General features: G+C 41.0%; 2 protein-coding genes and 1 long non-coding RNA gene across 9 annotated transcripts in view; 1 reads left to right on the top strand and 2 right to left on the bottom strand.

Moving 5' to 3' along the window:
• LOC132833830 (kazrin-like) overlaps positions 1-15,937 on the bottom strand; it is a 704,169-nt gene extending 688,232 nt beyond the window's left edge. For 2 of the 4 annotated variants that reach the window (XM_060852461.1, XM_060852462.1), the window contains exon 1: positions 15,408-15,937. In XM_060852461.1, coding sequence (XP_060708444.1) covers positions 15,408-15,516 — 109 coding nt within the window. In that variant the 5' untranslated portion in view covers positions 15,517-15,937. The remainder of the gene's footprint in view (positions 1-15,407) is intronic. The other 2 variants (XM_060852468.1, XM_060852465.1) reach the window with 1 other exon arrangement.
• Positions 15,938-63,058: 47,121 nt separating this feature from the next.
• prdm2b (PR domain containing 2, with ZNF domain b) lies at positions 63,059-250,271 on the bottom strand. 4 transcript variants are annotated; one of them, XM_060852381.1, is made up of 9 exons: positions 250,204-250,271; positions 157,474-157,536; positions 154,405-154,522; positions 153,624-153,727; positions 116,473-116,625; positions 104,612-104,738; positions 78,383-78,493; positions 67,883-71,820; positions 63,059-64,286 (listed from the first exon to the last, which is right to left on the bottom strand). In XM_060852381.1, exons 2-9 carry the CDS (start codon positions 157,480-157,482, stop codon positions 64,260-64,262), a joined length of 4,587 nt encoding a protein of 1,528 aa, XP_060708364.1. In that variant the 5' UTR covers positions 157,483-157,536; positions 250,204-250,271; the 3' UTR covers positions 63,059-64,259. The 4 variants fall into 4 exon arrangements, with proteins under 4 accessions (XP_060708364.1, XP_060708363.1, XP_060708365.1 ...); XM_060852380.1 differs by lacking the exon at positions 250,204-250,271 and adding an exon at positions 249,635-250,120; XM_060852382.1 differs by lacking the exon at positions 250,204-250,271 and adding an exon at positions 190,231-190,274.
• Positions 249,627-258,719, top strand: LOC132833799 (uncharacterized). Its single transcript, XR_009647112.1, has 3 exons — positions 249,627-250,001; positions 251,598-251,754; positions 257,198-258,719. It is a non-coding gene; the product is annotated as an uncharacterized LOC132833799 (long non-coding RNA).
• Positions 258,720-288,358: the final 29,639 nt, after the last annotated feature.

Raw genomic sequence — 288,358 nt, 5'->3', positions numbered from 1 at the left:
AGCATCTGCAGTCCTCACTTTCTACTCACCCATAGTCTTACCAGGTCATTGAGGTTGCTCTCCCATTACTCAGTGATGACTGGTGATGGTTTAACCGGAGGGTCACTGTGCCTCAGGTAAGGGGAAAGCTTCAGCAGGAGAGCCCTTCATGGTAACCCCCAGCTGGTGCAAGTGCTGAACTCAAATTGTTAGCAACACTTTGCACACAAACCAAAAGTCCAGCCAAATCCATCATATAGTATTCCCTGAACAACTCAAGCATCCTTTCAGTTATTAATATTAAACCTATGGTGCTAAACTTACCTGGATCCATCTTGTCTCTTCCTTTGAGCATTAGGACTATATTGACTTCCCTCCATACAAAGAAAAAATGTGGTACAAAGGTAAACTGGCCAAAAATATGAAGGAGGATAGTAAAAGCTTTTTTAGGTATGTGAAAGGCAAAAAAAAAGGTTAAGACTAAAATTGAGCCCTTGAAGACAGAAATAGGGGAATATATTACGGGGAACAAAGAAATGGCAGAAGAATTAAATGGGTACTTCAGATCTGTGTTCACTGGGGAAGACACAAGCAATCTCCCTGAGGTAACAGTGACTGAAGGACCTGAACTTAAGGGAATCTGTATTTGCCAGGATTTGGTGTTGGAGAGACTGTTAGGTCTGAAGGTTGATAAGTCCCCGGGGCCTGATGGTCTACATCCCAGGGTACTGAAGGAGGTGGCTCGAGAAATCGTGGAAGCATTGGTGATTATTTTCCAGAGTTCGAAAGATTTGGGATCAGTTCTTGCGGATTGGAGGGTGGCTAATGTTGTACCACTTTTTAAGAAAGGTGGGAGAGAGAAAGCAGGAAATTATAGACCAGTTAGTCTGACCTCAGTGGTGGGAAAGATGCTGGAGTCTATTATAAAAGGATGAAATTACGACACATCTGGATAGTAGTAACAGGATAGGACAGAGTCAGCATGGATTATGAAGGGGAAATCATGCTTGACTAATTTTATGGAATTTTTTGAGGACGTAACTCTGAAGATGGACGAGGGAGATCCAGTAGATGTAGTGTACCTGAACTTTCAGAAAGCCTTTGATAAAGTCCCACATAGGAGGTTAGTGAGCAAAGTTAGGGCACATGGTATTGGGGGCAAAGTACTAACTTGGATTGAAAGTTGGTTGGCTGACAGGAAAGAAAGAGTAGTGATAAACGGCTCCATTTCTGAATGGCAGGCAGTGACCAGTGGGGTACCGCAGGGATCAGTGCTGGGACTGCAGCTTTTTACAATATATATTAATGATATAGAAGATGGTATTTGTAATAACATTAGCAAATTTGCTAATGATACTAAGCTGGGTGGCAGGGTGAAATGTGAGGAGGATGTTAGGAGATTACAGGGTGACCTGGACAGGTTAGGTGAGTGGTCAGATGCAGTTTAATGTGGATAAAAGTATGGTTATCCACTTTGGTGGCAAGAACAGGAAGGCAGATTACTACCTAAATGGAATCAATTTAGGTAAAGGGGCAGTACAGAGAGATCTGGGTGTTCTTGTACACCAGTCAATGAAGGTAAGCATGCAGGTACAGCAGGTAGTGAAGAAGGCTAATAGCATGCTGGCCTTCATAACAAGAGGGATTGAGTATAGAAGCAAAGAGGTTCTTCTGCAGCTGTAGAGGGCCCTGGTGAGACCACACCTGGAGTATTGTGTGCAGTTCTGGTCTCCAAATTTGAGGAAAGACATTCTGGCTATTGAGGGAGTGCAGCGTAAGTTCATGAAGTCAATTCCTGGAATGGCGGGACGACTTTACGCTGAAAGACTGGAGCGATCGGGCTTGTATACCCTTGAGTTTAGAAGACTGAGAGGGGATCTGATTGAGACATATAAGATTATTAAAGGATTGGACACTCTGGCAGCAGGAAACATGTTTTCGCTGATGGGTGAGTGCCGAACCAGAGGACACAGCTTAAAAATACGGGGTAGACCATTTAGGACAGAGATGAGGAGAAACTTCTTCACCCAGAGAGTGGTGGCTGTGTGGAATGCTCTGTCCCAGAAGGCAGTGGAGGCCCAGTCTCTGGATTCATTTAAGAAAGAGTTGGATAGAGCTCTCAAGGATAGTGGAATCAAGGGTTATGGAGATAAGGCAGGAACAGGATACTGATTAAGGATGATCAGCCATGATCATATTGAATGGTGGTGCAGGCTCGAAGGGCAGAATGGCCTACTCCTGCACCTATTGTCTATTGATTGAGTTACAAGTCTGCTGCTTAGAGTCATAGGGTCATACTGTATAGAAACAGGCCCTTTAGTGCAACATGTCTGCACCAAATGGACATCCCAATCTGATTGTGATCCATTTGCCATTGGCCCATGTCTCTCTATAACCTTTCTGTGCATATTGCTGGAGGATGAAATATTCCGATACAGTTTGTTGCCACACCAGAATCCTGGTGCATCTCTGACTTCTTGAATGGCCTTTGCAGAGGACACTGGAGCCAATGTCGCTTTTAAATGTTTATCCTTTTGAAGATTTTAAGTTTCTCAAATTGTGTCAGAGGGGATGAATTCTTTCAGTAACATCACTATCTCCCTGTTATGTGGTAAGGAAGTACACTCACCTGTGATCCTATCATTCACACATCGATTTCTCTTGATAATATCATCATTTTAACAGAGTCAGAGTACAGCTGACTGTTGTGATTTGGGATTGTTTTTCATAAATAGCGAATTGACTGTATTCTGCAGCTAACTCCCGGTGGTTGTGGTATCAGGGATAGCTAGTGATCAGATTTTGTAGATTTGCCTGCAGTTGGAAGAAAACTGAATAATGCCTCCAAACTTGTAAAATCAGGGTTATCTTTTGTTCTCTCAGTCACAAAAGTTTCCAGCAGCAATTATGAAGGAAAATTAACCCCAGGTGAGGCATATCTTATTTTAGGTCTTAGAAAAGTGCTTGCTAGGGCCCGGGTGTCCTTGGAGAAGGAGCACGCGGTGTCCACCAACACCCTGGAGTTGTTCAGGGAGAGGTGGGCGCCACAGGGAGTGGAGTGCATCATTTCCCCCTCCAACGCTATTTTGATTTAGTCCTTGCCCTCCCCTTCACTGTTTTGATCACACAGCATTGCCCTTTGATGTGAAGGGCACTGCTTGTCACTGGCCACTCGGGTGTTTTCCTATTTTTCCTGGTGGTGGAAATTAAATAAAGATTTGTGCACCTTGTGTCTCTCACTGTGTCTCACACCTGCACACACACACACAACATGGGTTAAAAAAAATTAACCTGGAGTTGTAAGGGCACTGCTTAAAAAAAAGAAAAGTGCTTGCTGACTCTATTAAGTCTTCCTCTTGTTGACTCAAGTTCTGCTGATCTTGGCGTTTGAGCTGGTTGATGTTCTTCAACATAAAGTTTAAGAGCAAAGCACGCTTTTCTGCTCAGAAATGAGAAGCAGTCATTTCTGATCATGTACATCAGTCCCACATCATACTGGTTTTCAATATTTTAAGAGTCTTTTGAGCTTGAGCCATGATCTGCCTGCACCATGCAGTTCTCCATCAGGTAGTTTTGCTCCACTGTCACCAACCAAGGGACTTTTTCAGCTAACATGGTAACACATACCCTGGTGTCAAGTTTGAAGTTTGTCGGCTGACTTTTAAACTCAACCTAAGAGTAAGTGCACATTCTGTTCACTCCATTGGCCTGAAACAACAACTGGCTAGCTCCTCCCAGGATTAGTACTTTACATCCTAATTGGTGCAGAAAATGTGTTGCTGGAAAAGCGCAGGTCAGGCAGCATCCAAGGAACAGGAGATTCGACGTTTCGGGCATAAGCCCTTCTTCAGGAATGCATTCCTGAAGAAGGGCTTATGCCCGAAACGTCGAATCTCCTGTTCCTTGGATGCTGCCTGACCTGCTGCGCTTTTCCAGCAACACATTTTCAGCACTGATCTCCAGCATCTGCAGTCCTCACTTTCTCCATCCTGATTGATTTAGTCCATCTTGTGATGCCAGATGACCCTTTCAGGTCCTAGCTACCTTATACGATGCATTAATTCCAAATTATTTATAAATCAGCAACATTTTAGTTGAATCAGGGATATTTTGTTAATGTTTTGGACTGTGGTTGATCATAGTACTTTAAACAAATAGGCATCCTTACCTCCTTGAATTCTCATTTTCTTTGATTTCTAACTCATGGTCTCGATCACACTATAAAATAAACATCCAAATATTTCATTTGGGTTTTGGTGATATCTAGTCTTCGTTGGAGAGACTTTCCCATTCATCCACAGATGTGGACATGGCAAGTTAGATCAGCATTTACTCCCCATCCCTAACTGCCCTTGACAAGGTAGAGTTGAGTCACCTTTGTGAACCACTACACTCCATTGGGATAGGGAGACAAACAGCCCAGTTAGGAAGGGGTTTCCAGTAGCTATCACGAAGAGGGGACAATAAATATCACACAAACACGAATGTAATTTAGCCTCACACAATATACCAAACCCAAGTTGACAACACAGAGGACCCCAGACTCAGGTTGCTAAATGTTCAGCTTTATTCTGGACAGTGTGAATTACACTGCCCCTGTTCTGATGCTGGGTACCCTTCGTTCTTGTATTTAAAGCTCACAATGTTCACAACACTGTGGTCTAGCCAGAGGGAAGGTCTGTTCATTCTTGTCCACTTGCCAACCAAACTGGCGATTGGTCCAAAGTGAATTTGATCAAAATCAAGCAACTAAGAGTCTGTGCCAGCCTCATTGGTTCAAATATTGCTCCTGAACATTTCCAAGTCGGCTAGGGAGAGTTAGTAACCACCATCCTGTTCTGTAGCACTGTGACACCTTCCCCAATGTTATACGGGCAGATAGTGGCAATGGCACCAGCTTTCTCATCTCAAGAGCCAGACTTTAATGTTTCAGGGGAATAGTTTCAAATGCCACCTTGGGAGTTGGTGGAATTTAAATCCAATTGGTGACATTTGGAATTTAAAACTAAAGTAATGAGGAAGCTAGAGAGGGAAATCTATTCCACACCTGATATTCCCTGCATGTGACTCCAGCCCCAACCTCTGAAATGGCTGAGGAATCCATTGAGTTCAAGGCCACTTCTGATTGAGCAACAAATGCCAACCTAGCCAGAGGTGCCCATATGTCAAAGAATAAAAAAAAATTAGTGGTTATTACTTGAACTATTTAAATGATTACAGGCAGTCCCAGATTGTGAATAGAATTCATTTGCAAGTCAATTTGTATCCAAATCGCAGCACAATGCAGGACAATGTAAAAGAGCTTTTGTGAATACAGGAAATGTGTGTTGGCTCTTTAAAACTACACCTCTATATGAAAACACATCCATCATGAGTGGCACGGTGGCTCAATGGTTAGTATTACTATCTCACAGTACCAGGGACCTGGGTTCGATTCCAGCCTCGGGTGACTGTCTGTGTGGGGTTTGCACATTCTCCCCGTGTCTGCGTGGGTTTGCTCCAGTTTCCTCCCACAATGCACAGGTGAGGTGAATTGGCCATGCTAAGTTGCCCATTGTGTTCAGGGACGTGTTGCTTAGGGGCAAATGCAGAGTTGGGGAATGGGTCTGGGTGGATTACCCTTCAGAGGGTTGGTGTGGACTTGTTGTGCCAAATGGCCTGTTTCTTCTCTGTATGGATTCTATGATTCACAAATCAGGTACAATGCTGCAATTCCAATGCTTGCTTTAATATGAGTAAGTCATCAACTTGTAGCTATTTTGTGCACAGGATATGGAATGCCAAACAGTGGAAAAGTCTGTGTCTCATATTTCTGATCTCCACCAGTGACACACTTGGATGGCTATCATTCAGTCCAGTTGGGCTATACTCAGGTTATACTAGAATTTCAGCGCTGGGCATCTGGTTCTTGTCATCAAGCTCAAAGAGTTCAAATCTAGCCACAGGGCTGAACTGTATTGATAGATGTGCATCTTATCAAGTGTGAAAGGTCATTTTCAAGAGGAGTGATGGGAAACTCTGCCTTACGGTGAGTCGCCATGGCAATGCAGGAGGAAGAAGGAAAAGTGGCATGACTGGGGCGATGGTCACAAGGTTCCCCTGACAGTTTGATTCTGGAATGGCTCTGAACATCTCAGCTAAGCCCGAGGCAGTAGCCAGGATGGAGATGGAGTGGAAACCACAGAATTGTAGGTGTGAAAGTACAAGAATAGAGTCCAATACATTGCAAACGGCCAGTCTTTGCCAGCTCAGTAACAGATTTACACTCAGTGTTGTGGTCCAAATTATACAACAATGTGCAGTTTAACAGGAGTTCTATTAACAGGTTCAAAGTACCCATCAGTCACCAGAAAATCCTTTATGCAGTATAGAAATGTTAGCAATTATTATTGTAGGGCCTAAAATGTTCTGGTCCAGACCACCTTCAGTGCCATCCTGTAACTCTTGACCTTACTGAAGCTTCACTTTATTACGGGCAAAGACAATGTCTTGCGATAAGTGCAGGGTGCTGCTGATACATTTGTACAAGATCATTTGAAGGCTATTATGTTGTCATTCTGCACTGGCCCTCAATCGTATTTCGATCTCAGGGAATGAGGTATCCGTGCTGAAACCCAATTACACTTCACTTAATGCGATCAACTAGTGAACCTAAATCAAAGTTAGCAGAGACAACAGGGACATTGATCAGGATTGACTGATTCACAATAAAGCAAGGCACTGAATCAGATTGGAATTTATCATGTTGATGGAATCAGCATTTAATAAATGATATTTGGAATTCAGTATGATAATTTATGATCCAGCAATTATCTCCATTAATCTGTAAACTTAATGAGGGTCTTCCCTCAATCCCAAACCATTGGTGTACTTCAATTGACTATCTTGAACCAAAGTGTAATTCCAAACAACCGCAAACCACCACTTCCTTTCCATTGATCCCATGCCAATAGTTACATGTAACATTCGATGTCTCTCGTATTGGATTACCCTTCAGAGGGTTGGTATGGACTTGCTGTGCCAAATGGCACCCCCAATTGATGTGGTTAGAATATTGAAGGAGCTTTACAGGACAAGAACAGAAATTCCACTTTGGAGGACATCAAAATCAGGAGCCAATAATTCACCAATAAAAGATTCAAGAGGAGATTCACATGCAGTAGAGGTGAATTAATAAAGAGTTAAATCTTACATATTTTGGCTAAATGCCAGCTTTGTCAAGTTTCACTGAGGGGTTCTCTCTGTAAGCTTACCAAGCTCCCAGCAAGGTTGCCACTCTGCCCCTCTCCCTGTTGCCTGCAGCATCTTCCCACACTCTCACCCACTCAGCATGCCACCCCCTCCCCACATTGATTCAGTGCTGCCTACTCACTCAATCGGGACACCTTGCCCCACTGCACCAGCACTAACAGGTGTGTCACTCCTTTACATCTCAATGCCTCCCTTTCTCTCGTTCTGAGAGAAAAGCAAACCATCCCCACAATAGGGCAGAATGAGCCAAGACAGCGGTGACGGGCTGCTCGACACATCATCGCCTCACCCCTCAAAGGTAGACGCTGACCCTGATGCCCTGAGTAACTGACCAACTGTGTCCAAGCACCTGCTCTGGTATCAGAGGCTGCCCTTGGCTGTATGTGCCAGGACCCTGACTGAAGGGTGCCTCCCTTGATGTGAATGAGGAGTGCTGACAAATAGGACAAGCTTCCTGACTGGGTCTCTGTGCTGGGCAACAAGGCAAGACACACATACTGTAAGGCCAGTAGCTCCAGGAATGAAAAGGCAGGTTAGGGCAGGGTAGAGCGTGGGTACTCTGTGTGCACCCAAGGCCACTCAATGAGAGTGAACACTAAGACAGTGAGTAATTGTCCCGCAGATGCAGCCTGGTCCAGTCTGGGAGCTGGGTGTGTCCCCCGGAGCACACAGTGTCTTACTGCAGCACTACAATATGCTGAGGTCCTGCACGGCAGTGTAGGAGCATACTGTCAGTGGATCGGAGATGTACCACAATGATGCAGAGAGGCTGGTACATGTTGAATACCATGTCTGTGGATGCAGGGCATAGCAATTGTTGTCCTGAGACATTAGTGAAAGTCGTCCAAGTTGGTGGACATTCGAGGTGGTAAGCAGGATTCAACAGATGCCCATTCTGACCTTCACAGCAGGAACAGTCAATGCCATGTTTCCCCATGGCAGGTGGCAGGTAGGAAGCTACATATTGATAAGGCAAGTGGCAATACACAGTTTAATTCTGCCCCCTCCAACACCCCCCTGTGCCCAGACCTCCAAGGCACACGTGTAGGATTGTACTCCGGAACGAGATGTCAGTGTGTTGGCATGGTGATTGGCATGTGCGTGACCTCAGAAAGGCTGCACAGCTTACAGGGGAGTCTTGGCAGAGATTTGTTTTTTTAATTCATCGGATGTGGACATCACAGACTGAGCCACCATTTATTGTCTTTCCCTGGTTGCCCCAGAAGGCAGTTAAGAGTCAACCACATCAGGCCAGGCAGCATGCAAGGAGCAGGAGAATCGACATTTCGGGCATGAGCCCTTCCTTAGGAATGAGGAATGAGCCCTTCCTCATTCCTGAAGAAGGGCTCATGCCCGAAACGTCGATTCTCCTGCTCCTTGGATGCTGCCTGACCTGCTGCGCTTTTCTAGCAACACATTTTCAGCTCTGATCTCCAGCATCTGCAGTCCTCACTTTCTCCTAAGAGTCAACCACATGTAAACCAGACCGGGTAAGGATAGCAGATTCCATTCCTAAAGGACATTAGTGAACTAGATGGATTTTTCCAACAACTGATTATAGTTTCATCATTAGACGCAGTCTCTAGTTTTTTTATTGAATTCAATTTGCACAATCTGCTACGGCAGGATTCAAACTCAGGTCCCCAGACCATTACAGGGTCTCTGGATTAATAGTCTAGAAGTAACATCATTAGGCCATTGCCTCACCTGGCATCCTCACCACAGCCTGTCTTGTACAGGGCCCGAAAAGATTCAGTCCATAGATGCATTTAGGAGGACGTTGAAGTGGTGGATGCAGGAGAAAGGAATAGATGGATCCACCAATAGGATTGCATGAAGCAGTGCAGAGAAGACTTGGGTGGAACACAAGTCTTGGCACAGACTAGTTGGGTTAGAACCGACATCACCAAAACAGGAGGTTTGTGTACTTAAATTCCATATAATTAGCTGTCCCAGAGACTGGCCACAAGATCTGCTGATACTTCGGGAGACTGATCTCACCGATTCTGTCGTCACGGTCTGGGCTGCATCCAGAGACAGACACATGTTACAAAGTACGATGTGGAGGCAAAACAGAAAGTGACAAACAGAATGAATAAAAAGTGGATCTAGAAATGCTGGACATGTTTACCATCAGAGCACAGGACCAAGGGATTTTATTTGAATTGTACCTTCGCAGATCTGAAGGGACTAGACCTAAACTTGAATCTCTCTCTCTCTTTTAGACCCTCCTTATTGTTGCAACATTTTCGGTGTATAATTCAGCCAAACATTGCTGGACCAGCTGTCCCAGAGCAAGCGAGATAAATTTGACTTTTCTCTTCAACCTTCAGATTGTATCATTTTTGCATGTGACAAGGTCCAGGACTTCATCGTGACTTGGTTTTGTAGTGTGTCATCTCATCGCCACCAGGTCCTGTAGCTTCCCAGTGGGTTAATAATGGTGGTTGCTGAGGGATCCCAGCCCACCTTTAGAGTTGGGATACATCATCCCAACAGCCTTCCTTTGAAATCATTGGCGCTGCGTTCCATACAAATGTCCAATCAGCCCTAAGGAAACTTGAGGAAGAAATTTGTCTTTGCTGGATCTTACCTTCCACCTACCATGCTCCCCATCCAATACTAAGTTCCTGTGACCTCACCAGAACACAATATTGCATGTGCTTAACATTTGCCACACATTTAACTCCACTATAGAAATTTGGTTTCTCTGTCCCATCTATTCACTCCTCAACACTCCTTAAACTAGTTACTTTATGACAATCCCACCTACTTTGAGTATCCACTTCATGGTTAAAACTGGGTTTGGACAGAAACAGGGATGATGAATCTTTCAGAGGATGTTAGATCTGGAGGCGAACAATGGAAAATGGCTGGCGTCCTACTCAACATTTCAGTGGCTGTTGGCAGGGCTAGTTTCTCACTACTGTTGTAATCTCAGAAATTCAATTGACAAATTAAATGTCTTGTAATCTCAGAAATTCAATTGACAAATTAAATGTCTTGCAGTTAGTTTCTTTAATCAGATGACCTCAGAAACTGCCAGCCTCCCTCCATCTTACTTTCTTCAGTTCAAGTATCACCACTTGTGCTTAAACTTATTTCACCTCTCTCTCTCTCTCTCTCTCTGTTCTGCTCTGCTGCTGCCCTGCCCTTTGGGCTTTGGCTCATCACCATCATTTACTTATTAATTCAAAGGTAAATTTACAAGGAACTCCGGGATGGTGAAACAGAACAATTGCTAAAGAACAATGTTTAATTCTTCCCTCATCACGTTGCAGTTTTGAAAGGGTTAAGCCAAAGTGGCCTTCAACCAAACTCTCTTTCTCCGCGGTCTCAGTCCACTTTCGATGTAAATCAGGTTTGATCATCAGGAGGAGTTTGGCTCCTCCAGACAGAGTGTGGTTATCGAGTAACCTGTGTTCTTGCACGGTGTACCAACCAGCCCTTCGTGGAGAGTAAATGAACATTGTTGTTTGTAAAGAGAGGTCAGGCTCTCAGTGAAATGCTCCAAGCTGAATCCTACTTACTGCACCCTCCTCAGCACAGTGAGTCATAGAGATGTACAGCACGGAAACAGACCCTTCAGTCCAACTCATCCATGCTGAGCAGATCTCCCAACCTAATCTAGTCCCATTTGCTAGCACGAGGCCCATATCCCTCGAAACCCTCCTATTCATATACCCATCCAGATGCCTATTAAATGCTACAATTGTACCAGCCTCCACCACTTCCTCTGGCAGCTCATTCCATACATGCACCATCCTCTGTGTGAAAAAAGTTACCATTTAGGTCCCTTTTATATCTTTCCCCTCTCACCCTAAACCTATGCCCTCCAGTTCTGGACTCCCCCACCCCAGGGAAAAGACCTTGTCTATTTACCCTATCCATGCCCCTCATGATTTTATAAACCTCTATAAGGTCACCCCTCAGCCTCTGACTCTCCAGGGAAAACAGCTCCAGCCTATTCAGCCTTTCCCTATAGCTCAAATCCTCTAACCCTGGCAACATCCTTGTCAATCTTTTCTGTATTTGAAAGAAGGGAACGTAAGGAATACTTTGCAGTGATTTCCTTAAGGTGTTGAGTTCAAGTCTGGACAAAATACTAATATTGGTGACCCTTTACAGCAAGCTCGCAGGAAGGTGTACCTTATGCTGGTGTTGTGCAGTGAAATGTAATCCATTCACATTGTTCCACCTCATCCTAGCGAGACAGTAATGTCAGGCTCAGGGAATTGGTTGTTTCTAAGTTTTTTCAGAAGGTGGAGGAGGAGGTGGAGTAAATTCACAACCATTAAACATTGGTTTTACAAACAGTTCAGTTCTGAGGAAGGGTCACTCAACCAGAAACATTGACTCTGATTTCTCTCTACAGATGCTGCCAGACCTGTTGAGCTTTATCAGCTATTTCCGTTTTTGTTTCTGATTTACAGCATCGCAGTTCTTTTGGTTTTTAAGCAAAACATAGACGGAGTTAATTGTAAACGTTTATCGGTCATTGTCAGTTCTGAATGTAGCTCACTGGTTAGAGAAACCCATGAGGAAGACCATCGTGTGCAGTGCTTTCCTGTTTCTGTTAAGACTTGCAACAGTAAATCTATTACCAACCCGTTGCCCACCAGTTCCCAATGTTAAATCCTGCTTGTCCACTATCACCAGTGCTTCCCACATGGCCTGCCTCTGTTCTCCTGCTGTTCTCACAGTCTCTATCCTTTCCCAAAGGCCTTTTGTTTCACCCTTGCAGAAGGCCCAGTCAGCTTCCCATCCTGTTCTGGAAGCTGATGGAGCAATAAATGGTGTCCTTACTCACCTACCTTGTTTTTACTTCCTCTACTCCATCAGATCTACCTTTCATTCCCAGAAATATATCAAATGTTAGGCCTCAGGACAGCACCCCTTCATTCCCCTGCCTCCTAGACACAACTTTACTGGGAACACACTTTTATAAATATGTGAAACATTCTAAAAAGGCAACTCTCAGAAGCGTTTATCAGGCAATAACACTGAGCCACTTGAGAGAGATCATGGCAGGTGACCCAAAGCTTAGTCAACCAGGTAGGTTTTGAGGAGCATCTTAAGAAGGAACGAAGCACACAGAAAGAGGAAAAGAGGGGATTCTAGAGCTTGGAGCCCACATACCCGACAGCAGAGTCACCAGTGGTGGAGCGATTGTAATTTGCAACGCACACATAGCTCGGTCGTTTGTGGCAGGAGGTTACAGGGTTAGTGAGGGGTTAAAGCCATTGAGAGACTTTGCATAACCACAAGCTTCCATCCCAAGAACACAGCAGGAGAGATCTGCACTCCCTGGCACTGATGGGAGGGAATCCAATCAGATTAAAGAGCACTGATAATATCACAGGCTGCTGCTACATTTGGAAAGTGAGGATTATTGAGAGACAGAAGGATACATCATGTGAACCATCAGAATAGATACAGGTTAACTTCAAAATGCAGCTGGTGAGTTAAGTATCTGTCCATCTGTTTCCAGCAGAAAAAGAAATGATCATTCCCATCATTATCTGTTCCCAATGGGCAACTTCTCCTCCCCACACAATCAAATATTCCCACCCTAGCACATTTTAAGATTTTCCCTAAAGTTGGCTATATTTCATTGCATTTACAGACAGTCCTTTAAGAATTCAGCAGCTGGCAACATTGCAGTTATCAGGGCTAGAACTTACACACCACAAGAGGTGGAATTGTATCTGCTACACATGAAGTTATTTCAGATCTTAAATCACATATTGTCCCAGAAGACAGCCATCAGTCCATTGTATTTACTCCCACTCTCCAAATGAGCATCTCAGTGCCACTGCCCCATCTGTTCCCTGTGACCCTGCACGTTGTTCCTTTCCAAATAACAATTTCACTCCTTTTCAATTGAACCATCTCCACCGCCCCCTCCAGCAGTACATGTCAGAGCTGAACCACTTGCTGCGTGGAAACGCTTTTCTCTCGTGTCACTTTTCATTCTTTTTGCCAATTACTTTAAATCGGTGTCGTCCCATTCTCAATCCTTTCACAAGTGGGAGCTATTATGTCCTGGACCCTCATCTATCGCTTTCTTCAATTCACCAAAACTGATATTGGAATGTATCTGATGTACATTTACCCAGTTCTTGAGCAAAAGCCCATAAGCCTTTTAGTAAGAGCCAAAATACGGAGAAGTGTTAGGACTGAGAATGACTGCAATTGGCACATACACATCTTTTTAACTGCAATGTACATTGCACACATGCTGGCAGGCTATTCACGTTTGGCAACATTCATGAGCTCTGTATTTGGTAATACAGGTGCAAGGTCCCTCTGCGCTCCTGTGCTTTAACTGATTGTAGAAGGGAGTATGCACAGTGGGCCACGTTTACACTGTCCCATGGGAGGTGACAGCTCTGAGACTGTCAAGTGGCCACTATCAAGGGCAAACTTCCTAGAAACTGAAAAGGCACAGCTGGTCAGGCAGCATCCAAGGAGTAGGAGAGTCAACGTTTCGAGCGTAAGGCCTTCATCAACATCTTCCTGATGAAGGGCTTATGCTTGAAACATCGATTCTCCTGCTCCTCGGATGCTGCCTGACCAGTTGTGCTTTTCCAGCACCACACATTTGACTCTGATCTCCAGCATCTGCAGTCCTCACTTTCTGCCAGTTAATATAGATGTGACTGCCTGCACTGTCATAGCTGCAAGACGCATGTGAAAATGGATTCCTTGGGTGTGGGGGGAGTTGGTTTACCAGGATGGCTGCTGTGCAAAATTCAGTGCGTATAGCACAGGGTTCGATTGCCATTTCAGCCCCCTCCCCGGGGAAGGTCTTGGTGCCAGTCAGGCAGGCCTGGCTTCAGGCAGAGAAGGTGTCCCGGGTAACAGATCGGGGAGGGCATCCTGGCCTAGAGTTTCCTCCGTGCCCTTCAGGAGGCCTCAGTTATCACATTTCAGCTGCGATTAACAAAACAGCACAGGGCAGGGATTGCTTGTACATTAACGAATGGCCATAGGGCAGTGAGTGGTGCGGGTGGAGAGTTGGGGAGTGGGAATAAGGCAACACCCGTTCCCTCACATGAGTCCTGCACGCACCCCCAGGTGTCAAGTCAGGATTGCAATGATTTCCAGTTGAAAACATTGGCAGTTTCTAGGAGGTTTGCCCTTGATAATGGCCACTTGACAGTCTCAGAGCTGTCACCTCCCATGAGACGGTGTGAACATACTCCCTTCCACAATCAGTTAAAGCACAGGAACTCAGAGGGAGCCAGGCGCCAAGCAACCATCGCCATGGAGATATCTGCACATGCTCCCCACCCTTTATGCTTTGCTTCCCTTGTCAGAGCATTTGAGTACAGGAGTTGGGAGGTCATATTGTGGCTGCACAGGTCATTGGTTAGGCCATTTTTGGAATACTGTGTGCAATCCCTGCTGTAAGAAAGATGTTGTGAAACTTGAAAAAGGTTCAGAAAAGATTTATAAGGATGTTGCCAGGGTTGGAGTGTTTGAGCTATAGGGAGAGGCCACATATGCTGGGGCTGTTTTCCCTGGAGCGCCGGAGGCTGAGGGGTGACATACAGCTTTATAAAATCATGAGGGGCATGGATAGGATAAATAGACAAGGTGGGTGGGGAAACGGAATCCACATCTAGAGGGACATAGATTTAGGGTGAGAGGGGAAAGATATAAAAGGGACCTAAGGGGCAACGTTATCACACAGAGGGTAGTACATGTATGGAATGAGCTGCCAGAGGAAGTGGAGGAGGCTTGTGCAGTATTTAAAAGGCATCTGGATGGGTATATGAAAATGAAGGGTTTAGAGGGATATGGGTCAAGTGCTGGCAAATGGGACGAGATTAGGTTAGGATATGGGACAGTTGGACCGAAGGGTCTGTTTCCGCATTGTACATCTCTGTGACTGTATGAGTGATTGGTGCTCTAACAGCCTTCCTTACAGACTGAGATCCACAGATCTTTACAAATGTCAAGGGGGTAGAGATCAAAGGCGGGTTTGAATTTGAGGTAGATGTCACCAAATGGGCGACATTCTAAATCTTTATGGAAACAGAGATCGGGGGAGCAGCACCCCAGAACAAACAAGTTAAAAACACACACACACACCTCTGGAAAATCAGCATAATTTAGTGTTGCTAAATTTCAATTATTTTGAAATTAATGCAGAAGGCACATTGACTGACCTGCCTGCATGACCTCACACTGGTGCCCAAAGACCTGTGTGAAGGTGGTGTTGTTGTCTGCTGGACTCACTGGTGTCGACATGTCCATCGTTGCTCGGTCTTTAGTCATGTACTGGGGGGGTGGGGGCCCGCGTGGAGTTGTTCCCAAAGCTCCTCTCCGTCACCTCACACCAGAAGCTCCGAGAAGTTTTCTGCCTGTAGTTGCAGGCCAGGAAGGGCAATGAAAAGCACTTGGTTAGTGCAGCAGGTCAGACACTGACTAATCCCCTCAACACCACAACACCAGCTGTCTCTATACAGCTCTCTGTGCTCGCAGGAATCTCCCAGTACAATACAGTCTGCTCGCCAAATCACTCAGTCCTCCAAACCCAGTAATAATCTTCCAATGTTTAGGCAGTCAACCCTCAGAAACACATTCCTCTCCCTGGCTGCTCTGCTGTCAACATCCAGTAGGATCTAGCTCTCTGAGCCTTCACTGCAGCCCAGAGAGTTGACCTTCAGACAGGCTGCTTCCCCAGTCGGTGTGTTCACTGCCCTTGGCAGCAGTTAAAGATTAGCTCGGAGCTGAAAGGAGAGAGAGATGATGAAGCAGCAGCGAAGGCGAGCAAGCGACTTAAACCCCTGCGTCTCACCCACAACAGCAACGGCTGTCGATTATAGCATCAGAGAGAGAGAGAGAGAGAGGTGCAAAGTCAGTCTGAACTCAAACCACAACGCAGAATCATTAATAAATAAATGAGGAAGGTTGAGGGCAGCTGAGGGGATTAAAAGCTGCTGCAATGTCCAACCTCCCTTCCACTGGAGTGCAACCTGTTAATTTTTGATCGAAATCAAAAGCGAAAAAGTCAGAGGTAACCCTTTCCCTGCCGGCTGGCTCCCCACACTAACCAAGTGGAGACCCAGCTCATGCGCATTGGGTTAATCTGGGGTGATATTTTTGGTGGCACTGTCATGTTCCCACCCGCCAGATTTGTACAGAGCAAGAGGATGACTCCCTCCCCCTCCTCCTGCAGATCCCTCTAGCACTACCCGCTGTTCCTGCAAAGTTGTGGTGAAATTTCAGCAATTCTGCACATTCACTCTGCAAGTGTAAATGTCAAGTTTTGTTTGTATGGTTCTGCAGCCAATGACACACGTGGGCTGCTGAGAAACACTTTAACTGTTTCCTTATCAATGGCTCTGTGCTGTAATCAAATGCCTACAAAATCTTTCAAAAGGGTTTTTAAAAATATTGGCTTCAAACTGCTTTGGAAAATCCTGAAGCTTTAATATGTAGCGGTGGTATTGGTAATATCAGTAGAACATAGAACATTACAGCTCAGTACAGGCCCTTCGGCCCTCGATGTTGTGCCGACCTGTGAAACAATCTAAAGCCCATCTAACCTACACTATTCCATTCTCGTACATGTCTATCCAATGACTATTTAAGTGCCCTGAAATTTGGCGGGTTCACTACTGTTGCAGGCAGTGTGTTCTGCACCCTAACTACTCTCTGAGTAAAGAAACAACCTCTGGCATCTGTCCTATATGTATCAACCCTCAATTTAAAGCTATGTCCCCTCATGGTTGCGATCATCATCCAAGAAAAAAGGCTCTCATTGTCCACCCTATCTAATCCTCTGATCATTTTATATGTCTCAATTAAGTCACCTCTCAATCTTCTATCTAAGGAAAACAGCCGCAAGTCCCTCAGCTTTTCCTCATATGCCTTCCCTCCATACCAGGCAATATCTGAGTAAATCTCCTCTGAACCCTTTCCAAAGCATCGATTAATAATCCAGAACCTCAGGCATGGACATGGGTTCAAATCCCACCATGGCAGATGGTGACATATTAATTCAATAAACACATGCAATTAAAAAAAACTCACCTAATTCTAACTATTAAATGTTGTAAAAACCCATCTGGTTCGCAATAGCCACTGTTTTGACCCAATGATGCTGCAAGTCCACAGCTTCTTTTCCTGTTTTCCTCTCTCTAGTGCCTACCGAGTGAGGAGACAAACTAGGGTCTAATGTCCTTTAGGGAAGTAAATCTGTTCTCTTTGCCTGGTCTGGCCTACACGTAACTCCAGATCCACAGCAAAGTGGTGGATTCTTAACAATTAATATCCATCTAGCCACCTTCAGCCACATTCCATGAACAAATTAAAAATTTACTTGTAATGCCAAAGGGTTACTACTTTTCTGCTGAAATAATTATCTGAGGAAACTGCAATACTTTAATTAAATTCCAGTGTTCCTCTGATCTCACAAGCTGCATATGTAGCAATCAAATCTTTCATACTGAACAATGTTTCACAGCTTTTTTAAGTTGATCTTTTGTAGGAAATAGACATCACTGCAGCTCTTATCATCCATTCCCAATTGCCTTTGAACAAAATGCTTGTTAACCTTCAGAATGGTTTCATTGCTGTGGGTATGGAGTCACGTACAAAGACAACACATATTTTCTTCCCTGAAGGACATGAGTGAACCAGATAGATCTTTATAGCACTAGATGATAGTTCTGCCATCACCATTACTGAGACCAGCTTACAATTCCAGATGTTTTTCCAAATTTAATATACCATCTATAAGGGTTTGAACTCATCTGCAGGGCGTTAGCCTGGTTGTCTGGATTACTATCGCTATGCCATAACCTCCCCTCCTCTTGAGTATTATATTCATATACAAATGAGAGCCATCAGACCTTCTTTTCATTCAGTCACAGGACGTGGGCATTGCTGGCTAGGCCCGCATTTATTGCCCATTCCCTACTTGCCCAGGGGTAGTTAAGAGTCAACACAATGCTGTGGGTCTGGAGACACATGTAGGCCAGACCAAGTGAGGATGGCAGATTTCCTTCCCTGAAGGACATGAGTGAAACAGATGGGCTTTTTGATAATCCACAATTGTTTCATGGTCAATATTAGATCCTTGATTCCAGATTCTTTATTGAATTCAAATTCCACCATTTACCATGGTGGGATTTGAACCCAGGTTCCCAGGACACTAGCTGAGGTTCTGGATCAATAATACCATTGCCTCCCCGATGTGAATATGCCTCGCTGATGGGAGTATGTCCCCCAGTTGTGTTGCTTCTAACTGGGCAGAGGGTGATTTCACTTGTTCAGGCACACTAGAGGAGAGAAGACCATCTTAGAACTAAGGGTTTCTGGGTGAGCTAACTGAATCGAGAAAACCACAGCTCTGTTTCCAAGAAGCTGGAAAGCATGATACGAAGACCCTAATTTGTTTTCTCACTCAGCAGGCACTAGAGAGAGGAAAATGGGAAAGCTAGCTGTGGACTTGCAGCATCACTGGGTCAAAACCCACTGGGCGGCACGGTGGCACAGTGATTAGCACTGCTGCCTCACAGCGTCTGAGACCTGGGTTCAGTTCCCGACTCAGGTGACTGACTGTGTGGAGTTTGCACGTTCTCCCCATGTCTGCGTGGGTTTCCTCCGGGTGCTCCGGTTTCCTCCCACAGTCCAAAGATGTGCGGGTCAGGTGAATTGGCCATGCTAAATTGCCTGTAGTGTTAGGTAAGGGGTAAATGTAGGGGTATGGGTGGGTTGCGCTTCGGCGGGTCGGTGTGGACTTGTTGGGCCGAAGGGCCTGTTTCCACACTGTAAGTAATCTAAAAATAAATACATCTGTCAGTCTTGGCTTAAGGCAGAAGTAATGCTCAGATTCAAATATGAGCAGGTTATCTGGGTTGCCACTGCAGAATAATAGTGTTCAGAAAAAACCTTGTAGAGGTTTATAAAATAATGAGGAGTGTAGATAAGGTAAACAGAAGGTGTCTTTACCTTTGGCTGGGGGATTTCAGGACTGGGGGGATATTTCTAAGGTAAGAGGAGAAAGATTTTAAAAAGACACAGGGGCAATTGTTTTTTACACAAACAGTAGTTCATGAGTGGAATCAACGTCCAGGGAAAGTGATGGATGTGGGAACAGTTACAACATAAGTAAGAAATGTTTGGAGGGATATGGACCAAGCGCAGGCAGGTGGGATTAGTTTGGGATGTTGGTCAGCATGGACTGGTTGGACCGAAGGGTCTGTTTCCATGCTGTGTGACTCTATGATTTTACACAGTATAATGCTCCAGTTTCAACAGCAAGTTCGCTATTTTGAAGTGGTGGCTTGCAATGGATGTGCCAGCCAAAGGGTCTTTCAGTTAGAAACCAAAAAAGAAAATGCTGGAAAATCTCAGCAGGTCTGGCAGCATCTGTAAGGAGAGACAACAGCTGATGTTTCAAATCTAACTGACCCCTTTGTCAAAGGTCAGTTGCGCAGTAATTTGCTTTTCTTTCAGTTAGACGTCTGTGATAGGAGCAGCTCCTTTTCTTGTCCAAGACTCAATGATATGGAACAGAGAAGGAGAAGATCCTGGGCTTGTGCCCAGAGTTTCTGGTATTCACTTTGTGAACGTTAACAGTTAACTGGGAGTCCCATATCTCAGGGCCACAGAGACATGGAGAAGGTAAGAGCTATGGGGTTGGATGTCTGTTCAAATCTAACCCTGGTGTCAGGTCTACTTTGGATTCGGACCTTAGATTAGGTGTTGGCCAGTTAAGGGTCATTGTGCGGAGCATCAAATTAAGTTTCAACACACACAGTAGAGCTGCAATGGTTTGTGCACTTTAACATTGTTTGCTGACTGGGCGTTTTGCTACCTACCTGCCTTATTTGGTGATGGTTCCTCACTCTGCTGGCTTCAAGATGCCCAGAGCTTTATGTTAACATTTGTGTATTTTCCAGAAAAGGTCCTTACTGGAGATCTGGGGATGTCACATAGGAAACGGGAGAAGTTAAAAGGCTTGGTCAAAGCGATAGGTTTTTCAAGAGGTTTGACAAGTTGAGGATAGAATATAACAGGAAGCAAATTTCAAAATGCACTGGCAAGGCAATTATTATTGACTGACAGACTTGGCCAGATAATGAAAGGGTACATCTCGAGCTAAGGCCAGAGATGTTTGCACAGGATCAAAAGCAGATTGAAAAATTGTTTTGAAATATCAGGTCAACAAGTGGTCTATATGTAGTCAGTCAGCGTGCAAACCAGTCTCTCTATTGATTACAGACCACAAATATTTCCTACTGCTATTCTGAAGCAGGGTAGAGTCTGGTGAAAGGCAGTTAACCATTTGCAGAACAAGTCCCTTCTGTTTGTTTTGGATCTCTGTTTTGATAATTACCAAAGCAAAGAGCACCAAAGTAATGGGATCATGCTGCGCAGTGAGTTTTGCTCATTGCGATTCATTGAAATAAATGTACAGGGCGAACGGTAGTCATTGAAGCTAGGCAGAAGAGTGAGATTTCAAAACCTACCTGTAATTAGCATGTGGCATTACAGGGAATGGCTAGAAGGTCCGTGGCATTAAAAATTAGTTACAGGAAAACCACATGAGACTGGAAGTATCAGAGTGCTTATGGGGAATAAGTATGATCACACCTTGCTGCTATCTACTTTCAACACGGGACCTGAGTACATCTACAATTCACTCAGGAAGAATATGCGTTGCCACAAGACTAATGTCATTATCCTCTACCTCAACGGAATGGTTTCATTGCTAACCCGTTGTCATAGCAACTTCCTTGTGACATTGCACTGACTGGTTAACTAGTGAATGTTAAGAGCTGCAAGAGAGAGTTCTAATGCTGCCTCACACTCATTCTACCAACGACAGACGTGAGGTTTGCTAGGTTTTATGTCATTAATGACCACAGGATCTGTGCCATTTATCTAACATTAGCCATTTGGTATCTTTACTCCTCCCCCGCCCCTACCCCAACCAAAGGGGGTTGAAACATTTCTTTTGGCAGCAGATTGCTATCAGCTATGTCTTCAGTTTAGACATCAGCTTTCCTGATTTCCCTGAAATTAATTGGTCAAATTGTTGTTTTCAAAAAGAGATGTCTTATTTTTATAAAGGGTTTGCTGAGGATTGTACAGGGCTTGAAAGAGAAAGGTTATTTATAGAAATGATGCATGCTGGGCTTACTGAGGAAGTGAAGAAAGATCTACATCCTTGTGAAACAGATTGCCTTGCATTTTGAATCAAAATTATCACAGATTAATAAACAGCAGCTAGAGGTTCATTCTACATCGAAATCCCTGCAGTTACCGCAATGGTAAAGCAACTCAAATTTTGATTAAAACTAACTTGGATCACTGCTATTCACCCTGTCCATTCTTTTATTTCTTTAATTTCAAAGTATTCCCAATGAGCAAAACCCACTGCACAGAATGATCCCATCCCAAAAAACAATCTGTGTAAAGTCCCAGATGTGTTGCTGCATGTTAGGGATTCCTAGAGAACTCAGTAGCAGATGTGCAGATGAGATCCATTGTTAGGGGCCTTCTGTCCTTCCCATAGACAGCTGGGATAATCATGACCTTATTATTGCTGCTGGACTCCCCCAGTTCAGCAATGTCCAATACAACAGAGCCGAGGTCCCCTCTCTGTCTCAGAGCTCTTGACCAAAACGTACTTTGAAAAATTTGAGTTTAGTGTACATTGACTGTATCAAAACATTCTGTGGCTGCTGATTGGTCAAAAAAAACCCATCAGATCACGTTATCTTCTTTCCCAACAGCCAATGTTAGCTTACCCAAAATCCAACAGAGCTGGGATCCAAATAATATTGCAATGGGGGAGCATTATCTGGCTGGGTCAATCTCAATTTAAATTACTAGGTGTGTAGGAAACCTGTCCAGAGTTAATGATGTAATGTAATGATATAACACCTTATTTGGTAATATCTTGTTAGTGATCAACACACAAGGTCAATGTGTCCAGCTATAACTTGACCTGATGATGGTTGAATTGCCAAAGTTTCTGCCTGACAGGCAGGTGGACAAGTGCTGAGATTGGGTAATTTGATACTAGTTAATTAATGGAAAGCCTGGACCTTGGCTGTGGCTCAGTCCAGCTTTTGGGAGCTGGACTTTACTGGAGAGGGGGAGTATTTGACATTGGGTGTCCATGTGTGGATAGGATCTGGACTGGCTTGGTCACTCACTCCTGTCTTGATATCATGATGGTTTGCCATATTGGCAGTTAGTTTAAACTGCCTTGCTGCTATAGATAGAAATCATACTTTAAATTAAAGCACACGTTTGTTCCAGCAGGCTTTAATTATGCTTTGCTCTGCAGCTGCTGCTATGGTAATGGTTTGCCATATTGGCTGGTGAACAGTCAAGCCTTGAAGCCAATATGGAAAACCACCAACTTTAAGTGTCCTGGAAATCACAAGTTTGTTTTTGCTCGGCAGCCTCTATAAACAATGACCATATATGGAAATTAATCAACCCCCAAATCCAGCCCTGGGCCCAACCATACCCCGTGGGAGCATGGCATCTTTTGATAGCCAACTCAAAACTCCCAAATCCGAGCACATCCAGTTCTCAGGTGGATCTATATGGAGGTTTCTTGGCAAAGAGCCTTCTTGGGAAAGCCTTATAGAGAATTATGGCATCAAATGTCTTCCATGAAAACCATGGATTTCTAACGGGATTACAAATTGAATGTAGATTAAGCAATCACCATTATTATCCATATATGTCATGATTGTACATATAGATTATTGTACATAGTTCCATTATTCTCCATATATGGAACTATTGTACATATAGATTGTTGTACACAATGACATTTCCAGAACATTCTATTACTACCAAGTATGGATATGTAACTACCAAGAAACATCCATATGTCATCAAATATATGTAGTATATCTTTAGGATCTGAGCCTTAAAAGATATCTAAATATAGATTCTAGTGTGCGTATAGAGAAGGCTATGGGGAAGATTTTTCCATGTATGGAATCTATATGAACATATAGCTTTCCCCAATGTATGGCATCAAATCTCCTACTGAACCTTAATGTGCCACTATTATCCATATATGGCTATTGAAGACATGGATGTTTCTTGGTAATGGCATATCCATACTTGGTAATAGAATGTTCTGGAAATGTCATAGAATCTATATGTACAATAATGTTCCATTATTATCCATATATGGTGATTGATTAATCTACATTCATTCTAATTTCCCTATATGAGCCTTATAGGGAAACCCTTACAGATGAGAATTGGATTCCCAGGATTTGGAACTTGGCAATCAAAAATCCCAGTGAGAGGATGGAATGCCCAGGCCCATGGGGGGGGGGGGGGGGGGGGGGGAGTATTGTTTTCCATATATGATCATTTATTCATACCCATTTATGGAAGTTAAAGCAGGATGCAGGGCAGCCAGTATAGAAAACCACTAAGATGGAAATTACAGTTTGTTAGTGGTCTTCCATATTGGCTTCATGGCGTTCTGCTCACCAGCCAGAGTGTTCTGGAAATGCCCATATTAGGTAATAATATCTGTCATTACCAAATATAGGTGTTTCCAGAATGTTCCATTCATACCAAGAAGATACCAACCAGAACAGGACATTACGTACTAGAAGCATCCATATTAGGTAATGACAGAACCTTCTGCAAACCTCTGTATTAGGAAATGACAGAACATTCTGTTCTGGTTGAGATCCATTCTTGGTAATAACAGAACGTTCTGGAAACATCCATATTTGGTTATGACAGAACATTCTGAGCCTCAGAATAGGACGCTCTGTTCCATAAAAGGTTATATATATGAGTCTCGATGGACTTCCAGGGAAATAAACCTTGTCCGTCATGGACCTGACCATATTTGGGTACGAGATTGGTGAAGTGATTGCAGAGGGTACATTTTCCATTGTGAGAAAGGCCTTCTCCCAAAAGCTTCAACGATCTGTTGCCATTAAAGTCATCGATAAATCAAAGCAGTCGGATGACTACTTAACTAAATGTTTGCCAAGGGAGGTTTCCATTTTTGCGGAATGCTCCCACCCTAATATAATCAAAGTATACCAAATCATTGAATCGAGTGAACATACCTTGTTTATAATGGAAGAAGCGAAAGCAGACCTCTACGACTTCATTGACTCTCAAGGTCATTTATCTGAAGAAGTCGCCAGACCATATTTTAAGCAGATTTCCCAGGCTTTGGAATATTGTCATATTCATCACATCGCACACCGTGATATTAAGTGTGAAAATATCTTAATTACTGCTGATAATATCCCAAAACTCACTGACTTTGGATTGGCAACTTGCATTAAAAGCTCAGAGAGATGCCCGTCTTCAACATTTTGTGGATCAACAGCGTATGCTGCTCCTGAGATTCTCAATGGTGAGAAATATGATCCATTTAAAGCAGATATCTGGAGCCTGGGGGTTCTCCTTTATGTTATAGTGACAGGCTGCCTGCCTTTTGATGATAGTGACCTTTCAAAGCTCAAGGAGCTACAGATACAATCTTTACAGTTTCCCCCATCACCTTCCCTGAGTGACTGCTGTCGAAATCTGATTGATGTAATGTTAGAAAGAAACCCAGAGATAAGAGCCAGTATTAATCATGTAGTAGACCATCAATGGCTTAGAGAATCAAATTAAATATTCATATATTTAAATTTTAAAAATATATTTAATATTGAAAAGGGCTCATCCTCCAGGAACAACTCCTGGAGGACGAGCCCTTTTTTTTTGGTCCTTTGATCCAGCCTATCCATATTTGGTATTAGATTCATACCTTATATGGAAGTTCCAGTAGAGCCTTTAACACTGGGATCCATCCATACTGTGGAATTGTATGGAATTAAAGTGTTCAGATGGGTCCCAAAATGAATGGGCTCTATTGGAACTGCCATATATTTTACATCAGCTTTCCATATATGGAATTATTGGGTTCCCATCCATTCTTCATGGCCATAAGGGCCATGAAATTGAGGTTCCATTATGATTCTCTCTGGTAACCCTCTTCGTTAATTGAAATTTCCATATAAAGTATGGATTAATGGCTTGTATGAAATAGCCTTCCATTAGAATATGGATGATAGAGGTTAAAATTGGTTATTTTAGTGAGCTGAAACTACATCTTTTTAAGAGGTTCCCACAAAGATGTAGTTTCAGCTCACTAAAATAACCAATTCAACCTCTGTTAATTGAATCTTCCATATAAGGTATGGATTAATGGCGAAAAAACCTCATTCTTTGAAGAAATTAGCATAGTTTGGCCTTCCCTATTGGAACTTCCATGCAAGGTATATTAACACTGGGTTAAATCTTGGCTTTAGTGTTTAACCTTCCATTAAATCTATACCTTGCATGGAAGTTCCAATAGGGAAGGCCAAACTACTATATGAATATATGAATATTTAAAAATATATAAATATTCATATATTCATATAGAATATTGAAAAGGGCTCATTCTCAGGAACAACTCCTGGAGGACGAGCCCTTTTTTTTGGTCCTTTGATCCAGCCTATCCATATTTGGTATTAGATCCATACCTTTTATGGAAGTTCCAATAGAGCCCCTAGCACTGGGACCCATCCATACTGCCCCATACTGGGACCCATCCATACTGCCCCAGTGAAACGATGATCTGTGGAGTTGTATGGAATTAACCTCAGTACAGATGGGTCCCAATATGAATCATAAGGTATGGATTAATGGCTTGGATGAAATGGCCTTCCATTAGAATATGGATGATAAATACTGGCGGGGGTCATTAGGGAACCTGTCCCCCTTAGTCCAAGAACTCACCACCTACGTTTGGGACACCACCCACACCTTATCTTCACGATGGACATCCAGTCCCTGTACACCTCCATCCCCCATCACGAAGGACTCAAAGCCCTCCGCTTCTTCCTTTCCCGCCGTACCAACCAGTACACTTCCACTGACACCCTCCCGCTGTACCAACCAGTACCCTTCCACTGACACTGAACAGTTCATCCACTTTACCAACACCTTCCACCCCGACCTCAAATTCACCTAGACCTTTCCATTTCTATCAGGCAACCGAATCAACACCGACATCTACTATAAACCGACTGACTCCTCCTCCCACCCTGCCCCCTGTAAAAACGCCATCCCATATTCCCAATTCCTTCGTCTCCGCCGCATCTGCTCCCAGGAGGACCAGTTCCAATACCGTACAGCCCAGATGGCCTCCTTCTTCAAGGACCGCAGATTCCCCGCAGACGTGATCGACGATGCCCTCCACCGCATCTCCTCCACTTCCCGCTCCTCCGCCCTTGAGCCCCGCCCCTCCAACCACCACCAAGACAGAACCCCACTGGTTCTCACCTACCACCCCACCAACCTCCATATACAGCGTATCATCCGCCGTCATTTCCGCCACCTCCAAACGGACCCCACCACCAGGGATATATTTCCCTCCCCTCCCCTATCAGCGTTCCAAAAAGACCACTCCCTCCGTGACTCCCTCGTCAGGTCCACACCCCCCCACCAACCCAACCTCTACTCCCGGCACCTTCCCCTGCAACCGCAAGAAATGCAAAACTTGCGCCCATACCTCCTCCCTTACTTCTCTCCAAGGCCCCAAGGGATTCTTCCATATCCATCACAAATTCACCTGCACCTCCACACACATCATCTATTGCATCCGCTGCACCCGATGTGGCCTCCTCTATATTGGGGAGACAGGCTGCCTACTTGCGGAACATTTCAGAGAACACCTCTGGGACACCCGGACCAACCAACCCAACCACCCCGTGGCTCAACACTTTAACTCTCCGTCCCACTCCACCGAGGACATGCAGGTCCTTGGACTCCTCCATCGCCAGACCAGAACAACACGACGGTTGGAGGAAGAGCGTCTCTGCAGGTTAGGAAGGCGGTGCTGAGTTCGAGGGATTTGACTGAGACAAGGTGGGGGGAGGGGAAATGAGGAAACTGGAGAAATCTGAGTTCATCCCTTGTGGTTGGAGGGTTCCCAGGCGGAAGATGAGGCGCTCTTCCTCCAACTGTCGTGTTGTTCTGGTCTGGCGATGGAGGAGTCCAAGGACCTGCATGTCCTCGGTGGACATCTTCCTGACCTCTCCGCCCCCACCCCACTCCGGCCTATCACCCTCACCTTGACCTCCTTCCACCTATCACATCTCCATCGCCCCTCCCCCAAGTCCTTCCTCCCTACGTCGAATTTCCTGTTCCTTGGATGCTGCCTGACCTGCTGCGCTTTTCCAGCAACACACTTTCAGATCTGGGGCATATAAAAAAAGAACTTTGATAAAAAAAACCCAGCAACTGCTTGCACTCTGTACTTTGCATTGCTTGCCAGGGCTGGAACACAGTAACATGAACATTGTGGTCATGCATGTTGCAACAGAAATAAATGATGTGATAATAGTCGGGCAGACAGGTGTTCCTACAGCTGCGATCGAGATCCCAGAATGGTGTGTTGCCTCCCTGGTGCAAGGGTCAAGCATGTCTCAAGCAGGTCCAGCAATTTCTCAAAGGGGCTGGAGGTGATTGTATACATTGGTATGAACGGCATTGGGAGAGAAAGGCCTGCAGGACCCTATCCCTTTTTCTCCCTATGTTGTTGGTACCAGAGGTCCTGCAGAGATTACTACAAAAGGAATTAGGGATCCCAAACAATGGTGAGATAAGAGAGAAGGTGAAGGTTAGCACAGGTTAAATATCACACAACACCAGGTTATAATCCAACTTCTGTCAAGTCACAGTCCTGAGACAACTTCAGGTTTTATCAGTATAATTTTATAAATTCCTGCTTTGGAAATAGAACCAGTCTGACTCAAGGTTGGGATACCGACAGCCTCTAACCTCATACTAATGTCAATGAAAACCTCCAAACCCATTCTAAGTGATTAAAGACTTGGATTTGTTCAATACATCGCATCAATTGTATGACACTGGTGCTGTGTGTTTTTTAACTTTGTCCACCTCAGTTCAACACTGGCTCCTCCACATCACGGCTACATCAACACCACTAACTCCCGGCTCAAAGTGGAGAGGATCTGAGGCACATATTGACACAGACATCAGGTTTCTGCAGAGATGCAAGGAAGCAGGAAAGATCCCAAAAGGACTACAGACCATGAAACCCTCTCACATCGACCTACGGCACAGACTACGCTGAGAGACTTTGCTGTCACACCTCTTTGTAAACCTCTCAAGCATCTTATACACCAACTCTACAGCAGGTGCTGGGAAATCAAGGTGGAGATCATATTCTCAGCTTGTGTTCAGGATACAGCAGTATGGTTACAAGACACGGCCAAGCAGATAGGGCAATGCAACTACACCACCTACTAATAACAAGAAACTGGAGAAACTTGGCATCGCCACCAGCAGTAGCCAAGTCTCCTCTGGCACCACAGTTGAAAATGGGACCACAACATGGAAACTGACCAACAATTTATTGGACCACACCCTTCAACTGGAAGAGACTGAAGTTCTCAGCCAAAGGCTCAATTTCTGCCCCACCACCAAAATAGACCTCCTTGTTCTTGCAGCAAACATAGAGGATTTCATCAAATGAATGAGACTCCAGGAGTTCTTCCAAGATGTCAGCAGCGGGCCCAATGACACAACTGGAACAGTCGTCAGAGAGATCTGTAGTGGAATGACCAGAGAAGGAGTCGATTTGGACCCGTCCGGAAAGTTGCTGCCCTGGGATTGACATGTACGCTCAAACACCAGGAAATGTGTAAATGCCAGATTCATCTGCCACACCCACAAGGTAGAGTGAATCACCACCCGATCACAACGCAATGCCAGCTGTGCTCTCAAGATCAATCGCAACATTGTCATCAAACCAATCGATAAAGGAGGAACCATCGTCATTCAGCATAGAACGGACTACTGTAAGAAAGTTACCAGCAACTGAACAACCAGGAACATTACAGACAACTATCGGCCAATCCAACCAAAGAATACACCCGTGATCCAGTCCTTCAGAGTAGCCCATGCATTCTCATCCGCGTACCTCTTGCGCAGGGGCCTACTACTGTCTTCTGAAGATACATAAAGCCTACATGCCTGGACTTTCCATCATGTCAGGCAAAGGGACCCTGTGTGAGAACTTTTCTTGCTATGTTGAGGGCATCTTGAAACCTATCGTACAGGGGAGCCCCAAATCCTGTTGCGACACTACAGATTTCCGACAGAAAATCAGCAATCCCACACCAGTTGAACCGGGAACATTCCTCGTCACAATGGAAATTTCAGCCCTCTACACCAGAACCCCCACGATGACAGCATTGTGGTGGCACGGTGGCTCAGTGGTTAGCACTGTTGCCTCACAGCACCAGGGTCCCAGGTTTGATCCCAACCTCGGGTTATTGTCTGTGTGGAGTTTGCACATTCTTCCCGTGTCTGTGTGGGTTTCCTCCAGGTGCTCCGGTTCCTCCCACAGTCCAAAGATGTGTACTTTAGGTGAATTGGCCATGCTAAATTGTCAATGAGGTGCATTAGTCAGAGGGAAAAGGGTTTGGGTGGGTTACTCTTCTGAGGGTCGGTGTGGACCTGTTGGGCCGAAGGGCCTGTTTCCACACTGTAGGGAATCTAATCTAAAAACAAAAGCCTCAGTACTCAATACCAAAAACTACCAATCTCCAGGCACTATCCTACAACTCATCTGCTTCAACCTTGACCATAACGTTTTCATCTTTGACAACCAGTTCTTCATCTAGACACACGGAACAGCCATGGGGACAAAATTTGCACCTCAATATGCCAAATTTTCATGTACAAGTTCGAACAAGACTTCTTTGCTGCACAGGACCTCTGATCAGCACTAGACACCAGATGCATTGATGTCATTTTCTTCATCTGGGCCTATGGCAAGGAGTCCCTAAACCAATTGCACAGTGGGGGAGCACTTCCGCAGTCAGGGCATTCAACCTCAGATCTTTGGGTGACTATCCTCCAAGGTGGACTTCAGAATATGCAACAACGCAGATGGTCGAGCAGAGACTGATAGCTAAGTTCAGTAATCATGAGGACAGCCTTAACCAGGATCTTGGGTTCATGTCACACTACAGGCAGCCCCACTACACTGTACGTTCTCTCACACACATACACACACACTCTTACACACAATGACACTCACACAGACCCTCTCTCATATACACATGTTCTCTTTTACACACACACACACACACACACACACACACACACACACGTATACTCCGTCGCACTCATCCACACATTATTAATGCTCTGTGTGAGCTGAGATGCAAATTTTTCTTTATATACTGATAAAACCTTGAGTTGTCTTGGGACTGTGACTGTTGCATCAGTTGTATGGCACATTGATCTTTTACTATAAATTCTGTGTCCTATGATCCTGCTCCACAGCTACCTGATGAAGGAGCGGCGCTCCGAAAGCTAGTACTTCCAATTAAACCCGTTGGACTATAACCTGGTGTTGTGTGATTTTTAACTTTGTCCACCCAGTCCACCTCCACAACAGGAGGCAAAAGCATGGCAGAGAATGAGAGAAGACTGATGAATTAAACTGCATTTATTTCAATGCAAGAGGCCTGATGGGTAAGTCAATGAACTCAGGACATGGATAGGGTTGGTGCTGGGTTCACTGCTTTTTGTCATTTATATAAATGATTTGGACAGGAATATAGGAGGCATGGTTTGTAAGTTTGTTAATAAAATTAATGACATGCTGGACAGTGAGTAAGGTTATCTAAGAGTACAAAAGGATCTTGATCAACTGGCCAATGGGCTGAGGAATGACAGATGGAGTTTAATTCAGATAAGTGTGAGGTGATGCATTTTGGTGAGGCAACCCAGGGCCAGACTTAATGGTAGATCACTAAGGGGAGCGTCATTGATCAGAGACACCTAGGGGTGCAGGTACATAGTTCCTTAAAAGTGGAGTCACTGGTAGACAGAGTGGTGAAGAAGGATTTTGGAATGCTTACCTTCATTAATCAGAAGATTAAGTATAGGAGATGTCATGTTGTTGTTGTACCGGCCATTGGTGAGGCCAGGTTTGGAGTACTGTGTACAGTTCTGGTCGCCCGGCTATAGGAAGGAAGTCATTAAACTGGAAATGGTGCAAAAAATACTTACAACGGTGTTACCGAGACTGGATGGTTTGAGCTATGAGAGGCTGGAACCTTTTTCCCTGAATCACAGGAGACTGAGGGGTGACCTTATAGAGGTTTATAAAATCATTGATAGGGTGAACAGCCAAGGTCCACAAAACTAGAGGTCATAGGTTTAAGGTGAGAGGGGAAAGATTTAAAAAGGATCTAAGGGGGAGCTTTTTCACACAGAGGGTGGTATATGTATGGAGTGAGCTGCCAGGGAAGTGATCGTGGCAAGTACATTTACAACATTAATATAATTTTTAAAAAAATGTTGTAAATGTACTCTAATCTTTAAAAAAAATCCCTACAATTGGAAACAGGCACTTCGGCCCAACAAGTTCACACTGATCCTCTGAAAAGTAACTTACCCAGACACATTTCCCACTGACTAATGCACTATGGGAAATTGAGAATGGCCTAGTCACCTGACCTGCTCATCTTTGGACTATGGGAGAAAACCCATGCAGATACAGGGAGAATGTGCAAACTCCACACAGACAGTCACCCGAGGCTGGAATCAAACCTGGGTCCCTGGTGCTGTCAGGCAGCAGTGCTAACCACTGAGCCACTGTGCCTCCCCAATCATTTAAAAATCATGGATATGAAAGGTTTAGAGGGATATGGGCCAAATGCAGGCAAGTGGGACTAGTTCAGATTAGGAAACCTGGTTGGTGATATAGAACGAGTTGGGCTGCAGGTGCTGTTTCCGTGCTGTGTGCCTGTGTGGTCAGAGTCTATAGTTGGGCTGTCTCATTACCATTGCAACTAAAACCTCTGGTCCTTGTGTTCTGCTGAATGGCTCCGTTGGGAGATGAAGGCTACTGGGAATAAGTATTTCCTAATCATTTTTCTTTCAAGGATTCTGACATTTGTTCCAAACAGGAGTTCCTTTAAGAAAATCTAACCAGTTAATATTAGAACTCTATCAATCTGACATCTCCATACAGAGCAATAATTTTTAAGGCAAGTACTGAGTTAGGAATTGTTATTTATCCTGGTTTCTCACCATGCAGCATACACATTTAATAGATTATCCTTCTTATTAATTGTGTCCATAACTTTTAAGAAAATTCCCAAATCTTCCTCTGCATCCAAATGTTGAGACTCTAAGTCGGCGAATGCTTTATACTTGATCTTGCTTCCAATGGAAAGCAGCAATAGCAAGAGCATGTCTTGTTTTTTTTTTCCCTTTGGCAATGACCTAACTCATCTGTGCATTTGTGTTCGTCAAACATTGGTGGGTTATCCTATCCCAACAGTTGGTTTCAGCCATTTTTCTCAAAAATAACTCAAATGATTGCCCCCTATCTGAAGGCAAAACTTTCACAACTTTCACATCTAGGCAACTATCCCAATGTCACCTTGGATCTAATTCTGTTGGTGATATAGAATGCAAGAAACTTGTTGACTTCCCAGCCACACAGCTTATTCCACACTCAGGAACACCCTCAGTAATTTAATTAATCAATAACTCTGTCAGAAGCTTAACTCTTGACGTACTGCCCAGATTGATGTTAAATAGAGCACCTGGCAGCCCTTTGGTGTTAAAATATCTAATGGGACTCGGTGTCCTGAGAATTTATTTTCCCTTACTCATCTGCCAAGCTTGGCAACTTTGGCAGTCTCATCCTGAGGAATTAATCTGTGGAATTAATTGTTCCATTTCTAATATTGACTGTGATTTGAAAATAAATTGACCTGTGTGCTGCAGAACAATCATGGTAATTTGATGTCCATCATATCAGGGTCACCCATCAGATCAGAGTCACCCATCAGATCAGAGTCACCCATCAGATCAGGGTCACCCATCAGATCAGAGTCACCCATCAGACCAGGGTCACCCATCAGACCAGGGTCACCCATCAGATCAGGATCAGCCATCAGACCAGGGTCATCTATCAGACCAGGATCACCCATCAGATCAGGGTCTACCATCCCATCAGTCACAAACTCAAATTGCCACCTTCCTTCATCCCATCACAATGCTTAGGACCAGAAGATCTTTTTGAAAAATCAACAGCCACAAGGCTAATTATCCCATTGATCTTTCTCTTTCCCCATAGCACAGAAAATGGTAGTGGCACCCTCAGTCCAATGAATTGGCCACCAGTATTGCCAGGCAATTACGGGCAGCACATGGACATTTTCTGGAAATCGGGCTGGTTCAACCTTTGAAAATATTGCCTTAACACTTTGTATCATTAAAGTGAAATACAATTACCTCAACGTAATGTCCCACTCATGATATCATACTTGATTTGGTAATATCTTATCACACTAATGTACGCAGTACACACAAGGACAATAGATTAAAATGTGTCCAACTAGAATTTGTCTGAACACAGACCTGATGGTGGTGAGTTTCCAATGTTCCTGCCTGACAGGCACGTTGACACATCGTGGGGTTGCGGTGATTCGTTAGTACTGCACTGGTGACACCAGAACGGAGCGGGAAACCCCTGACAGCTGGGTTTGGACTGTCTCGATCAAGGTTACATGGACCCCCACTAGGGAATCTGAACCAAACATGCAGGGGAATAACTGCCTGTGATATAATGCCAAATGGAACTAAGGAGCTGAGTTTTATCCACCCAGACTAGCTTCAGTGCAGACAGACCTGCTCTGCTCGATTGTTGTACCATTTGATTTAAATACCATTTGTTACCAGGCTCCAATTCTGTGAGTGTTTCATTTTCCATCTTGGAGCAACGGGAAGGCTATTATGTATTGAAGCCAATCTTACTGGAAAAAGCCAACCATAATTTCATCTACGTCCTTAAGCCAGATTTTGCGAGTCCCTGCAACTCGTTGAGATAGGACTTCCCAAGTCCAGGTGATGAGTGTTGGCTTGGGCTGTAACTGTGCTCCAATCCTGGGTCCTCACCACTGGTTAAATGCCACGGTTGACATGCCCAGCACTACCAAACTGCATTGTAGACTTGATTCCACGTGCCAGCCTCCGCTCTGGGATTTGCCTCCGGCCTCCATTCCGGGACTTGATTCCCCGTGTTGACCTCTGCTCTGGGACTTGGCAGCTCCTTCATTCCCCTCTGGGTAAGGCTGTGTCAAAAATTGATTAAAAAATATAAAAAGGAGGAAAAACAAAGGAAAATAAGTAAACGGCCAGACGGAGCAGAGGTGTCCGGCTGGAGTGCCTTACCCTGCCTCATGTAGATTATTTGCCAAATGGAGTGCCAGCGATTAATATGGTGTGGCATTTCACAAGCCTAAAAAATACTAGTTTTAATTACATTTGAGATACTGACATGGAAACCATTGAAGGTAACAAAGTTAAAAATCACACAACACCAGGTTATAGTCCAACCTGTTGGACTATAACCTGGTGTTGTGTGATTTTTAACTTTGAACATCCCAGTCCAACACCGGCATCTCCAAATCATTTAAGGTCACAATTGGCTCAATTGCATTTTTCCTGATTTGCTGAAGTAAAGTCATTTTTCGCAGTTCGCAAGTTTCAAACGCCATTTGGTGCTCAAAGGTGAGTCTCATCACTGGAGTAGAAGTGCAGCAGGGGACAGGAAGGAGGTGGAAAGGGTGTGGTTATGGTGTGGATCAGTCTGCACCTCACAGAACAGCACAGCAGAAGTGAGCTGGGTATTGTGACGCCTGGCAACAGGTCAGCAGTGATTCACCACTTGCTCCATGGTAGCATGTCATCACCATGGAAAGGTGCACTGAGCTTGTTTTGTTGCTGTTTTATCAACCCTTCACCACAGGCTTTCCTTTTTGAACAAGATCCTAATTTCCTGGGTCATATTTTGTCAGAAAGTTTAAACCTCTTGATTTAATGCAAAGCTTGCCTGAAATTGTGCAATCTCCTTACCCTTCAGTGACTAAGCTGGAGTGCAGCAGGAGTTCCCAACCAAAGGCAACTGGAATTGAACCTTCATCAACATCTTGACTGAAAATCAAGAATTAGCTTCTGAGTAAGTTAATATTCGAAAGCAGCTTTCTCCAAACAGACCAACAAAATATATACCAGATAAATCACCTGAATGTTAATCACAAAGCAATCATACAGTATAAATCAGAACAATTTGAATACCAAAGGTATAAATTGTAGCAATGATAGGATGCGCCTGGCCCTGATTATTGGCTGGTGGTTTAATATTTGGAATCATCAAAACTGAGTCAGTTTGAATCTCTGCTCAAACACAGGGAAACGATAGTCATAGAGATGTACAACAAGGAAATAGACCCTTTAGTCCAACTCGTCCATGCTGCCCAGATATCCTAAATTAATTCACCAGCATTTGGCCCATGTCCCTTCAAACCCTTCCTATTCATATACCCATCTAGATGCATTTTAAATGCTGTAATTGTACCAGCCTCCAACATTTGTGGGCGGCACAGTGGCACAGTGGTTAGCACTGCTGCCTCACAGCGCCTGAGACCCGGGTTCAATTCCCGACTCAGGCGACTGACTGTGTGGAGTTTGCACGTTCTCCCCGTGTCTGTGTGGGTTTCCTCCGGGTGCTCCGGTTTCCTCCCAGGTCAGGTGAATTGGCCATGCTAAATTGCCCGTAGTGTTAGGTTAGGGGTATGGGTAGGTGGTGGGTCGGTGTGGACTTGTTGGGCCGAAGGGCCTGTTTCCACACTGTAAGTAATCTAATCTAATCTAATTTCCTCTGGTAAGTCATTCCATACATGTATCCCCCTCTGCATGAAAATGTTGTCCCTTAGGTGCCTTTTAAATCCTTCCCCTGTCACCTTAAACCTATATCCTCTAGCTTTGGACCCCCTTGCCCTGGGGAAATACCAGACATCCCGGATAATAGCTACCTTCAATAAACAGAATGATTATAATCTGATAAATGGTTAGTTTTATTGTGGATTGTCAGAGATTGCTTGGATTGCAGAGTTTTCCACATTTCAGCAGTGGTTCATCTTCAAAATGCCTTCATTTCCTGCAGAGAATCATATGGATACAGGGACATTTATCTTCTTTCTCAGTCGGAGGAGCTGGTGTTGGACTGGGGTGGACAAAGTTAAAAACCACGCAATATCAGGTTATAGTCCAACAGGTTCATTTGGAAGCACTAGCTTTCGGAGCACTGCTCCTTCAACAGGTGGTTGTGGACTATACGCTATACTTATTCTCCACAGCCATCTGATGAAGGAGCAGTGCTCTGACAGCTAGTGTCCAATTAAACCTGTTGGACTATAACCCGGTGTTGTGTGATCTTTAACTTCTTTCTCAGTGTCATCATGGTTATTGGGGCCAGGTTTAATCTGGGAGTTGCTGTGTTGTCACTGAGTATTAGTAAGAGGGGATTGGAGGGAGAAAATCATCAATCTGTTCCATGTCAACACCCGCAGTCCCCCGAGTGAAGACACAGCGGTAATGCTTTCATCGGTTATTCATTGAAGAAATTCATCCTTTCCTAACATGGCCTGGACATTCTCTGCGCTCAGTGGCAGTGGGGAACCCACTCTGTCGTGATGTTGCAACTAATGGACTGTATTGTGGGGGCTGGCGAGGGGAGGAATCTGTGAGACATGGACTGTCCATTGCTCGAGCAGATAGTGACACAGGCCCGAGACTGTGTGTCAGTGCAGACAAACCTGAGATCTCAACATATCTCACTGGGCCCATGGAGCTGGAGACTGATGTTGCTTCAAATTATTGCAGCAAGCATCTCGGAAGGAAAATAACAGACTACTAGAGCTGAAAGTGAAAGGATAACGTGTAGGTTGCTAAATAAATGGAATGGTATCATGACTCAGTGACAACAGAGAGAGACCCTCCCAGTTAACCATGATGGCACTGAGGAAGAAGATAAACGTCCTGTCTCTGTATGATTCTCTGCAGTCAATGAAGGTGTTTTGGCGATGAACCGCTGCTGAAATGTGGGAAACACTGCAGTCCATTTCTGCACAGCAAGATGCACAATCAACAATAAAGCTAATCATTTATCAGATTGTTATCATAATGTTGATTCAAGGTAACCATTAGCTTGGGCTTCAGGTAGTTTACTCTGTTCTTGAGTGGGAGAAAGTGAGGTCTGCAGATGCTGGAGATCAGAGCTGAAAATGTGTTGCTGGAAAAGCGCAGCAGGTCAGACAGCATCCAAGGAGCAGGAGAGTCGACGTTTCGGGCATGAGCCCTTCTTCAGGAATCATCGGTTCCGTAGACAGGTGCTAAGGAAGAAGATGTAGCTGTGGTAGCAAGTCTGTTTGAGATTCCTGAAGAAGGGCTCATGCCCAAAACATCGACTCTCCTGCGCTTTTCCAGCAACACATTTTCATCTCTGTTCTTGAGTACCTATGTTTGTACAGATTCTATAACAGGCTCTGTTTTGATTAGTTCAAATACAATCTTTGTTAGATTAGATTACTTTCCCTGCAGTGTGGGAACAGGCCCTTCAGCCCAACAAGTCCACACCGACTCTCCGAACAGTAACCAATCCAGACCCATTCCCCTACATTTACGCCTGACTAATGCACCTAATCTCCATATCCCTGAACACTTTGGGCAATTTAGAATGGCCAATTCACCCAACCTGTACACCTTTGGATTGTGGGAGGAAACCGGAGCACCCAGAGGTTACCATGCAGACACGGGAAGAATGTGCAAACTCCACACAGGTTGGAATCGAACCCAGGTCCCTGGCGCTGTGAGGCCGCAGTGTTAACTACTGAGCCAGTATGCTGCTCAAAATAAGCATTCTTAATGGTACAATTACATTCTTTTCCTCCCACTTGTAGCTTCTGATTGAATAGGCTTCTGCTCCAGCTAATTGACAACAGACTTGATTTTCCCAGGCTGAATGGTCCATGCAATGAGCCAGGCAGGATCGCTGCTGTGGTCATTAGTGGTCATTAGTGGTCAGTGATCCCGAGACCTCTGTTTGGTTTTGTTGAAACTGTTGTACTGATAATGACAACCTCCCAAGTCGAAACTGAAATCGTTGAGAAACTCAGGATGAAAACAGCCGTCCTGCTATGCTTAGGTCAGGATGTCCCCGGAAAATTGTTGGAATTCAGGAGCTGCCTCTAATTATGGGCAAGCCTGGGAATTTCTGTATGCTAAGACTTCACCATCAATGGACTCCATGTGCTGTTATAGTTTCACGTTTTGAGCCATACAATCAAACTGTCTGTGTTTCAGGAGATGTTGTTCACCGGGAGTCAGTTAGTTCACAGATAATGAACATTATATTAAACTCTACCTGACAGCTGCGAATGGCTTGGACGTTTCACCATGTCACGTTCTGACTATGGAATAACACCAGATCATATCATGTTAGAAGATGATCAAATATTGATCCCATTCCCATTGAAATGCTTTCAGCTTCAATACCAGATCTGGTGAGCTAGAGCTGTACAACATAGAAGTAGACCCTTCTGTCCAACTCGTCCATGCCGAACAGATATCCTAAACTGATTTAGTCCCATTTGCCAGCATGTGGCCCATACCTCTCTAAACCTTTTCTATTCATATACCCATCCAGTTGCCTTTTAGGTGTTGTCATTGTACCCATCTCTAACACTACCTCTGGCAGCTTGTTTCATACATGTGCCACCCTCTGTATGAAAAAGTTGCCCTTAGACTCCTTTTGAATCTTTCCACTCGCACCTTAAATGCACGTTCTCTAGTTTTGGACTCCTCTACCCTGGGAAAAAGACCTTGGTTATTCAGACTATGTACGCCACTCATGATTTTATAAATCTCTATCAGTCTCCAATGTTCAAGGGAAAACAGCCGCAGCATCTTCCAACCCTGACAACATCCTTATAAATCTTTTCTGAACCCAACATCCTTCCGATAGCAGGAAGACCAGAACTGCACACAATGTTCCAAAAGAGGCCTAACCAATGTCTTGTACAGCCACAACCTGACCTCCCAACTCCGAGACTCAATGCTCTGTCCAATGAAGGCAAACGTTCTTCCCCACCAGGGTCAAATAGTTCCCATTTGAAGAATGTTTTCTTCATACTATACCTTCATCTTTTTTTCCCAATGAGTGTCCATTATCTCCATTCCTTGTTCCTCATCACCCATCAATGGAAACAATCTCACTCACTATTGTGAACAAACATTGCTCGGTTTTGTTGCTGGCAGATGAGGTGCTCCCTCAGTGTTGGAACCACTCACTGTCTGTCTACTCCTGTGCTCCAGCTTCTGAGAATTGCTGGGTCCAACCCCTCCCAATCCTCAGGACAGACCCCATTCCCCTACTCCTCATTGTGTCCCATCAGTACCTTTCTCCCCGCAAGGCCCCAGCCCCCAGCTCCCATCACAGATGCCATTTCCCATACATCTGTGCTCCCCTCACACCTTCTCTGTGCATGCCCTGGCTCTCCAGTCTTAAAACCTGCCCCCCTGCTTCAAAACCCCTGAGCCCAAACTCAACCCTCAAACACAACCCCCTTTCCTACTGTCTGATTGGTTCATGGTGTGATGGGAAAAGCTCAGAAAAGACTTTATAAAACTGACCTTATTTAATTGTGCTCTGACTCTCAATACCAGTCAGTCATTATTTCCAACACATTATATACTGGTATCTGTCTGTGAAAGTGTCCTGCAGCACGATACCTGACGCATGGTTGCTTCAGGAAGAATATCAGTTCTGAGAAAGTCCAAGGCATTCTCGGGGACTTGGGAACTGTTAGGCATGTGATCTATCAGCAGGAACCATGAGTTATTCTACTGAAAGGGTGTAAAGAGCTATCATTGATATATTAGAAACTGGAGAGGATTTCTGTTATAATAAACATTATTGGCTTTGTCGATGTCACAGTGAGGGGTGTGGGGGGATTTTAGTGTTACAGTGAGGGGGGTGGGGGTGTGTCGGTGTCACAGTGAGGGGTGTGGGGGGTGTGTCGGTGTCACAGTGAGGGGTGTGGGGGGGTGTCGGTGTTACAGTGAGGGGTGTGAGGGTGTGTCGGTGTCACAGTGAGTGTTGTGGGGGTGTGGGGTGTGTCGGTGTCACAGTGAGGGGTGTGGGGTGTGTCGGTGTCACAGTGAGGGGTGTGGTGGGTGTCGGTGTTACAGTGAGGGTGTGGGGGGTGTCAGTGTCAGTGTCACAGTGAGGGGTGTGGGGGTGTGTCAGTGTCACAGTGAGGGGTGTGGGTGTGTCGGTGTCACAGTGAGGGGTGTGGTGGTGTGTCGGTGTCACAGTGAGGGGTGTGGGGGGTGTCAGTGTTACAGTGAGGGATGTGGGGGTGTATCAGTGTCACAGTGAGGGTGTGGGGGTGTATCAGTGTCACAGTGAGGGGTGTGGGGGTGTGTCAGTGTTATATCTAACGCTAATACAGTGTTAGAAATTCAAGCACATCATAGCTTTAGGGATGAGGTGTGTGCTTCTAGTGAGAAATGACAGCGTTTTATTTTCCTGTCGTACCAAACCTCCTGATAGAGTCGATTCCCCAGATCTGGGTCCAAATCCTAAGAATTTTTCTGTGTTGGCAATAATTTAATGATTAGCTTTTGTGAAGTGTTCCGTCCCTGAGCTTTGATAACTATACTTGTTGAGTATGTTTTCTAAATTATTGCTTGTTCTGTTAATTAGAATGCTTGGACGGCCCAGATTATGGATTTGATGACTGTAATTATGTTAATTTTTCATTGAGAGGTTAATTTCTAAATCTGTCTCTGCTGCTGTGTTTTGTTTTAAATATAAAATGAGGGATGCTTTAGATTTCCCAGCTAAGAGGTGTTTTTTTTCACAATTAAGACAATTGTACTCCAAATATACCTACTCCCTTCAAGATACTTTTATGAATGGACCTTCAGTTCTGTCCATTCCAGACAGCACCATTACCAGTTGATGATTTCCGTGTATAATTTTACAACAGTGAGATGCAGCCAGGGTTCCCAGTACCTAAAATTGCAAATGTGTCTCGCAAGCACTCTCTTCTTTCTCAATGCTTTCATTCAATCAAGATCAAGAAACAGGGCACTGAGGTGGGTGGTGGGGGAAGGGGAGTGAATCTGCCACTCTGGGATTTGCACAGAGATGCTTCCTGAACCAGCTTGGAGATGGGTTCCCTACCCAAGCAGGGTTCTCAGATGTAGTGCAGTTCAGGAAACTAGTGCCTCCCTGGCACCTCATTGGGAAACCAGCTCCTAACCTCTGCCGGCATTTTCAGGCCTCAACTGTTTCTGTTGTGCGCTTGGCAGGCTATGAAATTTCAATGCATTCTCCACCAATGTGCTTTTAGTCAGATGAGTGATAAGTGGTGCATACTCCCCTACGATCTCGGAGTTGCAAAATCACCAAGGTACTAATTCTCGTGCTCTTGACCTCTCCTGTCTGACGGATGTCAAAATGAAGCTTGTAGCGATCTCTTCACTCCCTGAACTGCCAGCCACAAAGGGATCCATTCAGCCAAAGCCCATCGTTCCCCATAAAACAAACCACCAAAGACCCTCCGGTCAGGACCTGCCTGCCTTCTGGTTGGCTCTATGACAAACCGAGTGTAACACTGATGACAATGGGACAAACTTTCAGATGAATAGCACTCCGGCTAATCCCTTTCCTTAAATGCTTCCATCAGACAAGTAGATTCTCATAGTTGGTGTCTGTGATCTGTGGGCTGATCTGTAAGAGTTTCAAGGGAGTACACAATAACTGTAAAAGATCATGGTAAGGTCCTAGGGAGTGTTGCTGAACAAAGAGACCTTGGAGTGCAGGTTCATAGCTCCTTGAAAGTGGAGTCACAAGTAGATAAGATAGTGAAGAAGGCATTTGGTATGCTTTCCTTTATTGGTCAGAGTATTGAGTACAGGGGTTGGAGATCATGTTGTGGCTGTATAGGACATTGGTTGGGCCACTGTTGGAATATTGCATGCAACTCTGGTCTCCTTCCTATTGGAAAGATGTTGTGAAACTTGAAAGGGTTCAGAAAAGATTTACAAGGATGTTGCCAGGGTTGGAGGATCTGAGCTACAGGGAGAGGCTGAACAGGCTGGGGTTGTTTTCCCTGGAGTGTCAGAGGCTGAGGGGTGACCTTATAGAGGTTTACAAAATTATGAGGGGCATGGATAGGGTAAATAGGCAAAGTCTTTTCCATGGGATCAGAGAGTCCAGAACTAGAGGGCATAGGTTTAGGGTGAGAGGGGAAAGATATAAAAGAGACCTAAGGGGCAACTTTTTCACGCAGAGGATGGTACGTGTATGGAATGAGCTGCCAGAGGATGTGGTGGAGGCTGGTACAATTGCAACATTTAAGAGACATTTGGATGGGTATATGATTAGGAAGGGTTTAGAGGGATATGGGCCGGGTGCTTGCAGGTGGGACTAGATTGAGTTGGGATATCTGGTTGGCATGGACAGGTTGGACCAAAGGGTCTATTTCCGTGCCTTACATCTCTATGACGCTGTGACTGTGGGAGGAAATGGGTGCACACCCACACAGACATGGGGAGAACATGCAAAACTCCACACAGACACTCATCCAAACTGCAATCGAGCCCAGGTCTCTGGCACAGTGAGGCAGCAGTGCTAACCGCCCAGCCACTGTGCCAAGTTCTCCTTCAACTTTGAGACTTGGCTAAACTTTGAAGCATGGACAGGTGGGACTAGATTGGGTTGGGATATCTGGTCGGCATGGACGGGTTGGAAGGGTCTGTTTCCGTGCTGTACATCTCTATGACTCTATCACTGATCAAGAGTAACTCCTGTTCCCTCCCTACGATCCTGCCCCCACCACCCCCATTCTCCTGCCCCGTCCCAATTCTTTTCCCCCTTAGGTTTCTGCCAAGGACAGACAGAGAAAATGGCACCTCCTATACGAAATGTGAAACTTCCACCAAACTGGTCTGATGACTAATTCTGTGCCTCAAACCAAACCTCCATCTTTGTAGACATCTGTTGGATTACCACTGATAACTTTGTTGTCAGGTTTGGTATGGCCTTGAGTATTAACTCCCTAATTCCAGTAAGGCAATATTAGATTTTGCTTTGTCACTTCCTCTGGTGGTGAGTGTGGCTCCTGGTCACATATTGCTCTCCGGTAGCCTGTGGTTGTGGCATTATTGCTGATTGTTGGTAACAGAAAAATAGAGAGTAGAGTAATGTGCCTCAGTGAAGATGCCCTTCACTATGTCTGACGTAACAATGACTTCCTAGAGAAATATTAGATGGAGAGGAATTTCCCTGCTAATTTCCTGAAATCAGCCGTGATGTTTCCTTTCCCGGGGACTGGTGTTTGAGGAAGACGCTGTGTTGGTTATTGACCGTGTTGAGCAGTGAGAATCCCGATGGCCATTTGGAAAGCAGACGCCCCTCACAATGGTGTCCTGTATCTGTTGTATTTGATAATGGTGATTGACCCTTTAACAGGGACACAGCCGCTGACTTCACAGAGCTAGCTCTATCCTGGCAAGAACTTCAAGCTGTTGGACGCCACACTGATAACCAAAGGAAATTAGTGATTTTAAAAATAGGAATTTCCAGGCTGAGGGTCAGATCTTTTAAAATATTTACTGAAAGTCAGTGAACTGCAAAGATAATCTCTTTGCTTCTGGCAATGTTTAATGTTTGTGAGGGCAGGTCGGAGCAAAAATAACCCAGGGTTAAAATTTTCCATTCTCTCGTATTCAGTTTATTTTCCTCTGAATTTCTCATCCCTCCCCCTCTCCTGAAGGTATTCAGTTCCTCACTGAGTTAAGGACTTACTCTTTGCTATGTTGCTTCAGTAATAAATCTCTTCTATGAATATTGCCAGAGTGCTAATAGCATTGCAAGCGAATTGAAATCAATTATTGAGGAAGTAATGGCAGGACATTTGGAAAATTGTAATCTAATCAAGCAGACCGCATGGCTTCATGAAAGGGAATTCATGTCTGACTAATTTATGAGAATTTTGCAAGGAAGTCTCAGTTAGAGTAGATAGAGGACTTCCAGAAGGCATTCGACAAGGGTAGCTCACAAAACCTTAAATCATAAGAGACCAGGGTGTTGGTAGTTGTATATTGGCATGGATAGAGAATTGGCTAATGGGCAGTAAACAGTGAGGGATTTCATGGGTTCTTTTTCAGGTTGGTAACCAGTGACTAGTGGGGTTCCACAGGAATCAGTGCTGGGATTACAACTGTTTACAATATGTATTAATGACTGGGAGGAAGCAAGTGAATACATTGTAGTCAAATATGCAAACAACACAAGAATAGGTGGAAAAGCAAATTGCAAGAAGGATACAAAGTTTACAGAGAGATGTTGATAGATCAAGTAAGCAAAAAATTAGTAAATGGAGGAGGAGTGAGAAAATTCAAAGTTGTTTATCCTGGAAGGGTGAATGAATGAACAGAATATTATATAAACGGAGACAAGCTGCAGAAATCTGTAACACAAAGGGACTTGGGGATACCTATACATGAAACACAGAAAGCTAGCACACAGGTGCAGCAGCTCGCCCGGAAGGTTAATAGAGTGTTGGCCCTTAGTTACTGGGGAGGAGGGAGGAACGGGTGCAACTCACCTGGGGCTATTCCTGTCTTGGAGGTGGGGAACTACAAACACCTCAGCTCACAACATCACTTTCAGTAAGAGGTGCTGGTAACTCTGTTTACAAGGGCTGCCCCTTGCAGTGTCTGGCTGTCTCCCAGAAACTGTGACAGGAGAACCTCAAGCCATTCAACAAAGTAGCACTTTCTTCCTGCAAAAATATACTTTATTCATGAATATTATAAGAGGACACTGTATTACAGTCCAAATAAAATGCAATCACAGCAATGTCTTTCAAGGTGCCTCACTACATTTGTTATTACCAGTTGTATTTACAATGTACGTTTACACTTTCTGTCATACTCCCCTGCTCCATTCACTTGGGGAGTAGGGTGGTGGCTGGGTGGTCATTGCTTCCAATCCTTCCATACATTATGGTAGAGGGGAGGGGGACTATACTCAGTCGCCTTTCCTCATTGAGGCGGCTGTCCTAAGTTTTAATACGTCCCTCAGCATTTAAGTCCTGGACCTTTGACTGTGTCAAATCTGCACCAGTTGGCTTGTGACAGCTCCACGCACTAGAGGGCAATCAATATTTGGGCAGAGCCGAGAGGGTCTCTCCCCAGTTGATGGTCCTCCACCTGCAGTTACGTTTATCTCAGGATGAACAGTGGCAATAAACCACCACATTGCTTTTCAAAGCTGCTTTGTGAACACACATTCCATAAGGGGTTCCATGACGGTCTCTTTTCCACTGCAGCCTCCTTGAGATGGTGATGGTGAGAATCCAGTGGGCAGGATGGACCCTTCTTACTATCAGCTAAACTCTATCACATTGCTTGTTCAAAACCAAGGAAGCATTCTGCCAAATGGCTCTCAGGGAACTGCCTGAGAGGATCCATTGTCCCCTTTCCCCACAGGGCATCAGGGATGATGGGATTGCTGTCAAAGGTATTTTTTGCATTGACTTTTCCACAAGGGAAAGGTGAAATTTCATTGTCCAACTGTCTAGAATGTTCTGCTGGAAAACCTGGCAAGACCCATCCTTTCCAACACTAGGACCTCAGCAAGTATTTGGTGCACAGTAACACAGGGATGAGAACAACTCTAATTGGCGCATTTGCTTCCTGGAGAACTTGGACCATGTTCCATTGTCTTGTTGTCAGTCCCCTTGTTGTTTCTGGCGACGCTGGCCAGCTGCTCCCATGTCATTGGCTGCCTTGTTCCACATGGCTGTTTCTCACTTGCCAACTTGCTCAGTGAGGGGCACGCTGGGTCAGGGAGATTGCTGCATGGACTATTCAGAGGTTCGCTCGGACTCAAAACAATAACTCCGTTTCTCTCTCCACAGATGCTGCCAGACCTGCTGAGTTTCTCCAGCATTTTCTGTGCTTATTTTAGATTTCCAGCATCTGCAATATTTCGCTTCTATTTGGAGTGTTGCTCAGCCAGCATTGAGTTTAATTGAGACACAGAGGCAGGTGCTGGACAGAAATGTTAGCGTGGGAGCAAGGTGTTTTATATCCGTAATGTCTGTAAAATATGCATAACTTGCCAGCACACCAACCCCCACCTCACCTCCATCCAGAGCTACAAACAGCCCTTCCAGGTGAGACAAAGGTTCACCTGCCTCTCCTCCAACCCAGTTTACTGTGTCTGGTGCAGTCGTTGTGGTCTTCTCCATATCGGTGAGACCAAACGTAAGCTAAGGGGATGTTTTGGCATCTCAGCTGGGCTGATGGGGGCCGACCTGATGTATCAGTCGCCGCCCATTTCAATTCCCCTTCCCATTCTCTCTCCAACATGCCCATCCTTGGCCTCCTCCATTGCCACAGTGAATCAGACCGTGAGTTGGAGGAACAACACCTCATCTTCTGCCTGGGCAGCCTACAGCCTGGAGGACTCAACATTGAGTTCTCTAATTTCAAATAACCCCTCCCCCCCCCCATCCCTCTCCCTTCCATTCCTCCGACAGACCCTTCTTTCCAGATACCAAGCAGATCCATTCCTCCCATTGATCAACCAGCCTGTACCCTTTATATCTGCTCACTTATCCCTACCCCACCACTCTGTCCGCCCCATTTTATTTGCAGCTCCACTTAGCCCAACCCCAGTCCCGAAGAAAGGTTACACCCGAAACGTTGACCTCTCCATCTCCTGATGCTGCTTGGCTTGTTATGTTCCTCCAACCTCCTGATTGTCTAGTTTGGATTCCAGCATCTGAAGTCTTTTTTGTCTCTAACCAGGTTTATTGAAATGGCAACCAACCAGTTGGACAGGGTCATTCCTACAGACAGAATGGAGGAGTTCGCAAAGTGGCCACCCAGACTACACTTGGTCTCCCCAATGTAAATGGTCAAGGATGGTGAAAATGACATGAAGCCATCTGAACTGCAGAAACTTTTATCACAATGCTGAAACTAAGTGAATACACAAGGTGGTCTATATCATGCAGCTCTTTCAGTGCGGTCAGTTTCCTCCTTCACTGCCATGTCTGCTGTTTAGGCGTGAATTATTAACCAATAGTGTTGGTTAATATGATTGCAACATACTGAAATGTTAGAGCAACTAGGAAATGCTGGACAAACCAAATGCAAATAAAGATAAAGATACACATTGGTTTTATAGAGTTACATAAGGAGACCACTTAGGGTTGCTAACTCTATTTATTAACCTTGACTTCCCAGGAATTTAAGGTTAATCTCCTGGACTCTGGGAGATAATCTCTATCACTTATGCACCAGAGGAGAAACAACATAAAGGCTTATGTTTATTATATATTTTATATATTTTAAAATAAGCCACGTTTGTTTGAGGTTTTGGAGTTGAGGACAAAGGCTTTTTTGACAGGATGGGCAGTTGTAGGTGGAGATCATGTGATTAAAATCCCCTACTACATGTCCAACCAGAATTGGGTAACCTCAGCATCATGTTCTAAATTAATAGCACATATCAGGAAATGTATGACTCCCTGTGTTCCCCTGGGGGGAACACCACTACAAACCTTCCTCCAGCCCAAAAATATCCATTAACCATTCCTCTGGTTTCCTATCATTCAGCCAAATTTGTATTGACGTTGCTACTACCCCTTTTTATCCCATGAGTTTACATATCTGTTGTACAGCACTGTATCAAACACCTTTCTGGAAGTCCATATACACTCTATTAAGAGCATTACTCTAATCAATAGTCTCTGTTACCTCTTCAAAAAACACCAAGTTAGATAAACATGATCTTTAATTAACCAAGATTTATCTGCTATTAATTCCATCACAATTACTGTCCTGAAGCGATTTTCCCACCACTAAAGTTAAACTGATTGGGCTGTAATTACTAGGTTTATCCATGCACTTGTTTTTGAACAAGGGGCTATTCTCTAGGCCTCTGCCAACATTCCAAGTCTCAGGAAAACTGAAATATTATGGTAAGTGCCTCCTCAGTGTCCATTCTCACTTCTATCAATATTCTTGGATGCATCTGATCTGGTTCTGGTGCATTGTCAACTTTCAGTACAGAAAGTCTATCTAATTTCTCATGAATTTTGAGCATTTCTAGTTACTGACATTCCTTCTCTGTCACCATGGCCTAGATAGCATCTGCTTCCTGAATAAAGACAGTTGCAAAATATTCAAAACTTCAGCCATACCTCGTGGCTTGATGTTGAAATCTTCTTTCAATCTGTAATCAGCTCTATTCCTTTTATCATCTTTGCACTATTTGTATGTCTATAGAAGTATTTTCCCTTTTACGATAGTTGCCTGTCTTTTTCATGATCCCCCTTTACTTTATTTCTTCATTTTTATAGTTTACATTAAGGAGGACTTTAATGGGGACTGCCATAGTATTAAGGGTTTAGATGGAGAGGAATTTGTTAAGTGTGTATAATAAAATTTTCTGATTCAGTATGTCGATGTACCTACTAGAGAAGGTGCAAAATATGACCTACTCATGGGAAACAAGGCAGGGCAGGTGACTGAGGTGTCAATGGGAGAGTACTTTGGGGCCAGAGACCATAATTCTATTAGTTTTAAAATAGTAATGGAAAAGGATAGACTGGATCTAAAAGTTGAAGTTTTAAATTGGAAGGCGGCTAGTTTTGACTGTATTAGGCAAGAACTTTTAAAAGCTGATTGGGGCAGATGTTTGCAGGTAAACAGATGGCTGGAAAATGGGAAGCTTTCAGAAATGAAATAATGAGCGTCCAGGGACAGCATGTTCCTGTTAGGGTGAAAGGAAAGACTAGTAGGTGTAGAGAATGCTGGATGATGAGAGAAATTGAGGGTTTGGTTAAGAATAAAAAAGAAACAGATGTCAAGTATATACAGGATAGATTGAGTCAATCCTTAGAAGAGTATAAAGGCAGTAGGAGTGTACTTAAGTGGGCAATCAGGAGGGCAAAAAGAGGACATGAAATAGCTTTGGCAAATATGGTTAAGGAGAATCCAAAGGGTTTTCACAAATACATTAAGGACAAAAGGGTAACTAGGGAGAGAATAGGGCACCTCAAAGATCAGCAAGGCAGCCTTTGTGTGGAGCTGCAGGAGTATTCTGCATCAGTGTTTATTGTGGAGTAGGACATGGAAGATATAGAATGTGAGGAAATAGATGGTGACATCTTGAAAAATGTCCATATTACAGAGGAGGAAGTGCTGGATGTCTTGAAATGCATAAAGGTGGATAAATCCCCAGGACCTGATCAGGGGTACGCTAGAACTCTGTGGGAAGCGAGGGAAGTGATTGCTGGGCCCCTTGCTGAGATATTTGTACTATCGATAGTCAAAGCTCGAGGTTGGCTAATGTGATATGTGATTCCACTTTTTAAGAAAAGGGGCAAAGCCAGGGAATTATACACCAGTGAGCCTGACGTCAGTGGTGGAGGGAATCCTGCGGGACAGGATGTACATGTATTTGGAAAGGCAAAGACTGATTAGAGATAGTCAACATGGCTTTGTGTGTGAGAAATCATGTCTCACAAACTTGATTTGAGTTTTTTGAAGAAGTAACAGAGGGTTGATGAGGGCAGAGTGGTATACATTTTCTTCAGTAAGGCTCCTCATGGGAGATTGGTTAGCAAAGTTAGATGTCATGGAATACAGGGAGAATTAGCCATTTGGATACAGAACTGGCTCAAAGGTGGAAGAAAGAGGGTGGTGGTGGAGGGCTGCTTTTCAGATGGAGGCCTGTGGCCAGTAGAGTGCGACAAGGGTCGGTACTGGGTCCACTACTTTGTGTCATTTATATAAATGATTTGGATATGAACATAGGAGGTATAGTTAGTAAGTTTGCAGATGACACCAAAATTGGAAGTGTAATGGATAGTAAAGAAGGTTACCTCAGAGTACGACGAGATCTTGATCAGATGGGCCAATGGACTGAAAAGTGGCAGATGGAGCTTAATTTAGATAAATGCGAGGTGCAGCATTTTGGAAAAGTAAATCAGAGCAGGATTTACACACTTAATAGTAAGGTCCTGGGGAGTGTTGCTGAACAAAGAGACTTTGGAGTGCAGGTTCATAGCTCCTTGTAAGTAATCACAGGTAGATACAATATTAAAGAAGTTGTTTGGTATGTTTCCCTTTATTGGTCAGAATATGAGAATAGGAGTTGGGAGGTCATGTTGTGGCTGTACAGGATGTTGGTTAGGCAACTTCTGGAATATTGCATGCAATTCTGGTCTCCTTCCTATAGGATGGATGTTATGAAACTTGAAATGGCTCAGAAAAGATTTACAAGGATGTTGCCAGAGTTGGAGGGTTTGAGCTATAGGGAGAGGCTGAATAGGCTGGGGCTGTTTTCCCTGGAGCGTTGGAGGCTGAGGGGTGACCTTATAGAGGTTTATAAAATCATGAGGGGAATGGATAGGATAAATAGACAATATTTTTTCCCTGGGTTGGGTGAGTCTAGAACTAGAGGGCGTAGGTTTAGAGTGAGAGGGGAAAGATAGAAAAGAGACCTAAGGGGCAACATTTTCACTCAGAGGGTGGTGGTGTGTATGGAATGAGGTTCCAGAGGAAATGGAGGAGGCTGATATAATTACAATATTTAAAAGGCATCTGGATGGGCATTTGAATAGGAAGGGTTTGGAGGGATATGGGCCAAGTGCTGGCAAATGGAACTAGATTAGGTTAAGATATCTGGTAGACATGGAGGGATTGGACCAAAGGGTTAATTTCTGTGCCATACATCTTTATGACTATTACCTTTTTTATCTCACCAAAGAGATTAAGAAGCAGTTACAAGGTAAAATTGTTTTTATGTTCAATAAAGCTTAATTCATCTAAAACTATGGAAATAGACTACTCAACTGTGGAAAAAAGAACACTCCTTCCCAGCAGGATTCTTTTGTCTGATGCATCCTGAAACTTGTAAGGTCCTTTGCAGAAACAATTATAAAATCTAACCATGTAAATAATATAATACAGGCCCATCAAATATGTTTTGTGAATTTGGCGCAGGAATTGTAATGATTACTTTCTACCTTTTTCAGACTTTGCACAGATTCTTCCAGGATGGCTTGTCTCAGGTTTCTTAAAATGGAATGTTTCCTTACTGGATATTTGTGTGTCCTTTGATTGTAACTGATGTTGCTGTAAGGTTAAAGGACATTTATGGACCAGTCGTTGCAGGGGTTTACATCAACAGTTGTCCACAATCAGGATATCTTAAAATTAAAATTGAACATAATCCTACTACAGTAACAATTGAAGAAGAATTCTGAATAATATCTTGTGGATAAAAAAAGTCATTATTACAAACAAAGTACAACAAACCTTTTTATCAACCAGCACTATGGGACAAGGTGTGTACCAATTGATCAAATTGACCTATCTAGTTAGAGATTCCTTCTCAATCGAACAAGAGGTTCAAATAATCACTGTAAACACACACACTAAGTTCTAGGTAAGTAATGCAGGGGGGTATACATATCACTTATACTTTATTTACAGCATAAATCACTTAAATGAACATGCAACTTTGCTTTTGGATAAAATGTAGAGGCAGAGACCCTTCTCATGTGCATCCTCAACTGTCTACTCAAACATTGTGGAAATTGTGATAGTACAGTAAACTTCCAATATTTCAGGTACATATTTTTTGTTGGTTTATCAAGAATTCTGGTTCATAAGGTGCCAGTTAAAATAAAGTTTGCTGCATTGTGTAAAAGAATAAAAATGAAAACTCATCATCACTTGACTGAGATGGAAAGAAAAAGAGAAGTTAGAAGTAATAAAGTAAACAGAGCTATACGATTACTTATCACCAATATGCTTTCATAAAAGCTATTTAACAAAGGACAGATTTACAGAAACTGATATCCTTTACATTATTTTAGACAAAGTCAGTGTATTTTTTTCCCTAGTTAGAATTTGTACAATTCAATGTTGTATTTAGTTAACAGACTGAATACTGTAAATTGCTTAAGCAATATAACAAAAGGAAAACTTGCATTTGCCAGCCCTCTTTTGTGCTGTTGGGATGTCCCAAAGCACTTCACATGATGAAGTATTATTGATGCATAGCTGCTGTTGTAATATAGGGAACTTTAATAGCATTAAATCTGTGATTGGATAGGCTGTATAGTTGTTAGGAGGAATAAAAACGTTTTTTGGTGCTGAGGACAATTGTTGGAAATCGCACCCACATCAGTAGATAGCTGTTAAGACTGTTGACAAGTAGCAAAGAAAAATCTAAAAGCTTTCATGTAAATGTGAAGGGAAATGTCTGAGGAGTCCACTCCAAAGCATGTCTGGTGGCAAAGAATTACCCTTCAAATAATGCCTTATGATTGGTAACATCAGTTTCAGCAGGTTTGCAGAGATTTTCATTTTTGCTTATTTCAGTGTGATTTAAAGAAAATTTAAGAAACATTCCCCATGCACTGCATTAGGTATTTTCTTTATTACAGATATAGTAGGTGTTTGATCACGACAGTCTAATTCAAACCACTTTAGGGATGAATAAAGGAGAAGAAAGCACAAGGGAGAAACAAACAATTGAAAGGTTTTAGCAACTTGGTGATTAATCTAAACATTTCAAAATAGCAATTACCAAAACCCATGTGCAGCTAATATCAGAAAAAATACTTACATTGGAAAAAGCAGCACTGAACAGTGCAGCTCTTCAAGTTCTAAAGCCAATGTTTCCACCAAACTGCGCTCCATTAGTAACAATCAGGAATGTTCTGTATAGGGAGCAAACAGGTTGCACATGATCAGTGTTTCCTTTTAAGACCCATACAGCTGTGCACTGCATACAGGGGGCAATAAGCCAGCCTTCAGTAGAAACATAAGCAAACTTATGACTTAGTTCACTTCACTAAGTCATAAGTGAACATTGACTGAGACCTAAGAGAAATGTTGATATTGTGGACGTGAATATATAGATGATGTTGGTGAGATCACAGGGCTGTATGAATAGAGAATTTGGAAAATTAAAGATTTTCAGTATTGAAATGAGGTTAATTTTATAGATGTGTGTACACCTCAAATCCTGTATTGTAATGGTTCATTGAAGGTTGGCAAAATGCACTAACTACTGCATTGGAGTTTGAAGTGAAAGAACATGATCGATCAAGTTCTAGAACAGGTAATGGGATAAGATAATTTTCGTAACGGTGACCAAGAAGCTTACTAAAAATTTCCTTCCACGATGGGACAACCTGAATTTACGCTATCCCTTTCACAGACAATGAACAGTAAAAGTAAAAATTGCTGCAAAATTTTATTTTTCTCATTTTTGGTTCAAACCACTTGAGCATTAAGTAACATCAGTTATATTCCATGTAGTATTAAGTGGGTGATGCAATTTGCCAGAGATGGTATACTTTGAAAAAGGCACTAAAATGAGTGGTCCTCCTGTTTGGTAAATGGAAGAGATCCCATGAAAGTTCATGATCTCACTTGAAGAAAAGGACGAACATTGCTCTGGTGCTCTAGCAAGATTTATCCAACACTACTAAAGCCATTAATTTGTCAACACGATTTGTAGCATCCTACATAATTGTTTTTCAGAAGCAATCAGTTGTAAGGATTGGAGGCCTGTGACCACTGGTGTGCCACAAGGGACGGTGCTGGGTCCTCTGCTTTACATCATTAATATAAATTGATTTGGATGTGAGCATAAGAGGTATAGTTAGTAAGTCTGCAGATGACACCAAAATTGGAGGTGTAGTGGACAGTGAAGGTTACCTCAGATTACAACAGGATCTTGATCAGATGGGCCGATGGACTGAGAAGGGGGAGTTTAATTTAGATAAATGTGAGGTGCTGCATTTTGGGAAAGCAAATCAGAGCAGGACTTATACACTTAATGGTGAGCTCCTAGAGAGCATTGCTGAACAAAGAGACCTTGGAGTGCAGGTTCATAGCTCCTTGAAAGTGGAGTCGTAGGAAGATAGGATAGTGAAGATGGCATTTGGTTTGTTTTCCTTTATTCGTCAGAGTATTGAGTACAGGAGTTGGGAGGTCATGTTGCGGCTGTACAGGACATTGGTTAGGCCACTGTTGGAATATTGCGTGCAATGCTGGTCTCCTTCCTATTGGAAAGAAATTGTGAAACTTGAAAGGGTTCAGAAAAGATTTACAAGGATGTTGCCAGGATTGGAGGGGGTTGAGCTATAGGGGGGAGGTTGAATAGACTCAGGGTGTTTTCCCTGGAGCATCAGAGACTGAGGGGTGACTTCATAGAGGTTCATAAAATCAGGAGGGAGATGGACAGGATAAATAGACAAAGTATTTTCCCTGGGCTGGGACAGTCCAAAGCTAGAGGACAAAGAGACCTTAGGGGCAACTTTTTCACAGAGAGGGTGGTACATGTATGGAATAAGCAACAAGAGAGAAGTGGTGGAGGTGGTACAATTGCAACATTTGCTGAAAATGAGTTGAAAGCGCAGCAGGTCAGGCAGCATCCAAGGAGCAGGAGAGTCTATGTTTCGGGCATGAGCCCTTCTTCAGGAATGGGCTGAAGAAGGACTAGATTGGGTTGGGATTTCTGGTCGGCCTGGACGAATTGGACTGAAGGGTGTGTTGCTGTGAGGTACACCTCTATGACTATTTGTTTTTCTTTTTATCCTGAGAATGTCTGTAATGCTTCACCTTTTAAACTTTGTTTCTCTTTTCTACTATATTGGACCAAGCTTTTTGTACTTAGGTACCTTGTACACAAGTTGGCACCATGTGTGGCTACATTGTACACTTTTCTCTGCACTCCTGTATGTAAGCACACGTGACAATAAAATCTAAATCTCCTCCTCTTATTTGCTTTTCACTTCCCTTCTATATTCAATCTTGTTCTCATTGAATGTTCAACATGACATGTCATAAACACACCTTTTCTTCATTTTGATCTGCTTTTTCCTTACCTTTCCCTTTTTGAGGAAGCATACATAAACTGGACCTGGTCCACAGTCAGATGAAGAAAGTCCTCCATTGTAACTGTTCGAGATTGCTTGTACCTCTCTGTAACTTAGTTTGATTTATTCCTCAACATCCTTTGCATTACAGTTGGCAGTCTATAGGCTACAACGAGCAATGTAACTGTACCTTTTTTCTTCTTTATCTCTAACCAAATTGATTCTATACTTCACATTCTGGAGGTAGTTTGAAAATCCACTGCCATGGGGCTCGGAGCTGGCAACTCAACAGGTTTGAAACCATTTGAGAGCAGAACTGTCAATCAAACATCAAGATGCAGGATCTTTTCCCACAATATTTAAAAACAAAATCAAAACTTCAGGTCTCACATTTGGCATCAGGCGGTTTTGATGTGGACGATGTCACAAAGCCACCTTACTTTATTCTCATCTGATGCTCCTACGTACTCTACCTTCCAGTTGGGATTACGATAGAGAACAGGAAGAAGCTTTGTCGACTTCAGTTCGGCAGCATTGAGACCAATTACTACCAGTCTGCCAGAACCAGCCAATTCAGCATAAACCAGGGATTGATCCTTGATCTTTCCTATCCAGTGGAGCTCAGTTGCATGTTGGAGGAATTGGGTGAAATACAGCCTTAGTCACAATCCACTGTGTCTCATGCTATTAAGTGTAACAGAATGAGTTCATGCTGAACAGAGTGTAGCTGTCTCTCCATAAGCAGTGAAGAATCATCATTAAAGACTTTGATGAGGTTAAGCTGGGAAACAGTTTAAGAGGAAAGGAAAAATTGAATTACCAAAGGAAAGATCAGACACATTGTTCTGTAAAATCCCAGTCTAATGCAAGGTTAAAATGATTAATGACATTGCATGGTTTATTAAATGGTATCCCTCCTCCACCAGGCTGTAAGAAACTGTGGCACAATAGTGACACCTGCTGTTGACATGTTTAAGTACACATGTACAGACAGTTAAAAGATGTATCATATAGTCAGAGTTACACAGCATGGAAACAGATCCTTCAGTCCAATTCGTCCATGCCAATCAGACATCCTAAACAGATCTACACCCGTTTTCCAGTATTTGGCCCATATCTGGATACCTTTTAAATGTTATCATCATAACAGTCTCCATCATCAGCCCTGGCAGATCGTTCCATACACACATCATCCTCAACGTGAGAAAGTTGCCCTTTAAGTCCCTTGTAAATCATTCCCCCTCACCTTAAACCGATGCCTTCTAGTTTTGGATTCCCCTACCTTGGGGAAAAGACCTTGGCTATTCACCCTGTTCATGCCTCTCACGATTTTATAAACCTCTGCATGGACACCCCTCAGCCTCTGACACTGCAGGGGAAAATAGCCCCAGCCTATTCAGCCCCTCCCTATATGTTAGATTAGATTCCCTACAGTGTAGAAACAGGCCCTTCGGCCCAACCAGTCCACACTGACCCTTCAAAGAGCAACCCATCCATACCCTTTTCCACTCTGACTAATGCACCTAACACTATGGGCAATTTAGCATGGCCAATTGACCTACCCTGCACATCTATGGACTCATTTACAATATATTTACAAGGATGGGTAAACTTGACAGCTGCTTACTCTCACCATCTTGCATTTACGCATCGCCCCAGTACCTGCTGACCTACATTGGGTCCCAATCAAGCAACATCTCAATTACAAGTTTCTCCTCCATTTAAAGTCGTCCTCCCTGAAGTTGTAATCTCCTTCGACTCTACAATTCTCTTAGATAGGTGAATTTATATAATTCTGGCTTCTTCACCATTCTCAATATTCGCTGCACCATTGATTAGATTAAATTCCCTACAGTATGAAAACAGGCCCTTCAGTCCAACGAGTCCACACCAACCCTCTGAAGAGTAACCCACCCAGATCCAGTCCCCCACCCTATATTTACTCCTGACTAATGCACTATAGGCAATTTAGCATGGCCAATTCTCCTGACCTGCATATCTTTTGATTATAGGAGGAAACCTGCGCAGACACAAGGATAATGTACAAACTCCATTAGTTGCCTGAGGTGGGATTCGAACCTGGGTCTCTGATGCTGTGAGGCAGCAGTGCCAGCCACTGAGCCGCCCCATTAGTGGTTGTGCATTCAGTTGCCACGAGTTCAGGAATTCGCTTTCCAACCTCTTCACCTCTCTTTCTCAGCAGGTGTTGTTTCAGGCCATCTGCACTAATATTTTCTCATGCTATTTAGTCAAACTACACACACACTCCTGTAAAATGCCTGGAGATGTTTTATTACAGTAAATGCTTAGAATATATAATTTGTTGGTGTCAAATAAAATATCGCAGCATTACTTATTAGAAAATCTTTGTCCACTTTACTCTTCTCCAGATGCTGTTGACTCCTCGGTCTGGTACCAGTCCAGAAATGCCAACATTTACCCAGTTAATGCAAAGCCATTCAACAATGTAGTACAATTAGTATAACTTAGACTAACATAACAGAGACAAAGTGAGTTATGTCTAGAAACACACATACTTCAACCCCCACTCCCCCTCCACCCCAGCTGAACAAGGATTATGGATCTTTTTCTCTCCTAGGGTAAATGAGTGGCACAACGCTGGGCAGAGAATTTTAACTGGGAATGTGAGGTCTAGATGACTCAATTCCAACTCACGCACAACTAAATACTTCTTGGGTTGTTGATTTTTTTAAAACTTTGTTAAATATATCTTATAACTGTTTCCACACTGGTGTGATAAGATAATGAGTTTATAGTGCAAGTTAGAAATTGAGTGAGAATCAGCAACATTTGCCCAAGTGTTCAAACTAACAATAGTCACCTACAGCATCATATAGGGTACATTTTCATTAAAAGAAACCTCTTTTCGAAGGCAATTTTTTTTCTCCCCAGTTTCTCATTGGCTTTCCAAGATTATACCTCTCAGGATAATCAAGCAAGTTGTTTTTTACTCAAAACCCAACTCCAGTCATCACAAAGGTGTCACCCACATTGAAATGCACCCTGGTCCCAATGGAAATACTTCCCCTTCCTCTCAGCAGCCTTGCACTGCACTCCCTAAACATATGTTCTTGACCTGTCTCATTGCCCCTCAATGGGCTTTTGCAATCTCTGTGCATGTAAAGGCAGTCAACACACCTCAGTGTTTGCCCTTATTACTCCAGAGCACATAATGAGGTCAGACACTAAACAGTATTGAAAGTTCATTGCTGCCCAAAAATGGTATCGTACTGAACTCAGGGGTGACTGTAACCTACGAGTGGGGAGGGAGAGGTGACGGAAGTAGGACATCGGGGATATTTAATCCAAGGCCAATTCTCTCACACTGCCATAAATCATTTGGTAAAAGTGGCAACACTAGTATCTGAAGCAATTTCAAATTCTAACAGATATAATAAAGTGCTCAATGAAAACAGGTCAGTTTTAATAGTAACCATTTCTCCCTCTTAGTTGAGAGATATTAACAACTCCTCTTACTAATTTCAAACAGATGGGAGTTAAAAGTCTCAGCAAACACCAAACCTATTGCAACCTTTGCTATGCTGTAGTATCTGTCATGGGCATTTTATGATGCCACTTGTCAACACAGGATTTATAACCTATTCTTGAACTGCTGCCAGTTCAATGCTTTGATTATATCAACTTGCACTTTTTAGGCTGAATGCTGATGCTAGAAATTTAAATCTGCGGTGCTCCAATTATTAAATATTGCTTTTCTTGGTCTTTTTCCAATTAGGTTTTTTGCCGTCCCCTTTTCCCCACTCGGAACACAAACACAAAGTCCTATGAGCCAACTTTGCTGTTCAGAAAGATCGTATCTGATTTACTAGCCCTAGAATATTTAACAATCAATCAATCTCTACTTTGAATGTATAAAATGACTGAGCAACCACAGCTCTCTGGTGTAAAGAATTCCAAAAGAGTCACAAGGCAGCACAGTGGCCAGCACTGCTACCTCACAGCACTAGGGACCGGGATTTGATTCCGGCCTCGGGCGACGGCTTGTGTGGAATTTGCACATTCTCCTGGGTCCTCCAGTTTCCTTTCACATTCCAAAAGATGTGGCGGTCATGCTAAATTGCCCATAGTGTTAGGTTCATTAATCAGAGGGAAATGAGTCTTCGGAGGGTCAGCGTGGACTCATGGGGCCGAAGGGCTGGTTTCCACATTGTAGGGAATCTAATATAATCTAAGGAATCTATCTTCAGTTCTAAATGGCTAGTGCCTTATTCTAAGACAATGATATTGAGTTTGAACTTTCACAAAGGGAACATCTGCCCTGCTAAGAATGATACAAGTCTTAATAAGATCATATTTAATTTTTCCTCACTCTAGGAATAAATCTCAGCTTATTTCCTACTGTTTTACCTCCTTAAAATATTCCACTTATGCTAACAGACTTCCAGCAAATCCAGGAATCCCAATTTTACATAGTAACCTCTAGTGGTACCTTATCAAATGCTTTTTGAAAAATAACATCCGCAATTTACTCCTTACTTAACTTGCACCTGAAGTCCCCTTACTACCTCCTACTTTGCAGGACTTTACTACTACTCCTGCACAATCTACCAACAGTGACAACAAACTATGAGTTTACCCTCAGAGTAGGGACTAAAGCTATCTTTTACTTAGCATTACACTTTGGCAGCATAGCTTTGAATAATGCACCAGTTAAGCGTGATTTGTTGACAAAACATTAACTCGGGTCAAACAGTCACAACAACATGAGTGTATTTGAATCATACTCCTGAAATTTGTCTCAACTACAGCAAAACATTGCCTATGAGTTAAGTTGCTGGACATTAGGAACAAATAATGCATACAATAATACTATATTTGTAATTGCCGAGAGGAGGATGCAAGAGAAAGAATGTTTACACTTTTATAATGCTGAGGTGAACTACCAATATGTGACTTTCCAGATCTGGTATCCTTCAACGTAAAGCAAGTAAAGTTGCTAATATCCCATTCTCTCTTTAGAGAGAGATAACTAGTGGTGATTTAACCCGAGGGTCATCATGCCTCAGGCAAGGGGCAAAGTCAAAAAGGTGCGAACACAGCTGATACAGAATAAGCACTTACACTGTTGATGTCATCCTGCATTACAAATCAGCCATCTAGCCAATTGGGCTAATCAATCCCTGAAGGTCTCTTAAGTATAATACAACCATTGATTACTTAATAAACACCCATTCACAATCTTTCTCAGCTCAGTTCCTACATGGGCTGAAACTTTGACAACACAATTTTGCTACCATTCCAGAATCCTTTCACTACTGGCTGCAGACGAGTCTTAAGTTCTTTAAAATGCAAAAGCAAGCCTAAAATCTACGAATTGGACCAATTGCAGTAAACCCAAAGGATGACTACAAGGGGAAAGCTGTTAAGTGTCTCTGCTACGTGCGCCGTTAGGCAGCACTGGAGATACAGACACAGGCAAGTGACTCGACAATAGGGAGAATGGAACAACTGCAACCTTTTCAGCCTCACAATAACTGAGGAGCTTATTTATTTTCTTTGGCTGACATTTTTTTTGGTCAATCAAAGAAATTGCTGAAAAATCATTTATCAAACCTTTTCATCTTACAGAGCAATTCACAATACCACCAATAAAATGGGGAACAACCAACATTTGTAGTGACAGGCGAGTAATATATAAATATTGTTCTTCCCCTTTATTGGTATTAGTAACTGGCCTAATGAGTGTGATGAAATGCTCTCTCAGCAAAAGTCATGTTCTTTCCTACAAAACAATTATTTACAGAAAACTGCTTATATTTCAGGACCAAGTCAATGGCATTGAAGACATGTTCCTGGAAGGGAGTACTAGTGAAAGTCCTAAATAAAATACTGTTACATAAACAAGAGGTCCCTTGGCATGTGAAAGGAAGGATGGGTTAATATCTTGGATGAAATTAAGTTCCAGTGACATGGTTCTCTCTTCCTGGGAGGTTAGGTACATCATTTGAGAAGGCCTGATGCAAATTAAGTGCACTTAGGCTCTAAACTGGCTGGTGTTAGGCCATTTGTGATTGAGGATATCGGAGGGTTGAAAGCTTGACCCTGGAGAGCAGCTGGTCAGTCAGAGACTAGCAGCTCTCCATTACTTGCAGCAACACCTGGTAATACTCCAAGGCCTATACAGAGGCTGGATGCTAGATCCACAGAGACAAGTGATGGGACTTGGGAAAATGCAAAGTTGGAGCCATGGGAAGGCAAGTGTGTGTTCAGCAGCTACCCTCTACCACTGGTGGGTTTCTGGATCAGATACTGTTTGATAATGAGATTTTACTGGGTGGCCTTCAACAGCCATAGGGGTTCAAACAAGTCCAGGCTTTTCTATCCTCCACAATTCTGGATGGTTTCCCTAGCACTAGAGATCAGGCACAGGCCGGATTCTCTCGAGCCCCCTACTACCAAACTTGTTCCAGCCAGCTCCGCTAATCTTAGTTCATTAATATTTTGCCTATGTCAGACTTACTGACATATTTATTCACCCAAAGCAATTCAGAAAATTGTGTACATTGAATACAAGCCTTGAGTTGGGGAGGTGGTATTCTAAAAATTTCCTTCTCGTTAGTCGTCTAGCATCAAACATTGAATAGGGAAATTGACCTTAATCCTGCACATAAGCCCAGCTATAACCAAACTGGATACATTAAAGAAACTTCATGCCCGAACTAATCTATTTGGTGTCTTGACTTTAGACTTGGCAGAGCTTCATGCAGCTATCTGCAGTGTGCATGATCAGAGTGTGTTTGGTGAGGCATGTCTCTGAGTGCATGACTCTGTAATTAAATCATTCTCACCCTGACCTGGAAATGACAGTGGATTGGCCACATGGCCGCTACATATGTAAAGATATTATGCCTTACAAACTAGTTGGCGAGGTGATGGCCTAGTGGTATTATCATCAGATTATTAATCCAGACACCGAGGTAATGTTCTAGGGAATGGGTTTTTTATTCGATTAAAAAAAAGTCCAATATTGTTGATTAGGGGAGAAAATTGCTAACCTACATTGTGACTCCAGAGCCATAGCCAACTCTTAACTGCTGGATGAACATTAAATGCTGGCCCAGCATCATATTTGATCTGATGCTCCTTTCAATTACTTTGAAATCTTTATTCCAGATCAGTCTTAGCTCATCTCAATCATGAAAATTTCAGTTGTCCAAGCATCCACAGGTTTCAGATTTCCATCAGACCTTATGCAGCAAAAGTGCTTTCTAATTTAAAAAGGGCCTAAGCTCTAATGTTAACACTCATTTTCCCTGAGGGTCAATGTGCAAAACCAGATGGAATATTACTGAACAGGCTTAACCATTGTTCTGCATAACAACTTTCCTCATTTCAAATGTCAATCCCCTTGAGATAAAGGGGATTCAATTAACTTTTCAGATTTCTTTTTGAAACTTGCGTACTAGCTTGTTTGCATAGGTAACTAACATTAGTTTTCTACAGCTGTCTTCCAATGACAGAGAATTCAGATTTCCTATCTTGAACTCCAACTCTGTTGTTCCCTGTAATTTACTGTTTCCATTCACACAATTCCTTGTAGTGTGACCTACAAACATGAAACAGTCATGTTTGTGATCATTCAGCACATCTTGCCTTATACTCCTAGCCCAAAGCCCCAACAATCTCTGCCTTGAAGATTTAAAATTAGCACAGCCATGCACGCACATGGGAGATAGAACATATGGGTGGTGGTGGTGGTGGTGGGCGGAGGGGAAGGAAGAGACATCAGACTTGCCATGTTTCCACCACCCTCTTGTCAAAGAAAATGCAAGACACATCAAGATGACAAGAGCAACAACAATCTGGTTACAGAAACATTCTACACATTTATTCTCACAGCCCAAATTAAAATAAACCAAAAAAGAAAATTAACAATGCAATGAAGGAATCACATACATCAGACATGTTGCCTGAAACACAATTTAAATAATTTTAAATATATCCTATGTTATTTAATTACTACAAACACTTCATACAATTTTTATTTTAACAAAGTCCCCACAAAAAGAAACAAAACAAAACAGGAATGGTTTTGAGAGTGGGAGAGCTAAAGTGGCGTGGACTTCGCAAAAGAAGTTGATTACAAATTTTTTTTTAAAGAGGTAGATCACTTTTAAGAACAGAAATGGGTTGTGAAAAATAGTATCTTTCCCCCTTCAAGTCTAAAATTCATCCAAAAAATTACAGTAGAAACAGAGCGCCTTGAGAAGAGGAGATAGCTTCCTCAGAGATGAAGAGAAAAAGAAAGCATGGCAGGGAAACAGGTGGGGGTGATGAGGAAGCGAATAAAGCAAAAGAAATTCACTACTGAAAGCCCAGGGGGAAAAAAAACAGACTGCAGCAGTGTTTCTGGGCATGAGACCTGGTGAAAACCAGTTTGGTAGCAGTTTTGTGCAATGCATTCAGTCTTGTTATTTGAGGTGCACTTACTTTATAAAAGGGTCTCTTAAAAATTATACAGCAGGAAACAGAATGAGGGAGGAGCTGGGTGCACAGAGATAGCCTTGCACTAATATTCTCCCTTTAGACCTTATCAGCAGAAATAATATATCTCAAACTGGATTTCCTGACACTCCCCCCACCCCCCCTATCCCCAACAAAAAGAGTATTAGAAACAGACAGGACTGATTCCAAATCAGTTCTGCCCCTGCTATTCCAAAAGGATATTTCATTGAAGACTCATACTGCCAATTGCTGCTTAGGTGACCATGCACAGCCTATGGACTGATACTGTGTTTTACTTAAATTTTCCAATTCACAAAGTGCATGCCAGATATTGTCTCTTTTTTTTAGTCCCCCAAAGTCTTGCCATTTCCCATAATCGCAGACAGGCCACACATTCGTAAAGGATCCGATGGTTGGACACAATGTGAAACATTTCTTTAACACTTCCTGCTTTCAGAGGTTTGCATCAACACACCGGAAGATCTCTCTGAAGCGAAAGACAAAACACAACAGATCACCAGGTTTCTTGCGTCTCTTGCAATCCAGTACGACCAATTCCGTAGACCCATTTGAATGGCAGCCTAGGTTCAATGTTTTATTTTCAAGTCAATTATTAAGAGACAAACAACGGTGTTACCTCACCATCTTCACTGCATAAACCTGAAAATGAAGAACAAAGATTAAAGGTGTTTTCACTTCTTGTGCTGTTCAATAACTTTACCATTTTCCACTATATAATAAGTGTGAATATCTTCTGAAAGATAAAGAACTTAAATATTGCTAAATGGAAACTAGAAGTTGAAGATTTTTGTCTTGCACTCATCAGAACATGGACCAAGAAAGGGGCGGCAAGGTGGCTCAGTGGTTAGCACTGTTGCCTCACAGCACCAGGGTCCCAGGTTTGATTCCAGCCTCATACGACTGTCTGTGTGGAGTTTGCACATTCTCCCAGAGTCTGCACTGGTTTCCTCTGGGTGCTCCAGTTTCCTCTCACAGTCCGAAGATATGCAGGTCAGGTGAACTGGCCATGCTAAGTTGCCCCACAGTGTTAGGTGCATTTGTCAGAGGGAAATGGGTCTAGGTGGGTTACTCTTTGGAGGGTCTGTGTGGCGTAGCATGGCCGAAGAGCCTGCTTCCATACTGTAGTGAATCTAATCTAAAACAGACTTGAGACAGAAAAGAGACACCCATTATGTACAGCATGAGAAGAGGATGCTGATTGGTTGGGCCATCACTGGTCTGAAGATGTAATTGTCAATCTTAATTCTCAACTGACAAGTAAACTCTGATTGATCAGGACACTGCGATAGGGATGGAGTAGAATTGGATGTCTTTATAACCCCTTTCTTTAAAGAAGTATGCAATATGCATAAATTCTTTTTGCCTTGACAATAGAAACTACTTAGCACTCTGCATTTTAAGGGATACATAAATGCATCACATCACAAGCCCTTCTCATTAGCTTAAGCTCATTTCCAGGGCAATTCTTAGACCAGCCTGGATTCTGGATTATTTAATAAATGATTTCCAATAATAATAACAGCTAAGAAATATCCTAAAACCAATTTAAGATCAACCAAGCTTTCATGCCAGATACGTGCTTCCTCCAAAGTCTTGCCATCTCCCATAATCCCAGACAGGCTACACATTCATGAAGGATCTGGTGCTTAGATACACTGCATAAAACATTTCTTCAATGTTTTCTGTGGTCAGTTCATGGAGGAGGAGAATCGTGCCAAAAATCAGTTCCTTTGGTATGTTGCATCAATTAGAGTGACAATGCTATGTTGCTGCATTCAGTTCCTACCACTAGAGGCTCTCAGTGATCTGAAATAACAAAGGCTACTTTAGAGCTTATTCTGTGGCATGGTCACTTTTGAACGGCAGACACACATGTTGTATCCAAGAGGAATTAATTTGTAATACAAAATCATAGCCTCTTTCTAGTACTGTATGGATTGAGACAACCTCATTGCCAGTGTTATTGCAAGAACTGACATGTTGAGGAAAGGTGGGGTTGAAGATGAACCATACTAATATGCCATACAGAACCTTTTGTATGCAAAGCAGGAGGCAACCAAAACATATTTTCGGGCTTCATGCCAGATATTCCCTCAGATTCACGTTACTCATAACTCCTGTGTAGGATTTGATCCAGACTACACATTTAACGTTCAGTATCTTGACTAATCCTACCTACATAAAATCCTTCACAACACTTTTTAAAAAGGAACAAATTATTTTTAAAAATATAACTTATAAATTCTGCTTTAATACATCTACAGTGAATGCCACAATATTACAGCAAAAGGGGTGGAAGTCCTGTCACAAAGTAATATTTCTGCCTTTGAGTCAAAAGCTCCAAGTTAGAGTTTTATTTCAGGATTTGATGACCATAAAAGATATGTTCAGATTGTGGCCAAACTAGTCAACTGTCAACCTATAAATTGTTGCAATATACCTAGCGAGAAAGGGTGGGGTTTGGGGGAAAGAGGGAGGCTTCTAATCAGCCATGCTTGACATGGAGTAACAGCCCTTAACCTATAGCTTCTGGTGACAAGCTAGTGACCAGTTGAAGGAAAATCTTGATGTGGAAACAGATGCAAGCTTGTACTTTGCCCGCCTTGTGCACCATTAAAGCCAGAGGATAGAAAACATGATCCCATAAAGAAACTTTCATCTTACTCCTCAATGATATCACAAATTTATATCCTCCTCAGTCTCAGATGACCAGTCGAAGAAATCTGTGACCAGAATTTTAATCATGTTATGAAGGAGAGAACAATGTACTCAAAAATTTCTTAGTTCAAGATTCACCATAACAGTTTGTCCTCACATCTACCAGTCCCTATGCTTCGCCTTTTCCGTTGTAAAAAGCTAAACAAAATACATCAACTGTTGTTTAACTGAAGTTTTGAACAAGTACAGCAGGAAATTCTTTGTTTCTTGTATTCTATATTTCGGGGTGCAAAAAGCAGAGTGCGCTTTCCAACTAGTCTTTTAAAAAAACTCATTGTGGGTTTTATTATCATAAATTATATATCCCATCTCAAATTACCTTTTATCTATGTACCAAGGACCTTTTGCATCACCAAATAAAATACTGCAATTTAAGGTTAACTTAATTTCAAACACTTTTCTTTAGAAATGAAATGAGTAAAATTGACATGGTTGGTGTGGAAATAATGTTTCCTGTAGTGAAGAAGCTAGAACTAGGAGTTATTGTTTACAAATAAGGAGCTGCCCATTTTAGAAAGGAGATAGCAAGGATTTTCTCATGAAGCATAAAGTGTCTTTGGAACTTCTTCCTCAAAAGGTGACGGAGAAAGAATCTGATTTTTAAAATAGAAATAAATAGATTCTGGATAAACAAACGGTAAATGAATATTGGAGTAAGTAGGAATGTGAAGGGGAGGTTAAAACCAGATCAGCAGTAAGCTAACTGAATGGTGAAGGGCAGAGTAGCCTAATCCTGCTCCTTAGTTGTATGTAAGTGAGTCCTTTTCCAATTGTGACACAGAGGTAAATGCAGATAGACTTTTTTTTAAAATAAGATTTATAATCATATAGTTCAGAACCAGAGCATTCAGTTCAACCAGACCATGCCCATCATAATCCCAAACTAGTCCCTCCTGCCCATGCTTGGTCCGTATCCCTCCAAAAACATATCTTCTTCATGTACTTACCTAAATGTCTTTTAAACGTTGTAACTGTACCTACATTCACAATCTCCACTGAAAGTTCATTCTACACACGAACCACTCCCTTTATAAAAAAAGTTGCACCTCATGTCTTTTTAAACTTTTTCTCCGCTCACCTTAAAAATGCCCCCTAGTCTTGAAATCCCCCACCTGAGGGAAAAGACACTTGTGATTCACTTTATCTATACCCCTCAATTTTATATACCTTTATAAAAGTCACCCCTCAAACTCCAATGCTCCAGCCTCTCCTTATAACACAAACCCTTTAATCCTGGCAACATTCTAGTAAATCTTTCTGAACCCTCTCCAGCTTAACAATATCTTTTCTATAATAAGGTAACCAGGACTGATACAGAATCAAGAGTGTGGTGTTGGAAAAATACAGCAGGTCAGGCAGCATCGGAAGAGCAGGAGAATTGACGTTTCAGGCATAAGGCCTTCCCCAAAGTGTGAGAGATGTGGTTCAAATATACATAAAAATAAGGAAGCTAGGACATCGACAATGTGGACAGTTTTGTCAACTTTTTAAGAGTTAGATGATCATCTGTAATTTACCTGAACATCATCTGATGACGATCCATGGTTCTCCTGGTCATCTTCCAATTCACTGTCATTGCTATCAGTAACTCCAGGAGCCCCACTTCTTGTAACAGCACCTGTTCGAGTTTCCTTTGTTTTCCCCAAGTACTTCTCTGATCTTTTTTGCTTCATTACATTTGTTTTCCTCTGCCAAACAACTTTTTTATTCTTCATTCGAAGATACAGCCTTGGTGAAGTGAAGCCAGAGTTGGCAGAAGACCGTTGCCTGGAATCAGATTTTAACCGCTTTCCCTCTACTGGTGACACTTTCATTGATCTTACTGGGCTTGTAGTTCTGGAGACAATAGGTGATGTGCTTGGCTTCTTTGATTTTACTGGAGGTACAGATCTCATTCGCTGCTGCAACCTTGGTGCTAAGGAAACAGACTCTGCTTGCAATGATCCCAGCATTCTTCCTCTCCTTTTTCCTAAAAGAACTGGCGTACTTTGCAGCTTGATTTCAGTGTCTGCTGTCCTCCTACGTTGGCCACCTCCTTTGTCACTGCTGGCAGGGGAGTGGGAACTAGACCCTTTTGAGGGAGGGGATGCTGGTTTCTTGGGGCAACTGTAGGTAACATGTTTATTGAGGCTTCCGAGATAAGTAAATTCTTTCTCACAGTAAGGACAATTGTGGCTTTCCGAGCTCCTGTTTTTCAATATGGCCTTCTCCTTGGCAGATGAACGGTTCTTCTGCGAGATTGCCTTCTGCACCAGTTTGTTTTTTTTATTCTTTAGAGCATTCATTTTGATCTTGTTCATGGTCACTTTTGGCTTCGTCTCCACTTCAAAATTGAGCCGTTTCGGTTGCCCCATTCTCCGAATGGTGTTCTGCCTGGCTGGCTCTGCAGCAATTGCCCCATTTTTCTTCCACACTTTCTTTTTCAGTGGGATGGCATTTTTCTTTGGGGTGTAGCGTTTCTTGTCACTAGCAGATGCACAAGCCAGGATATGTTTATGCAATGCTGGCATGTTATCAAAGCTCTTGCCACATTTTGTACAGTGGATGGCTGTACTAAAGGTCTGAGGAATATTGTGTGTAGTAAAGTTTACAGCCGATGACACTGTGCTGGTAGGATTACGGTTATGATATTGAAATGGAGGAGGCTTAAAGCTCGGATAGCGTTGATTGAGACCCATACGGACATCAGGGCCTTTTGGCTTTATCCCGGATGCCATTACCTTTATGGTAGTATACAATTCCTCTGTTAAATCATTGGAATCATCATCATCTTCCTCCACCTCATGAGATGGCGATGTAGAACTTTCTTCTATTGGCTGATTTGAACAGCTGGTGGCTTTGCCTGGATCAGTGTAATTTTGAGGCCTCAGCATTCCATTTTCCAGCTCTACGTGTGTGCACTGCTGGTCAGGATGTAGGTCACGCTGATGATGCTGTAAATTGCAAAGGAACGCAAACTCTTTCTTGCAGACAGAACACACGAAAATCTTGCCTACGCCGTGCAAAGATGACCGATGCTCAGACAATGCATTAGCTTCATTAAAAAGTTGCACACAAAACTCACATTTGAAAGGCCATTCTTCAGCATGAACCAACAAATGTTGGGTTAGTTCCTTGATAGAATGGAAAGGAGTTTCACAGACATTGCACTGAAAGCTTTTGGTAAATGTTGTTTCAGATTTCGCCTCTTGAACGGAGGACTGAACATTTTCTGCACTCTGATCATCAGTAGAGTTTTTAATGAGTACATCTTGGAGCGATTCTGGTTCAATTGTGGGTGGAAGAATACAATTCAATACTTGCTCACTATCAGTGTCTGGATAGCCAACGTCTTTAATTTCTTCCTTAACATTTATACCTACTGGTGACAAAGCAGGGGTTACTGACTGTAAAACTTGGGTAACTGACTCTGGAAGAGGTGAAGGTACAGAAAGGACAGGCGGTGGAGGAGAAGGAGCAGGGGTTGTTACTGAATTTGGGGTTATGTCAGGATGAGGTGGTGTCTCTACCTCTAGTTGCGGCTGAGGACTGCAGTCTGTATCTTGTTTATTGATCATTGTTAGATCTGTGCCATTATATTCATTCATAAGTACCTTCTCTAACATAGAGGTTGTAGGTTTCTTCTTTTTACTGCTGCAAGAGACTGGAGTACAAACGCTCCCTGTATCCTCTTTGACTTCACTGTCACTGCACAATTTTTTGTGCAAACTCAAGTCTAAGATGGTTACCCCAGGTCCTTCTAGTTCCGTTTTTACATCATGTTGCAGTTTTATGCCACTGGATAGATCTAGCGGCAAATGGGTGCAGGGAAGCCGGCTTGGTGCATATTCTTTAGAAGCTGTTATTTTGCACATTTCAAGACTCAACGGGCTGAGAGTTTCATCTCTGCTGGATAGACTCCACGCAGGTGAACTACTCTGGCTTTCAATTTTTGGTGCTTTTAGTCCAGGTAAACTTTCACTCCATACCCTTAAAAAGTCGGTGTCCTTTCCGGTGCTGCTCAATGCTGGACTATGCTGTGGAGAATTCGGTGGTGAACTTGTTCTCCTCTTGAATCGACTTAATCCCATTGTGGGTGCCGTCGATGTTGAAGGACCAACTGAGCTGTCTGGAAACAGAGTTGACCTGGGTGAACTGCTTTCCTGTATCTGAAGCAGCTGCTTGAGTTTTGAGGACAATGTATTCTTCTCCTGATGCCCACTTAAATTGTTAGTGGTCTGACCAAGAAGAGACAGACCACAAAATGAGGAGACAACAGGTGATATAGTTTCAATGCCTAATTCTGTTTTAGTTTTTGTAAATGGTAGAGGGCTAGTGGTTCGCCTCTTTTTAGGACCTTTCAAGTCACTGTCTGCTGATTCTTTTAGAACAGTGTGGATTACTGGTACTTGTGTTGTTGTTTTAAGGTTCTGAGGAGATTCATCAGTCATTGGAAAAAGCACTGAAGATAGTCCAAATGGATTTGGGCAAGTGGTGTCAACTTCAATCACTTCACAATTACTGGTGCTGTTGTTTGATTCAATTTTGCCATCAATGTAAAAGTTCAAGTTTTCAGAGATGTTACTGGAAACATCCATAATGTATGCTTGACACTCATCAGTCTCCTCTTCATCCTCCTCATCCTCTTCGTCTTCAGTTTCTGTGCTAGCAATATGAAATCCAGAAGATGACCTGATTTGGTCTGATGTCGGGTCCTGCTCATCCGGAGAGCCTTTCCGTCTCATTCTAATACCCTTAAAGAGGTGACGCTCATGGATACGTCGTTGATGGCGACGCAAGTTTGTGTAAGAACCAAATGTTTTTTTGCACAATTTGCATGGGTGTTGAATTTTTGATTCACAGCTCTTGACAAGAGAACTTTCCAAGTTTTGGGGTGTTGCTTCAGAATCAGTTTTCTTATAATTTTCCAGAGCTACAGGACTTTCCAGTCCAGTTGAAGAATTAACACTGATGTCAATTGCTGTTTTGTCAAAATCAAAATCGTCCTTTTGGAGTTGTCCAGCCATATTAATTTTTAAAGTGGCTTTCTTCTTAGGCCCAGCTTCATGGCGTCGCTCATGACGTCTCATGTTGATATGGGTGCCGAAGGCTTTACCACAATACTTGCATTTGAACGTGAATCCTTCTGTTGATATGTGAATGTGCTGGTGACGTTCCAGACCTTGTTTTGTGGTAAATCTGCGCTCACAATTTTTACAAGGAAACATATGGGTTTCTTCAATGTCTCCCATTCCATTCTGATCGCTTTTTGATTTCTGCTTCAGCGATTTAACAGAAATTTTCTTTTTGGGGAGATTCTCAATAGAATCGTTCTCTTCTGCCATTGCTTCTGGCTCAAGAGACATTTGTGGATACTTCAGCTGAGGCAGAATCTTCTGAGTAACTATTTGGTGAATCACTACTCTCTCCTCTTGTGAATGGGCTGTAGGGGCACAAGGTTCATCCTTCTCCGAACCTAGTTAAAAGAATAAAATTACTACAAAGCAAGATTTACAATATCACTTTAACATTTATCAGTTTTTCTCTTACATATACATTCACTATTCTATTCTGGAAAAACAGCGTTGAAGCTCATGCAGTGTGTTGAATTAATGTATTCAAGAAATGATAGGTAAGGGAAATTGATTTCCTCACACTAATGTTCATAGCATCACAGTTACAACACAGAAGGCAGCCAATTGGTCCATCATGCTAGAGTTCTCTGGAACAGCAACCTAAGCTAGTTCCATCATCCCACATTTGCTTACTAATTCCTTTCAGAAAGCTCCGATTGTATCTGTGCCATTCAATATGAATTTAAGATCCTTATCGCTCATTGTATAAAAATTATTTTTCTTGTGTCGCTTTTGGTTCTTTTGCATATCAGCTTTTAATCAGTGTCCTAATTGTTAGCCTTTTTGCCAATAAGAGAATTACCCACTATCTGCTGTTTAGATTAACCATTTTGAATTGATTAAATCTTCTCTCAAACTTCTACAAGGAAAACAACTTTAGCTTCTCCAATCTATCGACATATCTGAAATAACCCCAAACCTAGAATTACCCTCACAAATATCTTTTCTGTATCCTCTGATAATTACACCTCCTTAAATGCAATACCCAGATTCAACAAGATTTCACTATCTTTCCCTTCAGTCTGAAAAACTGTTTTACATTTGAGAGGACTTTTCAGCCTTTGAAATTGGGTAGCTTTGTGATCAAAAGTGGGAGAGGAAGAAATTATGTAACTAAAGGGATGGAGCAAAGTGGAGGTAAAAGTACATGTGCAAATCCTATTATGACCGTAGTAAACATGGGGCTTTTCTGTATTTGCACAAGTGCTTTAACCTCCACTCTGAACTGTAATCATAATAATGAGTCCTAATCAGTGGACATACATATCGTATGCATGTTTTGGACATGAAAGGGAAAATAAATAGATAGCATGGGATTGTAGAAAGAGGGGAAGAAGCAACTGGTGGGAAGTATGATATGAAAAGGCAGTTTTACATATTTTAAAATATTAGCATCCCACTTTAGTCAGAGACCGACAGCACAAAAGTCACCCTTTTAGTCCACCGTCTGTGTCAGTCAAAAACAACGACATAACCAACTAATCCCAACTTCCAACACTTGGTCCATAGCCTGGTATGCTGTGGTAATGCAATTAAATATCAAATACTACTTAAATATTGAAAGTTCTGCCTCCACCATCCTTACAGGCAGAGAGTTCCAAATTCTGTGTAAAAAATCTCTGGGAAAACGTTTTTCCTCATTTCCTCTAAATCTCCTACCCCCTACCTTAAATCTGTACCCCTCAGTCATTAACCAAGGAGGAAAAGAAATTCTTCCTCTCTATCCAATGCATTCCCTTAATTATGTCCCCACTTGGTCTCCTCTGCTCCAAGGTAAACAATTTCAGTCCATCCAAATTTTGTTGGTAACAAATTCTCCAGCCCAGGCAACATCCAGATATATTTCCTCTGCACCTTTTACAGCATACTATGGTTACTCCTCATACTTTATCCCCAAAATCTTAGAAGTTTCTTTAGTGTACAATCCCACTTACCTATAAAATACTAATTTCCATTCTTTGCATTTGAGTCAACAGGTAACTCTTCACCATTATCAATTAGCATTTGGGTATCACTGGCTAGGCCAGCATTTTTGCCCAGTCCTAAATGAGAGTCCACCACATTGTGGCGGTTCTGGAGTCACACGTAGGCCAGACCAAACAAGTTTCCTTTCCTGAAGGACATTAGTGAACAAAATGGATTTTTCCAACAATCAGCAATGGTCCCATGGTCACTCTTAATTAGATTTTATTCAGTTCAAATTCCACCATCTGGGAGGATGAGAATCAAACCAGTGCGTCTGGAATATTACCCAAGTCTCTGGAAGGCCATCATCTCCCCAATAAGAGTAGGGTGATAATGAACAATAATCTCCATTAAAAATCTGCGCATTAGCACAAACTTCATCTCAACTCTGAATTCTCGTCTGTATTTAGTATGAACATGCGACATCAAGACCTCACTCAACATTTTGTGATCCTCCCAAATTTGTCACAGCCCAAGTCATTTGGGGCTATGAAGATTCCATCCCATATCTGGAGTGAGGTTTTGAAATTAACATGATGGTACAGGGACAAAGAACTATTCTAACAGTAGGAGAAATTACAGTTGAATGGAAACATTACAAATAAAGTGCATGAACTTGCATAAATTCCTCCTCTTGCAACTCTGTAGTAAAATAGCAAAAGGCACCTAGTAAACCACACAATGCCCATACAATCGAGATTTATATGGTTTGCATTCAGACGAGAAAGAAAATCTCCAATTCGTTATGAGTAGAAAAGGTAACTTTCACTCTTTTGGAGAGTGAACCCTCAGATTTTGGGTAACGGAAACACCAAATTGAAAGAAATGTATAAATGAACAGAAAACTCATGGAGCTGATTAATATTCATTTGCTACATTGTGCAGAGGTGACTGGTTTAACCTGAGGGTCACCACATCTCAGGCAAGGGGGTGAGAGGTTGAGAAGGTTATTCTTTCATGATTACCTCGGCCTGTGTGGGAATTGAATCAAACCTGGTGGTGTTCCCCTGCGTCACAATCCAGCTACCCAGCCAACTGAGCTAACCAAGCTTCAATATTAGTTATATTGCAGAAAGTATGAACTTCAATATTATAAATGAAGCAACAGTCTCAATTTATGTCAACACATTTGCATTTAGACAAACAGGATGACATTTCCAGGATTTGTTCCAAGTCACTGATTAGATTCCAATTCCTAGGGTAAGGAGAATTAAACATTCAAGGGCAATTTGTACCATTCCCTATGCTTTAGCAGTAGCTACAGGAAAGTGAATTTGTAAGGTACTGGGTAAGGATCGGAGTAAATGGTCTGTGATGTCCTCCATAATCTAACAGACTGTTGCTGAAACCTGTGGAACCATACCCCATTTAAGATGTGCTGCTTTCAGTACAATGAAGGAGGAAGTTAAAAATATTGCATTTCATCATTGCACAACACTTGCCAAAAACAACAAGGCAGAAGATAATTATGGCGTGGTACTACTTGTTCTCAGCCAGTGCTATTGTAAAACTGTTTTTCTAAAATGTAACTGATCGCAGACATGCCTGTTCTCAAAACTCACGGAGGCTGGTATTAATCAATTTTTTCTCTGCATTTTCCATAAACTGCAGTAATAATAGTGTAAAGAAATTGACAGTGCGACAAAGAAGAGCAACTAGTATTAGTAATCGAAAACCACTTTTCAGATACAAACAATGGACAGAGAAGTTAATCTTACAGTAGTTCACCTTTGCCCAATACAACTTATAAGCAATTCAGATAAGTTAGCAATCTTAACAAATGGTCAGAGTTCATCTTTATGCTGCTTTAAAATTTAACACTTGTCAAAAACTAACACATGCTAATTTACATGTTGGGAATCAAACTGACTTTGTGACTATCAGAGTTGTGATGGCTGAATTTACAGTATTGAAGGTGGCCATTCAGCCAAACAGGGAAGTTGCCTATTCCGATACCATTTCCTTTTGCATTATTTTGCAAAAATGTATGCAGCTGCATTCTAATAGACTTGCAGAAAAGTATTCCATATCCTAACAACGCTCACCGATTTTTTTTTCATAATCCACTTTTGAGCTTCCAGTGTTATTCAGTTGATAACTTTGCTCCTACTTCAGACAGCACAGATAGATTTTCACCATGTAAACTTAACCTTTTCATAACTTTAAAAATCTCTATTTAATCTTGCCCTGCCTATCATTCAAATGACTGTTGGACCCTCAGCTCTAATATAAGGGTGGCACGGTGGCACAGTGGTTAGCACTACTGCCTCACAATACCAGAGACATGCAAGTTCAATTAATAAAGAAATTCTGGATTTGTAAGATAATCTCATTAATGACAATCCTGAAGCAACTGATCGTAGTAATGACCTCTCTGGTTTACTAACACACCTCAGGGAAGGAAATATCATCCTCACCTAGTCTGATTTGTATGTGACTCCAGACCCACAGAAATATAACTGATTTTTAAAATGTTCTCTAAAACAGCCTAGCAAATCACTCAATTCAAGCATGTTAGGGATGAGCAACAGATGTTGGCCTGAAGTGTGACATCTAGATTTCTTGCAAGAATAAGAACAGACTAGTCTTCACTTTGTTTCTACTCTATCCAATTGTAGATATTTTCCTTCTTCCACTCCAGGATAATGCTCATCGAATAGAATCCTTAGTGTAGAAACAGGTCATTTGACCCAACAAGTCCACACTGACCCCCTGAAGAATATCCCACCTAGACCCATTCCCCAACCCTTTTACTCTACATTTCCCCCGATGAATGCACCTAACCTGCACATCCCAGAACACTATGAGCAATTTCCCATGGCCAATTTACCTAACCTGCACATCTTCGGACTGTGGGAGGAAACTGGAGCACTCAGAGGAAACCCACGCAGACGCAGGGAGAATGTGCAGATTCCACAGAGACACAGTCTCCAGAGTCTGGAATTGAACCTGGATCCTTCGCTCTGTGAGGCAGCAGTGCTAACCACCTTGCTGCTGTTTTGCTGCCTGTTTTCCTGAAAATCATTTTTTGTTTCCTATGTCCAACTATAGCTGCTAATCATGTTACTCCACACATCCTTCGATAATCTTCCACATTCTTTGGCATGAACAGAGTTAACGCAAAACAAACTACAGCTGGGTTTACTGCACCTGACCACCAACATAAAATCAGAGAACTATACATTTCAGGACATAGCCACTTGGCCCACTATACCTGCTCCACTTAGTTAACTGAGCATAATTATAAATAGGTGGTGGGTGGGGAGGGTGTGGGAAGGTAGCTGAGAATGCAATAGGTAGGTGAAGGTGGGGGCTGATGGTGATAGGTCGGAGCGGATAGAGGGAAAGGCGATGGACAGGTCAAGAGGACAGTGCTGAGTTGGAGGCTTGGGATTGGATTAATGTGGTGGATGGGAAAAGAAGAAATTGGTGAAATCCATGTTGATCCTGGATTGTTGCAGGGTCCCAAAGTGGAAGATGAGGTGTTCTACCTCCAGGTGTCGAGTGGTAAGGGTTCGGCGATGGAGGCAGCCCTGGAATCTGCATGTCATTAGTGGAGGGGGAGGGGATGTTCAGCCATGGTGCAGTGGGGTTGGTTGGTGTGGGTATCACAGAGATGTTCTCTGAAACTATCCGCAAGTAGGTGTCCTGTCTCCCCGATGCAGAGGAGTCTACATTGGGTGCAACGGATACAGTAGATGACATTGGAGGTGACACAGGTAAATTTCAGACAGATGTGGAAGGATCCTTTGGGGCCTTGGACGGAGGTGAGCGCAGGTTTTGCACTTCCTGCTGTGGTAGGGAAAGGTGCCAGGAGTGAGGTGTGGGCTGGTTGCGGGGGGGTGTGTGTGGGTGTGTGGATCTGATGAGGGGATCATGGAGGGAATGGTCTCTCCGGAACGCTGATAGGGCTGGGAGTGGGGTCTGTATCTAGGTGGCCAAAGACGATGCAATGTATGTGGAGGTTGGTGGGGTGGAAGTTGAGGACCAAAGGGTTCTGTCCTTGATGCACTGGGAGGGGTGGGGCTCAAGGGCAGAGGTGCGGGAAGTGGAGGAGATGCGCTGGAGGGCATTGTTGACCGCGTGAGAGGGGAAATTGCAATCTTTGAAGGAGGCGGCCATCTAGGATTTTCTAAGGTGGAACTGATCATGCTGGGAACAGATGTGGCAGAGGCAGAAAATTGAGAACAAGGGTTGGCATTTTTACAGAAGGTAGAGTGGGAGGAGGTGTAGTCCAGGTGGCTGCGGAATCAGTGGGTTTGTAGAAAATGTCTGTAGATAGTTGCCCAAACTGTCGATTCTCCTGCTCCTCAGATGCTGCGTCTTTCCAGCACCACGTACAACTCTGATCTCCAGCAACTGCAGTCATTTTCTCCTGAGCCTAATTATTTCTAATTCATTGTTATTTTTCCCCACAGCCTTCTAATATTTTTTCTTGTAAGTATTCATCCATGTCTCTTTTGAAAGTCATCAGTGAACATGTATTTATCTCCCCTTCAAGGATCATAAGAATGGAGGGTAAAAATAACAGATTGGACAACCTGGAGGTGGCACAATCACTTCTGCTACTCTATCAAAACCCTTCATGATTTTGAACATCTCAAATCAATGTTTGTATGCAGAACTGAACACAGCACTCCAAATGAGGCCTAATCACTTTTTTTCACAAAACACCAGGCACGAGGAATGGATGAAATACAAATTGAGCTGAGTTTTGATTCCCACTGTGGTCAGAGGCCACCAGTCATTACCTGTTGCTTAAATAATGGTCACAATCTAATGACCAGGTGGGCAGTGGCACTCTTGCAATAGTTAACACAGCAGGTTCGCGGAAATGAGGTGGCAGTAGGGAGTGAGGAGGAGTTAGGAGTTTGCAATGCCACAAATTCAGGGGCTGCAAAGAGAGAGAAAAGATCATCTCCACTTTACTTCACTAACCTGCTGTGTTTTCTCCCTCCAGCGTTACCACAATATCAGAAGCAATTTTGGTTTTTCCTCCTTTGAATCCTTCCTCAATTCCAAATTTCTGTCTTCGAACTTTTCTTCTTCCTAGAAGTAAAATTAGTAAAATGAAAGACCTTCACAGCATAAAGTTATTTTTCATTCACACAAAATTTTTAATTTTATGTACTGGGGAATATAGAGAAGGGAATCGTTGCCTAATAAGAAAGAATAAACTCTGATTTCTTGACCTCTACCTGCTCTCTGCTTTGGTTAGGCCTAGAATGAAATGAAGAATCATACATAAAAGGCTGGTAGAAAACTCTTGCAAAATCAATTAAATGTCAGAATATGTAAATGCAAGTTTTAAATTGGAGAATAAAAGATATTTGTTAACCAAACCTATTGGTGATGGACAAAGCACATCTGTAGGTCAAGCATGATGCAGCAGGCTCAAAGGGCTAAATTCCTACCACTTTTCAGCTTCTGCATTTTGCTGCCAGAAAATTCATTGCGGCAAAAGTGGCAAAAAAATTCATATGTAGAAGGCCCCAGCTGCTATTTTTATACTCAAAATGACTCAACCCATGGATGTTAATTGTATTTGGAGAATTACATTGCAAAAATGCTGAAAGTTTGAATGTGACTCAATAGCAAAATGATGAATGGAGTAGTGTTAAATACCTGCCAGCATAGCAGCCGTATATATTTGAAGCAGCTTTGCAAGGGCAGCATTCCGATCTGAAGCTTTAAGAAGAGTATTTTAAACTTCAGAACAAATCTGTCCTGTATCTCAGAATTACACTAAAACATTCCAAAACAATGCATTTACAGAACAAGCTAGTCATAGAGTCAGATGTACAGCACGGAAACAAACCCTGCGGTCCAACTTATCTATGCCGACCAGATATCCCAAAACAATCTAGTCCCATCTACCAGCACCTGGCCCATATCCGTCCAAACCCTTCCTATTCATATACCCATCCAGATGCCTTTTAAATGTTGCAATTGTACCAGCCTCCACTACTTCCCTCTGGCAGCTCATTCATATACGCACCACCCTGTGTGAAAAGTTGCCCCTTAGGACTCATATCTTTCCCCTCTCGCTCTATGCCCTCTAGCTCTGGACTCTCCCACCCCAGGGAAAAGACTGTCTATTTATCCTATCTATGCCCCTCATGATTTTATAAACCCCTATAAGATCACCCCTCAGCCTCCGATGCTCCAGGGAAAACAGTCCCAGCCTATTCAACCCGATAGCTCAAATCCTGGCAAAATCCTTGTAAATCTTTTCTGAATCCTTTCAAGTTTCACAACATCTTTCTGATAGGAAGGAGACCAGAATTGCACACCATATTCCAAAAGTGGCCAAACCAATGACCTGTACAGTCACATGACCTCCAACCCCTGTACTCAACACTCTGACCAATAAAGGAAAGCATACCAAATGCCTTCTTCACTATCCTATCTACTTAAGACTCCACTTTCAAGGAGCTATGAACCTGCAATTCAAAGTCTCTTTGTTCAGCAACACTCCCTAGGACCTTACCATTAAATGTATAAGTCCTGCTAAGATTTGCTTTCCCAAAATGTAGCACCTTCCGTTTATCTAAATTAAACTCCATCCATCACTTCTCTGCCCATTGGCCCAATTGTCAAATTAACATGCAATGTCTCATAATATTGACAATTGGAATCAAAGATTTATTTTTAAAAATATGCAACGGTCAGCTTCCAAGGTGCGAAATATTCTAGGTTCAGCAAGCAGCAAGGGCTTAAACATAACTGATAAAAAACAAATTTCTGGGGCAACTCAGCAGGTCAGGCAACATATCAGGAGAGTGTTGAAGAATGACCAGATTTGAAACATGAACTCTGCTTTCTTCTCATAGATACTACCAGACGTGCTGAGTTTCTGCAGTAATTTCAATTTTCGCTTCAGATCTCCAGCATCTGCAGCTTTTTGCTTTACCATAACATAACCAATTTCTCCATTTTCTCTCAGAAGAATGAATTCTTACTGTATTAGGATTTCACAGATTTTGGAGTGACCCAATGCCTTGCCCAAGTAATCTATCTTTACTTGAACCTACTGTGACACTCTTGACTGAGTATTTGAATTGAATGGGGGCATCATACTTTCATCTGATCATATTTGCACAATACAAATTATAGCAAACTCTACCAAATTAGCATTTTGTTCAAGGATGTCTTACCTAATTCATAGTATACCACACTGCATCTTTAGCTTCTCAGCTACCAAAGGAACACTCCACTATGAAGCAACTAATCATGGTAAATTGAAGGTCATGCTAACAACAATTGCTAAAGGCAACTCAGCCAGTCAAAACATGCTTTTAAACAACCAATGAAGTGACAAACATACACAAAAATTGCAGAAAATTAACATTATTGGCCATTTAATAGAAACAAGAATGTGAAGATTGGATAAAACCAAAGAATCTATAAAATTATACACCAGTTATTCTCCCATCTTTTACAAATCTATACAATTTCCCTCTAAATATCTGCTGCCCTCATTCTGCTTAATAAGATTCTACCACAGTAGATGGTGAATCCATGGTCCACATTCTCTAGGTTGCATGCCCAAACGTTGTTCTAAGCACACTAAGTACATTCCATAAACAACAATTGCATTATGCAAGTAACACCCAGAAAAAGCATCCATCTGCAGGAGGGCCTGCTACTAGCAGTATGAGCTAATTTTTAAATTAACACCTTTAGATAGTCTGAATCCCAGTAACATAGCAATGACTTTCCTCAAAATAACAAACATCTAATCAGGACAATCCTTAGAAACACGAGTACTACTTCTGCACCACTTCTGAAATTACCCCGTACACTGGCAAAGCTCCATGAATGTTTCTGCCTATTTACTTTATGATTCCACTGTATATACTATTATATTTACTGATACCAGAAACTTTCACTAAATATCCTCCTTTTGTCTGCAAAAGCCAACTACACACACACACAAAGTTTGCAAGGGGATTACACAAGGTCATTGGAATAGCCCTGTTGCAATGTCTAACATTTACAAGTGCTGTTCACATATGGGAAATCATTCAGATGTAGCTCTGCGACTGAGAACCCAATAAAGTTGTTAATGTGGATAGAGTGCTTTCTGCAGCAACCAAAACAGCAAACAAATAAAGGTAATCCAAAATATCCAAGACAAACTAAACATTAGCTTAGTAAATGAAAAATGCACTTAACCACTTGGATGTAATAGCCCGCAGGCCAAATCTGCATTAATTGATAACAGGTAAGCAGGAATAAATGGCAAATCATTAGACTTGGTTCCAGTTGACCACTCAGTTGGGATTACTACAACAGATCATTTCAAGAAATCTTCCTGGAATGTATGGGTGAGAGCACATCAGGTAAGGACAAGGTTCAACTAGTTCTCACACTATGATCAATAATATACAAACAATCGCCACATTTAGCCTTAGCTATGAAGAATGATATATATATATATATATATATATATATATATATTATATATATATATATTCGGATAACTGAATGCCAGATAATAGAGGTTCCTCTGTTTCTGTGAAGTCAAGAACAGTTACAGATAAGCAAACATTACAGCGTCTACTGTGAGGGTGAATTTCCACTAAATTTCTGGGGCTTGGATCTAAGGTCTCATCCACCAAGAATCCCCATCTAGCTGGCAGTTAGGCAGAAACAGACATTCAGGAGCAAATTGCTGCAGATGCAGGAATCTGTACTGAAAACCACTGTTGGACATCACAGCAGGTCAAACAGCCTCCATGAAGAGACAGCAAGCTAACTGAGTCTAGATGACTCTTCAGAGCGGTGTGGAGTGAAGTGTGGAGGGGCAGCATTTATGCTTTAGCTGGGGCAGTCGACTGTAGAGTGCTGAGGTAGAAAAGATGTTAACAGCTCAGATTAAGTCATTGAAATGTGAGAATAGCAGAACAATGGTGTCAAGAGCATGGTGCTGGAAAACATAGGTCAGGCAGCATTCAAGGAGCAAGAAAATCGATGTTTCGGACAAAATCACGATCAGGAGTTGTGCGGTGTGGAACAATGGTGTGTCTAATTGCCAGACTTGAAAGAACAAATAGTCCCATTGGTGTGGGGGAGGGGAGACAGGACATGGTGATAGAGAATGCAAAAAGCAAAGCTAACAGGGAAGAAATGGTTCACAATTTGAAGGTGTTGAACTCAATATTAAGTCCAGAGGGCTGTAAAGTGTCTAGTCTGAAGAGGAGATGTTGTTCCTCTAGTTTGTGTTTGTGATCCACGGGAGCACTGCAGCATGCTGAGGACAAACGTGGGCATACGAGTAGGATGCGGTATTAAAATGGGAAGGTTTGGGTCACGCTTGCACACAGACAAGCAGTCACCCAGCCTGCGTTTGGTTTCTCCAACATAGAGTAAGTCTCATGGGTGCAGTGAATACGATACACAAGATTGGAGGTGGTGCAGGTTAAATGTTGCTTCATCTGGAAAAACATTCAGCTAGCTTGTAGCCCTTGTTGGTGAAGCCAGAACAGCATTCTGCTTTTACTGGCACATTGGGGCCCTATAGGAAATAGCCCTCTTTAGGGTCTTCTGACCCGATGTCCACTTGTGGAACATTTCAAATCCAGGCATTGCGCTATATGCCCTAGCATGATTTGATGTAAAAAGATCACTGGGGCACTAACCATGCCGTAAGGTCCCATCAATTAAAGTATAATTAAAACTTTCTGTGGATGTTCCAACACTGACAAAATGCTTGCACGTCAAAACAGTTGAAAAGCTATGTAACTTTGCCTGGCTGAGATCAAACGCAAAAGTATTTTCGGTCCTCATGTAAGTGGCTTTACACTGACGATGCCATTTTAGCAGTCCATACCAAGGAACACTATTAGTGGCGAATGGACATACTTTCTTGCACCTGCAAAGTTTTGTCTGACCATCAGCATCTGGAAGATTAATACCATGGTCCAGTGTGGTAACATCCAGTCATCTACCAGCATTGACAACGTGCCCTTGAAATATCTAAATTCAACAATCACTAGGAAATCTGTCACTTCACATTGAAATCAACAGATGCATCACAAACATTTGTGCAAGCAACAGTAATCTGAATGAGAGTACCAAACTGACAGCCCACCAAGCTGGCGTGCTCAGCACACACTTCCACTGTATCGTGTCCTGAAACATTTCTGCTAGGTAGGGTAAAAGGCTGAAGACTTCCAATCCCCACAATCCATTGCCAGAAAAAAAGCTACCAATTCCATCAGCATACACCTATGTGATCCCGTTTAATACAACAATTCATTTGCAAATCACCTATTGCCAAATATTTTTCATAGTATAACGGGACAAAAAACACAACTTTTCATTCATATCCTAAAACTATGGTTACAGTCAACTCTAACTCTCTATAAGCGTACATTTTTGTACCAAGCCACACAATCCTGGGACTGTGCTGAGTTAGTACTAAATCTACAGTTGTCCTCGGAATAATGGTGGTCAACCGGGAGGATCTGCATTAAAAAACTCAAACGTTTCCATCTCTGGTTACTAACACTGATAAAAAGATGCACTTAAATGTTGGCTAGGACAGGAGACAGCACCGCTTTGCTACTCCCCAGTGTCAAACAGCGTTCACTGCGTAGGTTTGCACACACAATTTTAATGCAGTGAAAGCTTTTACTTTCCTTGCCACCAGTTTGTACCTATAGACTGAAATACATGCAAATATCAACTTTGAGTTCTGGTTGCGCACATATGAATAAATAATTCTGAGTTGCAGATCCAGTCCTCAACAAACACTTATCATGTTCACACCTTCTTTATGTAGCAGCCTGTCAACATGTTACACACCTCTTTTCTTGGCGATACATAATTAGATTACAACTGAAGAATTGCTTATGTAATTGAATTACCATGAGTAAATGCTACCAGTTGCCTTCTTCAAGCTGTAATCCACTCTGCTCTGTTGTTATAGACAAACTCATCAATGCAATTTTTATTCCAGTACAGATTAAAGTTCATTGTATTCTCTCGCAATCCTTCATTGGCAGGAAGGTAATAAATTTAATGCCAAATCAGGGTCAAATTCCCAAGCTCAGTTCACACAGGACCTTGCAGAAAGGAACCACTTTCATCTTTCTGTAGATTCATCCAAAAATGGTATTTTACTTTATTTGTAAATTGCAATTTATTTATATCATTAAACCGGTGACCCTGAAAGATAGGAATGCACAAGTTTCAGAAAACAATAGATCTAATAACGCAACAACCTGTAGGTTACTAAGAAACAGCCTGGTAATTGAAGACAAACAACGCACCCTATAATCTGTGCTCTCAAGCACAATTCTTCCAGTCTGCTGATTTTAAAATTAGCTTAAGATATTTTTTCTTTGGTAGAATACATAAAACTCCTTGCAGATAGGCAATGTTGCTATAGTGTTTATTGTATTATATTATAATAAAAACTGTACAAATCCTGTCATGGCATGGCAAATTGCAGGATCAAATTCATAACCCACAACTTTCTCTCTGGTACATCAATGTTATCATCGGAGCTGCTTCCCCTCCTTGCCTGGAATTGGAAAAATTTATCAATTTCACTTACAATTTCCATCCTACTCTTACCTTCACCTGGTCCATTTCTGACTCCTCCCTTCCTTGACATATTATTTCTGCAGACAGGTTGGCCACAAATGTGCACTACAAATCCACCAACTCCCAGTTATTATGACTATACAGGAAGCAAGGAGTGAGGATATAAAGACTCGATTCCATTCTCCCAGCTTCTATATCTCAGTCACATCGGTTTCAATGACACCAGCTTCTACAAGGGGGCCTCCAAAACACCCATGTTCTTCCTCAACCGAAGAGTTCCCACCACAGCAGTTGTCAGAGGCCTCAGTTGAGTCCAACCCATCTTCTGAACTTCAGCCCTCACCCCTTCACTTCCCTTCCACAACAGTGATAGAATCCCCCGGTCCTCACTTACCATCTCACCAGTCTCTGCATCCAAAGGATAATTAGCTGCCATTTCTAACATCTCCAGCAGGATGCCACCACCAGACACTCATTCTCTTCCCTCCCTTGTCAGCCTTCTGCAAGATTTTTCCTTCCTGTAGAGCTTGGTCCACTTCTCCTCTATTCCTAACATATCCCCACACTCTTTTGGCATCTTCCCTTGCAATTGCAGCATGTGTAATACCTGTGTGTTTACCTCCTCCCTCCTCACTATTCAAGGTCCCAGACATACCTTCACATCTTGGAGGTGAAGGTGCAATTTAGCTGCACTTCACCCAATCTAGTCTATATATTTGCTGCTCACAATATGAACTCCTTTACACTGGGGAGATGTAACACAGACGGGGTGACTGTTTTGTGGAACACTTATATTCTGTCCGCAAAAATGAACCTGAGCTTCCTATCTACAACTTCAACACACTGCAATGTTTCCTGGTCAACATCACTGCAGCAAGCCCAAGATAGAGAAGTTCAGCACAAGATAGGAGGCCAGCATCTCATTTTCCACTTGGGGGTCCCTGAAGCCTTCAGGGCTCAATACAGAATTAAATAATTCTAGGGCCTAAGCACTTCTTCAAGCCTTGTCATCACATGGGCTGCTACTACAAGCAACACATCATCAGCAAGCTATGATGCCTTTTAGCAGCTTTTCATTCTCCATGGCTGACCTTTACTCATTCCTTCACTTGCCCAACTGTTGCTCTCTCTCTCTTGGACTGGGCTCCATCTCCAGTTATTGTTGACTCCTCCCTTTGCTCCCCACTCCATCTTCAGTTTGCATACCAACCTTTTCATAGCTACAATCAGTTCTGAACAAGGGTCACTGGACCAGAAACAGTAACTGAGCACATGCCGGCAAGACATGCTGAATTTTTCCAACAAGCTCTGTTTGTGTTTCTGATTTCCAGCATCCCTCCATTTCTTTGTTTGTTTTTCATAAACATAGTGACTTGTGATTAGCTGCTATCAAAATTCAACTGGCTTATTTGTGTGTGTCCTGGAAGGAAACCTCAACACATAACCAACTTGGCTTACATGACTCAGTCCTTTACAACATGAACAATCCTCAACAACCACTGAATTGGTTTGACAACTCAATCCGTTATTCAAGAAAAAACGTTGCTAGGAGGACCAGCAGCTTCAGTGGAAAATAGCAAGTGGTCATATATATGGTCTAATGTTACCCATAATTCAGGAAAAATCTTAAATCAAGATAAAAGCACACACTAGGTAAACTGAACAGAAACGTTTGAGTCTTGTGAATTGCAAACAAACAATTTCATTTCTAAGCGGTTCAAACAAACCCCAATTTTTAATCATAAATGACAAACATGCCTTGAGTTGTCAAGGCACTGAGCTCCGGAATTCTCATCTCAAACTTTCTCCCCTCTCCTTTGACCATGCTCCCTAAAATCTCTCTTTCACCATAATTTAGGCTAGATGTCCTCATATCTTATGTTGCTTGGTGTCATGTTTTGTTTAAAACATTCCTTTGACATGCTCTGGAACGTATCACCATCGTAAAGATCTTACATAAAAGGCAAGTTGCTACCCATTAAATATAAAACTGCCCAATATCTATCACAGGAAATTCAAGTCAAAAGGAACTTGAAAATAAGTTTTTTGTATGATATGACATCCAAAGTCATAATATTAAAATGGTAGATTTGTCTACACATTCTAACTAAAGAATAACATTTAAATTGCAAAAATAAAGTTTATAATTTACACTTTGGTTATTAAGGTTCATGCTATACTTCAAACATATTTACCACTAGGCTGGGGGAAGACAGACCATGGAATTCTAATTCCAAGTGTATGTCCCTCTTATTTTGAAAAGAGGGTGAATTTTTTCCACAAATGTGATACTTGAATCATGCACTGAGGGCAATTAACTGATCCAATAAATTTTGAAGGCTGAAGTTGTAAAATTTAACATGCTCTGATGCCCTGGCAACAAACATATTGTTTGTTGTAGCATAGAACCTTTAGCCAGCTACTCTTAGACTTGACAACAATTTGAAGAGCTTAAATAAAATAAAAAAAAAACTGGATGCTGGAATTTGAGACAAACAGAAACTTTTAGAGAAACTCAAGTCTGGCAGCATCTGTGGAGAGAAAGCAGGATTAACGGTTTGGGTCCAGTGACCCTTCTTCAGAATTGGGATATCTTAGTTGCCTTGAGGATGACAGCTCATGACTTGGCTGTGAAGTGAAACAACCCACCTTCCCCTGCCACCGCAGGAATTGCAAAACCTGCACCCACCCCTCCTCCCTCTCCTCTATCCAAGGCCCCAAAGGAGCCTTCCACATCCAAAGTTTTATCTGCACATCCACCAATATCATTTATTGTATCCATTGCTCTCGATGCGGTCTCCTCTACATTGGGGAGACCGGACGCCTCCTAGCAGAGCGCTTTGGGGAATATCTCCGGGACACCCACAACAATCAGCCCCACCGACCCGTGGCCCAACATTTCAACTCTCCCTCCCACTCTGCCGAGGACATGGAGGTCCTGGGCCTCCTTCACCACCGCTCCCTCACCACCTGACGCCTGGAGAAAGAACGCCTCATCTTCCGCCTCGGAACACTTCAACCCCAGGGCGTCAATGTGGATTTCACCAGTTCGCTCATTTCCCGTTCCCCCACCTCACCCCAGTTCCAACCTTCCCACTCAGCACCACCCTCATGACCTGTCCTACCTACCCATCTTCCTTTCCACCTATCCACTCCACCCTCCTCTCTGACCTATCAGCTCCACCCCCATATTATACTCTATGCTACTTTCTCCCCATCCCCCCTCTCATGTATCTCTCCACTCTGGAGGCACCCTGCCTTTATTCCTGATAAAGGGCTTTTGCCCGAAACGTCGATTTTCCTGCACCTCGAATGCTGCCTGACCTGCTGTGCTTTTCCAGCACCACTCTAATCTAGACTCTGGTTTCCAGCATCTGCAGTCTTTGTTTTTACTCTGGTCATAAGACAACTGTCGGCATGTTTGGAACTGTACCCCACCAACAGTCAGCATCTTCAAGAGGGCAGGGCAGGAAAGTGAGAAACAAATTGGGGGGGACAGAGACAAGGAAGCTCAGCAGTTACTCAAATAAGAATGATTCAATAGTTGAAGGCCATGTAAATTAAAATATATAAACAAAATAAAAACAAATTACACCTATTATTGAAGCAAAATGCTGCAAGGTACTGGAAATTGGAAATTGGAAATAAAAACACAGAAAATGGCAGAGCAGTGAATAGGTCTAGAAGTATTTGGAGGAGAAGTAGAGTTAACATTTCATACCAATGACCTTTTGTCAGATCTGCTTTATCAAAATGTCACTTATAACATTGTTGATACCAGAAGTTAGTCTGAGAAGGCTTCTGTGGGATGAAGCTACACACTGGTCTGCACTAAAAAAGAAATGAAGCCTCCTGTATGGTGTCTGTCATTGTTTAGAGTCTTTTACACCACAGGAACTTTACAAATTAATTCGGAGCTCAAGATTAAGAAACCCTTGCCCAACAGCTTAAAATTAGCCAAAACTAGACCATAACACCTGATAAAGAAACAAACCGTGAAGGATATTTACTGCAATCTACAAAATTCAACAAGATTAGAAAAGGAATTCAAATTAAGATTTGAAAAGGAGACTAATGGTGTCAGGAACATGACATTTGAGCAGCTGCACAGCAAACTATTACGCAGTCCTTGGTCTTCAGAGGACATGGTAATAAGAGGCTAATTGCAACAAAACCCAAACTGACTTCATTTCATGTGTGCCAGGATTCATAAATGCTTTTATTTCCATTAGTGGGTGGTAACATATGATGAAGATCACTTAGGTCCTTAACAGGTGGTCGATCCACATCAGATTTCGGTCCAGGAAACGATGAAAATCTACCCCAAACTGATCAATTTCAGCTTTAACTGTGAGGTATGCAGGGTAGTATCATTTCTGAAATCACAGGCCAAGTAAAGTGTTCACAACTGGGTACTAAGACTCACCAATTCTTTCAAGTCAGTATGACTTCATTGGAGGTGACCTCTATGAATGATTTGTATAATAGGTTATCTTAGCGTCTCTCGCCCGTAGGTGTTCAAAGTTTGAGAGAAGATTTGTAGCTCGGGTGCTCGTTGTGGTTCTGTTCGCCGAGCTGGGAATTTTTGTTGCTAACGTTTTGTCCCTTTTCTAGGTGTCATCCTCAGTGCTTGGGAGCCTCTTGTGAAGCGCTTCTGTGCTGATTTCTCTGGCATTTATAGTGGTTTGAATCTGCCGCTTCCGGTTGTCAGTTGCTGTCCGCTGCAGTGGCCGGTATATAGGGTCTAGGTCGATGTGTCTGTTGATAGAACTTGTGGATGAGTGCCATGCCTCTAGGAATTCCCTGGCTGTTCTCTGTTTGGATTGCCCTATAATAGTGGTGTTGCCCCAATCGAATTCATGTTGTTTGTCATCTGAATGTATGGCTACTAAGGATAGCTGGTCGTGTCGTTTCGTGGCTAGTTGGTGTTCATGGATGCGGGTTGTTAGCTGTCTTCCTGTATGTCCTATGTAATGTTTTGTACAGTCCTTGCATGGGATTTTGTACACTCCATTGGTTTTGCTCATGCTGGGTATTGGGTCCTTTGTCCTGGTGAGTTGTTGTCGGAGCGTGGTTGTTGGTTTGTGTGCTGTTATGAGTCCTAGTGGTCGCAGCAGTCTGGCTGTCAGTTTGGAAATGCTCCTGATGTATGGGAGTGTGGCTAGTCCTTTGGGTTGCTGCATGTCCTCATTTCGTTGTCTTTCCCTTAGGCATCTGTTGATGAAATTGCGCGGGTATCCGTTTTTGGTGAATACCTTGTATAGGTGTTCTTCTTCCTCCTCCTCTTTTTGTAGTTCTGGTGTGCTGCAGTGTGTTGTGGCCCTTTTGAATAAAGCCCTGATGCAACTTCGTTTGTGCGTGTTGGGGTGGTTGCTTCATAGTTCAGGACTTGGTCTGTGTGTGTGTGTGGCTTTTCTGTATATCTTCGTGGTGAATTCTCCATTTGGTGTTCTCTGTACCATCACGACTAGGAATGGGAGCTGGTTGTCCTTTTCTTCCTCTCTCGTGAATCAGATTCCTGTGAGTGTGGCGTTGATGATCCGGTGTGTGTTCGCTATTTCTGTGTTTTTAATAATTACAAAGGTGTCGTGCACATATCTGACCCAGAGTTTGGGTTGTATTTGCGTTAAAACTGTTTTTTCTAACCTTTGCATTACTGCTTCTGCTATGAGTCTGGAGATCGGTGAGCCCATGAGTGTTTTGTTGATTTGCTCATATATCTGGTTGTTGAACGTGACATGTGTTGTGAGGCACTGGTCAGTAGTTTAAGTATGCCATCTTTGTTAATAGGTTCAACGTCCTGTTGTCTGTTATGTATGTCCAGCAGGTTGGATATTGTTTCTCTGACTAGGGTTTTGTCGATAGAGGTGAACAGTACCGTTACATCAAATGAGACCATGGTTTCTTCCTTGTCTGTGTATATTTCTGATGATGTCCAAGAATTCTTGTGTTGACTGTACAGAGTATCTGGATCCGCTGATCAGGTGTTTCAGTTTCTGCTGTAGTTCTTTAGCCGGTTTGTGAGATGGTGTCCCTGGTAGTGGTACTATGGGTCTGAGTGGGATGTCTGGTTTGTGTACTTTAGATAGTCCATAGAATCTGGGGGTGTTGCTGCTTTCCCATTTCATTCTTTGTAGGTCAGACCTGGTTATCTGTCCGTTTTTTTGTAGATTCCTCAGTGTGTTTTTTTATCCTATTGGTGAGCTGTGGAGTGGGGTCAAACTCCCTCTTTTGGTAGGTGTTGGTATCTGCAAGTAGTTGTTCTGCCTTTTGAGTGTACTCTGCTTTGTCCAGTATAACCGTCATTCTGCCTTTGTCTGCTGTTAGTATGATTATGTTCTTATCATTTCTTAGTGATTTTAGTGCTTCTTTCTCCTTGGTGTTGAGGTTGTGTGTTTGTCTTTTCGTTGTTATCAGAGGTACGATACTTTGTCTCCCTGTTTGCTGTGTCTCTTCTGTCAATCCATTGTTCCTGAGTGTGCATTCTCGTGCTGCTAGGAAGTCTGCTGTCTTGGCGTCCCTGTAGTTGTAGTTAAGTCCCTTGGCCAGTATTGTTCTTTCTGTGTCTGTGAGCTGTCTGTGGGAGAGGTTTTTAACCCAGGTGCGTGTTGTGGTGTCCTCTTCGTTGTGTTAGTTTGGCCATTTTTCTTTTAGTGCTGTTTTTTTGTGGTGTGTGGTCCTGTTCTGTACTATGGTGACAGCCTGTTCTATGGTCCGGATCCATTCCTGATTGGTGGTTTTTGAACACGCAGATGACAAACAACATTAATTCGATTGGGACAACTCCACTATTATAGGGCAATCCAAACAGAGAACAGCCAGGGAATTCCTAGAGGCATGGCACTCATCCACAAGTTCTATCAACAGACACATTGACCTAGACCCTATATACCGGCCACTGCAGCAGACAGCAACTGACAACCGGAAGCGGCAGATTCAAACCACTATAAATGCCGGAGAAATCAGCACAGAAGCGCTTCACAAGAGGCTCCCAAGCACTGAGGATGTCACCTAGAAAGGGGACGAAACATTTGCAACAAAAACTCCCAGCTCGGCGAACAGAACCACAACAATAATAGCTTACTAAAGTCTTAGTTGTAGTTTTGCAAAAAGGTACAATGATAAATACGAGAAATATCTGTATTACAACTAATTAGTTTCAGAACGTCCAGGAGTGTAATTATAGATTTGATCCTTCCCATTCTGGACTGGGCCATAGAGATAATTTTAAACTGCACAACATGGGTGAATTATTGGTTACAGGTCTGTCACTGTTAGTCTAATTTGAAGCAATGTTGTAATAATATCATGCAAGTATCAGCCCAACACATTTTCAAGATTATGCACATTTTCCCAGGTATTACAACAGTATAAATATAAAATGTGAGACATCATTTTGGAATACTATATACTCTATGTTTCTATACAAAATAGACTGTTGTGCAGTATTCAAAAGCAGTGAAATTAAGAGCAGATTTGAACAAATTTCAAAATGTTAAACAAGTCACGGTTTAGAATTAGAACTGGAAATCTAGATTTCATGTACTGCTTTATTGAAACATTTGCCCACAAAACATCTAGTTTACTTCAAAGCAATTCGTTGACTGTAAAGTACTTGGGATTTTCAAAGGAGGTGACAAGAACGATTAAGGATCCTTTCTCTTTTACTCAATTACAGGGAACCACACGAAATCTTGTGAGTTTAACAAAGTCCCTGAAACTTAATGAAATAGCAGGTCAACATCATTGCTTCTGATGAAAGGTCATCGATCTGAATCATGAACTCCATTCTTCCCCACACAGGTGCTGCCACCTGCCTGAGTATTTCTAACATTTGTGTTTTTATTTCAGATTCTGTAGCATTTTGCTTTGACATCAAGTTGCTCATGGATGTAATAAAAATTACAAGGTTCATCATGGGATAAGCACAATATTTCAGTGAATAGACGGAACAAAACTTCTTGAACCACAGAACTTCAAGCACCAGTTTGCACTACTTGATTTATGATATCTGTGCAGGTGTTAACTCTTCACTGGAGCCACCAAGTGGCTCAGGTCCCACCCTTTGTCTGTACTCAACTGCAGCATTTCTGGCAGAGGAAAGGTGGATATTGAAATCTATTTTAGAAAATATATTGTGGGTCTAAAATAAACTCCTTCCTTACCATTTGGGTTCACTGCCTGCTGACAATTTATTTTATCCTTTTATAGACCCACTATAGCATGCTCAGGCTGAAGTGGAAAGTATGCAACTTACTTTCAATCTTTAACAACATGATTCGGCCCATGCATGCCAACATATCAACAGTTGATTCTGTGTCTTCCTCCAATTTCCTCCCATCTCCCCATATAATGTTACAATTTCAATGGCCTCCCAGTCTCCAAACTCTCATTCTTCTCAAGTTTTTAACATCTTGCAGTCACCCAAATTCAAAGTCATCTTCCCTGTACCTCTGCCTGTGAATCTCATGATCTAGTTTTTGCCCTTACAACAGCAATGAAACAACCTTTTATACATGCATGTTTTTCATCCTGTATGATGATCAATGTAATACACTCTGCCTGTTCTGGCTGCACAGCATGCTCCTCCATTGCTTTTTTGTAAAAATTAATTCTTGGGTTGTGGGTATCGCTGGCTGGAGTAACACTTACTTCACATTCCTAGTTATCCTTTAAAAAGCCAGTGGTGGGTTAACTTCTTAAACTGCTACAGTCCATTTGGTGTAGCTAGACCAAAATCCCGTAATGAAAGGAGTTCCAGTATTTTGACCAAATGGTACTGAAGGAATGGTAATATAGTTACAAGTCAGGATGGTGAGTGCCTTGGAGGGGAAGTTGCAGGTGGTTTGTTCCCATGTATTGCTGCCCTTGTCCTTCAAGACAGAAGTGGTTGAGAATATGTAAGATGCCGTTTAAGGATGTTTAGCAAATTTCTGCAGCATCTTGAATCAGTACATGCTGCTGCTACTGGAGTGAATGCGATGCAAATCATGAAAGCTTTGTCCTGAATGGTATCAAGCTTCAAATGTTATTAAAGCTGCATTCATCCAGGTGAGTGGGAAATATTCCATCATACTTTTGACTGGCGCCTTGCAGATGATGGACAGGGTTGGGGCGTCAGAAGGATTCTTAGCTCTGACTTGCTTTGTAGCCACAGTATTTATATGGTTGTATAGTTCAGTTCTGGGCAATGGTAAACCCTGGGATATTGATAGTGGGGAGTCTAGGTCTAGCTACACCAAATGGACAGTAGCAGTTTAAGAAGTTAACCCACCACTGGCTTTTTAAGGATTACTCGGGATATGAAATAAATGCTACTCCAGCCAGCGATACCCACAACCCAAGAATAAATTTTTACAAAAAAAGCAATGGAGGAGCATGCTGTGTCAACATGCTGTGCAACCAAAACAGGCAGAAGTGTATTACATTGAATATGTCAAGGTGCAATGGTTAGATTCTCACAAAGATGGTCATTACCTGGCATTTGTGTGGTGCAAGTCTTATTCGCCATATGGCAACCCAAGCCTAGATATTGACCTGGTGCTGAACATTGTGTAATCATCAGTAAACATCCCAATATTTGACTTGACAATGAAAGGAAGGTCACTGATGAAGCAATTGAAGACACTTGGGCCTAGGGCACTATCCTGGGGAACATGTGCAGGCATGTCCTGGAACTGAGATAACTGATCTCCAACAACCACAACCATCTTCCTTTGTGTCAGGCAATGACTCCAACCAGCAGAGAGATTTCCCTTCCTTTGTGTCAGGCAATGACTCCAACCAGCAGAGAGATTTCCCTCAATTCCCTTGATTCTAGTCTTTTTTTTAAACATCTTGATGCTGCACTTGGTCAGATGCAGCACTGATGACAAGTGAAGTCATACTCATCTCACTGCTGCTCTTTTGCCTGACTCTTCTCCTTTTCCTGTTAGCACCATTTAAAATTTCTTAATTCTCTGTAAGAGGTCAATCAGAAGAGTTAACCATAGCTCCCTTGCCACAGATGATGCTTGATCTGCATATTTGGTATTGTTGGCATCTATTTTCAGTTTAGATTGCCGACAGTCTTTTGCTTTTACCTTTACTGTACTCCATTGCCCACATCAGTGGGATTGCCCTCATTTGGTTCTACTCTAATCTACTCAAATATAGAAAAGCATCTTCAGCAAGACATTCTCTTCTGAACATGTTACTCCTCCTACTTTCAGGACGTGTCCGTGGCTCTTTTCATGCACATCCCAACAGTAACAGCAGCCAAAGAAACAGGATCAGTTTCACATGTACACAGAAAACCTAGCCTTACCCCTCCACCCATTTGCTGCCAGATGCACATCCAATGAGCCACAAACTCCTTTAGGTTGAAGACTCATTTTCAAGGATTGTTATACCCCAGACTGACAGACAGTTGAAGGAAGAACTCAAGGCCAGTCATTCCTCAGGATAGATTTACTCAGAGCAAAATTATAGGTACATCTCCATTTACTCTATTAAATTCCTGTTGCGTCTCTTTATACTATGCTCAAAGAACCATAAAGTCAATACCCACCGTCCATATGTGCTTAACCACAATAGATACAATTAACAGGTCTTTGGATCTTTGGACACTGATTCTGTTGCCCTTCCCAGCAGTTGTCAAGCATAAAGAAACTTTGTTATCTTCCTATCCCACCCTGAACTGAGTTTCCTACTAAAATTGTCCATCAGTAAGACTACCTACCTATTAATTTGCAGCCTTTTCCTCTGTCTCAGCCTAATTGCCAATTAATCTTAATATTTGCCACAAGTCCAATATTCAATTACCTTCCTAGCCTGCCTCCATTCCAGCATTTCTGTAAACTTCAGGCCATCTAAAAAACTCTGCTGCCTATACTGTATTCCAAATCCATTTCAAAAATAATCGAGGTCCTTGCTGATGGATACTGATGTACTAATAGTTTAACATTTCCAGTTTTGTCCCTTTTTTAGATTTGCAACTTCTTTCAACTCGACAATGTGCAACTTCCCATCATGCTGAATCTAACTTGTTGTGCTTTTTCTCACTCTTCACCCATAATTATGGTCAGGCCCTGCAGGCACATGCTGTGGAATCACCACTTCACATTGGTTCTTTAAGGTCAAATCAACATCCATTCAGTTAATGAAGATTTTCATGACCTCACCTCATATTTGATCTTTTGTCTCAGATTTGTGAAATACCTTGGGACTTTAAAAAATATTACAAATGTATATAAATAAATGCAAATTGCTAATGACATTCATTTGGAAGTGTCTAGTTACATCTGTTGTCATCACATTAATAACTTCAAATTTTACAACACAGGAATAACACTATAATTACACTCCAGAAGCCATTTACCACCTTACTTCATCTAACCTTATGAGGTCATTGTCCTTTCTCTTTTATCTAGTTACTGCTTAAATATATTTATGCCAACTATCTCCACCACTTAATATAGTAGCATGTTCCACATTCTCACCACTGCATAACAAAGTTCCTTCTGAATTCCCTGCTTTGTTTTATTAGCTCCTATGGAATAGTTATCACATCCCTATAAATGGAAGAGTCATTGCTATATCTAAGTGGAACAAACAATAAGGTTATCCAAATTGAGGAACCATAAACTAAAGTATTTTACCTAACTTCCTCTTTTATTAAAGATGAAAAAACATTTTTAAAAAAGCTTTAAACAGTTGGTCTATTATTGTACTGAACCAAGTCCAAGTCTTCAGCTATTTTAATGCACGCTGATAGTCAGCCCTTTTAAGTTTCTTGTGCATTCATACACAAGCTTCTGTAAAAGCAACTACATGTGGAGTTTTATTAATTTGCTAAAATTATTTCTATGGTAAGCAGTTAAGTCAATGGAACAAAGCATCATCTCCCTCCTCTTCTGCACCTCCCAGCAGCTGCTATGCTCTGCTTTCTCCAGTGTCACTCTTTGTTTGGTTTCAATTTGCAAGACCTATGAGTTACATAAACAAAGCTCTTCTTGTAAAAAAAAGACTTTCCACAATAATCTCAAGTTATGCATGTGTATGCTTGGTGAAAGACAAAAGCACAGGAGTCCACCAAAACGTGCTTTTTTGACATTCATTTTACAATTCTCACTTTTAGTCAGCTATCTTGCTGGGCGCGTCCAAGAACACAGTCAGTCTGAAACCCTTCCGTGATCTTAGCCACATGACTCCAAACTACACAAGTATCAGCAAACAGACATTGTGACTTCTCAGCATTTCAAGTGAGAACAAAATTGCACACCTGTCTTTATTTTCAGTCAGTACTTATTAAATAAGAATGATTTCAGCACTTATTGGAATGTTTAATACTTGCACATCAATTTAACCTAACATTATAATACATTTTGTGGCAAAAGTTGAATCAAACTATGTTTCTAAACACAAACACCATTGATTTCAAATAGTGTTTCACATCTTCACAACATTTTAAATGAAGCAACTGAACGACTTTCATTTTCAAAGGCCTAGTCATTATTTTAAGATCTTAGCTTGCTCTGAAATAAGTGCTTTAAGTATTAACTGGGATAATCAGCACCTATAGGTTTTGTTCTACCTTCCCCACTGTAATCAGACTTACAAGCATATTAGAAAAGATCTTTGCATGTTCCCTGTGGCTATATCATTATAATGTGCATTGCGTTCTAGTATTCTGATATAGGTATGATTTGTTTGGATAGCATGCAAAACAACACCTTTCACATATCTCAGTGTGTGAAAATAATAAATCAAAACAAAACCACTGCCTGACCTCATAGATGCCTTCTGGCACAGTTGACACCAAGAAAATATTGCATAGAAATCATAGGGACAAATCTACCTTTGTCTATACTATGATAAAGTGTGTTGCCAGTTCCAATGATCATTTGCTAAACTGATATTTTAGTGAAATGGGAGCCAAATGTGTGTTACCCCTGTTTTTGCTGAGCTGAGTGAGCAAGACTTTATTAAAGCTAGGATATGGACAGAGTTTTGGGTAAGCACAAGTTTAAGGACAGTGCTCAAGTCATAAAACAAAACCAAGTACTACAGAAGTTCTATTAGTACATGAATATTCCTAAAAGGATTGCCAATATTTGGAGTGATTTTAAGACTATTGTTTTAACTCTGACAAGCTAGCATAACTACTCATTAATGATTTCTGCTAACCTTGCAGTGTCTACATAGTTTTTGATACCTATATTGTTTAATGAGATTACTGGTATATAACCAATTGCTCCATTTGAAATCAGCTTGTGAAATATTTTGCTGATTTACAGTTATGACAATATTGCCTAACAATTCAGTATAAATTTCAGAATTAAATGAGGAAATTCAAGTTCTGAAAAAGGGTTACTGGACCCAAAATGTTAACTGTTTTCTCTCCACGATGCTTCCAAACCTTCTGGGAATTTCTGATTTTGTTAAAGAATTTCAAATGATTTTAATGTTTCGTAGTTCAAATGTCCTTTGTGTTCTCTAATTCTACAATATGAAGATGACTAAAAAAAAATGAAGATTGCTAAAAAGAAGTTCGAGGAAACAGACCTCTACTAGTTCTCCCAACCCGCACCCCCCCCCCCTTTAAACACCCCAAAGACAAGGCTGAGAATTTAACAAAAGTGTTCTTTCTACATTTGAAAATTCATCACAACTTATCAAAACATTTTGGCAACGTATTGTTTTCACAAGCTTTCACGCAGTCCTGGGGTCAGGATTCTTGATGAAGGGCTTATGTCCAAAATATCGACTCTCCTCCTTCTCAGATGCTGCCTGACCAACTGTGCTTTTCCAATGCCACACTTTGACTCTGGATCTCCAGCACCTGCAGTCCTCACTTCCTCCTATATAGGAGCACATGCTATATAAGGCTGACTGTACATGCTACTAAATGAGCCACTAAAGCATCAACTGGTCATTAGGAAGAAACTGTTAAACTTATACCATAATATTTGATTTTAGGAAGAGAAGGGTTTTTGGTGAAAGGATGACCAGAATTCCTAGACAATAGACACAGGAGTCAGCCATTTTGCCCTTCGAGCCTGCACCACTATTCATTATGATCATGGCTGATCATCCTTAATCAGTATCCTGTTCCTGCCTTATGTCCATAATCCTCGAGAGCTTTATCCAACTCTTTCTTAAATGAATCCAGAGACTGGACCTCCACTGCCCTCTGGGGCAGAGCATTCCACACAGCCACCACTCTCTGGGTAAAGACGTTTCTCCTCATCTCTGTCCTAAATGGTCTACCCCGTATTTTTAAGCTGTGTCCTCTGGCTCGGCACTCACCCATCAGCAGAAACATGTTTCCTCCCTCCAGAGTGTCCAATCCTTTAATAATCTTATATGTCTCAATCAGATCCCCTCTCAGTCGTCTTAAACTCATGGGTATACAAGCCCAGTTGCTCCAGTCTTTCAGTGTAAGGTAATCCTGCCATTCCAGGAATTGACCTCGTGAACCTAAGCTGCACTCCCTCAATAGCCAGAATGTCTTTCCTCAAATTTGGAGACCAGAACTGCACACAATACTCCAGGTGTGGTCTCACCAGGGCCCTGTACAGCTGCAGAAGCACCTCTTTGCTTCTATACTCAATCCCTCTTGTTATGAAGGCCAGCATGCTATTAGCCTTCTTCACTACCTGCTGTACCTGCATGCTTACCTTCATTGACTGGTGTACAAGAACACCCAGATCTCTCTGTACTGCCCCTTTACCTAAATTGATTCCATTTAGGTAATAATCTGCCTTCCTGTCCTTGCCACCAAAGTGGATAACCATACATTTATCCACATTAAACTGCATCTGCCATGCATCCGGCCACTCACCTAACTTGTCCAGGTCACCCTGTAATCTCCTAACATCCTCATCACATTTCACCCTGCCACCCAGCTTAGTATCATCAGCAAATTTGCTAATGTTATTACTAATACCATCTTCTATATCATTAACATATATTGACAACATCTGAACATCAGAGACTGGTGAATTCTTAGCAGCATGAACATGTCAAACCATTTGGAATAAGGCAAAGTGAAGAAGGCTGTAGCTCCTCAGTTATCAGTCATAACAGAGGAGGCATAATTTGAACTAAGAATCATGTGACCTTAAATTAAAAATTCTGTTCTGATACAAGAACGTTCAATTACCAAATCCCACCAGACTCATTTCCCTAGCCTCGTGACCCTATAAGCTAATGTGCTGTTCCTACAACTTTAGATATCTAAGTTATGGGACTTGCAAATCTGCAAATATATTAGTTACATATTTGTAAAGCAACACTGTTTATCACAATTTATAACCATTACTTAACTGAGCACTTGGTCATTCCTCATTCCAATGGCAAGGCCTATGCAAGAATTAGTGAAAATGAAGTGTTTTTAGTTCTATTTGGCCTATTTTCTGCCAGGAAAATTCCAGAAAATTACTCCTACAACACAGTCACAGCAAAGGGCGATCAGTTTTTTTAAAAATGCAAGTTATGATGGTCTAGAATGCATAGTTAGAAAAATATGCAGATTTAATAGTTGCAGACAAAATAGAATTAACCACATTCATTCAAAAAGGGGTAAAAAGAATTACTGTCACAGGAAATTAAGAGAGAGGGAGTGAGATTAATTGGACAGATCTTCAGAAGAACCAGCATACATATGATGGACAAACTGCCATCCTCTTGTGCTACATATTATCTCACAAGACGACCAGTCGAGATTAGCAAATACAGCAATTATATTAATTACAACGAAAACACTTACCTCACCTGTTAAAAGCATTTATTTATGAAAGATCAGTGAGTTTCAGAACAGATAACACAATTTCAATATGTATGCAGTATGCATTGCCCACCATCATATTTTTATATAAGTGACATGATTGGAAAAATGAACTCTGCCTTAAATAGCACCATAATGGTGCAAAGATAAAAAAGTTATACCCCATGAGGAGACTAAATACGATTATATGATGCTGCAAAACCACCTTCAGAACTGGCCCCTATTTTCACATTTAATTTGACATTCCTTTCAAGCACTGAAAATGTCTTAACTTTAAAAAAAAGCTTGAAAAGAGCATTCCCATCACTTAGACGGTTTGATTTAATTTGGGATAAAGGGGAAAGAAAATAGTTATTAATTTACCAATGATTTCTATTACTATGTTTGCTGGAACTCTTTCAACATCTAGAAGCTAGCTAAAATTTGAGATTTAAGAACACGAAATGAAAATGAATCATTTCACCAACTTCAAGGAGTCTTCTGTCACCATTCAAAAGGTACAAATCTGCTTACAATCTTTCTACGTCCTACTTATAATTTGGAACTTGTTCCTTTCTCCGAGTCCCAAACACAGTTTTCACTCCACTTCTGGAAGTCAGATGCTGGCAATTCTCTGAAGTGACAGTTTTAGTTCAGTGTAGCACATTTGAGTCTACGCAAAAGATGCTGAATGTTAACAGAATTAGTACATGCGCATCTCTCCAATTTTGTTTTAAGAAGAGTCAGAGGATCATGGATTTGAGCCACACACCAAGATTTGAGCATATAATACAATACTAAAGTGTTATAGTCGTTTTTGGATAATATGATAAACCAAAGCTCTGCGTGCCATCACCGGTAGAAGCAAAATATCTCATGACTCTACTAGAGGACCAATTTATATTTGGCCAATACTTATCTTTTGATGGGGTCAAAAATAAGTTGAGGCCATTTGTCTTATGGCTTCTTGAAGGATTCTTCTACGTATCAATTATGGCATGTTTGCTTACATCACAATAATTACTTCACTTCAGAAGTAATTTATTATTGCTGTAAATTCTTTGGGAAACAAGGAACTTGCAAAATGTTGTATAAAGTCAAATTATTTATGTTTTCTGGAACCTCAATCAAGCATCATCCTATTCCTTGCTCAAACCATTTACTACTATAATATCTCAAATTCAGCACCCTTGAGAAAGGGGCCAAGCAGGACTTTGGATATTTCTGGATTTCAAATTAAACATTCGAACCATGGGCAGTTTGGGTTAAGCTGGGTTAGGTGGAGTGAAGGCTAGGATAGAGGCAGCTTGAGAAGTGACAAAGCTGACAACTAATCTGAAGCCACACTGTGTCAAAGAAGCATCTAGCTGAGTTGTCGGATTTTTTTTTCCCTTAAAGGATTTTATCAATTAAGATTGATGCAGGATTATAAAAAATATCTGGATTTCAGACACCACTGGGAGACAGATAGCTCTGCTTGAGATACTCTACTTATATTCGAAGCTTTAGGTGCACCTTTTGTTACAGGAAACTTCAATCTGAGCAATATGTAAAAATACAGGAAAATAAATCACATTGCCAAGTTGGTTTTTAAGTTCAAGTTCAAGGCTTGGTTCAGGACATTATCCTACAGCATCACTCACAAGGAATTCCTCAAATATCTCAGCCAATGATTCTTCTCAAGTCACCATCACCAAAAGCAGCAATTCGTTGATCATATCATTATTGTTCATTCTACTTTGCTTTGTGTAAAAATTATATTTGCCTAAAGATGGTTGACACTGCCAAAATAATCTACTGAAATTCAAAATAATTAACTGCATCTAAAGTGCCTTGAGATTATGCTAAATGAGATGACAAAGTGCTATATAAATGAGTGTACTCTGCATCATCATTAAAATATATCATTGGCCAGAAGTCTATTACCACGCAGTCTTCCAAATTCTAAGAGGGTTGAATTTGATTTGTTAGCAGATAATTTTCACTAAACAAAGAACTTGTGGCATTTTCTATTCACAAGGAAGATTCAATAAATTATTTTCTGGTAGAATGTCTGTCCTTAATAAAATGAAATCCTTGAACTTTTAACAGTATTCTCACATGAAAAGACAATTAATTCAGTTGTAAAATTTGGAAGTATCAAGACCTTACTGATCATGTGCCAAGTTAATTGATGTCAGCTGCAGCATCATTTTGAATAGTATGACTTGTCTTGGTGTCCCAAACTAGGGAAGGGGAGTGGGGGCTTGCTCACTATACGTATTCTCTGTTGGAGCTTTATTAAATGAGTGCGAACCAATAATGCTGGTCTAGGCACAGAGTTCCAAACTAACAACAACAGAACAATCATTTCCAGCACACATAGCCAGATTCTATGTTCCATAATTTCTGTTCCAATGAAAAATCAATATGATGATACAACATTGTTGTAAAGAATCTTGCGTTATAAAACAGTTCTAATTTACTGTAGACCCCAAGGATGACTAAAATGACTTCAATATAAATATTACAAGCTGGTAATTTTATATAGGTTATACAAGTACAACATTCCAAGTACAAAAGGTGTGTACTTAATAAGGATTTCTGCTCCAGCCATTTTTCTTTTAGCATTCGCACTTCCTGCTGAGACATAAACCAATGTACTAATACTTGAATTTGAACTCAGTAAAGTTTTGTTTGATGTATTTTTTATTTTGATAAATCAGGATCAATGTCTTGCTTTTTTGCTGCTAACTTAAAAAATCCCAGTTTTTTTTTGAAACTCTTAATATGCAGATCTATATCTAAAGAGATAAAATTTAAAGGCATTTGATTACTAATTGCAAATACATTCTACATCTGTCTTGCTGAATTCTAAATTAATCCTAGAGTCATTATCATTTTGTATTCTCAAACTTGAATAGAAATTACATTTCTATTCTGCTCTCTGAACCCAAATCAAACAAATAAATGAAGCATTGTTCTCTCTTTTTAATGTAGGGGGAAAATCATGATTTAAATTGTTTAAATCAACTAAATTGCACATCAATTATTTTAAAACTCTCATCGTGTTTTATTTTGCAGTCATTCTTTGAAGAAAAATTATTTTATAAGTATTTTGTTGATTGGAAGTGTAAGGGCGAAAAGTTAAACGTTGTATCCCAGAAAAGAGAAATAACGTCCAAATGTCTTAAATAAATTGATTTTAAGATTTGAAAAATGCTCTATGTAGATTTTTTTTGCACAGTATTTCAAGATTCAGATTTTAAAAAAACATTTCGATTGGTGTAAAAATTCTGGGAGTAATCTAGTTATTCAGTGAATTAAGCAGCTGCATCCATTTTGTAGGCCTCTGAAATTAGAAACTGCTTACATAACACAATTCACTAGCACACTTCAATCTACGTCTACATTTCTAACTACACTCTCCCACAAGCAAAAAGAGCCATCTTTAAGTAAAGATTTCTAAAAGTCAGTATTACAAACCTCTAACCAGGTTTCAAATTCCCGAAATGTTTTTTTTAAAAGTGAACTTACATAGTTTTACAGAGCATGTCCAGAATGTTGCTTAAAAACTGAAGATAAACAGCAGAGCTTTAAATGAGAAATGCCTGGAGCAGTATCTCTGCATTTTAATATTCTTGTACTACAGTGCCGGAGCCTGAAACCTGGGAAGGTCATCCAGTCGCATTTCTCCAACTGACATTCCAGTGCCACTCCTAAAGCGCAACTGCAGTTTAACTGAGCTCACTTCATCCAGTCCTGTAGCACTTTCAAAACTCCAAAATAATTCTTTTCCACCCTCTCTCCAGCAGGAGGAACATTTTGTACAGCACTCGCCCCACCCAGTCACCAACCCAAAAGAACTATGAGGCTTCCCTTACCTTTCCTGCCTCTGGGAGAGCTCCTCTTGTTCAGAATAGTACTTCTCTCTTCCTCTAGAGCAGCTGCAATGTCTGGGTTGTCTTCCCCATTGTACCACACCAACAGTTCTTCCCCTGGCTGGATAGGCTATAGACGGGATAAAGAAAATTGCACCAATCAGTGCCAGGTTCGTTTTTATAAGAAAGACAGTCAAGGATCCTCGATGTAGGCGGTGCGGCCTGGGTTGTTTAAACACTGCTCCACACCCGACTACAAAACTATTCCCTGACTGTGATATGATTACACTCCAACAGGAAGCACTCTTTGAACCAATGCTAATCTCAATACAACTGGGAAGTGGTTTCTTAACAAAAGCCCTGCATTAGCTCAAGAGGGTGTTGTTTAATGTTGAGTGTTCAGCAGACTACAGCAACCCCTGGTGGTCGGAGGACGACATCATCAGATTAAATACTCGGGCTTTGACATATGACCTCAAACCAACACCATACCTCCAAAAGAGCCCTAGAATATCTCATTTTGATTATAGAGTTCACTTCCAGTTTCTTCCTCACAAATGTTAACACCGTTTGGTAGAATTAAAAGTTACATTTTTAGAGAAGTTATGTCGTCTAAAAATAAAACCTTGAATGTGTCTGTGCTTGCACTGCAGTGATTACTTCTGCAAGGCTGTTGTTTTGCAGCTAGCTCACTTCTGTTTGGTAGGCCGCAGTCTCTCAGGCACTGACCACTCTTCAGCATCTCACTCAGGTAATCTGGTATGTGTTGCAACAACACTAAGTTGGTATTAAGAGCAAACTCTAGCGGATTTTCTTTTCATAATCCGGTGCTATTGACATCAGTCGTGATGCTCCCATTGCCTTGGCAGAGATGAACTCGTTTATATAGGCAGGGAATTGAATTTGAAATCCTTCCTGTCTGTATAGCTTTATAACCCATTGAATAAACTCATTATGCCACAGATAATGCACTAATATAATAGCACCATTATTCACGCCATTGTGCCCTTTTTTGTATCACCTGGGGGAAAAAAAGTGAAGTCCTTCACCAGAACACAATGTCTTGAATACATATTACCAGGTAAATCATAAAAAGGAATACAGATGTATTTAATCTGAATTTAGATTAGCAGCTAAAATCTCACTCTTTCCTCATTTCACATGGATCAACTTCTCTACCTCCATTTCTGGGAGAGCCTATCTATCCAGGAAAATTCACTTCAAACACTTGTTTTGGTCCTGGGCAAGTGGGTGATTGCAAGTGTGTTGAAATTAGAGTTCTACCCCATCAACCTTCACAAGACTTGCGTCATCTACTGCCACATCCAAGTGATTCTACTCACCAAATTCTCCTTTCAGCATTTTGAAGGGCTCTTTCCCTCTTTGATACCATAGTCCATGCCTTGTGAATTCTAACACCCTTCTCACGTTCCCACAGAATCTATCCATGCATGCAAAGGCAAAGCTACACATGCTCTTTTACCTCCTCACTTCCCACTATCCAAACCTGCTAACACTCCTTTAAACAGCACTTTACATATGCTTTCAATTTAGTATTCAGTACTTATGATGGGCTCTCTTCATCACAATGGACTACCACCTGAAGAAGGAGCGATGCTCCGAAAGCTAGTGTGCTTCCACTTAAACTTGTTGGACTATAAACTGGTGTTGTGTGATTTTTAACTCTTTTCTACAACACAGAGAGCCAAGTGTAAACCAGAGGCCAACTTTACAGAGCATCTCCATTCAGTTTCCATGACCCTGGGCTTTCAGTTACCTCTTATTTTAATTATTTGTTCCACTTCTCCTGATTTAGCAATCCATAAAGTTAAATTTAAGCCCAATGAAAGCTTGAGAAACTGATTCTGCATCTTATGGATTTCTGAATCTAGGCAGAGTGGTTCAACAAATTCAGATCATCTGTACTCTGTTTTTATTGATTTTTGAACAACAGCAGTTTGTATTAATTCTACTTTTTTTCATGAACATCTCCTCTTGGAGACACCTCTTGTTTTACTTGTCCTGTTGCCTCACACTTTTTCTTGCCCATATTGTCTTTTGACATTTAATCTCAACTGTCTTCCACCTGATCACAGTCTCTTTTGTGTCTTTGTTTAGTTGTTTCAAGATGTGGGCTTTTTGGATAAGGCCAACATTTGTTGTTTATTCTCAACAAGCCTTGAGAAGTAGGGTGAGTCTTTTCTCCCTCTTATTCTTTCTCTATACTGGTTTTAAATATTTTCCACCACTAAATTTTTCCAATTCTGATTAAAAGTCACTGACCTGACATGTTAACTCCGTTTCCCTCTCTGCAGATACTTCGAGATCTGCTGAATATTTCCGAAATGTTCAGTTTTTACTCGAGACTTGATTCTTTCTTTTTGTTTCATAAACTTACTTTTTTGACCCAGCAGGAGATCGTTTTGATCAATTTGCCAATCATGAAGAAAATTTACTCTGACTATAAATCAGTGACAACAGAACAAAATTTTGGTCATTTCTGCAATATCCATATCCCATTGTAGAGTCATGCAGCATGGAAACAGACTCTTTGGTCCAACTCATCCATGCCAAGTTTCCCAAACTAAATTAGTCTCATTTGCCTCTAAACTTTCTAATTCATATACCTTTTCAAATATCTCTTAAATGTTGTAAATGCATCTGCAACTACCACTTCATCTACAAACCACACCATGTTGTGTAAAAAAAAAAGTCCCTCATGTCCTTTCTAAATGTATTTCTTCTCACCTTAAATTTATGCCCTCCAGGTTTGAACTCCCCCAACCCATGGGAAAAGACCTGTGCTATGGCCCTCATGATTTTAAGCACCTCTAAGGTCACTCCTCAATATCCTTTTTTTTCTTGAAAGTCTTCAATGTTTTGGTCTCAACAGTTTCCTGTGTCAGAGAGTTCCACAAGCTCACCACTCTCTGAGTGAAGAAAGTCCTTCACATCTCAGACCTAAAAGGTCTATTCCTGTTCTTTACACTGTAAACCCTGGTTCTGGACTCCCCGATCATTGGGAACATCCTTCTGGTATCGACCATTAAACCGTTTTAGAATTTTTACGTTTCTTCTCAACTCTGGTAAATATAATCCAAAGCAATCCAGTTTCTCCGCATATGCCAGTCCTACCATCCCATGAATCGGTTGGTAAACTTTCATCGCACTCCCTCAACGGCAAATTATCTCAAGATGATCCTAATGGCATACTCCAGGTGTGAACTTATCAATACACCATACAATTGCAGCAAGACATCGCTGCTGCTGTATCTGAATTTTCTTGCTTTGAAAGCCAACATAGTACTTGCTTTCTTCACTGACTGCTGCACCGGTATGCTTACTTTCAGTGAACGAAATTCAAAGCTACACAGGTCTCATTGTTTGTTTCCTTTCCCCTATCTATTGCTATTCAGATAATGAGCTGCCTGATTGTTTTTGTGACCAGAGTGGACAATCTCACATTTATCTGTTCACTCACTTAACTCATCAAAACCACACTGACACTTTTCTGCATCCTGCTCACTACGCAACTTCCTACCCAGCTTTGTGTCAAACCTGAAGATATGACATATAGTTTCGTGTTAGTTACTTATATCGTGAATAGCTCGGGTCCAGTACTCATCCTTGTCTAGTGTCCCTCGTCACTGCCTGCCATTCAGAAAAAGACCCCTCATTTCCTTCTTTGTTTCTTATTTGGTGATCAGCTCTCAATCCATTTCAGTACATGGCCTCCAATCCCGTGCACTTTAATATTACATGCTAAGATATTATGTTGTTATGCACTTTAGAATTAAACCCCTCAGAATTAAAAGATAATACAATCTTTAGCAACTATTGTGAAGTTGAGCATTGGAATAAAACGGTGGACCAGCTGGTAAAATTGTTGGAGATGGATTTGGACTTTTGAGACCACTTAGTCGCATCTCTCAGAGACTGACAGTAGAGGAACAAAACTATATACCCACTACAGTAAAAATAATAATCTGGCAATAAACTCACTATAAAAGGTAAACCTTCACGGAAGTTATGCTAACGAGAATAGGAGGCAAATACTTCCTAGAGGAAGTATGTCAGATTGGAGAAGGTTGCCTGGAGATTCATCAAGACTACAATTGATTCAATTTATTCTTAAATAACCTCTGGATCCAGAAACTCAGTGTAGAGTGCTCAAATTTGCTCATGCTATCAAAGGTTTTTTTTCCGAAAGAGTGGATCAGAAACCAAAGAATAATGAATTTGAAATGTGCAACGGTGAAAAAAATGGTAAATACATAAATTTTGCAGTGAGGGTGGAATACTTAACAATACACATGCTCCATGAATGGAGCACAGACAGCTAAGAGTGAAACTGAAAAAGCATCAGGAGTTTTCATAGACTTGATGCTGAACATGACAATCAATGCACAGCAGTAAATTAAGTTAAATTATTCGATATAGCAGGAAAGACACGGGTTCAAACTAGCAACAGATGAAGTCTTCTTTACATATAGAGTGGACAACACTTAGACAAAGTGGTGAGGGCATCTTTCGGGATGTATGCGTGTATTGCATGTTTTCTCTCATCCATAGTGATCTCCTTATCTTGTAAAGTCACGAGTAGTATTTGTTTTACAAACTTTTCCCAAGTCAGTGACAATCCACAATGCCAGCTAGATCTTAATTTGAACAGGTACATTGGTATTAACACCAAATTAACACCAAAACAACAGGCATCGCTAGACTGAACATCAATCCCCTCAGAAAATAAGCAGCTGACATTTCTAACTTCCATGATAATGATCAGTACCTTGATATTACCTTGAATTTTGATAAAGAGCTCCATTACTAATGACTGTGGAGAAAACTCAATTTCTGGATTCTGTGATCCAGTAAGGATAGCATATTATCAGGAGACATCTCTAATTAATTTTAGTATCATTAGCTTGAGGCAAAATATTAGATCAGTTCTGGCACACCTAACACAGAACAGGGCAGTGTTCAAAATTTAGGAATTTCTTAGCTTGTGTGTTTCAGTGCAAGTTTACACATTTCCCAATCAGCCACCAGAGGATTCTAAAGTCTGGGTGAAACACTTACTAGTGCCTGCAGTTAAAACGTTATTACTCAGAACATTTACTTGCACACAGTCCTTATTAACCAAGGGCACCAGCTTGTTGTAGAAGATCAAACTGCTTTCACTGCTAATTAGTCTTTGCTATTCTTTGCAAATTAAGTAAATGGTAACGAGCAAGTAAACTGCATCATCCAATACTGTACCACAAGAACAGTTACTTATTCGTCTCTATTGTTTGCAATATTTCCTTACAATATTTTTCTAGAAAATAATGGTTACTAAATTTAACCCACTTTTCAAAAAAATTCCAACAAAGTACAATTATGTACAAGAACAGAAAAGTGCTGAAAATACTTGCAAATTTTGGTAGAGAAAGAAACAAGGTCAAATGTTTCAGTTTGGTGACTTGTCATCAGAACAGGTAAATAGTTTTCAGTTCTCAGGAAAGGTCATTGATCTGAAATGGTAACTCCATTTCTCTTGCCACATGAGCTGACAGGACTGCTGAATTCTTTTAGCATTTTCTGTTATTATTTCAAATTTCCAGTATCCAGAGTATTTTGATTCTGTACAATAATATATTTTGTCTTCGAAATGTTGGACTGCTTCAGAAGCAACATTCTGATTTGCGCAACTCCGAGTATAGCACTGACATTAAAGTTCTACCATTGATATAGGGTAGGAACAATTCAAACTGAAGACTTAAAGGAGCACGTGGAAAAAGTAACTCAAACAAAATTGAAATCCATCATCTCAAATGGCAAGACTGCTCCTTTGATGAGATAAAAACAATCAAAATTAAAAATTCAATAGCACCTTTGTAATTAGCAGCATCTAATATGTGTGCTGTAATATGTGGTATGGATAGCATCTGAGGCAAGCAAAAGATGCTTTCACTTGATACTAACTTTAAAATTGGAACAATTGGAAGAGTCAAATTTAAGGTGATACACTTTTGATCTTTACTGATCTTTGTTGTTCTTTATGTAAAGCAAATAAAACTAGAAAATTTCTAAAAAAAACCTTGCATCTCACAAGGCAGAAATAAAACAAAGTATGAAATGGATGAATAAAAAGCTGTTAGGCCCTACTGACAACACTGGATATCTTACAGATTTGACTTTAACAAAAATTTAATGCTTACTTGAAACAACCAGTCACCACATTCTTATGGGACTTTACCTAGAGTCAAATTTTAACGGAGGATGTGAAGCCCATTTGCATAGTATTCCTGTGGGGCTAACCGTTTCAAGCAAATCTCTGCTTTTTTTTCTCTCATGACAATTGGTTGCAGTTGGGATAGAAATACAGCTTTTGAAATAAGCACAAGTATGCTGGTGTAATCAAGGCTGAATATAGAAACCTCAAATAATGAAGAAATAAACCTGTTGAAGAACAGGTGCATGCAAACCATGGAAAGCCAGTGTGTACAAAAAGGTTGATGAGGTAGATAGAGAGAAAAGGGGGATCTTTGCAGAAAGGTGACATTTTTACCTCACCTGTGTGTAACACTGCAGAAGAACAACTACTCAAATATAGAAGATTCATCATTGAAAAAAATCAAAGGTATCCAAATGCAATCCAAAAAAGTGCTAAACAGAGAACTACCAACATTGATGGATGCATATGGCTGAAGTTGTGGCTGTCAGATACAGCGTGCAAAAACACTTTGGAAAGAGTCAACATTGCAAATGCAGGACTAACTGGCACTGTCCCTAAGATAGTATTGCATCTCGAAAATATTTCTGCAATCACTCAAATCAGTTGCACGGTACAGACGCAGTGAAGACAGAGTTACTACTGGATTATTTCTGAAATACATAGTAGGGCCATTGCACACTTTAAAGAGAAAAATGACTAATTTATTTTTCAGGTGAAATCCTTAAAACTACTTGTTCAGTTAGTATTTGGAACACAAGTTCCTTCAGCATAATTTTTAATCTATCTTACTCTTTCAGATGCTGATTAACTTGCTCAGTTGTTATTGCATGTTTCCAATGTCTAGCAATTTATCTTTCACTTTGTTGTAGGCAGAAAATCCCCTCAAGTAACTGCTTGAATTGGTTAAATTTATCAAATGTTGAGAATTTTAGAAATTGAACAAAGTTGAATGTTGATTCAAGCTGGAATAAAGGATGCCCTATGATGTCTTATTCAATCCTGTGCATTCAGACAAGTCAATGGGACTATAATTCTGTGAGCTGTGCATTCCATAGTTGGCATGCATCAACAGATAATAATTTGCGAAGAACATCCTATAGTGGTGAGACTCAGCAAGTCTCATTGTGACACCTGTAACTGCACATTATCTGCCACTGTCTTGATATCTGGGTTGTAGTTTGATCCTGCTAGTCATATACAGTCCATCAAATGGGTATCTGCAAAGTGGATGCAATATTTGCACTGGATTGTCTTCATTCTGAAGAATGTTGTCGCACAGAGGAATATGAAGCCAAAGCAAGCTTTCACTTTAAAAGCACAAGATATTGGAAATGAGTATTTTTCTCATTAAGTCTCCAAAATTCACTGCCCCTTGATTTGGCTTTCAGCTCAATCTCATTTTACACCATAATTATCACCATACGAACTCTGTTACTTTGTAATCAAACATCTGATGGAATTTTGTAGCTAACCCATCAATGTCTACTTGAGGAATGAATTCAAGACAACCACGACTATTTATTCCATTAAATCTAATTCCTGAAATTACCTATTGAATTCAATGGACTTCCTCACAGGTGCACAAGGGTTTACTAGGTGGAACCATTTTTCACTGTCTTTGGTTTTTTTCTAGTATTTTTTTCTAGACTCAGGAGGTTTGCTGGGTTTTTTTTAAAATTGGGGAGGCCACAGCTCAGTTTCAATTTGACGCATTTACAGCACTGATCACATGCAATAAGTCTCTGCCCTTGCCTTGCAGTTCACAGTTCAGCTCTTTCAGTTTTGATGTTACGTTTGTACAGAACCTGAAGTTGAGCAACCATATCAGAATACTGCACACTTCATCCCTTGATTTAACTGACAATTTCAGATATCAGAATTAAAAATTTCTGTAAATCTTCCTTCGACTGAAGCACCTCACAGCAGCATGGAGGATGTAGACAGCATTTAATTAGCTGAGTGAGAATTTAAATCCTGAAGGGCTCTTACATGAATTGAGTTCACAATCTTAACCGTTTGATGAGAAAAGTCCATAAATTTAAATTGCTAATGCTTGCTGGTAGAGTATTCAATGGTAATCGACAAAAGAAGAAATCAGGATAATTTCTGCAAAACCCAACAAGCCGACATTTGTACCAAGCATCCTTAGTGCACCATCAAATATGATGGAAAGCAGTTTCTTGATTGGAATATTCTTTCCAAGTATGCACCTTTTGAAATTTGGAGGAGATACCCTCACCCCTTATTCTCTTTTTGAGGGGATAAAAAGGTGAGAAGATACTCTTCGATTTTGTGTGTGTAGTTTTAAAGACAAAACTAATTAGCTTGGCTGTGTACCAACAAATTCATCAAATGGCAGTGAAAAGCATTAACAGTCTTTCAGACCCTTCCCTAGTTGCTGAAAGATGTCTTGCTACTGTCGAAGCATAAAAAAGAAGTTGCAAGTTCCCAAATGCTGCTATGTCTTCTTCTATATTCATAAGTCTTTGACTAAAAAGTAAGTAGCTACAGTCATTGCTTCTTTAATTACATTGCCATTTGTGAATGATTTCTCATATTTTGCCAGAAGAGGGCAAATGCAAAATGATGTTTCAGTGAAGGCTTGATCCTAAAGACCTGCTGGCTTAGAAAAAGGATGGTTGAGCTTTCCAAATGGTTCTTTGTTCAAAGCATGCAGTTCAAGAGAAAAATCTTGAATTTATTGTGCATCATTGTGTGGTGTCATTCCAAGTTATCTTATTTATTTATTTTTAGGTGGTTCAAATTCATCAATAATCATTACTGCTTCATCTTATTATTCATAATTTCATGCTATTGCTTGTTGCACTACAGATAGGCTTCTAAACCCAATACTCTAAAGCAGAGGATTAAAAAAAACATTCATGGGATGTGAGTGTCACTGGCAGGCCAGTATCTATTGCCTAACCCTAGCTGCTCCTGAGAAGGTGGTGGTGAGCTGCCTTCTTGAATCGCTACAGTCCATGTGCTGTAGGTGGATCCACAATGCTAAATTATACTGTAGGATGTTGCTGTATACTTTCAAACACGGAGGCACCCTTGTGTGGTTGAGATTTGTTTCTGGGCCCATGGTCAGCTTCTGAGACTAAACAGCATTCCCCGTAATTTTTCTTCGTCCAGCGCAGACTTACTAGATATGGAAATGAAGGGGGAAAAAAAACTGCAGGTCTACAAACAACAGACAGAGGAACAGGACTACTTGAGCTGTTCTTGCAGAGATTCCATAAGGTCATGATGGACTGAAGAGCCAATATTTCTAATACTTTAATATACTGCCTTTGCACATCAGTTCCTAAGATTTTTTTTTGTTCATATGTTTGTATTGCCACCACAAAACCTATTTTCCCCCCCAGTGATAGTCCATCTGGACAAAAACGAAACAAATCCAACAAGCTGGCTAAGCTGGTTAAGAGCATGCACTTTTCTCTAGTCATGTGGCTTCTGGAAGTGGGAGTCACGTAGGGACATGACAATCAACATTTATATGGTGAGGGAACACAGGCGGCGAGATCAATTGTCAAAGATGCACACAGTGAGGGAAAATGGGCATGCAGAGAGATGGACTATCAGGCACTGCAACAGCCAGTCAATTCCAATTTGCGTGTTATACACCACAGTCCTATGGGATACAGAACATCACCAGTGGGAATATTATTGCGTAGAATTTGATGATGTGTACAGTAAGTCCTCACTTAACACTGCCCATTTAACATATTTTTGTTTTAATGTAATACAGCTAATAGGGTCTGTTTCTCTGTACATGGATGGGCCGTACCTGCTTAGCTTTTCCAGCATATTCTGCTTTTATTACAGGAAATAAAGTGGATTTAGAAAGCAAAGATGCAGATAATCTCATAAGGACAAGAGTGAATAAGCGTGTGGGCCAACAGCATTTGACAAATACTGTGGGAAAAGCAGTTTTACATTTAGTTCAGTGAGTCCCCAGAGCTCAGGGTGGTGAACATGTGAGCAGGATATATTCCAAGCAGAAAGTTACCTTTTTCCTTGGAAAGATTTACTTCATTTATTTCATTTAGCACCATAGGAAATCAGCAATATTTCAACTTCTAGCCTGTATTGCTTTTTCATAAATGGAAGGTTGTACAAAACCTAACTCCCCCAGCTGGCAGAATCCATCAAACAATTATTGAAACAGTATCAAAACAGACCTCCACATTGTTACATAATCCACAGAATTAAGATACAATTTGTTTGAGTAATCCACGGGATTCCATGACAAATGATAACTGTTGTACCTCTGCATCATTCTAGTTCAGATTAGCTAACTCAACAAAACCAACAAATTGTAACTGGAGCCTTCTAGTTTCTTTGGTTTAACTTTACACTACTGTGTGCTTTATTATACCTGGCCACTGGAGGAAGTTCAATTTATTTAGAAATAATTAAAATACTTGCTTTAGATTTTTCAAGATTTTGCTGTGAAATGTTTATCCAATACACATGAAATGTTTATACTCAAATACACATGAAATTGTACTTCCAAAATTCCTTCTAAATTTGAGCCTCAAGAGACTATCCCAACTTCTTGATGTGAACAGTGTTCAGGGTCAATGAAATACAACTGTTACCTTGTGGGTAGTTGCAGTAAAGTTGTGCAAAGGCAGGTTTGCACAAATCAAGTATTAAGTATAAATTACAAGAAGACAGAGCTCAAGAAAAGACTCTCATCCATGAACAATAAAAATAATGACAAATTTCAAAATCTATTTTACCTGGATGTAAACGCAAGAACAACACTGCATGCATTAAATAAAACTTCTGAAAACAAATAGTTTGAAAAACTTTATTAAGATGTAACTGACATTTGTTTCCAATCTTACTGGGTATAGTCGACTAAGAGTTTTGGAATTGGCTGCTTGCTAAAAGAACACAAGCTTCGAGGTTAAAACAGCCACTGCTTTAATTCAGGCTTCATGGGAAAGCACCTTGGACTGTCAGTCTTTCTGGATTAACCTGGAGTCTGTGGGAATTTAAGATTACCTTCCTGGACGCTGCTGCAAAGCAACCCAAGACAAAACTCAAAAGGGACTTTTTAAAAAAAAATTTCTTGAATACATGTTTAAAAGTGATGGAGGTATTACAGAACAGAAACAATGGCTGTTCGGATGTCTGGAAACAGTAGGTCATCTGACGAAACCACAAAAGTATATCCACAGTTTGTAACAAAAAATCCCCAAAAAATCAAAATTCAATCCAATTAAGTGACATTTAGATATCCCAAGTTTCTTTCCAATTACAATTTGAAAGCTTAGATAACTAATTGAAAGAAAGTTAAGAAAAGTATAATTTATTTTAGAGCACTATTTGAAAAACTGTTGATGTATTGAACTTTCCATAGGCAGAGATGAGAAGAAAAAGGTAGAAGGCAAGTGTCATGGAATATTTTGGGAAAGAATGAAAAGATGAAATGGATCAAAGTAGCCTCAAAATAATTTTCTGTTAAAGTATTTGAGCAAGAGATCCTTACTAGAAAACACAAAAATTACTTAATTCAAACATATATTTATGATGGCTTATACTCGTATGTGTTTGTGTGAAGTGGGCAGGGCGAGAGTGTGCAACTTTATGAGAACTTGTACTAATCTTCACATCACAGGGATATGGCTACCTTGAAAACTTTGTAGTAGATAGCCCTGTTGATCTCCAGAGGGAAGAGGTTCTGCTCATCGGAGGAGCGAGCCCAGTTCACGTATCGCAACCAGTTGCCTTTGCTTGGATCTGTGGCATCAATACACATCCACCCGAATTGGGGGAAGTAAACCTGAAAGGAGAGAGTTGACCTTAGTTAGTGGTAAGTACTGAGCCAGTCCTCATCACCAATGTTTAGTAACCATCAACAAAACATTTTGTTTTGCATTTTTTGAGGGATAGGGTAGGGAGAGTTGCAAAGGAAGATTGACAACTTTAGTTTATTTAGCAAACTGCTAAGCTCCATATGTAGCACTTGTTGCAACTATACAGCTACTATGTATTCTTCCAATTCTGTCCTCTCATGCACAGACCAAAACAAAAAGAAAGAAAATTAAACTGGACCTATCTCTTCTAAAGTATTTGGGCAATGATTATAAGTACTATAAACCTTACAAAATGAACTGAACTTAAAGAATATTTTGGCAAAACTTCCTCCAAACAAAAATGAACTGATGACCAATGTATCAATTCATTAGCCTTGTGCAACTCTGCCAAATATGATGGCTCTTAGAATAAAAGGAGAGGATGTGAAGATAAATTTGGTGGATGACCCATTCGATCCCTTACAAGTTGTACTCAGGAAGTTTATGACATTGCACACACCTCAGAAAAGGTTCAGAGAGATCCTGTAAGCAGATGTCATCAATTTCGCACTAATTTTAGGTCCAGTGAGGATGTCTTCCTGTCTAACAACACTGTAGTTTCAGCAGTCATGGACTTATTTGCCCAAGCAATCGTATGTTATCCATGAGAATATGTAGCAGACTAATGAAATGTATAAAAAAGTTACAGCTGAGCCATATCCCAATCAATGTACACATTCCAAGGGGGTCTCAGGACTAGCATTTTATAATGACTAAACAAACAAATGGATTATGGAACTAGTGATGTCTGAAAGACAGTAGCTATGTATTACCAGGGTTCACACCAATGACAAAGTTTGTTTGAATAGGCAACAAGAATTAGTTAATGGTACATCTGGTCCATTAATAGACTTGTTCAATGAGAAAAACAGGGAAAGCCCAAAAAAATTAAACGTTTAATCACAAAAGGAGGTAAACTGACAGGGGAAAAGATAGGAGAGAAATTTTCTGACTAGGCAAAGATTCAGATTTATCAAAATGAACTGTTAATAGTCAGTCATTATGCTTTAATAGGAGATCACTCCACAGAAGAGTATGACAATCATCTCAATTTTACCTCAAGTCCATAAAATTACTCAATTTTGTGAACATTAATTTCTATAAAACATTGATTTCAAATAATCTCAATTAATGCAACAAGCATTAACTTTAAATAGTCTATAAAAAGAGGATGGATTAAAGATTGATTTAACCTTGTAGCTTGAAGGGCATTCCTAAGAGTTAGATTAAATACGGCATTCATGAGTGTGACAAATTCAGTGCATAACTCCAGAGAAAGAATGGGGAATGAACAGTCTGCAGAACTTTATGGAGATGCTCCAACTCAATACAGACCGAATCATCTCTAGTGTCATAACATCTCTTTAATTCTGTTTGTTTATTCTTCAAAATAAAAGCTGAAGGCATGTTATCAACAGCTCGTATGGGATATTTATTCAGATAAATAAAACTACTTACTCATTCTCCAGGTTACTCACTTCGGTGAGTGTATTATCTTCTATGGTAACAGATAAAGAAATCAGGACAATTCTAAGCACAGTCAGTGTGCAGTTCAAGTTAGCTACTCTCAGTAAAGGCAGATCTACAATAATATCTTTGCAAAGAGAGGGGCACAACAATTTGCTTTAATATGGAGAAGGGGGTGGCTGAAGTTGACCCCACTGGAAAGTTGACATATAATAATTAGGTAGCGTAGGACCAGATTTGGCTGGAATCTCATTTAAGGTGAGACGAGGAAGATTTACAAGGGACCTGAGGGGCAATTTTTTCACACAGAGCGTGGTGTGCATATGGAATGAACTGCCAGAGGAAGTGGTAATGGCGAGTACAATTACACAAGGGGTGACTATTTTTGTTTTTGCAGCGAGTAGTTCATGTGTGCAATGAACTGCCAGAGGAAGTGTGGATGCAGGTACAGTTACTACATTTAAAAGAATGGAAGCCTGGTCAGCTTGGACGAGTTGGAACAAAGAGTCTGTTTTCATGCTGTATTAGTCTACTTCTCCAACAGTTGAGAGCCAGGACTTGAGTAATGAATGAGTAATAGTTAAAAATGCTGGAATATTGACACCCACCAAATTGATGGGGATGAAGTCAATAAACTTGGGTAAACAGAGAAGAAAATATATTATCTTAGGAAGGTCAGCACTAACACGTTAATACATTTGTGCAAAAACAATGCATATGGGCTTTAATTAGTAGCTACATACACAGGAAAATTTTACTTCAATTCTTTCTCACCCTCTCAAAAAATGATTCAGCAACTTAATTAAAATTCGACTGACTGGAGATCATTTAGATCTATTTCCTTAGATTGCACACCAGTTAACACAAAATACCTTTGTGCTATTTTACTGAGATTTAATGGATTAATAACAATATTACATTAAAAGAGCTCGAAGTACTTTTTCACAAAAATGTTAATCAGCGTATTACCTGAGGAAATTGCACCTCTGACAAGTGGAAAAGTGGTGATGGATATCTGAAGTTGCTGAAAGGCTTGGGAGGAAAATTGCTTTTGCGTCAGAACGTAGCAGGGAGGTGACACCTGATAATTCGAAAAACATTCAGGTAGTTTGAGCTCCAATTCTCCTGTGCACTTCTCACCTATATTGCAAGCTCAGTGTGCCCCCAGTAGCAGCAGTAATGCTCTGAAACCTTCAGATCCTTCCTGTCCCACCAACTGTTCAAGTGGAGCTCAAAACCCTCTTTCTAGATCGCTCATTCGCTCCTGGAATGTGAACGTGGGCAAGATTTGCAATTACTGCTTATCCCAATTACCTTTGAGGGTAATAAATGCTGTCTTGTAACAATGCTATCTTTCCTTGGAATGAATGAAAAAGATCTGAGAAAGTCTTTTCTGAGGATCGAAAGTACAGAACTCTTGGGCTCCTGAAGAGCTCACAAGCCACCAAACCACGTTTCTGCTGCTAACTGAGCTGAACAACCCGAAGTTTCCAGGCCTACAAGTTCCACTAGAATGAGCTTTCCAATCTGGCTAGGTACCAGGAAGCTTTCCACTATTTCCAAAATATATTTTTCCAAAGCTCCTAAACCATACAGTCCAAAGCCTTCATTCTCTTCCTAGTGCTTCATATCCTACAGTTTCATTGTAGTCAAGGTGGAGCTTTTAGTAAGACTAATACATATAAAGCACTAATTATAAAACTTGCAACTCATTATGAGCAATTCCATGAGAAATCTCGTAGTAAAAAACAAACCTTTCAATACAGTTTTATCAGTAAAGTTGTAACATACCTAAAAATTAAATGTTACAAAGCAAAGATATTCTTATTCCTCAAACTGTTCAAGTCAGTTGGACACCACCTTCCCTGAAACAAATGCAGACTAACAATTGTTGTGCCTTTAAAAAACACTTCATCAACAAGTCCAGTTTATCAATTCTCACCTTTATTAACTACTGCTACTACTGTCCTGCAGTGGCTCATATTATTCACCAGTGTAGATTTTGCAATATCAACATTTCCTTACCATTGGTTGTGGTCTTCTCTATGGTATTTATCGTGGTAGGCATTTGGCTCAACTGGATGAATAACTGGTTTGCAATGGAGAATGATGCAGACAGTGTGGGCTCAATTCCTGTACATAATGGGTTCATCATCAAGGCCCTGCCTTCTCAACTGAGGAGTGATACCCTCAGGATAAACTCATTGCTTGTCGAGAACAACCTATACAGAATTTCATTTTTCTAATAGAAATGCAAGACGTAGTTATGGATCTTCACAGATCCAAAACTACTGTAATACTTGGTCTCAAAGTCTTGATTTATACATTGGTTTTAAATAGGATTTAATTTCTAAAATGTAATTTACACAAGATTTTGGACTAAACATGAAGCTGCATCCATCTTCCTGCTCTGTACACAGACTGCAGCAGCATTTGGGTTTATTTGATGCAGGGCATCTGGGTATGCTATCACAATCTTCTTTCTATAAAAGCTCATAAAACAAGAATTCAAATTCTGTGACTGCTTTCATAGTCTAACTGTCATTCTTATTTGGTTTGAAATCAAAAATCTTGACAACATTTTCCAAGCCAATGGAAAATAAATATTGGTGCAGTGAAAAATTAACTGCTGCTTGCCATGAGTCATTTTGGCATTGGTGGTGTCAATTAAGTGTATCCCTTGTATAACTTATTGGATTCTTCTACATGCTTCTGTTATGGATCAGGCCAGACCACCTCAAAACATTTCAAGAATGTAGCCCAGACCCTAACTTTTCTACTTGTTGTGAACAGGTGTAAAGTGGATATTCCAGGACTGATGCAGCTGGTCAAAACCCCTCGAGTTTTTAAACAAAACAGAATTTATTTACAGAGTATTGAATGAAACACAAACAAAACAGAATAGAATACAGAATAACTTAACCTATCCAAATACCCAACAAACTATCCCAACTTAATGGTGCTGTTCCAAATTCCTGCAACAATCCCCATGTATACCCCCTTGGCAAAAAAAAACAGTAAAATCAAACAGTGTTACGACACAGCAGTGAACCCCTCTGTTAATTAAAGTAAACATCTAGAAAAAGCTCAGCTTGCCTCATAATCTGTTAAAATATGGGTGACAGAAGTCCCAAACTCCACTACTTAACAAAAATAATATCAATTTATTTTTTAACTCTAATTGAACATTAAAAACTATTTACAACTCTAAACCCCCCCACTTTATCTTAACTGATTATCTGCCTCCAACGCTATAACTATACACTGTTCCAATAAAATCCTTATTAAAATTACATAAACTTAATTTCAAAACCATACAGCAGCTGGCATCTCCGGTTTCTTTCTTCTTTCGGCTAAAGATCTCCCTTTTTACTGCGAAGATGCTTCATATGAAAAAGATACCTTTAACAGGGAGTGTTTTGCTGGCAGTTATTCTGTCAATGGTAGTTACTCTCTAACTTTTAAAATGCATCTTCTTGATATCCCAAACATTGGATCATCTCATTAGTTCGGGGTTGGCAAAACAATAAATTCAAACTCAATTGGGTTTTATTATCCTGAGACATAATTTGAATGGATTGGTTAAATTCAAATTGTTGTCAAAATAGCAACCAACTTAGGTATCTATTTCACAGCTAAATGTTACATGTTCAATTTTCCAGTTCACTCTGAGACTGCTAATTAGTCATATGACAGGTGCTTGTACATTCTCAGTGCAAAACAGCATTCACTCTCTCTTAAAAGGTAGAGCATATGCTTTCAACTTCGCGGCACGGTGGCACAGTGGTTAGCACTGCTGCCTCACAGCGCCTGAAGACCCGGGTTCAATTCCCGACTCAGGCGACTGTGTGGAGTTTGCACGTTCTCCCCGTGTCTGCGTGGGTTTCCTCCGGGTGCTCCGGTTTCCTCCCACAGTCCAAAGATGTGCGGGTCAGGTGAATTGGCCATGCTAAATTGCCCGTAGTGTTAGGTAAGGGCTAATGTAGGGGTATGGGTGGGTTTCGCTTCGGCGGGTCGGTGTGGACTTGTTGGGCCGAAGGGCCTGTTTCCACACTGTAAGTCTAATCTAAACAGGGTCTTACAGGACAGAGAGACATAGCAGAGAGATTCAGCATGGAGCATGTTCTTCCATGTAGCTGTTCCTTTGACTGATAACCTCAAAAATCTAACTAGCAGATCTGAACAGCCAGATTGCTAAAAACCAAACCAGAGAAAAGCAGAGCTGGAGAACTGGCCATTCCTCTTTCATTGTATAAGTGTTTGTTTAAAAACTTTAAAGTTTTAAGAAGATAAACCTCGACATTTCAGAAAACTGTTTACAACCATTCTGGAAAATAAAACGAAGGTAAAAACTAGGACTGCAACTGCTGGAAACCAGAGTCGAGATTAGAGTGGTGCTGGAAAAGCACAGCAGGTCAGGCAGCATCCGAGGAGCACGAAAATCACGTTTTGGGCAAAAATCCTTAATAAAACGAAGGACAACCTAACCATGTTAAAGGAGCAGCATCGTCACACCTACCCCCTTAAAAAAAATCCAAAGATGACTTCATTTTACAACTCCTTCATCTTACACTATTAGTATACTACAATATCCACATACATTACATTGATTATTAACATATATATACACATGCACTACTACATTCTGTTTCAGTCCATTTACTCCTGCCACCAAACACTTCCATTTCTCATCCATGTCTCAATAATGCATCGGCAGTCACGTTTTCACATCCTGCTATACGCGCAATTTTAAAATTGAATGACTGTAACAAGAAACTCCATCTAAACAGTCTGGAATTTGTGTTGTTAAGTTTCTCCACAAACTTCAATGGGTTATGATCAGTTTATATAACTGTCTCAGATACGTTACTGGTAACATAAACATTGAAATGTTGTAATGCCAACACCAAGCTCAAAGTCTCCTTCTTAGCTGTCGAATATTTCTGATGAATGTTCAACTTTATGGAGAAATACCAGACAGGTCTTTCAGTCTTCTCGCCGTCTTCCTGTGGGTCAACGCCCACATGAGAGAAGGCAAAATCGGATGTAATGGTGTTACAGTTAAATAAATAAAGGTTATTATGAGGGCATGAGAAAGGAACTGACAAAAATCGACTGGAAGCAGAGCCTAGCGGGGAAGACAGTAGAGCAAAAATGGCAGGAGTTTGTAGGTATAATTGAGGACCCCGTACAGAGGTTTATCCTCAAGAAAAGAAAGATTATCCGGGGACGGATTAGACAGCCATGGCTGACAAAGCAAGTCAGGAAATATATCAAAGAAAAAGAGAGATTCGATAAAGCGGCCAAGAGCACTGGGAAATCAGAAGATTGGGAAGGCTACAAAAACAAACAGAGGATAACAGAGAGAAATAAGGAAGGAGAGGATCAAATATGAAGGTAGGCTAGCCAGTAATATTAGAAATGATAGTAAAAGTTTCTTTCAATACATAAGAAACAAACAACAGGAAAAGTAGACATTGGGCCACTTCAAACTGATGCTGGAAGGCTAGTGATGGGAAATAAGGAAATGGCTGGAGAACTTAATAAGTACTTTGCGTCAGTCTTCACAGTGGAAGACATGAATAATATCCTAACAATTAAAGGGAGTCAGGGGGCTGAGTTGAGTATGGTTGCCATTACAAAGAAGATAGTGCTAGAAAAGCTAAAATGTCTTAAAATTGACAAATCTCCTGGCCCCGAAGGATACATCCTAGAGTTCTGAGGGAGGTGGCTGAGGAAATAGCGGAGGCGTTGGTTGAGATCTTTCAAAAGTCACGGGAGTCAGGGAAAGTCCCAGAAGATTGGAAGATCGCTGTTGTAACCCCCTTGTTCAAGAAAGAATCAAGACAAAAGATGAAAAATTATAGGCCAATTAGCCTAACCTCAGTTGTTGGTAAAATTCTAGAATCCATCGTTAAGGATGAGGTTTCTAAATTCTTGGAAGAGCAGGGTCGGATTAGAACACGTCAACATGGATTTAGTAAGGGGAGGTCGTGTCTGACAAACCTATTAGAATTTTTTGAAGAGGTGAAAAGTAGGTTAGACCAGGGAAACCCAGTGGATGTGGTCTATCTAGACTTCCAAAAGGCCTTTGATAAGGTGCCACATGGGAGGCTGCTGAGTAAGGTGAGGGCCCATGGTGTTCAAGGTGAGCTACTGGCATGGATTGAGGATTGGCTGTCTGACAGAAGGCAGAGAGTTGGGATAAAAGTTCTTTTGCGGAATGGCAGCCGGTGACAAGCGGTGTCCCGCAGGGTTCAGTGTTGAGGCCGCAGCCGTTCATGTTATATATTAATGATCTGGATGAAGGGACTGGGGGGCATTCTAGCGATGTTTGCCGATGATATGAAGTTAGGTGGACAGGCAGGTAGTACTGAGGAAGTGGGGAGGCTGTAGAAGGATCTAGATAGTTTGGGAGAGAGGTCCAGGAAATGGCTGATGGAATTCAACGTGAGCAAATGTGAGGCCTTGCACTTTGGAAAAAGAATACAAGCATGGACTACTTTCTAAACGGTGAGAAAATTCATAAAGCCAAAGTACAAAGGGATCTGGGAGTGCTAGTCAAGGATTCTCTAAAGGTAAACACGCAGGTTGAATCCGTGATTAAGAAAGCAAATGCAATGTTGTCATTTATCTCAAGAGGGTTGGAATATAAAAGCAGCGATGTGCTACTGAGCCTTTATAAAGCTCTGGTTAGGCCCCATTTGGAGTACTGTGTCCACTTTTGGGCCCCACACCTCAGGAGGGACATACTGGCACTGGAGCGTGTCCAGCGGAGATTCACACAGATGATCCCTTGAATGGCAGGTCTAACATACGAGGAATGGCTGAGGATCCTGGGATTGTATTCATTGGAGTTTAGAAGATTAAGGGGAGATCTAATAGAAATTTACAAGATAATACATGGCTTGGAAAGGGTAGCCACTAAGAGATTGTTTCCGTTAGGCGAAGAGACCAGGACTCGTGGGCACAGCCTTAGAATTAGAGGGGGTAAATTCAGAACAGAAATGTGGAGACATTTCTTCAGTCAAAGAGTGGTGGGCCTGTGGAATTCATTGCCGCGGAGTGCAGTGGAGGCCGGGACGCTAAATGGCTTCAAGGCAAAGATTGATAAATTCTTGATGTCACAAGGAATTAAGGGCTATGGGAAGAATGCTGATAAGTGGAGTTGAAATGCCCATCAGCCATGATTAAATGGCGGAGTGGACTCGATGGGCCAAATGGCCTTACTTCCACTCCTATGTCTTATGGTCTCTCATTGATAGCCACCTTGAATAAGTTTGCGTAATTAGGTGCAGCTAACACTGAGACAGTGGTTAACACAACTTTCAAGCTGTCAAATCCACTGTTTACTAAATCTTCTCGCCTTTCTTTAGTAATTCAATGAGTGGGCAGCCACACTGCTAAAATTTGGTACAAATTCTCGATAAAATTCACTCAATCGCAGGAATCATAGTACTGCTTCTATTGTCGATGGTGTAGGACGCTCCCCCAATTGCCTGTTTTTGCAGTCCCTGTGGCCATTTGTCCATGTCCAATATCATGGCCCAGGAAAGTGACTTGGGCTTTGGCAAATTCACGTTTCGCCAGGTTTATCACCAAATCTGTTTCCCAAAGTCTATCAAACAATTCTGAGAAATGTTGCAAATGTTCCTTCCATGTGTGACTAAAAATCACCAGGTCATCTGTGTATATACAACAAAATTGGGTAATTCAGAAATGACCTTATTGGTTAGTCTCTGACATGTGGCTGGCATATTTTTCATACCAAACTTTGTGACTTTAAACTGATACAGTCCATCGCTGTGATGAAAGCTGAAATTGTTTTAGGTCATTTGGACAAAATGTACCTGCTAGTATTCTTTGGCCAAGTCGAACTTAGAAATACAAGTTGCTTGTCCCACCTTTTCAACACAGTCTTCCAAACATGAAATCAGATATGCATCAGTCTTTGTAACTGCATTAATTTTGCGATAGTCTATACATAATCGTTGGGTACCATCTGGTTTTGGCACCATTACTATGGATGAGCTTCAGTCACTATTGCTCACTTCAATTATGTCATTTTGGAGCATGCATTCAATCTCCTTTTGAATCTGTGCCAACTTTAAAGGCTTATGTTTATGGGATGATGCTTAATTGGAACAGCATCTCATATCTACATCATGCATAATTAGGTTAATACTTTCTAGTTATTTCCACATATCTCCCCATGTACTAGTAATAACTCTTCCAGGTCATTTTAATTTTCCTCTGAAACGGAACTTAATTTATTCCTCATTGTCCAATTTAATCTGAGGAATGTCCAACTCCGAATCCTTTGAAATTGGTTCGTCACTGTGTTGTAACCAATAACACATTCTCCTTTTGCTTTCCTTCCCTTGCATATTCACATGACACGTCCTGTGAGATTTCTTTCTGTCTGGAGTCCTTATCAAATAGTTCACCTCACAATCTCCTTTCAACTTGATAAGGTTCACTAAACATTGCTTTTAAAGGTTCACCTACCACTGAAAATAACACCAACACCTGATCACCAATAACAAAATTGAGTTTTTGATTTCTTGTCTGCCTCCCGTTTCATTGTATATTGTGATACTTTGAAATATGATGTCTATCCAAAACCCCAGCTCAGTTTAATTGTTCCCTGATATCTGACACATACTCCAAATATGTGGTCTCTGAATTCTGAATTACCAATTTCTCCTTAATCAATTTTAGCAGTCCTCTCACTTCATGCCCAAAGACCAATTCAAATGGACTGAATTTGGTTGATTCATTTGGTGCATCTCTGATGGCAAAAAGTACAAACGGAATTCTCTTATCCTAATTATCTGAATAGTCTTGACTATGAGCCCTCAAGATGGTCTTTGAAGACTGATGCCACCTTTCTAGTGCTCCTCGCGATTCCAGACGGTACACAGTAGGTTTGAATTGTTTTATTCCTAAGCTATCCATAACTTACTTGAATAATTTTGATGTCAAGTTTGACCCTTGATCTTATTGTATCTCTATGGGTAGTCCGTATCTACTGAAAAATTTGAGTAGCTCTTCCTTTTAGCAGAGATATTGTGTAATGGAACTGCCATGGAAATCTAGTGGACACATCCATAATTGTTAACAAATACTGATTCCCACTTTTTGTTTTAGATAGGGGTCCTACACAATCAATTAAGTCTCTTGTAAATGGTTCCTCAAATACAGGAATAGGTATTAAAAGGTATGAGTTTTATTATGGCCTGTGGTTTTCCAATTACTGACACATATGATGTATCTGGCAAAATTCAACTTCATCCTTGTGCAGTACAAGCCAGTAAAAATGTTTGTGTATTTTAAGTTGAGTTTTCCTCACCCCAAAAAGACCCCTAGTTCATGCACCACCCACAACACCTCCCTTCTATAATCCACTGGCAATATGACTTTATGAACGTCTGCCCTTTCTCATATGCCTGAATAGGTCATGGTCTCCATTTCCTCATTAAGACATCATTCATAAGATAGTAACATTCAGGGATACATCTAGATTCTTCCTCCATGTATGCCTTTTGATGTAATTGCTTTAAATTTTCATCTTGCTGCTGTAACTCAGTTAATTTATTTGAGCTATAGATTTCTACTTTGTCAGCCATTTGCTCCTAACTTGTGTCAACTATTTGATTAAATAGGGTCTCTGCTAATTCATCTTTATCTGTATTCTCCAATCTCTCCTGTTTCAACTGGTGAGTTTGTGACCTCGTTCCCACACAGTTGGGAAAAATCCCAGAACATGTGTGCTGGGGTAGTTCAGTTGCCAGAGTTTCCGCTGGCATTTCAACCACAGTAGGCAACACTCCTACCTGTAACCAACTATATCATTAGTAAGGACAAATTGTATTCCTGGAGCTGAGAGTTTGACCAGTATTCCAACCGTGATTTTTCCACTCTTCACTGGACACACTATATAATCGAGCGCTTGTTGTCTCACCCTGAATTCCTGTTACTAGCACCGTTTCTGGCAATAGTCCTTCAGAGATATATATCTCCTCATCTTTCATGATCAAAGATTGAGAACATTATGTATCTCTTAATATTGTAAGCTCTTTACCTGGCGATGCTGGTCTATGTGAGTAAACTTTACATTCATAGGTATGTGGATTAAGATGATCTGGCACTTCCTACTTAACCTGGTTGTACATTAGAGTGCAGCTTTCTAGCTTCCACTGTGCTTTCTGTTACTATCCAATGGAATTCACTGGCTTCCCAGTGCTTTTTCTAAACCATTTTATGTGGCCTACTTTATGGCAGTGAAAACATTGGAGCTTTTTAACTTTTCTTACTATTCATGGGTTTCCTTTTTACCCTATTTAAGCTTATAAATATAATTATTCTTATGATCTAAGATCTATCTTTCCCTTTCCACGTGAGGATTTCTCTTTTCCCCAATTTCTATCCCTGACAGATTCAAATTGATGTTGCAAGTCAAACTTTGATTTATGGGTCAACTCATATTCATCAGCCATTTCAGCTGCTGATCATGTTGTTTTAACTCTCCACTCCACATGAGTTCTTACTACTTCAGGAAGTGAATTTTTGAACTCAGTTGCAACTTAAGTTAAAACTCCATGTTTCTTCTTTCCACACTCTCCTTTTCTCTCTCTCTTTTTGTTCTGCTAATGTGATTCATTCCCTTTCTCTGCTTTTAATTGCAATTCAAATCGTTCAATTTCTTTTGCCCTTTCCTTGTCTTTTGCCTCTAACTCAAGCTGCTTCATTTTCAATTGAATCTTAGCCATCTCTATAGATTCTGATGGCATTTCCAGCAAATCTAAATGCTGAGCTTTTACTGTAATTATCTCTCCTTTCCTCACGGAAGGAGGCAGCTCCAACTCCAGCTTGTCTGCTAATTCCAGCAGCTTGGCTTTATTCACCTCTTCTAAAACCCCAAAAGTCACTTCTGCCAACCCCAGAAAACTCAGTGACTGAAAGAACCATTGCTATCCCAAGCACTGTTTCAACCAACCAAATTCAACACTCAGAACAAAGGCACTAATACCTATTACTCGCTGGCTTAGAGTCACCTGGAATTCCAAATGAGAACTATAGAACAAAATCCTGCAGACAGTCCCCGATCTGTTATGGATCAGGCCAGACCGCCTCAAAACACTTCAAGGAGGTAGCCCAGACCCTAACTTTTCTAGTTGTTTTAAGCAGGAGTAGAATGGATATTCCAGGAGAGATGCAGCTGGTCAAACCCCCTTGGTTTAAAACAAAACAGAATTTATTTATAAAGTATCAAATGAAACACAAACTAAATAGAATAGAATGCAGAATATCTTAACCTATCCAAACACCCAACAAACTATTCCAACTTAATGATGCGGTTTCAAATTCTGGCAACAACCCCCAATCCCTTGGCATAAATCGCAAAATCTAACGCAGGGTCTACAGGAGAGAGAGATGGCAGAGAGATCTTCCATGTAGCTGATTCTTTGACTGGCAGCCTCAAAAAGCAGCTCTGAACAACCAGACTGCTAAAAACCAAACTAAACCAGAGTAAAGCAGAGTGGGGGAACTGGCAACTCCCCTTTCATTGTACATGCATTTGTTTAAAAACTTAAAGACTTCTTCAAGTAGGTAAACCCAGACATTTAGTAATCTATGCATGAACGACCCCCCTGAAAATAAACCAACCAAGGACAACCTAATTTTGTCAAAGAGCAGCACTGTCACACTTCAAAACAGTCACGTGACAAAGTCCCTTCCAAACAGCACAGAGTGTGTACACTTAGGTAACATGGAATGCAGCAGCCCACTATCCTCTTCAAGGGTTTGCCATGATTCTTAAAACGCAAGCCCAGGTCTGTCAGTTATTTTCTTTCAAAATTAAATGTGCATATTTGGAGTCTTGTTGCTATTTTACGACTCCTGTCTTGCACTTCTCCAAGCCACACAGGGCAAATCTGATGAAGTCACATGTGACTTTTCAGTCAAATTTCTCTTGTCTAGTTACATGACTGCAACACTATCACCTCCCTAGTGAATCAGAAAAGTTGAACTGTACATTGATTCCTGAGCTGACAGCCACCTTGATGGTCACTGACAATGCATGCCCATTTGGAAAGTTGGTCTTGTCCCAGGAGGGTGCAGATGTTGGCAGTGACTGACTAAAATCCTGAGCCTCCTGAGGCACTGGTCTCAGAATTGTTAAGTATGCTGATCTGCCTGGGAACTGCATGTTGAAAAGTGAATGCCTCAGTTCCTAGGAGTTGGGTTTCTGTATCCATTTTGCTCTGGCCTGTGGAATGCCATACAGTTGAGCAAATGGCAGTTGCTGCTGCTACCAGTGTGGCTGTCTTTCTGGTAATTCTTTTCTTCCACAGATATACAACATGTGATGGTAACAGCTGACAGCAATCAAGTGCAAGGCAGATGAAATGACCTCCAAGAAACTGGCAATCACCTGTAAAGTACTGACAGCTTTGAGGAAATGTTGAGAGTTTCGGCCTTTAACCTAGCCATGGTCAAAGCCCCAGTTTTACTATTTAAAGCATTCCTAAACTGTCAGTTTCACCGCAGGGTCAATATCCTATGTATTCTATGGACTTGCCTGGTTGACCTTGATACTTTGCTGACAGCTTAAGAAATTAGGTGTTAAAGCCAGAACGGTCAGTTAAACAGCACTTTATTTTCTATTTGCAGATAATAGCTACTTGCCTGACAGCTCCAAGGAATTCCACATTCAGTTGAGACACAGAAGTGGGTGGTAGGATGTCATGATCTCAATCTCTTGCCAATTTAAGGAATTAACCCCTTACTAAAACCTACCTCTCCTTTCCAGTTTAAATTCATTGTATCAGAAAATGTTAAACAAAGTTACACAGGCATGATGATTCGTTATCTGCTCCATTTATGGAAGAATTAAACACTTGGTTGTATTCAGTTTTATCTCCTATTGTAAAGCAAAATTATTTCAAAGTTACCACACAGAAGCTGGTCATCCAGGCAAAATGGTCTTTCTTGGTACATGCACTCCCATAGGAGCAAGTGGGATTGCTCCCATTCTTAATCCAGGATTAAGACCATTGGCATAGTTTTACAGTCCATCCCTGCACCCCCCCCCAAGCACAAAATGTTCATCAATCTTTTTACACACATCGATACCATATGCCTTCGGTTGCGAGTTCCACATTCCCTTCACTCCCTGGATAAAGAATTTTCTGAATTCTTCATTGATCATCTTGTCTTTATAAGCCCACTTTTGGACTTGTTCACTGGTGGAAAAAAATTTGATGTTATCTGTGTTATTGAACATCTTTATATTTTTAAAGACCATTATTCGGACACAGCTTGTGTTTTTTTTATTTCTGGAGAAGTGAACCAGCATGTTCAGCTATGCCTGCTTAGTTTCAGTTCTAGTAACAAATTTGAAATTTTTAGTTATCCTTCTTTATTCCCTCTTTATTCTTTCAATAGTATGAAATCCTGAATTAGGTGTCAAAAACTCTAATTCAACTTCATTTCAATATTTCCTTAGTGGATTGGTTGCAGTTTTATGCACTGCTTTGCTGTCTGCTTCTGGGGAACAGGTCACTAAATTCTTGCTGTATAAAACAGCAGGCGCCTCAGCAGTAAAATTAAAAGCTCAATTCCTACATAAATCAAAGCATATTAAGGAACTACTTGCATTCCTTGCTTTAAATCTTATTAGTGTATTTTTGAAGACATTGGCTTTTGTAGTAGACAGCCCATAAGTTTCCAACCATGCAAAGAAACAGACAGTAAATCACAAGCAAACAAAAGTAGAAACAGAATATCTTAGCTTTTCTACCAGCCAATATTTGACAATCTTCCCTCTTCAAACCTCAAAACAGAGTGGAAAAGGTTTTCTTTGGACTGCACAAACCAGCCATGCAGCCAACTAGCTAACTAACCCCTTAATATGACACCTGTACAGAATCTATTCTCAAGGTGTGGCAAGTAACAGATCTGAATCAGGACATTCCTTTGTAATGTTCATAACATGCAACACAGATACAATTACTGAATGCTTCACCACTCACTGAGTGAGAATACTCTAAATCTACCTTAGAACCAGTAACAAATAAAAGTAGATCTATGAAGTTAAGAAGAAAAAAATTAGATCAAAGTCCTTTCAAGGTCTTTAAAGATCTAAAATTAATTGTCATTCCTATGGAGAGATAGATCTTGCAAGTCATGAATTTGACATTTTTCACAAGTTGTTTTCAACTCATTAATAATGAGTAATTGACAATGTAGTCAAGTTCCTTGGTGCAATGGTCAAGGCTGCATAACAATCTCTCTTCTTCCTCAGGAGGCTAAGGAATTTCATCACAAGCATAAAGGAACCTCACCAATATTTATAGCTGCACTATAAGCAAGCATTCTATCTGAATGCATCACGGCTTGGTACAGCAAAAACTTGGCCCAGGACCGTAAGAAACTACACAAAGTGGTGAACACAGCCCAGATCACCATGCAAGCCGACCTTCCATCCACTGACTCCAACTACACTTCTCATTGCCATGGAAAGGCAGTCGACAAAGACCCCTCCCTCCCGGTTATAATCTTTTGCAACCTCTTCTGTCAGGCAGAAGATATAAAAGCTTAAAACACACATACCAACAGCTTCAAGAACAGTTTCTTCCCTGCTGTTATTAGACTGAGTGGACCAAATTTGATTTCAAATCTATTCCTCGTTCTATTTCATCACCTTTATGATCTTTGTATGTTATGATCAGCATGTATGCAAAACTAAACTTTTCACAGTACTTAGGTACATGGTAAAAATCAAATCTCTAATTATTTTACACACTCTTCACTTAGTGACAAAGCTTGTGCACCCAGCCCATCCATCAACCTGCACCCTATAATACTCTAATACCACAGCTCAAGGGAGACAGGCAAGTACTTACTAACGAATAAATTCAACACAGGCTTCGACCTTACTTGCACTGTTGGTGAGAAACTAGATTTCTCTGTTTGAGTACTTTGGAGAGCACAACTAAAAGACAAGAGCATGAAAAAGAAAATTTGAAACCAGTACATACAGTTAAGGATCATATTCCAAAATGCCAAAGTCCTCTACCAGTGATAATACAAGCATCAAGTAAACATCATGTGAAGTGAACAATTCTTGTTATAATGATACCTCTGGAACAATTTGAAGCAAATGCCTTCAACATTCGAAAGATTTTGCACATTTTTTCAACAATCCAAAAGCAGATGAATGAAAAGTGGAAACAGAGGCTGTCACCAGTATTTAAGGAAATAAGATTTTGCAGCACCGTATGTGTTTACAATCACACAAGGATAAACTTCTAGAGATACACAACTGTACCAGTGCAGGACGAATGACACCAGTGCAGACAATTTAAATAGGGTGAAAATATTAGAATGTTAATGCCTTGTGATAGTGGTATGTCAGCTTCAATTACTGATGGAGGTTTCCATGTTATAGATCGAATTCTTCAAAATGCAACTATCTCAAGAACATTTTTCCCCTGTATAATTGCAGATTCAATAATAAACTGTGACAGTTACAGGGGGAAATCCACAATGACTAAGTTACTTGCATCATACAACATTAATAAATATTGAATGGCTTGATGTCCACTGTAATGGTACCAACTCACTATCTTAGGCCTAACCATCTTCAGCTGCTTCATCAATGATCTTCCATCAATCAGAAGGTCAAAAATAGGGTTGGTCACTGACGATTGCACAATGTTCAGCACCATTCGCAATTCCTCAGATACTGAAGCAGTTCATGTTCAAATGCAACAATATGTGGACAATATGTAGGCTTGGGATGGCAAGTAACATTCACTCTACACAAATATCAGGTAATGACCATCGCTAATAACAGACAATCTAACCACCGCATCTTGACATTTAATAGTGTTAACATTATTGACTCCCCAACTATCAACATCCTGGGTCTTATCACTGACCAAAGATTCATCACTAAACAGAGTGGCTACAACAGCAGATCAGGCTTGAGAAACTCACCCCCTGAAGCCCTAAACCTTTTTGCCATCTATAAGGCAAAAGTCAGAAGTGTGATGGAATACTCCCCAATTGCCTGGACAGGTACAGCTCCAACAGGACTCAAAGAGCTTGCCACCATCCAGGGCAAAGTAGCCTGCTTGATTGCCAGACATCCACAAGCATACATTCTCTCCACCACCAGTGCTCAGTAATAGCAGTGTATACTATCCACAAGATATGCTGCAAAAATTCAAAGATCCTTAGACAGCTCCAGGACCACTTTCATCTCGGACAAGGGCAGCTGCATGGGAACATCACAATCTGCATGTTTCCCCTTCAAGGCTTGGAAATATATCAGTTTCTTCACTGATCGCTGGGCTGAAATCCTGGAATTTCCTCCCTAACAACAAGAAGGGCGGTCATCAGTGTCTTCTCATTTGCAACTAGGGACAGGCCAAAACTGATGGACAGCAATGCCATATCCCACAAGGGAATTTTAAAAAATGTATTGCAAGCCGAACAACAATGCCGTCAGATTCTTCAATACTGCAGCTTGTTCTTTACTTTCACTAGCTAACAATAGTTATTGCATCAAGATTCAAGGTGAAGCATTCAAATCAGAAACCTATCCAACTATACATAAGTGAAGGTAATCTTTCAATTTTAGATTGTCTACATCAATAAAAAGAAAATCTATTCACCTTATCCTTCCAAGACTTCTGCCAATTGTAGTAGAAAATCATAGTAGTCAAAGAGGCATCGCATCTTTCCATGTCCCTTCAGCACTAGACTCCTGGCGTGGATGTGCAGACTACGCGTATGCTCTCCACTTACCTTCCTCATGAAAACTTGTGGTCAGCAGCACTATGGATGTAGGCGCACAATACCATGCTACAACACAGTCCAAATAACTAGGATGCTACTAAAACTATTCAATTGAATATTTTTGTAATGCTTGCATGAATTATGTATGCCATCATAAGTTTATTGATAAACCCAAATATTGGCATGGTAAACAGCGTGGCACAGACTTGAATCAAATAAATATTTCTGCTAGAGTAAGGATTAAAAATCGCATCCATTTGAACCAATTATTTAAAATAAAAATTAGATTGGGAATATATTTCATAGCATGATGATGATAATATATTTCAAGCAGACGTGAACACTGGTGGTATGGATAACTAAAATTCAATTCAGCAAATCATAAGTCACTTGGTAGGAAGGGATGAGGAATGATGATACATGCTAAATGGAGTAATTTGAACGGGGATGCAGGATACAGATCAGTGGGCATTTATGCACAAACCTAAACACAGCAGGATAGGCTACCATAACCGCTTATAAAGCCTATGGAATCCTGAGCTTTATACATAAAATCAAAGACTACAAAAGCTAACCATATATGCTGAACCAACATAAATATCATTTCAATTACAACTGTTCAGTTCTGTTCTTCACTCTTGTGGAAGTGTGTGAACAGAACAGGAATCGCTCATCTGCCTACCCCTTTCATATCTCTCAGTATCTATGGGCTCTGTCTCCACCTATCTGCTCACCTCTACCTATCCTCCCTAACCTTGTCATCAGCACAAATACATTTTCCCAGCTGCTTTCAGTTCTGAAGAGTCACCTGACTTAAAACATCAACTCTGTTTTCTCCCCACAGATGCTGTGAGACCTACTGAGTTTCAGTAGCAATTCATGTCTTTGTATCAGATCTCCAGCATCTGCTGTTCTTTGTTGGCAAAATTTAAATTAAAAAATCCAATTAAAAACAAGGCAAATGGCAACAATGTAACTATTGCTGATTTTTGTGAGTCCTCATCTGGTTCGTTGCTCTTTTTTCGTGAAGGTAATCTGTCATCCTGATCGTGTCTGGCACACACGCGACACCAATGTGGCTGATTCTTAACTACCCTCTGAAATGCCCAAACAAGCCATTCAGTTGTATCAAAACTACCACAAAATCTTAAAAGGCAATGGAATCAGGTAGACCATTTTGTATGACCTAGCCCTGTTGGTCTTACAAAGTTCTCCTTACTAAAATCAGGGGATTGCATCAAAATTGAGACAGTTTTCCCACTGACTATGCAAGCAATACCTGGAATCATACCTTACAATATTCCAGATACCAGCATGACCATCTTTGGGTATGTTTGTCCCACCAATTTGTCTACCAGGGATCCACCAAAGTATACATAGTCAGTAGATAGTAGTCCTGGGTGTCTTCAATCTGTCAAAGATATGATGGTAGCAGTCAGAGTGACCACCTTCACAGTGACTACAGAAATCAAATCCCTGTCACATTGAGGCCACCTGCTATTGTATCATGACATACTACCAGCATAGTAAACAGGAGAGGGGGAAAGTGAGGACTGCAGAAGCTGAAGAGTGAGAGTCGAAAAGCGTAGCACTAGAAATTGCACAGCAGATCAGGCAGCAACCGAGGATCAGGAGAGTCAACATTTCTGGTATAAGCCCTTTATCAGAACTTCCTGATGAAGGGCTTATACCCAAAACATTGATTCTTCTGTTCCTCGGATGCTGCCTGACCTGTACTTTTTCCCATCACCATGCTTTTCGACTACTAAATGGGATAGAATTTGAACATAACTAATAATACAAAACTGGGCATTCAGGATAATACAGACCTTCAGCAGAATTGTATTCTCATGGTTGGCATATACCCTACTTTACCATTACCATCAAGCCAGGGGATCAATTCTGGTTCAAAGGAGAGTGCAGGAGCACATGCCAAAGGAGACATCAGTCATACCCAAATAGAGGTGTCAACCTGGTAACATGCATTACAGGACTACCTGCATGCCAAACAGTGAAAGCAACATGCAACAGAAAGAGCTAAGAGGACCGACAATCAAAAAAATCTGATCTAAAGTCCTGTCACATACAATCATGAATAGTGATAATAAAACAACTCACTGAAGGAGACACAAATATCCCCATCCTCAATAAGGGAGAAATCCAACACATCAGTGCAAAAGACATGGATGAAGCAATTGCATCGTCTTCAGCCAGAAGTGGAAAATCCATCTCAGCCTTCTCCTTACTTTCCCAGCATCACGGATGTCAATCTTCAAATCAATTCAATTCACTCAACATGAGATCAAGAAATGGCTGGAGGTACTGGATATTGAAAAGGCTACGGGATCTGACAATATTCTGGCAATAGTACTGATGATTTCTGCTCTACAACAAGTCATGCCTTTAATCCAACGATTCTAGTATAGGTCCAACACTAGCATTTACCTAACAATATGTAAAATTGTGTAGGAATGTTCCTGTTGGCAAAAAGCAGGTCAAATCCAACCTGGCATTCATAACCATATCAATCTACTCTTAATCTGCAAAGTAATAGAAGGAAGTCCTCAGTGTTTGCAAGCAGCATTTGCAAAGGAATAATATGTTCACTGACACTTATTTTGGACTTTGACAGGGCTATTAGCTCCTAACCTCATTACAATTTTGGTCAAAACACAGACAAAAAAAAAAGACAACTGAACTCCTGAGGTGAACGGAGAGTGACAACCCTTGGCATCTTGGCAGCTCTGGCAAAACTGGAGTCAAATGGGAATTAGAGAGAAAGCTCTCTGCTGGTTGAATCCCTATCTACTCAAAAGGAAAATGGTTGCTGCTGTTGGAGATAAATCACAGTCTAAGTACATCACTACAGGAAAAACTTAAGATTGTGTCCTCTATGCAACTATCTTCAGCTTTGCAATGACATTACCTCCATCTTGTGATCAGAAAAGGGGATTTTGGCTGATGACTGGACAATGTTCAGTACATTTGTAGCCCCCCCAATACTGAAGTAGTCAAAGTTCATGTGCAGCAAAGACGTGGACAATCCAGGTATGGATTGATAAGTAGCAAGTAATATTTGAGTCAACAGAGCGTCTTTTCCCATAGCCTTTTCAATATCCACTATCTTGTCTCTTGTTGGAGAAGGTCAAACAGTTATTTCTTGAGATTGAATGGCCTTAACATCACTGAATTTATCAACATCCTGGAGTCTTACCACCTATCTGAAACTGGGTTAGATCAGCCTTACAAATACTTTGTCTTCAAGAGGCAGTTAGCATGAGGAATTCTGCGGTGAGTAACTCAACTCCTGACTCCACAAAGCCTGTCCACCATCCACAAGCATAAAATCTGGACTGTGATAAAATACACTCCAGTTGCATGGATGGACACAGCTCCAACACTCAAAACGCTTGAGTTCTAAATCGAAGGCAGGCTAATTTTGATGGTATTAGGCAAGAACTTTCAAAAGCTGATTGGAGGCACATATTTGAAGGTAAAGGGACAGCTGGAAATTGGGAAGCCTTCAAAAATGAGATAACGAGAGTCTAGAGAGAGTATATTCCTGTTAGGGCGAAAAGAAAGGCAGGTAGGTACAGGGAATGTTTGATGACTAGAGAAATTGAGGGTTTGGTTAAGAAAAAGAAGGAAGTACATGTCAGTATAGACAGGAGAGATCAAATGAGCCCTTTGAAGAGTATAATGGCAGTAGGAGTATACTTGAGGAAAATCAGGAGGGCAAAAAGGGGACATGTGACAGCTTTGGCAAATGGAGTTAAAGGAGAATCCAAAGGGTTCTTACACATACATTAAGGACAAGAGAGTAACTAGGGACAGAATAGGGCCCCTCAAAGATCAGCAAGACGGCCTTTATGTGGAACCACAGGAGATGTAAAGCACAGAAACTGGCCCTTCAGTCCATGCCGATCAGATATCCCAAAACAATCGAGTCCCATCTGCCAGCACCTGTCCATACCCCTCCAAACCCTTCCTATCCATATACCCATTCAGATGCCTTTTAAAATGTTGTAATCATACTAGCCTCTGCCACTTCCTCTGGCAGCTCATTCCATACACATACCACTCTCTGCATGAAAAAGTTACCCCTTAGGTCTCGTTTATATCTTTCCCCTCTCACCTTAAACCTATGCCCTCTCATTCTGGATTCCCCAACCCCAGGGAAAAGACTTTGTCTATTTATCCTATCCATGCCCCTCATGATTTTATAAACCTGTATAATGTCACCCCTCAGCCTGCAACGCTCCACAGAAAGCAGCCCCAGTCTATTCAACCTCTCCCTATCGCTCACATCCTCCAACTCTGGCAATATCCTTGTAAATTTTTTATGAATCCTTTCAAGTTTCACAACATCCTTCCAATAAGGAGGAGGAGACCAGAATTGCACACAATGTTCCAAAAGTGGCCGAACCAATGTCCTGTACAGTTGCAACATTTCCCAACTGTACTCAATGTTCTGACCAATAAATTGTAATCTGAGGTAACCTTCTTCGCTGTCCACTACACCTCCAATTTTGGTATCACTTGCAAACTTACTAACTATACCTCTTATGGTCCCATCAAAATCATTTATATAAATGATGAAAAATAGTGGACCCAGCACCGATCCACTGGTCACAGGCCTCCATTTTTAAAAAACAATCTTCCACCACCACCCTTTGTCTTCTACCTTTGAGCCAGCTATATATTCAAATTGCTAGGTTTCCCTGTATTCAACGAGATCTAACCTTGCTAACCAGTCTCCCATGGGGAACCTTGTCGAACGCTTTACTGAAGTCGATGTAGATCACGTCCACCACTCTGCCCTCTACAATCTTCTTTGTTGTTACTTCTTCAAAAAACTCAATCAGGTTTGTGAGACATGATTTCCCACGCACAAAGCCATGTTGACTATCCCTAATCAGTCCTTGCCTTTCCAAATACATATACATCCTGTCCCTCAGGATTCTCTCCAATAACTTGCCCACCACCAACATCAGGCTCACTGGTCTATAGCTCCCTGGCATGTCCTTACCACCTTTCTTAATGGGTGGCACCACGTTAACCAACCTCCAGTCTTCCGGCACCTCACCTGGGACTATCGATGATACAAGTATCTCTGTAAGAGGCTCAGCAATCGCTTCCCTAGTTTCCAACAGAGTTCTAGGGTACACCTGATCAGATCCTGGGGACTTATTCACTTATGCATTTCAAGACATTCAGCACTTCCTCCTCTGTAATATGGACATTTTTCAAGATATCACCATCTATTTCCCTACATTCTATATCTTCCATGTCCTTTCCCACTATAAACACTGATGCAAAATACTCGTTTAGTATCTCTCCCATCTCCTGTGGCTCCACACAAAGGCCACCTTGCTGATTTTTGAGGGGGCCTGTTCTGTACCTAGTTACCCTTTTGTCCTTAATGTATGTGTAAAAAAAACCTTTGGATTCTCCTTAACTCTATTTGCCAAAGCTCTCTCACGTGCCCTTTTTGCCCTCTTGATTTCCCTGTTAAATATACTCCCACTACCTGAATACTCTAAGGATTCACTCGATCGATCCTGTGTACACCTGACATAGGCTTCCTTCTTTTTCTTAACCAACCCTTCAATTTCTTTAGTCTTCCAGTATTCTCTATACCTGCCAGCCTTTCCTTTCACCATGACAGGAATTTACTTTCTCTGGACTCTCATTATCTCATTTTTGAAGGCTTCCCATTTTCTGGACGTCCTTTTGCCTGTGGATATCTGCCCCCAATCAGCTTTTGAAAGTTCTTGCCAAATACCATCAAAATTGGCCTTTCTCCAAATTAAAACTTTAACTTTTCGACCTGGTCTATGCTTTTCCATCACTATTTTAAAACTAATAGGATTATGGTCACTGACCCCAAAGTGCTCCCCCACTGATACCTCAGTCAGCTGCCTGCCTTATTTCCCAAGAGTAGGTAAGTTTTGCACCTTCTCGAATAGCTACATCCACATACTAATCAGAAAGTTTTCTTGTACACACTTAAATTCCTCTCCATCTAAACCCTTGACACTATGGCAGTCCCAGTCGATGTTTGGAAAATTAAAATCCCCTACAATAACCACCCTATTATTCTTACAGATAGCTCAGATCTCCTTACAAACTTGTTTCTCAGTTTCCCTCTGACTATTAGGGTCTATAATACAATCCCAATAAGGTGATTATCCCTTTCTTACTTCCCAGTTCAACCCAAATAACCTCCCTGGATGTATTTCCAGGAACATCCTCCCTCAGCTGTAATGCTATCCCTTATCAAAAAGGTCACTCTCCCTCCTCTCTTGCCTCCCTTTCTGTTCTTCCTGTAGCATTTGTATCCTGGAACATTAAGCTGCCAGTCCGGTCCATCCCTGAGCCATGTTTCTGTAATTGCTATGATATCCTAGTCCCATATTCCTAACTAGGCCTGGAGTTCATCTGCCTTCTGTTAGGCCTCTCACTTTGAAATAAGTGCAGTTTAATTTATCAGTCCTACCTTGTTCTCTGCTTTGTCCCTTGTCTGCCCTGACTTGCCTTTGTTCTCAACTGTACCAGTCTCAGATTGACCTCTTCCTCACTATCTCCCTGCCTCTCAACCCTTCAGCTTATAGTTTAAATCCTCCTGAGCAGCTCCAGCAAATCTCCCTGCCAGTATATTAGTCCCTTTCCAATTTAGGTGCAATCTGTCCTTCTTACACAGGTCGCTTCTACCCTAAAAGAGTTTCTAAGGATCCAAAAATGTGAATTCTTCTCCATACACCAGCCCCTCAGCCATGCATTCATCTGCTCTTTCCTCCTATTCCTGCCTTCACTAGCTCGCAGCATCAGGAGTAATCCAGATATTTTACTACTCTTGAGGACCTCCCTTTTAAATTTTTACCCAACTCTCTGTAATCTCCCTTCAGAATCTCAATCTTTCCCTTCTTATGTCGTTGATTCCAATGTGTACAATGACTTCCTGCTGGTCCCTCTCTCCCTTCAGAATATTCTGCACCTTCTGAGGCTTCCGTGATCCTGGCACCAGGGAAGCAACACACCATTCAGATTTTTCACTGCTGGCCACAGAAACGTCTGTCTGTACCTAGACTAGGACTAGAGAGTCCCGTAACACAATCGTAATTCTGAGCTTTTAAATTCCTTGACCCAATGAGTTGCCAAGGTAATCAACTTCCTGTTTTATTTTTTGCAATTGACAACTTGCGAATATGCTGCATGTGATCATTTTTGGCCAATATAAGATAATCCTTCAATCACACATTGCCTTGTTTTGAAAATCTGAATGTGATTTGGAATAAATTAAAGGATTCTCATGGATAGTAAGGTTTTAAAGCAAACAAAGTCATAACTGACTCTCTACATGCCTTTGGTGCAATACAAATACACTAGACATCTGCAGGGAAGATCACATAATGCTGAAGTTTGAAGGCTGGTTGTCAAGGAGAAGATCTATAAGTCCTGTAAATGAATACCTTGTCCACCATGTATTTCTGAATGTGAAGAAGGTTAAAAGGGTTATGATCATTATTCTTCATATTATGATTTCCACACATTGTTTTTGAGCATCTTAGTACTCCTTAAGAAATTAATTTTAAGTAGTGCATTTTATTTCTTTTTAACAAGATTCTCAGAGATCAAATGCCGTGCTACAATTACATAAACATTTTTTTGAAGTGAGAAAAAGTCCTTCAATTTGAAATCAAACTCCATTTTTAAAAAAAAAGAAACTACATACCAGAACATGAATGTTTGAAAAAAAGATGAAACACAATACATATGCCATTTAACATAAAATCTCTCATGGAGTTAGCTAAGAAAATGTTAATATTGTCAGAACAAAGGGTTGTAAGTATGACATGTAGACTAAGTCTTCAATTTAAGCATAACTACAACTAAAACAAAGAATGGAGCAGTTTTCCTCATTCCTACTTTTAATGCGCTTATGTACAGCATACTAAACAAGCAAGATCGTTCTGCTATAATGCGCGTTTCGTTAACACAAACTCGCTATACTGACAAATTGGGGACATTGTTTCTAAAGCGTGAAATGGTAAGTGCCATTTCTAAAGCATAATTTTCTATGACATAGGATTACAAAAGAACACAACCTGCAGATTATAGAAGAATTACCTGTATTTTCAAATTATGCTTTTCTTGACACTAAAATTATTGCCTAAACAGATTATTTCAAATTGATGCTTTCGAGCTGCTTTGAAAGACTAGGATACAATACTGATAAATCAAGGTGTTTTATCCTACCAACAATCCCTCCTGTTTATTAAAGGCTTCAGAACCAAAACAAGAATTGCTAAAAAAGTTAAAATTTAGGCTGCAGTTTGACAGCAAAGAACATTTCAGGAACAAGCGACTTCCTGTCCATTTGTCTTTTCACAAAGCATTGGCAGTCATCACATTATCCATTTCCCTTGCTGCTAAATTAAGCCAGTTTAAAATGCAGGCTAGATTTCACAACGAGGCATCATGCAGAAGTACATGTCATAAATTACTGATATAACAATTATCGGGCATGGACCTTTACTTGTCAGAAAGGTGGTCTATATAAATCAGTGAAAGGAAAAGTACTTTCCTGTTCTGCAAGGACTGAGAAATTGGATTAAAGCAAATTTTATCAATCTGGCATTTAGCTTCACCACTGGCATCACCCTGCCATGAAAAGCATTCCCAAGGAAGCTCTTTTCAGAGACATTAACTGGATCAAATGGTATTGCACAAAGTCATGATGTTATAGCAATCTCTTTAATGGCACACTTGCATTGAAAATGGGAATCACAAGTGACTTTTGACAGCAGATCAAACATAAAATCTTTACAAGTAGCTTGCGGGGAGGATGTAGAATTGCCAAAGCTTTGTGATAAGACTTTGAACTTGAGTGACTGAAAACTTGGCGTTCAGATATATTTGACAGTAAAGGTCTGGAAAGGAATAGTATCGTTTTCTATGGAATGAGCTTTAAAGTCTAAAGGAATAATAAAGAATGAGGCAATAGCAGGTAGCAGAATAAGAGAGATGATGTGTAAAACATTTCAGGAATGTTGATATTAAAAGATTTTCATAAATTAGAGTAGAAGTAAAGTAACTCAAATTGATGAATGCAATGGGGCCAGTGTGTGTTTGCAGTCATTCACTGAAAGATGCTATGCTACGTACAATGTTGAATTTTATTTCCATATGAAATTCCAGCTTCAACTTCTAGTTTCCTATTCAAAGGTTTTCTATTCAAATATTTTTGCGTAAATTTAGAAGACAGGATCACCAAATAAATAAACTAATTATAATCTGACATCCACAAAATGCGCTAAGAAATCTCAAGACTTCTCACCAACAGATGTATCACAAAGTTGTTGACACAGTGAAAGTGAAATAACAATAATTTTAAAAAATCAAAATTTCTCCTTCCTAACTTCTAACTTTTTCTGATCAATGATCCTACAGTACCAAATCTGTAGTACCAAATCCCAGCAATTGTTCTTCATGTATAAACCTGGATTAAAATGTTTGCTGGTTGTTTGCCAAGGGTATGAAGTACAACCAAATTTAGTCTGATGGTAATTTTTTTTGAACAAGGATCATTGGATAGCAAACAGGAGTTGATTTCTCCCTCTTTAGGTCCGGCACAGGGAAGTCATTTTTAGCACTTTTACTTCACCCAGCTGAGACAAGCTAACTCTGCAAAATCAGGAAAATGATATCACTCAGTTATGCAGTTAAGCAACACTGCAACATCAACAAAGGTACTAAAGTTTAAAATTAATCTTTATTTAGAAATAATCAAATGGACTTAAAATTAAAATTAATTTCAAATCAACAAACAAATCAAGGCTATACATCGGCAACTATTTCTCCTACATTATTCATGGAATAAAAGCAAGTAATAAAGCCACTAACCTTTCGGTGTTCCTTTGTATGCTTGGTAACAGAAAATTCCATAAATGGCAAAAAATAAGCAGAAAGTGTATTGTACAATATTCTGTTTAAAGGTTTCCACCTGAAACGTGCCCTTTCAGATACTGGCAACGCTGCTGTGCATTTCATTTCTTTTATATTATACATTCTTGACCATTTCCTTTAAAACTGTCAGAGCATCTTTGATACATTGCTGCCCCCAAACGCTCATTCAAAAACTGATAAATGTTTCCATGGAGCAGTATCTGTTCAAGATTATCTCTACTTGTAGTTAAATTTCAACCGTATTGTATTTTTGATATTGAAGACATTAATGGCAGAACTTAAAACCAGAATGCTCTGGGCACTCCATATCAAAGTATAATACAATAGACAGTTCTGACAATCTGACTAGTGTTGTACATTTTCTAAATAAATTAAATACTTCAGTTAAATACTGATTCACAAAATGCTTGGATTTAAAATCTCACATTGTCAAATGATCTCTTAAATTCCAATGAACTGTTGAGCAATGCAATGCAGATCAGGAATGTTCAATGCTTCATCCAAGTGGAGTTAGTTGACTTCAGTTGGAATGGCTTAAAAGGACATCAATATCCAAGCTAATGGGTGTGAACAAATCAGCAAGCACTGTCGTTCCTGATCACTATTCAGTAACTCCTGAAGTACACACATTATCAAGCAAGGGAAAAAAAATGACGCTTGACCATGATGATCTCCACAAGCAAATAGCTTCCAGAAACATTGTCAAAGCTGCTTGGATTAGCAATAGTACAACATAATTTGTGCAAACTCAAATGAGGTCACTGATTTCTAAAGGAGAGGAAAGGGGATTTTGACAAGGAAATTAAGATTGAGTACAAAGAAATATTTTTTGAAAAGTATTGTAAAAATCGAGTTACCGAGGGAGGAAAGAAAAAAAAACACTAAATTTACTGACCTTAAACCTTTACAGCAATTTGAAAAGAGTTTCAATTTGATTGCATTTTAGATTTGATAAGTAACAAGATTATCATGCGTCATTTTATTTCCTACATCAAGGCAGAAAGATAACTGCAGTCTGTTGTGAAATTAATAAAGGTGAAAATTGGATTCTGCACAAATGTTAGGTCATTTATTGCTAACGTTCAATAAAAGGTGTCTAGTGATTAAGTCTGTTGCAATGAACCTGGTTTCTGGCCATCATTTCAAATAGCAAATGAGAAACCAAACACTGCACCCCTTTTGCCAACTGGTTAACAACTTCAAAATAAATATGAAACAAACGCAACCTGAGTGGAAATGGCTTTCAATCCACAGATTAAAGCTCTTCACCAGCCTTAAAACAAACATAAAACCAAGAGGAAATATGCTGCCCTATTTAAAGCATATGACAGGTGAGAGCAAGTGAGAGACTGCACAAGGACCCAAGGGAGAAAGAGACACACAAGGAAGCAAAGTGTACATTATTATTAATCTCACAAGATTCCACGTACAATTATGTCCAACTTTTTGCAAAGAAACTTTATACAACCCAATGTGCACATTTCACACTAAGTACTACCTAAATCATGATGTAGAATCCTTTCCCTGATGCTGATCAAGATGCCTGCGAATGAAGGGCACATTGGAAAAGGGAGAGAAGATCGTCACTGCAAAACATTTAAAGACAAATTGCCCACGATGTCTGATAAGTAATCGATCAATCTTTCATTTCCAAATATAGAGTGAATCATGTACTCTTATAAATGTACACATTAGAGAGAGGAGGAATAAATCAAAATGATCCAGAAGACATCCAAGCTATACTGAACAAAACTTAAACCATTTTTCCCCCCAAATGCATGATGACAAATGAAACAGTTAATTGGTGCAAAGTTTGACTTCACTCATGAGACTATTCCTGATTGATCCCATTTTATCATTGGATATTTTTAATTCTATTGATGTCCTCCAATGTGGACTTTGTCATGATGTCTGTGATAAACAGAAAAATTATATTGATAATCTGAGATAATAGGAACATATCTGAGAGCCTCTACCTTTGAGCCAAGAGGTCTGGATTAGAGTCCCACCTGCTGCACAGGTGTGCCATAACAGATTTGAACATTGATTAAAAATATCTAGAAACTGGTTTTGCCCTGTCAATGAGCTTGGAGTCATTTGATATATACTGCAGTCTATACAGAAAAAGCATGCATACATTATCTTTATTCCCACTCTAGGTTCGGTCACTTGACTTTGGACTTCCACATCTCCATTTGAGTATGAAGTTCTAAGATTTGCTTCGCCTCTTGACTTTGTGGCTGACAGCAGATTCAGCAATTGATTATCCCTCACAGTTTCTGCGATTTACAATACTTCCATGGGCAAGTTACTAATTAGATGTTTCAATATCTAATATAATGCCTTGATAGCTAGTTTTAGTTGCATACAGACAGAATACCAAGTAAACATTAATTCAATTCATCGATTCATTTTAGATCTACATAGAGTTGTAAAGTGTATTGATTGTGTAGTTTTCATCATCTGATTGTACTGTATGAAGGAAATAGCTCTGAGACACTACTGGATTTATTGGCAAGGAAATCATGCTAAATTGAATATGAAAATCATATGTAAAACTGAATGTTGAACATGTAAAGAACTTTAAGAATTTTGATGAATGGCTAAGTAGCCTAACTGTACTTTAACCGTAAAAAGTAAAGTCTTGTTTTCAAATAACTGAACAATTTTGACAAACTTATTTTATCAATGCACATGTCTCTGTCACAGCTACAAGATCATACCAATGAACCTCTACTTGCGCTGAAAAGTCATTTATTTTGTTTCTAATACCATGTACATCCAAGGAAAGAGACATTAATTTTGGCTTTTTACCATTTTCCTCTCTTTGACCCGGTCTACTGCTGTTTTTCTATGTTTGCAAACTGTACCAATTTGGGCATCATTATTCAAATAGCTGTCTATCTGGCATATGCTTTTGCTTTGTAAATCTACTTTCCCTCTCCTAATCCCTCCCTCCTTCTGAGCAGTTTAAAGCCCTCTCAATGTACCTGGTATTTTACTCAATCTTAATGAAGTGAACTTGCTCAACAATTTTCAAAAAAAGATATTCAACTCTGTGGAAGAGGCATCTCTGTTAATTACAGGCACAATTTCCAGTAGGGGTCACTAGATAGCAGAAAATTATTATAACCAGGGCACTGAGGCTGATTACAAGTCAGAACTAAATGGGAAAGAATGTTTTATTTAGTAACATGGCTCCTTCCAAGCTTTCTTTGTTAATTGTTGATCAGCTGTAATTTTAAACTAATGCATCAATGTTTTAATTGTATTTTAATACAAGGCTACTGGTGATAAATTACTTTTATGCCTCTGTATATTCACTGCCCATTCAGGGTAACTCAGTGCAACTCTGTACAGTGTTCTTTGAATACTCTGTTAAAGCCTGTGATAAATACTGCATCACAGACCACAACCAGTGAAGCTAATAACAGATCAGAGACTGGGGTAAAGCTTCAAAAGCATTGCTGTTAAAATATTAAAACTGCTCATTGCAGCAAGAAGCTACAGTGCATGAAAAGTAATATTGTGAAAAGTGTGATTCAATTTCTGAATACTCAATTCTCTGAGGTTGCCTAGGAGTCTCCCAGAATAGGTAAATGAATCTTTCATTACTACAGTTGCAACTTGATCTAATCACTGTAAACTTCCTCACATAGTTAATCCACTCTAACCTACCCACCCCATGACATCATTGGGTACTACTGCAGATAATGAAGTGTAGCTGGAATGGCAGGTACAATTAGATATTGATTAGAGAGGTTCAGTAGCTTGAAGAACACCATGGGATTAAGGTGACTGAAAAACAAGGGTCCAAGTACAGGGCAAATGCACACTGCAGATGGGGTTTACGATGGTATATGTGGCCCAGCCTTTTCTGAAAAACTAGTAACAGCAGCAATATTATGGGTCAGAGATTGCTGTGAGACAAGCAACAGCAAAAAGAGTGACAAAAACTTGAGGAATTTGTTATACTCAATAATGAAAATTCTGTCCACTGTTGGACAATTGGGAAACAAAAGTGATACAGACGGAAGATTCCCACCAGAATAATCAAGGCATAAGGGAGTAGGTGGTTCTTGAATGAATATTTTAGCTTGCAGGACAGTGCACAAATGGTATTGACCAGGGAGCCTGGCTGTACCTTGTACAGCACAAAGGGATTCTGGATGTTGTTCCAAGATGAATACTGGGAACAGGATAAATGGTGAGCAAAGGTTGGTTACAGGCTTATTGCTAATTACTGGTGGGAACAGAGTATTTAAATCTATTACGTGCAAACACATAAGAAGTATCTGTTAAAATAGCATTGCTAGTTATGAAGGGAAATCAGACTGTGAACAACATCAATGTAATTTCCATAAGACTATAAGATAGAGAAGTAGAATTAGGCCATTCAGCCCATCAAGTCTACTCTTCCATTCAATGGAAGAATGGCTGATGTGTTTCTCAATCCCATTCTCCTGCTTCCCTATAGCCTTGGATCACATTACCCATCAAGAACCTGTCATTTTAAATACACTCAATTACTTGGCCTCCACAGCCTTCTGTGGCAAAGACGTTTACAGATTCACCACCCTCTGGCTGATGAAATTCCTCCTTATCTCAGTTCTAAGGGTTATCCCTTCACTTTGAGGCTATACCCTCATGTACTAGCCTCTCCGGAGTGAAAACACCTTGATATTCTCCCTATCTCGGACTCCGTATTTTGTAAGTTTCAATTTTGCCAAATTATTAGTTAGAATTAAAGTTCCGCTCTCCTTATTTACTGCAAATAAATCCCCCATCATTGCTATCCCCTCTATCACACCCGATATTTCCCTACTCCAACTAAGGACTGCAGATGCTGGAAGTCTAGACCAGAACCATAGACTTTCCTGCTCATCCGATGCTGCCTGACCTGCTGCACTTTTCCAGCTTGACATTTTATACTTGCAGTTGCTTTCCTGGATTTCAGGACACTTCATCCAACAGCATAAAATCATGACCAAATATACTCAATTATAGCAATAAGCCTGTAACCAACCTTTGCTCACCCTTATTCATCTTAGAACAACATCCAGAATCCCTTTGCACTGTACAAGGTACAGTCGGGCTCTCTGGTCAATACCACTTGTGCACTATAATTTATCTTACTTGTTATCAGGTAAAAACAATATTTGCAGAACATCAGCAAATATCACAAGATGAAACCCTTAGCAATGCCTCCAACCAGTCCTAATCAATGACAAAAAACAAACTAAATACCGAGATGAAAAAAAGGAAAAAGAAATAGCTTTACCTAAGCCTCTCATTAATATTAATCCTCTCACCAACACCGTTCAATGGCTTCTACAATGTATGTATCCCAAGCAAGGGTAAGGTAATTTGTGACTCCAGTTGGTATATTTTTCCAACATTTGCTGTCTCATTTCATATGAAGAATGGGTATTTTAGTAAAGGTATGCAGAACTGCCAGCTTCCATGAAACAGTATTACACTATCCGCCAATGCCTTCAGGAATAGAGGGAATGAATGTAAAGTCCCTGCTTGTAGCCATCATCATAATGACCTGAAAGGATAGGAGCACGCGGGGAGTGGGGAGAAAAGATTTGATCTGAGATCCAGACTGCCCTCCAGAATTACTTAAATGTACATGTTTGTTTTTGTTCAGTTATAGGATGCGGACATTGCTGGTAAAGCCAACAGTTATTGCCAACTCCCAATTGCTCTCAAAACAATGATAGTGAACCACTTTCTTGAACCATTGCAGTAAACCCATAGGTACTGCTCGGGAGGGAGTTCCAAGATTATGTCCCAGAAACACACGAGGAAGGGGTGCAAGGGGAATGCAACAACAACTGTTGCTGAGTTTATACTGAGAAGACACCATGTCTTCAAAACCCAGAAAGATGTTATCACAGTTATATGGTAATGTTGCATGAATAAAGGAATTTTCTTTTTATAAATTTGTCATACATCATAAAAAGCAAGCCCTAACCCATGTCTCTATGTATTATTTAAATCAATTATTAAACGCATTACCTCCACATCTTTGATGCTGACTTTTAATTATAAATTAAGTTGCCAAACCTTCAGGCTAGCTGTACATATTATTTTGAAAAAAATCTTAAAGTAGCTTTGCATATCATCATATCAACTTTTATTCTAAAGTAATTACTTTTCATTAACTGTTTCAAATTATTCAACATGGATATGGTATTTAACAAAAACACACTGGCATAATAAAAAATGTATCTGCCACAAAGTTGTATAAACAAAATGTCAGTAAATGGTTTAATGTTGTATCAAAAATGTTATTAGAATCTCAAGGTTTACTCAAATGCTTAATTTGGAGTTTCTACTTTCAGAAAATCTTCAACATGCTTAAAATGATACAGACAGACAGCCATTAAATCAATGCAGTTAGAACTCACATTTTCTGTAACTTTTGAACAACACTGCATGAAAATTTGGGAGATAAGGAAATACACAATAAATGGAAAGATAAATGTGAAAAAATAGGAACCTGAAAATGCATGTCTGCAGATTCTAAAAGGACAAGTTAACAAAGGTGGTGAGAAAGCAGCTGGTATGCTCTACTTTATTAGACAAGGCATAGAATACAAGATTGATGTAAAAATTATGAAATTTAAAAGATGAGATTTTAAGGCTTAATCTTTGGCTTTAGAAGATTATAGTGAGACACAATCTGTCTGATAGCAAATCTGTGTGGTTTAATTGTTAGATCAAAGGAGCAATCTCATCGTGCTATGAAAGGGTGATCCTAGATATTTTCATGAAGAGGGCAACAACAACTGTTGCTGAGTCTCCACTGTAAAGACACCATGTCTTCAAAACCCAGAAAGATGATATTACAGTCAGATGGTAATGTTGCTTGTGGAAAAAAATCCAACTTGATATTGAGCCTGTGGAACCTCAACCTTATTTCTAAGAATAAAAGCAGTGGTGATCAGTGCTAATTGACTAACATTTGTACTTGTGCATTTGCTCTTTTTATGGAGAAGGAGGGCTATTTTCCCTGAGTGTTGGAGGAAGAGGGGTGACCTTATAGGAGGTTTATAAAATCATGAAGGGCATGGACAGGGTAATCCAAAAGTAGAGGGCATAGGTTTAAGGTGAGAGGGAAAAGATTTAAAAAGGATCTAAGAGAGAGCTTTTTCATGCAGAGGGTGGTGAGTGCATGCAATGAGCTGTCAGAGAAATTGGTTGAGGCTGGTACAATTACAACATTTAAAAAGGCAATTGGATGGGTATATGAACAGGAAAGGGTTAGAGAGAAATGGGCCAAATGCTGGTAAATGGGACTAGATTCATTTCGGAATGGATGAGCTGGACAAACTATCTGTTTTCATACTGTACATTTCTATGACTCTCAGAATCTATTTTGAAATCAAGCTTCCTTATAAACCTACGATACCAAAGAGAAGCAGTCAGAGTTTGGTACGATGTAGTCTGGCTCAGAACTGATGGATCCTTTTTAAGCTCTTCTTTTTTTCCCTCCCTCATTCTTAAATTATTCAAAATAGCACCAAATCATCACAACAAGTGAAAGATTTCACAGTACTTTATTGTATACTTACGTAAAATACACTTGACAACAAAATCATTCATTTGAAAATCATTTTACAGCAAAAGAGATGCACGTCAGCCAGGAGATAGGATGTCTAATTTAAGAGACAAGTAATGTTACAAAATTGGCATTTTTGGTGTCATTGAAGGGAGAAAGTAGCAGACTTTGTTTAATTGTTAAGATTTAAATTGAACATGCAAACTTATTACTTATTGTGTTTTGGGTTTCTTGATATTGATATAGCAAATCTTTTTCAACTGTGAAATCATGTCATACTTTCCATTAATGACCTGAAGTTTGAACTTGTTTGATTTTGAACAATATCATATTTGAATATAGTTCACCATGGAGGAAGTAAGTAGGACTTGTTCGAAAAACAAACTCATGAGTTAAAGCAAGGCTAATTGAAGCAAAAGTGGGAGAATTGCCAAGGCAAACTCTTAATGGGGAAAATAGTATTTGGAAAGAAAGGAGCAGTGCACTGAAAGCTTTTGATTTTACATAAACCTGTTGGACTATAACCCGACACTGTGTGACTTCTGACTTTGTCCACTCCAGTCCAACACTGGCACCTTCACATCATGGCTACCATACAAAAAAATGGCACAGACACAAAGGTCCAAATTACTTCCTTGTGTTTGTAAATATTTTATGATTTTGACATTCCAGCAGATTGGATACATAGATTGTCTAATGACAATGAAATAACCGATGACAGATTAATCTCCAGCGACTTAAAGATAGTAAGCTAGTGTTTTGAAATAGAAGTAATGTGTCCAAAATACGAAAATTTAATATTTTTTTCCATTTCTAAAAAAGAAAGTGAGGCCATACTTTAATGTTTGCAGAAATATTAAGTCAGTTACAGTTTTCTAGCATAGAGATGATGGCAGTGAAGAGGAGATGAAGATCAAAGCACGTAATTCCAAAGGTCAACATAGCTATTGGAGTTATAACAAATCAGGTTTCTGACAATAAGACATTTCGTGTGCATTTACTTTGAGTGAAATAATAACATTTGAATGAAAATTATTTGTTCATATAACTAACTATACCTTTTAAACTACGCACTAACCACCTGGAAACCAGACAGACAGTGCTTACCTCCCACATATATACATTATTCTTGACCTGGGACTTTTTCTTCCTTTCTCCGGAGAATGGACCATATTTTCTCCCTTTCTGAATGGACCTTGTGGCCCACACACCTGAAAGACAAGTTTCTGAAGCTTTAAGGTCAAGACTTAACATTTAAACTTAAAGCATTTAATTTTGGCTAAAATAAACTCATTTTAAACTATATTTGTTCATGCAGCTTTCTATATAGCTTGTTTACTAATATCACATAAAACTCCTGGTCACTTGTCAAATTCTATGCACCATTTCTAAATGGCTTTAACTTCAGTTAAGCTGATAAAAACAGTATTAACTTAAACAAATCACAATTTCACCAGTCATTCACAGATTTCAAACAGAACATCAGCAGGGATTTTACAAATCGCACTCTCCCTTCCCCACAAAAGGTCTAATATCGTCTGAAATGATTCCCAACATCCAATGGAATGAGACCACTGGTGATGGATATATTAAGGATTAGATGTGTGCAAATTGGTTGTATAAATATGGGGAGCTAGTAATTGGTGGGGATGAGTTTTACAGAACTGCAATAAAGATCTCACAATTATCTTCCAAAATAAAGCAAACTTGCGTGCACAATGAGATGTTTTGCCAACCATCTATTTTAATATAATGCACTTGAACCCAGCTCCTCCATAAGATAACAAGACAGAAGTTCAAATAATGCATGTTAAAACTGCAAGCTTCGCAAAAGACAGCATCTAGTGCCAGTCTTTAGGTTCATGAAACATTGTCCAAAAACACTCACCTAAGCGTTTCTCATCAACTGCTGATGGTTTTAAAGTCACCTCTTGAGGAAGTCCCTTCAACACACGTTGAGGCACATCAGCTAACATCTCAATTTCAGGTGTAGTTAATGGATCGCTCTGCATATTAAGAATAATAAGGAAGATTATTTTATGAACTAGACTATTAGTTAAGGAATACATTGGCAAAGAAAGGCTTGGATTTGCACAGCAGCTTATTAGAAAATGTTCTATTAAATGTAATAAGTTAATTTCAACTGCAGTAAAACTGTTTTTGATGATGTTAGCATCCTAAAACCTCCTATCCTCTTGTAGAAAGCAGTACTGGATATTGAACAAAAACAGGGCACTTTTGAACTTTTCATCTCAAATAGTCCAATGGACCATCAATTTGGCCAGTGAGTAACTGAGCCAAACATTTCAGGATTGACCCGCTCTCCAAGATTTAGGCTGAGCTAATTAATCTCAATTAGAGCTTTAATTTTCTTATCTCACATTACTTCAGACCATTAAATTTGGAGATGAAAATAAGGCCATCAATCTTCAGCTATTAACTAGAAACCTTTGTTATTAATATTGCTGTGAATGAAGGAATAGGTTTAGCTACAATAATCATGCAGTGAAGTAGTTACATTAGTAAGTCGACAGTGATGAAGGTTATCTAAGATAACAAAGAGATCCTGATCAAATTGGTCAATGGACTGAGGAGTGGCAAATGAAATTTAATTTGGATAAATGCGAGGCATTGCATTTTGGTAAAACAAAGGAGGACAGGACTTTCAGAATTAATGATAGGCCCTGGGAAATGTTGTAGAACAGAGATCGAAGGGATCAGATACACAATTCTTTGAAATTTGCATCGAAGGTAGATAAGATGGTTATGAAGGAGTTTCGCATTCTTATCTTCATTACTCAGACTGTTGAGTATAGGACATGGGATGTCATTTGAAGTTGTGCAGGTCGTTGGTGCGGCTTCAATGGAGCAATTCTGGCTGCCCTGCTATATGAGGACTATTATTAAAATTGGAGAGGGTTCAGAAAAGATTTCGAGTAAAAATTGAGGTCTGCAGATGCTGGAGATCAGAGCTGAGAATGTGTTGCTGGTTAAAGCACAGCAGGTTAGGCAGCATCCTAGGAACAGGAAATTCAATGTTTCGGATGAAGGGCTCTGGCCCGAAATGTCGAATTTCCTGTTCCTAGGATTCTGCCTAACCTGCTGTGCTTTAACCAGCAACACATTCTCAGTTCAGAAAAGATTTATCAGGGATGGAGGGTTTGAGTTTTAAAACTGGTTGGGTAGGTCAGAACTTCTGTCACTGGAGCATGGGAGATTGAGGGGTGACCTTATGGAAGATTCCCTAGGGTGGGGACGTAGTTTTAAAAAGGACATGAGGGACAACTTTTTTTTATACGCAGAGGTTGGTTTGTGTGTGGAATGAAATGCCAGAAGTAGTGGTGGATGTAGGTACCATTACAACATTTAAAAGACATTTGGATAAGTACACGAATAGGAAAGGTTTGGGACAAGCGCAGGCAAATGGGACTAATTTAGTTTGGGAATATGGACTAGTTGGACCAAAGGGTCTGGTTCCAAGCTGTATGACTCCATGTACAATTATGCCATTTGATTTGATAAGAAGGTCATTGACCGAAACACTGCTTGGATTTTCCTGGCGTTGCGAAGACTCCAAAGACCTTTGAAAAAAAAGGGTGGGTGGCACTAATTTTCCCTGGCATGGGGTATAGTTTTGTGGTCATTTGCAACACTGTCAACTCATTATGGGAATGCAAGCATCTGAAAGGCCCTTCTCTATGCCTCTTTGTTCACGGATTTAAGAGGAGTCATGAGTTTGGATTCTGGCACCTTTTCAAAATAACAAGGTTTTACTGATTTCCCAATGTCCCCTTTGTGTCAACTGCATCTCCATTACACCTCAAAACCAACTTGCACCTGCCATCTATCTTGGCCTCACATCTCACTCCTCTACCCCATGGTCTCTCAGACTCCCCATAACTTATTATATATTCTGTACACAACCAATTAATTCTGTAGTGACAATGGCATGTGCAGACTGCTTAAAAAATACAAACAAACATTCATAATTTCCTTAAACTGGAGCCCTATAAAATTAGTCAACATGATAGTTCAAGTAAGCACGTGACACCTTACAAGGAGGTGTTAGCACTGGACATCTGTTTATTTTGTACAAATAAATACTGAGCCATTTACAAAAAGAGCTCTCAGAAAAAGTGCATTACCATTTCAAAAAGTGGTCAACTTCTCCCCAGCAGTATCAATGGAAGAAGTTATGCCTTAATGGGAGTACAAATTCTCAACCAACTTTCAACATAAATACTTGGCACTCAGAAATCCTTCTGGTTGCCTCTGATTGTGGGAGACAGTGCTCCCGACTCCATCCGCTTGTGTTACCCAACAAATGAAAAATCAGGCCAATAGCCTTACTTTTCTGTGCATAGATGCCTCCTGAAGTTTTTAATATTGGATATAAAAACAAGCAATGCTTGCAATCTCCAGGATTCTGTCTTTTTGTTTTTCAAAAGTATTGAAAATGAGGAAGGTGGTGTGCGAATATCAATTCCTCAGAAATAACCTCTGCCAAGGTGGGTGATATTATTAACAATCGAAAAATAAGCATCATCCCTCAAGTAGACATACTGAAATATGCGATTGCACTGGGATGCATGTATAGCAGAGAGAACCACAATTACCCTGATTTGGAAATATGTTGTGGATTGTATCTACCTGACAACTTTGGGCATTTAATACAGGGATCTGTTCCACATCCAACAAATCTAACAAAAAATATTAAGCCACACATGAAATTAAAACAATTATGGTCACCAACATATATTTCTAGGTCATGAAAACAGCAAAGGATTTTGAACAAAAAAAAATGTGTAGTTCAGGAGAAAAGGGAAATATATCAACTGCAACTAGCATCTTGTACTTTGTACAAGACATTTCATTTTGTTCCCTCTCAGCAACGTACAAGACAATAATACAGAATTCACCACACATATGAAAGGATCTAAATTACGATTAAACTCACTTCCTCCATTGCAAACTACAGGATCGCTCGCTCATTAGATATCCTCTTCTGATCGATCATTCGCTGCAAAGCAAAAAGTGAAAGCACATCTTAAAGTAGTAATTATAGACTACACTTCATTCAGCCTTTATCTGAAATGGGAAATCGCATGAGGAATGACAATATTACAAGATTGGATTCATCCCTTTTGACATAAACATCTTTTCCAAAAATACACCTTAATCATACAACTTGTAAAGGTCTTCACTGGGTGATGCTGTTATGAAGTTGAAGGTGTGTACTGCAGCTTTAAGAGAGAGTGAAGGCGGTTTTGCACTAAGACCTTGCAGGCACCTGTCATGTGACTTACTAGCAATCTCAGTGCATCCTGGAAAATTGAAAATATGTAACATTTGGCTGTAAACTAGATACCTCAGCTGTTTTGACCACCATTCAAATCTAACAAGTTTAAATTATGCCCCAGGATATTAAAACCCAATCAAGTTTGAAGTTATTGTTTTTCACAACATCGAACCAATGAGGCAATCCAATATTTGAGGTATAAAGAAGCCAGTATTTTGAGAGTTAGCTAGAGAATGTGACTAATCACCATTGTCAGAGTAACTGCTAGCAAAACACTCTCTGTCAAGGGTACTTTTTCATATGAAACATCTTTGCAGCAAAAGACCAAAGATGATCAAAGGACATGTACAGCCAGAAGTAGACAGAGACCAGAGACAGTCACTGTACGGCTTTGAAAATTAAGTTGATGCCATTTTAATAGCGATGTTTTATTGATGTAGAATTGGAGGCAGATAGCAGTAGTTAGGTGAAAGGAGGCTTAGAGTTGTAAATAGTTGTTGTTCAATGTTCATTTTTAAAGTTAAAGAATAAATTGTTTTTTTTTAAAACAACAGTGCAAATTGGGAGTTCCGTCACTCATACGTTAACAGATTATGAGGCAAGGTGAGCTTTTTTGGGTGTTTGACCTAATTAGCAGAAGGGTTCAACACTGTGTCATAACAATGCAATGAAGATATTTTCTCTTATGACAGAAAGTGGAACTACTGTTCGAAAAAAATCAGGGTTGTCCATTTAAAACAGATTGAGAGAAAAACATTTTGCCCAAAGAGCTGTGAACCTTTGGAGTTCCCTGAAAAATTGTTGAAAGCAGAGCCCTTAAATGTTTTTAATGCACAAATAAATAGATTCTTATGAAGCAACTAGTTGAAACATAATCAAGGGTAGAGGGATCTGACATTGCAATCATATTGGCCATGTCTTTCTGCATGTCTGAGCAAACTTGAAAGGTAAAATGGTCTCGTCCTGCTCCTGACTCGTATACTTGTACAATATAAGAGCTCAAATTTTAACATTACATAACATTAAGATTACATAAAGTGTAACACAGCAGTTTTTTTCAATACAGTATATGACACCCTAAAGTGTCTCGTAATACCTTATGACTTAAGTCATTTTACGTCACATATACAACCAAACAAACATTCCAGGTTTTTTTAATCCTGTGGTATCTCATGGTGGGAAAGCCTATTACAGTGGTCTTTCTCCAGAGTTTTGCTTCAGCTCCAAACGTTTGTGCATCCTTCAAGGAGGAACATGCTACTCTGTAATACTCAATTGCCAAGAGTTTTTTCCACTGGGCACATTTAGGGTAGACTAAAAAAAGAGCAACATTCACTTGATCGTCTTCCAGCAGCATTGTATGTTTGTCTTGGTCTGTGTCCCTCGATACAGCTCTGCAATCTACATTATGGAACTGTTTGGGAGGAATCTCCATTTAAAAAAGTGCATTTCTTTCCAGATATGCTTTGCAAAAACATTGTAGAAGGAAGAAACTAGCACACTCTTTCCCATAACAAATGTCAAAAGAGTAGCAGTCAGAGACAGCAAGACTCCAGGTATGCAAGAGTACTTTGAGAAGGGAGCATTTTTCACTACCAAGCTAAGTTTTGGTGCTTGATTAAAAGTATTAGCTATGAGGTATTCTTTCAAATAACTATGGCAGTCTGCTCATGAAACCTTTCAATAGGATCCATCATCTATTTTCTTTACAGGGGGTACAGCATTTGATATGCGGATCAGCATTTGATAGATATGTGGACAAAGGTAATTTTCTGCATAAATTGTATTCTAATGGAGAGGGGTATGGTGCAGTCCAACTGAATGAAACATTGAGACAACATGGTCAAAGTCATTCTTTGCAACACTGAGCACAGACAGAACTCATTAGGTAAGGGGTGATGTTGGGCAATTTTCGCTTGGGCACTCTTTGCCTAAGCAGCTTGCAGATCATGGCCCTGTAGACACATGGCATTTCTGATTTACATTTAAAGTGGAAGATAGCTCAAGTCACTGCCATAGAGTCAGCATTAGAGTCAGCATGAGTCAGACCCATGCTACTCAGAGCAATACAGAGAGCATATTACACCTCATGATCAGGTTCTTATCTCAATGAATAAGTGTGATGTTCCCAAATGCCCAATTTCTATTTCACTATGGGAAAATGGTTGATGTCGCTTTCAGGGAATGCCCCAGCACCTTCAGGTAGTGCAAACTGCTGGTGTAGGGAGAAAGAAACAACAGATTCAGTTGTCACCCTTATGTCTGGATCCCTGCTGACAGACTTGGTTAAAAGATTCAACACAATATAAAAGCAAAACAGAGGAGAGGGGAAAGCCTTATCTGATAACACCATACATACATCATGGAGGTGTATGATATTCTGTCAAAGGACATCCCCTTGATCGAACTGCTAAGGCAGATGCCCAACTGCTGTCCTGTACATCATAACCTTGCAAGGTTATTATAACCATGCAAGGTTATTAAACATCTTCCTATCAGGTATGATGCCAGTTTGATTCGGGTGGATGACAAACTCTTTCATGCTCATATAATCTAACCAAGATGCTAGAATCATAACCTCATAAGTTAGTAACTGATTTGTGCCTTGTTGAGGAGAAAACTTAAAGATCCATCCTATACCAGACTGGTATATCTCTCAATCTACTGACTTCTTAAAACTACAATTTGAAACAATATACATTCATGGCAAGGGATAAGAAAAAGGAGGAAGTATATGTCAGGTATAGACAGCAGAGATCGAGTGAATCCTTAGAGTATAAAGGCAGTAGGACTACACTTAAAAGGAAAATTGGGAGGGCAGAAAGGGGACATGAGATAGCTTTGATAAGTAGGGTCAAGGAGAATCCAAAGGGATTTTATAAATTCATGAAGGACAAAAGGATAACGTCGGAGAGAATAGAGCCTCTCAAAGCTTATATATGGAGCTGCAGGAGATGGGGGGAGATACTGATATTTTACATCGGTGTTTACTGGCTAAAGGTGGCTAAAACCCCAGGACCTGATCAGGTTTCCCTAGCTTCACACAGAGTTCCAGGGTATGTAATTGTTGGGGTCCTCACTGAGATACTTGTATCATCAATAGAGACAGGTGAGGTGCTGGAAGACTGGAGGTTGGCTAACGTGATACCACTATTCAGGAAAGGTGGTAAGGAAAAGCCAAGGAACTATAGACCAGCGAGCCTAACACTGGTGGTGGCAAGTTGTTGGAGGGAATCTTGAGGGACAGGATTTACATGTATTTGGAAAGGCAAAGACTGATTAGAGAAAGTTACCATGGCTTTGTGCTTGGAAAAACATGCCTCTTGAACTTGATTGAGTTTTTTGAAGCAGTATCGAAGATGATTGAGGAGGGCAGACTGGTGGATGTTAATGTATCTGGAGTTCAGTAAAGCATTCGACAAGGGTATACTGGTTAGCAAGGTTATATCTCATGGAATACAGGGAGGACTAGCCATCTGGATACAGAACTGGCTCAAAGGTAGAAGACAGAGGGTGGTGGTGGAGAGTTGCTTTTCAAACTGGAGGCCGGTGACCAGCTATAGGGAGAGGCTGAATAGGCTGGGGATGTTTTCCCTGGAGCAGCAGAGGCTGAGGGGTGACCTTATACTGGATTATAAAATCATGAGGGGCATGGATAGCATAAATAGACAAGGTCTTTCTCTGGGGTGGGGGAGTCCAGAACCAGAACTAGAGGGTTTAGATTTAGGCGGAGAGGGGAAAAATTTAAAAGGGATCTAAGGGGCAACGTTTTCCACACAAAGAGTGGTGAGTGTATGGAATGAACTGCCAGAGGAAGTGGAGGAGGCTGGTACAATTACAACATTTAAATGGCATCTGGATGAATATATGAATAGGAAGAGTTTAGAGGGATATGGGCCAAGTGCTGGCAAATGAGAAATCTGGTCGGCATGGATAAATTGGACCGAAGGATATTTTTCCGTGTTGTACATCTCTATGACTCCATGACTAAACCTAGTATCACAACTGCAGCAAGTAGGCTAACACTTTAAAAAAGTCATAATTAATAAGATAATAAATATGTGGTTGAGAGGAAAGCTGTGAAACAAACCAAGATTGAGGTTATTAAAAGCTACCTCCACACAGTTCACTATCTGTAAATTAGTCCCTAATAATTGTTATATCTTACAAAACCATCAGGTCACTTGAGGCATGCCAGCAAAGACACAATAAGTTAAGGCAGGGAACTGACATTAAGTCAGGCCTAGGATTAAGTGAGTACTGCACAATCTGTGCATGTGCACCATACCTAATATTCCAAAGTAAATAGGAAAGGTGTAGAGGGATATGGGCCATTGCTGGCAAATGGGACTTAATTGATGTAGGATATCTGGTCGACATGGATGAGTTGGACCAAAGGATCTGTTTGCGTGGTGTATATCTCTATTCATCAGTACTAATTAACAACCATATGAGCAGAATTCGTTTAAAATGTATCTATTCAGTGTTTGGAAACTTGACTGATAAAATGGATGGTAAATAGTCCTAAAGTATGAAGCAGCAAACTTTTGTTTTTTATTTTCAAAAAAAGCCATTCAGTACCATGCTCAGAAATATGATCAGACACTGCACATCATCAAGGAAAGTATTTGAAATGGACACCATAATTGGAGCTCAAATATTATTTTTCTGCAAATGATGGAATTGAAATGTGCAATAAAAACAATAAGTTGACCAAAGAGACAGGCTGAAATCCTATGACAAAGTGTGCATACGAATACTTAATTCCTGCTTCTAAAATTAAACTATCACTCATCCTTCACTATCTGTCTGCAATCTTTGATACAATACCTCTCCATCCGTGTTCAGCTGAATGGGACTAAATGCTGGTCCCATTTTCATCTGTGTGACTTGGTGTCAAATATTACTTTATAGCACTTCTATAAAGCCCTCAGGACATTTTAGGATGTTAAAGTCATTATGTACTTGGTAGTTGTTGTTGTTGATGTCTTTGAAATTGTCCATCCTACATTAAAACAAAGGCTATGGAGACCGGATGGTTTAAATATCTGAAATACGATTTTGTGAGGGATTTCAGAGCTGTGTTTAAGAATGTGGAAGTTTGATAATATGAGCAGTGTAGACGTGTCCCAAAAAAAATTCAGTAAGAGGAGAAAGTCAGAAGTCACATGACACCAGGTTATAGTCCAACAGGTTTATTTGAAATCGGAAGCTTTCAGAGTTCTGCTTCTTCATCAGGTGAAGTTACTGCTGCTGAAGTCACAACACTCGGAAAACTTCAGATTTCAAATAAACCTGTTGGACTATAACCTGGTGTTAACCGACTTCTAACTTTGTCTGCCCCAGTCCAACACGTGCACCTCCACATCATCATTATGAGGAAGGTCTTGAAAATGTGCAGCATTGCATATGGAAGAGGTGGGTTTAATTACAGGGTTTCTACATTTGGTTTGATGTTACACTATGCAGATTTCGAACAAGAGAGTAGGGGACGAAGGAGGAAATAAGGATTTAACAGGGGGAATGGATAATAGAGAAGGTAGAGGTATATAGCTGTAATTACCTATGCTAGAGGAGGGGTACAAAAACAAAGATTTAATGGAAGTGAAAATTTAAAGAGACATTACCCAATATCACAGGAGACAAAACCACAATGGACGTTGGAAAACTGAAGTGGGAGTATGACTGAGAATTGAAATAGTAGCATTTGGAAATCACTGCTCTTGGCTTCCTAACACGTTCCAAGTGAACTTGAGGAACAGCATCTCGCCTTCAAATAGGCACTTTCCAGCTGTTCAACAATTTCAATAAATCACTTAAGAGGACACCCAAGATGTTGATTATTTCCAGGCTTTTCTGTTTTTAGCAAAAAATAAATAGCTTTGGTGGTTAAATAAGGAAAAATACTTGAATTTACATAGTGCCTTCCTTGACATCAGAGCATCCTAAGGTATTTAGAGCCAATCAAATCCTTTATATCTGAAGAGCGGTCACTGTGTATTGCAACAAACACAGCAGACGATTTATTCACAGAAAGCACAGCCATGAAATAAAGACCGTTTAATCTTTTTTAATTAATTGAGAGATAAACATCAGGACAGCAGATCTGCTTTTCCTTCCAAACAGTGCCATGGGATTTTTTTTGCATCTACCTCAGCACACCGACAGGGCTTTGGTTTAATGCTTCATCAGAAATATTTCAGTATTGCACAGAATTGTTAGCCTAGACCAGGAGTGGGGAACCTGCGACCTTCTAGGCCATTGTGTGTGGCCTTTTGAATGAATTCAAATTTTGCAGAACAAATCTTTTATTTTTTACTAATATTTTTTTCATCCATTACTATTTTTGTTTTAATCTTAAAACAAATGCATTTAAAATACCAGAGAGTAAAAGAAAATTCAACAAAATAATCCCCACTTATTGCTGCAAATCTACATTCTCCTACTTAACCAAAATCAAGACCCCCTTAAGGTCACAAATGACGGATATCCATCTAGAGGATCAGCTAAAACTGCAGACCTCCATGCTGCAACCAAATATTCAAATACTTTCCTACAAAAAGCAGTCATAACAAAGTCATTAATTCTAAAGTTAACTAACCTTCTAACATTTTTTTTTAGTTAGTACATAGTAGTTAGATTTTTACAAAATAATGTGAATTTTGAAGAATATATAATTGAGGTTTCTTGGATGCGGCCTTATTAGATTACAACATAATGCAGCCTTCCACCATGAAAAGGTTCCACATCTCTGGCCTAGATGCTGCTCAACGTCTCTTAGACATCAATCCATACATTCAGTCTGAGAAGCAAAAGAGCTATACTGAACACAACTAACACTTCTGAGATGCAGACTTGTGGAGATTAAATTTGGGCCAGTTGTACACAGAATATAACAGATAGTATTGACAAGTCAGATCTCTTGTCATCCCCATTATGTTGAGAACATTATGATTATCATTTCTACTCTGTAGCAACAGGTGCAAATTCTAGGTCAAAAGACTAAGACAACCAGCTTGGCCTTAGTGCTGGGCTCAAGCTCCAAGATACAGATAAGAAACAGTCCTCAGAGTTCCCTTTCCATCACTGCAATAATTAACCTTGCCTTCTAACACTTTTATGTTGTCCGATGTCATGACTAATCCCCTAGGGCTCCTGATGCTGGTAAACTGATTTCCAGATGGCCCGCTCGTAACATCATAGAACAGCATGGGTTGCAAACGTGCCTTGAAACAAACATTTCCTTTTCCTACTTATTAAGGTTCCGACAACCCTTTATCACGGCTTTTAACCTTTCCAATCTATGGGGACTAATTACAGAGACTTATGTCTGTATAAGGACAGAAAGCATTGACCCCCTACCATTTGAAAGAGGTCTGAAAGCCTGCAATAACAGAGTCAGGTATCCTCCTCTGACAGGGACTGAACAGAAGTACATACTTGAAAGTAGAACACTAATGGAGTAATACAAGAGACCAATGCTTTATCTCAGTCAAACTCAGTATAGCACTTTCTCTTTCCTGTTACAAGCCATACATTGTTGCTATTATACTATATAGTATCTGTAATTCATTGTTCAAGGAGTACTTGACGCAGTGTTTGAAAATGAGCCTCAAAAGCTCTTTTGTTTACCCTTGATTCCTAGAAAGCAGCACTTATGCAGAAACCCATGACCTCTACACTCCACGTTTTATTATCTCAGGGCATCACTGTTTCTTTGCTTGAATTAATCATTTTCTATGCCTTCATTCTTGTCAAAACTCAGGAGGTTCCGAGTTAATCTGCTTTATCTTACTTGAAGATGGCAGTACTGCTAACCTGCCACTAACAGCAGTATAAAGTTGCACATTGTGGTGACATGCAGAAGTAGCAGCAGTTGGTTCAGGTGGATACACAGATACTTACCAGATGTGAATGCAGTTGCATCAATATACATCTTCAAGCAGATGAGGTAGCACAACGACTGGCATTTATAGAATGCCTTTTACACAATAGGTTGTGTCAAGGTACTCTACAGGAAAATAATAAAACAAAATGTGGCACAGATCTTAGCCAAAGCCTAGGTTGTATGGGGCACATGTTGCTGGTAGACCATTAATAGGAGTTATTTTGGAGAACCTCTCTTGGTTTAGTACCTGGCAGTTGTTTTAAACAGACTAGCCAATTTCACACTGTGCCAAAAATCAAAGCTCATTAATAATAAAATAAAATTGATGCATCAGGTAATTATTGTAAGTTTTATATTTATATTAACCACATTTCTTTGAAACTTCACTGCACATGCAATAATTTCTTTTCACCCATTTTGCCTTCCGCTCCGTTCTTCTCCAGCTGTGCAGTATTGACTATAATAAGAGATTGGCAGTTAGTAACTGAACAACGGGCTACCTTCAAAAGGAGATGGTTCAGCTACAATTGAGGTGCATTCCCTCAATTGAAAAAGGTCGAACAAAGAAAGCCAAAGCTCCCTGGTTTGAAAAAAAAAGCGATGCACACCAAAATAAAGAAAATTTTAAAAATGTGCTTAAGAGAAATATTAGGTAAACAATAAAACTGAGAACCAAGAGGAAGGTTCAGAACAGAGGTGAAAAAGATCTGGTCCTGTACAATGAGACAGGTGTTATGAAGGTTGTAGGTGTGCACTGAACCTTTAAGAGAGCATAGAAACTAGCACAAAATATGCTGAAAGATTTTAAAAATGTAACATCTGGTTGAAACAAAGAGCTGGAATTGCGTTGCCAGGGAACAAGAACACATTCAAATTCAGCCAGTTTAAATTATACTCCAGATACCAAAATACAATTGAATTGAATTTTACTGTTTGGGGTGATATCAAACCAATGAAATGATCCAATGTTTTGTTGTATAAAACCAGACATTTTAAACAGTTGGTGAGAACTGCCAAGAATTCCAACAAGTATAGATTGCTAGGGGAGTAGGTCTCTGAAAGGCATCTGTCCATAAGAAAAGTTGTACAGAAGACCAAAGAAGAGACAACCCAGGAAAATACAGTGAACAATCTACAAAGGAGAATCGACAAAGCTGACTGGTTTTGAAATGTGATTACATTTTCTTTTGGTAAATCTTAATTTTGTTTTATAATTGGACCAATATTGTAGAGTGCGAGGTAAAAGATAGGTTTAAGAGAAAGGAGTTGGAAATAGTTGTGGTTTTAATGTTCTCTGTTGGACTTAAAGTAAAAATTAACAATTTTATTCTTTAAGTAGCGAGGTCTGAGATGGTTCTTTGCCTCAAAATTTAACAGATTACGGTACGAGGTGAGCTTCTGTGTGTCTGATTTAAATTAACAGAGGGGTTTATCCAGTGTTCTAACATAAGAATAATTAATTATCTCATAGTTAGGGATCCTCTTGGAAGGAGCGATCACAGTATGGTTGAATTTAGATTACAGATGGAGAGTGTGAAGATAAAATCCAATACCAAGGTCCTGTGCTTAAACAAGGGAGACTACAATAAGATGAGGAATTGACTCAAGCAGACTGGAAACAAAGAATTTATGGTGGGACAGTTGACGAGCAGTGGAGGATTTTCAAAGTGATTTTTCAAAGTGCTCAGCAAAAGTATATTACAATGAAAAGGAAGGACTAAGAAAAGCATGAATCTGCCATGGGTGCCTAAAAAAAAGGGAAGCTATTAAATTGAAAGAAAAGACATACAAAGTGGACAAGATCAGCAGGAATCTAGAAGATTGGGAAAGCTTTAAAGGTCAAAAGGAAGCCACAAAAAGAACGATAAAGAAAAGAAAGATAGAACATCAGAATAAAAAACTAGCACAGAATATAAAGACAGATAGCAAAAGTTTCTACAAATACATAAAACAAAAAAAGAGTGGCTAAAGTAAATGTTGGTCCTTTAGAGGATGAGAAGCGGCATTTAGTCATGGGATTATGATGAAATGGGAGGAGAAAATGAGGTCTGCAGATGCTGGAGATCAGAGCTGAAAATGTGTTGCTGGAAAAGCGCAGCAGGTCAGGCAGCATCCAAGGAACAGGAAATTCGACGTTTCGGGCATTTTGAAGGGCTCATGCCCGAAACGTCGAATTTCCTGTTCCTTGGATGTTGCCTGACCTGCTGCGCTTTTCCAGCAACACATTTTCAGCATTATGATGAAATGGCCAAGGCACTGAATAGTTATTTTGTGTTGGTCTTCACAGCGGAGGACACAAATAACATACCAGTAACTGACAAACAGAAGGTAGTTGAGGACCTGGAAATGAATCATTATCACGGAAGAGGTAGTGTTGGGCAAGATAACGGAGCGAAGGATAAACAAGTTTCCTGGTCCTGACGGAATGCATCCCAGGAATATAAAAAGAGATGGTGGGAGAAATAGCAAATGCACTAATGATTATTTTCCAAAATTTGCTGGACTCTGGGGCAGTTCTAGCAGATTCAAAAACAGCAAACATGACGCCAATGTTTAAAAAGGAAGGTGGACAAAAGACAGGGAATAATAGACCAGCTATCTTAATGTCTGTAGTGGGTAAGATGCTGGAGTCTATTATCATGGAAGAAATAGCAAGGCATCTTTATAGAAATTGCCCCGTTGGGCAGATGCAGCATGGGCTCATGAAGGGCAGGTCATACTGAACTAATCTTTTGGAATTCGACGAAGACATTATTAACACAGTGGACAGCGGGGACCCAGTTGATGTGGTTTACCTAGATTTCCAAATGGCCCTCAACAAGTGCTGCACAAGAGGCTACTGCATAAGGTAAAGATGCATAGCGATACAGGCAAAGTATCAGCATTATAGAGGATTGGTTGACCAACAGGAAGCTGTTATGACATGGAATAAAACTCCTCTGTTAATTTTAAATCAGCAAGACAGAAAAAAATTTATTCCATGCAGTAACCTGAAAATGAGAGAGGCCAAGAACTAGTTAAAGTAAAAACCAACAATTTTATTTCTTAAAGTATAGCAGAGAATAATTAACTAACAACTATTTGCAATTCCTTCCTCTAACCTATCATTTATTTTCCCTTCTATAATACTAGTCCAATAAAACCCCCAATTAAGATTTACCAAAATTCTAATTTCAAAACCAGGCTCCTATCAAATGTTCTCTTTGTATCTTCCTTTGTCGTCTTCTTAGGAATTAGGTTTCATAGGTCTTTGATCGATAAAGGTGATCTTTAAGAGACCTGTGTTTCGGGTAGTCTGTACATGCTGGTAGCTGGGCAGTTCTCTCTCAACTGTTCACGTTTTCCTAGCCTTGTACCCCCAAAGCGTCGAATTGTGTTATTGGCTTTTAATATTGTCACTATACTAAATTCAAACTTGATTTGAGTTTGTTTTGTTTTGTGTATAATTTAAACTGATTGGCCTAATTCAAATTTGCTTTTGTCTCCAGGCAACCAGCTACACTAGCTGCTGGACCAAAAGGTTACATTGTATCTTTTTCAGAAAACTTGGTACTGTCAGGTAGTTCTGCAAGCTTTTAATTTTCTTAAAGGTATGGTATACTCACATCTTCATAATACCTCCCTGCTTAAGAAAAAAATGAACCATAATGAAAAGATGAACTGGCAGTTCAATCCCATCCTCATCTTTCTGTCTGGGTACAACTCCAACTCCTATGTCACTAGCATCGATGGCGACTTTAAAAGCTTTTGATAAATTTTGTGTAGCTAAAACTGGTTTGTTGTTAATATTGATTTCAAAGGATCGAATGTCTCCTGGCATTGTTCTGTCCACCGGAACTTTGTATTCTTCAGCAAATCAGTCAACTGTGCCACTACACTGCTGAAGTTTGGAACAAACTTCTGACGGAATCTATTGAGTCCAAAGAATCAAAGCACCTTTTTCTTAGAAATTGGTCGTAGAAATTCCTCGATGGCCTTTATCTTTGCAGTCTGTGGGGTCAACATTCCATGACCGATGTTACGTCTCAAGAACATCATCTCTGCTTTCGGGAATTTGGTTTTATTTAAGTTTATTGCCAACTTTGCTTCTCATAGTCATTCAAAAAGCTCTGCCACTGTACCATGTGATCTTTCCAGGATTTAATAAAGATCACAACATCGTCCAAATAGACTGCTCAGTTTGTTATCCCGGCCACAACTCTGTTCAGGACTCTTTGGAATGTGGCAGGTACATTCTTCATTCCAAAGGGCATCACTTTAAACTGATGTAGCCCAGTTGGGGTTACAAACAAAGAAATTTCTTTTGCGGTCTCTGATAAAAGGTCCCTGCCAGTAACCATGCATTAAGTCCAACTTGGCGATGTAACTGGCTTATCTGACTTTCTTAATACAGTCCTCCAATCTGGGAATTGGATAGGAGTCTGATTTTGCAATGGCACTGACCTTCCAATAATGCACACAGAATCGTTAAGTCCTGTCCAGTTTGGAGGTAAGATGATCAGCAAACTCCACTCGCTCTAACACATTTTTCAGCTTTGATGATGTCCTTGTTGAGCATGGCCTCCACCTCCATTTGGACCTGTCTGGCTTTGAAAGGATTAAACCGATAGGGAAGTTGTTTCATCAGAGCAGTATTCCCTATGTCTACTTCACGTACAATAGTATTAGTCCGCCCCATCTGATTCTTACATATATTCTTATACTGCAGTAACAAATCTTTCAACTGCTTTCTATGCTCCTGAGACAGATAGCTTTCTAACCTATCCCATTCCTCAAGGGCTTCATTTTTTAATCTGTTTTCAGTGAAAACTACTTTTCCCAGTGCCCTTCTGAAACCACTTGCACTGTAATTTTCTGTGTCCCACTCCATTACAATGAAAACACCTGAGGCCTTTCACCTCCTGTACACTCTTCTTGGGTTCTTTAACCTGTAGTAAATTCTTATCAGTGTTCTCTAGTCTTTCTTTCGTAGTGTAGGATCTCCCCTTTTCCCAATTTCTATCTCTCACAGGACAAAATTCTGGATGGAAGCTGGTCTTATGCACTAACATGTATTCATCTGTTAATTTTGCTGCCTTTCTCACTTCCTGAACTTTCTGTCCCTCCATGTGAATTCTTACCATCTCTGGAAGTGAGTTTTTAAACTCCTCCAGCAGAATAGTCTCTCATAGAGCCTCAAAAGATCCTATCTATTTTGAAAGCACACACCCATCTATCAAAATTCAACACACATCTGACCTTGTTCTTTCTTTCTGTTCCTGAACTGCTGTCTATACGCTTCTGGTACCAATTCGTAAGCACTTAAAATAGCCTGTTCAACCTCTTCATAATGTCTTGACCCCTCATCTGACAGCACCGCAAATACCTCACTAGCTCTGTCTACTAGATTAGTCTGAACTAGCATTACCCATAAATCCTCAGACTGCTCCATCTGCCTAGCCAATTTTTCAAATGAAATAAAGGTTTCAACATCTTTCTCTCTCTCGGTTTATCTCCTAACTCCATTTTCCTCAATTGTGAGTGAAGATTTTCTACCTCTACTGCATTTGTTTGTTTCTCTGACACACCTCAGTGCTTAAGTAACTCCTTATACTTTCAGCTTTAGTTTTGTCCTTGGTTAACCTTTTCATCAATATTCACATTGCCCTCTTCCAATGTTAGTGAGAATATGGAGATACAGACTACTAGATTAGATGTGATTGTGGTTGACAAAAAGGAGGTTTTAGCAATTATTAAAAGATCTGAAAATAGATAAGACCCTCGGGCCAGATGGGATTTATCCTCCGATTCTCTGGGAAGCCAGGGAGGAGATTGCAAGCCTTTGGCTTTGATTATATGTTGTCATTGTCGAAAGGAGTAGTGCTAGAAGACTGGAGGATAGCAAATATTGTTCCCTTGTTTAAGAAAGGGAGTTGAGCCAACCTTGGTAATTATAGGCCAGTGAGCCTTACTTCAGTTGTGGGTAAGGTGTTGGCAAAGGTTATAAGAGATAGGATCTATAATCATCTGAAAAGGAATAATTTGATTAGGGATAGACAACATAATTTTGTGAAGGGTAGGTCGTGCCTCACTAACCTTATTGAGTTCTTTGAGAAGGTGACAAAACAGGTGGATGAAGGTAAAGCAGTTGATATGGTGTATCTAGATTTCAGTAAGGCATTTGAAAATGTTCTGCACGGTAGGCTATTGCACAAAATTGGGAGTTTTGGGATTGAAGATGATTTAGCGATTTGGATCAGAAATTGGCTAGCTGAAAGTGGTTGTTGATGGGAAATGTTCATCATGGAGTTATGTAAGGACCTGTTTTGGAGCCACTACTGTTTGTCATTTTTATAAATGATCTGGATGTGGGCATAGAAGAATGGGTTAGCAAATTTGCAAATGACTCTAAGGTAGGCAGAGTTTTGTATAGTGCCAAAGGATGTTGTGGGTTACAGAGGGATATAGATAAGATGCAGAGCTGGGCAGGGAAGTGGCAATTGGAGTTTAATGCAGAAAAGTGTGGTAGTTCACTTCGGAAGAACTAAACAGGAATGCAGAGTACTGGGCTAATGGTAAAATTTTTGGTAGTGAAGATGAACAGAGAGACCTCGGTGTCCAGGTGCATAAATCCCTGAAAGTTGCCACACAGGTTGATAGGGTTGTTAAGAAAGCATGTAGTGTGTTAATGTTTATTGGTAGGGGAATTGAGTTTCGGAGCAACAGGCTCTTCCTTCAGCTGTTCAAGACACTGGTAAGGCCGCAGTTGGAGTATTGTGTACAGTTCTGGTTACCGCATTATAGGAAGGATGTGGAAGCTTTGGAAAGGGTTTAGAGGAGAACTACTAAGATGTTGCTTGGTATGGAGGGAAGGTCTTACGAGGAAAGGCTGAGGGAACTGAGTTTGTTTTTGTTGGAGAGAAGAATGTTGAGAGGGGACTTAATTCAGATGTACAAGATAATCAGTGGGCTAGATAGGGTGGACAGTGAGAGTCTTTTTCCTCGGAAGGTGAAGGCTAACATGAGGGAACATAGCTTTAAATTGAGGGGTGATAGATTTACGACAGATATCAAGGGTCACTTCTTTACTCAGAGTAGTAGGGATGTGTAACTGTCTGCCTGTGACAGTAGTAGACTTGCTGGCATTCAGGGCATTTAAATGGGCATTGGACATACATATGGATAATAATGGAACGGTGTAGATTAGATGGGTATCAGATTAATTTCGCAGGTCGGCGCAGCACCGAGGGCCGAAGGACCTGTACAGCGCTGTAACGGTCTATGTTCTATGTAAACCCAAATCTAAATTCTTTGCTAATTCTAAAACTATGGCCTTTTTCTTTCCTTCTAAATTTTCTTGGCAAATTTGAAAATCATCTTCAAATCCCAGAACCTCTTTAGCAAATTTAAGAGCCATTTCTCACATTTTTAATTTAATCAACTACAAGTCACCGAAATTAAACAAATTGTCCCACCCACATTTTATTTGAAGATCTAGGACCCTAACCTGCAAGTGCTTAAATCTTCTGGAATGTTTTGTATGCCCAAATCTATTAAAATCTGTCTAAACCAGTTCAAATCACAAATCCAAGACCCAAACTGTTCAAATCGCGGACAAAAGCCCCCAAACCATTCAAATCCTGACAATGAGTCCCCAAACTGTTACGACACAGGCTAAATCCCCACTGTTAATTTTAAATGAGCAACACAGAAAAGATTTATCCCATGCAGTAATCTGTGAAAATTTGAGAGGCCAAGAACTAGTTAAAGTAAAAAGCAACAATTTTATTTCTTAAAGTATAACAGAGAGTAATTAACAATTATTTACAACTCCTTCCTCTAAGCTATCATTTATTTTCCCTTCTATAATACTAGTCCAATAAAACCCCCAATTAAGATTTATCAAAATTCAAATTTCAAAACTAGGCTCCTGTCAATTCCTCTCTTTGGATCTTCTTTTGTCTTCTTTTCTTCTTCTTAGGAATTATATTTCACAGTTCATTGATCGATAAAGGTTATCTTTAAGAGAGCTGTGCTTTGGGCAGTCTGTACATGCTGGTGGCTGGGCTTCGGATTGTGTCATTGGCTTTTAATATTGTCACTATACTAAATTCAAACTTGATTTGAGTTTGGTATTTTTTTGGGTATAATTTAAACTGATTGGCCTTATTCATACTCATTTTTGTCTCCAGGCAACCAGCTACACTAGCTGCTGGACCAAATGGTTACATTATATCTTATTCAGAACACTCTGTGCTGTCAGGTAGTTCTGCTGGTTTCTAACTTTCTGAAAAAAGGTACAGTACAACCACAGCTTCATAACAAAGAGTGGGGGATAAATGAGAGCTATTTTGATTGACAGTCAGTAACTAGTGGTGTGCCTCAGGGACCAGCGTTGGGATTGCAATTATTCATAATTTACATAACTGATTTGGAGTTGGGGACCATATATGTGTCAAAGTTTGTGGATGACACTCAGACAAGTGCAGAGGACTGTGAAAGTCTGCAGAGGGACATAGATGGACAAAGGTCTGGCAGATGGAGTACAATATTGATAAAGATGAAGTCATCCATTTTGGTAGATATAATAGTGAAAAGAACTATTATTTAAATAGTAAAAAATTATAGCATGCTGTCGTGCAGAGGGACCGGGATGTCCTTGTTCATGAAACACAGGAGGCTGGTCTGCAGGTCCAACAGGTAATTAGGAAGGCAAATGGAATTTTGCCCTACATTGCTAAAGGGATCGAGTTTAAAAGCAAGGAGGTTATGTTGCAGCTGTTTAGAGTACTAGTGAGGCCACACCAGGAGTACTGCATCCATTTTTGGTCTCCTTACTTGATAAAGGATGTACTGGCACTCGAGGGGGTGCAGAGGAGGTTCACTAGGTGATTCCTGAGTGAAGGGCGCTGGCTTACGAGGAGAGGCCAAGTAGACTGGGATTATATTCATTGGAATTTAAAAGAGTATGGGGGAAATCTTATAGAAACATAAAATTATGAAGGGAACAGATAAGATAGACATAGAGAAGATGCTTCCAATGGCAGGTGAAACAAGGACAAGAGGACATAGCCTCAAAATTAGAGAGAGCACATTTAGGACTGAATTGAGAAGGAATTTCTTCATCCTAATGGTTGTGAATCTATGAAATTCCCTGCCCAGTGAAGTAGTTGATGCTACTTCAGTAAATGTTTTAAAAGCTAAGATAGATTTTTTTTGAATAATAAAGGACTTAAGGGTTACGGTGGGAGGGCGGGTAAGTGGAACTGAGGCCAAAAAAAGATCAGCCATGATCTTATTTAATGGTGGAGCAGGCTCGAAGGGCAAAATGGACTATTCCTGCTCCTCATTCTTAGGTTCTGAAAAGGAATTACGAGAAAAGACTGGCAGGAAACATAGATGTCCCAAAGTCTTCGTTGGCCATATAAATATTAAAAAGAGGAGGAGTAGGGACATTAGGGATAATAGAAGGGGATTTACATCTGGAAGCAGGTAGAAGTGGTTGAGGTGTTAAATGAATACTTTGCATCTGTTTTTAAACAAAGAGAAAAAAGTGCTACCCAGGTGACATAGGAAGGAACTCAGTCACTGGAAGGGTTCAAAATTGAAAATTCAGTAAAGCTAGACAAACTGTTATGCCTAAAGTTGACAGGGCACCAGGACCAGATGAGATGCAGCCTAAGATTTTGAAGGAAGAGAAAGTGGAAATTGTAGGTGCGTAGGCCACAATCTTTCAGTCTTCCCTAGACTCTGATATGATGCCAGAAGAATGAAAAATTGCAAACATTACAGCGTTACGAGAAAGGTTACAAGGATGAGCCTAGCAAATGTAGGCCAGTCAGTTGAATTTAACTGATGGGTTGCTTCTGGAGAGTTATTCAGTACATAATTAGCAGTTGCATGGAAAAAGGGGAGTTAATTATGATAAGTCAGCATGGATTTCTAAAGAGGGAAATTATATTTAGCTAACTTGGAGATTTTTCTGAACAGATAAGAAGGCTCATTGGCAATGTGGTGTACACGAACTTTCAGAAGGTGTATGATACAGCACCACACAATAGACTTGAGAGAAAAGTTTCAGGTCATGGAATAACAGTGTCGGTAACAACACAGATACAAAATTAGCGGAGAACTGGAAATAAAGCTCTGGTCAATGGATATTTTCAGACTAGAGAAAGATTTGCAGTGGAGTTCCACCGTGGGCGGCACGGTGGCACAGTGGTTAGCACTGCTGCCTCACAGCACCTGAAGACCCGGGTTCAATTCCCGACTCAGGCGACTGACTGTGTGGAGTTTGCACGTTCTCCCCGTGTCTGCGTGGGTTTCCTCCGGGTGCTCCGGTTTCCTCCCACAGTCCAAAAGATGTGCGGGTCAGGTGAATTGGCCATGCTAAATTGCCCGTAGTGTTAGGTAAGGGGTAATGTAGGGGTATGGGTGGGTTTCGCTTCGGCGGGTCGGTGTGGACTTGTTCCGAAGGGCCTGTTTCCACACTGTAAGTCTAAAAAAAAAAGGTCAGGATTTGGGATCCTTGTTTTACCTAGTGGTCTAGATCTTGCCTGGAGGTGACAAAATTTGGAAGCATTGTAAACTGTGAGGAAGATGGTGGAGAACTCAAAGGGCATAAAGAAGTTGGTGCAGCAGGCAGATAAATGGCAAATGAGTTTCAATATTGAGAAGTGTGAAGTGTATTTTGGAAGAACGTTGAAAGACATTAAAAAATAGGGGACATGACTCTGAAGGGAGGTACCGGAACGGAGGGACCTGGGTGCACATACACTCAGATCACTGGAGGTGGCCATTCAGCCCCAGAATGAATTCCATTAACGAGACCACTGGTGATCTGTGGCCTAATTCCACATACCTAACTTTGGTCCATACCTCTTAATATATTTGCTTAAAAAATTATCTCAGGTTTAGAATTAACAACTAATCCAGCATCCATTGCCATTTATGGAAGAGTTCCAAACATCTACTACCCTTTATGTGTAGATGTGCTTCCAGTCATCTTTCCTGAGCCATTTGGCTGAAATTTTCAGACTATGTCTCTTAATTCTAGAATTTCCAACCAGTGGAAATAGTTTACCTTTAGTTCCCTAACTCTTCATGTTAATATCTTTAAGGCTTCAATCAGACCATCTCCTGACCTTCTAAATTCTAAAGGAAAGAGACCCAGTTTGTATAATCTCTCTTCATAACATAACCCCAGGTATCATTCTTGCAAATCTACATTTAACTCCCTCCAAGGCCATTTAGCCTGTTTGGTTCAGAAAATAACAAAAGTTTTCAGATTTTCTGACTGTGAACATTTCAAATTTGTGAAAATTTTCCTCACCAGTTCACAGCACTTGATTTGTGAATGTTTTTGATCATTACAATCCATTATATACCAAATCTCATATTACGGTTTCCTGATATTTTATTGAAAAATGCAAATATAAAATAAAGTGACAGGAAAACAATTGCTACGTGGTTCTGCAAAATTGCTTCCCTATTGTAGAGACGCACAAGTCTAGAAGATACTGTGTAAAGGGAGCTTTGAAACATTAGGTTAAACAGACACTAGAGTAGACATGAACTGTATCTAGCAACTGATGGGCACATCTGTTATTTGCAAATCACAAGTGCAGGGTGAAGGTTTCTCCAAAGTGAATAACTATTCAGAATAAATTCTACTCGAATGCACATGCGAGGTCGATGCTGAGCAAACTAGTCATTGTGACCTGCTGAGATCCACAAATCAGTACACGGCATTGGCAGGGCTGCTCAAATTACCAGATATATATTACTTTGATATACTTGACAAAGAAAAACTATTTAAAACCTAGTTAATAAACACTCTCCAGGATGTCTATCAATTGCTTTAATTAAAATGCTAAAATGTTTATGTTACAATGCTGTACAGTTAATTTAATATTAACAAATATTCTCCACAAAAAAAAACTTCTACTTACTAGCTGTTCTGCCGTTTCCTAATTGTGTGTATTTTGTCCTGGGCCCACATATGCAGCTCTGGTACAGATTATTATGAACAAATAATGCACAGAATAGAGAGAATGCAAAAATGAAATGCATCTGGAGTTAAAAGCTCAAGAGAATAAAATACTATCAAATGTCAACATTTACTATTTTAATGAGCTGCCTTCAAACTTCATAGGCTTTACCTAACAGTAATAATTTTAAAATGCTGCTTTCACAGCAACACAAGGTTTGCAACAGCCTTAAAAGATGAAAAGAATAAATGAGGTGAAGAGGCCAACAGACAGATGTTGTCCACCGATGTTAACCATTTCAAAGACCAAATTAGAGGTCTCCTTGGTGACAGTGAGTAGCAGCACTGTGTGATGTGGTACTCAACCAGACAGATCTGAAAAATCCTAGCTTTTGCTGGTTGAATTCAACAATTTACTCTGGCTAACAGTGGGGCTTTGTCCCATTCACAAATGAATAATTTGCCAACAAATTAGGTTCATTAAAAGGAATGACTGTTCCGACCGAAAGTAAGATAATATCCCAAAGAAAATCAAGTACAGTCTCTATTTGTAACTCAGATGTACAGCACAGAAACAGACTCCTTGGTCCAACTTATCTTTCCAACCAGACAACTGAGATATACAAAGTCACATCTTTGATTCCTAGCCTACACTTTTGGAACTTAAACACCCAGGTGAGAAGAGGACAGAGAAAAGCAAACCAAAGAAAAGAAATATGCTCAAGGATTCTTATTTTTGATTACACTCTATTGAAGAGTATGTGATGTAATGAATGTACAAAGAAGAAGGGCAAGTAACAATCAGCGGTTTCTCAGCTTATCCCAACGTGACTAACGAATCCTTCAATAACTGGAAAAAAAACCCAAAAATGACAAATTTCCTGATAAAAAGGAATGTACTTTTTGATTTAACTGCTACAGAAATGCCAATGGTGTTGAAAAGTTATTCGTATTTCTGTATGCCATTCAATTCACCAAGATAATCCAATGTTAGTACCCTGGGAAAGCATACAACTGTCAAAGTAACACTGTATACCACAAGTCTGGAAGGGAGAGATCCAAACACATTTTGTTTAAAAGAAAACATATTCAATTAATTTTTAAAAAATTTATTTTAAAGCACCAGGTAAAAATACTTTGTTGTTTTTGTTCTCTCCAAATGATACCTGCCTCACTGTTAATTTGCTGCAAAGTCCTCATTCATTCCATTGTCAATACAAGACTGAACTATTCCAACCTCATGTGGATTAATATCCCATCTTCTACCCTCTATGAAGGCAAGTTCATCCAAACCTCTGCTGCTCGTACTCTCATGTATCCATCACTGACACACTTTGGCTCCCAGTCTTGCAATGACACAACATTAAAATTCTCAATCATGTTTCAAATCCTTAATTGGATCCTCACTATTTCCTATCTCGTACTTCCTTAAACACTTCATCTCCGTTATCTCTAAACTCTTCAAACTTCATAATTTAGTACACACTGTTTCAATGTCTCGGCTTCAAGTTCAGTACACTCTTCTTTAATCATCTTTGCCTGCACCTCCACGAGAAAGCATCCTCTAATGTTGTTCTTTTTTAATAGATTGATTCTTAATGTGAGCTATCGCATAAATGTAGGAGGTGCTAACCCTGGAAGAGAAAAGCGATGCTCATACTTCATTCAAGATCCTCAAGACCAACTAGGATACCTTGGGCAGACCCGCTTCTTCAAGCTGCAAGCTCTAAATAATGATACAATCCTTGTGTACTATTCAAAGGCTGCAACTTTTTAAAAAAAAAGCATGCTGTGGAGTTAGAGGCAGGAATGCAGTTCTATTATCACTGAAAGGTGGGTTACTCTAAAAGTGATTTGAAAGCACATGAAATTGGGGTTTCCCTTTATATTTCTGACAGTCCAAATTGAAGGGAGTGTTTGTTCATAAGGATAGGATAATGTGAAGATTACATGGTTTCCACTTAAATGCTTAACCCCAGCTTCAATTCAACATTAAGTACTTAGTGAGCCATTTTTCTTCGGATATGACACGCACAAAGTTTTCATTAATAAACCATAGGAAAAGCAAAAAAGAAATTCTCTTTCCACCCATATTAGATTGGCAGTTCAACTCACAGTTGTGTATTCAACTCAACAGCTATGAACAATACACTTATCCAAATGATTACTATACTCCACATGATGTACTTCCCAGAGTAAAACTAATTAGCTTGTGTCCACATGAATGATGCTAAGTCTAATATTATGTACAGTAAACAGATTTCCAAAGGAAACTTTTTAAACCTGAATCCTTATAGCTGCACTAAATGCCAATTAAAAATACTGTGCACTTTGGGACTGTCCCAGACCACATCTGCTCAAGGAGCACTCAAAACAAGTGGCTCTTCTTCAGATTTCATTTCCTGACCTCTCACTCCTCACATATCTAATATAGTTTAACTTTCCTGTTGCTAACTGGTCCTTGCTCGTTGCATAAGAAGCCAAACCAACAGCCCTGCAATTTGGATTTTATATCCTTGAACTACAAACCAGTTTTCCTTTGAGTATAGCATGGAAACAAAAACAGTTTTTCCCCCCAGAATGGAATAATTAGCAGCGACAAGAATCTCTGATTGATCATTGGTGTTCTTCACATGCTAAGCTGCAAATGCATGGTTTCATTTAGTTTTTGCAGTAAAATTTATATGCAGTAAATTTTAAAATGTTGAGAGAGATACTAAAAACAGAAGTTTGCAATCGTAATTTAAATTAAAAATCTGAAAAGCTTTGCCTCTCTTGTCGATCATAAAGGTGTTCCTTTCCTCTGAAGAAACTGAAGAGTGCTCAGGTATAACTATTTAGGTATCTCCAGCTCTAATACCTCAATGGAATGTGCAGTCAGTGAGAATCAGAACTATTGGTGTGTATAATCATAACTAAGATAAGCAATGTAAAGGACAGATATTCCACAACACTGGTCCTGTTCAATGTTCATGAAGTGGATTGATTGTAATGGCTTTGGTCTAAACAAGTTCTGGAATGAGATGCCAATCTTTCCTGTAGCCTATTAACTATATAACAGTAAACCAACAGGCTACCTTGGAGATCCAATCTAATAGGAGAATGATTTGGAGGATGGTGCACATGTGCCCACTGTCCTGCACTGCATGTTGAAGTGGAAATTAAAATACAGATTTTATACAGGCACAAGTACCATCTATCCTCACCATGAGCTGGTGTTGTAAATGTGTGAACACTGAATAAAAACAGACTTTACCAAGGTGTACATTTGATATGCTGAGAGCATGAGTTAGGCCAAAGAACATGTCATAATGGTTAATGCAGCAGCCAGCAGGCAGGACTACCTGGAAATCTGGTGCTGCTATTCTACTCAACAGCTTTGCTTGTACCAAACTATTTTAACTTAAGCCAAGTAGGAAGTCAAAGTAAATTTCAAGAATACAGAAATACTAAAAACAAAACTTGGTTTGATATTTAAGAACCTAACCAGTTTGTAAGACCAGTATCATCCAATTAAGTTATTACTGAATATTTTTAGAATCATTCAAGAACACACAATTTTAGATTGGCTTCCAAATAGTTTACATTTAATGAGGGGGTACAATTTGATGTCTGGCAGTTCCTGAACCACTCTAGAGGAAATAAATGGAAAAAGAGCAGTAAAACGTTGGTCCAGTCATGTATGTCCCTTAACAACCAATCATTCAGCAATACTGGAGGTAGTGGAACAAATTAATTCTCTAACAAATATGTCTTGACAATATTAAAAAAAAACTTTTAAACTGAATTCAAACAAAAATATCGCCACACAATTACGCAAATTCATATCTAACTCAAGCGAACATAACCAATCCGATTATTTTGGCATTACGAAGCAGAGAACAAAGTCTGACCACATTCATGGGAGGGGTTAATTCATTCCACCGATGCTTTCCATTCAAACCAATGTCATTGTCTTTTAGACACAAGAGAAACAAACTGCCATATGTCACAGACGGAAAAACCACAGGCAACTAAGAACTCTATCCAGAAGCCAGCAGGTGCTCACCCTTCCCCCGACTATCCAGCAAACAGCAGGCTAAAGCTAGCCAACAGAAAAATACTACAAACAAACTCAGCATAACTATAAAAAGCCAAATTCCAGTTACATTTCAGTACCCCAGGCCTGTACACAACATAATGTTCAAAATTCAGACATTACAATTTAAAAAAGAATATATTCAGAAAAAGTATTGTTTTTAGTCATGCCATTGCTTTACACAACTATATGCATGTATAAAAATGTAAATAAATTTACTTTTAAAAACTTGAAAGCATGCTCAGAGTTTCTATTAATGTTAATGGAACAGACTGGTTGAGGTTGTGACGATGCATGATAAAAAGGTCATTCTATATATGGATATGCAATTGTTTCTCAGCAAAACCCTCATCCTGTCAGCTGATACCATAATATTCATAGTTTCAAGCAAATTTTATATAAGTAAACACATTTCTTAATCAGTGCCATACAGCAACTCAGAAAGCAGTAAATACAGAATAGAAACTTAAAAGTAGTATAAATTAAAACCATATTTGGAAGACTTTAAACAAATGAAAGGTAGGCAGCTCCTCTCAACGACGTAAGTACAAAAGGTCTGGAATGATTTTACTCTGTTAAAGCTATCATATAGCTGCAAGCTCTTGTAGTTAATATTGTTGACAAAGGGAGGTGGAGATGGAAAGAAAACAACAAATTCAGGCAGAATTCCATCTCACCATGGCACAAATCAGAGTGGTCTCCTGGACTAGGTTCCAATGCATCATTTTCACCTCTCTCAGGTGATTATATAGGTTCTGTATTGAGTATTGTTCTTCGTTAAGTGTAATAATTGGGAAGATGCTGCACAGACATCTTATTGGCTATAGATGTATAGCTTGGTGAAACAAACAGATGACACACAAAATGAACTTCCAAAGGATCATCGGTAGGAGTGCATATATTGTGATGTATAATGCATTACAGTTGCAATAGAAAGGGGTTAATGCCTTTTCCTGCTCATGATTGTTGATACATTCATAAAGTTTGTCCTGGTGAGGGATCAAAACAGTTTTGTACATTCATGGACAGTCATGACATTCAACTATAAGTGATCCAACTTTTAAACAAGATTGTTTTATTGCACAATGAGGAAGTCTCACATGATCACAGACTTACTTTTGACTGTTTACTCAAAGGCAAAGTATGACTGATAACCATATCTCAGGTAGATTTAAATATTCGGTCGATCGCATTGGTTGAAAACTAGGGAAGAGTTCTGTGGCCAAGCCAAAATTTAAACCATCATACATAAATTGCTGGAGAAACTCAGCATCAGTGGAGGAAAAACTGAGTTAACAAAGGCTCACAGAACTAGAAACATTAACTCTGGTTTCTATCCCCAGGTGCCGCCAATCCGGATTTTTCTAGCATTTTCTGTCTTTGTGTGTTTCAGATCTCCTGTCCTGTTATCTCCTGTTATTTTAGTCCTACATTTAATCTCTGACCAATATCCCTACAAACATCCAATTACTAATCTCATTGGTTTGTGAAAGTTTGCGTTGTGAAAATTGACTTACATTTTTCCCCACTTTATAGCAGAGATTACAATTGAAATACATATCATTGCTGGGGGAGCATTTTGGAGTTCTGGTCATGAAAGGGACTATGAGAATGCAAGTGTCTACAGCAAGCTACAGGTTTTATTTTCCTTATTTATTTCTACCTGCTGTTCACCCACTGGATATAAGTGGACAGTTTCTCATGATAAATATGGTAGTTAGAAAACGGAAGGGACAGTGGAACTTTCTATCTACACCCCTAGAGTTGATGTAGAACTTGGAAACTGAAAATCGTATAACTCCGTACCCAGGTTTATACACTACTGTGTGCATTGTTCAGAAAATTGTCAACTTTTGGAAATACATTTCAGAAAGAGTTAGTAATTCAAATAGAAAAAGGAAGGAAGAAATTGGAAGACAGTGAAGCTGACCCATTTTCTGGTCAGCTGGAGATGGAGATGGAGTTGGTATTTCTTTAACCTTTTAGGAAATTGACTTTCATGTCTTCCTTTCCAGTAGAATTAACTTTGGTACATACAGTGTCCATGCAATAGAAGTGGAGTAAAATTAAAGTTCATACAGATCTAACCTGCATAGGGTTGCCCTTTCCTATCTGACATCCTGTGCTTACTTTAGTTGCAATTGTGGCCTGCCTAATAAAAAGTCCTGTGCTCCTTTCTTCACATCTTACAATCTTGAACTTTCAACTTAATTGCTTGTAGGAATCTCCTATTTTAATTTCAATGAGCAATGTCACGGTGGCACAGTGGTTAGCACTGCTGCCTCACAGCGCCTGTAGACCCGGGTTCAATTCCCGACTCAGGCGACTGACTGTGTGGAGTTTGCACGTTCTCCCCGTGTCTGCGTGGGTTTTCTCCGGGTGCTCCGGTTTCCTCCCACAGTCCAAAGATGTGCAGGTCAGGTGAATTGGCCATGCTAAATTGCCCGTAGTGTTAGGTAAGGGGTAAATGTAGGGGTAGGGGTATGGGTGGGTTTCGCTTCGGCGGGTCGGTGTGGACTTGTTGGGCCGAAGGGCCTGTTTCCACACTGTAAGTCTAATCTAATCAAACTTTAAAGTAACTGAGAAAAAGAATCTACAATGTGGTTTCCTATTGCCTTCCCCATGTGTACTTAGAAGGAAACATGTCCTCTTCCCAGAGGATACTCAACCTAAAAGCAGATGTTGTTCCTGGAGGTGCTAGTAATTCTAGTAAGTAATTAAGAAGCCAAATGGATTGCAGATCTTAATTACAAGGGGGATGAAATATAAACTTAGGGAAGTCTTACGATAACATTATAAGGCATTGATGCTGCTTTTCCTTGAGTAAGTACCATGTTTTGATTCCCATATTTAAAAGGAGGAACATAAGAGGAAGAAGAATTTTATAAAAAGATCACTGACTCCTGGATGAACAGTTGGCCTATGAAGAAAGATTGAGCAGATTGGGTCTATACTCATTAGAGTTTTGAAGAATAAGCTAGTTGGTCTTATTAAAGACAAGATTCAGAGAGGGTTTCAAGATTCACACGGAACTTTATTAAATATGAACATGCCTGTTCAAATAAAACTGCACTCTGGCAGCATGCATAGATGCTATAACAGGAGACAACATGGAAGTTTTCTCAGGGGTCCTGCTGGCTTTGAAACGACAAGTTATAGGGACAGATTTTTGACCCACATAAAGCAGGAGGATTGAAGTATACATCAATACTGAGTCAATTTGTTTCCAGCAAGGAAGATCATTTTAGGAGTTAACAAGATAACAAGAATAAGCACCAAAAGAAAAGCCAGACAGTAGTACAGCATGTCACACCAGGCATGATGCAGCTATCGACTCTACTTTCATTTCCCAGCACTTGGTCCATAGCCATGTGTGCTACTGTACTTCAGGTGTTCATCGAATTACACGGGGTCCCGGATTTACAAATACTCATTTTTATGAATACGATTCCATACATGGATATAATTTTAAAGAGCCAACATATAAACATTTCCTATACTTATGAATGGCTATTTGATATTGCTCTACATTGTGTTCTGACTTGCGTATAAATGGACTTCAAAAAAACTCCAGAATGGAACCCTTTCGCAGGGACTGCATGTACTTCTTAAATGTTGTAATGGTTCCAGCTCTCTCACCCATCCCATTTGAGAATTCCTAATAACCACTATCCTCTTGAAAACATTATCCTTCAATCACCTTACTTAAACCTATTCCCCCCAGTAATTGACAAAGCTTATTCCCAATGATTCTATCTATGCCCTTCACAATTTTGAAGACTTCAATCAGTCCTCCCTCAGCCTTGTCTGCTCTCAGAACAACCCAACCTATGTTGTCTCTACTCAGTGAAATGTTCTAGCATGGGCAACACTCTGGTCAATTTCCTCTGCACTCGCTCCACAGCAAATCACACGCTGAAGTGTGGGGACCAAAAATGCAGAGTGCTCTAGCAGTGGCCTAACCAACGTCCCATACAGCTAGATTGTAACACCCTTGTCCTTGCAGTCTATGGCAAATATCCCATTTGCCTTCTTAACCACCATATCCACCTATCATGTTACCTTCAAGGATCTATGCATATGTATACCAATGTCCCATGAATTTTCAGTACTATCCAGGGACATTCATAATGTGCTCTCTTACCCTGTCAGTCCTCCCAAAATGCATCACTTTGTAATTTTCAGGATTAAACTACATTTGCCATTGTTCTGGGCAGCTGACCAGCCTGTTTTTGTCTTCCTATGGTCTAAAACATTCCACCACACCACTTACCAGAGTGCTAAAATTGATGTCTATGAACTTACTGATCAAACCTCCCTATATTTGTCTAATCAATATGTACGCTACAACAGTCACCAGGCACGAGCTTTCAGTCACAAACACAAACTTCGATTAGCAGTCTCTGCCTCCTACACAAAGATAATTTTGGATTCAATTTGCTGGGGATTCAAATGGCTCTTAATTTTTGAACAGACTTCCATGTGACACCTTGTTAAAAGCCATACTGAAGCCCATCAACGCACTACCCTCATCAACACACCTTGTCACCTCCTTAAAAAATTTAATTTTTCAGACACTAGATTGCCATGTTGAGTCAATTTGTTTCCAGCAAGGAAGATCATTTTAGGAGTTAACAAGACAACAAGAGTAAGCACCAAAACAAAAAGTCAGAGTCAGTAGTACAATTAATCAATCAATCAATCAATCAATCTCAGGAGATAAAATTCTGTCCCTCAGAATTTCTCCACATCACTCCCCAAATATTTCCTTACTACTGCTGTCACACTGACTGGCCTTGGCACTCCTTGGTTTATATAGTGGGCGGCACGGTGGTACAGTGGTTAGCACTGCTGCCTCACGTTGCCAGAGACCCGGGTTCAATTCCCGACTCAGGCGACTGACTGTGTGGAGTTTGCACGTTCTCCCCGTGTCCGCGTGGGTTTCCTCCGGGTGCTCCGGTTTCCTCCCACAGTCCAAAGATGTGCAGGTCAGGTGAATTGGCCAAGCTAAATTGCCCGTAGTGTTAGGTAAAGGGGTAAATGTAGGGGAATGGGTGGGTTGCGCTTCGGCGGGTCAGTGTGGATTTGTTGGGCCGAAGGGCCTGTTTCCACACTAAGTAATCTAATCTACCGTCCTTCTATAATAATGGTATCATATTAGCTGGATTTCAATCCTCTGGCACCTCTCCAATGTCCAGAGAGGATTTGAACATTTATGTTAATGCCCCTGCAATCTCCTCCCTTGCATCAGATAGCAACTAGGATACATCTCATCTGGGCTTGGGAATTTATTCAATTTTAAGTCCATTTAAATCATTAATACCTCCTTCCACTCTATGTTAATTTTTTCAAGGTTACCAAAGTTGCCCCATCATGATTTTCAAACTTACATTATTCTTCGCACTAGTGAATACAGATGCGAAGTAATCATTTAATCTCAATTGTCTCCTAGTTCCTCACAAAGATTGTCACCTTTGTTCCTAATGGTCCTAATTTGTTCCTTGGTTATCATCTTACTTCTAATATATTTATAAAATTCCTTTGGATTAAAGGAAATAAAATTTAAAATAAATCTTGCCTTTATTTTACTCACCAAGAAGCTTTTTGCACCCGCTTTTTACTTTCCTAATAGCTTTTTAAGTAACCTTCTACACTTTCAAAACTTCTCAAGCGCCCATGGTTTTCAGCCCTCAATATCTATCAAAAGCATTTCTTTCTTTCTTTCTCTAATCGCGTACATCTCTCTATATCCAGGGTTCTCTGGATTTGTTTGCTCCCCATTTCACTTTTACAGGAACATGTTGCCCATTCACTCTCACTGTCTCATTAAAAATGATTCCCATTGCTCTGATGCAGATTTTCCTGAAACAAGCTACTCCCAATCCATCTTTACCAGATCCTGTCTTATCAAATCAAAATCAGCCTTTCTTTTCAATCTAACTTTGCAAAATTTAAGATGGTTATGGAAAAGGACAAAATTTTCGTCACTATCACCAAATTACTTTCCTCCTCACTGGTCCAGGTTTATTCCCCAAAATTAAGTCCAGTGTCACATTTTAAGAATTCTCTCACTTCTAAGCTTTTCACATTTTGTCTATCCCCCAGTTGATATTGGGGAAGTTGAAATCTTCTATTAGAGGAGTGAATGAAGCACAAAATGTGAACATGTTTAAAGTATGATGTAAAACAGTGTAAGTTTTTTTTTAAGATTTAATACAATCTTAATTCATAGCTATAAAGATTCCACAGACAACAAATCATGTTCTCAGATTCATATTTTCAGCAGTACGAACCACCTACAAAATGCACTGCAGCAACTCTAAACATTCAATGAATAACCTTCCAAAACCGTAACCTCTACCGCCTAGAAGATCCACATGGTAGCTAACACAGAAACACCATCCAAGTCAAACATCACCCTAACTTGGAAATACATGACTCGTCCTTCTTGGTCACTACTTAAAATTTCAGGACTTCTTACCTATTAGCACCATGGGTGTACCAATATACCCACAGAAACATTTGCTGCAGCGAAGTTATAGACTTCAGTAACTCAAAGCAGTAGCCCAGCACCTTCAAGGAAATTAGGCATGATTAGCAAATACTCTAATTGTTACTGACACCAAATCTCACAAATGGCTTTCATTTTAAAAAAGAAGTGATGATAAGATCAGGCCTGTCAGTAATGTTCCCACAGTGTAATTGTCTTGCCAACACTCTGCCATGGTTCACAAATGATGACACAGGTGAAGTGAGGTAAAAGAATGGTTGGTAACGATCAGTTTTTTTTAGCTTTCAACAGACATTAAATAATTGGAAGAAAAATGTAAGGAATTGAATGAGGCAAGAGATTGATACACAATATAAAAATACTATCTCAATTGAGACATTACTGTGCCTTCAAGAGAAATTTGTTCCTTACTGTTTCTCTTGCAGACAGGTGTTGCCACAGTGGCGCAGGAATGTCTGCTTCAGAAGCAGTGGGTTCGTGCTCCCAGACTGTTGTTTTCAAAATTAGGCAAAAGAAGTGTTAATGGGTGGAGTCAGGCTCATACAGACCCAGGGTTTTAGTTTTGCTTTCAATTGGGATTTCAAGTTGGCTGTTAAAGCTGATATATACAGCTCCTTAACAGCTGCTAGGCTGTTTCTTTTGGTGTTTTTTTTCTGTTGGATGAGAAGGGAGATAGCAGGTGAGGAAAATCTGTTTTGCTGAATTTGCCTTTGCCATGGGTGTATTAATAGGATATTGCTATATTGGAACAGTTGATGATTAGTAGTTAAATAATATTTTATTAAGTATTTCAATACAGTTGAAGTTACGCCAATTCTTATTTTGGTTGGACGTTAACTGTGTTGTAAGAATAAAGCAAGTTTTCCTTAAAGCCTCATACTGGACGAATCAAATCACACATAGATCACAGTACCTTACACTTGCCTATATTTTGAGGGGGCTTGATCTGATCCATTACACAATTTCTATATTGAACATAAATCAATCTATCAGTTAAAGTATTTCTTCCCGGTGAGGTACTGATAAATCCTATAATACAGGATGTTTCACTTCACTGCAAAAATCAAAATTAAACTATCAGTGTGGTATTAGTCAACATACCAAATACCAGGTAAAATACTAAAAGAATTGCATGCAAACACAATCACAGTGATATAAACCAACACTTCCCGAAAATGATCTGTTCATCAGAGAATATTTCAGAAATAAACTTTCTTGTTGTAACTACAGGCTATCAAATAGATCTCAAGTTACTGTTACGCTGCAGTACATCGTATACTAATAAGCACATTAAATTGAAAAATGACTTCTAACTCAGCAACAGACTTAAAATGATTACATTAAAATAATTAAGCTTCCATCTAAAGGAGGAAATGCAACTTATAACTTCACTTCTGAATCAGCAAAACACATTTGCATAAATTTTGAAACAAAAGTTTTCCTTTGTTCATGTATGGTTCAATAGACTCCATTCTGCAAGTGTAAAGTGAACGGTGCAAAGCTGACATGATCACATATACAGGCTTTGACAGTAAGCATTGCTAACCTATTCAAAGAAACTATCACCTTGCTGAGCCTATCCTGTCCTCATCCAATGCCTCAAGCAAGAGTAGCTGGATAGCAATTAGAAATGACAGCTCTAAATTTTGCTTTTCTTCATCCAAAGATACAGAAATCAATGGTACTGTCCATTGTTACTCTTGCTGAGACAGGCTACCACCACAAATTGAGACATTTCGGTTTTGCGTAGCTCAGCTTCTCACTGGACAGTTTATATAAGATTATTTGATAGTTATTTGCACATGTAGAAGTTAGTAAATTTTCATCACGAGTAGGCATCCTGTCCTACTTACTGCAGGCAATGCCAAGCCTCAAGCAAAATGTAATTTTTTCTGACTATGCTTAGCTTTAGACTACAGAAAGACAGACAATGCAGTTTACAATGACAGAAACAAAGCGCGCTTAAGTACCTGTAATTAGATGGGAGACACAAGATTTTGTAGAAAACAATCTATGCAAGCCTGTTATTTTATACTCCAGTGCACACAGTATGGTGCCATCCTATTCTTTATACAAAACCATCCTGTTTCTCCGTCTGCCCGATTCATCAGGCTACACAGGAAGTTTAACCACCTCCTTTGTTACAGTGCAGAAAGTTTAACCCTTTCACTGCTATCTTTTCATAATGAAACTTTGTTTTGTTGTAAGCATTTTAATATTTATTTTATTATTATCCAAACAAAATACTCACATCCAGCCCCTCCTTTTCATATTCTTGTGCTGTTTTCCTTCAAATGATAATGACCTCTCTTGCATTAGATTGATAAGCAATACAGGTTTAATTTTGAGAATCTCAACAGATAAATTTGACAGAAATTTATAGTTACAGAGCAATTTATATCTACACCCTTAATTTAGCATGCTGATAAAAATGGACAGATTCCTCATGATTGTTGGTCATATGGCTATCACCCTGATGATCGCTGTCAAACTGAGCTCATAAAGCGAAAGAAAATCCCTGTGCTTTCCTGTCCATGATAGAATGATAACCACTGAACAAAGACACATATACGTTAGGTAACTGCAAGGCTCCTCACACAAAACAGTAATAGTACGACTTCTGAATTTAGAGTGTCTAAAAGTCTGCAACATTTGGACAGCATGACAAATTTCTGGATCTTGTGATGGTATAGCGTTCCAGAGACTTGGGCTTCTCAAGTTGAGACTAGCCAAGTGTATGTGCACTGACTTGTTGCATGTTGTATTTGCCATAATGACCTTTTATACCTTTCATTTCTCCAACTTTATATAGATCACACAAAGTTTTGTTAGATATTTTAGAATTCCCCAAGTTGGCTTCTGTTTCTCCATTAGGTGTTCTACTTTGAAAAATAAGTACTCACTGTAGACTTTGGAAACCTCTAAGTAACTAGGGTCCTTGGGTAGGATAGGTACTCTGCATCCTACTTTCTATCCTACTTTTTATGTGTTGTTAGGCAGTTCTGTAACCGCATGTCAATCATGTACCATCTTCATATTCCCTTGTTTTCAAGGAGTTTGTCTTGTATTCCTCAGAACTTGACAAATCATGACTTGGCAGGGTAGTCCTAATTTGCCTTTCAAAAGGTGATTTCTGCTGGGTGACAGTAAACTCACATTAAATGCTGTAGATCTTAGGTGCTGCATAGCAATACAAAGATCCTGTTTGCTGACACATGGTTTAGTGATCCATTTGACATAAACTTTTAAAATATTGCCTGCGTTGTGGCTCCTTGGCAGACACGATCACTTCAGGTGCTTTGAACAGACACTCACCGAGTCTGTCACGGATGGATTTGAAACATCCTTTAATAGTGCGATGATTGGAAATCTGCAAAAGCAGTCACTGACAGGATAGAATCATTGCCATGTATGATGAATAAATCTGTTATGATCTTGGACTAAAGAATTGCTAGAAGCGGTTCCTTGTGTTGTTGTGGTTAGCATACCTTGCACACCTATTCTGTCAACATATCATTCTTGATCCTTGAACAATATAGAGTACCCTGTGCCAGGCCTTCTTGTTCACTCTTTGGCCATGGTCACAACTACATGAGACATGTATATCTCAGCAAACAGCTGCATGTACAAGCAAAATTCCCATTAAATTCATGCCTCGAGATACCTACTATATCTCTGCATTGTCAAAAAGTGCCCGAGAGTGTCTGGCCATCCTTCTGTTGGTTGTGGATCATTAGCTGCTTCTTTCTGAAGCTGGGTGCATTTACGATGATTAATTTTAAATCAGAATCAAAATTGGCACATCTCCCACCTTGCTTTCCATAAATTCTATTTGTAAATCTAATAGAATTTCAACATTTTTATTCAAAATTGGTTACCTGTTCAGAATGTCGAAGGTAACCATTTTGGGTTCAGATCTGTAGCAGGCAAAGTCACATTCAAAGTTCAAGAGTATGATTTTGATGCCTGCTACAGATCTGAACCCAAAATGGTTACCTTCACAAGAAATCCTTGTGCAAACAAGGCATTTGTCAGTGGGGTTTACTAAATCATTTTCAATTGTTTTGCATTCGGATTAAACAATGAATTGCTTACTGAACAGGCATAAATAGAATCCTGCAATACTGAACACTAAAACACGTTTTTCATGCTCTACATTGGAATAATTAAATTGCACTTATGATAGACATTTTGATCCATTTTAATAGAGTTTTGCATGGTGTATGCTCCTAGATGTTTCTGAGATGCATTGACATACTTCTTCCAAGGTCACAGTACTGTAGGACACAAAGCCTCTGCTGAAAATGTATGTTTGATGTGGAGGTTGCAGCGTTGAACTGGGGTGGACTAGATCAGAAGTCACATTAAATCATGCGCCACAAAACAACTTATTTTGAACTCATAGATTTAATATGTGGTTAATGTGGATAATAGACTGCTTGAACACCCCACAGCACATCAAATAGCAAGTGCAATCAAGATCAATCCACAGATTTCTCAGCATTTCATCCTAAATATTAATAGCATGATAGGTCATCCATCCTCATTTGTCTTTACAAAAAAATTGCAATTCTTCACATTTCAGATCTGGCCTCAAAACACCCTTTCAAGATCTACTCCATTGTGAACAGTTTCATGACTACTCCCATGGTCGATGATCCTCTTTTTGAGGTCTACGTTCCCCGAGAGTCCAAAAACTACACTCAAACACTCATTCACAGGTATGACATCAGCTGATACTGAGCATGTTCAAGCGAATACTGCCCCAAGGTATTTCCTTTACTCCAATACAGCTTAGTTGCAACAACCAAATACTACTTGTGCACTTTCCAAAGCCCACTTTTTCAGCTACAGGTAATAATGCTTGTAGGTTCTTCTGAACACCGAAGGCTCATCCAGCTTATAGTCAATGAATCTCCTGTTCTTTCTACTCAAGATTTATGAATTCTGATTCCAACACTTAGCTATGTATTCATTCCTAGAAGAACTTGCCCAAAGTTCAAACAACAGAAACATCAAACTGTACTAGAGTTTCACCAGATCCGCTACACAGAAAAATGTGTCGTTCAGTTTCTTCCTAGCAGTATTTAGAAGTGTGTGTGTGTGTGTGTGTGATGGAACATTGATTAACATTTATAGAGCAGACTTGGATAGCTTGTTTGGATGCAAATGAAGATTTCATCACAAGCTGCTGTGTTGCTTTGCCTTTTCAAATCTTTTTTATGCTTCCCAATGCGGTTCTCAGCTGCAGCTCAAACTTCCCTGTATTGCACGTGCTCTCTTTCTTATCAGAAGATCTTCCAATGTCAGCTTGCAGTCCAAACTGGAACTGATTCACCACTTATCTGGCTAGCTCACAAATCAATGTCATTATCTAGTGTAAATGTAACTTCTGCACTGCTTCAAATGTTGATCAAGGCTTGTTCCTGCACATTCCAATTTACATCGCTCCCTTCATTTTTTTTAAAACGAAAACCCCCCACTGATCACTATGTCACATTCATGTGTTTTCCTTAACAGAATTATCACTCATACCGGAATGGTACAGAGTGTAGATTGAATTTACTTGAGAATCTGAAACAGGTTTACTAACAGATAAACTGATAACTTGCAGGTGCACAGCAATTTGTACCCTTATCCTTAGTCTAGCATGGCGCTGCTTAGACTTTCTGCAATTGCAGTCCCACAACACTCTCCACTCAATAAAGAATCTAATTAATTTAAAGAGGGATTATGACAGCTGTTGCCTAAATCACATACAGGATAAAAATCAAACCATTAATGTAGTCACATCCAACTCACAGCTTTAATGCTCCACCAGGTACATAACATAATTCACTTAGCACTTACATTGTTTGCTATTCTTCTGTCTGGGTATTTTTGAGAGGATTTTCTTCCAGATTTTATCCAGTCCCATAAGACATGCGGTCTTTACTTGGTTGGACTTTACTGGCATGGTTACATCATCATCTTTCCACAGCAGTGATGATTTCTTACATAGTGAGAATGCTTGTTCCACAATCAATCCTCCTCTTTTTTACAAGGCGGCCTGGGACTATCAGCCATGAGAAGACGAAGACAGTGAGAACTCACGAAAGGGCAATATGACCGAGAATGTCAACCAATTGCCCTACCTCAGGAGTTACATCTCCAGGGACAATGACATAGAGCATGACTTCCACACAAAAATCTGTAAAGCAGCAAGCTTCTGGCAGTTTCACACAGTCTGTACATTCAAAAGCATCAACCGAGCTATGAAATCATGACTCTACATATAGCAAATGCAACCTACGCCAACAGTAAAACTGATATTAATTGAATGTCTTTTGTCAGCATTGCTTACTTACAACCCTGGGCACCTCATGGAGAGGAATGGTCAGGGTACCTGTGGTACATCATGAAGACAACATAACTGATACCAGCAGAACATATTTATTCCCCTCAGGACATAAATCCTGCCAAAGTGGCAGAAGAATGGACACCACAAGGCCAAAGATGATGAAGCATCTAGCCAAAGACAATCTGGTAAGGTACATTTAAAAGAAGGATCTCAAAAGAGTAGAACACCACCTGACGAGAGCAAAAAAAAACAAAATGGACTAAGGTTGGTGGCAGATCATTCACTTCCCCATAAGAGATTGAAGGAACACAACCTAAATTAATTGAAAGGGGTGGAGGCTAAGGATATGACAGTTTCATCACTCCTCATTTTACATACATCTAAAAGAAAAACAACATCTATCGGTATCAGCAACCGGAGATATATGGAACATGTATGGTTACATATGGTTTCCAAGGTTCCATGGCCCACGTTTGTCTGAAACAGGAGGCAAATAATTTTAAATAGACACCCTGCATTAATGCACAATGTTTATTTTCATTACTAAAACATCACCCACAATATATAGAACAAAATAAAAGAAAAAAATAGCAGGATTCTCAGGAATCCAGAGGAGGTGCGCTAATTCAGGTAAGGACAGGAATGAGAGCAATTGTATTATTGCATTGATACAGAATATATTTGTAGTTTTTAACCTAAAGTAAAAAGATGCATGGCAACACAGAACATAACAAAAGATACATTTATTAATGGAATCCAATGGCTGAGTATCCAATTTATTATGTCACACAGTTGTACAGGTCCAATAATACTGAAATGTGACAAAAATTATAGAACAATGATCATCTATGCTGAATTAATCAACTCATAGATAGCAAACCAACCTGCATTTTCCAGAAGAATTAAGGTAGACAAGATGGCACGTCAGAAAAGTTTTTTCCAAAAAAAAAAGTGTAGGACATGTTGTAGTACACTGTGTGCTTTTACTTGTATAACTATTATACAAATACTATTTCAGGTAAACTAATGTGCAATAAATTCTGGACACCTATCCTCAGGAAAGACATACTGGCCTTGGAGGGAGCATGGTGCAGTCTCACAGATTGATACCAGAGCCAAAAAGAGAGAAAAATTTTGGGAACTGGTAGCATGGAATAGGAATAAACAAAAATAGAAAATACTGTAAATATTCAGCAGGTCAACTTTCCTGTTCATACATTCCTCTGTACTCAAAGGGTAAACTCTAAATTACAATAATCAAAACTATATTTTAATATAACAATTTGCACAAAATGAACTATTTTCCATTGTCACAAATGTGTTGCACCACTTTCAAAACAGTGTGGAAAATATGCAGGTTTAAAGATGTAGAAGGCACCCCGCTGGAATACAAAACATGATCAAGAATTCAGGCTTGCAGAATTGTTTCAAGGACCTTTCCAACCTAGTCTGCAACTATCTTGTTCTGTTGTATGCATGGTACATAAAAGATAACAGTTACATCTTAAGATGCTTCTTTGCTGATTTTAATAAAAGGTACTATTTACACTAACTGGCATCCAGAAACACCATTTTTTTAAAAATTGAAACTGTGTTTTCCTGACAGTTGCAAGCATAATCTGTCAAAGTTATTTGTGGACCCAGGAGACCCACACATTAGGTCTTAAGTTAACCATCAAGGTTGGTGCTCAAATTCCGTCAGGGCAATTTAAACAAAGATTTCAACAAATGAGTTTGTTTGTTGATTGGAACTAGATAGCAAGGTCTGTAGGATGTCATAAAAATGAGTCACTTAAAGCCCTTCATGGCAGGGAATATACCATTTTTACCTAGTCTGCCTAACATTTAATTGATTTTTAGAGGTATAAGTGGCCTTAAAGCCCTTTACACCATCCATGCAAACCACACTGTTGTACAACAATTGGTATTATTGCTGTTAAACAATAAAGGCAGCCTGCTTGTAACAAAGCAACTTTAAACAATTAGTAATTCAGAACAAACCAGAAATCAAACCTGGAACTTGCAATCTATACCATTCATGCACATGCTACATGAGGAATTGTTTGTCCATGAAATCTACTTGTTAGTCATCAAAATGCAAAGAGGCCACAGACCTTTGCAAGGATTAAGTGGACACTTTGCAGTTAAATCTAGAGATGCTTAATTCTTTTATCTCGACAAGGATGTGAATCACATATAGGCCAGCAAAATAAAAACACCGAATCATGAACGCTAAAAAGCTGGAGTAAAAGCTCAGAGTGAAGGAGAAACTCAGCAGATCTGCACCCACGAAGAGTTACTGGACTCAAAATATTAACTGTTTTTCTCTCTACTGATGCTTCCAGACCTGCTAAGTTTCTCCAGCATTTGTTTTTGTCACAGGACCACTAAATCTAAATCATAGTGTCACATAGCACAGTAACAGACCCTTCAGTCCAACTCATCCAAGCTGATTAGATTTCCCAAACTAAACTTGCCCTAATTGCCTGCATTTGCCATATCCCTCTAAACCTTGCCTATTCATGTATCTATCCAAATAGCTTTTAAATGTTGTAACTGTACCTGCATTTAGCACTTCCTCCGACAGTTCATTCTACATACAAACCATCCTTTGTGTGTAACAGTTGTCCCTCAGGTCACTTTTAGATTTTTCTCCTCTCACCTTGAAAAATGCCTCCTCGTTTTGAACTCTCCACCTGAGGGAAAAGACTTTTGCTCTTCACCTTATCTGTACCTCTTATGATGTTATAAACCTCTATAAAGTCACCCCTCAACCTTCTAGACTCCAGTGAAAAAAGTCTCATTCTATCCAGCCTCTCCTTAGAACTCAAAACACTTTAATCCTGATAACATCCTGGTAAGTCTTTTCTGAACCCTTTCCAATTTCATACTACTCTTCAAATAAGCCTTCCAAAAATGAGGTCAACATTTTTGCAAAGCATGTGAACCACTGTGCTGAGGTGGCCATTTTAATATGTGAAAGAAAATAACACCAATTTTTCAAATTAAAATCAATGTGACATGCCTTATTGATTGAACGAACTTTACAGGGATACCTTTAACACAAATGAAAACATTTTTTTAAAAAAAAACTTGCGACCCTTTTGGGAATTGACAATGTTTAAAGAAGAAATCCAAACACACAGCAATTAGCCAACAGAACGCGGTCATGGGATTTCATGCTTTTTAAAAAAACCAAACAAACAAAGAACCACAACTTGATTCAAGAGTCCAACCCAAATAGGTATGCCATAGCCCTCTTTAATTTATCTTAACTCTCCTTGATATTCCAGCTACTCAAGGTACGAATTACATGGGGATAATGCCACTAGCTTAAGGCTAAGCAATCCTGCAATTTCTTTCAAGACCTCACAATGGTAGACTCCTCAGTTCTTTGTCCTGGCTTTAGAAACAGACAGCTATTTCCCCAATCTTCTGTACAGTTCCTTCCACATTGATAGTTTTGTGCCACGAGTCTGTGAGGAGTACTGAAGTTGATCCATTTGTTGGAAGCTAGAACCAACCTTTTTCAGCTGTTTTTCACAGATGAAACCCAACCTAAACTGCCCACTTCTGTCCCCAATAACATACAAATTAAACAAAAAGGACCTTCTAACAAAGGCTCCACCCTAATTCACTATGACATAATGCGAAGTCATTCATAGAAAAATGCAAAGTAATGCTTTTACCCAGAAATGTAAACTAACTACTTTGCCTACAGCATAACTCTTATTCCAAAACCCCCATGCATAAGTATAAATTAATGGAAGATTCACGATTCCTCTCTAGACCCCCAATTTACGATATAGGCTTAGAGACAAACAATTCATTTATCCAGGTTTTGTTTTCACTATTTATTCCGACCTTAGTGATCACGGTATATGAAATTATATTGTTTGAAAACTTGTGTTTTAGGCCAGGCATGGCTCAGAAAAACTACTTTTTAAAAAAAATGTAATGGGTCAAAGCAGCATTTTCAAGAAATTATGTAACTTAAGCTAAATGACTAGACAAATTGCCTAGTAAGACAATTGTTGGAGTATTAACATTCTCAACAATTGAGCAAGAAATTTTGAAGCAAAGATAGGAGTGACGTTTGACTGTAATTGAAGTTCCATAATGAATATTGCTGGTAAAAAGAGTCAAGGTCCTTATGACAATTTGAAAATAACTTTAATTTTTGTTTTTCTTTGTGTAATAAACATATGGTCCTTTGTTTAAATGTGAATATTTTCAGTGAGTGACCACCAAACTAAAATTGTAAAAACAAAAAGCTTACCTCCTATCATGCCACATTTCACTCTGAAATCTGGCTCATTCAATTAACACGAGATGGATTTGTAACACCTAAGACAAACATAGGATACCTTTTAAATGTAATAAACCCAGCTTGTTTGGCTTGCATATTGATCAGAATTGTTCATTACTTTCTCAATTGATTGCCCTACTAATTTACAGTTGAAATTTGAAGACTTAAAACTAAAAGCCATATCCTAATACACAAACCACGAACTAGGATTTGTTTGTTTTATTATACAAGCTCATCATTATCCAAGCATTTGACCCAGAAAGTTACTTTGGCCAAATCCCACTCTAAAGCCTTATTTTCAAAGTCATCCCTTCACAAAGAAATCAACTTTAGTTACTGAATAGGATGTTTCACATTTGTTGAATGATCTGATAACAGTTTACGCAGAAATTGCATTCTCAGATTTTATGATTTAAAACTGCACAAAACACAAAGTAGGCAGCACACGCATTCCTGGTCTTTGCAAAGGTTTGCTGTGCATCACCAACCACCTATTCTACTCATTGTAAACATAATCCTTGAACGGCTTGTTGAGGTGCGCATACAAAACAGTTGAAATCCCGGATACATCTGCAAGTTTGGATATTATTTTTCCGTAGATGCCATCTGATCTGATTAATTATATGGAATCTGATTATGCACCATACAAACAAAATTACATTTTTTGATGCGCAATCTAGAGATCCAGGGAATGTTCTAAGGGGCCTGGCAAATCCAGACAAAAAAAGTCTCAAAAAGGAATGATACAGCAGAGACCATCTGAAATCGACCTAGGCACCAGGAATGGTAATGGAAAATACAGACCTGTTGACCCTGCAAAGTCCTCCCCCAACCAATATCTGGGAACTAGTACCAAAGCTGGGAGAGTTACTTTCACAGACTAGTCAAGCACAGCCTGACAATTTCCAAGGTATGATTCCATAAGTATGACTATACCCTGGGCAAGCCTAGGTATGACATGGCCAATTGGCAGGTCAGACTCAGCAGAGGTGGTGCCAGTCATATACAGTCAGGAGGGAGTTGCCCTGGAAGTCATCAATACTGAAGCAGTACCCCATGAAATCTCATGGCACTGTGTCAAACATGGGCAAGAAAACCTCTGCTGATAACCAAATATGGCTGCTGAATCAGTCCTCCACGCTGAGCATCACTTGGAGAAAGCAGTTGAGGTGGCAAGCATGTAGAATATACTTTGGATAAGGTACTTCAACATCCCTCACCAAAAGTGACTCAGATGCACTACTACTGACCCAGTTGGTCATGTCATGAAGTTATAGCTGCTAGACTGGGTCTGCAGTAGACAGGTACTAAGGAAGTGATTAAGAGGGTAAACCATACTTGACCTATCCTCACCAATCTGCCCACAGCAGATTCAACTGTCCATGACAGTCTCACTGGCAGCGATCACTGTGTGGTCCTTGTGGAGACAAAGTTGCATCTTATCAATTTGGCTCAGATACAGGGAGATGATGACCTAGTGGTATTATCACTACACTACTGATCCAGGAACTCCGTGTTCTAGGAACTTAGATTTGAATCCTGCCAGAGCAGATGGTGGAATTGGAGTTCAATTAAAAAAAAAATCTACTAATAATCCTGAAACTATTATCAATTGTTAGGAAAACACATCTCACTCACTAATATCCTTCAGGTAAGGAAATCAATTACCACCTGGTTAATCAATTTAACTCCAAAGCTAGAGCAACGTGGTTGACTCTTAACTGTCTTGTGAAATGACCTAGCAAGCCACTCAGTTGTATCAATCACTACCAAGTCGAATAAAGAAGTTAAACCAAACAGACCACATGGCATCAAAATGGGCACTGGAAAAAAAACAATGATAGAAACAGCCTTGTTGACCTTGCATAGTGCTCCTTACTAACATCTGAGGGTGAAGGCTAAAACTGGGATTGCTGTCTCACAGACTAGTCAAGCAACAGCCTGACTGACAGGATAGACCCAAAAGAGGTGGTGGCACAGCAGTATATAGTCAGGAGGGAGTTGTTCAGGGAATCCTCAACATTGACTTCAGACTCCATGAAATCTCATGGCTTCAGGTTAAACATGGGCAGAGAAACCTTTTGCTGATTACCATGTACCATTCGCCCTTGGTTGATGAATCAGTATTCCTGCATGCTGAACAACACTTGGAAGAAGCAGTGAAGGTGGCAAGGGCGCAAAATATATTCTGGGATTTCAATGTCCATCACCAAGTGTAACTTGGCAGCAGTACTGATCTAGCTGGTTGGGTCCGAAACGATATAGTTGCTAGATTGGGTCTCCGATTGGTTGAGGAAACCAATAAAAAAGGAAAAACTATACTTGACCTCATCCTTACCAACCTGCTGGCTGCAGATGCATCTGTTCATGACAGTATCAGTAAAAGTGACCACTGTACAGTCCTAGTGGAGACAAAGGAGTGTTTTGACATTGTACATTCACATTGAGAATACCCTCCATTGTATCGTGTTAGAGTATCACCATGCTAAATAGGATAGACTTTAAATAGATCTCGCAACTCAAGACTGGACATCCATGAAGTGCAGTGGGTCATCAAAAGCAGTAGAATCGCACTCCAACACAATCTGAAACCTTGGTGCGGCCCAGCATACACCCCATTCAACAATTAACATCAAGCCGGGGGAATCAACCATGATTCAATAGAGTGTGCAGGAGTTCATTCCAGAAGCAGCAGCAGGCACACCTAAAAATGAGGTGTCAACCTGGTGAAGCTATCAAACAGGACTACTTGCATGCCAAACAGCACAAGCAGCAAGTGACAGACAGAGATAAGTGAACCCACAACCAACAGATCAGATCTCAGCTCTGCAGTCTACACCAGAGATTAGGTTCAACAAAGTTTTGAATGGCAGTAGACAAATTAAAAACTCAGAGGTGGCGACTCCACAAATATCCCCTTCGTCAGTGATGCAACAGTCCAGCACATCAGTGCAAAGATAAGGCTAAAGCATTCATAGATCGGAACTTCTGGCTGAGGATTGCTATCTTGGACTCCTAAAGTGGTCCTCAGTATCACTGATACCAGTCTGCACCCAATTCAATTCATTACATGTAACATCAAGAAATAGTTGGAGGCACTGGATACTGCAAAGGCTATGAGATCTGAAAACATTCCAGCAACAATAACGAAGGCTTGTGCTCCAGAACTTGACACTCCTTTAGCCAAGCAAGTCCAGTACACTTACAAAACTGGCATATTGCCAACAATGTGGACAATTGCACACAAAAAGCAGGATAAATGCAACTTGGCGAATTACTTTTCTATCAGTTTATTCTCAATCATCAGTAAAGTGATGGAAGGGGTCATCAACTGTGCTTTCAAGCAGCAGCTGCTCAGCAATGATCTGTTCAATGATGCCCAGTTTGGGTTCTGCTGGAGCCACTCAGCTCCTGATCTCATTACAACCTTCATTCAAACATTGACAAAACAGCTGAATTCTAGGCGCGCAGGGAAATTGAAATACCATCAAATCAAAGCTGCATTCAACAGTGTGTGGCATCAAGGAGCCCTAGCAAAACTGGAATCAATGATCTTCGGGGGACAAACTCTTGCTGGTTGGGGTTATACCTGGGAAGATGGCTATTAGAGGTTAGTCATCTCAGCTCCAAGACATGTCTGCAGGCACTCCTCAGGATAATATCTTCAACTACTTCATCAATAACCTCCCCTCTATCATACGGTTAGAAGGGAGCATATTCGCCAATGATTGCACAATGTTCAGCATCATTTGTGACTTTTCAGATATTGAAGCAGTCCACATTCAAATGCAACAAAGTTTAGACAATATCCAGTTTGGACTGACAAGCGGCAAATCACATTCCCATTACAAATGCCAAGCAATGCCCATCTACAACAAGGAAAATCAAAACTACCCCTGGTCATTTTATGTTGCTACTATCACTGAATCCCTCATTATCAACATCCTGGGCTTACCATTGACCTGAAACTCAAGTAGACTTACCACATAAATACAACAGCTACAAGAATAGGTTAGAGACTAGGAATACTGCAGCAGGTAACTCACCTACTCACTACCTAAAACCTGTTAATATTTACAAGACACAGAAAGGAATGTGATATAATACTCTCCACTTGCTGGATGGGTTCAGTTCCAACAACACTCAACAAACTCAACAGCATTCAGAAAAAGCAGCCCACTTGATTTGCCACATTTCCACAAACATCCATTTACTCTACCATCAACACTTAGAGGCTGCAGTGTGCATTAACTACAGGAAGCTCTGCAGAAATTCAAAAGATCCTTAAACAGTACCTTCCAAATCCACAACAACTTCCACCTAGAAGGACAAGGTCAGCCGATAAATGGGAACACCACCACCTGCAAGTTCTCCAAGTCATTCACCATCCTGACTTGGAAATATATCACCATTCCTTCACTGTCGCTGGATCAAAATCTTGGAATTCTCCCCTTAAGGACAGTTTGGGTCAAGGTACGGCACACGAACTGCAGCAGTTCAAAAAGGCAGCTCATTGCCACCTCAAGGGCGACTAGGAATGGGCAATAATTGCTGACCAGCCAGCAACGTCCACCTCCCACAAGTGAATAAAAATTATGCAGAATTTTGAATAGAAGGTACTCAGTAATTTTGTCCTACATCATAAACATTAATCATCCTTCTTTGGAGGTAGGTGGCCAATCAATAATTTCCTAGTTTGTTCTAACAGCCTTTCCAAACAATATCACATAAGCCATCCATCCATGCTTTTGGCATAAATCTTCCTTATCGAAACATTGGACAATTATGGTCAGTGTAACTGCTGCTTTTTGCTCAAGTTCCCTTTAGGTAAACCATAAGCCCTCAGATGCGGTCATTCACTAGCTTAATTTTAGGAACTCCTTTGGAATAATTTATCTTCTGAATGCTAATCTTCAGTTACGGTTTTATTCTATTTCTGATTTTAAAAAACTTCCAATAGCAGCATCCTCTTTGAAAGTTGAGGCAAAATGCTAAAATAATGCCTTTCATTTCAAAAGCTTGCCACCATCTGTTAATAGCCCTTTCCCTGCATTAGAAGGAAAAGTAGTAATTATGTTTTTGTCTTGAAGTGGATATACAAGTGCAGTGTCTCAAAAATCAGCAATCCCAAGAATAAACCCATGCCAGATTTTGGAAAACACTGATATTTGAATAGGATGGTTGAGGTCACAATGGTCAGGTCACTCTTTACACAGGAAAAAGATTTGCGCTCAAAGCCAATAGCTAGTCAGTGTGCCAATGCAACATCTAGCCCAAGAAGCATTTATTTTACTTAACTAATAATATTTAAAAAATCATGCATGGTAGTTCAAATGTCTAGTTTTTGGACATCGTTGACTTTTACAAATTTAGACACTTACCTGCAGTTGTCAATTTCATTTTTTTTGCCCTTTTTGTTCCTAATTACCTTATTGAAGGTTTCTTTCCTCATCTTGAAATGTCATAATTTTCACTTTTGCCATTACAAATCCTCTGTTAAAATGCTGATTTAATTTACCATTGACATTCTACCCTTTATTCTTTGAAATGATTTAATTTCTGTATTATCTGTATTAATATTTCTTATTGCTGACTCATTGTTTGTCAATATTTCCATCTTTTTACTTGGGTAAGAGCCTTTATCATCAGAATTGGAAAAATGAAATTTGGACATGTCTATATCATTGTTTTTTTCACTCAAAACATGAAAAGAAATTTGAAGATAAAGATATGTTTTCATTTGACTTTGTTGTTACTGTTCATTTAACCTAATTTGTTCAAACCGTTCATCAACTTCAATTTCATTCTCTGGATAACAAAAATGTTCTTCCTAGTTTTAACTGCAATAGATTGCTGGAGCAAAATAGATCCTACATACAATGTAAAATATTTTTCATTTTGAATCATTTTCCTACCTGAATCTATCTCCTATACTCATGACAAAAAAGGCTCCACACTGTAGCACCAATTCCTTTTAGATCCAAGGGCGACTAGCTCTTAATTGTAGGAGTACCAATGATAACTACAGGGATACAGGTAGTTACTTCAATGCAAATTTTAACATGCGCACGTGATTTTTAAAATGACTTGTCTTTAAACAGGAAAGAAAGCAATTCTGAGCACAGCATTTAGCTGTAGAAATGCAAAACATTGCTGGGACTGAAAATTTAAAATTAAAAAACACAGAAACTGGTGGAGATACCCATGTCTAGCAGCATCTGTGAATAAACAGAAAAAAGTTAATAAAGTGGAAGACCATGTCAAGCAAAGAGAAGTCTGAAGTTTGAAGACCTGGCAAATGACAAGGTCCATTAAGATAGGGAGAAAAACTGTGCCCCCCAAAAAGGGGGATAAGAAGGAGGACCTAAATGCCCCAAGAGACCACACCAGCATTTTAAAATTTTCTACTCTGAGAAGTGCTCAAAGATCAGGAGTGAATTTCCTGGAATGTCTACTGGAGATGTTGCAAAGAAGCCGAGAAATGTGGTTCACAGTACAACACAAGGATAATCTACCGTATAAGACTTCCAAGTTAAAGGAGAAGTAGGAAAGGAACTTGCAGCCTATCACATTGCAAGGGCAATGCTGGTAAGAAAGCAGCTGCCAAGCCAGATCAGGTTGCAGAGGAGGAGGAACAGGATAAGGAGGCCAATTAAATAAATCCAGATGTAAAACAATTCTTTGTCTAAGCTTGATCTATATTTCTTGCAAAGAAAGGAAATGTAAATTTATTTGAAATTTGGACCAATAGCTAACTGCACAAAACTATGTATAATTAGTGGAAAGTGATGCTGGAGATCAGGGTCAAAAAGTGCAGCGCTGGAAAAGCACAGCAGATCAGGGAGCATCCAATGAGCAGGAGAGTCGACGTGTCGAGCATAGCTCTTCCATTGACTCTCCTCCTTGGATGCTGCCTGACCTGCTGTGCTTTTTCAGCACCGCACTTTTTGATTATGTATACTTAGTATTTTTACACTGCATAACCAGGCCTGAATTGTGTGTTATGGATGTGTTTTTCAAAAACAGAGGGATTCCAGAGTGATGGAATGTTCTCGCACAATTAATGTTTTGTGTGGAAGTTTCAATGGTAAGAGATAGTCAGGTATTTTTTTGTCAGGCAGTTAATACCAATTTTTTGCAAACTGCTTTTGTAAATCTTTTGTCACTATGTGGGATTCTAACTTTTCACATTTAGACCATGATAAGAATCAATACATTTTTTAATAAAACAAACATTAAAAACTTTCACGTGTGACCTATCAATCCTAACAGTTATGACAGAAGATCACTCGTCTGAAATAATGCCCTAAATGACTACGGGATTGCCACTCACGATTACTTTTCGTACTAGGACCGAACTCTGCATGTCTGGCCAAGACTTCCAATCTCAGTTCGTTCAGAAATATAGAGCAAATCTGAAATCCAACAGTTATCTCTCAGTGCATAGTAACTGGGAAAAGTCAAACAGCAGCATTTTTTCACAGTAGCAGTCACTGTGCTAAGTTTAAAAATTCATACAAGCTTCTGTATATTACTGTTTTCAGCTACTGTATTGCAAAATTATTTCACAAATTATATCAACAATTTTTCATTATCACGCAGCCAGCATTCCTTTGTTTTGCATTCACCTTGCTCCCTCATCTCCTAACAACATTCACCCTGTAGCTGTGTGCCTTCATCCCCAACAGTGTTCACACAAACCCCTCAAACAACTGGACTGTGACCCAGTGACACTGAATGAACCACTTTCTTAGATGACCGTTCCCACTCTCCCAGTTTTGGAGCACATAGCGTGCTGTACCCTCTCCAGTTGGAGCAGGCAAAGTTGACACAACATATAAGGGGGCAATGTATTGTTTCTTCATATCAGTCAGGAGGTTGTGCAGTAGTGCTCCCTACAGCAGTCCTTGCCCCCTAGTAACCAGTCTTGTAGGAAACCTGGACCATCAAATGCAACTGGAACATGAGTACTCCAGGATGTAGGAGTCACGGCAGCTGCCAGAATACTGAATTATATCTCCAAAAAGTCGAAATGGTGCTAAGAATGAACTTTAATGGAATGGAAGCCTTTCTATTGTTCAACTCCACTGCGCTGCAATATGGCCCTGTCAATGTGACATGTATGCAGTCAACCATACTCTGCACCTGGGGAAACCAACTACTTTTCCAAATCCTACAGCCAGATCACAGAATTGACCTTCTCATAGAGAAATGAAATGAACCAACATGATCTTGCACAGACTGAAGATGACCCAGGGAAATCCTCAGCCAGAGGGAGACAGACACCGATGACAGCCAATGTGTGGCTTTGAAATTAAGCTGATGTAATTTTAATAACTTGTGTTTTTATTGGAACCGTATATTGTTATGGAGTTGGAAGCAGATAATAGGCAGTTAAAAGAAAGGAGGCTTAACGTTGTAAAGAGCTGTTATTTAATGTTCATGAGTTAAAGAATAAATTGATTTTTAAATAGTGTAAGTTTGGAGTTCTCCGTCACTTATCCTTTAACATATTACGAGGAAAAGTGAGTTTTTCTAGGTGTTTGGTTTAATTACCCGAAGGGCTCACCGCCATGTCACACTACCTGCATTTGGCCCATCTCCCTCTCAACCTATCCTATTGATGTACGTGTCCAAATGTCATTTAAATGTTCTAACTGTACATGCATTTACCACTTCCTCTGGTTGTTCATTTCATATGAACCACTCTCTGAAAAAAATTGGCCCTCTGGTCCCTTGTAAATCTTCCTCCTCTCACCTTAAAAATGTGACAGGGGGAAGGGAAGGAAGAATAACATTGCTATTCACCTTATCCAAGCACCTCATGATTTTATAAACCTCTGTATTGTCACCCCTAAATTTCCTGTGCTCCAGTGTTATAAATCCCAGCTTATGTAGACTGTCCTTATAATTCAAATCCTCTAGCCCTGATTAGATTAGAATAGATTCCCTAGAGTGTGGAAACAGGCCCTTTGACCCAACCAGTACACACCAACCCACCAAAGAGTAACCCACCCAGACCCATTTCCCTCTGACACTAACACTATGGGCACTTTGGTATCGCCAATTCACCTGACCTGCCATGTTCTCTCCCCAGTTGCTCTTAATGTACTTTTAGAAAGTCTTTGGATTATCCCTAACTTTATCATTTGAGTCCATGTCTTATTTTTGCCCTCCTGATTTCCCTCTTAAGAATGCCTCTCCTCCCCTTATACTCCAAGAGATTCACTTGATCCCATTTATAATGGAATAGCAATACAATCATACTACTAAAATACAATGAATCGAACAAGGTATTGCTCAAAGCAACAACAGGATAAACTTCTTACTAATGTCAACGTGAGGAATGCAGTCACAACTGCAGCTGTACAGCATGTCCCTCGTTTCCCACATTACCAACCAGATTGATGAATTTAAAATCACAAGTGGACAAACACACATTCATTTCTATCTCAGGTTCAGTAGAAGGTATGTAGAGTCAAAGAGTCATACATTCTTGCCCGCTACACAAATTGTACCTTTTAAGCTTTCACTATCTCAGTTATCATTAAACACTTGTGTTTTCATCTGGTCATAATTAGAACAGCGAGTGCTTCCACAGCATTGCTTTTCATCTCCCATTTGAAGAGGCCTGATAATTGTCCTCTTCTTCAGAACACACTTCACTCCCCTTACTATAAGCTTCCCCCAGAACTGCATCACCATCCTTGTCCCCACCTCAATCCATGCTTCTTTCCTCTTCCTCACCTAGCACGCACTCACTATCATCACAAAGTACTCTTTCCCACACAGCCCCCCTTTAAACTCTAAGCCCTGTAAGATATGGAGCCCCAAGACTGATTATTGTCCAGCCCACTGACCAACTCTGACAGACAGCCCTAGATAATAACTGACCATGCTGCTTGCAGCTCCCTGACTGACACTACTTGACAGCTTGTGATGGCCCTACAGGACTGATCATTGCCCACTCTGAGTGTATGCCCACTCTGAGTGTAGTCAGATTTATCCCATGACCATGACCGCCCCAAACTGAAAACTGACCAGAGTCAAGACCTGGGAACGTGTATGAACACTGTCCTGAACTGATATCGTCATGATTTGAAGATGTCGGTGTTGGACTGGGGTGTACAAAGTTAAAAATCACACAACGCCAGGTTATTGTCCAACAGGTTTATTTGTAAGCACTAGCTTTTGGAGCGCTGCTCCTTCATCAGATGGTTGTGAAGTACAAGATCATACGACAGAATTTATTGCAAAAGTTTACAGTGTGATGTGACTGAAATTATAAATGAAAAAGATCTGGTTTGTTTGTATAGTCTCTCATCTTTTAGTTTGAAGATGTTGCAATTGCAATTGCTGCCATGTCGGTCTGTCCAAACTGTAGTTTTAAATTACAGATGCATCCTGCAAGTGGATCAGGCAGGTGCCATGAGAGTCCTAAGCAGCTGGCAGCTTCTGTTGAAAAAGGGATGCATGTAGCCAGCCAGTGCCCATGAAGCATATCCTTTTGCCGGATGGTCAAAAAGGTAGCTCAGTGGAGCAAGCAGAGTTGGAGTTGCTAGATACCTGCTCTGACTTTCTTGTGGGGGATTTTTGCCATCTCTGTTTTATTCATCTGGGTGGCAGGATAGGAAGCTACATAATAATTCGGCAACGTGTGCCGTTAATGGGGCAGTTAGCAAGCAATAGCCTCCCTCAATATGTCTCTCGCTGCTGTGAGAATCATCTTGCTGCCCAGAACTTCATTGGAAAATACAGTTAATTGCTCCAGATGTCAAAAATGGCCCTCTCACATGATTCTAAGGATTTCTCACCATAGCCCATATGTTCAGGGCCTTAGAAGATTCTACGCAATGTGACATTGTGTAGATAGGATTTTAAATCTAAAATTGTATATGCCAAGATATACTGTTTATTGCCTCCAGTTTTTCTTCACTATTAGCAAAAACTTAGATTTTTGAGAAAATGATTTGCACCAATCAACTAGTCTCCAGAATACCCACTTGTAGGAGAGACAACTAGCAAATAACAAAAATTCCAGTATGCGATTTAAACTAGACTAAACAGCTACCTGTTGAAGGAACAGTGTTCCAAAAGCTAGTACTTTGAGATAAACCTGTTGGACTATAACATGGTGTAGGAGAAAGTGAGGACTGCAGATGCTGGAGATCAGAGCTGAAAATGCGTTGCTGGAAATGTGCAGCAGGTCAGGCAGCATCCAAGGAGCAGGAGAATCAACGTTTCGGACATGAGCCCTTCTTCATGATTCCTATGTTCAAGCCAATATAAAGGAATAGTGGCTTAAATGTCTACCTCAGCCATTTCTAGAGAAAATACACCATCAGAACCCATAAATGACTTGACATGGTGCTACCGACACCACAATCAGTTGCCCCAAAACACAACAGGTTTCAGTCATGATATGAAATCCAACACATTAGCTGAGTATTTTGATCCAAAGCACCAATTGCCTGACTATGTCTGTTGGCTTGTTTGAATCACCTTTATCTTTTTAACTAAAGATGGCGCCAGTTTCCTTGTAACATCAAAGGAAACATCATAACCAGCTCCAGGTTTAGCTAAATGCCTACCTTATCTGAGGAAATATCTTAGGAAAGTTTGATTTCTGGAAGGAAATCTGTATTTCACTAAGAAATTAACCAATTCCCAGCTTAAGATGACTACATTTTCTCCAGCAAATTAATGGTAACTCATCTCCAGGGAAAAGACTTTGTGCATAGTCAAGTGAAAGACTTCAACTGAACATTGACTTTTTGGACTAAATTTTCTGGATTTAGACAGGCTTCTTCCAATACAAACAAGAACAAAAATTGCTGGAGAAACATAACAGCAACTCTTCAGGTCTGGAAGGGGTCACAGGAGTTGAAGTGTTCCCATTGTTTTCTCTCCACAGATACTATCAGACCTGAAGAGTTGCTCCAGTAATTTCTGGTTTTGTTTGTTTCAGATCTCTAGCCTCTGCTAGAGATGAAAATAGAAATTGCTGAAAAGGCTCAGAAGATCTGGCAGCATCTGTGAAGAGAAACCAGAGTTAACGTTTCGGATTCAATACTTTTTATTTCTGATTTCCAGCACCTGCAGTTTTTTAGTTTTTTTTTTATCTGCATTGAGTGTTTTGTTTTACTTCTAATATTTTTGATTTTGAACAATTTGCAACTTTTCTCTTTCCTTTCCTTGGTGGAATGTACAAACATATTGCAAACTATTTTCTAGGTTCTGAATGTAGTTATAAATCCTAATTAGTTTTAATTCTGAAGATTGTTCTGTGGGTCACTTAAAATTGCACTTTCAGAGTCTGGGGCAACAGTCCTCAACCTATAGTTAAAAAGGGTAAAGAAAAATAAGAAAAGAACATTTCAGAATGCTGACGATAGTACTGAAGAAATTAGTTTGGAGTTGCTGACACCACGTGGCAATCAAAAAATATGGAGGAATTAGAATGTGTACATAGGTTGTTCACCAAGAGTAGTGAAGGAGTAGTCGTAACAAGTTCAGATTTTGAGACAATCATTTTCACCTGTGAATTGTACCAGTTCAGAGTGAAAGGGGAATTCATTTTAGCAGATAGTTAATAACAAATTGATCATAAAAAGATATGCCACACACATGCACACAGCTTTGTTCAAGTGTATGGCTTTCAAACCTTTTTGGAATGGTACCCATGAGAAATTCCTGCATCACTTTAGACAAACAATCGAAAAGTCTGCAAAACAAACTCCTCTTTCTGCTTTGATTTTCATTCAGTGTTAGTTTCTGATAGCTTGTTTCTGTAACACTTTTCACTCTGTTGTGGTTCTGCTCACCGAGCTGGAAGTTTTTGCTGCAAACGTTTCGTTCCCTGGCTAGGGAACATCATCAGTGCTGTTGGAGCCTCGTGTGAAGCGCTGCTTTGATGTTTCTTCCGGTATTTATATTGGTTTGTTCTTGCCGCTTCCGGGTGTCAGTTTCAGCTGCAGTGATTTGTATGTGGGGTCCAGGTCGATGTGTCTGTTGATGGAGTTTGGGGATGAATGCCATGCTTCTAGGAATTCTCTGTCTGGCTTGTCCTATGATAGTGGTGTTTTCCCAGTCAAATTCATGTTGCTGGTTGTCTGAGTGTATGGCTACTAGAGATAGCTGGTCGTGTCGGGCTATTGTTTCTCTGGCTAGGGTTTTGTCAATTGAAGTGAACAGTGCCGTCACGTCGAATGATACCATGGTTTCTTCTTTGTCTATGTGTGTATTCCTGGTGACGTCCAAGAATTCCTGTGTTGATTGTATGGAGTGTTTGGATCCGCTGACTAGGTGTTTCAGTTTTTGTTGTAGTTCTTTGGCCAGTTTGTATGCTGGTGTCCCTGGTAGTGATACTATGGGTCTGAGTGGGATGTCTGGTTTGTGTACTTTGGGTAGTCCATAGAATCTGGGGGTGTTGTTGCTTTCAGGTTTCATTCTTTGCTGGTCCGCTTTGGTTATCTGTCCATTTTTTTGTAGATTCCTTAGTGTGTTGTTTATTCTGTTGGTGAGTTGTGGTGTGGGGTCGGAATCTACCTTCTACAGTTTTTGGTCATCTCCAGTGGGAGGTTTGAGAAGACTTTTTTTGGGGGGAGGGAGGAGACAAATAAGAAGGAATTGAACTAATCTCAATCAGCTTAACAGCAATTGCTGAAACAATAAAATGAGAAGCGACTTTGTATGAAACACTGGTTAGAACTTTTCTGATCTTTCTGCTTCAGCAAGTCACAAAAAAAACTCAACACTTTTTAGAAGGATAAGAAGTTATTTTACTGAAACAAAATATTTGGAGGAGCTCAAAAATACTACAGACACATGAGAATACCACCTGCAAGTTCTCCTCCGAGCCAAACACCACCCTGACTTGGAAAAATATATCACTATTCCTTCGCTATTGTTGGATCAAAATATTGGAATTTCCCTAACAGTACTATGGCTGCATTTCTTTCACATGGATTGCTTCGGCTCAAGAAAGCAATCACCAAAACCTTTTTCAAGGTCATTTAGGGATAGGTAATAAATGATGGTTAAACTGTTGTGGTTCTGTTCGCCGAACTGGGAGTTTTTGTTGCAAACGTTTCGTCCCCTTTCTAGGTGACATCCTCAGTGCTTGTGAGCCTCCTGTGAAGCGCTTCTGTGATGTTTCCTCCGACATTTATAGTGGCTTGTCTCTGCCGCTTCCGGTTGACAGTTGCTGTCCGCTGCAGTGGCCGGTATATTGGGTCCAGGTCGATGTGCTTGTTGATAGGATCTGTGGATGAGTGCCATGCCTCTAGGAATTCCCTGGCTGTTCTCTGTTTGGCTTGCCCTATAATAGTAGTGTTGCCCCAGTCGAATTCACGTTGTTTGTCATCTGCGTGTGTGGCTACTAAGGATAGCTGGTCATGTTGTTTCGTAGCTAGTTGGTGTTCATGGATGCGGGTTGTTAGCTGTCTTCCTGTTTGTCCTATGTGGTGTTTTGTGCAGTCCTTGCATGGGATTTTGGTTGGTTTTGGTTTTGCTCATGCTGGGTATCGGGTCCTTTGTCCTGGTGAGTTGTTGTCTGAGAGTGGCTGTTGGTTTGTGTGCTGTTATGAGTCCTAGTGGTCGCAGCAGTCTGGCTGTCAGTTCAGAAATGCTCCTGATGTATGGTAGTGTGGCTAGTCCTCGTTCCGTTGTCTTTCCCTTAGGCATCTGTTGATGAAATTGCACGGGTATCCGTTTTTGGTGAATACCTTGTATAGATGTTCTTCTTCCTCTTTTTGCGGTTCTGGTGTGCTGCAGTGTGTTGTGGCCCTTTTGAATAGTGTCCTGATACAACTTCGTTTGTGTGTGTTGGGGTGGTTTCTTTCATAGTTCAGGGCTTGGTCTGTGTGTGTGTGCGTGTGGCTTTCCTGTATACCTTTGTGCTGAATTCTCCATTCGGTGTTCTCTGTACCATCACGTCTAGGAATGGGAGCTGGTTGTCCTTTTCTTCCTCTCTCGTGAATCGGATTCCCGTGCGTGTGGTGTTGATGATCCGGTGTGTGTTCTCTATTTTTGTGTTTTTAATGATTACAAAGGTGTCGTCCACATATCTGACCCAGAGTTTGGGTTGTAGTTGCGGTAAGACTGTTTGTTCTAACCTTTGCATTACTGCTTCTGCTATGAGTCCAGAGATCGGTGAGCCCATGGGTGTTCTGTTGATTTGTTCATATATCTGGTTGTTGAATGTGAAGTGTGTTGTGAGGCACAGGTCCAATAGTTTAAGTATGCCATCTTTGTTAATAGGTTCAACGTCCTGTTGTCTGTTCTGTATGTCCAGCAGGTTGGATATTGTTTCTCTGGCTAGGGTTTTGTCAGTAGAAGTGAACATTGCCGTTACATCATATGAGACCATGGTTTCTTCCTTGTCTATGTGTATATTTCTGATGATGTCCAAGAATTCTTGTGTTGACTGTATGGAGTGTCTGGATCCGCTGATCATGTGTCAGATACAGACCACCAGTCAACAATCCACAAGCCAGGGACACAGCCAGACAGAATGGACTCAGGATGATCCAGGTAATGATTACAGACGCTCACAACAGACTTCACAAATACAGACAATAAATTGCACGCCAAAAATCATTAATTTCAAAAACCACCAATCAGGAAGGGACCCGGACCATAGAACAGGCTGTCACCATAATACAGAACAGGACCACACACCGCAAAAAAAAAGCGCTAAAAGAAAAAATGGCCAAACTAACACACAACGAAGAGGACACCACAACACACACCTGGGTTAAAAACCTCTCCCACAGACAGCTCACAGACACGGAAAGAACAATACTGGCCAAGGGACTCAACTACAACCACAGGGACGCGAAGACAGCAGACTTCTTAGCAGCACTGGAATGCACATTCAGGAACAATGAATTAACAGAACAGACACAACAAACAGTGAGACAAAGTGTCGTACCTCTGATAACAAGGAAAAGACAAACTTACAACCTCAACATCAAGGAGAAAGCAGCACTAAAATCACTAAGAAACGATAAAAACATAATCATACTAACAGCAGACAAAGGCAGAATGACGGTCATACTGGACAAAGCAGAGTACATCCAAAAGGCACAACGACTACTTGCAGATACCAACACCTACCAAAAGAGGGAGTCTGACCCCACCCCACAGCTCATCAATAGGATAAACAACACACCGAGGAATCTACAAAAAAAAAGACAGATAACCAGGTCTGACCTACAAAGAATGAAACCGGAAAGCAACAACGCCCCCAGATTCTATGGACTGCCTAAAGTACACAAACCAGACATCCCACTCAGACTCATAGTATCACTACCAGGGACACCATCACACAAACTGGCTAAAGAACTACAGCAGAAACTGAAACACCTGATCAGCGGATCCAGACACTCTGTACAGTCAACACAAGAATTCTTGGACATCATCAGAAATATACACATAGACAAGGAAGAAACCATGGTCTCATTTGATGTAACGGCACTGTTCACCTCTCTGGGCTCACCGATCTCTGGACTCATAGCAGAAGCAGTAATGCAAAGGTTAGAACAAACAGTCTTACCGCAACTACAACCCAAATTCTGGGTCAGATATGTGGACGACACCTTTGTAATCATTAAAAACACAGAAATAGAGAACACACACCGGATCATCAACACCACACGCACAGGAATCCAATTCACGAGAGAGGAAGAAAAGGACAACCAGCTCCCATTCCTAGACGTGATGGTACAGAGAACACCGAACGAAGAATTCAGCACAAAGGTATACAGGAAAGCCACACACACACACAGACCAAGCCCTGAACTATGAAAGAAACCACCCCAACATACACAAACGAAGTTGTATCAGGACACTATTCAAAAGGGTCACAACATACTGCAGCACACCAGAACCGCAAAAAGAGGAAGAAGAACACCTATACAAGGTATTCACCAAAAACGGATACCTGTGCAATTTCATCAACAGATGCCTAAGGGAAAGACAACGGAACGAGGACATGCCGCAACCCAAAGGACTAACCACACTACCATACATCAGGAGCATTTCTGAACTGACAGCCAGACTGTTGCGACCACTAGGACTCATAACAGCACACAAACCATCAGCCACGCTCAGACAACAACTCACCAGGACAAAGGACCCGATACCCAGCATGAGCAAAACCAACGTAGTGTACAAAATCCCATGCAAGGACTGCACAAAACACCACATAGGACAAACAGGAAGACAGCTAACAACCCGCATCCATGAACACCAACTAGCCACGAAACGACATGACCAGCTATCCTTAGTAGCCACACACGCAGATGACAAACAACGTGAATTCGACTGGGACAACACTACTATTATAGGGCAAGCCAAACAGAGAACAGCCAGGGAATTCCTAGAGGCATGGCACTCACCCACAGATTCCATCAACAAACACATCGACCTGGACCCAATATACCGGCCACTGCAGCGGACAGCAACTGACAACCGGAAGCAGCAGAGACAAGCCACTATAAATGTCGGAGGAAACATCACAGAAGCGCTTCACAGGAGGCTCCCAAGCACTGAGGATGTCACTTAGAAAGGGGACGAAACGTTTGCAACAAAAACTCCCAGTTCGGCGAACAGAACCACAACAATGAGCACCCGAGCTACAAATCTTCTCCCAAACTTTGATGGTTAAACTAGTAACGCCAAGGCCCATGAATGAACTTTTAAAAGTACAAGTTAGCGTATGGTTTATCAATCTCAGAGTTCAGTATCCAGTTCTCACTGCCATACATAAATTAAAAATTTTCATGAGTGCACTAATATCTGTAAGTTAGAAGGAAAGTGACATATGATCCAACTTTGATTGACTTGTAGCTTGTGGAAATGAAGCAAACCTAACCAGATTCACCAAGGCCCAATTTATTAGGGTAAAAAATGAGGTCTGCAGATGCTGGAGATCACAGTTGAAAATGTGTTGCGGGTTAAAGCACAGCAGGTTAGGCAGCATCCAAGGAATAGGAAATTCAACGTTTCGGGCATAAGCCCTTCATCAGGAATGAGAAGAGTGTGCCAAGCAGGCTAAGATAAAAGGTAGGGAGGAGGGACTTGGGGGAGGGGCGATGGAGATGTGATAGGTGGAAGGAGGTCAAGGTGAGGGTGATAGGCCGGAGTGGGGTGGGGGCGGAGAGGTTAGGAAGAAGATTGCAGGTTAGGAGGGCGGTGCTGAATTGAGGGAACCGACTGAGACAAGGTGGGGGGAGGGGAAATGAGGAAACTGGAGAAATCTGAGTTCATCCCTTGTGGTTGGAGAGTTCCCAGGCGGAAGATGAGGCGCTCCTCCTCCAGCCGTCGTGTTGTTATGTTCTGCCGGTGGAGGAGTCCAAGGACCTGCATGTCCTCGGTGGAGTGGGAGGGAGAGTTAAAGTGTTGAGCCACGGGGTGGTTGGGGGGCAATTCCACGAGCATCAGTATACGAATATACAACAGTCATTTTCTGAAGAAGTCATACTCAATACAAAGTGTTAAATCTGTTTTTCTATCCACAGATACTACCAGAACAGTATTTCCAGCACTATCTGTTTGCATTTTACATTATAAAAGTAACTTTAAATTTGTCACCTCAAATTGTTCCTCCCACTACCAGCAAGAAACAACATGCAGTCAAATGCTTCATCCCAGTTCATATATTTAGCCACGACGTAACGTTGCTGCTCTACCCAATTCAAGTGGACACAGCAAGAACATTTCATTCATAGGTTGGCTTCACCTAATTTCTGGAGATTATCAAAGAAATCAAATAGGGATCTATTTTGTTTTTAAGTACAGAGATAGCCTTGCTCTTGAACTTCTTTTCAAAATAAAGTAAGATTTTTATTAACCCAAGACCCAATGTTCTTGATTCTGAGCTTGGATTTAACATTTTAACAAATTTGTATCAATAATTTATTTTTGTAAATATCAGATGATCATTGAAACAGACTGAATGAATTATACTTACAAGGGTTTAGATTAGATTACTTACAGTGTGGAAACAGGCCCTTTGGCCCAACAAGTCCACACCGATCCTCCGAAGAGCAACCCACCTCGACCTATTCCCTACATTTACCCTTTCAACTAACACTACAGGCAATTTAGCATGGCCAATTCACTAACCTGCACATATTTGGACTGTGGGAGGAAACTGGAGCACCATTTCTTCTGTAAACAACATAAATGGAAAATTTCAACAGGAAATCTGATAATTTAGAACACTGATACAGAAGTAGGATCTTCAAGCCTGCTCAGTCATTCATGGCCAATTTGTGGCCAACTCCATATACTTGATTTCGCCCCTGCTTAATATTTAACAATTTCAAATTTAAAAATCGATAATTAACCCAGCATCAGTTACAATTGGCGAGACACTTAAGCTTCAAACACCCTTTTGAAGTAGAACTGTTTTCAAACACTACTGAAAGGCAACACTCTAATTTTGGGCTCTTCTCTATATATGAGGTCTAGATTAGAGTGGTGCTGGAAAAGCACAGCAGGTCAGGCAGCATCCGAGGAGCAGGAAAATCAACATTTCAGGCAAAAAGCCCTATATATGTTTATCAGGCAGAGGTAAGTATACACATTTGGAGAGAGGTGAAAGAAATAATTTGAACTGGCCATCAACCACTGGATTTGAGCAATCTGGATCCTCTACCACTAATAATATTTACCTTCTCCCCTGCATTAGAATCCAAAGGGTGATTTTAATGCTAACCTTAAAAAATAAATAGTACTATTATTGTCATTAGGTTAATCTCTTCCTGCTCAAAACACTCCCTGTTTACTCCTTCCATCATTAATTTTACCCATTTTTATAACAGAATTTGTCTATGTAAAATTCCCATTTACAGCACACAGAGCATTACATCAGCAGTTTATAAAGCCGTACTTACTGAAATAAGCCCAAAGCGGAGGACCAAAGAACATTTGTATATCCTGATTTTCCCACAGTCTATAATGCCATTTGTATTTGAGTGATGACTCTAATAAGATTACACAAAAATCTCTACAGAAACAAAAGTCTGAAAGTTTTAAGTGTGACAAAGTGTACGAGAAATATAATATGATATGACATTTCCTCATCAGATAGATCATAGGCTCTTAACGTTTCCAGGTTTGAGACTGTATTGGAATAATGCATCCAAATGGTTTCCTGGTGGCCACACAGATATCCATTCAAATCTGTCATACCCCAAAACCTTACATTTTGAATCATTCTCTGCTATCAATATTAAATACTAAAGATAATTGTCTAAACCAAAATTGTAGTGAGATCTTTAGTTCAATTCACCACCTTCCATTAAAGGCCCCACCACTGATTACTAAATCTCCACATCTATATACTCAATTCAACCTCAATTAACCCTGCCTAAATACATTCCATTATCTGGGGCTCTTGTGGTGCAGCAGCAGTGTCCCTTCCTCTCAGCAAAGGATCTGGGTTCAAGAACCACTTTAACAAACTGCATAAATTCTATCACATTTCCTCATCCCATTCAGTCTCAGGCATTCCTTCAGACCACTATGGAAAAAGAACACCTTACACCATATCCTTGTAATGGAGTCACCACAAAGAATGAGAATAATTTTGACTTATCATCACAAACTTGTCTGGTGATCCAGTCTTTGCTTCACATCTAAACTTGAAATGTTATAACTATGTTGCCTTCATTTTTTTTAATCCATACATCATGACCATTCCATTACATTAACCAATAGAAGACACAATGACAAATGAAATGTATGACAGTCAGCATCATCTCTCAGAGGGTAAAAACAAGGTTTGCAGATGCTGGATGATCTAGATTAGAGTGGTGCTGGAAAAGCACAACAGGTCAGGCAGCATTCGAGGAGCAGGAAAATTGACATTTCTGGCAAAAGCTCTTAATAAAACGAAGGACAACCTAACCTAGCTTCTTCAAAGCAGGCCCCACCTCCACCCCCTCTCACTTATCTCTCCCCACCCCCACACCCCTCTCATTTCTGTCTCCGCTCTGCCTCTATGCCTGATGAAGGGCTTTTGCCCGAAACGTCGATTTTCCTGCTCCTTGGATGCTGCCTGACCTGCTGTACTTTTCCAGCCCCACTCTAATCTAGACTCTGGTTTCCAGCATCCGCAGTCCTTGTTTTTACCGAGTTGATTTTAACCCTACTGCAAATCCTCTTGCAAGGATGCCTGCCTTGGAGAAGTTTTCTTTCTCTCTCTACAAAAATCTCAGTGAGTCTCTCTCTCACTGCAACCCCCAGGTCATCTCCTCTGCCCTGAAGCTCTTCAACCACATCCTGAAACAGACTCGCTCACGAATGTGGATTTCATCAGTTTTCTCATTTCCCCTTCCCCCACCTCAGCCCAGCTCCAGCCTTCCAGCTCAGCACCGCCCTAATGACCTTCCTCTCTGACCTATCACCTTCATCCCCACCTCCATTCACCTATTGTAGTCTATGCTACTTTCTCCCCACCCCCACCTCATTTATCTCTCCATCCTGCAAGCTCTCTGCCTCTATTCCTGATGAAGGGCTTTTGCCCGAAACGTCAATTTTCCTGCTCCTCGGATGCTGCCTGACCTGCTGTACTTTTCCAGCACCACTATCATCTCTCAGAGGTTTGAAGTGACATTGTAAACACAACAGTAGAAATTGAACAGTTTACTATGAAAATCGCACATCACTTCTCGGTAAATAAGGGAGACCTGCCATCCCTAAATCAGTTAGGGAGTTAGTTAGTGATGAAAAGGGATGCCAACAGAATGGACTCCATTCTGATACTGGCTGAAGTTACGATAATGGACTCTACTCTTCAAACTTTCTCCCTTCTTGAGGCATGATAACTCTCAGGTTAAAAATCAATATCAATCATCTCTCTTTAAAGAAACAAAACCTTTGGTTCAGTAGGACAATGGCAAGTTTACCTTCAACACCAGTACACTTTACAAGATATAAAAAAATCTACAAAACAACATCCCATTTCCATAACAACTTGCATAACCAACTGTTAGGTATTTAATCGTTTCTTCTAAATATCTCTTGTTTGCACAGACGTACAGACTTCTGTTTCAACTCATAACTCTAGTTTTATTTCTAAAAAATTGTATACAATTTGCCAATATTCATTTCCTCATTGTTGTACTTTTCAAACTTTACAGTAGTTTTGTATGATCGTGCCAAACCAACAAAACAAAACTCAGCTCTCTGAACACAGCAGTCGCCTTGTAATGTCAATGAATAAAGGAATAATGCATAGATCGCCGAGGTACTGTATCTTTACCAATGAGGCTCTAAACCAGCAACTTAATTATTCACAATCAATCAATCACTTAGCTCATTCTCCCTCATCCTCACACAAGAGCTTTCAATGTCCGAGAAAACAGTTAATGCTGTTTCCACAAGAAATTTGATTATTTAAATTGGTGTGACTTGTGATGTCATAAAGCCGTTTCAACGGATTCCCTTACCCAAACGTATTCATTAAAGAAATCTGAAAAAAAACAATACAATGCAGCATGACAATTTTGTCAGAGAAAACTGTTAGACCTTGAATTTGAATTGGCCTTTCAGACAAGTAATGAATTTAACCCTTTCTAAAGTAATGTATGGACAATGCTACTCAGTATCATCCATGTAGTTTTGATAGAAGAAAATCCTATATGACAATTAGAAGCTTTTTTGAAGAGACAACTTGTACACTAGGCAAATGTAATCTAGCAGATAGAGTGTGGTTAGATTCCAAAAAAGCATGCAATAAAGGTGACATGTCAAATAACTCTGATACACAAGTCAAGGGCTCACAGAGTGGAGAGTGATAATATTAGCATGAAGAGAATGTTAATGGACAGGAAGTAAAAGGAAGTAAATTTTCAGGCTGGAAGTCTGTAACTAGTGGAGTGCCACAAGGATTGGAGCTACAGCTTATATTAATGGCATATAAAAAGAGATCAAGAGTAATATACCTACATTTGCTGACAATGAAACCTAAATGGGAACACAGCCATGAGGAGGACACAAGGACGCTGCAAAGAAATATAAACAGACTTAACTAAATGGGCAACGAGGTGGTGGATGAAGTAATAAAATGGGAAATTGTGAAATTGTTCATTTTGGTCATCAGATTGAAAAAAGGAGACTTTTGTTTTAAAAGACATAAGCATGTAAATGTTGGCATTCAAAAGATTTGGGCATACGCATAGAGGACATTACAAAGTTAGCAGGAAAACACAAAGCAATGGAAAAGGTAAATTATAAATTAGTCTATCATTAGGGGAATAGAATGCAAAATTAAAGAAGCTTTGTTACAATTATAGAGTTTTGCTGTGACCACATCTGAAACAGAGTTCACAGTTTAAATTTTCACATTTAAAAAGGAAGAATATGGTGGAGCAGGGACTCCATTACATACTCCTATTCCCATTTCTTATGATATATTCATAGAAAAACCAAGGGTTTTGTCTGGTTTATCTGTAAAACAGCTGCCCATCATTGCATTGTAACGAAACTCAATCTGGGTAAACTATTTGGAATTATTTTTGAGGGATCTTTTTTAAAAAAAGTAGACTAAGTCCTCCCACACTATTCCCCTGATGTAAAGAATGAAATAATTATGAAACTAACAACATCACTGCCAACTACTGAACTCCACTATCTAGGCCAATAGGTTGGAGACAGAGAAGGGTTAATGGCACAACTTACAAAAAATTAAACCCACTTACTCAAAACAGCAATAGACCGTACATGCAAAACACTACAACAAACAGGTTATTTAAACAGAAGAATTTGTATTCCCATTTCCAATTTGAGTTGACTAAACATTTAAAGCAAAACCGATAAGCAAAACTACAAAGTCTTACTGTGAAAGCAGTTATATATACACCATCAACATGAAAACAATAGACGACAGCTACAAATGTTGAATTTTATGTATAAAAGTAAATTTACATCATTTACTGATTGACCAGGATCTTACCTAATAAGTTGCATTCAAACAGAGGAATAGTAGTGTCACTATAGGCAGTGGGCTACTATACCAAAAGGGAGTTTTCAATAACATTACCTTATGGTGAATTAGTAAGGGCATGACTTTTTAGAAATTGCACGCAATCTTTGCTTTCTGGTCTTTGTTTGGTTTAAGCGTGGGGGTGGATTTTCCCAAGCAAATGCATTTTCTCTTAATATAGAGCATATAAAGAAACAACACAAACTAAACAAATGCTCCAGTAAGAAAACACAAACTACAAACAACCTAATGAAAACATTTAAAAATCAACAGCAATAGAATCTGTACTTCTAACTAGCAAAATGAACAGTGAATAATATGGTACATCATGCACTACCCAAATGATTTATTCTTCAAGACAGTACATCTTTATCTGCAGCAATTCTGTTTTCTGTTAAATCCAATGAATTGCTTCAAGCTGGTAAGCATTACAGTTGAACATGAATGGCCGTCATATGCACGTTTTGCTTGGTCCTTCTAAGAAGCACCACAGAGCCAAAGAGCTGTATAGCATGGAAACAAACCCTTCAGTCTAACTTGTCCACAAGGACCAGATATATGAAATTAATCTAGTCCCATTTATTAACATTTAGCCTGTATCCCTCTAAACTCTTCCTATTTATATATCCATCTAGATGCTTTTTAAATGTTGTTATTGCACCATCCTCCACCACATCTTCTGGCAGCTCATTCCATTCATGCACCACCCACTGCATGAAAACATTGTCCCTTAGGTCCATTTTAAATCTTTCCTCCATCTTAAACCTATGCCCTCTAGCTTTGCACACCCCCACCCCAAGGAAAAGACTCGGCGATTCACCCTATTCATGCCCCTCGCTATTTTGTAAACCTCTATAATGGACACCCTGCAGCCTCCGACTCTCCGGGTAAATAGCCCCAGCCTATTTGACCTCTCTCTATAGCTCAAACCCTCCAATCCTGGCAACATCATTATAAATCTTTTCAAACCCTTTCAAATTTCACAACATGCTTCCTGTACAAGGGAAACCAGAATTGCACACAGTATTGCAATAGTGGCCTAACCCAAGTCCTGTACAGCTGCAGCATGACCTCCCAACTCCTATACTTAATGTACTGATCAAAGGCAAGCATATGAAATCACCTTCTTCACTATTTTTATCTACTTGCAACTCCACTTTCAAGTAACTATGAACCTGCACTCCAAGGTTTCTTTGTTCAGCAATACTCCCAGGACCTTAGCATAAAAAGTGCATAATTCCTGCTCTAATTTGCCTTTCCAAAATGCAGCACCTCACACTTATCTAAGTTAAACTCTATCTGCCACTCCTCAGTCCTTTGCCCATCTTGTCAAGGTCCCAATCTACTCTGAAAAAGCCTTCTTCACTGTCCACTGAACCTCCAATGTTGGCATAATTTGCAAACTTACTAACTATACCTATGTTCACATCCAAATCATTTATAGAAGTGACAGAAAGCAGTGGACCAGCACCTATCCATGCAGCACTCCACTGGTCTCAGGCCTCCAGTCTGAAAAGCAACCATCCTCTGTCTTCTACCTTTCAGCCTGTTCTGTTGCCAAATGGATAGTTCTCCATGTATTCCATGTGATCTAATCTTGCTAACCAGGCTACCAAGAGGAACCCTGTTGAATGCCTTACTGAAGTCCATAGATCATGTCCACCGCTCTTCCTTCACAAATCCTCTTTGTTACTTCTTCAAAGAAAATGCAATCAAGTTAGTAAGACACTATTTCCCATGCACAAAGCCATGCTGACTATCCCTAATCAGTCCTTGCCTTTCCAAATACATGTGAATCCTGTCTCTCAGGTTCCCCTCCAAAAAGTTGCCCTCCATTGATGTCAGGCTCAGTGGCCTATAGTTCCCTGGCTTTTCCGTATCACCTTTCTTAAATAGTGGCATCACATTAACCAAAGTTTTCGAGCACCTCATCTGTGGTTATCGACAATACATAGATCTCAGAAAGGTGCCCAACAATCACTTCCCTAGCTTCCCACAGAATTCTAGGATTCATCTGATCAGGTCCTGGAGATTAATCCATCTTTAGCATTTTTAAGACTTCCATCATGTTCTCCTCTGTTTCAAGATGTCACTATTTATTTCCCCAAGTTCTCTAGCTTCCATATTCTTCTCCACAGTAAACACTGATGCAAAATAATCACCTAGGATCTCCCAAGGCACCACACATAGGTAGCCTTGCTGATCTTTAAGGGATGAAAATGTGTTGCTGGAAAAGCGCAGCAGGTCAGGCAGCATCCAAAGAGCAGGAGAATCGACGTTTCGGGCATGAGCCCTTCTTCAGGAACGTGAGCCTTCCTGAAGAAGGGCTCATGCCCGAAACGTCGATTCTCCTGCTCTTTGGATGCTGCCTGACCTGCTGCGCTTTTCCAGCAACACATTTTCAGCTCTGATCTCCAGCATCTGCAGTCCTCACTTTCTCCTCTGATCTTTAAGGGATCCTATTCTCTCCGTAGATACCCTCTTGTCCTTAAATGTATTTGTAGAACCCCTTTGGATTCTCCTTAATCCTATTTGACAAAGATAACTCATGTCCCCTTTTTGCCCTTCCGATTTCCCTCAAGTATACTGCTACTGCCTTTATACGCTAAGGATTCACTCAATCCCTGCAGTCTATACCTCCTTTTTCTTGACCAAAACCTCAATTTCACTAGTCATCCAGCATTCCCTACTACACCTCCCAGGCTCGCCTTTCACCTTAACAGGAACATAATGTATCTGGACTCTCACCATCTCATTTTTGAAGGCTTGCATTTTCCAGTCCCTTTACCTGCGAACATCTGCTGCCAATCAACTTTTGAAAGTTTTTGCCTAATACTAGCAAAATTGGCCTTCCTCCAAAATAGAACTTCATATTTTAGATCCAGTCTATCCTTTTCCATCACAATTTTAAAACTAATAGAATTATGATCACTGGCCTCACAGTCCTACTGACACTTCAGTCACCTGCCCTATCTTATTTCTTTAGAGTAGGTCAGGTTTTGCTCCTTCGGTAGCAGGTCCTCCCTCATATTGAATCAAAAAAATATGTTCTTATGCACACAAATTTCTCTCCATCCATTATGGTAGTCCCAGTCTATGTTTGGAAGGTTAAAATCCCCTACCATTAGTACTCTATTGTTCTTACAGATATGTGAGGTCTCCTTACAAATTTGTTTCTCAATTTTCCATTGACTGTTTCTTTTGGGGTGGGGGGCCGAGTTCCATAGTACAATTCCAATAAAGGTAATTATCCCTTTGTTACTTCTTAGTTCCACTCAAAACTTCCCTGGACATTCTCCTAGGAATATCCTAAGTACAGCTGTAATGTTATACTTAATTAAAATGCCCCTCTTACCCCTCTTTCTATCCTTCCTATAGCACCTTTACCCTCAAATATAAAGCTGCCAGTCCTGTCCGTCCCTGAGCCATGACTCTGCAATCACTATGCTATCCCAGTCCCATATTTCCAACCATGCAGAGTTCATCTGCCTCACCAGTTAGATATCTAAATGAATTCCCACAATATGCCCTTTTATTTTCATACATATGAATGATAGTACTTTCAGCTACGTGGAAAGAGTAATCTGATCAATACACACCGGGGAGCATATTATTCTCACTCTTTTTGAGCACTCTGTTTAATATGTTCATGTGAAATTTTTAAACAGTACTGAGCGCTTGGGCTCCAACATTTTCTCCACATTCAACCACTTAATTCTTTACTATCTTCACCACCTCTTCCATTATTATACACACACACACACTTTCCCTGCTTACCTGAAGGAGGGCCACTGAATTCTAAATGTCAATTTGGCTTTCTCTCCACAGAAGCTGTCAGACCTGCCAAGTTTCTCCACCAATTTGCTTTTGTTTCTGGTTTAATTTTCATTCCCTTCAGCCCAAGAGGGGTGACTATTCCAGTAGCAGAGGCTGGCAGCTCAAAGTCTCCACTTACATAGGTGACATCACCATTTTCTGCTTGGATCTGCTGTCAGCCATTAATTCTTATGACCAGTTCAAACTGGCCTTAGGAGCCAAGTAAATTGAGGCAAAAAGAGAGGCCATGCTCCTTTGCAGGTAAAAGCTTGGTCATCAGGTGCAAGGTCCTATCAGTGTTGCTGCACATGACATAGGTCTGTCCTGTTCCCTGAGCCTGTGCTTCAGCAGTCACCTGAACCACCTTCCACTTCATCTTGTGGTCAAAGATGGACTGAGGCTATAGGGACAACATGTACAAAGCTCTGTCATATGGTTCCCTGTGTAGACTGTCAAAGTCATTTAAAAGAATGTCTCATCATCAGAACTTTCCAACAAGCGCCAAACTGTAGCTTGTCTGGTGGTGAGAACCAGATGGAGTATTACAGAATGGCACATTCCAAGGGCCCGGACTATGTTCTGAGGGACACGCTAAAGTTTGGGACAGCTGCTGCCAAGACGCAGTGGGGAAAGAAGGCTGTCTAGTGTCCACTGCTAAAGCATCACATAGGTCCATTCAGTTGTTAGACCTCTTGCTACCTCAAAATGAATGTAAATAGTGTCCTGCATGAGTAGAAAATGACTTGCTTGCAACTGCAGAAAAGCCCGAAGGAATGTTAAATTCCAACATGTTTGTTTTTTCCCCCTCTGCAAAGACTGTAAGACAGTTTTAGTACCTTTTCTATGTACAGAAGAGATAATTTTTTTTACAATTAACATTATTCCTTCAATATATCTTTCATCTATCCAATCCAACCACATACTTTAATCACTAGGAAAAAAAGACATAACCTATTAATCTCATTGGAAGTAATCTCTTTGATTAGCAGCTATATCATCCTTTGACTTGCCATCATAAATGCAAACTTTCACTTGGTCTGCATCATAGCCATTGCTGAACTATTTTTGTAGCTTCAATACCCTTCTGATTCTATTCATTTCCCATTCTCAATTTAAAGGTGAGAGGGGAAGATTAAAAACAGACCTGAGGGGCAACTTTTTCAGAGGGTGGTGCATATATGGAACAAACTGCCAGAGGAAGCAGTACAGGCAGGTACAATTAGAACATTTAAAAGACATTTGGACAGGTATATGAATAGGAAAGGTTTGAGCTAAACTCAGGCAATTGTGACTAATTTAATTTGGGAAACCTGGTCAGCATGGACAAGTTGGACTGAAGGGTCTGTTTCCTATATGACTCTAAGTGCAACATATCAAGTTCAAGTAAAGGAGCTTGGATTAAAGTGCATATGGTGAATCATTGGCAATTTGGTAAGATTGTTAATTGTTACAATGCTGTACCCCAAAAATCAAACCCTTCTACCAAACTAGAAAAGTTCTTCTCTCATCTCCCTACCACCATCAACTTTCACTTTAAATATTAAATTAGGCCTGACTTATTTCCACCCAAAACCGGGGAAACCTGCATAACTGATCCTCCACTTCCCTCCTCAATTTAGTCCCACATCAACTCATCTACGCTATGAGGTTTTCGACCTGCTACCTTAATCATGTAATTAGCTTTTGACTTTCCAGCCTGTCTTTGGTTCAAAGTTGTCAGTAATTTTGCCATATTCTTCCATTTCTTTCTTCCACTTGAGACACCATTTATTTTATCCCCCACAAACTCTCACAGAACTTAATCTATACCTTCAGTCAAATCAGAAATTAGCAATTCTAACACTCTACCTCACCGTTCTCCACCCTACATGAATTTCATCTGATGCAGAACTCATTATTCCATAGCATATTCGCATAACATGCTCAAATGAATCATTATCCTTTGTATATTCCCATTGTATTGCTCCTCCTAGAAAAACAGGAAACAATCCTTCTTCATTTCATGCTTCCCCATGGTTTCACTATAATTATACAGTCATAGAGGTATAAAACACTGAAACAAACTCTTCGTTCTAACTCGTTCATGAGGACCAGGTATCCTAAATTAATCTAGTCCCATTTGCCAGCATTTGGCCCATATCCCTCTAAATCCTTTCTAATGATATATCCATCCAGATGCTTTTTAAATGTTGCAGTTATACCATCCTCCACCACTTCCTCTGGCAGCTCACTCCATACATGCAGTACCCTCTGCATGAAAACATTGTCCTTAGGTCCATTTTAAATCTTTCCTCCCTCATCTTCAACTTAAGTCCACTGGTTTTGTACACCCCCACCCCAAGGAAAAGACCTTGGCGATTCACCCTATCCATGCCCTTCACAATTTCATAAACCTCTATAAAGGTCACCTCTCAGCCTCTGATGCTCCAAGGAAAATAGCCCCAGCCTATTTAGCCTTTCTCTATAGCTCAAACCCTCCAATCCTGGCAAAATCCTTGTAAATCTATTCTGAACCCTTTCAGATTTCACAACATCCTTCCTGTACTAGGGGAATTGCCCTCAGTATTCCAATAGTAGCCTAACCAACATTCTGCAACATGACCTCCCAATTCCTATACTCAATTCACTGACCAAACTAAAGGCAAGCATACCAAACACTTTCTTCACTATCTTATCTATCTGTAACTCCACTTTCATGGAATTATGAACATGTACTCTAAGGTCTCTTTGTTCAGCCACATTCCCCAAGATGTTTCCATTATGTCCTGTCCTGATTTGTCTTTCTATAATGCAGCACTTCACATTTACCTAAATTAAACTCCATTTGCCACTTGTCACCCATTGCACCATCTGATCAAGATCGTTTGTGGACTGAGATCACCTTCTTTACTGTTCACTATACTTCCAATTTTTAACCGATATTTTTCAGTCACCTATCTTTACAAAAATTCTCTACTTCACATTACAACTTTTATTTCCTAAGTATGAAAAGGTTACAGAGCACAGAAAAGGCCCTTCAGCCCATCAAATCAGCACCAACCTATCTGCACTAATTCCACATTCCACTACTTGGCCTGTAACCTTGAATAATATTTTATCATATGGCAATTAAGTTTCTTCATGTATTAGAAAAGGCTGCAGTTAAGGGAAATTTGACATAGTGATGTTTGACCAAACTCTTTCTCAAATGAAACGTCATACATTGATGCAAAGCTGGTCTTCATTTTTCTCCTGGAACAGTAAACCCAATGGTCAATGATTCATTGAAATATTTGTTAATTAGTACCAACAGAATACAAATGCTACAGGAAGGACAGAAAGGGAGGCGAGAGAGGAGGGGGAGTGGCATTTTTGATAAGAGATAGCATTATAGCTGTGCTGAGGGAGGATATTCCTGTAAATACATCCAGGCAAGTTATTTAGGTGGAACTGAGAAATAAGAAAGGGATCACCACCTTATTGGGATTGTATTGTAGACACCCCAATAGTCAGAGGGAAATTGAGAAACAAACTTGTAAGGAGATCTGTTGGGGATAATCTGCTATTGGGGTACCTACATTGGGGCTAGGGAGGGGAGCACCATTATTAAAGCAGACACTGTCAGGTACCAGCTAAAACACAGCCATGTAAAGTAAACGCAGCCACTGCAGGCCACATTCCTTGGGGATTAGAACATGTCCGTCAGTTTCAGATCATCCTGTTACAATCTCATTGTTAATAAAGGAAACCGGTAACTATCGGATAGTGTAAATCGCACCGATACTACACTTGATTAATAAAGTACTTGTTAATGCCTCCGCTGACGTCAAACTCATTCGGGTCCTGTATATTCAACTATGGAGAATTATTGTGAACGCCCAGACGGCCAGACGCATAGCAATGAGGAAACCCTTCCAAACAATAAACTTTTAAATTACAAGATCGGAAACTGCTGAACCCAGGATGTCTACCCATTGTTCAGCACAGCAGGAGCTGGACAGGTATCTCGGGGCAGCCAATAGAGACACTAATCCCTTCACAGACAGGTGAACCGACCAATGAGAGAACCGAACGAGGGGAACCTGACCGGGAACTCGAGGAAGCGCGAAGTATAACTGCTCCAGGTCCGTAGAGGAAGACGGAACACCTTCTCCAACGAATTGCATGTTTTTGAATTCGTTGTATAGTTTGCCAGTCTTGATTCTGTAATAAACGGTGTTTTTGCTCCAAACTCTAGCCGGTGTGATCTCTCCTTCCAAAGAACACGTGGAGACGAGACCCTACGGTTCCGTCCCAACAGCTGGTGAGCCTGAACGTGGGAAGGGAAAGAGACGACCGCAAGTTGGCGGACCAGAGGGCAGACAAACTTTCGGCCGAACTTTTAAAAGGTGAGGAAGCGCCTGTTAAAGCAAAGACTTCCAATAGGTAAATGTTTTAGTTAGTCAGTCTTTGTCTGCTCCCTGATCCTCACCAACACAAACAGTACTTTTAAATCAGTTTGGCAGCAACGTTGCAGAGTCCATACTGGTAAGCTATTTTCTCACTTCTTCACTAATACCTGCCTGTTTTCGCGGTACTGAAGTGACTAATTGACCCATGGCTAGCCTTAAGTTAATGCGTGGATTTCGGATCCTGGACGCAGTTTTTTGAGTTGAGTTTTACGCGTGGATTTCGGATCCTGGACGCGGTTTTTGAGTTAAGTTAATGCGTGGATTTCGGATCCTGGACGCAGTTTTTGAGTTGAGTTTTACGCGTGGATTTCGGATCCTGGACGCGGTTTTTGAGTTTTTTTAGTGTGTTTTTCCCGGAGGTAACAAGTGATTCCGGCAGCCCAATTTTCAGAGGTGACAAGGTGCCCTGATGGACTGTCTTCAGAGGTAACGAAGGCTCTGACACGCGAGACGTCCAGTACTGCAGTAATTTTCTTCTGAATGGGGGATTTTGTCGGGCCCGACGCGCTAGTGGGGAAAAAACTCTGGGTCTGAGTTAAGGTACAGCGTGGCTTACGGAGCCTGGACGCTTTTTGAAATTAATTAATACAGCGCTGACCGCACTTGACTGATTGGATCCTTTCTCTTTTTAATAAGCACTTTAACTCTGACAACTATCGATAGACACACTTGCTGCTAGCATCCTAAGGGGACAGAGGACGGATCTCATCTCCTGGATAGGGTTTACCTGCCGGTTGTTAAGAGCAGAGATCTGAAAGACGCACTGTTTTTAAAGCGGTACCCACCAGGTGAGATCCGTCATGGGGGACTTGAACTTTGGACCACCAAAAATGACCCAATTTCAACCATTACGCCCCGGAGTGCCCTGGTGGCACCTCACGGTTGGCACAGACGTAACTTGGCATGCCCATTTATTACTGGACAGTGTAGCAGTGCACAAGACAGCACTGGATCAAGTGTTTAACCAAGCGCCCGCCCAAAAAGACCTGATATTGACGAGACTAAAAGAGACCTTCACAGATACGGCGCTAATGACCAAGATTTTAAACAGTCTCCTACTCTCGCCGCAATATTCAGTGCGGCAAACAATAGCCCTAGGGAAACCCCCTACTGATTGGGCACCACCGACCGCCGATAAATCCCTGGGGTGGAAGACGAAACTGTTAGTCACATTCAACCCACAGTGGCAAGGGGGCCACTGTACCTCCACCACAGCCCCAGTCATTTCGGATGCCCCTGCCCGAGAGTTGCACCACCTCACTGCCACCGTTTCCATTCCAGCTGATGCACACGCCAGCGAACACACCCCACTCCCGAACACCCCGGCACCTCAGCCCCTTACGGGAAAGGTGCTGGACGAAATTTGTACACAGATTAGAAAAAATTACACCGCCAAAGAGGCTCAGCGGGAACTCCGTTACCTCGACAATACCCTCAAGCTGTGGCGGAGCAAAGACTGGTTCCCTAAGGATGACCAGCCCTTTTTCACACCAGAAAATTTTGAACGCTTCCAGGCCAATGTACACACCTTGAAGGAGAGAAAAGATGAGACTAAGAAAACTCTTTTTATTCTGTCAAAGCCTCCTGCTAAAGCAGATGACGAATCTGTCTACCTCCGGGAGCTCTTAGTAAGGTTTCTGGCCCATTTGCCTGCCCCGCCAGCTGAGACGCCTGCTAAGAACGAACACGACCCCCTTCCGGAGCATGAACCTGAGTGGGTTCTCAACCAGACCCCACTTTTCCCCCTTCCCCACCACACACCCTCTGTTCTACGACCAGCCCAAGCCGAAGTGCACGAGATCAGTCCGCCGTCCCGTTACAGTTGTCCCCAATCAGGGCCATCTGGTCCCCCTGTATCCCCCACGACCCCGGCCACGGCACACACTGCGCCGATTGCCCCAATTCCACGAACCCACTACAGCTCCTTGCAGGGCACCGCTGACACTATCCCACTTCTCCAGGCGCCTCTCCTCGCCACTAGTGTGGGTGTAGAGAAATACATTCCTTCGTCACGAATGGATCTGGATGCCCTAGTCAGGAAGCTCCCACCAATTGCTAACGGCGCGTCTGCCTGGATAGCTATTTTTGAAAGGGAGACCTGCCACGAGAAGTTGGCCCTAGCTGACTTCAGAACAATCATGGTGCGCATTCGGGCCGAAGAGGCACTGATAAGGGCAGAAAGGCTGGCTGGGTGTTCCCGATCGGATGAGACCGCCCCTTTCGACCTTTACCGGAACATAATCTGGCGCTCCCTGCGAGATAGCTTCCCTACTACTTTTTCCCTGGACGCGCTGGCCACCCTCAGACTAAAGGACGGGGAGGATGCACACGAATATCTGGGAAGGGCCTGGGACCTTTGGGAGACTGGGACAGGGGAAAGGCCCGATAGCTCCCCCTTGGCAATAGCACATTTTCAAAGGGGGGTAACGGAAGGACTCCCCGCCCCAGTACAGAGCAAATTGAATGACCTTGTGGGGGTACACTCAATGCCGGAGGACCAGTGGAAAAAACAGATACACCACTATCTATCCAGGTACCGAGCATCAGAAAAGGCGGAAGCCGAGAGACAGGCTTCCAAACTGCCTATGCAACTTATAGAGCGACTCGAAAAGGTTCTTTTACTGTTGGAGACGAAGGGCGCAGCGCAGGGGCTTATGCCTTCGGCTCCACAGATGTGTAGTTCCCCTTCACCCTACGCCCATAGACTATTGCCCTCGCCCTCCCTTAACAGGGCGGGCAGTTCTCAGTACCACATGCCTGCCCGCAGTAGACCGACCCGACCGCCCGCTGGGATACGGAAGGGGGGAAGGAGAGATCCATTACCCGGGCGTTGTTGGAAGTGTCGCGAAATTGGACATAATTCTTACAGATGCGATATGGAGACAGATGACTCATGCTGGATTTGTAATGGGACAGTACATAAAGCACGACACTGCGGCTGGGAAAGGGTGCAACAAGCGGGGTCCACACTCCCAGCTGGCTCACCCTCTTATAGACACCCTGAGTATAGACGTGTCAAACCCCGACAACGGGGGGAAAGAACCAAGGGATTATGGAAAAGGGCCCCAGGACGCGGGATAGACAGGAATGGGTGGATGGGTCTTGCCTAAGAATGGAGAACCGCAAGGGTTACTTGACGGGCCCATGACAGATGGGGATAGCATGGTGAGCTGCGCAACTAGTAATAGCTGTTTTACTGGGGATCGACTGTGTAAGTTTTCCTCCTTGCACCTCACGGTCCGTGCCTAGTTCAATTGGGACTTCCCTCCAATCTCACATTGATTTGTTTTAGGATTGGTAACTTCTGTCCTCCCACAACTAAAAAACTGCTTCACTATCAGCCTTTTAATCAATCTTTTGTCCTTTCACAACAACAACAACAACAACACACAGGAGATTATACATCATGCTTCCAATTACATCCTTCCCAACAGGTTGTAATCTTTACTTTTTACTGAACACCAAGCAGCGACATGTTTTTGTAAGGCTGACTTTATTCGGGATTATAGAAACCGGTATTAGGCTACGGTTTCACACAGATTGTCAGTTTCTGCGAGGATGTAATGTAATGCCTCGAAACGTGTCACTAAAACTGGGGACAAGGGACTGCGACAGACTGAGACGAGAGTACGGACACACCGACAGTATGCGTGGCTTGGCATGTATGTGGGTGAAAACCAGTGTGGGGCCGGCCCAGTGAGAGAGGGAGTGAGTGAGTGAGTGCAGTGATTTTTAACAGACGTAGCGAACGGAGGTGTCGCAGCAAATGTTTCATCCCAGGTCTCGGTGTACAGTGGACCGGCGCTGACAGCCTGAGTGACGGAGAGGGACCGTGGGAAGCCGCCCAGCAGCCGAAAGCAGTTTTACTGGTGTCGGAGTACGTGAGTGTTGTTCTCTACACTTAACGGTTTGGGATTGATCACTTAACGGTCTGGGATTTTTCTCCATAGTCTCGTCTTGATTTTTAGGATTAAATACCGCTTGTCCCCCCACTATCACTTTTAATTACTCTTATACTTGGAAAGGAATACCTGGATGTAGGGAGGGGGCGCAGGAAGGGATGGTGGAGCTTTTTATTTTAATAACACTACGGTTGTGGAATCCTAAGACGGTAAATCCTGGGGTGTCCCGTGCTCACCCTAGTTTTGGCGGGTCACCCTTCTCTGGGCGGGTCACCTTAGTTCTTGGCGGGCTTTCTTGCTTTTGGCGCGAAGGCTCAGGTTGGGCGGGGCCAGCTGACTTTTGGCGCGAATGCTCAGTTGGGGCGGTGCCCGTTCGCTTTTGGCGCGAATGCTCACTCTTGGCAGGATTGCACAGTCTAGAAGGGGCTGCTCGCCTGCGGACGTTCCGCGACCCTATTAGCTCAACTACCGCGCCACCACCACAGCGATGGGTCTCTCAAGCGTCATTGCCCTACTCCATGGGATTACTCGATGAACAGGTCCTCTTCAGTTACTGGGATGTCGATATGAATCATGCCTCTAACCACATCTTGTTTGACAGGTTGTACCTTTTACTATTAACTATAACGTCCCGACCAACAACATGCGCATTACCGTATCGCCATACTGTGCGTTTTCATTTACAATGTTTTGTATGTCCAGTGTTTGGCCGTCCCACTGCCCAAATATCCCCCAACCCACTTATTTTTGTCTCTCTCTCTTTTTCCCCCGCTGGTCACAGGCCTCAGGCCTCCAACTAGGACCTGCTACTCAGCACACAGCAGGGTGCTTGGCCCATCTCTCTTCCTCGCGGCTGCTCACTCATCTTTTTGTCCGCCGACATGGGTGTTTAGGCCATCCCTTTTCCCCTCGTGTTCACAAAGTGCCAAGAACGAGGGGGGCCCCACCTACTCCTTCTTCCGTCTATGCCCTCCAAATTTTTCTGCCCCCTCTCACGAACCCATTTTTATCTTTTCTCCCGAGTCCACAGACTTTTTCTTTCGCTAAAGCATTATGGACGCTCATTTTAAGCAATTTCCCCCTGCTACTTGCCCCCTCCTCAAGTTTGCGGCTAGGGAGGGGAGCACTACCACTGCAACAGACACTGCCATTTCCACCCCTGAAAGCGGGTATTGGCAACCGTGCGGGGTGAAGATGCCAGCCAGTCTACCTGGCTGAAGCTACACTCTCCGATGCTTTGAATATGCAACCTGTAACTGCCTGACACTACCAAACCTTCCCCAGTGGAATCTAGTACAGACTCCTCTTGCCGATTGTACTGCCCTATCCTACACCCCGCTCTCCATTCCCCACGCCGTGGTCACACCCCTTCATCGTCTCCTCCCAAACCTACACACTTTATGTTCACCGCCGGATCTGAGGTCGTCTTAGCTTTATCTTTCACTCAGCCTGCATGGGTCTCACTGAATAGAAAGTTTTCAGCTCCCTGAGGTTTCCTACCAGGACACAGTAACTCATCTTCTGGCCTCATCTCTCCATTAGGGCATTTCACTCACTATGCTTCTACTGCCGTGCTCTGCGCCCCATCTTCTTTCCAAAGTCTCATGCTCCCTGAGGTTTGCTACCAGGACTTCCCAACTCTCATACTCCCTGAGGTTTGCTACCAGGACTTCCCAACCCTCATGCCCTGCCCAAATCCTTCAGTCTCCTCAACTGCGAGTACTCCTCGCCAATTCATCTGTTCATATCTTTTGCGACGCACAGGTTCGCACTGAGAACGGCAGGGTGACCAGGTTCCTCTATGAATCCTCTCCTAGGGGTATCTTTTAAAGGCTGCTACTTCCCCCAAATTCATCAAATCTTTATGTATTTCATGTAGGAAACTGCTGCACAGCCAATTTCTGTCCTGATCTGTTTGACCAGCTTTTTGAGATTCTCTCTTTCTCTGTCTCCTTTCCAACATGCCCGCAGCACCTGCGCACACTCCTTTGGCTAGAGCACACGGCCCCTCTCACAAGCAGGTTCTTCATTAGGCCAGGATCGTCCTTGCACCTCTCGTTCTGCGCCTCATTCAGGGCAACAAGCCCCCTCAGGGAATTGGTCCAACTTCGTACCACCGCAAATCTCCCAATTGCCCAGAGTTTTGCTTTGCTCATGAGGCTCCCAGTGAGAACGGCCCCACTCCATAATCATCATCATCATATCTTGTACCGAGCTGGCTGGAAACACATACGCCACTACACGCACCACTTCTCTCATTGCTCCAGGTCAGCAGAACCTAATATATCTCTAAAATCACTCGATGAGACACGACCTGATGGGGAGGTGCAGTCTTAGCTGGAAACATGCAGCCCCACCTTGACACGGCCCGACATGGGTCCATTTCACTGATATCCTTACTCTTCGTGTACTTTATTCCGCTCATTAAACTCTTCATTCAGCCTTATCTTAAGAGATCCACCTTGTTTATCATGGACTCCGCTTCGAGCGGGCAAATAGCCACCAGGATAAGGTTGTGCCCTTTAGCTGGTGGCTCAACCCCTTTTTTGTCTACATTGGTCTTTCTCCATTGTATAGGTGCCTTTCCTGATGTTACCAATACTTTCTGCCTCACAGTCGCGGATCGCTCCAATATCCTACCCAAGTGTCTGGGGGCAACAATCCCGCCCTGCTTGCTAAAGGGGGTTCCCGGCTACCTTGCCGCTTATTCTGCGCGCACTGTGAGGCTAGGGGCATCTCCTGCGCTTTGTCTTCCCTAACCACACACTGGAATTTCACCTGCTCTATTGTCCTATTACCACAGAGTTAATGGGGATCCTCATCATTTCCACCTTTATACTAAACGGTCTCCATGGGCGCCTCATCGAACGATTGTCCTACGACAACACCATTGGTTGTGCGCCCCGAGCACCGGCAGTTCCCCGGTGTGCTAATCGAAACTACTTGTGTCCCTTACTGTGCATTATCAAAGCGTACCGTTTGCCTTCCCCTATGCAGTCTATTGTGGTTCCCTTCTCACTATTACCAATCCCACTTCCCTCTCGAGGGACTTACTCTATTTTTTCGACACAACTCCTGGACGAATGTTTTTACTCTTCAAACATTGCGTTTTAAAACATACAGGCGCCTGCGCTCCTGCAGCTGCTAGCACACATTCCCGAGTCATAACTGCCACTCGTACTATCTTGCATTTGTATCAGTGTCCCGACTTTCATCTACCCCGTGTAGTGCTGCTGCTCAAATGGACACGGATTATCCTACTAATTGTCTTCCACAGTCTGCGCACACTTGATTTTAACTTTGTCAGAATATTGCGACTTGACACCTTTTGCGTGACTGCTCCCCGCAATTACCTCACCGACACTGGACCAGTGTCATGATTACGTTTTTTACATTTTTGCTCTGCCTCTTTGTAATTCGACGAACATTAAAACACCTATAGTATAATCTGGCTACCCCTGCCTCGACTGCCTTTTTGTGGCAGCCCGTGCTGGGGAGCCTTTTTCTCTGATTTGAGATCACGAATCCCTCTGACTTCCTTTGTGTAAAGTTGTACCCTTTCCCTTACATGAAACCACTCCTTCTACCTCACACAGAGTTCTCTCTATTTTTATGTGACTCCTTTTGGTGGATATTTTTCATTGAAATACTGCCACGTACAGGTCCGCAACTCATAAGAATGGTTAAGGGTTTCAGACTACCTTCATTATTTTCACCATTGTCTTTTTATATCTGCACCCCCCATTCCTCTTACACAAATGGTTGAGTACACTCTTCCTGGTTGCATTTGACAGTCCACATGAGCACAGACCTTATGTTCAGGAGTACTGACTGGAGAATTTGGGGACTGCCTCCCATCCATTCCGGTCTCCCAGACATGCCACCCCAAAGACCCCATACAACACAACACTTTATTTCCCATAGTAGTCACATAGTTCCTGACTGACCCCGCCATATATCACCCTGGTGATGCGGGGACTCCTTTTTACTGCATTCCCACAGCCCCATCTCACTGATTTAAAGGTGATGAGGTATCATTACTTTTCAAACCGGACCCCCATACGTTGAGCTCCACCAGGAGACGCTGCTGCCACCAACTCCGACAACACGACAGCCTGTGTGTGACCTCCTACAAACGGACAGGGACATATCCAATACATGCTGTAATGCGACTTCCGCTCGTGAGCCATGATACCGGGTTTCTTGCTTATGGCTGGTTGCGATAAGGGCGGGCGAGTGGGGACCTCCCAATTCTTTTCTTCATTGCTATAGTACCGCCGTTGCATGAGCTCGGGGTTCGGGCGTAGTAGAGGCTATCTCTCCGGGGCGTGTCGGCTCCCTCTATGGTTTTCTTTCGAATCCATATGATCCTGTTGTGCATCCTGTTGTGCGCATGACTAAATTTTCACCTTCATGTACATTGAATGAAGCCTGGTTGTCCAAAGAGCCCCCACTCATTTATTTTGCCCGTCTAAATTGGGGATATGTGAATTGATCCTTCCATAACAGCGGGTGTGTGAGATGTACTGTGCGCCCTGGCAATCGAAACACTGCTGTTCTCGCAAGCAGCCCTCGCGGACTGTCCAGTATTCCTGACTGGCCTCAGCCACTCTCGGAGGCCACAGACCATGCTACTGAGCTGCCCACGTCTGTCCTTGTGGCGGTGAAATGGATGTCGCCATCTATTACTCAATGCAGCACGACTGGTTAGCCAATGACGGGTAAGATCCCTCGGGTGAGGGACAACCTAAGACAGGCACAGTTGTGCATTGACATCGGAACGGGTGGCCTCCGGTCGTCTCCATTTGATGAGATTTCTGCCTGCTTGCATCCGTATCGGACGGTTGGACAGCACTGCTGCTCTCTGGAGCATACTGATCTACGGGACCACCGGGGCACAGTACAGTTTCACACTGGGTTTCAGATCTCTAGCGGGTACCTAACTGCTGGTACCAGGCTGTTCCTACTCCCTTTCCAAACTTACAACGCCTATTTACATTTGCCGGCTCTTTGGACTACAGACTTGCATTTACTAAATGGCTTACTCATTCTAACGCACTCGCGTACATTTCGCCAGCTCTGAATGACTTATTGCAATGCTTGTCTAATCCTGTGCTTTTCGTTATTTCTGCAGACACTGCCTCAATTACTTCAACTATTAGTTTAGCTTAGCATGCAGCTGTGACTATCTATTGCTTAATTGTGTAGCGGCGCGTTTTTCAGGGCACCCTTCATCCCCACATGATTGTCTCCTTAGAACCGGTGAGTCTGGTCGATGCAACACCGGACACCGGTCGCCTCGTGGGGTTCCGTTCCTTACGGGATAAGGGGGTGTGGCCTCTTTCGAGGCCAAGAGAGGGAATGTTGGGGATAATCTGCTATTGGGGTACCTACATTGGGGCTAGGGAGGGGAGCACCATTATTAAAGCAGACACTGTCAGGTACCAGCTAAAACACAGCCATGTAAAGTAAACGCAGCCACTGCAGGCCACATTCCTTGGGGATTAGAACATGTCCGTCAGTTTCAGATCATCCTGTTACAATCTCATTGTTAATAAAGGAAACCGGTAACTATCGGATAGTGTAAATCGCACCGATACTACACTTGATTAATAAAGTACTTGTTAATGCCTCCGCTGACGTCAAACTCATTCGGGTCCTGTGTTAAAGGATAATACCTGTATATTCAACTATGGAGAACTATTGTGAACGCCCAGACGGCCAGACGCATAGCAATGAGGAAACCCTTCCAAACAATAAACTTTTAAATTACAAGATCGGAAACTGCTGAACCCAGGATGTCTACCCATTGTTCAGCACAGCAGGAGCTGGACAGGTATCTCGGGGCAGCCAATAGAGACACTAATCCCTTCACAGACAGGTGAACCGACCAATGAGAGAACCGAACGAGGGGAACCTGACCGGGAACTCGAGGAAGCGCGAAGTATAACTGCTCCAGGTCCGTAGAGGAAGACGGAACACCTTCTCCAACGAATTGCATGTTTTTGAATTCGTTGTATAGTTTGCCAGTCTTGATTCTGTAATAAACGGTGTTTTTGCTCCAAACTCTAGCCGGTGTGATCTCTCCTTCCAAAGAATACGTGGAGACGAGACCCTACGGTTCCGTCCCAACAGATCTCAGCTATCTGTAAGAATAATACGTAGTTATGGTAGGGGATTTTAACTTTCCAAACATCAACTGGGACTGCCATAGTGTTAAAGGTTTAGATGGAGAGGAATTTCTTAAGTGTGTACAAGACAATTTTCTGATTCAGTATGTGGATGTATCTACTAGAGAAGTTGCAAAACCTGACCTATTCTTGGGAAATAAGGCAGGGCAGGTGATTAAGGTGTCAGTGAGAGAGAGCACTTTGGGGCCAGCGACCATAATTGTATTCGTTTTAAAATAGTGATGGAAAAGGATAGACCAGATCTAAAAGTTGAAGTTCTAAATTGAAGAAAGGCCAATTTTGACGGTATTAGGCAAGGACTTTCGAAAGCTGATTGGAGGCAGATGTTCGCAGGTAAAGGGATGGCTGGAAAATGGGAAGCCTTCAGAAATGAGACAACAAGAATCCAGAGAAAGTATATTCCTGTCAGGGTGAAAGGGAAGACTGGTAGCTATAGGGAATGCTGGATGACAAAAGAAATTGAGGGTTTGGTTGAGAAAAGGAAGGAAACATATGTCAGGTGTAGACAGGATAGATTGAGTGAATCCTTAGAATAGTATAAAGAAAGTAGAAGTATGCTTAAGAGGGAAATCAGGACGGCAAAACGGGGACATGAGATAGCTTTGGCAAATAGAATTAAGGAGAATCCAAAGGGTTTTTACAAATCTATTAAGGACAAAAGGGTAACAAGGGAGAGAATAGGGCCCCTCAAAGATCAGCCAGGTGGCCTTTGTGTGGAGCCACAGAAAATGGGGGAGATACTAAATGAATATTTTGCATCAGTATTTACTGTGGAAAAGGATATGAAAGATATAGACTATAGGGAAATAGATGGTGACATCTTGCAAAATATCCAGATTACAGAGGAGGTGGCGCTGGATGTCTTGAAATGGTTAAAGGTAAATCGCCAGGACCTGACCAAGTGTACCAGAGACCTCTGTGGGAAGCTAGAGAAGTGATTGCTGGGCCTCTTGCTGAGATACTTGTATCATCGATAGTCACAGGTGAGGTGCCGGAAGACTGGAGGTTTGCAAACATGGTGCCACTTTTTAAGAAGGGCGGTAAAGACAAGCCAGGGAACTATAGACCAGTGAGCCTGACCTCGGTGGTGGGCAAGTTGTTGGAGGGAATCCTGAGGGACAGTATGTACAGGTATTTGGAAAGGCAAGGACTGATGAGGGATAGTCAACATGGCTTTGTGCGTGGGAAATCATGTCACACAAACTTGATTGAATTTTTTGAAGAAGTAACAAAGAAAATTGATGAGGGCAGAACAGTAGATGTGATCTATATGGACTTCAGTAAGGCGTTCGACAAGATTCCCCGTGAGAGACTGATTAGCAAGGTTAGATCACATGGAATACAGGGAGAACTAGCCATTTGGACACAGAACTGGCTCAAAGGTAGAAGACAGAGGGTGGTGGTGGAGGGTTATTTTTCAAAATGGAGGCCTGTGACCAGTGGAGTGCCACAAGGATTGGTGCTGAGCCCTCTACTTTTTGTCATTTACATAAATGATTTGGATGCGAGCATAAGAGGTGCAGTTAGTAAATTTGCAGATGACACCAAAATTGGAGGTGTATTGGACAGAGAAGAGGGTTACCTCAGATTACAAAAGGATCTGGACCAGATGGGCCAAAGGGCTGAGAAGTGGCAGATGGCGTTTAATTCAGATAAATGCGAGGTGCTGCATTTTGGAAAAGCAAATCTTAGCAGGACTTGTACACTTAATGGTAAGGTCCTAGGGAGTGTTGCTGAACAAAGAGACCTTGGAGTACAGATTCATAGCTCCTTGAAAGTGGAGTCGCAGGTAGATATGATAGTGAAGACGACGTTTGGTATGCTTTCCTTTATTGGTCAGAGTATTGAGTACAGGAGACCTCCCAACTCCATGTTGCAGCGATACAGCCACTGTTGGAATATTGCGTGCAATTCTGGTCTCCTTCCCATCAGAGAGATGTTGTGAAACTTGAAAGGGATCAGAAATATTTTACAAGGATGTTGCCAGGGCTGGAGGATCTGAGCTACAGGGAGAGGGTGAACAGGTTGGGGCTAGTTTCCCTGGAGCGTCGAAGGCTGAGGGGTGACCTTATAGAGGTTTACAAAATTATGAGGGGCATGGATAGGATAAATAGACAAAAATCTTTTCCCTGGGGTTGGGGAGTCCAGAACTAGAAGGCATAGTTTTAGGGTGAGAGGGGAAAGATATGAAAGAGACCTAAGGGGCAACTTTTTCACGCAGAGAGTGGTACATGTATGGAATGAGCTGCCAGAGGATGTGGTGGAGGCTGATACAATTGCGACATTTAAGAGTCATTTAGATGGGTATATGAATAGAAAGGGTTTGGAGGGATATGGGCCGGTGATTAGTCATTCTTCCTTCCATCTATGAGAGAATTAAGACTGCATAATTTTCTACGCCAGCTCACTCTTTCTTGGTGTAAAAAGATATTTTTCCAAACATTGCTCCATTTCACATGGTACAGAAGAATTCTTTACTTTAATGCAGGTGTTTAAATTACAGACTGTAAACTACATATGTCAAACTCTGTAGAATAATCTAACCGAAGCTCAGAGAATCTATTTATATTCAAGCTGAATACTCACTTGTTTCTCTCATTTGAATTTCATAAAACTAAAAAGGTTTTCAAGTTTTTCCTTATTGATAGATAAGCCCCCCAAACTAAACAAGATCAATTAGCATCAGCTGATTGAAATATGTACACAATTGATGGATACAGTCAAACGGTCAGCTGTGGCGCAATTACATAGAACCGAACAGCGCAGTACAGGTCCTTTAGCCTTCGAAATTGTGTTGACCTGTGGAACCAATCTGAAGCACGTCTGATCTACACTATTCCATTCTCATCCATATGCCTATCCAATGACCATTTAAGTGCCCTAAAGTTGGCAAATCTATTATTGTTACAGGCAGTGCGCTCCACATCCTTCCTACTCTGAGATCTCAGAGATCTGTCCGATAGCTATTACCCCTCAGTATAAAGCTAATGTCCCCTCATGCTGGCAATTGCCATCTGAGGAAAAAGGCTCTCTGTCCAGCCTACCTAACCCTCTGATTATATATCTCAATTAAGTTACCTCTCAACCTTCTTCTCACGAAAAACAGCCTCAAGTCCCTCAGCCTTTCCTTGTAAGACCTTCCTTCCATACCAGGCAACACCCTAGTAATTCTCCTCTGAACTCTTTCCAAAGCTTACACATCCTTCCCATAATTTGGTGACCAGCACTGCGCGCTATACTCCAAAATGTGGCCGCACCAGAGCTTTGTACAGCTGCAGCATGATCTATGTCATGGTTCCAAAACTCAATCCCTCTACCAATAAAAGCTAATATACTATATGCCTTCTTAACAACCCTATCAACCTGGGTGGCAACTTTCAAGGATCCATGTACCTGGACACAGATCCCTCTGCTTATCCACACTACCAAGAATCATACCGTTAGCCCAGTACTCTGCATTCCTGTTGTTACTCCTTCCAAAGTGAAACACCTCAACTTTTGGCGCATTAAACTTCATTTGCCATCTCTCCTCAGCTCTGTAGCTTATCTATGTCGCTCTGTAACCCACAATATCCTTCGTCAATATCCACAACTCTCCCGACCTTAGTGTCATCCGTAAAATTACTAACCCATCCTTCTATGCCCTCATCCAGGTCATTTATATAAATGACAAACAACAGTGAACCAAAAACAGATCTTTGAGGTACACCACTAGTAACTGAACTCTAAGATGAAGAATATTTCCTATCAACCACCACTCTCTGACTTCTTTCATCTCGCCAATTTCTGATCCAAACCAATAAATCACCCTTAATCCCCTGCCACTGTATTTTGTGCAATAGGCTACGATGGGGAGCCTTATCAAACACCTTAATGAAATCATATACACCACATCAACGCTTTCCCTCTTCCACCTGTTTGGTTAGGGTGGCACGGTGACTCAGTGGTTAGCCCTCAAGCCTTACAGCGCCAGCCACCCAGGTTCGATTCCATGCTTGGGTGACCATCTGTGTGGAATTTGCACATTCTCTCCACGTCTGTGTGGGTTTCCTCTGGGTGTTCTGGTTTCTTCCCACAATCCAAAGATGTGCAGGTCAGGTGAATTAGCCATGCTAAATTGCCCCATAGCGTTAGGTGCATTAGTAAATGCAGGGTCAGGGAATGGTCTGGGTGGGTTACTCTTCAGAGGTTTGGTGTGGATTAGTGGTGCTGGAAAAGCACAGCAGTTCAGGCAGCATCCGAGGAGCAGTAAAATTGACGTTTTGGGCAAAAGCCCTTCATCAGGAATACCTAGAGGTTTGATGTGGACTTGCTGGACTGAAGGGCCTGTTTCCATACTGTAGGGAATCTAATCTGGGCTTGGAATCATTAAGCTCTGGATACAATCCCACTTTATGGCTTGAGCTTACAAATACAAAACCTGGGCATGGTCAAATAAATCTTACGTTAGCTGGGATCAACGGTAGCATTCTGACATTTGAGTCAAAAGATTGGATTCAAGCTCCACTCCAGGACTTGAACAAATAATCTAGACTAAACTAGAACAGAGGGACTGTGTGATACATCATGAGGCCCCATCTGCTTTTTCAAATAAAAGAATCATGAAAATTCCCTTGGTACTGTAGGAAGAGCTGTTTATCCCAATCCCTAGCCTAACAAAATAAAAACAGAGGCAGAAATTGCTGGAAAAGCTCAGCAGGTCTGCCAGCATCTGATTTCCAGCATCCACAGTTCTTTCAGTTTCTATTTAACAAAAACATAGTTCAGACACAGCAGACAGAGAGAAACTGTTCACATATGTGAAGGGTTCAAGAACAAGGGGAGCATAGATTTAAAGTAACTGATTAAAAAAAAGGCAACATGACATAATACTTTCTCATGCCAAATAACTTCATCCCGCACTCTAACAATTCTGTTTTTCTGAGGTTAACTGGGCATTGATCTCATTGGTGTAGGTTCTTACTATGTTCTGTGGATGCCATGTTTGACTACATAACAAGGGTAACTGTACTGGCTTCTAAGGCACAGATGTTACATTGCTAATAATCCCAAATGTTAAAAAAAACACTTGATTCACTGAAAGTCAGCCTTAGAAAGACTTGGTTTAACAGGGAATTCTTGGCAAATCCCATAAAGAATACAGTAAGGTTACTTTAAGGGTTGCCAACAGCTGAGCAAGGCCCACATAGAGTCAGTGTCACTAAAAGCTGCTAAACACAACATGAAAACAGATTTAGTTTATAACATTTGTCCTTCCACGCCAGGGTCATGCTTAAGGAGAGGACTAGATATCAGTAGTTCAATGTACTAGTGTGGTAATGAAAAGAACAACTTGAATTGTGAATCAAGAGAATGAGAATAAAAAGAGTAACCTCACAGCATTAAAGTATATTAGCTTGAGAGTTTTTAAATAGTACATGGATTTAAGTGTGTTAAATGTGCCCCAAAACACTGGCATGATCCAAGATAATAATAGTGTATAATACACTTTCCTGTTATATTTAAAGATACAGATTAAAAGACTTCAAATATTGTCTCAAAGACAATGGCCCTTTGACACAAGTCCATTATTTTGTACGAAGAGCTGCCAAAAATCAACTGCTTTCCTTGCACAATTTATACACATCTCCTTATGCTTCACAACCTTCAAAGAGAATAGTTTTCTTTGTGACTTACAAAAACAGGGATATTACTAGGAAGGTATTTATTGATAGGCTAATGCAATAAGTGAAGGTGCAAGTGTGATTAGATTAACTGTCCTGTGGAAAAGCTGACCTAACAGCTTCCAATCCCATTATTACATTTTCACGTTTGCCTGCTACTACCTTGATAATTTTGTTCTTCCTCTCCTGAAAGGTTTAAGGTTTCATGGGCACCAGTTACCTTACAATAACCCATACAGTTTACTATTCTGAATATATTAAGTAAGTTAAAAATCACAAGACCAGGTTATAGTTCAACAGGTTTATTTGGAATCATTAGCTTTCAAAGCGCTGCTTCTTCATCAGGTGATTGAGGTGAATTTGTACTTGCAGAATTATATTTTAATTTTGCTCAAAAGCTGCATAAATCCATGCAAGATTCTGTAATTTCCACTTTAGAAATAGAATCAGTCTGACCTAACATTGGGATATAGACAGACTTTAACTTCATACCTACTGCATTATCTGAGCGGAGAAGACATATTGTTAAAAGCTATCTTGAGAATATAATTTTAAAAAGTTCTGGGATTTACAAGCGAAGGAACAGAAACTCACATGGTCATTCCAGAAGATAAAAGACTTAAGCTAAATTTGTTTAATATTACATTCCATGACACTACGATCCTGTTGCTATAAAGTCTGTGTCTTCTGATTCTGTTCCACAACCACATGCTTCGAAAACTAATGATTCCAAATAAACCTGTTGGACCATAACCTGGTGTTGTGTGGTTTTTCAACTTTATCCACCCCAGTCCAACACTAGCCTCCAAATCATGACTATATTAAGTAAGACTGATAAGGCATGATAGCGAAGACTAAGACAAGATTGAGTCTGTCCCTGCCAAACATCTGACGTCCCCAATATCCTTTTGATTTTTCCCCTCCATAGGGCAAGTACAAAGTGATCATTGTAGCTGTCCTACAAGTTAATGTTCTTCTGGTGCAGAACATACATTTTGTAGAAACATAACTATTAAATACTGCTAACATAAGCCACTTAGGTGTGCAACTGAAACACAACACATGCAAAAATACACCAGGTAATTCCAGTAAGTCATATATCCAATTAAAGTGACAATGGTAAACCTATAAAGTGCACAATAAAAATGCAAGATAAACTTGTCAGGTAGGCATTTCTTATCAAATCAACAAGATAGGAATTTCTCAAGTAGTATTTTATTTTAAACTATTTTTGCCAAACAAATAGTTCATTTTTTTTTAGAAAACCAATTCAAAGCATTCCTCAAAATTACCTACAAACTCACAACAAATTTTGAAATAGAATTTTGGACCCAGATAAATTAACTGCAAACCATTTCTTAAACAAATGGGGTAGAAGTCAGAAAATGATTGAATACTGGACAATCCATTAGCTGTTGAGTAATTTGCATTTGCAGACGTTTATTGATATTACACACTGTCGGATATACAGCACAGAAAGTGGCCATTCAACCTAACTAAATTGTGCCAATGATTACATACCATTCAAGTTTTAAAAAAACTAAATCCATTACCAGAACCCTCCATTCCTTTCACCTTCATTCTTTCATTCTTCCCCCTTTCCCTTAAATGCATTTATACTATCTGCTTCAACCATTACTGATTTTTACAACTGATTTTGTCTGAATTCTCTATTGAATTTCTCAGTGGTTAACTTACAGCAATGGCTCCTTGATGACTATGAAGTTGCTTAAAGACTCCAGACTCGAAGATAGCAACAAATTTAGGGTACTCCTGTACATGTCAAGGAGTCGTATTAACAATGAGCACAAACAAAGCCTAATACTATCTTCATCCTGAGGTCTGATTTCTACCACTAATTGTAAAAATCTTTAAGACCAGAATTGTGCAAAATAAGTTGTTTCTATTATTTTTGCTATAATACCCATATTTATCATAGCAAATTATTTTTATTCACAGTACTAAATAAACATATTTTATTAGCACTTAACAAGCATCAGCTTCCAGATTAGAAAACAAATTAAACAAACACTTCTTCTCACAAAAGCTTTGAATAGATTTCAAAACAAAATTCCGCTTACAAGCACTAAAACTATATTTTAACTTTAACAAGCCATAATACACCTGAATGTGACAAATGAATATTATATAGATAACAACGAGAAAAGTGTAATTCTTGTTTCTGTAACACTCATCTGAATTATTCATTTGTTCAGACAATACAGAATTTGTTTTTTTTCTCTCAACCCGAATAAAATGCCTAATTTGGGGCAAATTCGCAATGCAATTATAAACGATTGAACAAAACTGGAAATCTGAAGAGGCCAACATAAAAATAATCGATTTAAATCCCAACCCCGCCTCCTAAACATAATTTTCTCCCCGTCGAAATGGAATTTAAAAATTCTTTTTTTTTATGGCCGCCCTCCTCGCGATTAAAAGTCGATGAAACAGATCGGATTTATTTGTTTCGTTGTGAAAACGGGAAGAGTCAACGTTTCCAACTTTCAAAAATCGGACCAAGTTTTATGTGGGAAAACGTTGAAGTGGTGGGGGGGGGTGTCAAAACAAAAACACATTTGACAAATAATGTGAAATATTGAAAGATATCAATCCGAGGGCAGTCATTGTTTGAAGTGGAGGACAAAAGGGGATGTGTGGGTTTAGAAGAAAAGGAAAATAAAAGTACATCTTGCGCGAATATTGTGCAATGATGCTGTGTTACCTGTTGGGAGGCGGCCACGGCTCCGGCTGCTTGGACACTCTGCTCCGGATCGGCACCAGACCGTTGGGCGCGCGGGGTTAAAGTTGACTCTGTTTTGGGGGCGGGCGCGAGCTCGAGCTCGAGCTCGGAGCCGGATCGACCCAGAACCGGGAGTGAGATCAGCGCCAAACTGGATTCTCATGCACTCTTGGAGAGCCGCTGTCACTCCCGACGTGCGGACGGAGAGGGACGGACGGATCTCACTCACTCACAAACACTCCACTTCCGAAGAGTGACAGATACCGGGAAGGCCGCCCGACAGGACCGGGGAGGGGAGGAGGGGGAAGTTAACGGCGAGCGGTGGCCCAGGGCCGGTGAGAAAGCTGAGGTAAGGGGCGGGTTGTGGTTGTGCTCGGCCGCTTCCTCGGCAAAGCGGCCCCGGCTCCGTGCAAGATGGCGCCGGGACCGGTGGTAGTGGCGGCGGCGGTGGCGCCCTGGCGGACTCTTCCCCCCCCCCACACACACACCCACCCCCCTCTCTCCATCAGGGCCCGGCCTCGGATCAGCCACTCTCTCACCGGGCCACTCACCTCCACCGGCAATCAACTCCGTCCCAGCCCACGGCCACAAACTCCTTCCAGATTCACCCACCGACAAACTTTTTTTCCACATTCTGCCCGGAGAACCGTATGTGTTTTCATTCTTTTTTTAAAAATCTGCTGTTAACCCTTTCTGCCCTCGCTGGAGCTCAGGATCCGATATCTCCGCTCTCTGAGCCTCTTCTTTACGGATGAGCGCTGATAGGACATTCTGCCAGGGGAGCCATCGTCTGAATGGGTTCCCCTTCCAGCCCTGGTCACTTCAAACAGCACTGAAGCCTATTGTAACATCCCTTTAGGTGGTGATAGAGCTGAGATCAACCAACTTTGCAGAACCAGGTAATGTGTCAAAGACCACCCTCAGCTCCGTCCCGAGCTAACTAGTCAGGTCGCTGAGATGATTGAGCAAGAACTTGTGTATTCTCAGCTACACTCAGCATAGATACAATTGATCATGATTTATCTTATGTATTACAAATAAAACGATGTACTAAGCACAAACTGTTAATGTATTCTTGTATGATTCCAAGATTTATATACAGGGAAATATTCTTCCTGCATTGTAGGCTAAAATAAAAACAAAACGCCAGTCACTTCAACAAGAGTGGGGAAAAAAAGTGTTAACTTGCAAGTTGTTAAAGCTATTATTACTTCCTGACTGATTGCTGTGGTAGCATCACTGTTCAAGACACTTCAGGTATCTATCTTGTTACACGTTCAAATAACAGTCATACTTGCACCTGATTTCGTCAGTTATTCATCTTCAGAAAAGAACAACTCAGCAGATTGAGGTTACATTTCAGTCAAAGGATATCAGTCATGGGATTGAGAGTGACTGTGGTTCAACAGGTAAATGCTGAGTGACTAGCTATCAGTAAAATAAGTAGGAACAAGAGAAATAAAGCTGCTCAATATGTTAACAGCCATTCCTACAACTTAACCTCCTCAGTAACTGATTGCATAGAATTGAAAATGAGGTTCCTAAAATAATTGCATTTAAAAATGCATAATTCACAAAATTGTCAAATTATCCACATGGTTGCCTTTTCTGTGCTTGAAATATTACTAACAGATTTTGTTTTACCTCTTAATTCCCAACCACAAACTTCCTATTTGAAGTTAATTGGCTTTCAAAAGTAATATATTGTGAGTTAAATGGAAAAAAGTGTACTAGATATGTAGTAGGTCAATGTGTTACTCTGCAATTGTTGGACAAAATTGAGTACAGTTACATTTAATGATGTGTAGCAAGATGGCCATTCATTGTCTATCTTGGCTTGTTGTGTATATGCTGTATTAACAGTAGAAAACAATCAAAGTGATTCTTTTAAGGATTCAAGATTTATTAAACTGAATTTGTTTATTTTTGGTTAAACATGACAAAGCATGAACTCTGAAGTACCCTTGACAGACTGGAAAACAGGTTGAGTCTCCTTTATAATGTTTAACTGTGAATGGGCGTGGTACTTGATAGACATCCATGGTAAAAGCCCATTTCGTCATGAAACATTTGAAGAAATGGAGGCAGAGCATGTGATGCTGGTAAGTTTACTTCCAATAGATTTATGTAGCTGCAGTGTATGAGGAAAATGCTTTTTATACACTGTTTATTTTAGGTTTTTTGTAAGCAACATATTTCACCCAACTATTCACTTAAGTTTGAAGACAGATAAGATGGGACCAAGAGTCATTTTAACCAGCTGCTTAAGGCTGCAGCACCAGTCTATTTGTTTGAACTGTATTTTAACACCATTTGCTCTGCCATCTTTCTGGAAGTGGATTGGTACCCTTACCTAACAAACATCTATCAATCTCTGTGATATTGTGAATGACTCACTTTATGACTCCCCAAACCTTTCCATAATTGGCAAAGCACAGATAGGTATGATGGAATAGTCTACTTGCCTAAATTGATTCAATTTTAAACAACATTCAACATCACCTATAATAAAGCAATATGCTTGTTTGCCAGTTAAGCATTCATACTGCCCACAGTTGCTGGACTGTATCATCTACAAGTTGCATTGCAGGAACTTGCTAAGGCATCTCCAGCTGAACTTCACAAACCAATGATCTCCATTGCCAAGGAGGACAAGAGAAATAGGCATGTAGGAATGCCACTAGAAATATTTCATAATTCATTTATTACCATTGGTCAATATTCACAGACCCAATTCTCTCACCGTTAGGAATGCCTGTATTGAATTTCTTCTATCTAATGTTATTGACCACAGACTACCAACATTGAATCCCATCTACTACTTAATTTCATAGTGTTCCCATGTAACTCATGCTTCTATCCAATAACTTATTTTGACTCCTAACTTAAAGTGCAGTTCTTTGAGGAAACAAAATTTTACACAACATTGCAATCCAAGAACATTTTTAACCTTACTTTATTTTTCCTAGCACTCAAACCAATTAAAAACCCTAATCAAAAAGGTTATTTCTAATTATTAACGCTCTGTTTTCCACAATAGATTGTCAAAAATAAATATCCAATGCCTCTGGATACTGTACACCACAGTAATTACCTTTCACCTTTTTGAATATGACAGTTGTTTGACAGACCAATGAAAGGCAATTAAGAGTCAACCATATTGCTATGTTTGGGTGTCATATAGTTAACAGACAAAGTCAGGACAGCAGACTTCCTTCTGTAAACAAGAGCGTTTTAAAATCAATGTGGTAGTTTCATGGTTACCAATAATAATGTCAGCTTTTTAATTCTAGATTTTCACTTTTTGAAATCATACCTAGCAAAAGAAAGATGGTTGCAGCTGTTGGACCTTATCATCCTTATCCTAGAACCTCTTTGCAGGAGTTTCCCAAGGTAGCGTGTTAGGCCCAACTACCTTCAGCTGTTTCATCAATGACTTTCCCTACATCATAAGGGTAGAGGTGGGGAAGCTTACTGATGTCTGTGTTGTTCAATGATAATCATGACTTCTCAGATATTGAGGTAGCACATGCCCATTTGCATGGTCTGGACAACATTGAGTGAGTGTCCACTTGCCTCGATGAATGCAGCTTCCTCAAGTCCTCTCCAAATCATACATCATCCTAGCCTGGAACTATATTGCTGTTCCTTGATTATAGTAGGGAAATCCAGAATTCCCTTCCTAAAAGCACTGTCTGTGTACCTATACTCCCAATTTCAAAAAGGTAACTTACCATCGCTATCTTCAGTGCAATTATGGGAAAACTGAGCAGCATTGGCTATCTTCCATGAACGAATAAAAGAATGGTGACCACTGTCATCTCCTCCACAAGGTTAGGGCCTGCAAACACACATATCACCCCACTATTACTATTTACTATCTAGATCACTTTGTACTGCATGAAAAGGGGAAGTGAGTCAGTGAATATTGTGACATTAGTTTGGTTGCAGCTGTCTTGATTGACTAGTTGATAGTGCATGCAAGAACTGAGGTGTGGATGTGAAGTGTGCAGCATTGTAAAGGATATGAGGATTCATTAGATCATATGAATGTTGGATACGAGTCCTGATTTCTACAAATTGTCGGTAGGTATATGATAGGCCTATGGTGAATTGAAGAGTTGCCAAGGCTAGTGGTGCAGTTGTTGAATATAGAGTCATAGAGATGTACAGTACAGAAGCAGACCCTTCGGTCCAACTTGTCTATGCCGACCAGATATCCCAACCCAATCTAGTCTCAACTGCCAGCACCTGGCCCATATCCCTCCAAACCCCACCTATTCATATACCCAACTAGATGCCTTTTAATTGTTGCAATTGTACCGTCCTCCCAACACTTCCTCTGGCAGCTCATTCCATACATGTAGCATCCTCTGCATGAAAAAGTTGCCCCTTAAGTCTCTTTTATATCTTTCCGCTCTCACCCTAAACATATACCCTCTAGTTCTGGACTCCCCGACCCCAGGGAAAAGACTTTGCCTATTTATCCTATCCATGCCCCTCAATTTTGTAAAGCTCTATAATGTCAGCCCTCAGCCTCCAAAGCTGCAGGGAAAACAGTCCTAGCCTATTCAACTGCTCCCTATAGTTCAAATCCTCCAACCCTGGAAACATCCTTGTAAATCTTTTCTGAACCCTTTCAAGTTTCACAACTTCTTTCCGACAGGAAGGACACCAGAATTGCACCCAATATTCCAACACTGGCCTAACCAATGTCCTGTACAGCTGCAACATGACCTCCCAACTCCTGTACTCAATACTCTGGCCAATAAAGGAAAGCATACCAAATGCCGCCTTCACTATCCTATCTACCTGCGATTCCACTTTCTGCGAACTATGAACCTGCATTCCAAGGTCTCTTTGTTCAGCAACACTCCTGAGGATCTTGCCATTAAGTGTATAAGACCTGCTAAGATTTGCTTTCCCAAAATGCATTACCACACATTTATCTAAATTAAATTCTAAATTAAGTATAATGTATGAAGGTACATTCACTGACTAGTGTGAGCTTTGTGCTGCTGCTTTCATGTCACCAGGGCTATGGTCCTACCTTTGACACCTTCAACTACTTCCTTCCATTGCCTTTTGACTGGAGGGAATCCTAGTTCCCTGCTAGATGAATAGCATGACCCTGAACTTTCTTATTTCCTTTGCTTGTCCCAAGCAGATGTTTTTGTACACATTCCAGATAACTAAGTTGAAACGGAGTATCATTTATGTACAAGACTATCACCTTGACTCAGTTAATAACATTCCCACCACTGAGCTAGAAAAGTAGATTCAAGTCCCACCCTAGAGACTTGAGCACAAAATATAGCCTGGCGTTATCATTGGGGCCATCTTCCACATGATAGGTTAAGGCAAGGTCTTGTCTGACCTCTCATATAGACAAAAGATTCCACAGCTCAAAGAACTCCAATAACCAGGGAGGTTCTACCCAGTACGCTAGCCAGTATTGATTCCTTAATCAATATAATAAAAACTGTTCGATTATACAAGTATATAAATTAGAACGAGAAATAAGCCATTTGGCTCTTCAAGTCAACCATGCCAAACAGAAAAATCATGAGCAATCTATTTTGTATGCTACCATGCCAGATAACCTTTGATTTCCTTGCTTAACTCCTCCCTTAAAATATTCAAATTAATCTACTGCCAAGAAAATATTCTATGAACTTGAATCAAAGCCGCTGCTCACCCTTCTAAACTGGAGTGAAAACAAGCTCGGCCTGTCCAGTTGTACCTCATAAGACAACCAATTCATTCCAGTTGTCGGTCTGGGTAAACACCCTCATCATTATCATGTTGCTTTTATAGGACCTTTGCTGTGTGCAAAAGCTGCTGTATTTCATTCCTTATATGACACAGACATGGGAACAAGGATAGGCTAGATGGCCCTTCAAACGTACTCTACCATTTAATAAGATCATGGCTGATCCTGAACCTCAACTCTGCTTTCCTGCCTGAATCGTTAAGGGTCATTGTGTGGAATTTGGTTCCCCAGAAGGTGGTTGAGATTGGTGTGGTCATTATAGTTATTCAAGGCTGAAATAGATAGATTTTCAACAGACACAGAAATTGAGGGTTGTGGGTTACGAGTTGCGAACAGGAATAATCAGCAGACAGAGCAGGTTCATAGGGTCAAATGGGCAAAAGTGAGGATTGCTGGAGATCAAAGTTAAGATTAGAATGGTGCTGAAAAAGCACAGCAGGTTAGGAAGCTTCCGAATAGCAGGAAAATTGATGTTTCGGGCAGGAGCCCTTCGTCAGTAATGAGGTTGGGAGCCTCTGGAGGGGAGAGATAAATGGGAGGGGGTGGGACTGGGGACAAGGTAGCTAAGAGTGCAGTAGGTGGTTGGAGGTGAGGGATAAAGATGATAGTTTTGAGAGGAGGGTGGGAAGGAAGATTGGGAGGTAAGACAGGTCATGAGGATTGTGCTGTGCTGGCAAGCTGGAACTGGGGTAAAGTGGGGGAGGGGAAATGAGAAAACTGGTGAAGTCCACATTGATGCCTTGGGGTTGAAGTGTTCCGAGGCGGAAAATATGTGGAGATGAATTCGGTGGGGCAGAAGTAGCTGAGACAATGAGTCAGCTGGGGTGGTCAGGCTTGTGGATCTTGGGAAGGAGGTAGAATTGGGCGGTGCAGGGTTCCCAATCTATGCGGTTGGAAGCTGTGGGTGGGAAATCTCCTGAGGTGATGAGGTGAACGCCTCATCTTCTGCCTCGGAACACTTCAACCCCAGGACATCAATGTGGTCTCCACCAGTTTCCTCATTTTCTTCCCCCCCCCCCCTTACCCCAGTTCCAACTGCCAGCTCAGCACCATCCTCATGACCCATTCTACCTGCCAATCTTCCTTCCCACCTATCCGCTCCACCCTCCTCTCTGACCTATCACCTTTATCCCCACCTCCAACCACCTATTGCACTTTTAGCTACCTTCTCTCCAGCCCCACCCCCCTCCCATTTATTTCTCCACCCCGGCCTCATTCCTGATGAAGGGCTCCTGCCATAAACGTCAATTTTCCTGCTTCTCGGATGCTGCCTGACCTGCTGTGTTTTTCCAGCACCATTCTAATCTTGACTCAAAGGGCCAAATGACCTGCTCCTGCTCCCCATTCCCTTAATGCCCTTAAAACTCTAAACATCTATCAATTACAGCCTTGAATATATTTAAGTACCAAGCATCCACATTACTTTCAGGTTCAGAATTCCAAAGAGTTGCACAGTCTTTGTTGTTTGCAACAATCACTATATTTCAAAAGTATATCTGCCAATACATTTAGGTCTTGCTGTTTGAACAGATCTATTTAAAAATCAATTTTGAGTGCTATTTACTTAAAGCTTGCAATTTAGATGAGAAATGAAACATCTGGAAATCTATGTTTAAATTACCTGCATGAATCACAATCGTTAACAAAATCTTAATGACCGAGCTTGTGAGTATTGACAACACTGGAAACAAAATTTCTTAGATTTATTTGAACTTGGAAAATTTAACAGTTGTGTACGATAATGTTAAATTGCCCAACATTATATCATTCAGAGGTCAGTGAAACAATATCAGCTGTCCCAACAGCCTTGGATGCACCTGGACCCACAGACCCCACCACAGGTGCTCGATTGTGCTTCTTGAGAGCGAATCCACAGAAAGCAAATGGCCTAGATGGAGTCACCGGTTGAGCACTCAGATCCTGTATGGACCACTAGTGGGAGTATTGGCTGACTCTCCTTACTATGATTTGAAATGCCCACCTGCTTCAAGAAGACCACCATCATCCCAGTGCCAAAGAAAAATCATGCAGCACAGCCTACCGCCCGGTGGCTCTCACCTCCATAATTATGAAGTGCTTCAAGAGATTAATTGTGGTTGACATCAACTCCAGCCAACCAAATTGCCTTGATCCTTTGCAATTTGCCTACATCGCAATAGGTCCATGGCAGATGTCATCTACCTGACCCTAAACTGATCCCTGGAACATCTCGGTAACAAAGATCCCTATGTCAGGTTCCTAATTATCAACAACAGCTCTGCTTTCAACACCATAATTCCAAACAAATTCATCTCTAAACTCCGAAACCTATGCCTGGCTGTAACTGGATCTTCAATTTCCTGACCCACAGACTGCAATTGGTAAGAATTGCCGACAACACCTCCTCTTCAATAATCCTCAACACCTGCAACGTTGCATACTCAGCTCCCTCCTACACTCCTTATACACTCATGACTCTGTGGCCAAATTCCATCCAAATTGCGTTTATAAGTTTACTAATGGCACCACCATTGTAGGTCACTTTTCAAAAAAACGAGAGTACAGGAAAGAGATTGAGTGCTTAGTGGCATGGTGTCAAAAAAACAAGCTCTCCATCAAAGTCAGCAAAGTCAAGGAACCGGTCAATGACTTCAAGAAGCAGAGTGGAAGGCACACACCGTCTGCATAAATGGTGCTGAGGTGGAGATGATCGCAAGCGTCAAGTTCCTGGAGTGATGATTAACAACAATCTCTCCTGGTCCACACCCAGCCATGCGACTGTCAGGACCTCAACTTCCTCAGGAGTCTATTGAAATTCAGCATGTCCACAAAGACACTGACCAATTTTTATGGATGCCTCAGAGTGATATGGCAACTGCTCTTTCCAAGATCACAAGAAACTATAGAGAGTGGTGAACACGGCCCACTCCATCATGCAAATCATGACTCCATCCATTGACTCCATTTCACTGCCTCGGGAAAGCAACTAACATAATCAAAGACTCCTCCCAGTCTGATTATACTCTTTTCCACCCTCTTCCATGAGGCAGAAGATGTAAAAGTTTGAATACAAACAGATTCAAAATCAATTTCTTCCCCACTGTTATCAGACTTTTGAATGGATCTCTCAAATGTCAATGTTGATATCTCTGCACCTTCTCTGTGACTGTAACACTGTATTCTGTATTCTGTTCTGTGACCTTGATACGCTTTGAATGGTATGATCTGCCTGTACAGTACATAAAACAAAACTTTTCACTCTACCTCGGTACACGTGACAATTAATCAAACTCAAAATAAAGATAGAACAAACTACTTTTGTCTTATTTGATTCTGATGGAATAATTAAAAATACAACAAACATCCACTTCCATTGTAAACAGAGTTGATGAGTGCACTGATTAGAGTGAAATTATACCAGAAATGTAGGTACAGGTTTAGATCCCATGACTACACTATTAGTAAATTTTAGTTACAATTGGTTTCAGCACCGTCGGGCTGGGAAAAGTTAAACTCCAGCCATGATCTCTGCCTGTGATCAATATTGAATAACCCCTGCAGAAAACCATACAGTGAATATTGAGTGGGAATTAGATTATTCTCAGCTTAGAAGACATCTTCTACTTATTGCCATACTTCACATGTGACAATATCCACTTGGAAAGGGCATTTGAGAAAATTGAAGGTGATAAGATAATGGGACACTAAAGAGTGATTTCAGTCTATCATTGCTAAGGGGAAAAGTGAGAATTTTAGAGGGAACAGCTTTCATTCGAAGAGCACAGAGACCATGAGAAACTATCATCCATACCACATAAATCTAGAATGCTGTAGAATGTTGGGATATTTTTCTAATAAGGTGTTTTATATGCTTTTACATAAAAGAAAGAACTTAGACTGATAAATATTCCAGATGGAAGAGTGAATAACTTGTACACATGAATTTAGTATATAGTACTCACTGTTCATATTGTGGTCCCTTCTCTCATGGGGCGACTTTACAATTGCTTTGCCAAACCTCTGTGTTCAGTCTGCAAATTGTGTTATTCAGCTTCTGGTTGCCTATTATTTTAATTCTCTTTCATATCCTCATTCTGATCTGTCTGTCTCACCTTTACTGTCACTATGAAGCTCAAGGAACATAAACTCATGGAACAGCACCTCATCTTTTTGTTAGATAATTTACCTTGTTCAGGATTCAACACCGAGTTCAACAATTTCGATTATCACCCTTGCTTCAATATTTTCAGGCAGCATCTGTTGATCATAATTCTGTTATTGCCAATTATACCTACTGAGTATTTGGAGTTTTATTTTGTTTATATTTCAGATTTGTTTTCATATTCTTCTCTTCACCTTTTCAAACGTAGCTACTTTCTACCAAACAGGGAACTGAGTCAAGGCATGGCCTGACTAGCAGTATTGAGGTATCAATATTGTTGAAGTATTAACAGCACTGGATGGAGAGTTGGGGAATCACAGAATCCCTACATTGTGGAAGCAGACCATTCAGCCCATCAATTCCAGATGGACTGTCTGAAGACCATTCCACCTAGACCCACCCCTGTAACCCTACATTCCTTCTGGCTAACCCTTCTAGCCTGCACATCCCTGGACACTATGGGCCAATTAGCATGGCCAATTCCCCTAACCTGCACATCTTTAGACTGTGGAAGGAAACCAGAGGAATCCCACTCAGACATACAGAGAATGCACAGATAGTCTCCTGAGGGTAGAATCGAACCCAGGTCCCTGGCGCTGTGAGGCAGCAGTGCTAATTACTAAGCCATCATGCTGCCCCAATAAAGGAAGGCAATAAGAGAAGATAATAAAACTGTTCTTTTTAAACTGTGCAGAGGTTTGTCACAACCCTGTACAAATGGTGGTGGTATAAAAGCAAATTTGGCAAGTTGGTCAGACACATTTTTCTTTGATGTGGCCTATGGTTTTGCCTTAACATTTGGCAACATGAATACAAGTAAAAAGGGTGTTCCATATGAAGTGCATGTCTCTACCATACTGTGTTTAGTCAATGCTTTTACAGTTTTGTAGCACTTCCTTGAAACTTTCCTCTACCTGTTTCTATAAGACAAAGCTGAAAAAAAATCTTTTTAATTTAAGCTTCCATCTCACAGAAGAAGCTTTAGTTCAACCCCCACATAATAATCTGCTCTGAAAACTCTGCACATATCATGCCACCAAAAGCAAATAGAGACAGCTGAGACAATCAATGTCTACAAGAAAATGTCAATTCACTTTATCTCCCAATGTTAAGGAATTTTTTTCAAACTTCCAGACCAACGTACATATTTTCAGAAAAAAATAATCAATTCTTCCTTGGACCACAATGTACTTGTATACCAAATTATGCTGGAAATATTTGTTTTTTTTGGGGATAGTTTGTTTGTCAACAGTATAACAAATGGGAAACATTACCTCTATCTATCTTTGATAGAGGTCTTTATAGGTTCAATAGGTCATATAGGGAACTGAGCATGATAAGTCCTCATTTAACATTTCTCTGATTAACATTTCACTTTAATGTCATGTATTTAATGGGCTATGAAATTTCATAGAATGTCACAAGATTCATTTTCATGTATTTTCCTATCTGACTCACCTTCCCTGCATGAATCAAAAGTTTCTTCTGTACCTACCACAAACTGATTCCCTTGCGTCAAGCACTAAATGGTTCCCCTATCCCAGTTGCAAAGCGGCTAACCTGCACTGTTACCAAGTGGATTCTCCAACCCTTGTACCAGTACTATGTGGTTCTGCATCTCCATCATTCTGTATAGTCTGATGTGTTGATTGCTGCTGCCTTTGGCTGTTGAGTGCCCCAAGCATGCACCTGGATTCCTCAGGCTCCATTGTAAGCAGAATCTGTGCTGTGATCGATAAAGAGCTTGTGCTGTGTTATACAAGAAATCTGCTTTTTTGTATTTTTGATTTTAAAATTTATTGATGTCTTATGGTATCATCCACAGTCTGGTTCCAGTTATCAGGAAACAGGTCAAATCCTTGCAATGACTGGTAGCAGAGAATGGTGAGAAACCCGAATACCAAAGGGTGCTGTGGATGGAAAGCGACATTTACAGTGATGGATCTGTCATGGCAGACCAAAAGACATTGTGGGAAAGAAAACTTAATAAACATTAGATGCTCTGAAAAGAGAGAAAAGACCGGAGAAAATGGAAAAAGGCGAGCCCGTGCTACATGCAGAATGATCAATAATAAGTCACGAAACATTCCTGAGGGAGATGGAAAACATTGAGGAATCAACTGTTCTATTATCAGGAATCATCAAAATGGCAGGGTAAAGGATACGTGTAAATGCAAGGAAATTAAAAATTTTCATGACATCTCAATATTGGAATAGATTAGTACTATAAAGCTCACATATAAAAAAAAGTGCAGCTTGCGAGGAGTAGACACACAGTTCCCTAGGATATGTTTTCCAGCAAGGATCAACACCTTTAAGAGACAAAAAAGGAAGGAAATTTCAGTAAGAAATTAGATTTGCAGAACACCGGATCATTTGTTTGGTATAATTGACTGGCAAAAAGATATTATTTGAACAACTGTGATTAGCAGGTGGAGTTGTGATGAAGCCACTGTTGAGTGACGCTAAGCACACAGTACTTTGCTGACAGGCAGACAAAGTGCAGGCTTTGTATATGCATTGAACCAGTAACCCTGCTCTCGACAAGCTCTTTATCAGAACAAGTACACCATGGATTCTAGAAGGCATCTGACATTCTGAATTTGTTTGTGAGTTGTTGTGTTTGCTTGCAGGGAATCAGGAGCAGAAGGCTGTCACAGCGTAGGTGCTGTCAGCAGCTTACCACCTGCCAGTCTTCATGTTGTTTTCTTTCTCATTTAGCTCTCAGCTCATCAGTCATTGGCTAAACTGACAGGCGAATGAAAGCATTTCGTGCAGAGGATAACAATAGCATAATATGCTGTAAGGAGGGCATAGCCATAGAGGGGAGTTTTGCAAGTATTTATACTATATCAAAGATAACTGATAATTGGTTATGCATTCTATAGTGGATAAGATCCAGGAATGTTACCAGATAGTGACTGGGAATGTCTATGCACAGGCTAATAGCTAGAAAATGTATGTAAATACAGCTTATTGCTGTGGAAAAGTTAATGGGAACAGGTGTACAGCGAATAGTTAGGGGTATATATCGCACAGACGAATATGAAGGATAAGGTGGTCAATTAGCTCAGTTTGCTGGGATGGCTGTTCTAAGTGATGCCAGCAGCGTGGATTCAATTCTCATACTGGCTTAGGTCACAATAAAATGCCAATCTCCTCAACCTCACCCTTCAGAGTGCCTGAGACATGATGGGCCTCAGGTTAAACTCGCCACCAGTTGTCTCTCTCATGAGAGAGAGCATCCCTATAGGAATATGATGACTTTTACATGAAACACTCAGTGGTTAGCTCTGCTACCTCACAGCACCAGGTACCCTGGTTTGATTCCAGCTTTGGGTCACTGTCTGTGTGCAGTTTGCAATTTCTCTGCATGTCCGTGTGGGTTTCCTCCTGGTACTCCAGTTTTGCCCCACAATCCACAGGTGTGCAGATTAGGTGGATTGGTCATGCTAAATTGCCCATCGTGTCCAGAAATGTGCAGGGCAGGTAGGTTATCTATGATAAACATGAGGTTACTGAGATAGGATGGGATGCTGTTTGGAAGGGCAAAGCAGACTTGATGAGCTGAATGACGTCTATATGCACTGTAGAGATTATTTAAATCAAACTGAACTTCAATAAAGGATAACAGCATGTTATATTCAGGTTAGCAAATAGGTGACAGTACATGTCATATTCAGGATGACAGATGCTTGGAAGCCTGTCACACAAAAAGCAATTGAAACTGTATTCTGTATTGATTTGAGCATCAATGGCCTGGCCAGGATTTGTGCCCATCCCTAATTGGGCCTCCCCTTGAATCACTGCAGTCTGTATAGTGTAGGTGCATTCAGAGTACAGTGTGGAAGGTAGTTACAGGATTTCAACTCAACAACAATAAAGCATAGCAATGGATTGAAATAGATTAGTATTCACTCTAAGCTAGCACCCAGAACCATGCACCATATACTACCATATATGCATGCCATATACTAAAAGTCTAGATTATACTGTCAAAATAATATCAGATCTCAAAAATACTCATCTCTAAAGCTATTTATCTTCTGGTAGATTCTGCTGTTCGTGTAAGATTACAAGCACTGGTGTGAGCTTTACAGGAACTATCAAAAGTTGAGCAGTTGACTGATAGATAGTTGGGTGTCTTTGCTCATGCTACCATGCAATTGCAATGCCTGCTGTGGGAATTTTTCACAATTCCTTTTCACCACCTGCTTGTTTGAAAATGTGTTGGACTTGGAGCTTTGGATGATTCTAATCTTGATTGCCTCTTTATTTTAGCATGCTTGTTGAAGAAGGGATAATGTTTTTAAAAGGTCAGGAATAAGTTCTTCAGTGGTCCATGGGTTCTGGATTGCTTTGGTAAGTTGTACTCACTGTTTACTAATGCAGTCCACGGAGGGCAAAACTGCTTTTTCTGCTGGAAAAACGGAAACTCGGAGAAGTGCCTGAAAATGCGGATATCATTGGCAAGTTGTTTTTTTTTAAATGTTTGAAGGAAAAACAATTTCCATTTTTATTTTCCAAAGAATCTTCATAAAAAAGTGAGCTGCACCTGCCCAGCAAATGGAAGTATTTCATCACACTCCTGTCTTCTGCCTTATAGACGGTGGACAGGTTTTGGGAGTGAGAAGGTGAGTTAGTCACCATAAATTTCTTATTGGCTCAGTTGGCTTTACAAAGAACAAAGAAAATTTACAGCCCAGGAACAGGGCCTTCGGCCCTCCAAGACCAAGCTGATCCAAATCTACTGTCTGAACCTGTCACCCAATTCCTAAGCATCTGTATCCATCTGCTCCCCACCTACAGATGGTGATGAAGGGTTTTTGCCCAAAACATTGATTTTTCCTGCTGCTCGGATGCTGCCTGACCTGCTGTGCTTTTCCAGCACCACTCTAATCTTTATAGATGGTGAGTCATATCAACAGTATAGGTTCAGTTCCTGCACTGGCTGAGGTTACCCTGAAGGACTTCTCAACCTCTCTCTTCACCTGAGGTTTGGTGATTTTCAGGTTAAACTACCACTAGTCTCTCCAGTGAGCAAGCAGGATCATGGCAACTTCCCCTTTTGCCTAACCGCTGACCTGCTGTTGTGGCCACTGTATTTATGTGTAGGTTTCAGCAATGACAATACCATTGAATGTCAAGGTTTATTTTTAAAATTCATTTGTGGGATGTCACTGGCTGGCTGGCATTTATTGCTCATCCCTAGTTGCACTTGAGAAGGGATAATGAGTTGCCTCCTTGAACTGTTGCAGTCCACCCAATATATTCTCTCTTATTGGAGATGGTCATTACCTGGCACTTGTGTGGCACAAATGTGACTTGCCATTTAACACCCCAAGCCTGGATATTATCCAGTTCTTGCTGCTTGTAAACGCAAAATGCTTCAGTACCTGCAGAGCTGTAAATGGTGCCAAGTGTAAATTGTGCAATCATCAGTGAACATCCCTGGTCTTGTGATGAAGGGAATATCTTTGATGAAGCTGCTAAAGATTGTTAGGCCAGGATATTGTCCTGAGGAACAGGGGCTTTAGTGGTGCGGTGTTACTGTCCTTTCCCCAAAGTTGGGTGGCCTAGGTTCAAGTCTCATCTGCTCCAGATGTGTGTCAGAACATTTCTGGCATGTTGTCAGGGCCCATAAGTTTTGCAGTATCCCATGTCTTCAACCATTTCTTGATATTATGTGAATTGAATCAAACTGACATAAATTGATTTGCTTGAAGATTGGCATCTGTGATGCTGGGTACTTTGGGAAGAGACCATCATGAAATATTCACTCTGCACATCTGACTGAAAATGGATGTAAATACTTCATCCTTGTGTTTTTCACTTATGTGAGGACGCTTTTATTGTTGAAGATCGGGATCTTTGTGGAACAATTTTGTAATTGTTCACCAATATTCATGACTGAATGTGGTAGGATAGCAGAGTTTAGGTTTGATCTGTTGGTTGTGGGGACATCTAGCCCTGTCCATTGCTTGTTGCTTCTGCTGTGAGTCGTGCTGTGTTGTAGCTTCACCAGGTTGGCACCTCATTTCTACATATATCTGGTGCTGCTCCTGGCCTGGCCTTCTGCCGTCTTCATTGAGCCATGATTGTTTTCCTTATTTGATGGTAGAGAGGATTTGCTAGGTTATAGGTTACAGATTGTGGTTGAGTACAATTCTGTTGCTGCTATTGACCCACTGTTATGTGTGGCTGTATCCATTCAAAACCTGTCCGTTTAGTGTGGTGATAGTGCCATACAATACAATGGAGGAGGGTATCTTCAATGTGGAGAGGAGATTTCAACCTCACAATATGGTGCTGTTGTCACTCCTGTTGATATTGTCATGGATAGACACATGTATGCCGAGTAGGTTGGTAAAAACAAGGTGAAGTAGATTTTTCCCTCTTGTTGTTTCCCTCACCATATGCTGCTGACCCAATCTTGCAATATGTCTTTAAACCTCAGCCAGCTCGGTCAGTAGGTGGTGCTGCCGAGCTATTCTTGGTGAACGACTTTCAAATTCCCTACATTCTGTGCTGTTGCCACACTCACTGTTTTGTTCAATTTATGTTCAGCACGGTGAAGTATTAATACATCAGCCAAGGGCATGAGGTAGGTTCTAATCAAGTAGGCTATGAATATTTTACATTTGGTGTGGCATGGTAGAGAATATTGACTGGAGGACTCAAGCCATCAGGAATTGCTCATGTACCTCTCCTAATGGCTGGAAGAGCTGAATTGGACAGACCTAAGAGTGTATTGGGTTCCCTCATTAAGAAAAGTATGTGGAATACAAAGGCAAGTTAGATTGCATATACATAAATGCACAAAATACAGTGAGTAGTATTGATGAACTGCAAACACAAACATTTGTGTGAGGATATGATGCAGTATAGCAATAATAAAATGGTGAGGATTCGGCACTCAACAGGCAAGGAAGGAGCAAGGGAGATTGAGTGACAGTGTTAGAAAGAGTGGATTCCTGAGGGGATAATGATAGATTCCATTTGGTTTGAAGTGAAAAACAAAAATTGTATGGTCTCTCCACTATTGAGTGAGAGATAGAGGAACAAATCTGTGGGGAAATTACAGAGATATACACGAACTGTAGAGTGGTGATATCGATATTGAAAGGCTTTAATTATCCCAAATATCAATTGGGGTGATATCACAGTGATGGGAAAGGGGAGGTATGCGGGGGGTAGGGAAATGTCTGAAATGTATTCCAAAGAACTTCCTTGACTATTATGTTCTTAGTCCAACTAGCAAGAAAGTATTGCTAGATTAGATACCGACTAGTAATGCAGCATACTGGAGTTTCATTAAAATTTGCACCATAGGTTAGCAAAGCCATAACAGAAAAGCAAACCAATTTACATGGTTTAATTCTTGAATCAAAAAGTAAGGAAGTTAAGCTAATTCTGCATCAGAATATGCACACAGTTGTGTTCACCATGTTAGAAAAAGATTTGGAGGCACTGGAGAGGATACATTTACAAGAATGATGTAAGAGATGTGTTAGAAAGACAATCGATTTAGATAGGCGAAGATGAATGGAACCTTGAATGGCACATGAACAGCAGCAAGAACATCAGGTTGAGCCACATGGCTTAATTCTGTGGCATATGTCCTATGTGAAAGCAAGGAACAATCTGAAGTAGAACCTCAAGATTGAAAAAGGGTGAATTTCAGCGGGATGAACGAGTATTGAAGCAAGATAGAATGGAATCAAAAGTTAACAGGAAGAACTAACCAAAGTACAGGCATTTATTAAACAAAATAAGGCTGTATGGTGCATGTCAGGCAAATCCTTCAAAAGGAATCACACCAAATTAATTTAAGTTGAGAAAAGTGCAGAGAAAATAACACTGGCACAGGGAGAATATGAGAGCAGAATAGCAATTAACATAAAATGGATATCAAACTTCTTATATCAGCTTGTAACAAGTAAGTAAATTTGAATGGTGGCCTGGGTCTTCTTGTGACAAAAGAGGTGCAGAGCAAGGATAGAGTATTTAAAGAGTACTTTGTGTCAATGTTCACTGGTGGTGACTGGTTAAAGCAGTTAGTAGAAGTAATCGATTGGCCAAAGATTGATAGGTATCTGTGAAGGTGAGGTAAGTCTATGAATCATCATCCTGTGCCAGATGTCCTATGTGAAAGCAAGCAACAATCTGAAATAGAACCTCAAAATTGAAAAATGGTGAATTTCGGTGAGATGATCAAGTATTGAGGCAATATTGAACGGAATCAAAAGTTAACAGGAAAAACTAACAAAAGTACAGACATTCTTTAAACAAAATATGGTGCATGTCACATGAATCCTTGAAAAAGAATTGCATCAAATACATTTGAATTGAGAGAAGTGGTAGCACGGTGGCTAAGTGCCAGAGACACGGGTTCAATTCCTACCTCAGGTGACTGTTTGTGTGGAGTTCATACATTCTCTCTGTGTCAGTGTGGGTTTCCTCCTGGTGCTCTGGTTTCCTCCCACAGTCCACAAAGATGTGCAGGTCAGGTGAATTGGCCATGCTAAATTGCCCATAGTGTTAGGTGCATTAGTCAGAGGGAAATGGGTCTGGGTGGGTTATTCTTCGGAGGGTTGGTTTCGACTTGTCGGGCCAAAGGGCCTGTTTCCATACTGTAGGGAACCTAATCTAATTGCTATCCCTGGATATCTGCTGTCCCACTGGCAGTTCAGACCCAGCAGAGGTGATGGCATAGTGATATACAGTCAGGAGAGATTTGGTCTGGAGTCCTCAATATTGACTCCAGATCCCATGAGTCTCATGGCTTCAGGTTAAACGTGGACAAGGAAACCTCCCACTGATTACCATGGTTTGTCTTCCCCAGGCTGATGAATTAGTGCTTCCTCCATGCTAAACAACATTTGGAGGAAGCACTGAGGGTAGCAAGGGTGCAGAATGTACTCTGGGTGGGAGAGTTTAAAGCTCTGCATCATTGTTTCCCTATGACACCATATTCACTCTTCTTTAAATAGTTCTCCTTGCCTTTAATTGATGTTAACCTCGCATAAGCTTGGGGCTTCTAATGAGAAATGCAGCCCTATTGAGTACTGGGTTGCACAAGACTATATTTTGAACTAGTAAGTCTCAGGGAAGTTTGTGTGCTGCCTTTATCACTATTATTGGATGCAGGCTAATTGTGATGTGCATTTTATCTCCAGGAGGATATCTTTACATGATGCAGCAATGCTTATGTTATCGCTCATAATTTAAGAAACTGGGACAGGGGTAACATAGTATTAAAAGAACCAATGGATGTTTATTACAGCTCATTAATATAGATGCCAATATTACATTCACAGGGAAGTCCATGCCTGGACAAATAATGAACTGTTCAGTTACACAGGACAGCATACTTCCACCAATAGGTCAAACTTCAAGTGACTCAGGTTAAAATGGGGTATGTGACTTTTATACCCTCAGATCATATGGTATGATACAGTGATTATGGATTGAGCATGTCTCTTAGGGATATACTGACTTGCTGTCTATGACACATGACATAGCAAATTGCACATTGTGATCCCAATCCCTGATATTGGTCCGATTTTCCCCAAATTGTCTATTCCCAGTTGTTCCATGTTCATTTATTGGCCACTAGTCTGTGCTATTGCAGCATTAATTGACTACAGTAAATCAAACTTTCTTATATAGCTGCAAAAATGCAATGCTTCTCTGTGAATACAATTCTACATGAGCTTTAAAATAATGAAGTAACTAATTAGAAGCCAAAATTCTTCTTCAGCAAAAAATCCTTTTATTGCAGGAATCATGATCATCAGCAATCCTATTTCCGTGAACTATATTTCAAAGCTGCACATCTTTATGATTTCATTGTCGATTTGTAATTACAAAGAAGGACTTGCATTGTCCTGTTTTCTCATTCAAACAGATAACAGACTTAGTTCCTTTGCTTCCAAAAATTCCCAACTTCGATCATAGGCAAAGCTAAATGGGTTTAATCCAGCAATTACAGTTGATCACAATGCTTGTGGACCAGAGGAAAGGAAAAGAAACCTGGGTTCCTGATCAATAATCCTGCCAGTGAGTGTGCATGTCAGCTCTGGCTGAGATCTCTTAACCAATGGAGTATCTGTACTGTGTCTTTCTTTTTCCCAGCAGGAGTCTCTGGGTACTGCTAGAAAGCAGGACATATGCCAGACACAACCCAATTTCCCTTTGCTGTCTCACTATAGAAACCAAGCTTTACATTCACCAGCCCAGTAGAGATCAGAAACAAAAAAAATGTCTTGTGTTCATATCGCCTCTTACCATGAGTTGAGATGTCCTGTTGTGCTTCACAGCAAAACAAAGTACATTTGAAATGTAGGGCTGGATTTTAAGGTGCCCCACCCCCACCAGGTGGGTTATTGGCAGGGGACATGTTAAATGGGTCAGGTGATTAACCCACCACCTTCCCACTCACCTCAGAGCTTCACCCCTATAATCAGCTCAGTGGACTGGTGCCAACATCAGCAGCCAAACTGACAGGTTTAAACTAATTATTAAAGGTCGAAGAGCCTTATTAACAAGCCCATTGCCCTGAATAATAAACTACCATTGGCATGGGCAGCTGGTCAGGAGTGAGCAGACCATTTCTAAAAAAGAATTTTAATAAAGGTGAGTGGGAAGGGGGTGACCATCTTTACTGGGATGCGCTTTGCAAATTGCACGCAACCCCTAGTGGGAGCATAGAAGATAATGACACCCTTTCTTCCTAATCATTTGATCTCCAAACCATTCCTCTACTCCACTACCACCCATTCCAAATGCCTCAACTCCTCCCTGTGATAGCCAAACCCTCTGCACCTAATACCTGAAATACCTCACTTTGTAATCTATTGAACTTTCTTCACAGGGCTAGGCACAGTCCTGGCAGTGCCTATTATGGTGATCATGCCCAACTAGACACCTCAAAGGGTGGGCTTTCTCACCCTGAGGGGAAGAGATTGTGTTAACAACAGGCAGAGGTGCACTTCCACATGGTCATCTAGCTGCTGAAAATCCTGGGTGGGGATGCAGATCAAGCAATCTGTTTCGCGCCCAGAGAACTCTGCCTGTCATCTGTGCTGTAACACAGGCTATATGCCAGCCACATTCAGCTGTGTGACATTGATCAGAGATTCAGGTCTGGTTGAGAGTCAAACATTGATAAAGAGAGCAGAGAAAACCCCTGCATTTTAGGTAGTCAGCATAGTCCACGATTAACCTGGGACAACTTTTCATGGTGCAGCTTCACAGCCAGTTGTTGATCAGCACCTTGGATATTAAAGGTGGGGTTTAGGAGTTGGGAAGCAGCTGAAGGCTGTGCACAGCATTTATTTTTCAAATGCACATGTTTGGGTACAGAAGTAGCTTTGATGAAACAATTATTGTTGGGTATAATATACTAATATTTTTACTTCCACTTCCACAAAATACGTTACTCTCTCCCTTGAATTCAAAAAGGTCAATTGAGGTAGGTGTTCTCAAACTGTCAGTTGTTTATGATGGCGCTTTTCCTGAATATTAACTGAAGTATTCACTGTGATCATACCATGGAAATGTACCTGACTTGCCAACTGGTACATTTCCCAGTCTTCCACACTCTTAAAGCTGTGTGGCAGGCTCCATGAGGACAATCAATTTGAGCAGACACAGCCAAGGGCGATGTGGTTCAGAGGGAATATCAAAAGTTCCCCAACAGAAGGTTAAACCTGCCCCAGTGCATTTATTAAACTGTTAGGAGATTGCAGGTCAAAGGACAGAAATTATAATTAAATACAGTGGGCTGAATTTAATGTATTTTTTAGCCAAGTCTGTGTTGCTTTGCATTTTTAGGAGAGATTTTCATCATGAGGTTTTACAGAATTTCTGTCTGTATTTTCCCACACCCACCTCATTAACTATTTACCCCATTCCCAATGTGTCCCTTGTTCCGATTCACCCCCATCTTAGCATGTGCCATTCCCAGAACAACTTATCAGTTGTCAAAAACTGCCAAGAGACCAGTATCCCTGGTGCCCCCGCCATCTTTAAAACTGCACCCAGACAAGCATTGGCATTCTGAAATTGGTCTGCTCGGTGAAAGACAGTAATAGAAAAGTTTGGAAAGGAGAAGATGGCACCACACTTCTCTGTTGGAGATCTGAGGTCCAGGTGGAGGGAATGGCACAGAGGAAGAGCATCCTCTTCCCAAAGGACTGGCAGAGGGACCATGTTACCAGATGTTGGCAGCACTGTCAGAGGTCAGTGCAATCTTCATGGTGATGAAAAATAGTCATCAGTGCTGTGGGAAAATCATTGACCTGCTCTACTCCACCAGGGTAAATGCCACATTCTTCTCCCTGCTATCTATCTCTGTAACTGCATCCAGCTCCCACCGAGACTCATCTTCTGCCACTCTAACTGCTGTCTTTAACAATGTTTCCTCACTCTCTCTCAACCCACCAACTTCCCACACCAGTAATTCTGCATGGTCTTTGCGCTATCTCCTCACTCAAGTTCATAGATCATAGAATTACATCCCTACAGTGTAGAAGAAGGCCATTTGGCCCATCAAGTCCACAATGACCTTCTGAAGAGTATCCCACCCAGACCCACTATAACCCTGCATTTCCCATGGCCAGTCCGCCTATGCTGCACATTGTTCGACTATGGGAAGAAACTCACGCAGACACAGGGAGAATGTGCAAACTCCACACAGACAGTCACCTAAGGCTGGAATTGAACTTGGGTTCCTGGTGTTGTGAGGCAGCAGTGCTAACCATAGAGCCACCATACCTTTGAGTTACCAAAACATTTTTCCCACCTGCACCAGCTACATCACCCACTTCTAGTTCTCAGTACTTTTCTCTCATTCCAGGTGAAAACAGACCAGAATAGGGCAGAAAGATCTTGAAGAGTGGTGGGGAGTGCCCGACATCAGACTCCTCACCCCTAATGTGAAGAAAACTCTGCAGGGTAGGAATTCTGATGCATCCATATCCCTCTAACCGAGTGAGTACCTCTCTTTATTCCACTGCAATTCTTACATTATAACCCCACTGTCAGTTTCACTCATTGCAAACCATTTCTACCAGTTGTTTAGATGCCTTCTCTCCCCTGTGTCTTGTAGTTGCTGTCAGTGTCTCCAGCACCACTGCGGTGAAATGGCCAGTTTCCTCCTTCTGAAGATTAGAGTGTTGAGGAAGCATTGGCAAGGCTACCTCTTTCTCCACCACCAGCTCAGATAGTGACCCCCGCGGTGTGAACATTAGGGTTAGAAAGTGTGAGGGTCCCCAATCTGGTGAGCACCTCACCGTGACAGCTCTGTCACTGGCTGAGGAAGGAACGCTCCAGGCCCCTGGCACTCGGAGGCTCACTGGAGACCGGGCATCTACTCAGGCTCAGGCAGGAGAGGGCCCCTGTGTGGTGTCAGTAATCAGGGAGCTGACCCCCAGGCACAGGGAGGAACAGGAGCAACAGACAGGTTGGTAAAACCCTGAATATCTAGATCCTCTTCCAGTTTGCCATTCTCATTGGCCATGCATCTCCCCAGGTCCCAGTCCAATCATCCACCTGAGCCTGCCCCTACCCACCTTGCCCTCCAGGCCTGGCAAATGAGCTGACCATGCCATGGTATGGTCAAACACTGTCCCCACCCACCCTTGAAACTAAGGTGCTCCTGACAGTGGATAAACCCCCCTCCCACATTACCTCCTTCCCATCCACCCTTTATCGTATAGCTGCCCTTGCAGATACTGTAGGTCCATAACAATTGCCATCCTGTCCCCCCAGAATTGAGCCCCAGAAGAATAGGTTGGTGAATCTCCTTTCCAGGGCAGTAGGCCTCCTTATCCCTCTCCAAACCGCTTTGCCTCCAGTTCTGTGGATGACTGACCTTGGCTTACTCCTCATGGCTGTACATCTGCCCAACCATACTAACCCTGCGGTTCACCCCTGCTGACTGGGCACTATTGAGCCATAGGACAGATGGTGACCCACTCACTTCCTGCTGAGGCATGGGACTACACACTGAGAAAACTGTGACAGGGTGCCTGACTAGGCCAAGTCCAGGGACTTGGAACGGACACTGCCCTTGACTTACTTTGCTGGGACCTCCTGACTATGGGTGCCTCCATGATTTTCAGTAAGGACTACTCCCCTGAGCCTTTGCGACCTGGCTGTGTGCTTGCTGAGTTTTCAGTGTGTCTGCCATGGGTAACATCAGGAGAAGATTGGGTTAACACCATGGTCTCCTCGCATCTCAAAATAAATGCCATGCTGCTGGACCAATAATTATCAACAAATGGTATTTTATTGTGAGGTGCTATGATTCAGAAAGAAAATAAATCAGCTGTTGGAAGTTACACAATCTTCATTAAAATTGAAGACTGAACCAAACTCAAAATTTCAGTGTGGAATTTTAAATCTACTGACTGAGTAAAAACTGGGTCAAAGGGCATTTCTTATCACACAGATCAATTATCCACACTGCAGTCACCACAAGCTGATGACTGGCAATTTTAACTGCAGATGGAACATAGGACATTGCTACGCAGTACAGTCCCTTTGGCCCACGATGTTGCCATCCTGTGAAACCAATCTGAAGCCCATCGAACCTATTCCATTTTCATCCATATATTTATCCAATGACTATTTAAATGCCATTAATGATGGTGAGTCCACTACTGTTGCAGGCAGGACATTCCCCGCCCTTACTACTCTCTGAGTAAAGAATCTACCTCTGACATCTGTCTTATATCTGTCACCCCTCAATTTAAAGATATGCCCCTCATGCTAGCCATCACCATTGTTCTCTATCCTCTGTTCATCTTATATGTCTCTATTAAGTCACCTGTTAACCTTCTCTCTAACGAAAATAGCCTCAAGTTCCTCAGCCTTTCCTCATAAGACCTTTCCTCCATACCAGGAAACAGCCTGGTAAATCTCCTCTCCTCTCCTTTTTAACGCTTCCATATCCTTCCTATCATGTGGCAGCCAGAACTGCAATATTCCAAGGGCAACCACACCAGAGTTATGTACAGCTGCAACATGACCTCATGGCTCTAAAACTTAATCCCTCTACCAATGAAAGCTAACATATCATACACTGTCATAAAACCCTACCAACCTGGGTGGCATCTTTCAGGGACCTATGCACATGGACGTTGAGATCTCTCTGCTCAGCGACACTACCAAGAATTTTATCATTAGCTCAGCACTCTGTATTCCTGTTACTTCTTCCAAATTGAAACACCTTACATTTTTCCACATTAAACTCCATTCACCACTTCTCAGCCTAGCTCTGCAGCTTATCTATGTCTCACTGTAACCTGAAACATCCTTCCACACTGTCTACAACTCCACCTAGCTTAGTGTCATCTGCAAATTTACTAACCCATCCTTCCATGCCCTCATCCAGGTCATTTATAAAAATGACAAATAGCAGTGGCCCCAAATCAGATCCTTGTGGTACATCACTAGTAATTGAACTCAAGGTTGAACAGTTCCCATCACCACTACCCTCTGTCTTCATCCAGGTAGCTAATTTCTGATCCAAGCTACTAAATCACCCTCAATCATGCCTCTGTATTTTGTGCAATAGCCTACCGTGGGGAATTTTGTCAAACGCCTTACTGAAATCCATATACAACAAATAACCGTTTTACCCTCAACCACCTGTTTGGTCACTATCTCAAAGAACTCAACAAGGTTTGTGAGGCACAACCTACCCTTCGCAAAACCATGTTGACTGTCATAGAGTCATAGAGATGTACAGCACGGAAACAGACCCTTCGGTCCACCCCGTCCATGCCAACCAGTTATGCCAACCCAATCTAGTCCCACCTGCCAGCACCCGCCCCATATCTCTCCAAACCTTTCCTATTCATATACCCATCCAAATGCCTTTTAAATGTTGCAATGTACCGGCCTCCACCTCTTCCTCTGGTAGCACGTACCACCATCTGTGTGAAAAAGTTGCCCCTTAGGTCCCTTTTATATCTTTCCACTCTCACTTTAAACCTATGCCCTCTAGTTGTGGACTCCCCCAACCCAGGGAAAAGACTTTGTCTATTTATCCTATCCATGCCCCTCATAATTGTGTAAACTTTTATAAGGTCACCCCTCAGCCTCCGACATTCTAGGGAAAACAGCCCCAGCCTGTTTAGCCTCTCCCTATAGCTCAAGGCCTCCAACTCTGGCAACATCTTTGTAAATCTTTTCTGAACCCTTTCAAGTTTCACAACATCTTTCTGATAGAAAGGAGACCAGAATTGCACACAATATTTCAACAGTGGCCTAACCAATGTCCTGTACAGCCGCAACTTGACCTTCCAACTCCTGTACTCAAAACTCTGACCGATAAAGGAAAGTATACCAAATGCCTTCTTCACTATCCTATCTACCTGTGATTCCACTTTCAAGAAGCTATGAACCTGCACTCCAAGGTCTCTTTGTTCAGCAACACTCCCTAGGACCTTACCATTAACTTTATAAGTCCTGCTAAGATTTGCTTTCTCAAAATGCAGCACCTCACATTTATCTAAATTAAACTCCACCTGCCACTTCTCAGCCCATTGACCCCTCTGATCAATTCACCTACACCTCCACACCTGGACCTCCACACACATCATTTACTGTATCCGCTGCACCCGATGTGGTCTCCTCTACATTGGGGAGACAGGCCGCCTACTTGTGGAACGTTTCAGGAAACAGCTCTGTGACACCTGCACCAACCAACCCAACCGCCCCATGGGCTGAACACTTTAACTCCCCCTCCCACTCCACCAAGGACAGGCCTTGGCCTCCTTCATCGCCAGACCCTGGCCACATGATGCCTGGAGGAAGAGTGCCTCATCTTCTGCCTAGGAACCCTCCAACCACACGGGATGAATGTAGATTTCTCCAGTTTTCTCATTTCCCCTCCCCCCCACCTTATCTCAGTCCCAATTCCTGGATTCAGCACCATCCTCTTGATCTGCAATCTTCACCCTGACCTCTCCGCCCCTACCTCCTCTCCGGCCTATCACCCTCACCCTCACCTCCTTCCACCTATCCTATTCCCAGCGCCCCTCCCCCAAATTCCCCCCACCCCCCAACTTTTATCTCAGCCCACTTGGCACACCAGCCTTATTCCCAAAGAAGGGCTTATGCCCGAAACATCGATTCTCCTGCTCCTCGGATGCTGCCTGGCCTGCTGCGCTTTTCCAGCATCACACTTTTCAACTCTGGTCTCCAGCATCTGCAATCCTCACTTTCTCCCATCTGATCAACATCCTATTGTAACCTGAGGTAACCTTCTTCACTGTCCACTACACCTCCAATTTGGTATTTAGACTGTCCCTAATCAAATTATTCCTTTCTCGATGATTATAAATCCTACCTCTAAGAATCCTTTCCAATACTTTACCCACAACCAAAATAAGGTCACTGGTCTATAATTACCAGAGTTGTCTCTGCTCCTCTTCTGGAACAAGGGGACATTTGCTATTCTCCAGTCTTCTGGCACTATTCTTGTACACAAGGCGACATAAAGATCAAAGTCAAAGGTTCTGCAATTTCCTCCCAGCCCAGGGGAACTTATTTATTTTCACACTTTGCAGAATTGCTAACACCACCTCGTTATGAATCTCAATCCCATCTAGTCTAACAGTCTGTATCTCAGTATTCTCCTTAACGACATTGTCTTTTTCCAGTGTGAATAGTGACGAAAAATATTCATTTAACGCGACTCCTATCTTCTTGGACTCGACGCACAACTTCTCACCACTGTCCTTGACTGGCCCTAATCTTACGTTAATGATTCTTTTATTCCTGACATACCTATAGAAAGCTTTAGGGTTTCCTTGATGCTACCTGCCAAAGTCTTCTCATGTCTGAAAATATGTTGCTGGAAAAGCACAGCAGATCAGGCAGCATCCAAGGAACAGGAAATTCGACGTTTTGGGCATAAGGCCTTCCTGATGAAGGGCTTATGCCCGAAACATTGAATTTCCTGTTCCTTGGATGCTGCCTGACCTGCTGCGCTTTTCCAGCAACATATTTTCAGCTCTGATACTCCAGCATCTGCAGACCTCACTTTCTCCTCAAAGACTTCTCATGTCCCATCCTGGCTTTTCTTAGCTCTCTCTATAGGTCTTTCCTGGCTAACTTGTAACTCTCAAGCGCCCTAACTGAGTCTTCACGTCTCATCTTAACATAAGCCTTCTTCTTCCTCTTGACAAGAGATTCAACTTCTTTAGTAAACCATGGTTCCCTCACTCGACCACTTCCTCCCTGCCTGACAGCTACATACTTATCAAGCGCACACATTAACTGTTCCTTGAACAAGCTCCACATTTCAATTGTGCCCACCCCCTGCAGTTTCCTTCCCCATCCTATGCATCCTAAATTTTGCTTGATCGCATCATAATTGCCTTTCCCCCAGCTATAACTCTTGCCCAGCGTTATATATCTATCCCTTTCCATCACTGAAGTAAACATAACCAAATTGTGGTCACTATTCCAAAGTGCTCACCTACCTCCAAATCTAACACCTGACCTGTTCCATTACCCAGTCTCAAATCCAATGTGGCCCCACCTCTTGTTGGCCTATCTACATATTTTGTCAGGAAATCCTCTTGCATACATTGGACAAAAACTGACCCATCTAAAGTACTCAAACTATAGCGTTTCCAGTCAATATTTGGAAAGTTAAAGTTCCCCATAACATCTACCCTGTAACTCTCTTTCCTATTGAGGATCACCTTTGCTATCCCATCCTCTACATCTCTGGAACTATTCGAAGACCTATAGAAAACTCCTAACAGATGACTTCTCCTTTCCTGTTTCTAACCTTAGCCCATACTACCTCAGTAGACGAGTCCTCATCAAACGTCCTTTCTGCCACCGTAATACTGTCCTTGATTAACAATGCCATACTTCCCCCTCTATTACCACCTTCCCTGTTCTTACTGAAACACCTAAACCCTAGAACCTGCAATATCCACAAAAAGCTGTTGGCATCATTTTTGATATTTGCATGTCAGGTCCTAGCGATTACAATTTTTTATTTTTCCTGAGAAGGAAACTGAGTGGCCTGCCCGCTGACTGAAGATCATAGGGAAGCTGATCCAGGGTCAAGTGGTTCCTAAATGGGTACATTACGTTTTTAACCTTATTGGCAGTGCCCGGAGAATCTTATGTGCCTCTTCGAATCAAACTCTGCTGCCAAAGACCTACAATCTCTTCCTGATTGCATAATGAGACCTAGCCACCAACCTCCCCCACATTCCTGCGCCCCCCTCCCGCCACCCAACACTGGCATACCCCAACAATCAATCCTACCTGATACCTGCCATCAACAGAAGGTCTTAAGGCACAGCTTTCTGCTACATCCCACCAACGTTCCCTGTGAAATAAGTACCAAGTCTGAGCTTGAGGCTCAGAAGGTTTTCATTCCCAGCTCCAGTTAAAAGTGCTGACTTTGATTCCTACCAGGAGCTAGTGAGGATGGTAACAGCATTCTCTTATGGCCATTCATGTGTTTGTACCAGAATAAACCAATTTAGTTTGGGTTTGACTTTCCATGTGCTATGTCTAGTGTCTGTCCTGCAAAGATTGTTGGCACTGAGGTGGGATCATGGCTGTCCCTAGCTGGAGAAACTTCCAGCAAAATGAACTTGCTGAAAATATAGCCTAATGCATCTGTTGTATGTGATAAAGCTGCTCGTACCTGTGAGTGGACTGACCTGTGAAGGTGACTGTGTTAGGAGACAATGATGACCAATAGGCTTTTGGTGTACATCTGGAGTGACTTGAGACATTTTTCACCATTAATAAAATCCTTAGTGTTCCTGATAATCCAACTGTTGTAGTGGGAAGAAGGAAAATGGTGATATTTCTGATGCAACAGATTTAGAAATGTATGAAACACTCAATAATTCACTCGTTTCTGCTAAATAAAGTTGCTGTCAGGCTGTTTCTGTACCCTGAAACTGCATGATAGCCCCGAGCCACTCAAAATTGCAGAAAACATTAGTTTGGAATAAGGAATTGGTCACCCATTGAGGGTTTTGGAAATTTTGTTGTGGTTTAAAAAAACTGTCCACCCATTGTAATTTTGAAGAATTTCAAGAGATAGATTTGTGGGCAGTTTATCAATGAATGCATTCACAGTAAGGTGCTGACATTGCCAGAGATAACTTCCAATAGAGCTTGCCAAACAGCATTGCTCATGAACATGGTGAAGTGTGATTCAATGAGAGTCAGAGTTAACAACCGCCAATGGTCTGCTGAAATAAATAAGCTGCAGCTGACTAAATCAAAGGCCACAACAAATGCAGTTAGTAGTAGCAGAGACACAGCATACTGTTAACCAGAGCTCAGGGCAACGTTGGTCACGGAATTTGTTTATTTGCAAGCACAGAGTGCAACAGTTGCAAAAAGAGCCATCTCACCATAGCAAGTCAGAGGGTGTGGTGGAGGGTTGCTTTTCACACTAGAGGCCTGTGACCAGTGGTGTGCCACAAGGATCAGTGTTTTTCGTCATTTATATAAATTAATATAATAGGATGTGAACATAGGAGGTGTGGTTAGTATGTTTGCAGGTGACACCAAAATAGATGGTGTAGTCGACAGTGAAAAAGATTATCTCAGAGTACAGTGTGATCTTGATCAGATGGGCCAATGGGCCAAGAAATGGCAGATGGAGTTTGATTTGATAAATGTCAGGTGTTGCAGTTTGGAAAGGCAAACCAGGGCAAGACTTATAGAGTTAACGGTAAGGTCCTGGTAGGGATTGTCACTGGACAAAGCGACCTGGGATGCAGGTGCACAATTCCTTGAAAGTGGAATCACAGATAGACAGGGTATTGAAGAAGGCATTTGGCACACACCTTTATTGGTCAGAGCATTGAGTATAGGAGTTGAAGGGTCATGTTGCAGCTGTAAGGGTCATTGGTAAGGCCACTTTTGGGTTTACAGCGTACAATTCTGGTCGCCCTTCTATAGGAAGGATATTATCAAACTTGTGAGGGTGCAGAAAAGATTTACAAGGATGTTGCCTGGACTGGAGGGTTTCAGCTATAGGAGAGGCTGAATAGGCTGTGGCTCTTTTCTCGGGAGTTTTGTAGACTGAGGGGTGACTTTATAGAATTATAAGATCATGAGGGACATGAGTAGGGTGAATATCCAAGGTCTTTTTCCTAGCGCTGTGAACCCAGTCCAGTCTATCACTCAAGCCAACCTTACTTCCACTGACTCCATCTATATTTCTCGCTGCCTCAGGAGAAGCTAACACAATCAAAAACCCCTCCCACCCTGGTTATAATCTCTTCCAACCTCTTCCATCAGGGCTCTGTTCTTGGGCCACTGTTCTTTGTAGTTTTTATAAATGACTTGAATGAGGAGTTTGAGGGGTGGGTTAGTGAATTTGCCAATGAAACAAAGGTTGGAGGTGCCATTGATAGTATAGAGGGCTATTGCAGGCTGCCGCGCAACAAAGACAGGATGTAGAGCTGGGCTGAGAAATGGCAAATGGGGTTCAACCTGGATAAATGCAAAGTGATGCATTTTGGAAGGTCGAACTCGAATGCTGAATATAGGATTAAAGACAGGATTCTTGGCAGTGTGGAGGAACAGAGGGATCTTGGTGTTCAGCTACATAGATCACTCAAAGTTGCCACCCAAGTGGATAGAGTTGTTAAGAACGCATATGGTGCTTTGGCTTTCATTAACAGGGGCATCGAGTTTAAGAGCTGCGAGGTTTTGGTAAGCGCTACAAGTCCCTGGCGAAACCACACTTGGAATATTGTGTCCAGTTTTGGTCGCACTATTATAGGAAAGATACAGAGGCTTTGGGGAGGGTGCAAAGAAGGTTTATCAGGATGCACCCTGAACTGGAGGGCTTGCCTCTTAAAGAAAGGTTGAATAAGCTTGGACGTTTCTCTCTGGAGAGAAGGAGGAAGAGAGGTGACCTGATCGAGGTATACAAGATAATGAGAGAAATGGATAGAGTCGATAGCAGAGACTTTTCCCCAGGGCAGAATTGACTGGCACGAGGAATCATAGTTTTAAGATATAAGGAGAGAGGTATAGAGAGGACGTCAGAGGAAGGTTCTTTATGCAGAGAGTTGTGAATGCATGGAATGCGTTGCCAGCAGTGGTGGTGGAAGTAGAGTCATTAGGGACATTTAAGCGACTGATGGACAGGCAGTGAATTGAGGGTTGCGTAGGTTAAGTTATTTTATTTCACATTAGGTTTAATGCTTGGCATAACATCATGAGCCAAAGGGTCTGTCCTGTGCTGTACTTTTCTATCTTCTATGTTCTATGTTCCTCACATATGTAATATATCTAAAAAGTACCATTTTTCCTTCTAATAAAGTTGTCTTATGGGGAAAATCACCAGCCTCGGTGTCAGAGTCAGGGTTCAAATACAGAGTTTATTGTACGAGGCAATACTGCAGCTCCGGGGAGAGAGAGAGACACCAACAGCATAATGGTCAGGTGTGAGCCTCCTCTCAACCTGGAGCACATGTCAAGATACTTTAATATGTTTTGTAATAATAGGTCAATGATAAGGTTATTGTCTTTTTAGCATAGTTTGTTTCTTGTAAACATTGTAGAACTGTTGATAGTTTTGGTGCAGTCTTATCAGTTCCAGCACAGCCTTTGTTCATTTCAGCACAGTCATTGTCAGTTTCAGTGCAGACATTGTCAATTTCAGCATCAGCGTGGAAGTCCATTGCTGTAGTAATGGGCACTAATCACTCTTCCTGAGAAGGACGATTACTGCAGTCCTGGCTATTAGCACTTTGTATTGAGTCTGTATTTATCAAAAGTGTTGGTTGGACCCAGACACTTTGGCGGGATATATACGCTACTCGTGTGGTTTCTCTCCCCCACCCACCTTAAACTAATCAATTAGGTTGTGAGTGCATTGTGCTGGCACCCAGGTGGCCCCAGGCAATAACTGTATTTGCTCTGCTGTCTCTCTCCATGTTGTGGTCCAGCGGCTATCTTGTGTACCAAGTGACCAACGTATGATCAGTGGCCATCTTGTGTGTCCATGTGCCTAGTGTCACCCTGCCCTGTGCCATCTCCCACTTAATCGTTCATTCTTTTTTCATTTTTATTATATTTAATAAAATTGTTGTTTTAATAAATCCTAGGTATTATCCTATTATGTTAGGAGTATGGCTCCAACCCTAAGTGAAACTCTCTTGAAACTCTTGTTGGAGATGGGGGTGGGAACAAGCGATAAGTAGAAATCTATCTTAACCACCTGGCCACAAGGTTTGACTGTTGCAATTCAAATTGGCTTGTTACCCCACCTTAATAAACACCATCAAAAGTAGAGGGAATTTCTATACAATAGATCACAATATAGTACAGCTCATGAACAGGCCTTTCGGCCCACCAAGCCTGCACTGATTCCAGTCCTTATTTAAACCCACTACTTATTGCTCATGTGCAGTTTCTATCCCTCTGTTCACCTCCCAGTCATGTGTCTATCATGATCCGCCTTAAGTGTTGCTAATATGCCTGCTTCCACCACCTCCAATGGCAGTGAGTTCCGGGCACCTTCCACCCTCTGTATGAAAAGTTTTCCCACACTTTTGGTAGTGTTATATATTGACTTTACATACCAAGGACCATTAAAAAAGATAACAAAAATACGAAACAGTAACCAATTTAAAAATCCTAGTGTCATGACACACAGTATGAAAGAAAAGGAATAAAATCAAATCATTGACAATCAAGTTTGAACAGATCCCTGTCAGAAACTGTAAGAGCATTTGTTTTTAATGCAAAGAATAGTTTCCTTCTTAAGACAGGCAAGTTTATTACCTTCTGACACTGGCCTTATGTTACTGCCAGCATTCCCTTAATGTTTTTAAGGTCTAAGTTCCCTCTCACTCTTTATAGCTGTCCCCATTTTGCAATCCCTCTCACCTCCCTCTAAATCTCCTCAAATGCTTTCTTCTCCTTCCATCACATGTGTACTTACCATCTTAGAGGAGGCTACTTTCCTACTCTGAAGTTGTTTGAGATACAGTCTGTTGTGATTTAATGTGATTGTTCTATTCCCATGCAATCCTGTATTATGAGAAAGTTGTGTATTAGCAGCACCATTTAAATCATTGGGACTGGACTCGCGTTATAGCCAATACAGGTAATGAAAATTCGTGTTCTACAAATAATGGTCTAAATTCTTCAAACGCATTATAGCCAACTCGGATTGAAGAAACTTCTGTTATAGCAGAACCAACTGTATTTCATCATCTTAAAGCTTCTGTTTGTTTGTAAGTTGACGCTTAAATGCAACTGATGTTAGTGGGTACTTCAAGAATAGTGTCATTTGGTGCATATGTGAACAGAGCTTTTTTGTCAGTCTGACCCAATAATACTTCATTTCCTAGCATAAAATTTGGGGCCAATGACGTTTACAGAGAAAATAGGCCATTCAGTCCAACCAACTTGTGCTGGTATTTATGCTCCACTCAGGCCCTCTGCCATCTTTCCTTATTTAAATATTCAATTTGCAAACATCTGTTCCCTTCTCCCTCATAACCTTTCTTAGCTTTCTCTTAAGTGAATGTGTGCCCTTCAACCACTCCCTGCAGCTATGAGTCCCACAGTCACAACATTCTGTGTTTATGGCTTCACTTTCCAACGATGGATGTTCTCTAACCTTGGGGAGTACTGGCACAGGCCAGAATGTGAAGATCACACTTTCCAGCCTTTGGAGATGGACTGAGAGCTCAACCCTTCCCCGCTGGCTGGAAAAAAGGGTGGTCCCTTTGGCTAGTTTGAAACACTGAGTTAATAATAGTTGCTGCCAGTACTTTTACCCTCGAGGCAGGAAACCGTCAGAGACAGTAATGTACTAAAAATGAGGTATATTTTCTTTCTCCAGACTGTTCTCCTTTTGATGCTGTTAGCACTTAATATTTAACAGCAGGGAATATCTATAACCTCAGTTTGGGCCCTGTTTTACAAAAGGGCTCTCAGCAGGAGATATTTCAGGCTCATGCACTGTTCCCTGGTCCTGTTGATTCCTGTATTAAACTTGAAGCAGAAATGCTTGCCCTTTAAGCCAGTAGCCCAGAGGTGTCCTGTGTATTAGCAGAGGGACACCACAGTGAACACACACCACTGCCATATATCACCATGACTCCCTACTCCTAACATGTTTTTATTTTGTAAATAAACAATACAACTAGACCACAGAGTACAAACTCAGTTTAATTATTATACCCATATGTAGCACTTTTTTGAAAATGATTCCAGTTCTGGAAAATGTACGGAATTCAACTCTGACGCACTTTGCTCCTTCCTGAGTCAAAAATTTGGAGTTTTAAGTCAAACATTCTGTGTTCCAGACAGGGAAGAGGAAAAGCCTTGAATATAGCTCTTTGTTTTCAGATCCTCCTGTTATGCTGAGAAGGGGGCTCCAACTTTGGGTCTGTGCCTAAAACTACAAGCCTCTGACTGGCACGCACACACAGCCAATGTGATAAATTGTATAATTTTACACTTACATTTCTATTTTGCAGCTGCACTAACTGACAATGGCATTATTCAGCCCAGAGGTGAGGCCTTGGATCAAGTTTCATGGCGGAGTGAGCTTGAGCATCAGCTCCCAGATGTTGCTGCAAATTGTCATCTTGCTCCAGGCTTGTCTCCGATTTGTACTGTCTGGTCTGAGGTTAGCTGGCTCGGGACACACACAGATAAATGAGCCAAGTTGTCGACAGCCTGAATGTTTGTAGATCTCTTGGGAAGCTTACTCTGCGTAACTGTACAATTCAGTAGCCCCTTACTATTAGCCCCGCTCATATAAACAACTATAAATGATTCCTTGTTGTAGTGATCTAGTTTGTTACAAATCATGCCTTGTGTGACAGAGTCTCGCATATACTTTGCATTTCAGAGAATATGTGGCACATAAAAAAAGCTACCATTTTTCCAATTACTCCAGTCTCCCATGAAATAAGCAAATAACTCATTAGCCATAATCTGTTGTTCTTTCCTATTCATTCACAGAATATGGGAGCCACTATCAAGGCAGGCAGCTATTACTGATATCAAAATGGCTTCAGGGGTGGAGATGGGGTGCTGTTCTCCCCTTTTAGACAACTACGGTCAGTAAATTGACACTGCCGTTAGGAAGGGGGTTCCTGGATTTTGACTCAGTGATTGTGGAGGAACAGTGATATAGTTCCAGGTGTTTGTCTTGGTGAGAAATGTTGAAGCTGGTGCTGTTCCCTCTCCTGCTGCCCTTGTCCTTTCCAGGTGGTATATGTTGCAGTGTTGTCAAAGAAGCCTTTGATGAATCATTGCAGTGTATCTTGTAAGTGGTCCACACTGGTGCTACAGTTCACCAGTGCTTGAATAAATGAATGTTTACATTGTTTAAGGTTGGGCTGCTGATCAAACAGACTGTTTTGTCTTGGCCGATGTTTGTCTTCTTGAGTACTTATTCAGGCAGATGAAGAGTATTCCATCACGCTCATGACTTGTGTATTGCAGTTGGTGAAAAGTCTTTGGGAAGACAGAGTTGTGAGTTACTTGCCAAAGATCCGTCAACCTCTACCCTGTTCTTGTAGTCATAATATGTATGTGACTGGTCCAGCTAAACATTTTGTAACTGGGGAGCCCTCAGGATGTTACTGATGGAGGATTTGACAAATGGTAATTGCATTGAAAGTCAAGGGAAAAAGGTTAGTCTCGCCCTTATTGGAGGTGGTGAATGCCTGGCTTTTGTTTATCATGAATGTTGTTTGCCACTTAATGCCACAAATCTGGGATGATGTCCAAATTATTGTTGCATACAAGACAAATTGTTTCATTTGTGGTTTTGTGAGTGAATCGGAAAAAAGTGCAATAATGAGAGAACATCCCTATTGCTGACTTAGTGATGCTGGAAAGGTTATTGATAAAGTAGTTGATTCATCCTAGGACACTACCCCATGAACCCCTCCAGTGATGATCTACTGTTGTGAAGATTGACCTCCAACAAGCACTAACAACACAATCTTTTCTGTTTCCAGCTAGCAGATAGTAAACCCCAATCTTCTTCACTGCAATTCCTATTGACTGAGACCTTACCAGGTCTCCTTGTTGCTACATTTGGTCAGGTTGGGCATGTATATGACATAAAAGCACCAAGAGCCAACCAGTAAAATGCACAAATATGAAGTACTTCCACTCCCCCATTGTCCAATTGTCTAGAAGCAGAAGAACTACTGTTCGTTCATGGAGTGTGGACATCGCTGGTTGACCAACATTTATTGACCATCCCTAGTTACCCAGGAGAAGGTGGTGGTGAGCTGCCTTCTTGAACCGCTGCAGTCCATATATGAATTTTAGGGGGCAATGGGTATCCATTGAAGATATGGCTAGACACTTCGATTGTGTTCCAGACAGAAATCATAAAGTTGTTGCAACCAATGGCACCAATGCTTTAGGACAACCATTGAATATGCCAATGGGCTTCTGAAGAAGTAATTCTAATATTCCGGACTAGTCAAGACTGTGCCATCCAATATCTTTCATCAGGAGTTTCTATCAATGTAGTGGTCTGCAGCCTTTTTGAAGATAGCTGAGTGGCTTGATAGGCCATTTCAGTGGGTGGTTAATCATACTATGGTGGATTTGGAGTCACATTGTGGGCCAGACCAGGTAAGGATGGCAGAGAACCTTCCCTATGAGTCTGATGGGTTTTAACTACAGTCCAGTAGTTTCATGGACACTTTTACTGATTCCAACTCTTTACTAACCAAATTTAAAGGACTCCAATGGCATGGTAAGATTTGGACTCATGGCTCTGGATCATGAGTCCAGACCTCAGGATTATGAGTCCAGTAACGTAACCCCTCTGCTGCTGTAGCCTCTGTGAGGAGCAACAAGAAATGTTACTTGTTTGGAAATATGAGTAAATTCCTTTGGAAATAGTAATAGCATTTCACTCAATTAGAAATGTTAAAAGGAAGTGTATCATTTTTTAAAATCATTTTATTCAATGTTTTATTTTCCAGCTGCCTTGACTGAATGTTTTGACTCTTTTACTGAAGTACAATTTCAAAGTTGGTTGAATCTGTCCTGATCTGATGTCCATACAAAGTGAGCAAAGGTCACTGCAAAGGAACTTGGTTCATACATAAATGAGAAGGTATTTCCAGTGAAAATGCCTGAACTGGAGATATCTTATGACAATGCTGTGGCTTTAAGAGGTTATTTTGTTTTTTTTTAAGGGAGTTTTTTATGGTAAGTGTGTGGAGCAGTCTACCAAAACAACTAGAGTAAACAACTTGTGAGCCCTTGGGGATTTTTCTTTAGGCTGGAACAATAGAAGCAGCCTGAATGGGTGTGATCAAACCCTTTAGTTTAGTTTTCAGCAGTTGATGTTGGGATCTGGAAAAAGTGAAAGCTATTTTTATCCCTCTCTCAGTTACAAACAAAAGCTAGGGGTTCTCTGCCTGCTACAGGAATCCCATGTGAGACAATCTATGTTCTGAATTTGTCTTTTGCCAAGGGGTATGTTTATGGGATGTTACCATATTGGAACAGTTAATTAGTAATAATTACTGTCTCGATTATTTTTTCGATAGTTACTGTCTCGATAAGTTTTCAAGGACAGTTAAGTTATTCCAATTCATTATTTCTTTTGTTATATTTTAACTGTGGTGGATAAATAAAGTATGCTTTGCTTTAAATTCAGTAGTTTGACCAATTGAATTGCATCAGGCGCACAACACTTTACATTTATCTTTAAAATAAGAAAATGTTAGGGTCTAGGCTACCTTCTGAATATTTTGAGGTG

The sequence above is a fragment of the Hemiscyllium ocellatum genome, chromosome 37 (assembly GCF_020745735.1).
Source record: "Hemiscyllium ocellatum isolate sHemOce1 chromosome 37, sHemOce1.pat.X.cur, whole genome shotgun sequence".
Classification (NCBI taxonomy): Eukaryota; Metazoa; Chordata; class Chondrichthyes; order Orectolobiformes; family Hemiscylliidae; genus Hemiscyllium; species Hemiscyllium ocellatum.
The sequence above is the reverse complement of the archived record's forward strand: the minus strand, read 5'-3'. Positions and strand labels throughout refer to the sequence as shown.

Bases quoted from the DNA above. Each gene is read 5' to 3' on its own strand.
- prdm2b (XM_060852381.1), bottom strand. The intron at 153,728-154,404 runs GTGAGTGTTTTT...CTTGTCTTTCAG, and splicing joins AGTTGATGAGAAACGCTTAG to GTGTGTGGGCCACAAGGTCC. The intron at 71,821-78,382 runs GTTAGTGAAGTA...TCTTTTAACTAG, and splicing joins GGAGGGAGAAAACACAGCAG to GTTCGGAGAAGGATGAACCT.